Consider the following 243,793-nt stretch of genomic DNA (forward strand, 5'->3'; position numbering starts at 1 on the left):
ATCACATTTACATTACTCACTCTTTAGAAACTGCATATGGCCATAATAACATCGAAGAAAGTTCATGTATGTTTTTGGACCATTCATAAAACTCTGCTTTGTAGATATATTGCCATGAAGCGGCTTCCTGTTTAGCTTAAAGAATATACAGAGAAGCATCGCAAAATATGCTTGGCTTAGGCCATATAAGTCCTTGAAGGCTGATGGATACGTCCCTTTAGGCAGTTTCCTTGTGGGAATCTGTCATGGCTGGGGATGACATGATTGCTCCTAAACTGACATCCTTTCCTATTGAGAGATTAGAGCAATGAGGCAGCATGGATAACAGCAAAAGAGCAAAGGCTCAGGCAAGTCTGAGTGAACACAGCTTAGAGCATATTTTAAGATCTACTTTGTGGCAGTGATGGCAGCAAATGAGTAAAGAAAGCATACTTTTCTCCCACTATCAAGGTCCAGCAGCGTTGTTTCTGCTGCAGAAGAGGGTTTGCCTTCTGCTCCCTAGGGAACTAGAGGAACCCGCCAAGAGCCACCTGTGACTTCTTTATGAGGCATTTTGTGGATGAAATTGCTCGTTTCTGCTTTGACTTGGATGCCACTTTGGTTGCAGTTCATGTTCTTGTTTCTAAGTTCTCTTTTTGTCACATTTTCTTAGATAATTCTCATCCTGAGGCAGTGGAGAGGTCCTTGGAGAAGTGAGCCCTGTCATCTTCATTTTTAACCCTTGACCTCTTTGGTTAATTAAAGGGCCTGTTTGGTAGGGGAGGTAGGGAATGCTTCAATATGAGAGGAAGTATACTCTGCCAACTTGAAAGAGGAAATTGGTAAGACTGCTCCATAGGGCGGGGGGGGGGGGGCAGGGTAGAACCTCCTTAGATCTAACTGATGTGGGTATTCATTGTCCAGTCTCCAATGTACCATTCTTGGGCAAGGTGCTCAGATATGGGGTTGTGGCCCAGCTCCAAACATTTTTGGATGACACTAATTAATATTATATTGTATAATTTTATCTTTACACTGCCCTGAGATCCTAGTGATATAGGGTGGGATACAAATGTTTTAATAATAAATAAATAAATAAATAAATAAATAAATAAATAAATAAATAAAATCTTAACATTTAGATCCATATCAGTCTGATTTTGTGTCCAGTTTTGGGACTGAGACAGCTTTCTGATCCAATTTCTGGTCCAAAAGAGTGTGACTGTTGATTTTCCTAGATTTCTCAGAAGCTTTTGCTACTGTTAATTGCAGTATCCTACTGGATCAGCCTGCTGTGATGGAGGATAATATGAGATGCTAGTGTTAGAAAAGCTCTGCTCTACCCCATGGCTGCTCACTTATGGAATGCCTCAAGGTTGTTTCTTGTCTCCCACAGTATTTAAATATCTACATGAAACCAGAGATGGCAGCAAATTTTTCCTAAACCAACTTTAGAAAACCCTGCTTCAAAGAAGCAGCGAACTTGAAAAGCTTCCAAATTCTTCTTCCAGCTCAGACTGAAATTTGAGCTTTCCTCCAACCATATATATATATATATATATATATATATATTGGGGGGGAATGTAATTCTGCAGAGGCTAAATCCAGGGGGTGGGGAGGCCCCCACCCCATGGTGAGGACTAGAAGATGAAGGGCCTCTTCTCCATTTCTTAGATTTAGCTCCTGCTGGGTCCCCAGCCTCCCTGCCAGATAATGGACTAAGTTCACTAGCTCCCAGATGGCTTCTTGTCCTATTTATTCTTTTAATTATTAATTACTGAACATATTTCATTATATGCATTATATTTCATTCTAAGGAGAACAAAAGAGAGAGAAAATTACATTGCTAGCATAGGCATATACTCAACAAACTAAAACTAGTAAAAATCTAACTAAAAAACAGAATACTTTACTTTCTTTTTTAAAACTAGTCTGTTATCTGTGGTCCTTCTACATTTTTCCATTTAAAAGTCACTTCTATTCTTGCTGTAACAATTAAACTATATACCAAACTACCTGTGACAAACCTGTATGTCTGCATCTCCAACCCTGCAAGTTAGGACAGGCTGCAAGATACCTTTCCTCTATATTTTCAGAGGTAGGCTGCCAACGCCCAGGTATCTTATATTATATATATAATTCAAAGACTGGAGTTAATTTGTCATCACTTTTTGACTGTCTTCCTGTTGACTGATTCCCATGAAACATACTTCATTGGAAAGGCCTTGACATGCACATTCCATGAATAAAAACAGTTTTCACTCTAATTCAAAGTTGGGAGTTTATTTATGTCCATAAAGCTTCTTTTTCTTTTTTAAAAAACAGGCTATCTTCTATAACAAAGTACCATAAAGTTCTATTTTTATATCAAAAATGTCAAGTATAATTAAACAAATACAATTAATTGCAAATTGGAGCAAAATAAAATATGAATACAAAAAAAGTTTCTGTATGCCTTTATAAACACAGGGACAAGCCAAAGAACAATGATATGCCTGTAACATATGGCCTGTAAACAAATCATGAAGGGATTAAGTAAAAATTGCTAAGAATGGAAGTGTCTAGCTTTCGAACTTACACCTTTATGATCACAGGTGCAGGCCAAAGTACAATGATACGTGAATTACATGTGGCCTCTAAACAAATTAGGGACAGACTGTGGACCAAGTTGCATCTATCTGCCTACATCTGTCTTCTGCTATGGACAACTCTATGTTGCCATGGTTCATGTGGACACATTGACAAACCTCAAGATTCAAGTTGTTGATGGACCAGAATAAGGATGTTACAGTGCCTGGAGTTTACTCCAAGAACATTGTATTTAAGGTTGTTTTGTAAAGACAAAAGATGTAACACTTTTAATGTTCCAACAAACACAGTTACCTAAGTTAAACCTTTTGTTAGGTTGCTTTTTCATTGCAAACTGTGTTCATGGTTAATAAATAGTTATTAATAACTATTAAGTAGTTATTAATAAGACTTATTTAATGTTTAATAACTGCAAACATGGGAACCTAAACTTATGCCTTTTATATATGGGGAAGGATAGGCTATCTTTTCCAGATAATTCTTTGAATGCTTTCAATGGTCTGCATGTATCTATCAAACTGTCCAGCACATGGGTGAGGCCACCTTTAGGCAAAGAACCAAATCAATCCATGTTTCCAATTCAGTATATTAAAAAATGAAGCAGATGTCCAGAAAGAGCTGCTTTTAAAAATAAAATGAACATAAAAATTAGCTAACTAAAATTTCTAAGGTTCTTAAGAATAATACGTCAAAGCAGCTATTAGGTGGAGGAAGGGCTGAGGCCCACCTGAGCTCCGAGCCTGGCTTGGTCTTGTTTTGAGTCTTTGCCAGCCAGCTGCAAGCAAATAAAATACTTCAAAGCCCTAAAGGCTTGGCAGCTCCCAGAGAGGGGAATTCAAATTGACCAATCATTAGTCTGGGAAGACCTGATATTGCATCCTGCAGGTGATTTATACACTACCTATTTAGCATAAGGCTGGAATGTGTATAAATATAAATGTTGGTGTCTAACACAGCTTGGCTATGACTTGGCATGTCCTTTGTTGAAAGACAATTCCAGAAAGGGGTGAGGGTAGGTTGGAATTGTTACATTACCTGACTACTCAAATTGTTACCAGAGGCCCTGCTCCATGTTCCTTCACCATCAAGGGCGAGATTAATATGTGCAAGAGAAAGGGCTTCTCATTGGTGGTACCCAGTCTTTGGAAATCCCTCTATAAAGCAACTCATCTGAGTTCTTCTGTTTGATTTTTTTTATAGCTCAAGTTGATCTATAGCCATGTATTGTCTTTAAGTTTCAGGTTGATTGCAGATATCCTTTTTTTCATCCTCTCAACAATCTTGTGGGGCCTATCATCCTTACTTCCATTTTCAGAGACCTACCTGCCCAAGTTCACTAATAAGTCCATAAGTGACCAGTGACTGGAGAAGTGGCATCAAGTTGACTGAAGGAGTGACATCAAACAACCATGTTGGCAGATCTGCAAATACGTTTCAACGTTTGTGTAAGGAATTTAGCTAATGAATAAAATTTGCAGCATCCCCCCAAATAAACAAAAATGGAACTATCCTTAAAGAAGGTGCATCTGTCTATTCACAATGCATCCTAAAGTTAACCAGGAGTTTAATGCATCAGACTGGTATGTAGCCCACCTACTTCATACAAATAGAGAGCAAAATCCAAAGAAAGCACCACCCCTTTTAAAATATAATTATAAACATCTAGAATTTTTCTGCCTGTAGCAACAATATGACTCCTAGTAGTCTCATTCTTTGAATGTTTAAGTTTACGTAGCCTTTGGATACATAAATACTTTCCAGCCAGTTCTTCGAGCTATTCAACAGCTGCTCTTTCATTACCCAATCCAGGATCAACAGAACTTTTGTCATATATATATATATATATATATATATATATATATATATATAAATAATAATAATAATCTATTTATTTGTTACCCGCCTCTCCCTCTGGATTTGGGGGGGGGGTACAACACAAATAAAAACACCATAAAATACATATAACTAATTCAAACATTTTAAACCAGTGCATCATATATAGATAGATAGATAGATAGATAGTATAGTTATGGTTATTATTGAAACATAACAAAACCCGCACATCCAGAATTCCACATCTTTGCTTGAAAACTGAATAAGAAAAAAAAAGACACTGTTGGCTATTCTGAATTTAGTCATTGGATCATTAAAGAGAGCATTTCCTGAACAAATTTAGATATATCTGTAGCATTCCTCCCACTCTCACCTTTACAAGATTTGGCTGTCAGCAATGAACTAGGAGAGGGAGTGGGGTGTTACAGTTTCCCTTAAGTAAAAATGTAATACTGTGTTTATAGCTAGAACATATCGGGATGAGCTTCAGAATGGCATACCTAAAGTAGGTCATATGAAGTGCACATTATTATAAAATTGATGGAATGACATGCCATAGTAATAGATCTCATATCAGCAGGGAGAGAGGAAGCCTTAGAGCTGTGAAAACAGCAGGCAGGGCCTTTAAAATGTGTTAACCCCTTATTGCATCACATACTGCTGCTATACAGCCCTAACCCAATTAAACGAGGATTGGCAGGAGCTCTTGGTATGTCCTGTCCAAATGAACGGAAAAGAAACAGGAGCACTGTTCAATGGAGTGAGTCTTGTAACAGTGTCATTCAGGACCAGCCCTACCATTAGGCAGAGTGAAGCAGTCACCCTGGGTGGCAGAGACTGGGAGGCAGCAGCAAGGTGATGGAGGAGAGAGCTGTGTGCCATGCGGCCTGACTTGTGCTCTGTAAACTAACCTGAGGCCTTCAGGCATGGTGCTGTCCATTTGCCAGTGCTGAAGAAAGTTTCAACAGCCAAGCCAGTTGGCTTTTTGTATATGGGATGGGTGGGGACACCATCTTGATCTTTGCCTCAAGCAACAAAATGTCTTGACAGGCCCTAATGTAACTTCAGCCCATATTTGGACCTCCTGATTCTGAACTCCTTTTGCTGGACTCACAGCATAATCTTTATGTTTTGTCTCCTTTGAAAGTGTACTCAGTCTAGTGGATGATAACATGGAAACTAAGTCCTTCAGGAATAAGTGTCTTTCCTCCTCTCTGTTGAAATCTGAAATTATAGAAGCCTGGTATGCACCAGATGGAGCTAAATAAATGTTAAACTCAGAGCCCTGATTGGCAGGGTGGTAGCGGTGCAGAAGAGAATAGTGGGACAGTTGGCTGGGGGATGCTGGAAATTGTAGTACTTATTTCTGACTAAACATGAATAGGATTGTGACCTTAGTCTTGATCTTGATGTGAGACTTAGTCAAGTGATTTATCAGAGTCCCATATGTATGTAAGCAAAACCGTAGATGGCTGAATATTGTTTATTCCAACACTTCATACTTTATGGTGTATGTGATTAATCACCCAATTCACAAGTTATTGTTTCTGCTCTCTGTCAGAATGGCAGGTTTGGAAACAAGCAAACAATGGTGGGGGGTGGGGAGAGACAGAGAGGGATGGGGGAGGGAGAGAGAGAGAGAGAATAGCATACAAGCACACTTCTGGTATGAATGCTTGCTCAAAAGCCATTTCTGCTCAAATTCACAAAAATCCAGGGATGCCCAATTGCTGTGAAAAGTGATATTATTGACATCCTATCATAAGCTAAATTAAAATTATAAATGTGCCAATTATGTCAAGCAAACATACCCATTGTTTTTATAAAATATGCATTCACTTTATCAAAATAAAGTTGCCTCCTATTAAAATATATGGGGTAATCCAGAGCACCAGTTTAATTTGATTAGAATTGGCCATGCCCACAATGCCCACATGAGTAAAATGAGTAAATTGACCAAACATTACATGTGAACGAATTCTGAGATAGCTGTTTTGGAGTGTTTCCACAATTGTTCCTTCAGCTTTGTTTACACAGAGAAGTTAATTATGGGCCTATGGATTTAATCCATTATTTGTTAAAATAAAATAGAATTGATCAGCATCTAATTGGCATTCTCAAACTGTCACTTCCGAAGGGATGAGTCTGCCTTGGCATGTTGTCATGATGGACACAGGTGCTTGCTGATTCCGCAGTAAATTTCTACAAGAAGCATTTTATAAGCCAGCACTTTTAATCACAATGGGGTTTGGCAATGATGTCAGAATTAGATAGGCTGAGCTGAGGAGTAGGAAGCAAGGTCAAATGTTTCACTCAATCAACTGATGCTCATTTTCTCATAGATAGATCGATAGATAGGTTGATAGAAAGAGTAACAACAGATATTTTTTAAAAAAATTAGCAAAACGATTCAGCTTTGAAAACTTTGAAAACATACCATTCAGTACATGTGCTGTTACATATTACGTGTGTGTGTGTGTGTGTGTGTGTGTGTGTGTGTGTGAGTGTGTGTGAGAGAGAGAGAGAGAGAGAGAGAGTTCTAACACTATTGCATATATTATCTGCAGTAAAGACTGAAAATTCAACTCCCAAATTTTCAGTTATCTCTCTCATCGCCTAAGCTATTCCAGAACAAATCTGAAGATAGCTATAGGCAGCAATGTTTTAAAGATGAAAAAGTAAGCTGGGCGAAGACAGGCATCATTCTTATTTTTCTTACCCCAGGGGTGTTGTCAGGCCCCTAGAAGACAAATCTGAAAAAAAAAAACCCTGCATATGCTAATTTATATCTATGCATGCAAATTCAGAAATAACTACTAGGAATTATTTAAATTTCACAGACGGCAAAGCCAGCCAATTAATTGCTCATCCAAATCATCCTAAATAAAAGTATCCTTTGGTACCATTAGAAGTTTATATCTAAGTTTAATTGGCAAGTGGAGTGTTACATGGGGTGGAGGTGGGGTGGGTGGGTCATAGTGCATAGGGAGGGGGGGTTAACCCTTTCCTTCCAAACTGAAACCCACTCACTCCTGCATGGCAATTAAGTTTAGAACAAACCTTCCAATGGCATCACCCCCCTAAATTTCATTGCCGTGTGTGTATGAGTGTGTGTGTGTGTGTGTGTGTGTGTGTGTGTGTAGGAGTGAACTAGGGTTGTTGCAATACATGGGGAGGGCAGGATTAATCCTTCCCTCCTCAGTTGTGATTCTTCCTGAAAATTGCCCCACCACTTTTCTGGCAATTAAGCTTATTAAAATACCTTGCATTAGTACTCTTGGAAATAGTTCTGGGGTCCTGGAAACTAGATTTAGGCCCAGGGCCCCCTAGAGCCAGACGTAGCAATGCCCCTGGCTACTGCTTTTGCCTCTGAATCATTATTCAGAAAAACTCTGTTGTAAGTGAAGCCACTTCCTCATTAGTCAATCTCATACATTGTTGGAGACATCTGTGTAAAGGAAATCACACAGCATGGCCCCATGATTTGGTGCTCACAGCACCAATGTCACCTTTCCATGTGTATTGGTAAGGAACTATCCAAGGTGCTGAAACTGATACCGACCATGGGCTGAGCACCTTGGATAGCACCTTTAGAGTTCTGTCTGGTTCTGACTAAAACCCAGAATGGAATCACAGCCCCACTGAAATCGGAGAAACCAGTGTCCACTGAATCTGGGGCAAACGTTGGAGTTGTACCTTATTTTGCTAATTGCCATTTCTCTGACTGCAGGATCACAGTGGCAAAACAAGGAAAAATTGAGGAATATTCTTTTCTTTTTTGTGTCCAATTAGACAGTTGTTTCCCCCTCCTTTACTATTCGGTCTTTTATCAATTCTGTCTTCCAACCAGTTTCTGTAGCTACATCTGAACTGCAACACCTGTTGTGAACTGTATGAATAAGTAACAGTGAATGAGTTTCTGGTAGTTTATAGTATTTTGGAAATATGTCTTTATTTTGCTTGATAGCCCACCTTATCGCAAGGGCTCAGGACATGGAGAAAATATGATTGCGATTTCCTAAACTGTTAGGAATTCAAAGCCGCAGCATAAGCCCTTAAAATGGCACTGAATAGTTGAGCGACTGGAGTAGTTGTTAAAATAATTGCTTCTATTCACTTCCCAGTGGCTTGCTTTAAAAAATCAACAGTTTTGTACAATAGGTAAGGCTGAGAGCAATCTTTCTTGTTTAAGATATATTGCCAATCAATGCAATTCTTATCAAAACGAGCAAAATCGATAAGTGCTGATTAAGAAGAGGGAGGAAATGTTGACAATTTATGATGTAGTTTCGCTGCACTCTTGCACACCCACCTCTCCTGATTTGATTTAGCACTGTAATTGTGGGTATAAAGTCCCTGTAAACTCTTGCACAATACTGGCCTTTTAGGAAGCTTCCTCTTTATACTTTTCTGTTTATCACAGTTTACAAATACTATGTAATCGTTCACTTCATAAGTGCTATGCCATTGTTGGTTATGCAGAACATCTAATTGTGAAAGCATTTTCACAATTCCATGTACAAAAGCCAACTGGACAGATAGTTGGAGCTTTCTCCAATGTTTGCAATGTGACAGCATCATCCACCACACCGGAAGGCAACAGCTTAGCTTAGGGGAGGCTGCATGGCTCACAGCAGTCCCTTCCAACATCTTGTTGCCAAGTCCCAGCATCTGCCTCCTGAGGCAACCATCCCACTTTGCCTAATAAGAGGGCCGGCCTTGCTCTGCATCATGCACATTTATGACACTACATTCATCATCAAAGGATAAATCATTGATTCAGCATATAGTGTTTCATTTATGCCATATAAACTTTCATAATGAGTGCCTAAAAGCATTTGTTTTTAGAGAGCTTTTCAGAAGTTCATTTCACATTCTTGATTCCCCTTCCCCAACAGGCCATATATTTGAAAAAGAAGAGGTTAGTGAAGCAAAGGCCAATGTGGGATGCTACCTGTGCCAGGTGTCACTGAAGCTCAAGGTTCTAACATATGGAAAAACAGGAAGGATTGTCCTGAGGCAATGAGTGAGTGATCCAACAGACAGTGGGAGTGAGCTGCAGTCTGGCTCTTTTATTAAATAACACTGAGGAAGCACACTGGTGATATATTGAAAACTAAGGCCAAGCAACAGAGATGAAAGGAATTGGAGTAGATATTAAGGAGGATGAAACTAACATATATTTTCCTTTATATTTTACTGATTTGCTAGTTTTAATAATTTGTTTGTTGCTCTGCTCCTTCCGTATCCATATATATGTTATCATGTTTCCTTTAATTTAACCTCTGTCTGGTTTGTTTCCAACTCTCTTCTTCTGTACTTTTCCATATCTTTCTACCAGTGGGGCCCTTAGGTTTAGACTGGATCGAATAGTCTTATGTTCACACATTAAATAGACACAGTTCTATTCATAAAAATACAACTTCCCACAATCTTGTACGAGCCACCACCATTCACCCACCTCTATGCTTGCAGCTCCTTTCTCTTAAAACCAAAGATGAAAGTGCACACGCCCTTCCCCCCACCAAGTCCAGGAATTTATGCAAATTGTTTCATTTTTTAAAAATAATAACCGGGTCCTGTGATTTGCACAAATGGGCTCATGTTGTATGCCCCCTATTTTTTCAGTGATTTGCACAAATAGGATCATTTGTTCTGAGTCTTTAAATTTGCAGAAACAGTACTTATTTTTTGCAGTCTTGCACAAATATCCCCTCGTAATTATTGCTACTTTCTACTACCCCACTCCCCAACATTCTTGTGAATACCTGACAGCTTGTCTGTTCTCTGACTCAGAGCTTTAAATCCCTTATCGATCTGATGCAGAATTGGGGTAGGGGGTGCAGAGTTTTGTTTGGGAAATGCAGAAGTGGAAGATGAAATTGACAAGTTCTTTGACAAGTACTGAATATGGTCTGCTGGGCTAAAGGAAGTGGTGTGTGGAGGGGAATGAAACTGACAAGTATATTTACAAGGGCTAAGTAGCAAACTGGCAGACTTGAGCAAGACCCTGATTTTTTAGTTAAAAACAAAACAAAATTATGATCCCATTTGCACAAATTGCCACCATTAAAAAACAACCCAAAATCGGTGTATTTGACTTGCTACAAACTGAGTCGATGCCAGCAGGGCGAAATGGAACGAAATCTGCTAGGACTAACCCATAAAATCCGTCAGGGTTTCACTACAAAGTGGAATTCCAATGCATCCCAAGTATTAGTTCACTTACTTGAAAATGTGGTAAGCCAACCCTGCTTCATTTGGGGACACACACCCCTTGCTCATTCTGCTAAGTGGAGCCCTGGACCTCTCCCCCAAGGTTCGGACTTGGGTGCACCAGTGGTTCTACTAAAGTCAACTCTGAATTGATGGATGCTGATTTCAGGAATCTATGGAGATGCCTCAGTAATGGTGTGTGCTCTGCATAAAGCAATGGCAATATGAGCTGCATCATCTGTGGATAGTTTCAGAAGAACCACTGAGTTAGACCCTTAGACCATTCATGTGAATGCTCTGGGAAGTCACGCAGGTAAGAGATGATCACAGTTTATCACCTTCTGGCTCTTTCCATATTTCAAAGGAATTCTACAGTGTGATGAGCTGTAATTTCACAGCTTAGCCGGTAATGTGTCAGAACATTCATGACACCCCCTCTTCCAGTGACTGCATCTTCACCAACTCATCATCTCTGAACCAGTAACTAAATGTCATTTTCCTGACTGCTAAGTAAAACATTAAAGAATAAGTTTGGTCGCAATGGAATGGAATAGCACCCAGTTTTACTAACCAGTCATCTCACTGCTCTGGCAAGTCAATGTAATGGGGAAGGGGTTCAAATGTGACCAAGTGCCCTGAAACAACAAAAAACTGGAGTCACCCAGTGGAGGCTGGTGGCTCTGATGTCAGTGGCACATTGAATTTTCTCTGGGTTTCAGTCAGAATCAGTCAGAAGTCTAAAGAAGCTACCCAAGGTGCAGAGCACCTTGGATAGTTCCTTTAGAGAGGTCTGACTGGTTCTGACTGAAACCCAGAGCGGATTCAATGCCCCACTGACATCAGAGCCACCAAATTCCACTGGCATTAAACAAACAAACCTGCTATCTTTGTTTTTTTGTTTAACATTCAGCTTCAGGAAGAGTTCTCTGAAACTCAAAGGTGATCTCAGCCATTTGTGACTTTTAGCTGGCCTGGTAAAGCTTAGGGATGTCCAATGCTGGGAACTCCTTTAGAGATCTGACTGGTTCCAACTGAAACTCGGAACGGATTCACCACCCCACCGACATTAGAGCCGTGCCTCAGCTGAGATTTACATTGTAATCCTGTACCCACTTTCCCGGGATAAAGCCCCCATTGAATTCAATGGTGAATTACTTTTGAGAAGACATACATAGGATTGAACTGTAAATTGTTAAACATTGTTAAACCTTGAATAGATCCTTTAGAAATATGGTTGGTTCTGACTGAAACCCAAAGGAGATTCATAGCCCCCAATGACATTGGAGCCTCCCGCCTCCCCCGGGGGTCACAACAGTGCATTGGAAGTGACCTGCACATTTTGACAGTGCCGGTCAAGCTTTTAAATCCATGCTTTGGAAATGAGCTGAAATCCCATGTGCTGGGTGTGCTTGTAATCTGAGGATGCTGAAAGGAAGGAATAGAAGACCACATACAACTGCATTGCGAAAATTGTATGCAGATTCAAGCCAGCACAGTATCGGATGGAAACAAACTAACCTGCAGTGCAGACGTGGCCTAAGATCAAGAATTCATTCTTCATGTTGGATTATCCCCAGTACTTTCCTCAGAGCATACTTCTATATAACAGTAATATAACTGATGGCTGTATGCCACATTGCAGAGATCTTTTAAGTCACAGTTGGCTCAGGGGGCTATAAATATGGGACAAAACACAGTAGGATCCTGGCTCCACTGAATTCACTGACGCCAAGATCTTACTTACAAGAATCCAGGAATATATGGCTGCAAAGGCCAAGTGGTCTTTAAATGAAAAAAGAAAAACTAGTTGGGGAGAGTTCTTTGAGACATTTGCTTAAATCCCCCTTCTTGACTTTCTCCAAGATTGTATGTGAAGCAAACTAATGATGGGAGATAGACAGGTGCTACTTACGGAGCAATCCTATGAGGTTGCGGGAGGGAGAATCTGTGGGTTGCACTGGCCAGGGCAGGAGGTAGGGCCAGATTTCCCAGGGTTTTCCCCCTCCTGTTTTGCCTTAAAAAGAATCCCCTCCCATTGGTGCTCTTGTATTTTTTCATTCCAGTCAGACGTATACTGGGGAAACAGGAGTGTTTTTGAAGCATGTGGATCTAAGCCTTCCTTTGATCTATCCCTGACATGCCCCCTTCTCCCCATCCTGCCATAGGATTCTGTCTCCTCAACAAGAGGCCTCTGGTGGCAGATCCCTTTTTCTGCCCTCACACCTTCCTCCCTACCCATAGAGAGGCAGATCTGCAATCTGCTAAGTCAGGGGTGGGCAGAAGGTAGAGCTTCAGACTTCCCAGCAACTCCCTGCCAGCATAGCAACTGGTGGTCAGGAATGCTGGGAATTGAAGTCCAAAACATCTGGAGATCTGCTTTCTGCCTGTGCCTAGAGGCTATCCAGGCACAATAGGCTTGCAGCCTTAGTGGCTGTCATGAACATACTGCACGGACCTGGGTCTCCAACCTGCTGCCCATGGGCATCTCTTTTGACACCCACCAGGCTCTCTGTCCCTCCTGATTTTTATTTTATTTTGCAAATCCTTTTAATTTACTTATTTTTAAAATGTTTTCAAATGGGAGATTCGCATGCTGCAAAGTGAAGTGTTGCACACCAGCATTGTCGGTATTTGAATTCTTAAGAGTTGTTTTGTGAATTGGATCTCAGACTCCTTGTACTTAAATTCTTGGGCAAACAACACTTTTCTCTTCTTTTTTTTCTCTTTTGGTCTTTCTTGTTTTCTTTCTGGTAAATGAATGTTTTGCAACTGGCCATGCCCACCATAGCAGCCATTTTATGAATGGGCAAACCCCATGGCAGCCATTTAATGTCAGTGCCCACAGGTCTTTCAAATTCCAAATGTGTCCATTGACCCAAAGGGCTTGGAGACCCCCTGACATAGAAAAACATAGCATCCAGGCTAATTTTCTGACGGTATAGCCACCCCTGAACTAGAAGGTTGTGGGTGTGCTATGCAGAATAAGGGCAAGTATAACTTCATTATACTTATTATTACAACACAATGGATTGAAGACTTAACAACATTAGCAACATTTGAAAGAGTGGTATACAGGCACTGTTTATGACTGGACTTACACTCAGACATTTGGTCTGCCTTCACAGACATTTATGTGTAATTTATGCTACTTCCCCCTTTTTCATTTAGGATATTGAGATATTTGAAACTGAGGCTTTTGAAGTATGTAGTGCATATGTCAATTTTTTAATTATTTTTTTATTTAATGGTTTTTATTTTGTTAAAATTAACAATAAAAATGATTTAAAAAGTAAAACATCTTTATATGTGAAAATGTAGGAGATAAAAAACATGGATTTTGCACATCTCATTAGGAGACTTCATATGCCTGTTATTCATGGAGTTTATGGAAGTTGGAAAAATCCAATGAGTTCAATTTTCAGAATCCAATGAGTTCAATTTTCTATGAACTTGACCTGCAGATTCTGCTGTGGGTTGGCTTTTCTCAAGTCAAGTGGATTCCACGGACTTGAGGACCATTTTATTTTATTTTCTGAAATTTTACACAAATTTGGTCAAAGAAAAATAGTTAAAACAAAAAAAAACAAAAAAAAAAGCCCAGCTTAAAATGTGCACTTCCCCCATAGGCTAAAACATGAAAATGTGCACTTTAGAGGAATTTGTGCATTTTCACAAGTGTGCAAATTTGCATAAATTCAGGAAATTTGTAAAAATCTGATTCCATCAGTGAGTGGCCGATCGAATGGAAGGCACCAACAGACCATGAAATGCAGATGGAATGGATGTTACAAAATTCGTGCATCCCTAATGGAGATCACACCTTTGCATTTAATGGAATGACTTTCTGTGTGCCTTTGCAATCCTCCAAACTGCCTTCGTCCATCTCAGGCTTCATGTCCTAGCCTGCTTTCCCTTACCCAATTCTAGCACATGGTCTCGTCTTTCTTCAGTACCTTTATCCAATTTTAACCTTCCTTGTAGCTTCATTAGCCTGCTTATCCAATTTATCCTATCCTCATAAGCCTGTGCAATGAATAGAGGCTGGTGCTTCCTTCCTAGCCTTCTTGCATGTTGCAGTCTACTCATCTCCTCTTCTTTATGTGCTTCACATGCCCATTTAAAGGTTCGTCCATCACTGGCCCCCTAGTGAAGTCCACCTCACTGGCACCATGGTTGTGCTGCTTTTTCTTGTAATTTGGCTTCCCATGATCCCAATCATCACTTTATTCCCTCTTTGGCACTATTTCCCCATCTGATCCACACTGGTGTGGGTCTTGTGCTAAAAGAAGTAATACCAAAAAGAGCATTTTCAAGATCCATCCTGGGAATGAGGCATTGTGGGCGCAGGGCTTGAGCATCAGCAAAGCCAAGGTGCCAGAGGATTCTGTCTAGATGAGAGATTAAGCCAGAGAGACAAACTGAAGTAAAGGACAAAGTCAGTGGCATGATACAAGCCAGGGGCCAAAAGCAGGACATCGGGCTGCAAGAGGAGAAATGGGTGGTAAAAGCAGGAGGGGTGGAATCAGGACATTTGCATCAGGAAAAGGAGAAACTAAGGCAGGAGTGAAGGCTTTGGCAATACAGGATTGAGTAGAAAGCAGCGGTGGCTGGTGGCTCCAAAGTCAGTGGGTGGTGAATCCGCTCCTGGTTTCAATCAGAACCTCTAACAGAGCTATCTGAAATGCTTCGGTAGATATTCGGATTATTTAAAGGCCCAGTGAAGATCTTAATTTCTAAGCAGGCATACATCAGTGGAACACACTGGGTAAATCCTGGGAGGTAAAGAATTCCAATAGTAGGGATTAGCAAGAGAAAAAAAGGCACAGCCAGATAGTGGGGTGTGTGATTCTGGGTTTACGGGGGACAAAGGGAAGCAGAAGAATGAAAAGAGCCTGACAAGGAAGAGCAGAGGAAAGGGCCTTTTACCTGACAGAGGATTTGTCCAGCTAGCCTGGTATTGCCTACCCTGATTGGCAGGAGTTCTCCTAGGTCTCAGATAATTTCTTATCGACTGCTTCCTGATTCTTTTTATCTACACTGTCAGGGATGGACTCTGAGACCTTCTGCACATAAAGCACATACCTCCAGTATCAGAGGCAGTAAGCCTATATACACCAGTGGCTGGGGAACATAGGTGGAAGGGTGCTGTTGCACTGCGTCCTGCTTGTGGGTCCCTGCCTGGATTGATCAGCTTTGCTTGTTGGTGGAAGGACAACAGAGAGGGGACCAACTGAGCCTCCTTTGGCATGAAGTTCTACAGCCTCTGAGAAGCTAGCAGTGGATGCTAGTGGCTCTTATTTTAGTGGGGTGGCTCTGGGTTACAGTCAGAACCGCTCAGAACTCTAAATGAGCTATCCAAGGTGCTGAATTCATGGTGGGTCTAGCATTCAGCACTTTGGATAGCTTCTTCAGAGTTCTGCCTGGTTCTGACTGAAACCCAGGCCACAGCTAGACCTAAGGTTTATCCCGGCATCATCCAGGGTTCGCCCCTGCCTGAGCACTGGATCCCCTGTGTGTCACCTAGATGAACAGGTTTGACCCCTGGACAATCCAGGGATAAACCTTAGGTCTAGCTATGGCCCCAGAGAGCATACGCTGTCCCACTGAAATGGGAGCCACCAGCTCCACTGCATTCTAGCACTTTGCTGAAGGGGTTGGGTGCTGTTTATTTCTTTTAGATTTTTTTTGAGTTTTTAATTGTGATTTTGATATGTATGTTCTTAAATTGTATTTTAATTACAATTTTGTTTTTAATCTGTATTTTTGTGTTAGCCAGCTTGAGCACTGTTTTTGGTGAAAGGCAAATTAATTAAACAAAGACATTAATGATGGGAATTGCAATCCAACAACATCTGGAGGGCCACCCATTCCCCATCCCTGTCCTATGCAGAAGTGATTTCTGAGAACGTGAAACCCGTGTGACTTCTCAGAAGTTGCTTCTGGGTAAGATGTTGTGTGAATAGTGCATTTAGACCAACAGCAAATATGAGCAAATAAAAGCAGCTGAAGTCATGTTCTATATAAAAGTCAATGAAGACATGATATAGCAAGTGATTATGTTATTAACAATTATAGCAGAATAAGTTACTAAAATGAAGATAAATGCTAAAATGAATTCTATCCTAATTTTATTTGGACAAATCAATAGCTTCTGAAATAGGAGCTTTATAGTGGAAATGCCTTTTGGAGTCTTTTGATTGGAACAGAAAGAAACAATTACATAAATGTTTCCATTAAATGGGTGTTAATAGAGAAAAACTACAGAATTTGCAACAAATTTGCATTGTACACTGGCAGAGTAATGGGATGAAGAGCTCTTCCAGTTCCTACAAACTGCTTTGATAATTTGAGCAGAGGACGAGTTTGCCTTTAATAGCATATAGGACAGGTGCAAAGTGAGCCATATCATGAGGTTACTTATTTATAATTTCCTGCCAGAGTTGACTTCCTCGCAAAAAAGCAAGTGTTGAAATTAGGTCTTCCAAGAATAGCATTTATACATTATTTAATCCCCTTGGACATGACTATCAGACTAGTACAGTAGAGATTTAGTGATATACCCAAGAAAGCATGTTTAGTGAGCTTTACTAGAAAATCACAAACTAAAGTATTCAGGGGGTTATCCTAGGCCACTTACTTGCAGTAATCCCCATTGAATGAATATAGTAGGAGTTATTTCTGAATAAAGGTGCATAGGATTGCATAAAGGTGCTTAGTCAATGCACTAAGATGAGCATCTGATTTTTATACTACAGATTTGATATGCAAACTGGAATAGCCATGGTTTAATTTTATTCATTACATTTATAATCTGCTATTGCTCTAAAGAGCTACCATCTTCCATCGAGGGTAGAAGACATTTTTTTAAAGAATGATCAAACAATCCTTCAATCAGCGGGGGTATCCAAACAATATATATATATATATATATATATATATATATATATATATATATATGGAACATTTACGGGGTGCATTTTTTCACACTGGGCTTCTCTGTACTTTCATGATTAGGTTTTATTTATTTATTTATTTATTTATTTATTACATTTTTATACCGCCCAATAGCCGAAGCTCTCTGGGCGGTTCACAAAAATTAAAACCACAGTAAAACACCCAACAGGTTAAAACACAATTATGAAATACAATATAAAAAGCGCAACCAGGATAAAACCACACAGCAAAGTTGATATAAGATTAAAATACAGAGTTAAAACAGTAAAATTTAAATTTAAGTTAAAATTAAGTGTTAAAATACTGAGTGAATAAAAAGGTCTTCAGCTGGCGACGAAAGCAGTACAGTGTAGGCGCCAGGCGGACCCATTTCTGCAGGAAATGGGTTAATGAGTCTGCTTCCTGTAAAAATTCAGGAATTGCATACTGTGGAGGAAAGAACTATCCTCATTTTTCTTTCTTTTTGTATTTAGTTTGGGATTTGGATATTATAGGGCTAAATTTTTGTGTGCATGGACAGTAGACTGAACAGGTACACAGTTCACCTGTTCACAATCTTCATCACTACAATGAGATGCACTGCATTTCTATTTAAATTTTAGTAACTATTTCAAAATTTGCAACTACACATTGACACATGCACATTTTATACAAACCTGTGTCTTATTTTGTTCTCTTTTTTGGTGATGCAAGTCACCACCGTACTTGCAATCAACATCACATGTACATATAACTTGACTTTGCAGAAGTCAAGTAGCTATAAATGAGGTTAGTTTAAACTCAGCTAGCATATCTCAGTATGTCCTTATGAATTAAAAGGGACTCAACTCCTAGCATCCATTTTTCATGCCATGCAGCACTAGACGATAATTTTATTTCATTTCATTTATTACATTTCTGACTGCCCAATAGCCAAATCTGTCTGAGCTGTTTACAAGGATTAAAAACACTAAAAATACAGTTGTATGCATAATATAAAAACAGTTTAGCTACAAACATATAAACAGAGCAGACACACATACACACATATTCAAACAATATCCCATTCCCTGATTAAAAATGCATTATGTGCTGCCAAATGTCTGGGAGTAGAGGAAGGTCTTGATTTGGCACTGAAAAATTAACAATGTTGGTGCCAGGAGGCCTTGCTGAGGAATTCATTCCACAATGGGGGTGGGGGCACTACCAAGAAGGCCCTCTCTCTTGTTGCCCCCCTCTGAGCCTCCTTCAAAGGAGTTGCCTGGAGGTGGGCCTTAAACAATGAGCATAGTGTAGGTTCATGCCAGGAGAGGTGCTCCATCAGGTATTGCAGTCCCAAGCTGTGTAAGACTTTATAAGCCAGCACTTTGAATCAGGTTCAGAAACATACAGCCAGCCAGCCAGTGCAAGTGGGCTAGAATTGGCGTTACATGTCCAAAACCTCTTGTCCCTGTTATCAATCTGTCTGCTGCATTTGCGCAAGAGCAAGCCCCATGCAGAGAGCATTGCAGTAAGATCGTTGAAGGCGCCAGTCCATTTCAGATATTTGAGAAAAGAGGATCTCTCTGATAATTATAGAATGAAGTTGGAGATCTTAAACTGCACTGTGATGCCAATGTGCACTTTCATTCTCTGTTTTGCACTGCTGTCATTCCCCTGGGTCACTGCTGGAAAGAAGATAGGAATAATTTAGTTTTGAGGCTCTGATGGAAAGGTTCCTGAAACAAGTGCTACAAACTAGCTTCAAATAAAATGGTGCAATGCCTACTCTTCATGCAACGGGCTATCCCTGATCATGCTTCCCCAAGACGACTGCTGCTTGAGGCCTGAAAGCATTGGGCAAGAACATTTGGTGGCCCATATGCCTGCAACAAAGCGTAGCGTAGGCCTGAGGCTTTGACTGGCTGCAAAAATAAAGCCAACCGCATCTGGAGCACAGAAGGTGGCCCCAAGGGACTGCAGTTCCAGCAATTCCTTGGCAGTGGCTGGTGCCAGGCCTTGAAGTTGTCTTCCTGTAATCTAAGCCCATTATTGCTTGTCCTGCTATCAATGAATACACTTAAAAATAGTTTTTCCTTGTTATCTGATTATACAAAGCCTTATTTAATTTTCCTGGAGTTAGGTTGGTATGGATGTAGTACAGGGCAGCCACTGATGGACTGACAAAAAAGAGGAAGCGCATCACCAAAAACAAGGACACACATTTGCATAGAATTTGCATATGCTAATTTCGTGTATAGGTGCAAATGTAGAAATGATTCATATAATTTGAATAGACAGTGCATCTCACCATACTGTGCAAGAGTGTGAGCAGGTAACCTGTGTACTTGCCAGTTCAGTCTGCTGTCCAGGTGGGAGCTGTTGATGGGCAGCAGTGCTTATGGATTTTTTTTACCTTTAGCCTGGACTTTGACAGGGCAGCCCTTCAAAGAGAAGATGCGTTCAAGTAGAGGATGGTCCTCTGGTTGTCCTTCAAATAGAGGACTGTAAAAGAGGACACACGGCCATTCTAGGCAGAGAGAAAGATGCTTCCCCCCCTAATATATGAAATAGCTCCCTTAATTAAGTGACTCTGGCTTGGCTAAGCACATTTGCCTGCAGAGAAGTCAGTGTTTTTTTTAGCACCAAGTGTGTCAGGCTATAATTGTCATGTCTAATCCTACTGCCCCTGCTTTGGGAGAAGATGTTTCAGGTAATCAATCAGAATCAGATTCAGACACCAGCACCAGACACCAGCCAGCCTGTACCAGTGGGGGAGGAAGCTCTCATGGGCAATTCTCCAGCTGGGAGTCAGCCCTCTCCAGAGCTTATCTCCTCAAGGTCAAATCCTACACACTGAGTGGGAAGTGAGGTTTCTTCTGGAGGTGAGCATCCCGACAAGCTAGCTGATGCTAGGGTCCACCGGAAGCTGAAACGCACAGTGCGGAAGGAAGGCATGAGAAAGTCAAAAAGATTATGCCAGAACTTGCCTCCGCACCAGGCGCTCTGAAGTTATGGGTATTTGAGAAGCGGCTTCCTATTCTTGCTTAGTTTGCATAGTTTTGCCTAGGGGGACGTTTCCAAGAGGTTCGACTCTATTCAGGTAGAAGAGACGTTTGTTGCTTAATTAAAGCATTGTGGATTACTTAGCAAGCCTCGTTGTTTACCTCCCATCGAAAGCAGGAGTGTTCTAAGGAACACGACAATAATATGAGTAGCTGCAGCAGTGAAACAATAGGGAGACAGATAGTGCATGGCCTCCCCCAGGTAAATTGGGGGCACTAGCCCTTACTCCTATTTCTACCACACAGATACTTTGGAAGCTCCAGATTCTAAATGCAGACAGTGGAAAAGAATCAGGCAGAGCCTGCCAGAGCGCATGCACTATATACAAGATCAACGTTTTCATTAATCTGAGTTGCTTAATCTGGACTAACTACCTCCCTAGATTCCATATTCACAATCAGTAAAAAAGCAGGATATTAATATCAGCTTCACTCATAGGTATGAAATTAAGTATAGGGGGAAAAAACACTCTGTGCATGCAACATGGTGCTTTCTCCTGCCTAACAAACAAGAGCAAGATTTCCTAGTTGCTGTGGTTTGCCAGTACTAGATTATTATTGTGTCTCTCAGCTAGTGCAGAGACAGCGGATCATGTTTCAGTGCAGGAGGATGGACTCAGTCTTCTTCTATCCTCTCCCTGTACAGTAATTCTATGACTATAGGACCGAGCATCAAATGAGCTTTGTGCCATTGCAGTCTCAGTCCACAGTGGTGTGTTGCTGTCACAGACACAGTGACATCCCAAAGAGTTGAAGCTTCAAATCTCAATCATCCTTGAACAGTTTAGGATAAAAAAAGAAGAAAGGAGGAGGAGGAGGAGGAGGAGGAAGCAAGTTATTGCTGTTTACTCAAGTGATGTTGAAATCACTGGTTGTGGTTCCTAGATCACCCACTTGAACCTGTGCTGTCTGGAATCTACATCCAGTTTAAGATGATTCTCTTCCACTTTCTGTCCTGAATTGACGCTCTTCACAAGTGTGAAAAAGTGTCTGTCCAGGAAGTGCTTTCCAGGAAGAGATCAAATACCTTGGGTGGGGGGAGGGGAGGAGAAGCAGCAGTTTAATGCAGGGGAACAGTGCAGAGAGAAGGATTAACCTATCACCCCAGTGCTACTTCCCCAATCAAATTAACAGCCCAAAATGGCTAGTTTTGAATTCATATATATCAGATCCCTGATCACAGACTTCCCATGTCACTTTTAGTTTAGCCGTTGTATGGTACAGAATTATCATACTGTGTCTTTCCGACCAGTTCACTGCTGTTGTGCTAATTGAAGACCTGCTGCTACCACTTGGTTCTCTTTATGGGCCATGATCCCCAGTCTTTTCCTCCCTCTAATTAATGTAATTCATTTAATCTGGTTTTCAAGCAGGAACTGAACTAGCATCCCTCTGGGATTACTTTCAGCTTCACTGTCTCAAAGCAATTCTAAGTGCTGTGTCTTCACAGAACACTTTCATATTACAGAAATGGGTACTAGATAAATAAGCTGGACTGACATGTTATGGCAGACAAGTGACTTGTGCTTTATACGTATTAGCCCCATGCCAGTAAATAGCCCATTGTAATACTTCCTTCAAAGATAAGGCATGAATCTCCTGGAAATCAGAATGCTGATATTCCCTGGGATGTTGTTGTTGTTGTTGTTGTTGTTGTTGTTGTTGTTGTTGTTGTTGTTGTTTTTAATTACCTGCAAGCTATTTTCTATCAAGAATATAATGTGCCTGAAATATATGAGGCACAAAATGGAATATTTGCAGAGCTTGGATTCAGCAGAACCTTCGGCCTCAGTTCATGGTTGTGCATTTTGCATTTCAGTAAAGAATAAATGCTTCTTTCTGCCAAAAGCAAAACTGAGAACAAATGGAAATGCTTATTCTCCATTGTTTCATAGTATTTGGAGTCTTCCTTCACTTTGGGGGAATCCTCTTCATTAGTATGTACTGCCATTCCTACCTTGCTTACCAATGCAGCATAAAATAACATGGAGTTCCTCTACGAAATGACAGAAGGCAAACACTGAAAAATTTACAAATTTAACTAAAACATTTTGAGTGAAAGTCAAACTGCAGAGAAGAAAAATGTTTTTAAAATATCTTAAAGCATAAAAAAGCATTAAAAAGTAAAGATTTACTTCTCAACTATTCCAGGACTTTTGCAAAGTAAATGCCAAGTGAGACAGTCAAGTCCATTACCTTTTTAAAACAACAACAACACCCAAATACACTTGAAGCTTTTCCTTCTCCCGCGATCCGGAGGGAGAGGCAGGTAACAAATTATTATTATTATTATTATTATTATTATTATTATTATTATTATTATTATTATTATTATTATTATTTAAAAACTGTGTGATGAAGGGCAAAGGCTTAAAGCCCCCCTAGCCTCTTAGCAGGGTCACAATCCTGGGCAGGATCTACACTACTCTTTTAAAGCGCTTTAAAGCGCTTTATAACAGTTTTGACAACTGTTGGGGCCCAGGACACACTGCATATACAGTTTTCAAAACGTTTTCAAAGTGCTTTAAAGCAGTAGTGTAGATCCCCCCCGATTGTAACCCAATGCTTGCTTTTTCCTTGTTTAAACCACTCAGTGGTTTAAAGCCAAGCGCTGAATGGCATCATATCTGTTTTGGCTCAGACTTTGCTATGTTTTGTACATTGACAGTGCAATCCAGACAAGACAGAGGTACTGTTAGCGGGTGGTTCATCTGTCCGGTGAGGTGATGTTTGCCCTGTCCTGGATGGGGTTGCACTCCCCCTAAAGGATCGAGTCCGTAGTTTGGGGGTGCTCTTGGATCCAGAACTGTCACTTGAGGCACAGGTGAACTCAGTGGCAAAGAGCACCTTTTATCAGCTTAGGCTGATATACCAACTGCGCCCCTATCTGGACAGAGATAGCCTAGCTACAGTTATCCATGCTCTGATAACCTCTCATTTGGATTACTGCAATGATACGTGGGGCTGCCTTTGAAAACGGTCCGGAAACTTCAACTGGTACAAAACAGGGCAGCACAGTTACTAACAGAGACTGGCCGACGAGACCACACCATGCCAGTCCTTTTCCAGCTTCATTGGCTGCCAGTCCAGGTCCGGGCCCGATTCAAAGTGCTGGTATTAACATTTAAAGCCCTAAATGGCTTGGGGCCAGGCTATCTGAAGGAACGCCTCCTCCCATATGTACCTGCCCGGACCCTAAGGTCATCCTCAGGGGTCCTTCTCTGCAAGCCCCTGCCAAAGGAAGTGAGGCAGGTGGCTACCAGGAGGAGGGCCTTCTCTGCTGTGGCACCCCAGCTGTGGAATGAGCTCCCTAAGGAGGTTCGCTTGGCACCTACATTATATGCTTTTAGACGCCAGGTGAAGACCTTTTTATTCTCCCAGCATTTTAATGGTCTATAAATAAATTTTAACTTGGTGTTTTAAATTCGTAATTTTCCATTGCTTCTGTTTTTATCTGGTTGAGCTTTTATATTGTATTTTATATTATGGTTTTATACTGTTGTTTTATACTTTGAATGTTTTTAATTTTTGTGAACCGCCCAGAGAGCTCCGGCTATTGGGCGGTATAGAAATGTAATAATAAATAAATAAATAAATAAATAAATAATCCAACTATGTGCAAAAAAGGTTACTCCCAGGTAAATGTACACAGGATTTTAGCTTTATCACCTTTTAGTATTATATGAAAACATCAGTAGATTTATCAGTGGAGGCTGGTGGCTCCAATGTCAGTGGAGCGGTAAATCTGGTCCTAGTTTCAGTCAGAACTGTTCCATGAGCCTCTACCAAAATTTACATTGCAATCCTATACCCATTAACATGAGAGTAATCCCCCACTGAATTCAATGGGAGTTACTTTTGATTACTGTGTGAATTCTCAAACACTTGGGCAGTGTCCTATACTGCTCCTGGACACCCACTCATTCCATTGTGCCTGTAAGACTCACCACTAGCTCAAAGGGGAGTTAACCCTTTGTAAAGGAACCCTGGAGTTCCCTTCTGGTCCTTGGATGTCAACAAATACAGAAAAAATGTATTACAAATAAAACACATGTAAAAGAATATGTGTCTGTGCTTCCGCATCTTATATGGAAATGTTATAATTCCCAAATGCTTTATGGAAATTGTTTGATAAAGAGACATGTTTCAACTACTAAATCAGATTACACTGTTTTCAGAACAATGAAATGCCCTTCCAAACATGTGATGCGTTTGTGTGGGGTGTGTGTGTCTAGAATAATTGTACTTATCCTTATGCACACTCAGACAGCTAAGGGAACTGATATTACTGCAACACTGCAGCTCAAACAAACTGATGTGATTATATATGTATGCTTCCATGGTTCCAAAGGAAAATTTAAAAAGGCAGCTATGACATCCCCACCCACCCCAGATATAAAGCTTCTGGTTCTATTCAAGCAAACCTGATAAATAAGCTCCCACAGTAAGGGATATATTGTCTAAAAATTGATTAAAAAAAAAAGGAGCCATGTGGGGAGGGGAGAGACTACAAGAAAAAAAAGTCTCATTAAAAAGGTATTTCATATCTCAGAGGCAGACTAAGCGGTGTGTGATGTGGCAGGTTTCTATAGTGACTGCTCTCTTTCATTTGAAAGCACAGTAAGCAGTTATACAAAACCAAAGCAACTGGCTGGCTGGCTGGCTGGCAGGCAGGCAGGCAGGCATGGTCTCTCCCTGCACCCCACCCCCCTCCACTCCATTACATATAGGGATTTTCTGCACTTGAATTGAAAATGCCCCTCCCTGTGAAAGAGCTTTTGTTATCTACCAGAAAGGAAAGCTAATATTCAGCAGGAGGACAATGGCGAACAGAAAATTAAAACACTAGAGTATGTCTGCACCAGAGCGGGTTTTGTTGTGGTTCCCTCCACCCACCCTTCCTTCTTTGCATATATATCGGAGCACACAGTGATGTAATGTGCACCTCATCCCAGGCCCTGTCCTTGCCCCATTTCCAAGGGGAGAGCTAGTGGAGTAGCTGGAGCCTTGTTAAAGTGATACTATTCGCTTTCCCACAGCGTCACTTACAGATTATATCGATGGACACCGCAAAGGCATTTCCCCTATACTTTAAGCGCTCGGCTTTTGTTTCTCATCTTAAGTCATTTTACTGAAGAGAAGGCACATCTTCTCACCCCATGACCTACCCCATATTTTATTTGTTATAGTTTTAGCAAGGAATGCAAAAAACTCAGACACCTTTCATAAAACAATAGATTCATTCCATATCCAAGGCAAAACGATACCCAAGGCATAGTATTTGAAATCTGTACCTGCTCTTGAGTAAATTTGTGCATGGGGAAGAGTGCCAATATGCCACTTGAACCCCTTCAGAGGGTTAATACAGGAAATTGGGGGATTTATTTATTTATTTTTAAACAGGATAAAGTAACTGTGTATGTTCTTTCACCAAGAGGATGTGTGAGTCGACCCCAGACAACTCCACAAGCAAACATGGATTGTAGTATGCAGCCAGTGAAGTTTGGTAATAATGTTACTTATTGCAACAGTTCTTGAGAATTACCTGTGTAAGTCTTCTGTGCCTTTTATAGCTGTGCAGCTGTCAGAGAGGGAGAGAAATGCCATTAGACGAGCACAAAATTTGCTTATTTTCAAGGCAGTGCAACATTGGGTTCCTTGGGTAACCCAAATGTACAGAATTGCCTTGCCAAGCCTGCTAGGAAATTTCCTATTGCATCTACAGACCCACCTGTCTCTGAAGGTAACGGTATATTTCCATTATCCTCTGCCATCATGAGTTTAGCATAAGTGGGAAATTATTAAATTAGGACAGCCTTCTTCTTCTTCTTCTTCTTCTTCTTCTTCTTCTTCTTCTTCTTCTTCTTCTTCTTCTTCTTCTTCTTCTTCTTCTTCTTCTCCTCCTCCTCCTCCTCCTCCTCCTCCTCCTCCTCCTCCTCCTCCTCCCAACCATGCAGCTCTGTTGGGAAAACACTCAAAATTTATGGTTTCCTTTTGAATCACCCTGATCTAGCCAGGGAAGTATGATAGATATGCTTCCATGTACATAGCTGGATGATGAATCATGTAGGATGAGGAGAAGCATCTATTTCTATTTCTCTCTTCCTTGCTAAAGCCTCATCACTGCCAAGTATCTGACCAGGGCACATGGAATTGAATCTGGACCAGTGAATAAGAGTATTCTAGAAATATTTGTTTGCTACAACAGACACAGAGACCTAAAAAAAAATCCTAGGCTTTATAATTTTATGCTTGTTTTTCCCCTTTTTTATTATGCATTAATTGTTTAGTATTTTATGTGAATAGCCCTGGAAATGCTTATTGGATGATGGCATACAAATTAAACAACAACGATGATTGATTGATTATTGTCAACGTATTTTCTTGCAGTAGTTGGCTGTCATTTCTCCTAGGAATGAAAATAGGGGCACCCCCAGACAAAGTAGGGATCCCTGCTATGTGTAGAAATTTCCCCTACAATTCTATGTGGATCCCCAACTTGTTTCTGCTAATGTAACCGCTATGGAGTAGATGTTTTAGTCCCTTGGATGGGGCTCTCACTCAGAGGGAGGGCCGGAGGAGAAACAACAACTTTCTGCTGAAAGCTGAATATTAAGAAGATTGCTATTTAATTATGGGCTCTTATCAACTTGTATAAGGTAAATTGAGCTGTTAATTGTGTACAGTAGAATTTCAAGTGGATGGGGAATCTTTTTTCTTTTCCATTCTTGATATATGTCCTAATTATATTGTTGCAGGGCTAATACTTTGAACTACAATGTTGAATTACTGATTAGGATTGCCCTGTGAAAGTAGTTAAGAAAAATCTACAAAAGGGACTTCCGAAATACTCAGTGCCTGGAGATACAGAACCATGTGGGACTGGATTATAAGCAAGAGATCCATTTTTTTGTGTTGCACATAGAAGGCCACTTTGTGGCATATTTCTGTAAACTGAAGTTTGCTAAAGACATATTTTGTTCAAGTTATATTTTTTTTGCAAGTTTATTCTAATTAAGCCTCAGAGAATCCACATGAGTAGAAGTTACACTAACACAAATGGAAATAATGTAGACAATAATGTAGGCTGCAATCCTATGCATACTTACAAGGCTGGCCTAAGGCATGTTGCTCTATGACGTGGCAAGGTGCATACCACCTAAGGCCAGCCAGGTTATTTTGGCTCCTGAGGCAGAAAATACTTCAATCACCTTTCCCTCCACCTGGCAGTAAAGATACAATAATAGTAGTAATAATAATACATTAAATAACAATTTTAACAGACCCCAGAATAGCTGTTTTTACAAGGACACTGTGTTTTATGCTTTTTATGTTTTTAAACTTTGTAAATTTGTTTTAATGTTTACTGTTCTTAACTTTTGTAAACTGCCCGGAGAGCTTCAGCTATGGGATGGTATGTAAATGCAATAAATAAATAAACAAACAAACAATTTGCTTAGGGTGACCATATGGAAAGGAGGACAGGGCTCCTGTATCTTTAACAGGATAGGGAGACATTTTTCTCCCTCTCTCAAAATACTAGAACCCGGGGTCATCCCATGAAGCTGATTGGTGGGAGATTCCAGACAAATAAAAGGAAGTACTTCTTCACACAGTGCATGGTTAAATTATGGAACTCACTACCCCAAGATGTAGTGATGGCTGCCAATTTGAATGGCTTTAAAAGGGGATTGCATAAATTCCTGGAGGTGAAGGTTATCAATGGCTACTAGCCCTGGTGGTTGTGTGCTATCTCCAGTATTTGAGGCAGTAAGCAGCTGGGTTCTAATGACACGCTAATCAACTGGGGGGTGGCGTTAATAGAAACAGAATGGGGAACAACCGTTGATTAGCCCGAAAATTCCCAAGCAACTGGTGTGCACAGGCTGTCTGTCCTGTGCACACCAGTTGCTTGGGAACATGGGTGGGAGGGTGCTATTGCACTGTGTCCTGCTTGTTGGTCCCTTGCTGACAGCTAGTTGCCCACTGTGTGAACAGAGTGCTGGGCTAGATGGACCCTTGGTCTGATCCAGCATGGCACTTCTTACGTTCTTATGTTCTTAGTTGTATAGAAAAGGGAATTCCAGCAGGTGTTATTGGTATGCATGCAGCACTTGGTGAAATTCCTTCTTCATCACAACAGTTAAAACTGCAGGAGCCCTGCCCTCCTGACCAGATGGAACCCTAAATCATCTGCCTGAGGCAGCCATGTTATTCTGCCTAAGAGCAGGTCCAGCCCTGCACACATGGCTGGGAATGAACCCTATTGAACACAGTAGGGCTTACTTTGGCAGGACATGCACAGGCTACTAGCCCTGATGGTTGTGTGCTATCTCTAGTGCACTGTAAATTCTGCCTTCCTGAAGCCAGCTGTAGTCTTCCTCGCTGATTTCATTATGAAGAGAGCCAATGCCAAAATGAGAATGTTTGGAAACCTCCTTCCCAAGGTCTTGCTTAGATACAAAGTATTCATTCAATTTACTCCCCCCCCCCTTTTAAGCCATTACATTTCCAACTATTCACAGCACCTCCATTTGCGATGACTTTCATAACACGGTTACAAAGTTGCACAAAAATAAATCATAGAACCTCCTAATTTCTCTAAGTACATGGACAATGGCAATCAAGTGTGCATTGTATGTTCAACATTTTTCTCAAGAGTACATGATTTAATTGACCATTGACCACCTATGCTGAGTCTTTGCTAGCACAAATGCATTTGTGAAATTGACATTAAGGGAGAGGAGGAAAAGTCTTGGAAAGAATTCAAGTTAAATTGAAACAGCATGCAAAAGAGAGGAGAGAGAGAGAGAGAGAGAGAGAGCGAGCGAGCATGGAAAGTGTGTGTTCTATTTGGGGGAATAATTTGTTTTGTAAATCTAAGGAGCATTACAGAATACAAATAATCTAATTGCTTGTAGCACTGCCCATGTGATTGCTTTGTAATGCAATGTGCTCATAGCAATGATACTCAAGAGCAATGATACTTCCTCAGCATTTTCCACAGCTGTAGTGATCTAGGTTTTCTGGCTCGTTTTCTGCATGAACTCAGCAAGCAGCCTAGCCTGTAATGGACAGCATCCTATTTCACTTTTTGGGAGGAATAATCCATCCATCCTATTTTTGTGAATGTGTAAAGGAAGGGGCTGAGAAGTTTACAGCAGTTCTCCCAAAAGCAAAAAGTGTTTCTATCACAAGAGCTCTTAAATTTATCTGTTTTCACGATAGGAAACAAATCATATTACAGTAGACCCCAAGATTTAGTAAATGCAGATTGTGTGGTCAGAGACCATGATGAAACTCATTATGTTAATAAGGGACATTAAAAAGCCCCCCCCCAACACTATTATTTTCCATTTACAATCTTGAATAGCAGTGAACAGTAATGCCTATACAACAGTCTGCCACAAATTAGCTAGGGATAGGGTAGCCTCTTATGAATGGCCCCCAAAGAAGAAATGCATCACCAAAAAAGACAAGAGAGAACAGCAATTTGCATAAAATTTGCATGTGCTAATTTATATGTATAGATGCAAATTTAGAAATAAATATTATAATTTAGGGCACAATCTTATACATATTATGACAAAAAAGACCTACAGCATCCAGCATCCCCCAGCCAGCCATTTCCTAAATAGAAATACAGAGCATCTCACCATAGCGAGACTGTGACCAGATGACCTGTGTGCCTTGTTCAGCCTGGTGTCCAGGTGCTGTTGATGGGCAACTTGAAGGCCCAGTCCTTCCTTTAGGTATTTCTTTACTTTTAAACTGGATTTGGACTGGGCAGCCTGTCCAATAGAGGATGTCTACAAAATAGAGGACAGTCCTCTGGCAGCCCTCCAAACAGAGGACTGTCCTCCCTTTGAAAGACCCATGGCTATCTGAGCTGCGGAATCTTTTCTGGCCACTCATCTGTATGCCAAGAAAAGCTTCGCCTGCTAACTTTCTGTGTGCTTGGATCAGGGCCGGTCAAAAGTTGGCAACTGCTTATGCTCATTTAAGTAGGGCTTTCAGGACAGGAGAAAGAAAATAGTGCTAAATCTGGATGTTGGATTGTCAGATAATAATGGGTAACTACTTTGCTGAAGATTTATTTTTGTCTAAAAAGTAAAAAAAAAATGGAATCTAATACACTTTTGGAATAGTCTTAATTTCATCCCATTGGCCGGATTAAGTAGGCACTCATAGGACTGCATTTTACAAAAACGTAATCTCCTGATTCATTCTTTAACATCTTGACACACAGAAATGTAAAAGGTACAGCTTTCCCTGGTGTAGACATGTGGCAGAAAAAAGCGTCAGCTGCTAAATTTCTGAGTGTTGGGCTGCTATTAAAGACATGTGACCAGGTCCACAAAAACATGGATTGGCAACCCTATCATCAGGATGTACACTTTTCATATATTACAGATATGTACAATAGTGACTAGTTGTGCATCCTGTAGCCAAACTTTCCAAACATGCAAGTGAAGAGAAATGCTTTTCATGGACAACTTTTCCCATGTAAGATCTTCTGTATGTAGGCATTCTGTATGTAAGGCATAAAGGTGTGAGCATTGCAACATCCAAAACAGCATTCTGGAAGGTTAAACTGGCTGAGTGACAAGGAAGAGGATAGGCTGATATTCTGTCAAGATAGCCTGGGTACAAATGCATTAGCTATTCTACATATACTTCAGCTTCATTTGATTTTAGTGACCACTGACCTGAGAATCCAAAAAGAAAGACTAAAACCTTACATCGTGTATGATCCACTCGAATTACTCACTAGTGGAGTAATTCAATATTTCCAAATTTTTGTACAAACTGACCTCTGTCGTTTCCAGAACTAATGTGCAGAGAGGCACATAGTTATCTATTGGATTTTGCACTTATCTTAGGGCACAGTCCTGTCTGGATGCCTGTCAAGCTTTCAAACTCGGAGGCTGATGGGCATCCTATGAAGAATGGAAGAAATGAGTGTGTGTGTGTGTGATCTTCACCTCCGCGCTTCTGCTGCTCTGCATTTTTGCTAAACATGAGTTTTTGTCCATCTAGCTAGGGCTTTGTGCAGGGAAGTAGGTAGGGGATAGCCCTAAACAACTGGAACCAGGATACCCGAGAGAGCATCTTCTCTCCTACCAACTTGCCTGGGCCAGATCTACACCAAGCAGGTGTAGATCTTTGAAAATGGGTTGAAAACTGGAGTGTGTCCTGGGCCCCAACAGCTGTCACTACTATTATAAACCATTTTAAAGCAGTAGTGTAGATCCTGCCTTGGTCACTGATGTCAACCGAGGGTATGCTCCTGGTGGTTCCACATAGACCCATCCTCCGATTGGAGTCCACCAGGGGGAAAGCCTTCAGTGTGGTAGCCCCCCTTCCTATGGAAGCCGCCTTATTGAATAGACTAAAAAGGAAAAATGGTGCAATACTTTGAAACTACCTCTTGCAGTTGTAAGTAAATGCGTCTTTATTGAACCCAGTTCTGATTTTAATAATGACAATAATAAACCCAATCATGATGCTGATGGTAATAATAATAATAATAATAATAATAATAATAATAATAATAATAATAATAATGTTTCAGTGCATTTTTAGATCTTTACACTGCTGTTGGCTTCTATCTTGATTACTACTTTGGTTTTTACTTCAGCTAATGGGCAGAATAGAAATGTAATGAATAGATAGATAGATTGATAGATGAATAAAAGAAATGGGAAATTCTGAATAAGGTATCTCAAGCCAGCTTCTTTTTACATGCAAAACTGTTCTATATGTTGTTAAGAATCAAGTCCCAACAATGTTGATAGAGGCTCTTTCTTCAGATGAGAATGTGTAGTTCATGTATTCAAATAGGCAATTCTCTGTCCTGCCCAATTCCTGTAGGAGGCATCCATAGTTTATGGTTGCGTGCAGAAGGTCCAGATCCATTCACTGGCATCTCTAGTTAATGGGATCAGGAAGCAAGTGAGGGTGAAACCTTGTGCATGTTTAGATAGGAAAAAATCCTACAATTCCTATGCTGGCAGGGGAATGCTGGGAATTGTAGGACATTTTTCTGTCTAAACATCCATAATATTGCACCCTCAGAATCATATATGATTCCAAGGCCCTGAAAAATGTCATTGCATAAAATTCCATGGCATAAATTGCCTCCTACACTGAAAAGCTGCAGAACATTAAGTGTTCTAAAATATTGTCTTCTGTAATGAATGGCGAGTTGCCTGCGAATGTGATGGAAGGGGAGGGGGAATTGGGGGATGGAAGCAATAAATCCATGCACCATTATCTGCTGAGTTGCTAGGGAGGAAATGTATGCAACCAGCTGGTGCTTCCAGAACAGCCTGCAACAAGTTTAAAGCATCAAAATGAGATCTGGCCCTGGCCAGATGTCCGCAGTGGCAAATCCATAACAGGCGAGAACTCAGCAAGCTATGTGGATCCAAATGGATGGTGGCTGTACTTGATGAGCTGTAAAGAGAAATTCCTTTGTTTCCAAATTAGAAAACACTGAAATGCATCATTAAATTTTAACACTGTGTTCCAAGAGAGAGAGAGAGAGAGAGAGAGAGCGCTAAAGGAAATTGGAGAAGTGATTGATGTAGGTCTGGACCACTTCAGTTTGTATTAAACCAGTGATATGGCTGGTGAGCGTTATTTATTTATTTATTTATTGCATTTCTATACCTACCAATAGCCAAAGCTCTCTGGGCGGTTTACAAATTTAATGCATTGTCTAGGCTGGTGCACCCACTATGAAGATGATGTGATGAAGAGGAAATTTCACCAGGTCGTACTGGGCTCGAGGGAAACGAGCCATGTCTTAAGGGGGCCTCGGGCCTTACCGTCTTTCTTCCCTTCCTTGGTCTGCGATACAGAAACGAAGCAGGCTCGGGGCTGGTCAGTGCTTGGAGGGGTGGCCGCTTCTGAGCCCCCCACCCCACCAGACTCCAGCGCAGCCTTCCCCTACCCTGCGCTCTCCAGAGCTTTTGGACTACAACTCCCATCAGCCTCCCAGCCAGAGCAGCAGAATGCTCGGGGTTGATGGGGGTTGTAGTCCGGGAAAGAACTCCCCCCTCCCCCTCCCCCTCCCCCTCCCCCTCTCCCACTGGGGAAGTCGTCCTTGTTGGTCTGTTTCCCGACGCATGGTGGAAACGTGGCCTGTTTTGACTCTGGGGAAGATACTAAAAGACTTAAAATACTTGAGAAGATACTTAGGCCAGCATTGCAGATAGGCCCACCCAAGTTGCTAGCCTACACTACTATTTCTTTCTCTTTTATACCAGCCTGCTAAGAAATGGGAAGCCTGCATGTCCTGGAGGAGAAGGCCCTTCCTCTGCATCCTGCTTGAAAAACACAGACTTCTTGCCCTTTAACATAGCCATCCCCATCCTGGTGCCCTCCAGATGTGTTGGTCTATAACTCCCAGCATCCCATGCCTGGAGAAGGCTGCTTTAACAGGCTCCCCCCCCTTTTTTTTTTTTAAAAAAAAAAAAAAGCTTTCTATCAAGCTAGTAAAGGAGGGAGGGAGGGATCGCTCTATTGCTTCTCTGCTGTTCCACTTGGGTTCTGTGTTAGGTGTGGAGGAAGTGACCCATCCCTTCGTTGCCAGTCTGCTCACTCACCTACATAGAATTCCTAGTAGCCTATGGTTAGCTTAAATACAAGGCTGTACTAGACCCCTTTAGGTTTCATCCCCCTTCCACCCGTAGGATCACAAAATTGTGGAGTTGGAAGGAACCACAAGGATCATTTAGCCCAACCCTTTGCAGTGTGCAGGAAAACTAATTAAACCGTCCATGCTCTTCTTAAAAACCTCCAGAGATGGAGAACCCACAACCTCCGTAGGTAGACTGTTCTACTGTTGTACAAATCTTACCATCAGGAAGTTTTTCCTGAGAGCAAAGGGGTAAAAGCAGCTTGATTTTAACGTGCATATGTGTTAACGGATTTGCATGAGCCACAAATAGCAGTGCATCCCATTCTTTTCCACCACCAGCTCCCTGTAACTTAATCTACTGGTTAGAGCAGCCTTCCCCAAGCGGCTGTCCTACAGATGTGTTGGATAGCAAATCCCATCATCCCCAGTCAGCATAGTCTGGTCATGCTGGCTGGAGATGATGGAGTTGTATTCCTAAAATGTCTGGAGGATGCTAGCTTAGACTGGAGGATGTCTGGAGGATGCTAGCAGGGTTAGAGTGAGACTGAGGAGCGCCAGGTTCAAGTCCCCACTCAGCCATGAAGGTTACTGAGTGCCTGTGGGCCAGTCACTGTTTCTCAGCCTAATCTATTTCACAGGGTTGTTGTGAAGATTAAAGGGGGGACACGATGGGTTGGGGCCAACGTGGCATGAGAAGAAATCCACTTGCACAATGGGACTTCCCCCTGCAGCCTCTGTGTTCCCCCAAATCTGCTGGAGGGTTCCCCCGATGCTCTGGAGCAGATTTAAAGTAGGCAGCAGGGGAGAGGGGAAAGCCAAACTGCCCACGGTTTCCTTTCTACTGGCAGAACATCCTCATTGGATCCAACCCAGTGCCTGTTTACCCTACCCTGTGCCTGTTTGCATTCTCTTCCCCTCCTTATTGTTTTATTATGATTTTATTAGAATGTAAGCCTATGTGGCAGGGTCTTGCTATTTATTGTTTTACTCTGTACAGCACCATGTACATTGATGGTGCTATATAAATAAATAATAATAATAATATACAAATGACACTTGCTGAAATTCCCTTTTCAATACAACTGTTAAAGATACAAGAGTCATGTCCTCCTTTGCATACGGTTACCCTATGACTGCCCCAAAGTCACTGTTTCTACACCGGCCATTTTTCTCTCCTCCTCACAAGTAGCCGAGTCAGCAGAGGGAAGGAGCTGGGCCTGGTGGCTGTCCAGGGACATTGGAGGGTGGGTGGGGAGCAGGGTCGGGGCTTTTCTTTAAAACTTACTTTTTGCTGGAGTGCAAGTATGCTCCGGCTCCTCTTGCTTTTTTTAAAAAATGGCGACCGTAATGGGCACGATGTCCCTCTTCACTTCCGGGAGGTCGTGAGGCCGTCTGGACGCAGGACGATAATCCCATTAGCCGGAAATCCCAGGATCATCTCCCCTGCATCCCTCTACACCCTTAGGTGTAGAAAGGGCCTCAATGAGCATCAGGGCTGAGAGGTGACTAAAACCCGGGTGTCTTGAATCCCAGTCCAACACTCTAACCACTATACCACATCTCTAAACTACTTGATTAACTCTGAGCAGTGATTACCGGGGATTTTTCTATAAACAAAAATCTAGCAGAAGTGAATGGGAGTCTAATACTGAGCACAACATCCAGACTGATTGAAATTAGGTTAACTCTGAGTTAAAAGTACATTTATAACCCTGGGGTAAATACTACAAAAATGTAATTTGAGCAAAAGCTACCTCTTTGACTGGTGACTCAGCCAGCCAACATGGTCCCTGACCTTACTTACCAAAGGACTGATCCTTCTAATGGATTGGCCTGATGGTATTACCAAGGACAGAAGCAATGCTGATATATGTTCTGAATGCATAGATTTTAATTTTATGTTTTAAAAACTCTTGCTTATTTTTTGCCCTCTGTATTCTCTATTGTTTTCAAGGGAAAGTTATATTGATTTTTTTTTTTTGGCAATATCATGTCCTACAGAGATGTTCCTTATACAGTTAATGCAACACTAATCTGAACTTCAAAAATTATGGTGCTTCTTTTAGATCAATATAATCCTATCCAGAGTTCATGGGCAATGGAATGTCCAAAATGAGAAGTCAGAAGCACATCAGAAGCAAATCAAAGCTCATATGAATGAATATTTAAGCCCAGGTTGTAGGCTTTGAGTGTGATTCATTGACAGTGCAATCTTCCTATGTACATCTACTCAGAAGTAAGTCCCATTTCACTGGAACTTACTCCCAGGTAAGTGTGTAAAGGATTATAGCCAAAGTTATATATTGCTCTTTATTTAACGCTCCCCCCAAAAGCCTTTAAAAGGACCAACCTCTACTTGCAGTTCTAGTGTTTATAGAAAACTTTGAGAACATATTATACATTTTAAATCCAGAGTGCACAGAAAACCTGAGGAACTCACTGTCACAAGATAATATAATGTAATACATAAAAATAAATAGATGTTATTTATATTATTCATAAAGTGCATAAAATAACTAAGCACTGTAGAAGCAACATGGTACCCCTGGGCAGAATCCAACAGGGTGCTTATGCTTCTGCCAGTTCAGTTCTGCCCTGCTGGCTCCCTTCTGCAAGTGGTGGGTCCATTGCACAGCCAGGACCCACAACTTACACAAGGGGGAGTTAGTGCTTCCTAGGGGAAGACCCAGAACAAGCGGAAATTCTCATTTCTAGAAGGAGGTAGGTCAGCGGAACTTCCTTATGCAAGAGCTGCCTACCTGCCTGCCTTTTTCCAGAAGCAAGTGGTTGCCCTGGAAACACCAAGTAGCCATTGCGCAAATGGTGGGGGCCACTTGTGTAACGCAATCTGCAGGGCAGAGGAGCATCAGCGGGGGCATAAGCACCCTGTTGGATTCTGGCCATTGGGCCACTCAGGTTGGGTAAATTACGTCTCCACCTGCTTCAAATTCTTGTGTTTTTAAAAGCTTTACTAATAAATGGGTTGATCATTATCTTTTATTTAATTATTTTTCGTAATGTGAATTGGGGTGATGTTATCCTGTTATCCCTTTATTTTTACTAGATGGGTAGTAAGTTAATTACACTCGAGCAAGCGATAATACAAACTACAGAGTCACAAACTTGGTGAACGCAAATTTAAAATACAACAGGCTAAGAACTGGAAACTATTGTAGGTTTATGAGATACAGTGTTTAAACTTTTGCCAACTGCTCAGTATTTAAAAGTACTTGTTACCTTATGAAAGATACTCAAGAAGACTAATCTGGAAACTGCCTCCTAAAAGGATAGATTAGACATTCTCTGACACTGTGATAAAAGCTACAAAGATAAACACACCAATGACCATTTCCACTTCGGTGTCACAACAGGAGCAACATATGTCTGACACACTTGTTCACCCAGGTTTTCCCTGGGCCGTAAGTAAAACTAATTATACCACTAATTTTACTGCTCCTTTATTGTAGTTGGAAGTCTTTTAAGCTATGTTTTAATACTATGCATTAATATTGTGTTTTTAATATTGTATTTTAATGTTGTGAACTGCTGAAAGATTCTGTTATATTCAGCGGTATATAAATATTACAAATAATAAATAAAAGGAATACTAGCAAATCTGCCATCCAAAAGAGTTGACAGTAAAACATTAAAGTTGGCAGGTAGAAGAGCTCTTCTCTATTTTGGTATTGATAAAAAATATATAATTAAGCAAGGCACAGCGTTTTCAGAGACACACTACCGCCATTTGGAAATCCAAATGTCATTAGTGAAACACCCACCAAATGGCAGTAGTATGTATGGAATGATGAGCATGTGTTGTAGCTGAGTGGGTAGTACGTTCCAGTCTCAAATTCCCATCCCAACTGGCTTGGGACCCAGCTTCCTTTCAATTGTCAGGGATGATGGGAGCTGTAATTCAACTACTTCTGGAGGTCAGATCCCCCATCCCTACTCTGCACAAATCTGCCTTGAGAAATTAGAACAATGGGATGATGAATCCATTCCAGGTTTCAAGTCAGAACCAGTCAGAACCCTGAAGGAGCTATCCAAAGTGCGAAGCTCTTTTAGAGTTCTGATTGGGTCGGATTGGATGTCCTATTGACATTGGAGCCACTGGCCTCCATTGCTTGCATCAGAATTATTTTTCATTCTCTGTCCATTGCTTTTCTTCTCCCCCTCCCCCTACCCCTGGTAGACCTTCAGCCTGTAGGATTGCAAATCTTCCTTTCCAATTAGCTTGGAGTGTAGAGGCTGAGTCAAGTTCATTTTCATGCATTTTTCATTTTCATCCTTCAAGGGTGTTTCTTACTGCAGCACAATGCTTTTGATCCACAAGCTATTAGCCAGCATCCCGCTTCCACTGGTGCAAGTCTTCCTTTCTCTTAACAAGACCATACACCACTTAACATTTAGAGAAATCATCTTGGCATCCTCCCATTATTCTGTAGTTTATTAGCCAATAACAGTTTGTCCCTTTTGTAGCTTGAGACAAATTTGTACTTTACATAAGTAGAAATATAGTGAATAAAAGATCTGTTTCTTTGCAGTATATAAGATAAACACGACCTTGACATTTCTTTATCTAGCTAGCTTCTTCTTTGCAGATTCCAGCTTATTCAAGCAAGTGCCATCCAGAAAGTGAGCTCCAGCAGATGGGAGAGGGGGGAATCACAGTTCCATACTATTGCTTCTCTGCCCCTGTTCCTGTCCTACAATACTTCCGCTTTCTTCCTGGAGAAGAAAGAGGAAGTAAACAAAGACCTTGTGGCCCATTCAGGGGCTGTTTTTATCACACTGCTTTCCCCGCACACAGTAGGAAATGGCAGCACATTCCATTTCTCCCTAAAGAATTTTTTTGGTGGGGGGGGGGGTCTATTGTGTGATAGAAAGAAGGCAAGAAGGAGTGGGAGGCATAGAGGAGGCAGGCAGCATCGTCTAAAGGATGTGCGAAAAACTGTGAGTAGTCAGTAGTGAGTGTGCACTAAAATGCTCATCTGCTGAACCCCCCACCCCAGTTAAGAATTTCTAAATACCAGGGGTGGGTAATAAGTTGCCCATGGCCACAAGCACCCCCTAGCCTTTTTGGTGGCCCCAGGGAACCCCAAGTCACTGCCGCCACTGAAAAGCCACCTTTTTGCTTTAAAACAAGGCACACAGGGCTTCACCCTATGCAAATTCATGGTACCTTAGGCTTTAGCTCTACACTTGTTTTAAAGTGAAAAAAGTGTATTGACTTTTGGTGGCAATTTGGTGGCAGTGATTTCGATGGCAGTATGGGCGTGGCCAGTGATGGTTTTGGGGTGAGAAAATGGCTCCCAGAGCCTCTGAAGTTGGCCACACCTGCTATATACTAAGGGTGCTTCCAGATGGAGTAGTCTTAGCACTAACAGCCAGAAGGCATTGTGCAGTGATTCCATCTTTTCTTTCCTTCACAGTTTTTCTGCAGTAAGAAAAAGACACAAAAAGCAGAGGGAAAACACGAGGGTTACAAGTTTTTATTTTATTGTATTCTATTTTAAATATTTCTAGTCTGCCTTTCAGAGCAGAGGTCCTTCCAAGTGGATGATAATGTCATCTGGCCTTGAGATGGGTGAGAATGTTGTTTCAGTTCGATTTTGATAAGTATTTAGAAAAATCCACAAACGTCTTTATGTTTAATATGGAAAGGAGGTGTGATTTTAACAAAAAAACTGAATGTGGGGGAAACTGAAACTGACAGATTCTTCCATTCAGGCCCAGGACTGTGCTCTGATGTTTATACAGTTTATAGGTCATATCCCTGAATTAAATTAAATCCTGGTACAAGGGCACTCTTGTGCATTAAAACTGACAAGCATTTGTGAGGGCTATGCTGGAAACACTGGCATTTTGCTGTGTTTGGCCTGTGCATACACTTCATTTTTAAGGGTGATTTTGAAGAATATCAGCTTGTAGCAGTCTTGACTTCATTGAGTCCTGATAAACTTGAATAATAAACTTTGCCTAATAATTGTTAACAGGATAAATGCCTTTATATTAATTTCAATATGTCAGCACCCCAAGCACAGTACTAAAAGTCCAACTTCATACCAACATGACATAAAGTGCAGCACTAACTTTTGTAAACTGCCCAGAGAGCTTCGGCTATGGGGTGGTATATAAATGTAATAAATAAATAAAAAGAGCAAGATGGTATACTCCTCTTTGTATCCCTTGGCATATTGTTGTCTGAGTATTTTTTTTTTTTTTTGCTATCTCTAAGCTCAGACTGTCAGTAAGTCGCCTGTGATGCCCATATACAAATTAATGCCTGCATCTGTTTAAACATGCAGACATTTACATAGTTGTGCATGAGAGCTGAACAGATTTTTATGCACAAGGGCAAGAACAAAACAAACACATTTTGAGAACAAATTTTTGGTACCCTGCTTTGTAGGTTACTGTCAAATATCTATAGCTTCAGAGATTATGTGCTGGTATCCACACTTTGTGCCAAATTCATTGTCTCATCTGATTAGATGATTCTGAGATAATTTCAAGTATCATAAAGCAAGCCACATAAAAGTCAACATTTGCCACACTTCAGTTGAAACAGTACCTGAACTAAGCATATATGGGATGCAACTTTTCATGGCTTTGTGAACCTTTCATTTTAATTATTCCCAATGGCCATGAGCCTACAGCAGGTTTAAAATAATAATAAATAAGAACTTTTCCATGCATTGCACAGTGGAACTCTCAGCCAATGTGTAGAACTGAGTCCAAAATGTCATTCACTGTTTAGATTATTTGTTTGTTTGTGATTTTGCTTCGGCACCTTTCTAAAAAACAAAAACAAAACAGCTTTAAATCCCCCCAGGTGCCTTACAAAATTAAAACATACAAAAATTTAAGCAGCTAAAAATGATTCTCAGTAAAATACTACAACCCCATGAAACAATTAAAACATCACTGAGAACCATAAGCAATTCAATGGATGCATTAAGGTGCACATCAGATGCCTGGCAAGAGAGGAAACTCGTGATCAAAAATATGACATGGGTGGTACTTGGCAGACCTCACTGGAGATACAACCCCAGATTTTAATATCTGACTTTTATTTATTTTTAATCCAGTTATTCTTGTAGTTTTATTGGGAAATTCTATGGCTGATATGGTTTTATTATGAAAAATTGTATTTAGTGCTTTTAATATGTGGAAACTTATTTATATAATTCTTTATTTATTGTTAACCACTCTGAGACCTTTTTTAAAACACACACACACATGTATATGGGAAATAAATTGAATCATTAATCCTTCACATGGCCCCTAAATTATGCCCACCACATGTGAAATGCCATCCTAAACATGTTTACTCAGAAATAAGTCCCACTGAGCTCAGAAGGGCATGGGTTCCAATTTTATACACACATTGTTTGGAGTAAGACCCATTAAACTTAATGGGACTTACTTCTGAGGAGACATGCATAGGATTCTGCTGCAAGTTATTAGTTGGCAAATGGTTGTTTATATTCACCTGCAGACATTTCCATTGGCCTTCAAAGGGGTAAATTTCATGACTGTCTTGGTTTCTCTGATTTTCTGATTGTGTTCAGAAGTATGGCAACATTCTTCTCATCATCTTGCAAGACACTATTACCCATTTCATGTGGTTGCCTGCACACACTGACCCAGTTCCTATGATCACCAAGTCCGCAGTGTGTGCAGAGCACCTTTTGCCAAATTATCCACCTGGGCATGGCTTGTTCAAGCCACACCTGGGCAGGTAATTAGGCAAATGGCGCCTGGCATGTAGTGTGGCTTAGAGAAGCCACTGTGGCTTGTTTAAGCTATGGTGCTTGTTTGAACCAGTAATGAATTTAACCCTTCAAAACCATCTCTTCATTCATTCTTCAACCCATTTAACCCTTCTCCAGCCTGGCACCCTTCAGATCTTTTGGACTGCAATCCCCAGAATTACTGACCACTAGCTATGTTGGCTGGGGCTGATGGGAATTGAAGTCCAAAACATCTGGATGGCCCCAGGTTGGGGGCAGCTGCATTGCAGTGAGCTATAAGCTAATAAAGTGCTATCTATATTAATACTGAGAAGAAGGCAAATTTGAATTCTAGATGTGGTCATAAGATTGATTATATTAAAACCTGGAAACCTGGCATGCATTAACAGCAGTGTTTGCAGAACTGTGCCCTTTACACATAGCAACAGCAGAGAGCTGAATTAGCCACTTACATTGCAGTGCAACATACATTTTCCCATCATGAATTTAAAGGGTAGGTTTCCAACATAAATTGCAAAGTAAGGAAGATAATATCATCTGTGGTTTCATTTACTTTACAAGAAATTGTTCCCCCCATTATGTATCTCATCATGTTTAAGAGTTAGAAACAATGTCATCAGAAGTGTAGCTGAAGCCACAACCTCTGGAAATGACCTCATCCACAACGCTGCCATAAGCATTCTTTTAGCCAAAATCTTCTGTTGACTTGAGCAGTCTTGCAAAATGTTGTTTGATGAGCTACCTCCTCCACTTCTTTGTACTCTGTAATGAACTTATGCATGGAAAGTATTATGACTTGTCCATTTTCCATTTGTTTTGATAATGGGATGGTGGGGAAATGATGCTGATAATGATCTCAATTAATTAACATGCAATTAGTTAAACAAAATGAGAATTGATTTCTGACCTTTTTTCATGTTTATATTTAAACCTCTTTGGAGACAAGTGCGTTGAATGACAAATATAGTGTTTACCATTTTTCCCAGAGTAGTAGCTATTTATAAGTACTTCTACAGGCAAAACAACATAAGAACCTACACTACAAGCATTATTATTATTATTATTATTATTATTATTATTATTATTATTTACCCCAAATGGTGACATGTAAAACATAGGACTATATTGATTTGCGGCTCTTTGAAAGGGGCATATTGGTAATGTAGAAATATGAATAAGATGTGAGATTTTGTATTTTAAAAACAAACAGATTAAAGTTCATTTAATACAAGAGGTATTATATCATATAATCAATCATTCAGTTCTCAGTCTTACACTGCCTACTCTACCCCTTCCATCTGGCCCTGTCCTTAAAATCCTGACTTTTAAGCTAACTGGCTAAATATCCGCTCCTGCCTTTTATACAACCAGTCTCCTCCCACACATGCAAGCCCCTCCCACCTCTCACTCACTCTATGATATACAATCAACCCTAACTTACCTGGGTTCTATTTAATAAAGCATACACAAACAACATGGCAAGCATTGTGTTTTTTGTCACAACAGTCTTTTGTCTTTTAAGATGACTTATTGGCTGAAGTAGCTTTTAAATTTGGTAGATGCAGTTTATTTCTTATTAATGTACCTTTAATTGATGTGTTTTTATCTTTTAATTATAATTCAATATTTTATCCGTATTTTTATAGTTAGTCACATCACTCACATTGAGCACTATTTTTAGTGGTCTGTACTGAGGGGGATAAGAGAAGGAAACAGGGACATTCCACCAGCCCTGCTGAAAAATTAATTTCCATGCCTTGATTGGTGTCCGCTAGGAGAAGAGCCTTTAGTGTGGTGGCCCCTTTTCTTTGGAACTCCCTACTCCTGGAGGTCAGGCAAGCACCAACACTGTGCTGCTTCCGGCGCCTCCTGAAAGCAGCTCTTACCCAGGAAGCATTCCTCAACTGACCAGCTACTGGTTTTTTTAAATTGGTATTCTGTTTTAAATTGAATAATTTTAATATAGTGTTTTAATTTTTTTTTTATCTTTTTACTGTTTCATTCCTGTTCACCACTCTGGAATCTATTTTAGATATGGGGTGGTATATAAATATTGTAAATAAATAAATAAATAAATAAATATGTAAGTCATGCCAGGAGCCTTTTTTGCTAAGTAGCAGGATAAAAATACTTCAAATAAATATAGATTTAATAAATAAATAAACAAAGCCTGTAGCTCTATTAAACTAGTTATTTGAAATCAATATGTGAAATCCAGCTTCTCTGCTCAGCTCTACCAACAGCATACATTTTCTTTTCCTCTAGGACCTGTGTGAGGCACAAGCCAACTCAACATTTGCTTCCTACAAAATAACAGTATCAATTGCCAACATTTTTTTAAAAAAAATGTCCTCCCCCCCTCAGCACTTAATAGCTCTTTGAATTCTGTGACATCACAGCAATTAAACTATTTTTTAAAATAATAATAATAATTATCCTGCCTTTTTTCCTCCAAGGAACCCATAATTCTCCTCCTCCTCTCCATTTTATCCTCACAACAACAACCCTGTGAAGTAGGCTGGGCTGAAAGTCTGTGACTAGCCCAAAGTCACCGAATGGGTTTCCATGGCCAAGTGGGGACTAGAACCCAGATCTCCTGACTCCCAGTCCAACACCTTAGCCACTACACCACACAGGCAGGAAAGGGTGCTTCCCGGCAAGCAGCCAGTTTTTAACTGATCTATGTCTAGTATGAACAGCAAAGACATACTCTTATCTGTTATTACTAGTGTAAAGCCCAGTCCGATGATGAAATATACTGCAGATTGCAATTCTGGGTAGTGCTGTATGATAAGAAAATCCCACCCATTGGGAAGACTGAAAGGAGCTGGACTTTTAAAGTCACTGTACCAGCAGATGCTGCTGCTGCTGCTGTGCTCCTGACTCTGGGGAATAAACAGTGCCTCGGGTTAGTCCAGCCTCTTCTTCACCTGCTCCAAGCACCTTCTGAGTCCAGTCTGGACAGGAGACAGGAGGAAGTGGCGCTTTTGCAGGGACTGCTGCTTCCCAGGCTGCACACTTACATTGAGCAAAATAATAATAATAATAATAATAATAATAATAATAATAATGATGATGACTATTATTTAAAAATATTTTAGGGTGATTGGAAAGAAAGCATCATTAAAAGTAGGGACACTTGGGGAAGCAACAACAATGGGGTGCTGATGGGGGTCCCAGGATCCTAACCCTAAAAGGAAAGGGGCAAAGGAGGATTCTTTTTTCTTGGGAGGGGGCAGAAAGACAGTTGGGTGTGGCTGTCAGGACACCCTCTAACACAGTGGTTCTCAACCTTCCTAATGCCGCGACCCTTTAATACAGTTCCTCATGTTGTGGTGACCCCCAACCATAAAATTATTTTCATTCTTCTCTACACGATCCATTGTCATGGGATGGTTTGCTAATGAAAATAATACATAACAATAGCTTTAATAATACAAAAAATGATACATGACATAGTTCAGTCAATACAGTTTCCTAAGACCATCGGAAATATGTATTTTCCGATGGTCTTAGGCGACCCCTGTGAAAGGGTCCTTCGACCCCCAAAGGGGTCCCGACCCACAGGTTGAGAACCGCTGCAACAGATAGAGGGAGAAAGAGGATGCTCCTTCTTGAAGGGGGTTGTTCAAAGGTAGGAGGATGAGGAGGTCAGTGAGATTGGGAGGGTCTTGCTATACTTTCCAATAGGTATTATTGTCATTTATTTCTTTTTCTGAGGGGGTGGGGGCCGAGGGTTTCCATGGCAACTGTGGTGCCTCTTCTCTCACCTTCAGGAACCCGCATTTGCTCTTATCCGAGTAAGGTGACAGCCCTGCTGAGTAATTCAATGGCATTCTCTTGCCTCCACCTCCTCCTTCTCCTCCTCTTCGTCCTCCCCTATTTTATTTATTTTTATATCAATAAAGTTTCCCCTCATTAACCCCTAGTCAGGGGAAGGTACAACTTCTTAAAAATAGCGAAACAATGAAAACGTTGAAACCAATCAATAATACAAAAAGCATCAACGATTGGTTTAGAAAATCCATCCAGAACACCAGCACCACAAGGCTTGCTTTAATACTAAAATCCGACAAGCTTTCTTGAGGTAAACAGTGAAGTGGCTTGGCCAATATGTCCTTGAGTTCTTCTTGTTGTTTTGCTTTTATGATGTAGTGGCCTGCTGATAGATTCTTGCACAGTAAACAAGACATGAATTTCTAATGTAAAGAAAATCAATCAGTCGTGCAAAACTAGCAGGATCTGAAGATACATGAGACAAGGCCATGATGAACGACTGACTCTGAAGAGAAGCCTTTTTTCTTTTAGACCGTAAAGTCTGGCTTTTGATATTTTAGTTTGTAGTTCTATAATTTTATTGTATTTTCTGTATTTTCCCAGCAAAGGTGACCAATACACCCTAAAAAGAGGGGGGAAAAAAGTGGAAATATCTTTGGAGAGTTTGGTTCTTGCATTCAACAGCTGCCCAGAAAGAGTCCTTCCATGGGAGTCTCCTCACTGATTTCACTAGGGTTGGACATCACAGCGCCAGCACTTCTTCACTACCTGTTAGGTTGTTCACTTTAAAGTGGGCCCTCTGCATGGTGTCCTTCCCTCCCTCCTGAGCTGATAGATCCTGGTGGGCTTTCCTAGCAATGGCAGCCCAAGAGTGATGGGCAACAGCAGCAGCACTGCAGTGCTTGGTTGGTGAGTCTGAACTACCATTTTAATTTTCCACAGTGTCCGCAACGTTCTCTCACTATGGGGCATTGTGTGAAATTCAACTGGTGGTCCCCAGGTGCAGGAGGTGGGCAAGGCAGATATCAGTACAGTGTGTGTGTGTGTGTCCCCGTCCTGGGGTCCTGGCAGCTGCCTGAGGGTGCTTTGTGCTGCTCTTGATCTTCCTCCCTTCTTTCTGCATGAATTAGTTAGGAATAGCTTTGAGAATCCATGCTTGTTCTTGCCAGCTATGCCTTTCCCTTGCCCCGTAGGCCTTTGGCCTGATTACACATTGCTAGATCTCGTGTGTCCTTGTGGGTCTGAAGCAGAGGTGCACATACACACAAGAGGAGGAATGGAAAAGCTCTTCTGTCTGCTGCTGTAGCAAAAGGGTTGCTCAGCACACTCACAAGTACAAGCTGTGACCTATGCTTACATTAGACACAAGGCCAACCATGACAAGTGTAGCTGCTGCTTGTGGGTGCCTTGCATCCAACTTCTGAAGCCTGCATCTAGGAGCTGTCCGGGGTCCTGATTTGCAACTGCCCTGCCCTGTTGCCAGTTTTACCAGCATCTCCATAGTGTCCCAGTCTGTAATGGGATATACATTAATGATTTAAAAGTTTTTTTATGTTAAATCATTTACATAAATCAGTTTGGATCCCTCTCCCCCAGCTAACCTCATTTAGTGTTTTTGCCCACAACACCCATTCAATGATCAATACTGTCACGCTTTCAGTCAATGGAAAGGTGTGCTAGCAACTCTGTCTAATATCAAGCCATTGGATTGATAGCTAATACTTTATTTTAAAATCTTTTGAACATGGCTTGGATGTTCGTTTTTTTTTTAAATTTAGATCCCCATGGATCCACATAAATGCACATCCCACAACCCAGCCCCAGTAATCCCAACTATGAAGTACGTAATTTATGTCCTGAATTATAGACTTTGACCATGACACAAAAAGCCACAAAACTAGTGAACCCAAGGCAGCTTACATAATCCTCCTCCTCTGATAAACAAATGTATGTTAGCAGCAAATATGCAGACTCCAGTGATATTGGTCAAGACAGCTGGGAGGCCAGTTCTCCACGAAATGTCTTTAACCCAGACTTGGATAGGGCAGCCCTTCAAATAGAGGGCTGTCCTCCATAAAATAGGGCACATGGCCCTTTATGGGTGAATGAGGTTTTTAAAAATCATAATATGTTTGCTAATAATAGCAATATGTTCCGGCTTAGCATCGCGTCGTTAGAGGTAAACATCTGTGGCCTAATCTACACCAAGCAGGATATTGTGCTATGAAAGTGGTATGAAAGTGGCATATAAAAGACAGGAGCCATACCAAGCAGCATATAGTGGTATGAAAGCAGTATATGTATGTGTCAATAGGCCCCAACAGTTGTCTGTGCACTTCAATATTGCTATAAAGCAGTAGTGTGGCTCCTGCCTTTTATATACTGCTTTCATACCACTTTCGTAGTGCAATATCCTGCTTGGTGTAGATTAGGGACTATGTGTGTTGCAGGATGAAATCTGGCAAATGCTAGTGCCTCAGACAGGAGCCTTGTCTTGTGTGCACGGCAGAGATTACTTTGCACATAAGAATGGCTGTTTTGTAACTTTGCTTTATCATCACTGCCGAGGTTCCAGCTGGATGGAATCCTTGAGATAAAATGCCTGCAACTTCTAGAGGAGGAGGAGGGCCACATTTGGCAGCAGTTGCTCATAATATCAAGCCTTCCAGGCTTGCTTGCTGCTGCATAATCACGCTGAAAAATGTCTTTGGAGAGGAGGCGTTACACTGATTGTCTTTCCCAGACACCTGCCTATTTAGGGCTTCACATTAGCCCTAGATCATGCTGTGTCACTGAAAAAGACAAAGAGAAGATAATCAGAGAAGATCTAAGTGTCTTTGTTTGCCCCCAACCAACTTTGGCTACCCTACAGAGCGAGCATCCTATTCCTTCTTTAATTGCAATCACAGGTTCAGAGGGAAACCAAGGCTTTTCCAGCTTACTTATTCTCTGAAGGCAGGCAGTCTGTGAGCTCATGGTAGCAAGAAGAGAAATAGAAAGTTGGCCTCAGAACCCTTCAGCTTCCTGCGTGATCTATCCAGCTCAAAGGCCTTCTGAACTGCAAGGGAAGTTTAGGGTCCCTTCTGCCAGTTGTGAAGCGTCTTTGAAAAGTGCTCCGTCGCCTCAAAGTATACGGAAGCCCTCCAAATTGCCCTGGGTTCCCTTTGCCTGAGCAGATGGAGCTATAACATTATTGATAACGGCGTTACTATAGAGACAGTGCCATGCGTGTGAAGGATGTTTTACAGCATGCAGCAGTTTGCAAGAGTAAATTCTGTGAAATGTGTGCTCTGGGAGACAGCTTTATAATTGGTAGGGCTATGCTGAAAGGTACATATTTCCAGTGCTCCAAAGTCTCCACTGGCTTCCCATTGTAGCCCCTCATCTTTATTTTTAATCAATAAAGCCAGGCCTTTCCTGGAGCCTAGAAATGGTGCAGCATCCTCCTCTGTGTATTTATTTGGCCATAAGTCCCACTCAGTCTGAAAGGACATTGGTGCAATCCTATTGGGCTGATGCCTGTTAGATGGAAGCCTCCATGATTAGGGGCTTTTGAGTATCCAACACTCCTTGTCAGGAGGAGCAATGGAGGCCTTTTAGTCTTTCCTGTATTTTCTGCTATGGAATTTGGCTCCCTAGAGAGGCCTGGCACCTAGTTTAATGTTTTTCTGGTGCCAGGCAATAATAATAATAATCCCAGACCTTTTTATTTACATTGGATTTTATTCCTCTGCATTGTGTTATTAATTTATTGAATGATGCAGAGTTGTGTTCCTCTGATTTCTGATTTTATAGTGTTCTTTTTAACTCTATAGTTGTGCTTCATTTACTCCATTCTATTCTATTTTAAAATATAATTGTGGTTATTTAACTTGTTCTTGTTTTTATCTTGTAAGCCACCAGGAGGACAGTCTATACATTACAGAACATACACACATATCTGCATACATATGGAAATCTTGTCCTTTCAATATGCAGTCCAGCAGCTATGTACTGTAGCTTGCCTGGTGCTATGATACCCTGTTCCCTTGGACAGGGAATAAAAACAGATATATTGAGCCCTGCCATGCTACCATCTAGAATTGGCAGGCAAAATTCAAAAGTTGGTATACACACAGAATATTTTTGGACTGAAAAGAAATGGTTTTTGCAAGGAATGTCTAGGAAAGCAATCTTGTGTAAAGAGAAAATGCTCATCGTAGATGAACCTACAAGAGTTTTGGTTGTTTATCTGAAGGTTATAAAAACTGTTCATAGCTTTATAGGATCCAGCTCTTCTATTAAGATAATCCAAAGCATAGAGAAAGGAGATTGACATTAAAATAGTGTGTTTCTCTATACCCCTTCTCATGTATAGAGTCCCCAGTATAAGCCAAGAGATGTATTAATCATACTGTACTCTTTGATTAGACAAACAGTAGAGATCTGTTCTTGGAACCTGCTCCTTAGTAGGCATGTGCTCCGCTCCGATTAGAAGAGCAGAAGCAGGAGCGAATTGGCCTGCTCCGCCTTGCCCAGAGGCGGAGTAGAAGTGGACCGCGGACCCCTAGAAGCAAGGCGAAGAGAAGCGCCCATTTTCGGAGCGCTCCGGTTTCCGTGTTCCGCTTCTATCGCCATCTTGAAACATTTCGCCCATAGGATTGCATTGCGGAAAAGAAAGGGGGATAACTGTGTTGTTTTTGAAGCTATCTTTCTAAAAATTCTTGTGCTTGGAGAGTCGTGGATGGGGTCATTTTGAGACTACTCTCAGCTCTCTGCGTGGTGCCGGTCACGCGCTAGAATTTTTTTAAAAACCAACAGGAAAAACACCTTTTCCGAAGGGCTGAGGGGCAGAGTCAACTCCCGGTCATGATCACATGATCCCAAAGTTGGAGGAGGGGATAGGCAAAACGTGTAACTTGGGATTCTGGAAACTTCTCTTTCTTAGTCTGAACGGACTTTTCCCAGTGTTTTTTAAAACAATAGCCCCACCTGTGAAATCATATACTAAGCCAATAATAAGAGATAGAAACACAGCACTGCTACCCACCCTAACTTTGGGGAACAACTGAAAAGTTCCCCTAGGGCATCCCATGTGGACGTGCCCTCACTCTCTCCTGTACTTGGAAGGCCATCAGAGCCTTCCAAAGAGAGTAACCCGGTGGAGCAATGCCTATCATGAGTTGAAGTGACAGTTCTACTTCTTAGTGGTGGAGCAATGTCTTTCATGAGTTGAACTGACAGCCTTGCTTCTTAAAAGACTGGTTGACCAGTCAAATTGGCAGCTGCTGCTTCCCCCTCCCCTGGGCACATCCCCCTATTGCTGGTAAAAGACAGATATAGCCTTTTAAAAAAAGTTCTTCTTGTTGTTTATTCAGCAACACTGCTGCTTTTAATTCCACCCCTCCTTTGTTTATTTATTTATTTATTCCATTTTATATGCATTACTGGCTTATCCTTGGCTCACTTCCTTATGCCCCCAGAAATGTCTGCTGCCTGCCTGCCTTCCCTCTCTCCTCCCCTGCCCACCTCGCAGGGATGTTGTGTGTGTCTGGCTTTGACTCAGGGGAGAAGTCCTTCCTGCGCTCACTTGGAGTTTTGGAAGTTCCAAATCCATTTTTCAAGTGTGGAAGAAGATTCATAGGTTTATCTCTACTCCCCAATTCATGGCATGTTGGGATTTCCTTTGAAATGGCCCCATTGAGATGTCTGCAGGTTTAAGCCCCGCCAAAAAACAGGGGATGATGGGACTGCCTTGAGTCTGGGCGTGCATCTGTATCCCTGGATAAGCTATCATGGTGGTGAGTTTGAGATTTCTAACGTGCAAATTGACGGAGCTATCGAAAGGGGTGTGAATGGGGTGCCCGATTTTCATAAATTCCCCAAAAATCAGGGGATGATGGGACTGCCTTGAGTCTTGGCATGCATGTGTATCCCTGGATAAGCTGTCATGGTGGGGAGTTTGAGGTTTCTAACGTGCAAATTGACGGAGCTATGGAAAGGGGTGTGAATGGGGTGCCCGATTTTCATAAATTCCCCAAAAATCAGGGGATGATGGGACTGCCTTGAGTCTTGGCGTGCATGTGTATCCCTGGATAAGCTGTCATGGTGGTGAGTTTGAGGTTTCTAACATGCAAATTGACGGAGCCATGGAAAGGGGTGTGAATGGGGTGCCCGATTTTCATAAATTCCCCAAAAATCAGGGGATGATGGGATTACCTTGAGTCTTGGCGTGCGTGTGTATACCTCCATGAGGTGTCATGGTGCCAAACTTGAGGTTTCTAACTTTTACAGAAAAAAAGTTGTATACTTTTTTAGCTTAATGCAAGCCTATGGGGGGGGAAAACAGAGCTCCGATCCGGATCCGGAGCTCCGAGTGGAGTGGAGAGGACATGGGTGGAGCGGGGGTGGAGCGAAGTGGCCCAATCCGCAAATCGTGGATCTGGAAGTGAAGCGGAGCGGGGGGGGGTCCGTGCACACCCCTACTCCTTAGGCTTGGCTCTCCTTTCGTCTTAAGGTTCAAAGCTTGTGAACTTAGAAGAAGAAGTGTAAGGGTTTTACAAAGTGAACAGGTATTCAGGGGCTGACAAAAATGATACATTTGTCTTAACTACAACCATTGATATTCTGTCTATCTGTAGCACCCTCCAGGTTCTAAATGATTGAGGCAGGTACCAATAAAGCAGCACATGATCTAAGAGTTGTGAGCCTGGGACACATCTTTTGAATCATACACAGCAAATCCATGAGATGAACAAATATCGTGGGACAACCCTAGCTCTCCCTAAGACATGCATGGACGCACACCTATACCCTGCTTTAAAAAAAACAAAAAACTTGATCCCACAGAAATATTCAATATTCTTCCCCCTTTTCTTTCCAGGGACAATTTCCAGGTAATGAGAATTATATCTATCTATCTATCTATCTATCTATCTATCTATCTATCTATCTCTGCAAGATCTATTTGTTCATACTTTAAATGACAGATTAGCATTCACTTTCACATACACTATGTACTTGTTTTACTATCAGGCTGCAATCCTATACACACTTACTTGGGAGTAAGCCACATTGAACTCAGTGAACTTTTGTTCTGCGTGGACATATATAGAATATAAATATAATTTGTCACAGGTGCAATCCAGAAAAAAAATAAGGCATTCTTAATTCCCAATTAAACCAATGGAGTGTATGCACAAAACTACACATCAATTCTGTTAATTTCACTGGGACCTATATATTTCTGGGTTGCTCTCCATCAGTTTATTCCTTTGATATGAGGCTTAAACTGGGTAAATTTTCTGAGAAAGGCAATGGTAAGGTTTTTTGTTTGTTTGTTTGTTTCAAACATTTATTAAAAACACATTATTGTTCAGTTAGAAATTAAGAACCTTCCTTTAAGAAACATTTGGCAAAAAAAATGTTACGCTAAGCAAAATGACCAAGTGTGGCCAATCAAACCTGCTGTTAAATATATTCCATTGCTTCCTGTTTTAATATGACTCAGTGATTCTAAAAATATTATTGCTTCAACACTATGCACACAGAATTAATGATCTCAAATATATCTAATAGTTGAGATATCATTGGTCATGGAATCATTATATCTGTGTTAATTATTATTTTTGCCTCTTGGCAGTTTATCATCAATAACCTACAATAATAAATCATTCCTAATTCTAGCTTTGATTTTCTTATGTGGAAGAATTTTGAAACTACATTTAACCTTTACATTGCTGTTAGTGCCTGTATATAATTAGTGAAATATTTAAACACTAATGAGTACCTTGGGTACACTCATTCATCATATCGATTCAACATTCAATCTTTTTGCAGTATTTTGCAGTAATATCAGAGCAGAAACTAAATCCCACCCTTTTAAATTTCACTAGCGGAGAGCACTTTCCACACAGACTATGCACTGCAGAGCTTGCAGGAATTCTGATGTAATGGATTTCATTGCTCTCTTATTATTCTAAAATACTTTATAAACCAAGTGGGTTAATGCCAGAAATAGTTTCAGCAGTGCTAGAATCAAATCATCATTTCCATTTTGAGCATGGTGTTGTCTTGTCTATTGTAACGTTGTGGGGGTCACTGCCCACATTTTATACACAATGGGCTGTATCCAGTGATGGCTTTGTATGAGTGGAAAGTGCTTATAGTCACAAAAGGTGGGGCATCTGAGTGGCCAACCAGTTCCCTATGGGATATCCACAATCAAAATGTGAGTGCAACAGCATCTGCTTGTTCCCCAGCAACTGGTGTACACAGGCGTTCTGCCTTTCATATTGGAGGTAATTTATAGCCATCAAGACTAGAAGCCAACTCCAAGTAGGGTGGAACAAGACCCCTGTCCGAAACCATGAAGAGCCACTCCCAGTCAATGTAGGCCAGTGGTTCCCAATTAGCTAAGTACTGCGGACCCCTTGTTTTTCAAATACCAAGCCATGGACCCCCTACTTTTGAAAAAAAATGTTATCTCTATGGCAGTTACCTGTGTGAAACAATTTTTTGGAGAAAATAAGGGGTAGCCCCTAATAAGCAAGGGATTTTAGGTATACTAAAAAACAGTCCATAAAATATTCGTAATATTACCATACAAAAATGACAATGATTTAGTTAGGAATATAAAGACAAATTTAATTTTACTAACATCTAGTTTACAATTGAACAAATTATGACTTGTCTAGCAGCTACTAAACCTAAATGTGATGGGAGAAATCATGCCTCTTTTTGTCCTGAACAATCTCTTCCACATCCGGTTCAATATTTCCTACTTTTAATCTCAAATCTGGATCAACATCGAGCCGATTTCTATGCTTGTTCTTCATATAACAAAATGTCAAAAATGTTGTTCACAAAGATATGTGGAACAAAAGGGAACTAGATGTTTCACCTAACTTCTTATAATCAGGAAAAACCTTCACCCAGAATTGGTCCAGTCTATATTCTTTGAAAAATGATTTCAATGAACCATCACAAGTCATGTCAACAAGTGCATCTTGCTCTTCTGCAGATAGAGTTGTTAGTTGTACATCACCACATTCAAAAGGATTCCTTATCCATGAGTTTTCAGGATTAGGTGCAGGGAAGTAATCTCTGAAGGTAGTCGCTAAATCACGCAGGTGCTCAGTGATGTTATATTTTACTTCTGGTAGGAATTCATCATCAGTGGACTCTAGAAATGAATGGTGAATATGTGAATGGTGCCATGGACCCCTTGGGTGGGTTACATGGACCCCCTGGGTCTGTGGACCACCAATTGGGAACCACTGATGTAGGCAATACTGAGCTAGATGGACCAAGGTCTGATTCATTATAAGGCGTCTTCCTATGTTCCCATACTCATCAAAGAGCCACGACTGGGTGCAGCTCTTTTTAAAGAGTTCCTTTATTGACAAACCTAGATTTGCTTTTGCAGAATGTGTGAAACCCCTCATCATCATTAGTCAAAATGGTAACCATGGAAAGTGACTGGAACATTGATTCTATCCACTGCTAACGTAATGTTTTACAAAATAGGTACGATATATGAAAATGTGTGCCATTCACCCTTAAAAATGTGGCCATAATTCTTCGAACAGTCATTTTGATATGCAGATCCTGATTTGAATAATTGCAATGGTGCACAGAGTAGTATGTGTTTATAATGACATCAGCATCTTTTGCAAAGCAAATGGGATGCATGCTTGATAATAAACAAAAATATGCACCTTTTTGTACTCTTCTTGCTGGAATTATTGTCTAATGTTACTCAATATTTGTTTAATCCTCCACTTTATGTTTGAAAGTTGTCACATTCCTCTATCTGGCTAACACTAGTAATTATCCCCCTATAGCTTGGCACTTATATTCTCTTGCCTTGGGGCACTGTGTGCTGCTGTTGCTTTAATATGACATGAGAATGCTGAAAGGGGTCACAAGGTCATCTGTGCACCTCCGAAAGAAAGGATGGTATAAATGGAGGTCACCCCTTTCAGACAATGTTGCAGACCTTATTCAGGTTTCAGCTATGCGATGAAGGGTCACAGGTTGCACATTAATGCAGAGCTAGCATTCAACTCTCCTTTGATTTGGTGAAAATCCTGTGGATTGGTTAAGTTCAAGTCTGAACACACTAGGAAACTGATTTACACTGAGCCAGCCCATTGGTTCATCTAGCCTAGTATTGTCTACACTGACTCTCCAAGGTTTCAGGCAAGATTCTGTCTGGAGATACCAGGGATCAAACCTGGGGCTTTCTGCATGCAAAACATGCACTCTATCACACTGAGCTATGGCTCCTCCCATGCTCAGCCCTACAGCAGAACTATTTGTCAGTTACGTATACACACTAGCTTTCTATGCATCTCTCAATACCCATTACATTATTGCCTTGTATAACTAATTTTGACTCCATAAATGGTCGTTGCCATTTAACATTGGCAAATATCTGCTGCATTTAATGTCCTTTTGAATGTACAATTTTAATCCTTTTAATAATAATAAAAAAGCTTTCGAAGTCTGTGTCTATAGTCTCTGACTCCTTTATTTTTTTAAGGTGCCTATTTTTCAGTAGTAGTCAACATTAAAGATCCCTTGAACATGTCAGGGTTGTACATCAGGAGATGTACACTTCGGTATCTAACTAGGACATTTGGGAACAAAGTCTTCAAGGGAAGGTTTTTTGTTCAGTGATGGGAAGAGGGTTAGCTTGCCTAATCAACCAGAAGGAGTGCCTCATCTCCTGTTGATTTTTGTCTTTTACTCCATCAACACCCAGACACTCTGCAGGAAAGGGAAGGAGAATGTTTTGACCCATTTTTATGTTATACTAGTGAATGCACCTGACTTCGCACATAGCACATAGCTTGATGCAGTGAAACCTTCAAGCAAGCTTATATAGCTGTCAGAGTTGGCCACACTGTCCCACCCCATCTGAGTGAGGGCATGCTTACTGGCAGCGCAAGGCATGCTATAATGCATTATTATAAACCTCTAAGGGAGGGGGGGGTCTTCCCACTCCAGAGGGGGGGGTCTGCCCCACAGCAAGGAGAATGCAGCAGGCATAGAACACTGCTCTTGGTTTACTAATCCCTCCTGTATGTCTTCAAACTGTATGGACTGCAAAGTGGTGAACTGGTTAGGGAAGTCTGCTCCTAGTAGCTGAAGATGTTACTAAATGGATACATTTAAAAACATAATAACCCCATAGTGTCCACTCCCAGGTTTCCTTAGTATGACTGCCATGTTTCAATCCAGAGGAGAGGGGGGTAACTTTATTATTATTATTATTATTATTATTATTATTATTATTATTATTATTATTATTATTTCAGGTGTCTTCATGCCATGGTCTTGGCGCTATGGCACTGACAGGTAGACAGACAAAGAAACAATATCCTCAACTTTTCTTTTCTTTTTTTATAGATTTCTTTTGTAAGCCATGTACTGTATGGGGTGGGAGCTCAGCCTAAAGCAACTACTTTCTAACTGGGTAGTGGGAATGCCTTGCATTCAACTGTACACTAAGGATTATGCAAGTATAAAGGTGTAGGGGTGTGTGTGTACTGTTCTTGGCCTGGTATACCCCCAATGTGCGATTGGGCTTTGAGTGTGTTCACTCCAGCAATTTCAGTTGCAAGGCATATAGATTGCACAATAGTTTCAAGCAGCTAGTCAGTGTGACTGCAGCTTCTCTAATCTTTTAGCCTACTGCAGACAGTCCATTTTCTCTTGACCATTGACATCAGCTATATCTAATGAACTGGAACAAAAGCAGGTCATTGCAATATATAAATACATTGTTGGAGAAGAGCCTAGTGCCCAGGGCTACACTCAGCACTGTATATGGAGGCAATTAGATATCCGAACGATAAGCAGCGCTCTCCCTTTTCCCATAGAGTCGCATCATTTCCCATAATAGAAACTATTTTTATCTGCATCCAAATCTGCATGTAAATCCAACTTGTCAAACATCTGTGTGTACTGTAGGAAAAAACATTTGTTAATATGTACGAACCTGGGCCTAAATTACTTCCATCAATTTGGAAGAAAGGTCCTTTGGCTGCAGGAGAGAGATTAGATAGAACCATATGACCAACGTACAGAGAGCTTTGGAGAAAATTTTGTGTTAGACAATGGGCATATCTACACGTAGCGAGGGAGCAGGGAGGATCTCGCAATATGCTGTTCATGAGATCCTCCCCCTGGGTTCACACACAGCACGTGGCATCCAGGGAGGAAGCAGGATGTCGCACCTGCCTTTAAAAAACAACAACACACAGGAATAAGTATAAAGTAAGTTAAAAAAAAGTAAGTTAAAAATAGCCCTAACTCCACTCCCCACTATTTTCATTATAGATAGGGATAAACATCTCCATTCTGAGACCATGTTTTACATCCAATATGTTGCTGTATATGACTTCAGATGGAATTGGGCCAATATTTACACAAGCCCAAATGGAAGTGTCATAACATTCTTCCCCCTAACCCTAACACACACAGACCCAGTACTTTACTCACAGATCTTAATCAGGCAGTGTTTTGAAAGTCACCTTATGCAATGGTGCCCAGTTTTGTTTTGTAACAATACTTTCAACAAAATAGCATCACTTTGAAATTAAAAATTCAAATCAAGCATAAAGTTCTTCTCACTGAAGTAGCAATGAAAAGCAACCATAATGACAACAGATACTATGGTCTATGTCAGCTCTCCATAGCAAATTATGAAGTTTGTAATTATCACTACAGCAAAAATTCAGAAACTGTTAAGGGCAATTTTGGCATGATTTACTGTTCAAGAGAGGTACCAACAAGAATATACAGATCAATGTAAATGTTTATCACAGCCTTCCCCACTCCAATTATTTGAAAGCAAGTTGGAAGAAAGAGGAGGGGAGTAGAAGGCATCAGCAAAACAAGTCACCTTTTCACCTTAGAAATAAAACCCAACAATACATTAAAAAATTAAACCAATACATACATACATATATAGCTAATCAGGGACTTAGTGGGCCAGAGTTTGGAGCTTTGCACACAAAATGATCCAGATATTAGTCAAGAAGATTTTTCCTGAATGCCATGAAAATCCAGTTTGCACAATAAGTGTTGTATGTTTTCTCTGACCGTCACCATAGTCTCTGCTCAAACCCTACATCACAAACCATTAAGTTGTAGTTTGCTTTGCATCCTTATAATAACAATAAGTAGGTCAGTACACAGCAGTACCTGGGGACTAACGGCCAGATGAGGTTAATTGCCTTTGGCTCTCCTTATGGCCATCAACTCCTCCCAGCCCATCATTAATCCACCATCTTACCCTTGATCATTAATCTGTAGATCAATACCAGTTCCATCATTAAGCAGATGAGTACCAGGCAAAGTGGCTAGAAAATGGAAACTGTAACATGGAGCTTCAAAGAAAATTAGGTTGTTCTCTTTGATCCATTTATGTAGTGAAATAATTCCTCTGGTTGATTTGCAGAAATTAGCTCTGGGACAAAATCATGCCTTGGAATTTTGACTTTGATTTTTTAAAAATCATCTATTAATAAGTATTGTTGGCAGCTTTCAGGATGTGAATTAACTCAATATATTATATAACTATAGAATGATGGGTTTGCATCATGTTCTAAGTATCATGTTCTATGCACATCATGTTGTGCATAGAATAAAGGAGATATTAATGCAATCTATTTTCTAAAGCAGCAGATGTAGTACAGGGACTGCTCAAAGCCATTGCACAACAGAGTCAGAAAATGGTGGGGCTATTCATATGGAAGTTGTATTGATCCAAGTATAATGAGGGACTTCAGTCAATTCTTCTATGTATCAGTGACAGATTATTGAAGTTCAGATAATCTATTATTATTACTACTATTATTTCTATATTAATCACTTTTCTACTGAATACTGAAGGTGATGTACTCAATTTTTTTTTTAAAAAAAGGTATTACAACAGTGTTTTGAAAGGATGTAATGCAATACATTAAAGCAGCAAGAGAATGTTTGTAAAAATAAGAGACTTGGGGCTCATCTACACCAAACAGGATATTCCACTATGAAAGCAGCATGAAAGCGGTATATAAAAGGCAGGTGCCACACTACTGTTTTATAGTGATATTGAAGAGCACAGCAGGATCTACACTACTGCTTTATAGTAGTAATGAAGTGCACTGACAACTGTTGGGGCCCATTGACACATCTACACCAAGCAGGATATAGCACTATGAAAGCAGTATGAAGTATATGGTATGTGTCAATGGGCCCCAACAGTTGTCAGTGCACTTCAATACCACTATAAAACAGCAGTGTGGATCCTACATTTTATATACCTATTATTATTATTATTATTATTATTATTATTATTATTATTATTATTTATATAGCACCATCAATGTACATGGTGCTGTACAGAGTAAAACAGTAAATAGCAAGACTCTGCCGCATAGGCTTACCACTTTCATAGTGGAATATCTGCCTGGTGTAGATGAGCCCTCGGTTGCACTCACACATGTAACTGTACCCATGGTAGGGGTTGGTGGTGGGTTTGAACCCCACAGGCTTTCCATGTGACTTAATAGCCAAGAAATCCACCCTATATTGGTATGTTCTGGAGACCATGAAGGGCAATGGACGGCAAATGGCGTAATTTCTTCACTAGAAGCAGAGTTCACTTATGGGTCCTATTCACAGACTAGGACTAGCATCTGTTGATTTATTGCCTTATTAAAAGTTGACAGGCCTGGGATCTGGCTGGTGACAGGCTACTCCAGAAGATTCCTGCACTGACTGGGGGGTTGGACTCGATGGCCTTATAGGCCCCTTCCAACTCTACTATTCTATGATTCTATGACACCCTATTTAAAATGTGCTCAAATAAAAAGAAACAAGCCACCTAAATTGAAGTTGTGGCTGGGACCACACAGGGATATTTTTTTTAACCAATCTCCCAGCTTTGAACCCTCAGAAGTTTCCTTATTCAATAACAACAAAAACAACAACAACAATAGCACAAAGTGGGAGTAATCATCTGTCACTAGGAATGTCAGAGCAATCTGCAATGAAATCAAATGAGTTCAGATTTCTATGAATCTGACCAGGTTTTCCAAAGTTACACAAATTTTGCAGATATGAGGATCATTTATTTTACTTCTTGGAATTTTATGCAAATTTAGTCATAGAATATATATATATATATATATATATATATATATATATATATATGTTGTTTATTCGTTCAGTCGCTTCCGACTTTTCGTGACTTCATGGACCAGCCCACGCCAGAGCTTTCTGTCGGCCATTGCCATCCCCAGCTCCCCCAAGGTCAAGTCTGTCACCTCCAGAATATCATCCATCCATCTTGCCCTTGGTCAGCCCCTCTTACTTTTGCCTTCCACTTTCCCTAGCATCAGCACCTTCTCCAGGGTATCCTGTCTTCTCATTATGTGGCCAAAGTACATCAGTTTTGCCTTTAATACCATTCCCTCAAGTGAGCAGTATGGCTTTATTTCCTGGAGTATGGACTGGTTTGATCTTCTTGCAGTCCAAGGCACTTTCAGAATTTTCCTCCAACACCACAGTTCAAAAGCATCTATCTTCCTTCGCTCAGCTTTCCTTATGGTCCAGCTCTCGCAGCCATAGGTTACTACGGGGAATACCATTGCTTTAACTATGCGGACCTTTGTTGTCAGTGTGGTGTCTCTGCTCTTAACTATTTATCAAGATTTGTCATTGCTCTCCTCCCAAGAAGTAAACGTCTTCTGATTTCCTGGCTGCAGTCAGCGTCTGCAGTAATCTTTGCGCCCAGAAATACAAAGTCTGTCACTGCCTCCATGTTTTCTCCCTCTATTTGCCAGTTATCAATCAAGCTGGTTGCCATAATCTTGGTTTTTTTGAGGTTTAACTGCAACCCAGCTTTTGCACTTTCTTCTTTCACCTTTGTCATAAGGCTCCTCAGCTCCTCCTCGCTTTCAGCCATCAAAGTGGTGTCATCTGCATATCTGAGATTGTTAATGTTTCTTCCTGCAGTTTTAACTCCAGTTTTGGATTCATCAAGCCCAGCACGTCGCATGATGTGTTCTGCATACAAGTTGAATAGGTAAGGTGAGAATATACAACCCTGACGTACTCCTTTTCCAATCTTAAACCAGTCCTTGTTCCGTGATCTGTTCTTACCGTTGCTACTTGTTCATTATACAGATTCCTCAGGAGGCAGACAAGATAACTTGGGGCCTTGCTAGATGAGGCCTTAGCACGCTGTGAGGCCGGTTTCCCTGCTGTGCATCCAGATGACGCACAGGGGAATCCGGGGTCAGGCCGCGCTGAAGCCTCCCCTAACGCGCCATACGCGAAGTTGCTTAGGACGTGCCTTTTCCGCAGACCCGGCCTGAAGCCGGGGCTGTGGAATGTCTAGCAAGGTCCGTGGCTTTTTGCGGCTACTCGCTTACTTGCATCCCCAGCTCCCCCAAGGTCAAGTCATACGAGCGCTGTGCTGATCGGGCCGGGGGGGGGAAGGCCAGACCCTGCAGGAGAGGGGGGGTAGAAGGCCAGGCACCAGGATGGCATCGGGGAGAGGGAGAGCAGGCACGGGCATGGCATTGGGGAGAGGGAGGGCGGGCAGCACGGGCATCGGGGAGAGGGCGGGCAGGCAGCACGGGCATTGGGGAGAGAGAGGTCGGGCGGGGAAAGAGTGGCCAGGGAGGCATCGGGGATGGCGGGGGGGGGGATCAGGAGCGGAGGGGGCTTAATTTTTTTAAAAAGGCACTTACCTTGTCCGGCAGCTTCGGGGCGCACGTGGCCCCTTTAACAACAACAACAATAATGGCCGACGCTGTAGGGCTTCCGTAGTCCCTGCGCGTCGTGCGTCTAGGAGGCGGGGTGGCGCGCGCTAAGGTTAGCGCGCTTTTGCCCTGCCTCCCTGCCGGCTTATCCGGCATGGTCTAGCAAGGTCCTTGGTATCCCCATACCACCAAGAACTAGCCACAGTTTGTTACGATCCACACAGTCAAAGGCTTTAGAATAGTCAATTAAACAGAAATAGATGTTTTTCTGGAACTCCCTGGCTTTCTCCATTATCCAGCGGATATTGGCAATTTGGTCTCTAGTTCCTCTGCCTTTTCTAAACCCAGCTTGTACATCTGGCAATTCTCGCTCCATGAATTGCTGGAGTCTACCTTGCAGAATCTTGAGCATTACCTTGCTGGCATGTGAAAGAAGTGCCACTGTCCGATAGTTTGAACATTCTTTAGTGTTTCCCTTTTTTGGTATGGGGATATAAGTTGTTTTTTTCCAGTCTGATGGCCATTCTTGTGTTTTCCAAATTTGCTGGCATATGGCATGCATCACCTTGACAGCATCATCTTGCAATATTTTAAACAGTTCAGCTGGGATACCGTTGTCTCCTGCTGCCTTGTTATTAGCAATGCTTCTTAAGGCCCATTCAACCTCACTCTTCAGGATGTCTGGCTCTAACTCACTGACCACACCGTCTGACCTATCCCCAATATTATTATCCTTCCTATCTTGGCCAAAAACACTCATTTCCCTCATAGTATAAAACATGAAAATTCACATTTGGGGTAGGATTTGTGCATTTTGGGAAGAATTTGCACATTTGCGGAAATGTGAGAAATTAGAAAAATGACGATTCCTTCAATGAGTGGACAGTAGAATGACAGGCACCTGGCAATCCATAAAATGCAGGTGGAATGGATTTTATAAAATCCCTACATCCCTATCCATCACCACTCTAAATGGGGCTGAAGACTTTTATAATCAAGACATTTGGAGGTGTTACAGTTTCTCCTATAATACCAAAATATCCATCCACCATTAGCATATAGCACAATGGATCCTTTTAAACCCAATGTAAGAATCAATAGAAGATGTTGTTGGTCCCAGACAATACATCCACTAGACAGACAGGGCATTCATTCCAAATGAGGGTGCGCAGAGTTGCTTTAAAACAGACGTACACTTTCTATTATTCACCAGAAAAATACTCAATAGTATTGTGAGCTGTACCTAGGATAAACATCTTTCTGTCTGTCTAGTAAACACAGTGACTATGATCAGGAGCCTCTCCTGATTCTTGGATTGATTGAAACATGCAGCGCATAGGTGTGTGCAAGGGGTGTGCCGGGTGTGCCCAGGCACACCCTAATGTCTCAAGCAATAAGCAGTGAGGAAGGCATTGAGTAGGGATCCATAGGGGGATCCAAACACAGTGGGAATGGTCCTCTGACTGCCCTCTGGCTGCTGAGTAGGACATCAGTGCCTACAGTGTTTAATAAATGAATGAATAAAAATAATGTCCTTTATGATTGATATTCAATAAACGTTTGTCTTTAAAAAATATTCCCTGGGTGCACTCCCTAATGAAATGTGCTGTGTACGCTTATGATGCAGAGTTGGTTCTAGGTTTTTGAGGGCCCTTGGGCAAGACACCTTCAGTGGACATCCTTCCTTGGTGAGTCAGCCTATTTACTACCATTGTCACCAGCTGCTCTTGCTCCTTCTCCTCTTTCTCATCATTGCTACCACTTGCTTACTTGACAGGCAGACAGCCAGGAAGCAAGTAGGCGATAGCATCTACTCCTCCTCCTTCTCATTACCACCATTGTCTGAGCCAAAACAGGAGGCAGGTGCACAAACAGTTGTGAGGGGGCTCCTGCTGGGTTGTGGACCTCAGCATAGCCTGACCATGCCTACTTTTGTGCTAGCCATGGACACACGAGCAATTCTAATTTCAGATATGGGATTCTTATCAACTTGGGAATCACACCGAACTTAACTTAGCTGTTAGCCTTTTCCAGAGACTTGGGATGGTTAGATTGGGCATTTAAGGGTTGAGGTGGAGAGAGGGTTTTTATTGTTGTTTTTATTTAATGTAGGTGAGTTAATTTAGCAATTACTTGGAAGGACCAAACCCCAAGGTATGCTAAAGGTCAAACAAGTCATGCTGAAGTCAGGAAATTTTTTTGGAGGTTCGCCGTGTGAAGAGTGCCATCCATATTCTCAATCCCATCCAATATGCCTGGACGGTCTTTCAGAATTCCTGCTCTCGTACCTGACCTTCAGAAGTCCCTCCTCAAGGGACTGGAGTTCAGTTTTGATCACAGTATACCTGATCCTAGAAACCCGCACTGATGGCAATGACTTCAGTGATTTTAAGAGACAAACTCTCACTGACATGTTTGTGCTCTGGGGGAAGACGTTCTGAAGTAGTGTATTTATGCAGCTTTCTTTGGTACAATTCAGCTGAGATGTTGTTCCCACATAAAGAATTCCATTCAGTACTATAATTATGGGATGGCTGGTAAACATTTAGTGCTGAGTACTGAGTGATTTCAGGGAAGAAAATACACAGTGTCTGAGGCAAAGAGCTGGGGGTTGTTATGATAGCAAAACCTGAGGGAATAACCCTCGTCATGTATACAGAAAGGAAGTCATGAGGCAAATAAAAGTGGTGCTTGAAACCTGGCTCTAGATTCCATTCCACTTATACAAATAAATTATTCTAGTGCCAAGAACAAGCAGGTCTGCTGACATGTAAAATGATATTTAAAATGCAGCAAAATCCTAATCATATCTATCTAGCTATCTAGCTATTTTGCTAACTATTTTATTTGTTTATTTAAAACATTTCTTGGCCGCCTTTCAGGGCAGAGACCCTCACAAGGTGGCTTACAACAATAAAATACATAAATCATATATCTATCATCTATTTTATCTATGTGTCCCATTTATATCTTATACTTCCAACATAATCACGTTCTCAAGGTTGCTAATGGAAATGTAAAACTGCCACATCATTGCTGTAGAAAGAGGTAAGATCCTTTGTGCTGCAGCAGTATTTATTTATCTGCTACAGGAACCATATAGATTTTTGTTTTATTTTTCATTTTTGCAACCAGTGCAGACAAGTCCTGAGAATTCTGGTTAAGTTGCAGAAGGAATTCACTTATTTGAGAACCCACTTAAGGTTGCAGAAAGAGGTGAGGTTACAAACCCTCAGGCATGCAAGTTTTTGCAATGTGTCCTCCTGAAGCAATGGAAAAGGTGGAAAACATGTTGTATATTGCTTGGGACCTTCAGTAAGAAATGATGTCATCTGGAGACCAGTGCTAAGAGGATGCTTCCCTCCTCTTCAGGTATTTCAAGTAGTGGAGAGGAAGTGAGAAGTGTAAAGGTGGAAAAGCAACTGGCTTCATTCGCTGGTTTTCCAAAATATTACATGATAACTAAGAGAAAATTCATCATTAAATTTCCATGTTCCTTGTTTTAAATCGATCAGTGGTTGTCCAGTTCTGGGGCAAGACATATCCTTGTAGAGACACAGGGGACCTGCCAGGGGAAGGGGGGGGGGGAAGTTCCAGGGAATGATGGAATCCTAAAGAAGATGATGATTTTATGTCCCACCTGCCAGAACCTGGGAGCTGTCTATATGCAGGGAAAGCCCTGGAGTGGCTCTGTGGTGGCACTGAGCCACTTATACGACATAGTAGCCACTGTGGAGCCATCCTGAGGCTTTCCCCCAAAGCTCCGGAGCAAGGTGAGGTGGCACATCGGCCACCTACTGCTGCTCCAGAGTCATGGCGGAGGCGTAGCCAGGCAGATGGCGACCCCCTGATTAGCACCACCTGCTCGGGCAGGGGGAGGGCCAGTGAGCCAAATGGCCACCGGAATGACCTAGTGCACTGCCTCTGGAGAAGAGCGTCTCTCTTCTCTGTGGGGAGAGTCTCTCTTTGGCTTGGAAGTTCTCCGTTCCTTTTATGAGCTGGCTGTCAATATGTGGGGAAAGCACTATGAGGTAATGGGGGAAATGTCAGGGAGGGATGGGTGGCTGCGGTGGCTCTGATGATCAATGTAAACTCCACACTCGCTCCTTGGTGTGGGGATTGCCTGGTGCAACGCCTCAGACATGACACTGCAAGGTTTTGGGGGTTCATGGAGTCAATGTGTCATCATCAAGATAGGTCCCAGGTCAGATAGATTGTATTCCTCCTGGTACGGAAACTTTCCATATTAGATCTGTGGGTGTGAGTCCATCCTTACTGTCCTGTGTCCCAATGTGACCTGAGAAGAAAGGAGTTAAGAAAGAGTTCCTACTTAGTCCTTATGTTTCCTTATGCATGACATTAGGAAGGAGGCAATGAGGTCCTCTTCTATCTCTCTTCTAATGCCACTATCCCTCATCCACAGATCCTCACATGCAGCACATCCTCTATGCACATGAATGCATGCAAGGATTTCTGCACACATTTGTGAAACAGATGATTTGTGCTGGGTTGCCCTCATTCCAGAAAGTAAGTTAAGTTTAGAAGGGGAAGAGGGTTCTGGAAATGTTGAGAAACATTGTTCCTTACTGTCATATTCCGTTACAAACATCAAGTTGCATATTTACACTACAGAGACACCTTTACCATTAGGTACCGTGAAGCAGTTGCCTCAGGTGGCAGTTGCTGGCTGTGAGGCAGCGGTGGTAGATCCCCCTACCAGACTTCCTGAGCCACTGATCATTCCCCTCCATTGTAGAACAGAGCTGTATTTCCCATGTGACCGGCCCTGAACCACCTAAGTTAACCTGCTGCACTGTATAGGGAAGCTGTCATCACTGTTGAAATAAGATTCAACTGCTATCCAGTCAGCTTCTGTATGTGGAATTTGGGGTAGCATCTTGTCCTTTGACAAAATGTCTTAGGCCAGCCCTCTTAAACTGAAACCTGAAACAGACAATACTGTTGTTTTATATTTTGAATTGTCTTAATTTTGTAAACTGCCCAGAGAGCTTCGGCTATTGGGCGGCAATAAAGAAGAAAAAAATATAAACCCTTTCTTCCATTTCCTGTTGCTTCAGAAACCTTGTGTTGTAGATTTGTGGAGATCCAGTGTAGTCTGATGGCTCTGGATACAACTGAACATAGAACCTGAAGATTTGGGCCAGATCTGCACCTCATGATGTATCAATACAATACTATCATGATGACACTATGGGCTCATCTATACCAAGCAGGATATTCCACTATGAAAGCTGTATGAAAGTGGCATATAAAAGGCAGGAGCCACACTACTGCTTTATAGCGGTATTGAAGTGCGCTGCAGGATCCACCCTACTGCTTTATGATGGTACTGAAGTGCGCTGACAACTGTTGGGGCCCATTGACACGTCTACACCAAGCAGGATATAGCAGTATGAAAGCGGTATATGTATGTGTCAATGGGCCCCAACAGTTGTCAGTGCACTTCAATACTGCTATAAAGCAGTAGTGTGGCTCCTGCCTTTTATATACCTCTTTCATACCACTTTCATAGTGGAATATCCTGCTTGGTGTAGATGAGCCCTGTATCCCTTTTGTACTTTTATATCTTGTAGCACACATAATGACATCTGTTGCAGAATTTTGGATAATACGGAATGCAAAGCAAGAAAAAACACTAGAAAAGCAATATACAGAATGCATAATGGGCCCCAACAGTTATCAGTGTGCTTCAATACTGATAAAAAGCATTAGGGTAGATCTAGCCTTGGTTTCAAATCTCACATCTTCCTTGACTCATGGCATGGCTTTGGGCAATTTGTAGCCCAATCATGTGCATGGTTTCTTAGAAGTAATTCCATAGCTAACCTTACTCTCAAGAAAATGTCCACAGGACATTTACATGTATGTATTTAAAAAAATCTGCCCCCAGTTCTACCAAGTAGAAGTGGCTTACAATTCATTTTAAACGATACAGATGCTCATTAAAACCAGCTTAACATTCAACACAAACTAAAGTCTAGGCTACCAGAACAGTGGCATTGGACACTGGTGAAACTAATAGGTAGATCTATAATATTTGCCATCGAAGGGTTGGATGAACTGAACAGCTTTAATCCAATGCCTAAAATAACACAAATTGGACTCAAGAAAAGTTAATTCTGTGGGAAGAATTTTAGGAAAAAGGTAGTTTTAGCCCTGTGCCAAACATAATGTGAATGAACAATAGTGAGAATGTACAGAGGAACATAAGGTTTTATTGCATAAATATCAAATAACACAATTGTTTTCTTTTAAAAAAATAAATTCAATTTTAACAGACATTATAACAACAACATACACAACATACACAAACACAATAAAAGGCAATAACATGCACATTGCATGTTGGCTGGTTCCTGTGGTGATTGTTACTTTAACATTGTACTGGCTTTATATGCTTTTTATACTAGTTTTATGTATTATATTGTATTTAATGTTGTTCCCTGCCTCAATCCAGAGGGAGAGGCAGGAAATAAATAAATAAGTATATTATTATTATTATTATTATTATTATTATTATTATTATTATTATCTTTTATTCTTTCCTTTAAGTTATTATTGCTGTTTGTTACTATTTGTTTTATTACATGTCTTGAACTGCTAAAAGTATTTGTTTGAAAAGTTTAAACAAACAAACAAAAATCCCAAAAACATAGTCAGAGCCAAACAATGGTTTCTATGGAGTAAATTTCCACAACTAGGGTGCAACCACCAAAATGGCCCTGCCTCTCAGAGTGACCTGCCTGTCTTCTGAAGGCAGCAGTGACTGCTGCAGGTTCTCAGCTTATAAGGCTTATGATCTCAGCAAACTGTAAAACAGGGGTAGGCAGTGTGGTACCCATGGCCACTAATGCACCCCTGCACATCTTTCTTAGCACCCACCTGTCACACTTTTTTTTTTAAAAAAAGTAAGACATTTTCTTAACAGAAGCTTGGGTTGCTGTGAAATAGGTTTCTGTTCATACTGTAAACTGTGGGTTCAAAGGAATTGTTTAGTGTGTCGGGGCAAACAAAATAAAAATAAAATGGCTATATATGATAAATTGTGTAATTGTGCTGTTTTGGCAGTTCTGAGATCCTCTACAGCAGTTTATAGGGTGGTCTGGCAACAGCATAATTTCTGAGGCAGACAGCTTCCCATTTTCTCTGCTAGTTAATTTTCTCTTCGCTGCAAGTGTAATTCTCATATTTCCGTTTGTTGCCAAATGCCATAATTTGACCCTGAATAAGCAAAATATCAAATTAACCAAAGCAAAGTAAAAAAGAAAAGATAAATCATTGGAAACCAGTGACTAAAATAAAGCAATATAAGTAAAAACAAGACAAGGTAATATGAAAAGCAGTCCTGATAGCTTGATAAACCAGTTCCAGAAACCAGTTAACAGATCTGGCAGGAAATAAATGAAGCTAAATCAAATGCACACTCATTATTGAAAGTTGTATAATGTCCATATATGCAGGAAGTAGAGTCCAAGACTCAGCCTAATTTTTGGCAGCTTTAGTTAGAAGTAAGACCATTGAATTTAGTATGTTTAGGAACTGCATACTTAATATCCTTAATCTTGTAAATTAGAACTCCATTTGTATAGACATTTGCTACCATTCTCCATAGGGTGACAAAAGAATGGGCAAAGACCAACTTTAAGCAATAGAAATTTACTCACATGGGAGGATGCTGCAGCAACTAACCCATACTCCTTCTTAGTATCCTGGAGTTAGGGATGGCTAAATCTACTAGTTCCAGTTTCACCAAATTTCTCATTTCCCTGACTGCAAGTTCATTTTGGCCCACATTTGTATAAGATTGCAAATGTATCACATTTTGTTGAAAAAACGTTCTCATGCACATTTTTATGTGCATTTTTCCTATAACACACAGTTTGTGCACACGTTTTCCTAGTGTGCCTATTTTTTTGCAAGTGTTTCCCCACAATATAATGCAGGTTTGAGCATGATTTTCCTTAATATACACGTTTTTGTATGCATTTTTTAATTGTGGATTGAAAAATTCTGAAAATTGTGGATTTCACTATGCAAGGATCTTCTGGTTCACCTATAGGTTTGGCAGATCAGAATTTGATAAGTTCCATCAAAAATTTGGACCTCGCGTATTTCTCCTACATCATTACCTGGAGCTGACCTCTACATCAATTCACTGCTCAAACTTTGGATTGTCCCTTGTTTAGAGTTTCATCACATGTGAAGAAACTCAAGGGCCAATCCAAAGTTTTATTTTCCAGGCATGGGAAAGGCATTAAAGGATTTTCCTGGGTCAAAGTAGATGCAAAACAGCTGCTGACAAGTGCAATATATTTGTACTTTTTTTTTTTACTCAGCACATACCATGTCTGGAATATGAAACTACAAATGGCCCTTAGATTCAGACTAAACGAACATAGCAAAGAGAGATACACAGAAACATTGTTCCCCGGAATGTAGTTTTAGGGGTTGTCACTATAAAATCTGACCTCTGCTGATGCCCATGGGCAGTAGTCTCCTTATGTTTTCCTTTTGTCTCGGGTTGTAAACCAGCATGCCTAACAATCCCTTTACTTCTACGCTTTCTAAACATCCTCTTGGGTTTGTATTCCTCATTACATTTGGTCTTCTTGGTGATACTGAGAACTTCCCAAATCCAAAAGCCACAAATGTACTCATTAGTGGAGTAAAGTTTATATTTCACTTTGGAGAGATTTGCACAAATTTAACTTCTTTTTTAAAACACTTTTGGGGAAATTTACACGTTTGCTCAAGCGCAGTTGTTTTTGCAAATAAGTGCTGTTGTTACTGCAAATGTTCACAAAACTCCCCGAAAGTTTAAAAAAAGATGTTCTACTTTTTGTCCTAGATGAGTCCCAACCACCCTCACTGGGATTCCAATTCTTGCTCCCAAAGAGGGCTTCTCTTTAAATATTATGGCTCATACCTGTTGACAGGCTTTTAGGATGCCAATTATCATGGCAACTATTTTTAAAACCACACTAACCTTTAACGTAGGCCTTAAATAGTAAATCACTGAGATTATGTATTGAGGTATAAAGGGGAATTGCACTCTGCTCATGTGGAGGAAACCTATGTGCTCTAAGTGTACTTTTGTTTGGGGCTGAAACAGGAATATCTATTTGGGTTTATTAATAATATGTTTAATTATTGGAGTTTTAATGAAGGATTTGATAATAAGCAAGTAATTTACTGTGTTCCTCATACTTTCTAGCATACAGTTACATTTTGATTACATTTTTCCTTTGTGAGTACTTGAACACTAAGGAAAATGTGGCAAGTGATATGAACTTCGTACATTTCAGCAGCAAGAATATGCTGATTCATAGCCCAAATGGAAACATTTACCCTGGTTTATCTGCCTCTAATGCCATTAAACCATCCTTGCACTCCTAATGTAAAATCACGTCTCATAATATGGTGTTGTTAATCACCCTATTTTAAGCCCCTGAGCACCATTCAAGTAAGAAGTAGTTTGTTTAGAGATATCTAAAACTTCATGTAACCATTTCCTTTAGTTATCCAGATCCTGGTTGTTGTTCTTTACATGCCTTTTAGCTTTCTGGCTCTACAGCAAAACTGCATATTCACAATTCGAACTGTAAGTGTTTGAATTTAAAAAAATAATGAAATTATGTCAGGTCTAATCAGCTGTGTTCGTTCCTGGAAGCTGAGTACCCATATGCCATTGTCATATAAGGTAGTGCCCTGATGACTTAGATTAAATTATCATAATACACTCTGTCTGGAGCCTAACCTTGAAGATTGTTTAGAAATGACAACTGGCTTCAAAACACAGCAGTATGATTGTTGTCTAGTGTATGCCCCTCCTAACCTCTAACACCACCTTCTTATAGTATTTCGTTAGTTGCTGGTTAGCTTCCAAACTACATTCAAGATGGTGGTGTTGACCTTTAAACCCCTAACTGCCATGAGCCTGGATAGTTTTGAGTTTTATTGCTGTTTGATTTGATTTGTACTTCGCCTCGAGCACCTATTTGGCAGTGGGGCAATTTCATAAATGTATTAAACAAATAAACAGACAATATATTGGAAAATGCCTCCTCCAATATAAGCCTCCTCTATCTGAAGATCTTCCAGTGGTTATACTTCAGGAATCCTCCTTAGCAGCTCAGATTGGACACTCTTAGGAGCAGGGTCTTTTTGGTCATGGCACAGTCTCATTTAGAACACATTCCCTCAAAATATCTATGTGGCTTCTTCCCAGCTTCTTTTTGGGAAGCATAAAAAACTTTTTTTTTATTCCATCAGTCTTTTGAAGCAAGCTAGGAGATACTCTATATCAGGGATGCTTTAGGGTGGATTCCTGCCTTGAGCAGGAACTCAATGGCCTTGTAGGACTCGATGGCCTTGTAGGCCCCTTCCAACTCTGCTATTCTATGATTCTATGTATTGCAGTCAAACAAACACCTTGATTGGAAATGGTCTTAATACACTCTGGGGAAAATACTGTGTCTTTTGAAAAACTTCTTGCAAATTTTATTTATTTAGTACTGTGCTTCTATTGTCACTTCATAACATAAGTTCTCAGGGCAGCTCACAAACAACTACAATATTAAACTACAGTGCCAAATAATAAATGTTGATATAAAAATATTAATGGCAATTTTAGCCAATAGACTGCAACAAGTGATTACAACATTGGTTGGACCAGATGTGATTTATTAAAAACAGGCAGAGGGTCAATAATTTGAGATTATTTATTTATTTATTTATTTATTACATTTCTATACCGCCCAATAGCTGGAGCTCTCTGGGTGGTTCACTAAAGATTAGTTGTGGTTCTCATAGCTTTAAACAGACAAAGAACTGACCAGGCAGCCATTGTCTCTTTGGACGCTGAGAAGGCCTTTGACAAAATACATTGGAAGTTTACGCTTGCTAAATTGAGTAATTTTGGTTTTCCAATGTTCTGCAGATGTTCAGTTACCAGATAATTCCAGGGCAGAGAGCACACCCCTACTAGAGAGGTGTGGCGTATAGTATCATGTCAATTACAGTTTGATCCATTCTCTCATGCAAAATTGACTTTATGGGGAATTCAGATTTAAGAATTGGAAAGAAAGTATTCTTGTGGAGGATGGATAAGATGATTTTTACTTGGATCGATGAACAGGCCCAAACGACAAGTTTTTGTCATTTTCTGATCTATGTGTTAAATATAATTTTCCTACAATGGCTGAATGGCAATACTTGCAATTGGAGCACTTGCTGGAATCTAAGTTTGGTCTGGCCACTTTTTACAGCTTCAGAGCCTCCATTATTAGAAACATGAATAGCAGCTGAACAGATGTCAACCCATGCATTTCAGATTAATAAATAAATATGATACCTATGGTTTAAGACAGGATTGGAACAGGGAATTGGAGTCTTCTATTTTGCCTAATCAATGGATTGCTGCCCTAAAGTTTGTATCTGAAGTTTCTATGGATCTTAGGCTACGCCTTATTCAGCCAAAAAAAAAAAAAGTTTCTTGTTTATTGGACTCCACAATGCCTTTTTAATAAGGGTTTGTCTAACTTGCATAATTGTTGGAGATGCAATGCACCTAACACTTCTTTAATACATATGTTTTGGCAATGCCCAGTAGTTGCCCCCTTTTGGGAGGAGGTTATAATGAGGATAAACTTTGTACTGAAACCATCTTTAATGTGGAACGATACGCATGTCCTCCTAAGCTACCTACCGGCTTCTTGGAAGTTAACACAGGGTCAGTAGAAATGGATTTTCAGAGCCCTTATGACAGCTAAAAGACTTATACTACCATGTTGGAAGGATAATTGATCACCTCACATAATGCAATGGACTGAGGACTTAACAATACTATCATTTGAATGGGAAGCACATGGGCAGGACATAAAGACAATAGCCCTCTCATGCTGCTGTTCCCCAGAAACTGGTATTCAAAGGCATACTGTCTCTTTAACCTGGAAGTCACATATAGACATCATAGCTAGTATCCAAATTCTCTGCTCCATTAATATGTCTAATCCCTTTTAAAGCAATCTAAATTAGTGGCCTGACCATTAAGCACAGTGGATTTGGGGCGTCATGAAATGGCAGAATATTGTTACTTATTTTAGTATTATTGTACTTTTACTGCAAGGGAGGGAGAGAAATATTCATGGGATTATTATGATTTTGTTGCCTCTGGCTTTCTTGTGAATTTATTTGTTGCTCCATCCCATGCAGCAAAATGTCTTGCATTGGCCCTGGAAGTCACCACAACTTGTAATATAATATAATGTAATATAATAAAATAAAATAGTTATTTATTTTTTACATTTTAAATTTCTAAACCACTCCTTCATCTACAAAGGGTCCTTGGGCAATGTACATAAATTATAAAGCAAGTACAATATAATAAGAATAGTAACAATTATGACAATAAGAGGGATTAAAAAGTATTCAACCAGCACATAACAATCAATCAATCTAAAATCAATTTAGACTGAGCTTAAATATAACACTTTAAAATGCCTGGGCAAACAGGAACATTTTTATTTGGTGCTAAAAAGAAAACGAAGTTGTTGACAATTGCATCTCTGCTTGGGAGGGCATTTCAGAATCGGGCTCCAACAGAGAGAAGGCCGCCTCTCTTTTGTAACTGCATAGTGCTTCCTCTGAAGATCTTATTGACTGGACAGGATGATATGTGACAAAATGTTCATTCAGATACTTAGGCCCCAGGCCATTTAAAGACGATAACCAGCATTTTGAATTGGGCTTGGTAGTGAATAGGGAGACAATGTAATTCCTTGAGGATCAATGTAATATGGCTCAGCTTAGGTAAACCATTCACAATTCTAGCAGGCAAATTCTGTACCAGTTGAAGCGTCTAAGCCATTTTCCAGAGCTGCCCCATGTATTATGCATTAAAGCAGTCCAACCTGGAGATAATCAGGGCATGGATCACTGTAGCAAGACTATTTTATCCAGGAAATGCTGCAGCTGGCAAAGCAGATGAAGCTGGTAAGAGCTGCTCTGAACCACTGGGGCTACTTGGGACTCTAGTGATCATTTTGGATCAAAGAGCACCCTTCAAGCTGCAAACCTGCTCCTTCAGAGGAAATACAACCCCATCCAGAACAGACTGAACACCAATTTCCCAGACCCAGGAATCACCGACCCTCAATGCATTCATCTGGTCAAGAATCAGCTTCAGTTTATTGGCCCTCATCCATCCCATCACTGAGTCCAGACAATAGTTCATCACCTCTACAGCATCACCTGATTCAGTTAATATGGAGAAATAGAGCTTGGAGTCATCAGCACATTGATTGTACCGCACTCCAGATTCCTGGGTGACTTCACCCAATGGCTTCACATAGATATTAAAAAGCATAGTGGCGGAACAAATGGAATCTTGCAGGACTCCATAGCTCAAATGCCATGGGGTTGAGCAGAAGTCCCTCCATATTACCCTTCTGAAACTGACTCAGTAGATAAGAGTTTCACTGTGGCACCTGTCCCAATCCACAGAGCCATTCCAGGAAGCTATTTCATAGTTTATCTATATGCTATGTGAAGAAGTACTTAAAAACTTAAGAAGAGCCATGCTGTATCAGACCAACAGTCCATCTAATCTAGCATTCTGTTCAGTCAGTAGCCAACCAGCTGCCTCTAGGAAACTAATGAGTAGGACATGAGTGCAATGTCACCCTCCTGTTCATGTTTCCCAGCAACTGGTATGCAGAGGCATGCTGCCTTTGATACTGGAGGTAGCATATCACCATTGTGACTAGTAGCAACTGATAGCCTTCTCCTTCATGATTTGTCTAATCTCCTTTAAAGCCATCCAAGTTGGTGGCCATCACTGCAATTTGTGGTGGTGAATAATTTAGTTATGCACTGTGGAAGAGGTACATCCTTTTATCTATCCTGAATCTCCCACCAATCAGCTTAATGAGATGAATCCAGGTTCTGTTATTATGAGAGATGGAGCAAAATCCCTCCTGGTCTACTTTCTCCAAACCATGCGTAATTGTGAACCTCTCTTAAGATGTCTTCCCTTACTCAGCTTTTGTCTGTGCTTAATGTCCTATCAATCAGTTTCATAGGTTGACCCCTGAGATCTAGCATTAAGAAAGTTGGGAGAAAAACTTCTTTTCAGTTTCTGGATCCCATGCAAAATTTTATGAACCCATTCTACACCTCCAGGACAATAAAGCTCTGGCATTTGGCCAATCTATCACATCCCAAACTATATGGCTGATCTTATGATGAGAGTGGGAGGAACCCCCTTTCCCCAGCCTTTCTCTTCAGTGTCTGCTAAGGAAAAAGGGCCAATACTTGCCTGAACTTCCCTTCCCTTTGCTGTGATTATGTAAATGTCTGTGGCTACAATCCTACACATTCGTCCTTGCCCGGGACCAAGCCCCTTTGGATCTATTCGAACTTCTGAGCAAACATGCATCAAGTTGAGCCGTCTGCGCTTTTATTAGCAGAGGTGGCTCCCGTTTGGCCCCAGGGCCTGGGGGCCTGGTCCCCTAGCGGGTCTCCCTTTGCCCCTCGATGTGCCTTTCTGGGCATTGTTAGCCCACCTCGTCCTTTCTGCTTCCGGAGGCAGCGATGGGAATGATTTGCTGCAGATGACATCAGCTGCCTGTGGTGGATGCTGGCAAAGCAGCGGCAGCGCGCGTGGCTGTGGCGGGTCCCCTCCTCCTCCTCCTCCTCCTCCTCCGCCGCCCCGCCACCTCCTCCTCCTCTCCAGATCCCAGCCCCGCACTGTCTCGGTATAAAAGCGCCGCCGCCTCCCCACCCTCCCTCACTCGCCCAGCAGCCTGGAGCGCGGCGGTGCCTCACAGCTCGCAGGGATTTGTTTTTTTTTTCCCCTGCCGAGGGAGGCGCCTTTGGAACTAACCGTTTTCTTCCCCTCCCTCCTTTTTCGCTGTCGTCGCCTGTGGGGAGAAGAGCAAGGAAGGCGCCGAGGAGGAGGCGGAGGCGCAGAGGGGCTTGCTAGGATGGCGACGGTAGTGCTGGAACCGGAGTCGGAGCCGTCTTGTAGCCTCCCCAACGCGGTACCCCCCTCGCCTAGCCTGTCGCACCGCTTTCTCGACAGCAAATTTTATCTCCTGGTCGTTATAGGCGAGCTGGTCACTGAGGAGCATCTGAGGAGAGCTATCGCCAATATAGAGCGAGGTAAGGCGGCTGCTGTTCGCATTCCTCTCCCCCCCCCGCACCTCCCCCTCTCCTTCAGTATCCCTGAGAAGAGTTACTTCGTCTCCTTCGCTCCCTTTTCCAGCGTTGGCTGTGGGGACGGGGGTGGGGACGAAGGTACTGGAGGCGACCTACAGGTTGCACAAAAGTCCTTGCTGCTCCCACCATCTCCTGCGGGGGCGAGAGGCGGTTTCTCCGCAACCCAAGACAGAGTGACTCTGCATAACCTTGGCACAGCCTCCCTCGTCCCCATCAGGTCTTCTGCTCATTGTCTCCTTAGCCTGGAATTGGTGTGGAACGGCTAGGCAGACTTCATAGTCCAGCCACACAGAGAAGGTCCGAAAAAGGGAAAATCTGATGCAACCACTCCCTCTCCCCCCGCCCGTATGTATGCGTGTGTTGGGAGGGGGCGAGGATCCTCTGTCTAGAACTGCAGTGCTTCGAGTTGGCAGCAAGATCTTTTCAGCCCAGCTGCCCTCCCTCCACCCCACCCCACCCCACCGCCCTCCAGCCTCTTCTGCAACCCTTTTTGAAAGATTCTCACTTCTTCTTGGAGTTGCATTATGCATGGAATAAAAGAGAAGCTGCAGCTGGATTCACTGAAGGCTGTGTTTTCTTCATGGGTAGGCTGCAGCTCTTATGAGGAGATGGAAGATATGGCACCCTTATAATTAATGGCTTTGTTTTTAACCATAGCTGACTTCAAAACCATCACCACAAACCGCCACCTTGAGATACAGAGAAAAGTTGATCCCCCACTCATCCTCACTTTGGTTGGGGGAAGCTTGTTCAATGGCGCACTCTTAATTTACATCACCGATTACCAAGATTAATGCAAGAGAGGGGGAAATTGCAGGGACCTACTGGTATTTGTTCGTGGGTGGGAGGGTGTTTCGAGGCAGTGTGAATCTCTCAAGTATGTTAGATGCAGTGTCTGGAGATGTACATGACTTTTGAGCTACCGCAGCAACAACGGAGGAGGGAGGAGACAGGCTTGCTCACACAAAGATCTGCATTTGGCTTTGGCATTTTGCTGCACTCGAGAGGCACCAGGAAGGTGGGAAAATACAACACACCATCTTCTTATGCAGTTGATCTTGAGTTTGCCCTGCTCCTTCCTTTTGTGAGTCATTCCTCCTTCCCCCTCCCTATTGTCATTGTACACACACACACACACACACAGACCCCAGACCCCCCAACCAGCTCAGAGCAGAGGTCGTTCAGGTCTTTTGCAGAGCCAGCAACAGTGCCTTCCTTCGCTTTCTCTTTTTCACCTCTTGGTGCTGCTGCTGTTAGGGAGTCTGCCCAGAGATACCGGCTTGTGGGCGTGGTGCAGTCCGCAGTGCGGGTCCCTATGGCAGCCCATAGCGGACAAAGGGCGTTCACACAGTCAAGGAGAAAAAAAAGAAAAGAAAATTTCATTAAATATCCATTTGTGAATAGCCTGCCTTTGCTCCTGGAAAAAAATTAGTAAAAAAATAATAATCTGTAGAGCTCTTGTGTTGCAAAATGTGCAGCTCCTGATAAAAGATGCAGCAGCTTCCTTTGTTTCTAACTTTCAGCCAGCAGTGGTTTGGGTTTGTTTTCAGGGGCATTTCAACAAAACAGACTTTGGAGAGATTTTTCAAGAGAAGCAGCAGTAACAATGAAGAACAGAAATGGTGGTTGTAACACATGAGTACTTTATCTTTTAAATCTTGCCATTGTCCAGCTACAGCTAAATGCAGTTGTGAACTTAAATTTAGCTTTTTTTTGATAAAAGCCACAATAAATTGGAACATAGGTAGAAGCAAGTGGATAGCTTGTAGTAATGCTCTTAAATATAATACTGTGTCCATTGTATGAATCTGAGGAATGCAATTGTGCAATGGTTCAAGTAGGATATATGCTACATATTTTGAAAAGTAAAGCTTTAAATATCAATAGGTTGTATACAAATACTTGTTAAAATCAAGTTTTTGAGCAAATTAACTGGTTGTGGCTTCATTTGGGAGAGAAGGATAAGGGATTTCAAGCATCTGCCATTGTCAGGCAACCCTTCAGGCAATGCCTTGGATACATTCTTGCTATATAGGTGTGGTTCAGCAGATGGAGGACTTCATTTGGCTCTTTGTATTGTTGCTTCACTCCCTACAAGTGGTTCTAATTCTAAACTACTTGGGCATTTCTTCGTGAATCTATATTTTTGTGAAGACAGGACCACCTGTATTGGTAGCTATTTTTGTAAGTGACCTGTTTTGTAAGTAACCCATTGTAAAGTGACAGAAACCAGCCGGCTTTGATCTTTGTTTTATACTCCTCTCGTTATTTTGTTTCTAGATTTATCTAAAGTTTTAAGGCAAGCCAGCAGGAACTGCATTTTACTTAAAGTTATTAATAATTTAATATAGTAAATGGAAGTGCATTATGCCCTCAAGGCATCTGATGTCGATCACCCCCACCCCCACCCCAAAGAAGAAATAACATTCAAGATTGAAGTTCTAACACTGGTATATTTTTTCTTGCTGCACACTTTGGTTGTAGCTTCCATCTTAAATATTGGATTAGAAACTGGGAGTGATAATAACTTTAGAAATTTATGACTGCAACATCATTTATTTGATTCTGAACCTTGACTGGGGAAAGTCTGATTTTTTTTTTCCTGTGGAGCAGGCATAGCTTGATTAAAACACTTTCCTTTGGAAAATCTTAATGAGCTAGCACATGAGCTATGTGTTTGCAACAAGGCCTTCAAGATTTCAGGTATCTTACTTGTGCTGTCAATGTTGTCTCTTGGGTGCCACCCTTAAAGATGCTGGAATAATATGAATCACTGCAGAGAAATTTGAGAAGACATCATGTACTGATGACTTATCTTGAATGATCTGGAGGCAGGTGGTTTTTGTTTTATTTTAAATATTGTCAAGAGGGGCCTAGAGTTTACAGCCTTATCTAGCATGATTTGAGAATTTCCACTAAGCTGTTTATTTTAATGGTCCTGTCATCCTTTTTGATCACTTAAGACTCTTGGATCTGTACAAAACTCAAGATTTGTGGGTGTGCCCAGGTTGCAAATGGAGGGCCTATTTTCAGATCTGCTTCACTTCTTATGGAAGGAAACAAACAGCCCTATCTCAATTGGACTTTCATTCATCACTCACGTTAATAGAAACAAATTTAAAGACCTCCCCCCACTATTAATTAATTTTGGGTTGTTTTTCTCTCAGAACTGCTGAATTATAGGGTTTTATTGTGGAACTGACATTGAATTGTTACCATGCTTTATTTTAAAGTCATGTGTCTGGCTTCTATCCACACTGAAAGTCCCCATTTGCCTCAAGAGAACTGTATGCTATACAGCAAAGAATGAAATATGGATGAATTAAAAGAAAAGGAAGGCATCCAGTAAATTGCTGAATTTGACTACCAAATGCCTTTAAACCCAACAGTCCTTCTCCAAGTGGGTTGTTCATGATCAATACAAATGTGGCCCTGAAAGAGCATGTGTGTACATGCATAGACACATTCATGCATCTAAATTCCCCTTGTTATTTTTTATAAAATATATGCATAAAATATGAACATTATCACTCTGCTGCATTTAACTAACTCTTAATATATCCTATGAAAGATAGTAAAAATGTGCTAGACAAACGGACACCAAACCAGTATGTTAATATAAGCAGCTGTGCTAGGTAATGATAGTATCTCTTTGACACTTTGCTTTATGCTGTATAGGAAATAACTGTTACAGTGCAATTCTATGCATATTTAAAAACGAAAAAGTCCTACAACTCCCAGCATGCCCCAGCCAGACATTTAGGACTGGGGAATGCTGGGAGTTGTAGGACATTTTTGCTGTCTACATATGCATAGGATTACACACTTAAGAAGTAATTCAGTCCTGTTCATTCATTTTGAATCTTTGACTGTATAGAACACCCTTTCCTACCCTCCAAATGTGTTGGGCTACAACTCCCATACTCCCCAGTCAGCTGCCTAGGGGATTATAGGAGTTGTAGTCCAACACATGCGGAGAGGGACAGGCTTGGAAAGGCTGGTATACAGCTTTTGCCCTTGATAACTATATACTTGGGAGTAACCATGTAAAAGATTTCATCTGAGCTTTTATTGATTTTGATGGGGCATGTGGATAATTGTATAGGATTGCAGCCTTATTCTAACCCCCAAGTATTTGTCTAAAGCAGGGGTGGGTTGGACCCAACTCCATCATCCCTGATCATTGGTCATGCTCGCCATGGGTTCCTCACCCCTGGTATAATGGATTGATTCACACATGTGTGTTCATCACTTATTGACTGTAGCATTAAGTGGTGACTTGGATGTGTGAAATTAGTCACCATATATAAATTGGCAAGCTCAGGTTTATTGGTCCAAGGAAGAGGAAGGCAACATGTGGCCCTCCAGATGTTTTGGCCTACAACTCCACCCTTAATGGTGGCCTAGAAATAATTTTAGATAGATAGATCCACCGTAGTCTGCATAGCTAATGGTTAGGCATCATGGAAGTTGTAGGCGACAACATCTGGAAGGCCACTAATTGCGTACCCCTAATTTAGGGCAAGGAAACCTAGTACCATCCAGATATTTAAGACTATAAACCTCATAAGCCCCAGCCAGCATAGCCAATTGTCAGGGGTTATGGGAGCTGTAGCCAGCTTGCCTGTCCCTGGTCTAGACGTGTGATCATCACTTTTGGTACAAGATGTCCTGCTTCAAGCCCATGTAACCAGAAGAAGTGGGGCCACACCTTTTAGGAATTTTTTTTTTAGAGGAAGAACTGTTGGTCAGTGGCAGACCACAAGCTTTGCATGCAGAAGGTCTCAGTTTCAGTCCCTGGAAATGCCAGCCAAAAAAAGAAAGAAAGAAAAAAGATTTTGGGACCAGGTGATGAGAAAGACCTCTGCAGGGGGGGATCTACACTACTGCTTTAAAGCGCTTTAAAGCGCTTTATAACAGTTTTGACAACTGTTGGGGCCCAGGACACACTGCATATACAGGTTTCGAAACGTTTTCAAAGTGTTTTAAAGCGCTTTAAAAGCAGTAGTGTAGATCCCCCCCCCCCCAGGAGAACTGCTGCAGGACTGAGTAGACATAAATCTGATTTAATATAAGACAGCTTCCTATGCTCCTAATCTCAGGCAGAATATTGCCTTGTGTCAACTGAAACACAGTATTTTTCAGTGGAGACAGTTTAAGCATTTGGCTGAGAATCAGTAATGATGTCATAAGGCAAATGATTAAAAAATGAAGGGCAAATAATTTCTTTCTTTTTTGGGGTGGGGCGGGGGACTCTTGACACATTTGGCCATTACTGAATCTCAGAGGCTTCCATGAAGAGCAGGGATGAAAGTCCTTTCTAACTAATTTAATACAACAATATGAGTTTTCTGGAAAAGTTGGAATTTGAAAATTTCCAGATCTCCATCCCACAAAGCCCAAAATAGACTGGGATATGATTCAGCATGTTTATATTTTATAGGTTTAGATTTAGTGAACAAAAAAAGCATGTCATGTAAATGTCCTGTTATAATAAGTACCTCATTTTTTTCAATAGCCAAATGTATTTGAGTGAAATATAGAATTAGGAAAAAAGGTTAAATAAAGCACTCCCCCCCCTATAAATTCAAATCTTTGCTCAGGAAATATTTTTATTTTTATTGGAATACTTGTAACACTGAAGTTTGTTAACATGCTAATTTTAGCATGCCCAAATTGCTGGGATAATTTGGGGAAATGTTTGAGCAAATGCTTCCTAAGGGAACCTCAACAATTTAGTTACAACTTTAGGCTAATTCAGCTTGATATTGTATCAATTCATTATGCTGTTAATTTTATGAAATAATGCATTTTAAAAATGGATTCTTTTTCCTGACAAAATTTAACCATTTTGCTATGGAAAAAGTTTTATCCCCATGACTGGTTAGTACATTGCTGCATACTTAACTTTTTCTATAATTGGTTTATTTCAAACAAATTATTACTTTAAGTCACAACTAATTCAAAAATAAATTGCAAATGGCTGACATACACATTATTATTTTGCTTATAATAAATCGGCAGGATCTGTCAGCAGTTTCTACTAATTTCTCCTTTCAATCAAAAGCTATATATAAGTAGTTCATTTTGCCATTATCAGTATGTCCCAAGCTTTGTTTAACCATGATGTTTAACTTTAGTGAAGAGTTCTGAAACATATTTGATAAAATGCATTCTTCTAGTATCTGGCATATATCATCTGTCTGACAAACTTGATTGGATTAAAACTATGTAACAAGGGACCATATGAAAAATAGTTTTAGATAAGCAGATCCAAGTTCATGTGCTATAGAAGGAGCAAGCTAGAGAGAATGACATTGGTGGTGCAAAAGCATCATTGGAGGCATTGACTTTTAGTGCAAAGTAAAATAACAATTGCACCATGATTCACATTGTTAAGAGGGAAACAAGTTGACATTTTTTTCTAATAAGATTTTGTTGCTATTGCAAACTGCAATCAAACCAATAATTGTTTGAATTTAAAATTGTTCCTACAGAACTTTTAACAGCTCTGCATGGTTTTCTAGGCCTCTTGAGGTAACTTCTTAGCCACAACATGGCTCTTATAATAACATCTCAACCCTAAGGTGTGGCATATATTTTGCTAAGGATGGTGGGAAAGAAGTAATGATCTAACTAAAAAGGAACTCCTGCTGGTATTAATGTGCTTCTGTAGTTGAGAGGTGCTTCTCCCCCTTTAGTTAGCCACTTCCTACTTTCAAACTACAGAGTTTTATATACATGTTTGCATTGTCTTCTAGGCTCTGCTTTCTCATCAGGCGAACAGTTTGGTCATTTAGGTTGCAATCATTGGTCACTTACCAAAGTAAGCCCCATTGAACTCTATGGGACTTGCTTCTGTGTAGATCTGTACAGAATTGCATTGTTAAAATTTCTTTAACCTTATATACTTTTTTGTTTCGGTTTTGTTTAAATTTCTGCCATCTGAAACAAGGCAGGTGACCTTTTGAAATATGATATTGCAACTAGTTTGGACTTGTTTTTAAAACATCTGCATTTTTTCATGCCATGTAGGCTTTTTTGTTTGTTTCAAAAATACAAACCTGAAACTGTCCATTATGATTATGTGCATTTAACATTTAGTATTTGTGTCTTGTAGAGTTCTGTATCACAGGGAAACCTTTCCTAAACAAACAGTAAACTTCATTTAAAAATAGTATATTTTGTTTTAAGAGGTTCCAGTGTAGCACATTAATATCTGTTAAAAAGAAATGTAACCTATTCATATACAGGATTTTATTTTATTTTATTAAAAAAGGCAGTGGCAAGAATATTACCTACTTGGTTGCACTCCCATATTTAACTCTACCCATGGTAGGGGTTGGTGGTGGGTTTGAACCCCACAGGCTTTCCATGTGACTTAATAGTCAAGAAATCCACCCAATATTGGTATGTTCTGGAGACCCTGAAGGGCAATGGAGGGCAAACAGTGTAATTTCTTCACTAGAAGAAGAGTTCACATATGGGTCCTAGTCACAAAATTGGACTAGCATCTATTGATTTATTACCTTATTAAAAGTTGACAGACCCGGGGCCTGGCTGGTGACAGGCTACTCCAGAAGATTCCTGCACTGACTAGGGGGTTGGACTTGATGGCCTTATAGACCCTTCCAACTCTACTATTCTATGATTCTATGATTATAGGCAGACGGTATGGCTGGAGGATTGGGGCTCAGGTACTGGATCAAACAAATAGGAACCAAGAGCCAGAGCAGGAGATATAGTCACAGACAGGCTAAAAATCAAATACTAGATTGGATAGATGAAGTGAGACAGCCAAGAGAGAGTTTTTCCTACCCAGTGGGATGAATTGTTTGGACTGTGAGCTTAGATTGCTTAGACTACAAGGGAGGGTTTTACAGACTTCGTGCCTGTCCATCAAACTGCAAGGTCAGTTGACCACATTCAGTCTGTGAGTTCAACTGAGAGCATTTAGGCCAGCCAGAGGGCACCCTTGTTCTCTGGAAGCTTTCTCCCAACCTGGTTTTGGGCTTGAACTAACATCAACCCCTGCCAGCCTGGTCAACAGTCAGAAACTCCAGGAGTTGTCATCCAAAATATTTGGAGGTAATTAGGTTGGGGAAGGCTGTTTTATGGGGTCTGCTTTTGCTGACTGATTCAAGGCACAGAACACTAGTGGTGCTGGAGATAAGTCACCAAAGGCTGTCTGCTGGAGACCTGAGTTTCAGACCTCCCCTGGGCATTTTATATCAATTTAGGGCTAGTCAGCTAAAGACCCTTGATCAAACACAAGCTCATCCCTTATAATGAAATACGTCAGAACAAATGAAATCTCAGAATGAAAGGGTAATTTGGCATACTGATGTACTTGCTATAACATTGCTATTTATGACAATTTGCCCTTTCCTTTAGGAACCTCTTGCATGTATGCCAAGGTCTTTGAGATATGGTAGGTAGGAACACATGATAAGGTGTTTTCTGTGCCCCATACTGTATGTAGAATGTAATCTTGGGCCTTAGCTAGATCAGGCTATATCCCGGGGCGAACCCTGGGATTGTCCTTATGCGTCCACATTACGCACAGGGGATCCCGGGATCAGGGAGGGATCATCTCTCCCTTGCCCCGGGATAGAGCCCTCCCCTTTGGGCCTGCTTTTTCTGTGGTCCCAGGCTGAGCTCGAGACTGTGGAACGTGTGACCCATTTCTGCGGCTTGATTACTCGCACGGAGCTGGGAGCCACACACGGGACACACGCTCCCGGGGTGGTGTGGTGTGGTGCAGGGAAATGAATTTAAATTTTTTAAAAAACTTACCTTTACGCACGACTGTTTGTGCGCTGCCGTCGCTTAAAGAAAATTAAAAAATGGCGGGCATGACCTCTTCCTGAGGTCATCACACCCTACATGTAAACGGAGGAGGGATCTCGCGTTAATCACAACACAAGATCTTCACTCCTCCAATTCGTGGTAAAAGGTAGGTCTAGCTAAGGCCTTAGTCTTTACTGGTGTTCTTCTGGTGCTTAAAGACTCTTCTCTTTATGCAAGCTTTTAACTCCGTTGTCATTTAAGTTATTTAGTATTGTCTATTACCCAGATTTCTTCATTCTTCCCCACCCCCACCTTTTCTTACACTGTTATAGTTATGATGATGTGGATTGTTGTTATTTTGATTCTGAGTATTGGATTTTGATGACAACTTCGATTGCTCTGCAGGAGAGGGAAAGCAGGATATTTTTATATATACATACAGTAATATTTATAACTTTATGGTGCATGCCTTTCTGTGTGACCACAAAGGGACTAATGGAACTCGGTGTACAATTGTGCCTTTAGGGAAAGAGTTAAATAATAAAGGTTTTTCTTAGGGCCTGTGTTCTAAGGGTTAGGATCTTGTGCCATGGTGGTCATTAATGAAAATTAAATATTGTTATTCAAGAGAAGACACCACTTTATATACTTTAGTGACCATTTCACTTATGGTTGAAGCCTGGACAATGTTTGGGTTTCCAGTTTACCAACATTTTTATATACAAAGAAGTGGAAATTCTAATTCAGTGGAGGCTGGTGACTTATATGACAGTGGGGTAATGAATCCGCTCTGGGTTTCAGTCAGAATCAGTCACAACTCTAAAAAAGCTGTACTCAATCATAGTACAGAACCATATCCTCAAAGTGGGCTCAGCATCTTGGTTAGCTCCATGAGAGTTCTGAGTGGTTCTGACTGAAGTCCAGACAAGATTCACTGCCTCACTGATATCGGAGCCACCGGCCTCCACTGTTCTAATGCAAGTTAGGGATTGTGAGTAGAGAATAACCTACTAGTCTATTGTATTGTACCTGCAATAGTCCAGTGATTTTAAAAAGGGTAGTTTCCTATTTCCTATTTTACATGGTATTATTCACATGCATAAGTAAAACAGACATCTTTTATTTTATCTTCAAAAAGTAAAATTTGTGTAAGAACTTCCTGGGTAGATTTATTTGTATATAACATTGAAACAATAGTTTAAAAAAATGTTACAAATTGGTTTGAGAATACATATTAGTTGGCATTCTGTAATTCTGCCACATAATAGCAGAGCTACTAAAATGTTTGTGCTTGCAAGGGCTGGAGCTGAAATTCTTTTAATAACTGTACTCCAAAGTATTGAAGAATGCTCAGCATGTTGAAGGATTAAGACAGAGAAAATGTGAATAAGAGGTGGAAAAAACTTTTAAAAACCTACTTTTTGCCTTTTAAGAGCAGAGAGTCCACAGCCTAGCTAGATGGATAGGTAGGTAAATCGTTACTTAGATTTTATTAAAGAAAATCCAGAAACTTGCATTCTATTCTTATCCAAGAATTACAAGTTAATGTATTTTGTCTTAATTTTTAGGAATCCGATCATGGGACACAAACCTAATTGAATGCAACTTGGATCAAGAACTTAAACTTTTTGTGTCTCGCCATTCAGCTCGATTCTCTCCAGATGTGCGAGGTGAGGTTTGTCTTTCTGTCTTTACCTGTACATAGCACAGATAAACACCTATGTGCATGATGAAACTTGGTTTCAGTTTAATACACTGAATTGTTTTTTTCCTAGTACAGAGTAAGCATTTGGGATAATACATGTTATCAATGTATTTGCATGTATGACTGAATATTATATATAGAATCATTTGTGGTTAATAACAGAATTGTAAATATATTTGTTTCAAAGAAAGGCCTAAAGTAGTCAATGGAAAATAAAGTCAAGTTTATAAACCTAGGATCACAGCCAAAGGCTGTAATTCTAAACAGACGTACTAGGAAGTAAGTCTCGCTGAGCTCAGTGGGAATTAATTCCCAGGAAATATGCTTAGCTGGACTGTAAGCCTAGTAAATAACCATACTGCATATTGTACTCTGCAAATAGGATTCAGTTTTGGAATATTTCATTTGTACTGTTCTATGTCTTTCCTACATGCTCCTTTTTGCAATAAAATAACAGTTAAGACTTTAAAAATGTTAGCATTGTAACTCTACATATCAGTTAAAGCTAGGGTAATTAGGCTAAGTGGTTTGGCCTAACTTTGTTATACTTGAGCATGTAAATTTGAATAAGCATGCGGTACCTTTACAGACAGATATCATTTCTGCGGGATCAGACTGCATTAACACTTCCTTTAGGCTGCGGTCCTTTACCCCAGGAATGTTGAACCTCTTTCACCCCTGAAGGCCAAATTCAGTTTCAGAAAATCTTTTACGGGCTGCATTTCAGAGGTGGGCAGGGCTAAAAACAAAAGGGGGAAGGGGCAAAATATGGTGGGGGGGAAAGCCAGAATATTTTAGCTTGAAGCTTTTGCTACCAGTAACTAAGACTTTTGAGAGGTGTAGAATGGGGAAAAACTGCAAAAGCCAAGAAAACACCAAATGATCATTAATTAGAGCAGCGGTAGACATGGCCATTTGGGAAACCCGGAGGGCCAGAATGAAATTTCATGTGGGGCAGATTTGGCTGTGGGCTTGAGGTTCAATACCCCTACTATATACAATTGCCTGGGAATAAAGCCCATTGAACACAATGAGGCCAACCTCTGATGTATAGCATTGAAGCCTGAAATTGCTTAAAGCAGGAGCGGGAAACATGTGGCAGGCCAGATGTTGCTGGACTGCAATTCCCCAGCTAGTCTTAGCTAGCATAGTCAGTGGTGAGGGATAATGGATTTCAATGACACCTGGAGAGCTACATGTTAAAAGCTTATTGCATTCCTAAAGAAGATCTTTGGGACCTGAGGCAGTATCCAACTGTGTCATTCCGTTAGTGCAAATGATGTTGCACTAGGTTGCTGAAGTGCAGTTGTGCAAACACTTGCACATTATGCTTGTGCAAAGTCTCATGCAACCTGTTATGCAAGAGGTTGCACATTCTGCTTATGTAAGCAGTTGTGCAACTCATTGTGCAACTCCAAGTAGAACCGGTTGCACAGGTGTAATGGACAACTGCTTGCGCATCGGAAAGCTTCAGCAGTGCTACTTGGGTTTGTGGAATGACATCATTGGATACTGCCCCTGGTTTTAATAATTTAAGTTTTTCTGGGAAAACAAAGGGAGAAAAACTTAAGTCTTAGGCCTTAGCTAGATGACGGGTTAGCCCGGGCTGATACCCGGGATCGCCCCTGTGCGTTCAGATGATGCACAGAGGATCCCGGGCTCAGGCAGGGGTCAACCGTCCCTTGCCCCGAGGTAATGGGCTCCACTTGTAGCCCAGTATTTCCCGCGTCTCGGGTTGAGCCCGAGACTGCGAGCGTGTGGGCTGTTCCGCGGTTTCTCCCGGCTTCGGCAATTACTCGCGAGGAGCCGGGGGAAGCTGCGCACTGGGCACAGCACTCCCCAGGAGCGCTGTGCCCATTGGGGCCAGGGTGCGGAGAGAGAGCGGGGCCAGGGGGGATCGGGGGAGTTTTTCTTTAAAAAAAACCGTACCGTTCGTCTTGTGCTGCTGCTCCTTGGAAAAAGAAAAAAATGGCGGGCGTGAAGGCTCTCTACCAGAGTCACCTCGCCTGACGTCAAGACGAGGGTGGAATCTCATTATTTACAACGTGAGATCACCCCTCCTCACGCCCGGATTTCACGGTAGGTCTAGCAAAGGCCTTAGACTGATTTTGCAGCAAGTTGCAGGGGTGCGGTGTTTGCATGACTTTCTTGTCTTCTTCACAAATGGGGTTAACATGGTTTCTGTAAGGAGGGAGGATGTGGGCTTATATGGCCAATTAAATAAAATTCTGACTAGTACTTGCACACACCCAATGTGTCCTTTGATAACTTTGCTCAAAGTCTGATGTGCACAGGCTTGGTGAGCTTCCTGTTTCAAGCTGAGCTAACTTTTCTAGGCCTAGTTTCAGATAGTTTATTTGATATACACATGCAGCAGAACGGACTGCATTATTTGAGGATGCAGGTAGGGATTGTCATTGTTGAATACTCTTCAATTAGAAAACAAAACCTCACTACACATAAATAAAATAGCATATCTGGGACAAAGGTTCTCTACTAGCCTGTTCCCTGCTGTGCAGATTTTCTGCTTGCAGGGAATTCATTTTTTTTTTAAAAAAAAATGTAAGGGAGTAATGTGAGTCCCCACCCGTAGTCTGAACTGGTACAGTCCATTCTGCCACTTTATTCTGCTGCATTTGTAGATTCAGCCTTCTACTTCTGCCTAGAGGAGAACTAGGATCAATACAGAATACAGTGTTTCTGAGAAAAACAGTCTGTCTTGTTGTAACTGTAGTCCTAGTAGTGCAATTTATTGTGTTACAATAATTGCATAGCAGATGACAATATAGATTGGGTTATAAAAAGTTGCACGTTGACTGCATAGGAGTAGCTATTATGAATGACATTTTGATCTTCTCTGTTTTAGGCTGAAGTATGTACTTAGGTCTGGATAACTTAGTGGTGGTCCCCCTGCCTTGTCTCATTATTTAGATTTGGTGGCAGCTTGAGTACTTAGAGTGACTTCACTCCCATTGACTCAAGTATTCCTCAGATGCAGAGCTCTGTGAATACTCTTAAGGCTGCAAGTGTGTGCACTGGAATCACTGTATTCGTCATGAAGTTATAAGAATTACTGCAGCAAATTTATGACTTTAATTAAAAGCTGATATGTCTCTTGCTTAGACAATGTGTTAGATAGCATTATAATAAATTAAAATAATGCAAAACATCTGCTTCTGTTCAGATGAATAAAGAAAGATGATATGCATCATGTTTCTGAATAGTGTGATTTAAAGTACTCTAGGAAATATTTTCTAGGGAAAATATTTTTAGCCTTTTTTGTGTCTACATTTGTATGCTTAATCTGTCATCAAGTAGGATTATAGTTTAATTTCATCATTACATGTATGGTGTCAGTTCTAAATTTGTTTCTACTATTCCAGTCTTTGAACAGAAACTGAGAAACAATCAATATTCAAAGTATTGAAAGGAAGCTGTCTTAAATGTGAAAATTCCAAAGAAATTAATAAAGTGAGGTTAATACCCAACTTCACAGTGCTGTCAGAGTGCTAGACTAGTGCAATATCATCACAACTTGCTAGGCAAAGAGGAAATTTATTTATTTATTTATTTATTTATTACAATTTTATACCACCCAATAGCCGAAGCTCTCTGGGTGGTTCACAAAAATTAAAACCATGAAAAGCATAATAAAACAACCAACAGTCTAAAAACACAAATACAAATTTAGTGGTTTGCTCTTGAAATTTGGTGGGAAATCCTTGCCCCCCCCCCTTTGCCTAGCAAGGGCTAATGACATTGCTCTAGCATTTGTTGTTGTTTATTCGTTCAGTCATTTCCGGCTCTTCGTGATTTCATGGACCAGCCCACGCCAGAGCTTTCTGTCGGCCGTTGCCACCCCTAGCTCCCCCAAGGTCAAGTCTGTCACCTCCAGAATATCATCCGTCCATCTTGCCCTTGGTCGGCCCCTCTTCCTTTTGCCTTCCACTTTCCCTAGTATCAGCCTCTTCTCCTGGGTATCCTGTCTTCTCATTATGTGGCCAAAGTACATCAGTTTTGCCTTTAATACCATTCCCTCAAGTGAGCAGTATGGCTTTATTTCCTGGAGTATGGACTGGTTTGATCTTCTTGCAGTCCAAGGCACTCTCAGAATTTTCCTCCAGCACCACAGTTCCAAAGCATCTATCTTCCTTCGCTCAGCTTTCCTTATGGTCCAGCTCTCGCAGCCATAGGTTACTACAGGGAATACCATTGCTTTAACTATGCGGACCTTTGTTGTCAGTGTGGTGTCTCTGCTCTTAACTATATTATCAAGATTTGTCATTGCTCTCCTCCCAAGAAGTAAACGTCTTCTGATTTCCTGGCTGCAGTCAGCGTCTGCAGTAATCTTTGCGCCCAGAAATACAAAGTCTGTCACTGCCTCCACGTTTTCTCCCTCTATTTGCCAGTTATCAATCAAGCTGGTTGCCATAATCTTGGTTTTTTTGAGGTTTAACTGCAACCCAGCTTTTGCACTTTCTTCTTTCACCTTTGTCATAAGGCTCCTCAGCTCCTCCTCGCTTTCAGCCATCAAAGTGGTGTCATCTGCATATCTGAGATTGTTAATGTTTCTTCCTGCGATTTTAACTCCAGCCTTGGATTCATCAAGCCCAGCACTTCGCATGATGTGTTCTGCATACACGTTGAATAACCCTAACCCTAACCCTAACCCTAGCATTAGTTTATGCCTAATGCAACACAATTAGTGCTAGTACTGTGATAGTGGTGAATAACTTTTTGGGGGTCTGGCTGTACAATTAGAAGCATGATTTTGCTTGTATTCTTGCACATTTCTTAGTGTCTTGACATTGCAGCCTGTATGAACCTTTGTTCCGATATTCTTTACAATACCACAAAAAGGATTTTTTTGTGACCCTAGTCATACAGTAGAAAGGAAATTTCTTTAAGGCGGAGCCACCTAAGCCTCATCCTATGTAAAGGGATGAACTTGGCTAGGTTATAGTGCCCTTGCTATATAAGAAGTGAAATTAAATGACAAAACCTGCACTGATGTTATCATCAGGTATTTATGTTAAAGAAATGAGAAATCAATTTAATGGTTGCTATGACAAAAAGATCAGATTTTCAAATGTTGTAAGGAGCGGCTTGTTTAGGAGGTGGAGCCATTATGATTCTTCATCTACAGCTGAAGGCCAAGAAGAATGTCTTGCACAACAAGTGCAGCTTTACTTGGTCAAACCCATGCCAAATATTCTATTCTTAAAGTGTCTAACAGTAGGACACATGGGTGGGCTGGGGGAGAAGTGATGATGATTTCAATCAAAAATAATGTCCATATATTTACTAGTATGGGAGATCCATAGATATAAACATAGACATGTGCACATATACCTGGGAGTAGACTATATTTTATTTCATATATTTATATCTCACTCTTCTGCTCTTAAAATACTCAATAGTGGTCTGAAATAAACATTTATTTATTTATTTATTACATTTTTATATCGCCCAATAGCCGAAGCTCTCTGGGTGGTTCACATGTATAGTATTGAGCTGCATATTGAAGTGTTTGAATTTAAACTAATTTCTTCCATTGACTGGCAGTAAACTAGTTTTAATCCAAATAATTTAACTGAAGTGTGTACTACACTATACGTTAAAGCCATTAATAATCCAGTATTAACTTTCTGGTTTTTTGTTTGTTTTTGTTTTATACTGCTGTTCTTACTATTACTCTCTGGCACTGAGTTTCAAAGAAATGTTATTAGTTGCATTAAGAAAAATACCATTTTAAAATTAAAAATGCTCTGTATATTTATTCTCTAATTCTAATATTATATAAAGTGATAAACCAGTTGAGCATGGGAACTGCATTGGCATAAGTAGAAATTGGAATTGCATGTTCACTGCCTTCACCATTTAGTGCCACTTCTCCAATGCAAAGGGTGGCATCTTAGCTAAGCATTCGGCTGCAGGGTAGATTGACTGAAATCAAGGAGATTTAAATCAATAAGGAAAACCTTTGATTATTTACACTGCCCTTAGTCTTACAACCAGGGCTTGCTTCTGTTTGTTGCACTGTATACATCTTGCATCTTTCTTTCTTTCTTTCTTTCTTTCTTTCTTTCTTTCTTTCTTTCTTCTTTTTTACCTATAGAGGGGATTTCTGTATTGCCACATAGGGCAATACAGTACCTGTGAGAATTTTTGAGGTTAAGGGTGCAGTCCTATGCATGTTTAGACAGAAACATGCATTTACATAGAAAAGCCTACTTTAACTCAATGTATCTGGTAGGTATTGGTTCAGTTTTGCTTTTTGTATTTTATGTTGCTATGGTTTGTATGACTTTATGTTCTTTTTTTGTTTTATTAAGGGATGGCATACAAAAATGGTAAATGAATACATTTAAGTGCAATCTACTTTAGTGGTCTTTAGTGCTGACAGGTGATTGATAGACTAATATCAAATGAAGCTACTACAAATCTCACACCTATATAGTGGTTCAGTTTCAAAATAGAAGTAGTCATGCAGTTACTTTACTTAATTCAGGGAAAGTAGTTTTAAGATTGCTGAATGCAGCAGAAACTGTTATTCTTGGAATAACTCTAGGAGTGAATCACAATAGTTTGGTAGATTTCTGGATTTAACCTCTCATCCCCTCCGTTGACTAAAATCTTCAATGTATTTTTTTTACTTGCTGCTCTTGGTAAGAAAGAAAATGGAGACAAAGAGACAGAGGTTAGATTAATTTAGCTGACTCATGCAGATGGATCTTTGCTTAGTTTTCCCCATGGAGGTGTTGCTGTTAGCAACTGTGCCATCAAATCACTGCCTTGCTGCACAGTAACAATGAGGTAGGGAATACAGATATGTTTAAAGGTCCATGGATTGTGTTCACTGTGTAGGAAAAAAACAAAACAGAACTTACAATTTCATCATGTATAATTAGGTTTAGAACTGAACGTATCAGAAAGAGGCAAAGTAAAATGCATTTTTCTTTAGCAAAGTTCCTGTGTCTTGTGCTTTCAGAACATAATCCAGGCATTTCAAATAAAATGTTTTTTGTATACATGAGCAGAAATATTCATTGCTAAAAATGTTGATGATCCCCCTTATTTGTTGACTTGGAGCTTCTGAAAACATGGGTATATTTTCAGTATTGAATGCTGTTCTATGTTGGAAAAAGGATGAAAACCATAGGCTGATCACACATAGTGGTTTCTGTTGTGCTGTGATGTCTGCTGTACTTCCCTGCTCTCATATTAAATTGGGGCACCCTCTACATCAGCTTTCAACAATTTTGCCCTCTAAATGTTTTGGACTACAGTTCATCAGACGTGCTGGCTTGGGCTAATGAAAATTGTTCTCCAAAACATTTGGAGGCTACCAGGTTGGAAAGGCTGATCTACATGCTCTGTGGTCACATGGGATGTTCACAACATAGGGGTATGCTTAACCTGTAATCATCCTACTTTCTCCTTGATTGCAACCCAGAGATGACAGAAAGAGATGTAGCATAAACCACCACAAAGCCTTCACATCCAGGTTCTTGAGATGCAAACCTTATCTCTGGACAATATGGTGGTGACTCTTTCCTTTAATCTCATCACTCAGAAGAGTAATGTCAGTTCTTCTTCTTTGGTTGCTACTTAGAAACTACTCTTAATTCTCTCTCTCTCTCTCCCTCCCTCCCTCCCGATAAGATATCAGACTTTGTGGGTAAATATCTTTCATCATTAATATTTGAAGATTTTCTGTTGGATGCATTTTAAATATTTTAGCTGTCTGAAAGATATATTAGAGAGTCATAAAAGCCCATTTGCTCTAATGTGTCTGAAGACAGGATTTAGCAATCTGCTAATTTAATATTACTCATAGTTCATTTGTCCTAGTCTATTGAATTTTTAAAGTCTTCATTATCAATTGTAAGCTGCAGAGCTCAGATTCGGGGAAGTTCATTAGACTTAAAAAGATTTAAATATTCTTTAATAAGTAATAAGGATTCTTCAATTTTAAGACTTTCTAAGAATTCAAAATTGTCATCCTTTTAGATCTGCATTTTTTTATTTATTTGTTGCTATATATATATGCCTGAGAAACAAAGCAGTTAACAGAAAAAGAAGTCTTGCAACAATAATTCCAAAATCTAAAATGAGTTTGGTTATTTGTGTATTGTACAGGAATTATGATTTGTCTCTTTGGGGCTGAATCACAGTATGGTCCCCAAATCACATATAGGGTTTGTGGCTGATCCATTTGTATTCATAAAGAGACCCTTGTGGGAATGGTTGCTTTGCCCCTAACAACTCCCCCTCCACATTAAACCTGTAATTACATCAAGAATTATAATTTGTCTTTGGCTTCAGTGGGATAATGTCATTGCATGTCAAGTTGGGGATTATCAAGTGGAAGGAGACATTGCAGACACTGTCATTTTATGTTAAATAGGAGAATCTGATTTTCTTCTCATAATTATTCAGAGGCGTATAGCCGTTTACTGGGTAAGTTAATAGGAGTATGTAGAAGATAATCCTTTGCCACTAGTTAGAAGCAAGACAGGAAACACAAAGTATTTCCGTAAAATCAGTAGTTCAATAGATAGGAGTACCAGTGTTTCAGCTATTACACTCCAAGGTGCAAAGAGAACAGCCAACTAATGGTTAATGGTAGTGGACATATTTATCTCCCACCTTGAAAATGAGCAACTGAATAGAATCTGAAATAAGGCTTGACAATATTTCATAATTCTAACAAATGGTTGTGTTAGGCTTTTAAAAAAATTGCTTCCCTTAGCTACAAGGCCAACAGTACAAATCTTTTAAGTGATCAGCAAATTTGATTTATGGCTGCTTGCATAAGAACATAAGAAGAGCCATTCTGAATCAGACCAAGGGTCCATCTAGTCCAAAACTCTGCTCACAAAGTGGCCAAACAGCTGTTGACCAGGAACCCACAAGCAGGAACCAGTGCAATAGCAGCCTCCCACCCATGTTCCCCAGCAACTGCTGTATATAGGACTACTGCCTCTGATACTGGAGGTAGCACATAGCCATTAGGACTAGTAGCCATAGATAGCCTTCTCCTCCTGCTTCTTCATTACCAACAGTCACCCTCTGCTCCTGCATAATTACTGCTTCTTTCCTTCTCCACTATGACAGTTCCAGCCATTCTTGCCACTACCAATGTCTTCTCCAAGGGATAGAACAAAGGCATAGCACACTTACATCTCTACCACATAGATATTTTGCTTATTCATTGTATTGAGCTGCGCAAAAGCTGTAGTGCAATTGGGATGATTAGACTCAATTTGGCTACCTCTGGTAGATATCAATCTAGAGGCATTACTGTATATTGCTGGGGGGGACGACGACTCTATAATGCTTATTGTCCCACTTCATTGAGCAGCATATTAATGACTTTGTTCCATTTTTGCACCTTAAATATTGAATTAAACTTCCACCATGGTTAGAGGGCACATTTCAATTTATGTATGGTGTTTAGGATAATCTGAATCCTCTGATGGTTCATTTCTTAATGGATGACTAAAAACAAAGAGACAAGTTACTGAATGGGAATGAATCAAACTTTTTTCGCTTCATTGCAACTGGAAAAATGGTCAAGGCAATGCACAATAAAAAATATACTTCTGCTTTTTAACCAGTAGATGGCATGGGGAAAATGTTATGCACAAATATTCTCTGATAAAAGCAGAGTTGTATTCCTATTCACACCACTGCAAATTCTGACTACATCCACTGAATACATGATATATTTTACATATTTAATAATTGCTTCCATGTCTATGTTTTTTTAAAAGCTAGCTAATGGTGAGTCACCCAAGCACAAAAAAGTATCAGTCATTAAATATTTTTCAGAATTTTTGTGAACTGACCAAATTTTTGTGAACCAACCAAAGAGCTTCTGCTATTGGGCGGTATAGAAAGAAATGACTAAATAAATAAAAATTGACAGATTCTAAAATACTAGAATTGTTATCACTATAATTTGTGAATGAACTCCAACAATGTGTGAGCAGAAAGCAAGCTTGCCCAGATGAAATTCCTGCCTCTTCCCCCTGTACCCCTCTAAAACCATCTCTGGAGGACTGGGGTGATCTGCATAACATTCTAAAATGTGTCTTACGAGGCTGCAGCGGAAGTGGAGAAGGGCTTCACCCAATTTCAGGTGATTTCCCCCTCCCACTGCAGCCTGTAAATATACCTTACACAATGTTCTGTAGCCTGATGCTTCTTGAGGATTACACAGAGTTGCAGGAGGGAAAATGAGAAGGAAAAGATATGTTGCACAAACTTTCCAGTTGCACAACTTTGGATTTCACTCCACAGGAGCTAAAACAAAAACATCCAACTTACATTATGATAAAAACATGGTTTTTTCCCTAAATAACTGCATTTTTCTAAGTAAGCTATATTCCTTTGGCCATGCTGGCTGGGACTTGCAGTCCAATACGTCTAGAGGGACCAGGCTGGGGAAGGCTGTCCTAAAGTACACAGGACTAAAACTAGTTAGGAACTTCATGGCAGTATGATGGGTGAATGGCTTCCATTGTTTCTGTAGGGGAAAATAAAGCAATGGCCCTGTAGATTTACTTACGTGGGGAGAAAAGAGAATGGTTGAGAGTTGTGACGGGTCTTGCAGGTAAAGGGAGACAAACAAATGCACTTAGTCCACAAACATTTCTACCTCCCGACTTCCACTGGACTTATGGTATATATGTATCCTCAATAGTAGGGTTGGGGATCCTCTTTCAGCCCAAGGGCTGCATTCAACTTTGGAGAAGTGTTGTGGGGTGGGGGGACCAAAAACAAAAGGGGCCTGACAAAGGTGAAAGGGGCAGGGTTGTTGTTGTGTTCTGTAGCTGCTCCAGCTTCCTCTGGGAGAGAATGAGACAAAGTGCTAGGCAATTTACAAAGCTTTATTACAAGCAATAAACACTTCTGTAACACAAACTAGACGCCTTCTGTGAAACTCCCCTTTAGGCAAAAACTATGCAAACTAAGCAAGACAATTGTCCGTTCAAAGAAAAGGCTTTTCAAAAGTTCATAACTTGAAGGTGGTTGATGCATGGATGATTTTTCATGCAATCTGTCCACCTGTCTCTTTGCCACTAACCTCGCTGAACGTTTTAGTTTCCAGTGATTATTATTATTATTATTATTATTTATTTATATAGCACCATCAATGTACATGGTGCTGTACAGATAACACAGTACATAGCAAGACCCTGCCGCATAGGCTTACAATCTAATAAGTTGTAGTTAACAATAAAGAGGGAAGGAGAATGCAAACAGGCACAGGGAAGTGTAAACAGGCACCGGGTAGGGTAAAGCTAATAGTATAGAGTCAGAACAAACTCAATATTTGAAGGCTATAGGGAAAAGAAAAGTTTTTAGCTGAGTTTTAAAAGCAGTGATTGAGTTTGTAGTTCTCAAGTGTTCTGGATTCCTAGCATCAAGTAAGGTCTTTGAATGCTCACCCCCGGAAGTTGACTCCCTATCTCCTGAAAGCACAGAATTTGGCCTTGAAGAGATAGACTTGGGAGGGGGCAGATTTTCAGCTGGAGTCTCTCCTGTGTGAACCTCCTCCTCCACTGGCTCTAACTGCCTGGTGTCTGGCTCAGAGTCTTCTGAGTCTGAATCTGTTTCTGATTGATTACCTGCTTCACCTACTCCCAATACAGGAGCAGTAGGGCTATACATGACAGTTACAAATACCAGCATGCATTTAGCGTCAAACTCTTACTGCCAGTAGCTGTCTTAGAGAAAGGCATTTCAACTGTTTAGAATAGGGCGGAAAACTGCACAGAATCATGGAAACTACTGAATGGCAGGGGCCAATCTACACCAAGCAGGATATAACACTTCTTAAATGGTATGAAAACGGTATATGTAATGTGTCTTGGGCATGAACAGTTGTCATAACCATTATAAACCATTATAAGCAGTAGTGTAGATCCTGCCCTGGTTGAAGGAAGAGGGTGAAGCCAAGGGAGGGGTGTGTGTGTGTTGCCATCTGGAGAATGCTGGAAGGCTGGATTGGGACCCCATGGAGACTGGATTGGATTGGGCCCCATGGGGACTGGATTGCATTGTTTTTAGTTTGCAGTTGGATTGTTACGTTTTTAAATTGTTTTATAAAGTTTTTAAAAATGCTGTAAGCAGCCTTGGGAGGATTTTGCACTGAAAGGCAGTTTATAAATCTTTTAATAAATTGTAAAATTGATAACTGGCATTTTGAATTGTGGCAAAAAAAAAAAAAACTAATGGTAGCCTGATCAGATGTTTCAGAATTGGCTGAATGTGAGCTCACTTTTGCTCTGTACCTCCTGCTGGTCACAAGGTTTGCATTCACACTAGTCTGAGAATGTAGCTGAGCCCACAGTTTGAAGAACTGCAGTGTACCAGTTCCATATATAGGCAATTTGACAGCTTGATTTCAGTTCTGGATTTATTTATTGTTTAAAAATAATTATTATTCATTTGTTTCTAACCAGAATGTATACAACATATTCTGTAGTGATAGCAATTTATTAAGCTGCTATGCTACAGGAAAATGGCACAAATATTTATTTATTTATTTATTTATTTAAAACATTTGTATCCTGTCCTATATCATTAAGATCTCCAGGCAGCTTACATGTGTTCGGTTACCTTCCTCCACCCCATCTTTCTGGCTTCAGTAGTCTTGGCAGGCAGTAAGAGGCTTTTGCAATGCAGATACTCCTCTCTAGGAATCTGAAATGTTTGTGCAAAGCAAAACCCACAATGAAATATAGATTCTGTCTACTCAAGTTTCACTTCATAAAGGAAGCTTTTAAGCACCGCCATGTTTCTCTGCAAGTATATTTTGTTGTTGTTTCTGGAATCTATTTGCCAGTCCTAAATACAGCAACCAATAATCCAGAAGTGTTTACAGGGCAACAGTTAGACCCAAGCAGAGGCATAATAGGTAGAGATTTTGATTAAACCTCAGAATTCTGATTACTGCCTGGGGTCACCTTCAACACCTGGAGCTGATAGGATTGACTAGCATTTGACTTTTTGTCGCCTCTAATTTGCCACCCCCTACCCAGGATTGTTGCATATCTTATGGCTGAGGGTTAATTAGAACACTTTAAAGCTGTACTTGTGGAGGTTGATTTAAATTCCATCTGTGTGGATTATGAAGTAGCGTGGTGCATTAGTATGCAGACAAGTTCCCATACATATCTTTCAAATGACATGTGATTTGAAGGCACTTCACAATCTGGCAGATCTTCTGTGCCTTATAGAGCTGGCCCACACCATCATATTAGCACAATTTAATTAAGCAACCAAGAGTACCATATTTCTAACGGACAAGATAAGATAAATCAGTATTTATTGCAAAGGTTCTTTCAAGTATAATGTTCCGCATTTCTCAAAAAGATTTAAGTTTGCTTATCCCTAACAATTAAACGTTCTTTGTCAAACAGCCAGTATTAGAAAAGATTTACTTTGAAGGATTAGACTGTCCTTTTGGTTTCCATTATGTTCTTGTATCGTGCTGTTTTAGTGTAATATTTAAGCTTTGATAAAAGCAGTGTTGTATTTACAGAGACTACTTGTCATTAGTTTTATTGAGCAAATAACTAATGTGAAAATTTCAGAATGTTAAGAAAATGAACATTTTGCTTCAGTAACGAACATGTATACAATACATGAAGGATAATTTAGCTTAGGTCTGTTGATCCTGCTGATGGTGGCAGGTTTTAAAACTGCAACATTAGATTAACGTTTGGCTGGGACTTGAGACCCAAGTTCTAGTCCCCACTCATCCATGAAGCTCACTGGATGACTTTCAGCCTAACCTACCTCACAGGCTTGTTGTGAGGATAAAATGGAGAGGAAGAGGATCGTGTATGCCACCTTGGACTTCTTGGAGAAAAGGCAGAATATAAATGTAAGAAACAAACAAACAAAGTATTACTGCCAACATCTAGAAGCCTGAAGGTAACAGGATTTGCTTGTGCAAATTGCTTCACATTGGTTTATTTACCACATGTATTACTGGAAAGAACTTCTTCATATATGTACTTGTATGCATCGTAAGGGCTTAATTTAATCCATACATTACCACATTAAAATGCAGATGAGGCTCTATTATTATTATTATTATTATTATTATTATTATTATTATTATTATTATAAATCATAATAATTCTGTACCACAGAAAGCTCTGGCGTGGGCTGGTCTATGAAGTCACGAAGAGTCGGAAGCGACTCAACGAATAAACAACCACCACCCCATAATTGACAAAGTTCACAAAGATTAAAAACATAAAAACACACAACAGACAGTATACACAGAGCCAAAGGCCTAATCCACACCAAGCAGGATATAGCACTATGAAAGTGGTATATGGTATGTGTCAATGGGTCCCAACAGTTGTCAGTGCACTTCAATACTGCTATAAAGCAGTAGTGTGGTTCCTGGCTTTTATATACCGCTTTCATAGTACAATATCCTGCTTGGTGTAGATTAGGCCTAAGTAAATCGAAATCAGGATGATGTATGCAGTACAAATAGTCAGGCTTTGTCAAATTCTTATCTTGTAGCAGCCACATTGCAATTAGTTCGGATTGTATGGAACCAATGCTAGGCAAATCAGGAGCAGAATTGCATATCATTAATAATGCCTCTGCATGGCTTTGTTTCAGATTTGTTTTAAACTTTTTATGAGTATTCAAAACCGCCTCCTGTTTCTGGCAGTTTTGACACATATTGTGAATACATTCATGTTGTTTTGCTGCTATTCTCCTTTGTGTGCCATCTTTCTTCGGTTGTCCTTGGCCTTGTTTGTGCACACTACAGTTTAATTCATTTGCCTGTGCTGGACCACATAATTTTGCCGCTGATGTCACAGCACTTTTCTGAAATGATGATGCCATGGCTGCCTGTAAACAAAATCACTTATGTCACAGACCATCCATTTGAACTGACTGAGACATAAATAGAAATAGTTCTAGATATATAATGAATATTTATTAGTTTTAGAATAAAATGAAAATGGCTGTAGTTTTCTTTGTGGAGAAGGTCCCAATGAAAATACTCGAAATCTACCAACAACTTCCTTATTACTTTTTTGGGGAAAAACACACACATACACACTTTACTAAGGCGTGCATGATGACACAAACAACATGATCTTGAAATACAGCCGTGCTCTTTTGAAAAAGCATAAGAGTTCTTGGTAAAATTAGCATTCACCTGTCATTTATTTATGTGTTCTATTTTTGACTGATGGTGATTTAAAGGCTTACTGAATATTGCTCCCAAGTAGGTTAAAATCTTGCCAGTGCTGACACCTTGTCATTCTGATGGGGTATAATTTATGAAACTAATTACACAGTGTATGTATAAATTGGCAAAAGTAAGGTTACACATCTAAAATTGCACTTTATCTACACTGTAATTTAATCAACTCTGACAATTCCCAGGAAGATGAAAAACCTTTTTCCCAAGAAGCAGCTGAGTCTTTCTGTCTTCTTGGGGCAAAAGTGATGAAAGCTGAAAAAAGGTCGGGTATAAGTCTGTTCTAATCATGTTAATGGAATATTTATAAAATTGATTTAAGGCTGCAATCCTTTATGCACTAATTTGGAGGTAAGACGCATTGAATTCTATAGGACATTTTATTTATTTATTATGTTTTTAATCCACCCAATAACCAATGACTTCTGGGTAGACATATATATGCTAAAAATGCATGTACATAAAAATAAAAGAAAATAGCACAAATTACAATCAGTTCAAAAGTAAAAGAAAAATTTAAAAAGCAAAGAAAGGTAAATATGACTTGTTAGGTATACTGAGAGTTGATGGAATTACTCCCATGATTGGAAAATAACAACTGAAGGATATTTATTTATTTATTTGTTATCATCTCATCTTTCTTCCAAGGAGCGCAAGGTACATCCTCCTCCTCATCTCCATTTTATACTCACAATAGTTCTGTGAGGTAGGTTAGGCTGCAAGTCATTGACTGGCCCAAAGTCATCCAGTAAGTTTCATAGCCAAGTGGGGAATCTAAATTGGGTCTCCCAAGTCCAACACTAACCACTTCACCATACTTGTTGTCTAAGGCCTCAGCTAAACCTACGGGTCTAGCGTGATGGAGGGGTGAAGCTCTCTCAATATTTTTATCATGTGATCTCCCCCTCTGTTTACCTGGGGTGATCACGGGGATCGCCCCGGGATTTCGCCCTGTCTAGCTACGGCCTAATATGGCCTGTAGGCTAACCTTGGGAAGATGATAACAACCTGCAGGCCCTACAAGATTTCACTTCCTGTTGGATAGGGTTTCAGATATGGGCAGTGCTTGCAAGAGCCCACTTGGACATGGGCCCTGGCTTTTCTGAGCTGTGACTCAAATCTTTAGTGCTGCCCCAACTGCCATCATCTGTCTTAATAAGCATGATTCCAGTAGTCTTAGAGTTACTAAGAGACCTTACGACACACTCCCTTCATAGACCAGCCTTTTAAACTAGAGGGGAGGCTGCCACCTTTCCTTCCACAGTGTGCTTGTTACTTTTGTTAAGTCCAGAGTTCAAAATTGCCTAATGGCACCGCTGTCACACAGCTTTCTCAGAGTATGCCTGCCTCTGCAGAGACTGGCTGCGCCAATTACTACTGGACATTTGCACTTTTGTCCTAGGCCAGTGGTTCCCAATTGATATTCCGCAGACCCCAGGGGGTCCGCATAACCCACCCAGGGGGTCCGTGGCACCATTCACATATTCACCATTCGTTTCTGGAGTCCACTGACGACAAATTCCTACCAGAAGTAAAATATACAATCCCTGAGCACCTGCGTGATTTAGCCACTAGCTTCAGAGATTTCTTCCCTGCACCTAATCCTGAAAACTCATGGATAAGGAATCCTTTTGAATGTGGTGATGTACAACTAACAACTCTATCTGCGGAAGAGCAAGATGCACTTGGGGCTTTGCTAGACCTGCTGGCTTATCCCGGCAGGGAGGCGGGGCCAAGGTGCGCTAACGTTAGCGCGCCTCGCCCAGGGTTCCACACACCGGACACGCAGGGACGACGCAAGCCCTGCAGCGTCCGGCATTTTTTTTTTTTTTAGTTTAAAGGGGCTGCGTGCGGCCCGAAGACTCCGGTAAGGTAAGGGTTTTTTTTTTAAACGGGGGGGGGGGAAGGATGGCAAGGGGGGATGGCAAGGGGGGAGGGCGGGTGAGAGAGCGCCGCGCGCCGCCGCCTGAGCAAGCAGGCGAGCGGCGCTTGCCCGGGCAATGCCTGGCATGGGGTGGCATTGCCCGGGCAAGCGCCGCTCGCCTGCTTCCTCGGGCAGTGGCGCGTGGCGCTCTCTCTGTCACCCGCCCTCCCCCCTTGCCATCCTTCCTGCCCCTCTCTTCCCCCCCCGGGCCGATGGGCACAGCGCTCGTATGAGCGCTGTGCCAGGTCCGTGGCTTTTTGCGGCTACTCGCGAGTAAGCGAGTAGCCGCAAAAAGCCATAGAAGTAGCTAGACTTCCCCCAGCCCCGGCCTGAGGCCAGAGCTGGGGAAAAGGCGCGCCATAAGTGACTTTGCTTATGGCATGTTGGAGGAGGCACACATGGGAACCACTGTCCTAGGCCATTATAGGCAGTGAGGCTCTAGCAAGAGAAGAGCAGGCACATTGGCTTCTCACATGCCACATGGAGTGCCAAAGGCTTACCTTACCTGTTGCTTCCTCCAGTCAACTCCAGGCCCCTTACCTTGGGGAGAACAGAAATGGTTTTCCTTGCAAAAAGGTTTTGAATGAGCAAATTTGGAATTTGGGGCAAGGTAATGTATGAGTGTATGGCTTGTTTGAGTATGCCTGGAACTCCTAGGTGCCACAGTCATCTTTCTGGAATGCACCTGCTTTTTGCATGACCCATGTGGCCAGATTCTGGTGGGTGCATGGTCCTCCTTGGTGTCAGGGGTTTGCACTAGGCTAGACAAAGGTGAATGGATGTGGGAGGAGAAGAGGGCTTCTTGTTCTTTCATGTTCAAAAGCTACTATGCTATACGGCATCTTAAAAACTCACACATTCATTGTGGCATAATAATTTTTCATGGACTGGAGTCCACTGTACAAATAATTATTTTGAAAGATGTTGGTTTTCGTATAATTGGAGAAAAAATGGCATTTGTTCCTCATGGGCTAGCTGGCTTTTTGTCCACATGTGCTTCCCCTCCCAGTGTTTCCCTTGAATTGGGTCATTCCTGCGTTCCTAGGAAAGTAAAAGCCAGCTAGTGGGTGGGAACCATGGGTTGTTTGATTATGTGAGTCGGGTCCCTGTGTAAAATTTTCAGAGGGCTAGAAAGGCTACCATGGGAAGGAAGGGGTAGGGGAAGAGTTCTATTAAAATGAGATGAATGTTATTAAATGCAGTCTGTACTACAGATGTAGAAGAAGCCACTGTTAATGTTTCTATATTAAATGTGATTTTGAAGACAATCCACCCACTTTGCAAGTACTAGTATTATGCTACAGGGGTAGCAGGTACTTATTATACAATTTGAATACATTTATTATACCTCAGCATGACACTTAGGACCATGAATTTGAATAATGCCCAAGGGCTAAAACTCAGATTAATGCAGCTCATCTCCTTTTGAAAGATTGCTTTTTTCCCATTAAAATAAACTAATAATGATAATTTGAAACCTACAGCTACTCTCAGGTTTTCTGTGTCAGACTTCAAAAAGTTTCTGAAAGGTATTTGAAATGTAATGTGTAGTTTCAGATTTTTAAAACCAGCTAAATGTCTTGCCATTTTGTAACAAATCTTTTTTTCCCTTTTCAGCTCTTTATGTGTTGAAAATGAAAGCAGTTGTCACTATTCAGATTCAGAAAGTTTTCATATAACAAGATGCATGCACAAATGATGAGACCATCTCAGAAGTTATTCCCACCCCCAGCCCTGACATGAAAAAATAACAATACTGGCCTCTTCTTATCTTGACTAACAGCAGTGTTAGTTTTAGTTAAAACAGAAACCTCAGCACATTACAGTTATTATAACCTAAGAATTAGGCTGTATCCTAAAAGGAGATCCTTTATTGTGATTCACAACATTTTATTTATTTATTACATTTCTAATCTGCCCAACAACAAATGTTCTCTGGTCAGAATACAAAAATTTAAAAATGAAAATGCCATAGAACAGTTAAAAATATAAAATACACTACAAACATTTAAAAGAATGAAATACAATATAATGCAAAACATTTGGGTTACCTTTGGTTTGTTCCCCCCACCCACCCCCAGTGTTTGTCCATTACCTCTGTTTCTGATCTCAGTTTCTGACATGTACCTCCACCTTTAGGTATTGTGGATTTGTGGGTTACTGATTTTCTTAACTAGTGCTTGATAATGTATATACTCATATATACACTAAGGGCCTTGCTAGACCCAGCTGGATAAGCTGGCAGGGAAGCGGGGCGACGGCGCGCTAACTTTAGCGCGCGCCGCCCCGCCTCCTAGACGGCCGACGCGCAGGGACTACGGAAGCCCTGCAGCATCGGCCATTTTTGTTGTTGTTGTTAAAGGGGCCATGTGCGCCCCGAAGACTCCGGAAAAGGTAAGTGGGTTTTTTCCCCTAAAATTATCTGTCCCTCGCCCCCATCCCATCCCCAGTTGTCCGTCCCTCCCCCCATCCCATCCCCGGTTGTCTGTCCCTCGGCCCCATCCCATCCCCGGTTGTCCGTCCCTCCCCCCATCCCATCCCCGGTTGTCTGTCCCTCGGCCCCATCCCATCCCCGATATCCAGCTTTCCCCCCCTCTCCTGCTGGTCCAGCCTTCCCCCCCTATCTCCCCCCCCCCGGGATCCCCCCGGCCCGATGGCCACAGCGCTGAGCGCTGTGCCCAGTCCATGGCTTTTCCCAGCTACTCGTGAGTAAGCGAGTAGCCGCAAAAAGCCACGGACCTTGTTAGACATTCCGCAGCCCCGGACTCAGGCCGGGGCTGCGGAAAAGGCGCGCCATAAGCGACTTTGCTTATGGCGCGTTAGGGGAGGTTTCAGCGCGGCCTGGGCCCGGATTCCCCTGTGCGTCATTATTATTATTTATTATTTTATTACATTTATATACCGCCCTCCAGCCGAAGCTCTCTGGGCGGTTTACAACAATTAAAAATAGTAGACATTAAAAGTATACAAAAAATTTAAAAAACATAAAAACAGTATAAAAACAACAACAGTATTCATTTAAAACAACAATTCTGGGGTCCATTAAAACAAACTTAACGTTATTAAATGCTGTTAAAATGCCTGGGAGAAGAGAAAGGTCTTGACCTGGCGCTGAAAAGATAACAACGTTGGCGCCAGGCGAGCCTTATCGGGAAGATCATTCCACAGTCGGGGGGCAACCACTGAGAAGGCCCTCTCCCTTGTTGCCATCCTCCGAGCTTCCCTCGGAGTAGGCACTCGGAGGAGGACCTTAGATGTTGAGCGCAGTGTACGGGTAGGTTCATGTCGGGAGAGGCGTTCCATCAGGTATTGTGGTCCCAAGCCATGTAGGGCTTTATAGGTTAAAACCAGCACCTTGAATTGGGCTCGGAATTCATGTAGACGCACAGCAGGGAAACCGGGCCTCAAAGCGCGCTAAGGCCTCGTCTAGCAAGGCCCATACAGGTGACTATATGGGCCTGTTCAGGCAACAAACTAAGCCATGGTTAAGCCAAGAATCCTTTTGCAGCAAATAGTTAGTATGTGTGTTTAAACTGCGTTTGTCTAGCCACCATGGTTAGGAATGCTTCAGACTACATATTAAGTCATGGTCCACATGAAAGGCTAAGCCATAAGGTTTAGCTCAAAATGCTTAACCACCATGTATTCCGAACAGGGTCTGTATGTACTAAACACAGTCTTTCTGAGTTACAGTGGGGGTTTTGCATTAAAATAGTGTTAGCCCTATTTGTGAAATGGATATGGATTCACTGTACTAATGAAATGGAGGAAGTTAATAGTCCTGGTGGGTGTAAGAGGAGTATATCAAAAGTTTTGTGTGATTCAACATTTTATATTCCATTGCATTAACCTGTGATGTTGTAGCCTGATCCAGTAAACATGTCCCATTGAATTAAATGGAGGTTACTTGCCAGAAAGTATGCATAGGATTGCAACTGCACTCTATCAGAATTTAGCGCTCTGCTTATTTGTTGTGTCCTTGAAGTGGGCATAGAAATCAAGATTAACATCTTTGTTTTAAACATGTTAATGCGAAAGCAAACATTATATAAATTAGCTTAAATTCAAATGCACTGACATAAATGATTTTTCCTTAGTTGACTTTGAAAGTAAATCCTCATACCAGCAGCTTCATATTAATTCCATTGGCTTCAGCAGGATAACTCTGAGTGCTTTGAAAAACCATAGCACTATATTTTATATATCTGGACAAAAATATTAATCTGCATAAATTCCCTACACTTAAAGTCCATATGCATGAGATCTGAAATGAAACAATATTTAGGAATATTGGACCACAGAGGAGCTGCATAAAACACCATAATTGTCTCAGCTGCCATGGTTCCAGCAGGATGCTTTCAAATTCTTTAGTCCTCAGGGACATAGTCTTCGATACCACCCATATTGTTGGCCTTATCTGTTAATTGATCTCCTGGGGCTGGAATAAAAATGAACAGAGATTTTTGTGATATCTTGATGCAAGCCTTTTCCTCCGTTGAGAAACATTCCAAGGGGAATATCTCTGAGCCTCTTGGTACCCTTTTGAGCTAATGGTTCATTCTTCCTTAAGAGGCAAAATGGGAGAAAAGAGGACTAAACAAGACAAATAATATTTGTACTCTGAATTGTAGCAGTTACTTCCCTCATCTTCTCCCAAGAAGCTGCTGAATAATGATGATAATAGGAGATCCCTTATCATAAAGTCCAAGAAATCTCATCACTTAGCCATCCATCATTTAGAGAGATTAGCTAGCAGCCTTAATTGGTAGGAAAATGGAAGACAGAGCCACACGGAACTAAGGAATTAGAGGAGCTTCTGTGGACATCTGTTCCATCTTTTTTTCTTTTTCTTTTTCCTGTCCCCACCCCTCCACTTTTGTCTGGATATGCCAACTTTGTACCTAGGACATATTTCACACAAGATTATCTAGGATCCCAGTAGAAAATAATAATAATTTTAACCCCCAAAATGCTGTCAGAAAATTTTATTATGGCTACATTCTAACCTGTTTTGATAAGTTTTTGCTGAGCTAAGGATACTTTTTCCTTTAAAAGTCAAATCATTGCAAATACTTAGATATCTTATCTGAAAAGAGCTGATACTTACAGTAAAAATAATTATGCTATAGTCATTTTTTGAATGAAATCCTAAACACACACAGGACTCCTATAGACTACTCTTATAGTCTATAGTAAAAACATAGGATAATAGCAGATCTCCTTCTCAATGGTAATCTCAGTAGTGGTGGCAGAAAGATCTGCTGCTGTTGCTCATCTGATGTTGGTGCTTCAACAGTAGAGATAGCAAAAGGGGTATTCTGGAAATGGGTTAGGGAGGGCTTTGGATACACCAGTTCCAAATACTTCTCCTTCCCTGAATATGCCCTAGGAACAAGGGAAAAAAACATTCCAGCTCTAGAGTTGGTGTATATTCCTTGTCCTTACAAATTGTTCCATGAACCCTTACTTCCTCATCTGGGCTCATTTCTCATCTAATAGCCTAATAGGGAGGAAATTAACCTAACATAGGATAGGGGACATTTTCAGAGGAGAATTGGCAGGGGAAGGGCTTAGCAGCCCCTCCTGCCCACCCGTTCTCCCTAAATAATGTCTGCTCCTGTATGTCATAGTCCAGGATCCTGACCCCTCACCTTCAGAAGAAGTCGCTCCTGAGTTAACAGTTCAAGAAGAGGACTCTGTTGCAGAAAGGAGTCATGTGGCCTCCACCTGTTCAGGCCCCAGTTCCCCAGGACAACTCCAGGGTTCTGCCTCCCACCCCATGAGTCCAGAGGGTGTCATATTGCCATCCTTGGATTTCTGAAAACTCCAGCCATGAATATACCAGCATGCCACAGCCACCTCCATGTTGTCACTGTCTGAGGGTGCAAAACCTGACCAGGTCCATTTAAGAAAAAAGGCCTTAGTCAGTGTGGAGGCGGGGCTAAGCAGTCTAAAGGAACCCATCTCCCTACTTAAGGCTCAGTCACTATCTGCTGCTTTTTCCCCAGCAACCTACAGACAAACGTGTCTGGCTTCCAGACCCAGCACCACTTTGAGCTTTCCATGGTGCTGCTCTATTCTCATTTCTATTGCCCTGACTTGTTCAAGACCTTGGTTAAAATCCAATCCATAGTAGACACCCTGTAACTTGGGTCTCACCAATGCCCAACGATGCTAAGTCTCATCATGACAGAGCAGAACAGAACACTGTATTAGCATTATGAGGCTGATAATTCAGTGTTTATAACATGTAGGGCCTCTGTTATTGCATTCAGCCTCAGCACCCAGAATTGCAATAGGATGTGGGGATGATAATAAAGAAGAATTGTGCACCGAGTATACAATGCTATTGCAACCCGAAATGCTTCCTTGAAATGGATGGGGGCAGATTTTAACACAGCAGATGTAAAATGTAGCTAGAAATCCAGGCATGCTAATTGAACTGATTTATGGATTGCACCCTTTTTGTACAACAAACAGAGACTGTTTATGGGATATATGATCAAAACAAGCCATGTTTCACTCTGCAAACTCAGTAGGAAAAGTCTAACAAGCATAAAGTGGTGTGTGTGTGTGTGTGTGTGTGTGTGTATGTATGTATGTACGTATTCAGTTATCAAAAAAACCTGCCACTTGAAAACAAGCTGTTGGCTCAAGCTCCAGAAAGCCAGGAAATTGAAAGCTAAGGCTGATGTCTTGACTGACGTACCCCGTAATTATGATGTTATGCAATGTCACAAATTGGTCTTGCTTACAATTTACCCTTCATGCTCCCACACTTTTCCTAGCTCTTCCAGGCCCAAATCCAGATGGGGATGATGGAGTGCCTGGGACCAGCAAAGATGATCCTTTAATGCTTTATGAATCATCTGAATCTTATTATCTTGCTAGAGGAATCCTCCCGTGAGTTGACCCATGCCTGCTTGTTGCTTATAAGCAAGCACAATTTGTGACATTGTGCAACAACGTCACTGATTACGGGGCATGTGTAAAGGAATCAGCCTTGCTTCCAATTTTCTGGTTTTGTGGAGCTTAAGCCAACATGAAATAGCCTTAACTCTGGTCTTAAAGTGGCAGAGTGAAACTGAGTGTGCCCGATATAACTTTACCCTTAGTTGCTGCCATAGGTTTCCATGTGGCAGAAAAAATGTTGATTTTAAAATACTTCCCAGAATTTTAGCAGACTAACGAAAGGCACACTTCCCCCCCCCCACCTGAATTTTAAAGAAATATATATATGCTGACCTGAAGCTTGGGAGTAAAAGGTATAAATGTGTTAATTTTAACACTTCCTATATCTGTGGAAATTTGTATTAGATTGGATTGAAATTTGGCAATTGTAGACTTTTTAAGGAGGATTTTGAATGCCTTCTGAATAAACATGTATAAGAATGTGCTTCTCAAGTGTAGAATGCTAAAGTTCGATGAACTTTCTGCTGAACACACTGAGTCTTTCTTCTGGTAAACACGCATTCAACTGTGATTTATAAATAAGAATTATTTATTTATTTATTTATTTAAAACATTTATATCCTGCCCTATATCATTAAGATCTCAGAGCATGTACAGATAAAAGCATACAGTATAAAACAATAAATATGCACAGTTAAAAACAAATTAAACCATTATCCATGTTCAGAAGAGCCTTTCAATTCTGAATGAGCCACTATTCTGGGAATAATATCTAAGTGAAAGGTAGCAAGCCAAGCTTCTTATGTAGGTTGCTAGTTCTGTGTCCCTGTGGCAAAATTGACTGAATAATTCAACCACACCTGAGATGTGGCAGAAATACTTGCCCCAAGCAAAGAGCTCCAATAGGATCTACCCAAACTGGGTGAATAGGGCAGAAAATGGCAAATGAGGTTGATATCACTACAAACTGTTGTACACTAGAGCAAAAAGAATAGCAACCTCACATCTACACTGATAGGGTCTGAAATTATGATGATTAACTTGAAAAGAGATCTTTGGGCTATGGTAGATAATCAATGCAAATGCCAAATTAGTGTACAGTTGTGGTAAAAAAAAGCAAAGGGATTGAAAATAAAATTGTTTGTATTGCAATGCCTTTAGATAAATCTATGCCATGGTGTGGCTGCCTTTGGAATACAGCATACATTTCTGGTTTGCTCCATCTCAAAAAGGATATTGTAATAAAGCAGGAAACTGCAGAACAAACAAACAAAATTATGCTGTTTTGCATCTGGGCTTCCTGGAAGAATTTGGCTGGATTTGTGGTTGTTTACCCCTGATATAGAGAATAATAATTGGTATACCATTTAGGTCTTCTTGCTCATCCCTATCTCAGAGCCATCCCAGCTGTATATTCACATAAAGCTAATGTACATATCTTGAGAAAAAGTGCATGGATATGATTTTAAAGGTTTTAGGATTACAGTCTTAATATAACATGTATTTGTCTAGGCTGCCATTGATGCATATTCATTTGAAAAATAATAGCTCAGACGATAATTACCATGAATGAATTTTGATCAAATTCTTGGATCTTTCTATGCTATAGGATACATTTCACCATTTAGCCAATATGTTTCTTATAAGAGATACATTGAAGAGCTGTGTATTTCTTTTTGCATAAGAAAATGAGTTTCAATTCCTCCCTGTTGCATTATATTGACTGGGTTCACACAATACGCTAACCTACACCCAGTGGTTAAGTGTGGGATGTTGTTGAACTATGGGGATTTGTTGAACCATGGGTTGTTGGGTTGTCTGAACATAGCACATTTTCTGCAGGGTGGATTGTTAACCATGCAGTATGGCTTATTCTTTCTCAAATAAGCCACCTTGAGAACCCATGGTTAGTTGTTGGTTTATGGTGGTTAACAAGCCACCCTGCATGGTTAACAAGCCACCTTGCAGAAAACATGCTGTGTTCAGACAACATAACCCACTGTTCAACAACAATCCATGGTTCAGCAACAACCTTGAGTGTGGATTAGTGTGATGTGTGAACACAATCATCTAGTAGAATGAGCACAAGATTTGTATCTAATAAATCTTGACATTTTATTATGGGCCTGCCATTGATCTGTTGTGTGGGTAAGTTTCCTATCTATACTATCTATTTTAATTTCCCCCTTTGATTATTCCCCCTGACTTTTTATCTATTTATTGCTACCTTAAATTATGCATGTGATTAGATTGCAAGGGCTTGAACAAATACATCTTTCCTGTAGGTAGCACAACAGAATTCTATAGGATAACCTGCTAGAATTTCATTTCTTCTCCCCAGTATTCAAAGAGGGTGATTTCCTTAAGTATATCAAAGCACAGAGGGCAATATCTCTGTTTGACAGAGTAGAACAAATAAGATTAAGTTGTACTTGAGAGGCTTTTGCAACCTGCATGACTGAACACTGATTTTAACTTCAGTTTGGAAAGAATCAGTGGATTGCAGTGGGAATAAAATGTGGCAAGTGTTCCTCCTGCAACTTACAAAAGCTCTGACACCACTTTTTATATACTAAGGGCACAATCCTATATGCATGTTTAAACAGAAAAAGTCTTACAACTTCCAGCAGTCCCCAGACTTTTTTTCTGTATAAACATTAATAGTATTGTATGCTAGGTGACTTCACCAGTGCGCTGTTTCCATGCTGGCTGCAGAAGAAGGGGCTTCACTTCCTCTGAAGCCAGCATGGCCTCCAAGCAACAGATTGTCCTACTCCCTCTTTTACCAGTCTGCTCACCTGCATGGAGGGAATTCCATGAACTCGGCCACGTGGAATTCTTGATTACCAATGGCAACGTGATGAGCAGTTAAATGAAAGACTGGTTTATAAATTTAGAGCTGAAATCTTCCCTTAAATGTTGTCATGTTTAACTTTCTAAAGGTAAGGAAGGGGAAACCAATTCGGATTAGATTAGATTTCTTCAGAAGAGCATCCTTGATAGAACTCAAAGAGCATCCTTGATAATCTATAACTCTTAAGACTGTATTGATCACAGTTTTCCACTTCATTCTGTATCATTACTTGGTCATCATTACAGGCCTTCATATGGGCCCTAAAGACTTTATTTACCTTGGCCTATGGTTGGGTCAGAACTTTATTTGGTGCTGTTGTATATATGGTGTTATTTAGTTTCAATTGTTAATTTTGATGTTATTTTTGTCATCAGTTTATGAGTGAAATAAATCAAAGATTTGGTGACATGGGCATCATTAATGTTACAATAGCTGTTACAACAGCGTCCCTTGTTAATATGGGTAAATCGTTGTTTGGTCTACAGCCCAGATTTGGATGAATTGCCAGATTAAAAACAAAGGAAGATGACTATTCTGAATGATAGATTGCTCATTAAAATAATATTGTAAGCTTGTGAAATTTTAAATTGTATCTAGATCCTTCTAGGCAGTAAAACAAGCAATAATATAATAATAAAAACACACACAAAGTAACACTATAGGGTAATAAACAGGAGGACTTGACCGTTGATTACTGGTTTGTCCTCTATTTACTGAAATAAGAAAGCTAAAATTAACTCATAGTCATCTGGGGGGGGGGAAATGTAGGGTGTAAAAATATATATGATGTATTACTCATACTATACTCAGAGAGGACATGTACTATAGTAGCACAACAAATCAGATGAAGATTAATTTTAGGAGCAAAAAATATCTCCTCATTAGAGATCAGGACATTTTTTTAAAAAAATACCAAATTTTAAAATAGCTTGTTGGTTTTGTTTTATGTAACATATATTTTAAAATGTCTATTTTAAGCAAAGTTTTGGGAGGCACGGAGCATTGCAGAGGGAAGGGGAAATCAACAAAAATTGTCATCTACTCAGGTGATCTCAGGATCCAAGCCATTGACTGGGTTCTGACAACACGATAACCAACGGTTTATGCTGCTAAAAACATTTATTGTTAATTGTTATTGTGGTATTTATGTTTTAAGGTTATTGATCATATTAATTTCTAATTATTGAAGACCACTTTTGACAATATATACCAACCTACTTAGATGATCACTGCATAGTTATGAGAAAATGAACTCTGGTTCACTAAAGCTTCTGCTACCGTAACTGTTAATTTTTAAGATGCCACAAGACTCTTCATTGTTTTTGTTGCAGCTACCTAACATGGTTGCCTTTCTGTAATTTATTATGTGAGACTCTTCCAAAGAATGGCATGAACATTGACATCAGGGAAATATGTATTTGAGTTTATTAGGTTGACTTGTTTCTGGGAGATTATAATATTCACTGGAGGATTTAAGCCTGACAAAAAGAAAGTTCAGGCTATTGAAATGATGCTACAGCTCCAGTCAAAGAAAGATGTTCAACATTTTCTAGATGTTCAACAATCCATCAAAAATGTTACAGTAGGGGGGTCAATGAATAAGATTCCCAAGTTTAATGCCTTTAACATGAACAGCATTCAAATGCAACCAGCAATTTTTCGGCTAAATCGATAAGTGGGATGGAAGGGGACTGTGAATGAGAGAAAGAGAGAGAGGAACAATGTGTGAATGTTTTTTTAACGACAGAAGAGGAAAGCAACTGATATTTAATAATAACACGGGAAAGTGATAGGAGCCATATAGTCATACAAGGAACCTAAGTGTGTAAAATGTCATGTCATGGCCATCCGACTTTCCAGTGTGAAACAGAATATTCTGATGAGGACATGGCGCAGGCTACTTTCTCAGGGGTGCCTTATTAAGAGCGCTCATGGCGAGAGGACACAGCCCTGCCATTGTCCTCTGGCTCAGGGGTTGAGTCCTTGGCAGAACCTGCATCTCCCAGCTTCACACAAGTATGAGAAATTCGGGGCAGCTTTCCCCATTTTGTTAGTTGTGTTGTGCAAGTGTTGGTTTATGCTAGTGCAGTGTCATTTGGGCTAGTGCTGGGACACCACTGAATACTACTCCAAATTAACAGATATTTTGGATTTTAGAAAAAATGTGTCAATGGGTAAATATACAGGAAATATCCAATGGGTAAATATACAGGAAAGCAAGAGTTAAATATGACACAGATAGGAAAACAAACAGAGATGGGGAAACAAACAGAGATGGGGAATTCAACTCAATGAGGAATTTCTGAATGATTCAAATTCTGAAAAGCTTCTTTAGCTGTGCTAGCTTATGATGCAAATGCGGTATTTAAAAAAAACACTTTGTGATATCTCCAGACTGTTTTAAGTTAATGCTTTAAAGTCTATCTCTGACATTACAGTATTAGATTCCGGAACATATTTTTTTCTTCAGGTACTGGGTACCTGAACAACTAAAACAGACAAAGACTAGTTGGGTTCTTCCTTTTTAAAAAAAGGCATCCATTTTTTTTAGTATTATAAATTGCTTCTGTGAGCTGTTGGGCTGAAACTAAATATTGCAAAATGCAAATAAGTGATCCTTGGTATCCCCAAGCAGCTCAGAAAATCAATTTATAATACTCTGTGAAGACTGACAGGGAGAACCTTTATAAATATATTAAAATGACGGGAAACCTTCTAGGGCTTTATAATATATTATTTATACTGCATAAAGCCAAGTGGTTCAATAAGAGACAGCAGCAAAGAGGTATATGAAACTGAATTTTAAAGATGGGATTGCCACTGATGTGAAAAACTTAAGGAATTTTAAATGCAGTATTTGTTCAGAAGAGGATCCAAGGAAACAAGGTTTTGATTTTGTCAACTTTGGGGTAATATTTTCCCCACTTCAGAGAGATACAGATTTATTAACTTTTATGTGAATTTACAAAAATAAATATTTCTTATCATTGGAATCTTGTCTGTTATTTGTCGGTGTCTGCAAGTGATAATTTTAAGTACTTCTAGTCTGTTGTCCACCAGATACCTGTAATATGCGTACAGCAACACATAACTGAGTACATTCACATGATCATAGGGGCCAATGACATCATGGAGCCACATGGTGGAGAGGGTTAGGCAAACAATGAGCTGGCTCCCCATGACTGCAAAACCATGCTGCACAACACAGTTTACCTACGTCCCAGAGGCACACCCTTCCAGAGTCCGCCCAGTCAGGCAGCTGCACATCCCAGCGGCCACCGTGGTGGAAAAGGGATCCCGGCAGCTCCATCATGTTGCTAGGATGATCTCAGCCATAAAGATCTGCCGAATGGAGCAGAGTGGTGATGTTTTCAGCCACTCTAGGCACCCATCTCTGTGGTGCATCCCCATTACTCCAAAGAGAAAAGGGAATCACCCTCACGTAGAGAAGGTAAGAAAGAGGACCTAAGAAATATGGTTCAATTTCCTATATGGACATTAACAAGGAATACCCAAAAATTGTTGTTCAATATTGTGTGTTTACACATTAATCAGTGAATGTAACCATAGTCCAATTTACAGACAACAGTAAACGGTCAAGATTACAGATATGAATATACAATCAAAATCTCAATAGTGATAACAAATAAATGATAATGTGAGCCAAATATACATAGTAGTGACACAACAACAGTGCCGCGTCCCCCCGGGACTGTTTGAAGTGATGAACAGTGATTTACAACCGAAGAAGACTGGCTTTGAAACGGAATACACAATCCGGAATGTTCGTTTTGATTTGATTGATGTCATTGTCTCCTGCATCTACAGGAGGATAGATTTCAGCTGAATGTTAGGATAGCATATTGATGGTAAGAACACTTTGAGAATAGAACAATTGTCTAGGGGTGGGTGGGCTTTCCCTCATTGGAGGGAGCCATCTGTTGCGAATGCTTTAGCTCTGGATTTTCTGGGCTAAGCAGTGGTGGTGGTGGTGGACTAGATGGCCTTCAAGGCCCCCTCCACCTTTTGTTTTCTTTTTGCTTGATTCCCTTAATTAAAGCACCATGTACATTGAAGGTGCTATATAGATGATGATGATGATGATGATGATGATGATGATGATGAGTGCTTCTGTTGCACTTTTACTTGTGGATATTTGAGTTCGGAATTCACATTCTGCCAGTTTTTCTACCCATAGAAAGAGAACTGGGGATGTGCATAATTCAGCTGAGCTCCAGTTTGCAGTATTTGAGGAGAAGAATGCATTTTTAATAAGCCAGAATTGACTCTTGCATCCTACAGGATTTTGCAAAATCCATATTTAACTTCTCCTTGTCAGAAGACAACTGACTTGGGGAAGGCATTGAAAGAGGGTTGGTGGGTTTGTGCTGTTGGCGTAAAAGTCAATCATGGGGGTAGAAGAAACCATCATGGCTTCTCTCCTCCCACCCACCCCGGCTCCTGTGCATGCTGTATGTGCGGCCATAATTTGCACGGGGTTGCTGTGCTGTCTGAACTTTGCACATGGGGGTTGCTTTGGACCCACCCTACAACCCAGGATGTGCAGTAGGGTATGAACCCATCCCTGTCATGACAAACTGCCCTGCAGTGCTGGTAATTATGCAAATTATGATGGGGGGGGGACCACAATAGCTTCTTTTACCCCCAAGATCATCTGAACATCATTGCTGCTTTGCAATGCATAGGAGCCTGACTTTGGGAAATACTTTCGGTTTTTATTGTGAAGATGTTTTTGTGCTCAGAATTGGAATTCATAGTCTTTGCATAAATCCATAAAAAGTGCTGTAAAATTTTAAGAATGGACAATTGTGGATGTACTCAGCTTTCCTTCTAAGCCTTTCTTTTATGAGAGTCTTCTGCTATTTGAGATTTTTATGTTTAACTTCCATGAGGATCTTTTGTTTCTCCTTACAACCTCCATTTGTGTTTTTATTTAAAATATGTGTCCTTCACACTAAAATCTTTTGAAATGGGGTCATCTGAACCACTTGTAAACACACACACACACACACACACACACGGTTTTTACGTTTTACCTCTTCAGGAAAGGTATAACTTTATAATGGGTATGTGGGAAAGCTATATTTACGTTTAGTATGATAGGAAAGTTGTTAGCTCTGCAGTATTTTACTCAGAATTTCCTATCATAAAAATGTCTCAGTAAGAATTTCCTATCATAAAAACTTCTCCGAAAGATGCTTGTACAGTCTGCAGGAATTTGAGTGCAAGTTCTCTCAAAACATACAAACCCACCAGAGTTCAATAAACTTGCTATCCACACTCACCATGGTGAAAGGGGAGCTAGCCTCTGGTAAAGCAGATGAGCCCAAGGCTTTCAGTGAACATGGAGCTAAAAAGAGGAGAGGGGATGAACCCCACCCCTCCTGACTCCAAAGTTTAACTGAAGCCTGGGTTTTCTTTTGGCTCTGTGATTGCTAGGCCCAAGTGCAGATTCAGGTGCAAACCTCCAACTCCTTTCTGAAGCTCAAGCTGGACACAGGAGGCAGAGCTGTATGAGATCATCTTTAAACCTAGAACATAAAAAGATAAGAAGAGACATGCTGGATCAGATCAAGGATCCATCTAGTCCAGCATTCTGTTCATATGATGGACAACCAGCTCCCTATTGGAAACCCACAAGTAGGATGTGAGAACATCCTCCCAGTTGTATTCCTCAGAAACTGGTGTACATAGGAATATTGCCTCTGATATTAGAGTAGCATATAGCCATCAGAATTAGTATCAATCTGAAGAGTAACCAGAGTATCTAAGGCCTCTGTTACTAGATCTCAATGAGGAAACCGCTCGGTTCTGTTTTCATCCTTCCTCTTGCAGAGGAGAAGCCCTTTGTTTTGATTGCTGTTACGCCAAAGGTAAGGACATAAGAGCTGTGCTGGATCAGACTAGAGTCCATTTGATCCAGCAATCTGTTCACACAGTGGCCAACCAGATGCCTGTAGGAAGCCCGCAAACAGGATATGAGTGCAACAGCACCCTCCTTCCCTTGTTCTCCAGCAACTGGTATACATAGACATACTGCCTCTGAAACTGGAGGTAGCCTGTAGCCATCAGCACTAGTAGCCATTGCTAAGTGTATCCTCCATGAATTTGTCATCCCCTTTTAAAGCCACCCAAATGCGTAACTTTGCATGCAATAGACATTCCAATCTTGGACTGCCTGACTGATGCAGAGGAAGCTGATGCACTGACATTTCTCCCTACCAGCTCCAAGTTTACTGTCCATATGCTTACTGTTCGATGGAAGCTCTTGAGATCAAAGCACCTATCATCACAGAGGTAAAACAAGCCAATGTGCCCCAGCCTCTCTCTTCAAGTATCAAGTTGGAGTGAGGAGGCAGAAGTGCATGGACTGTCTGCATGATGGGTGCACTGAGACTAGAATGCACATTAGCACAGAGGCAGAAACAGCCTTTGTCCCCCTCCAGCTCTGAAACTGTTAAGATCCAGGGGCTTGTTTTATATACTTCCACCCTGCAGCTCTGAGATTAGCGCTGGAGAGAAGAGCAGGAGATTTCCCTCTTATCTTGTGCTGCATTTCAGATACATTGCACATAAAGCTTCATCCCACGTACCTGCTTCCCACAGATTATCCCCGTAGTGCGGTTGTTGTTGTTGTTACTACCAGGCAACAGTGATCCTTTGCATACCAGGAAGTGAGTTTAAGGGGGGAAATGTAAAAAATCATAAAAACAACAACAGATGACCCAATTCAATTCAAATTTGGTGTGCTGAAAGCTCTCCCTAATATCTATTACTGTGCCAATTTTGGTGTCTTTATCTTTAAAGCTTACGCAGATGTAAGCATTTGAGGTTCTGTCTTCAATAAATCCAGATAAATTCTGTGGAGCTTGGAAAGGTAAATAAAATAATGTGCAGCTTATTGGATCTTTAGACTACAACCATTTTGTTACACCTGTCCTTGACAGTCCTATTATTTCAGCTGTTTAAATTAGCCCCCTTGGAGATCTTCTACTTGAAGTTTCTGTATAACTATTCGCATATTTCTTTTCCTCAAGAGAGTTTCTACTCCCTCTACATCATCTTTGCTCTGGGCCTAATGTTTCTTTTGTTCCTACTGTCACAGAAAACCTTACAACCTAAAGCCCTAAACCACTTAAAGGACTCATCCCTGGAGCCAGACTGAGCAAACATCCAGACATGCAAAGATTCCCAAAAGAAATACATTCTCAGTGACAAAAGGGGGAACATTTTCTTTGGATTGGAGAAATATCAGACTTTAGCAGAGGTTATGATCAAGGGATAGGTGGACTTTTGAAAGATTGACACTATTTGTATTGAGTGATGCTATAAATATGTAAATTATGAAAACTGCTGATGTGAGGTAGAGAGCAAAAGAGAGATGCTTTTAAATTGTATGTACATGCTCTACTCAGTCTCTCTTGTGCTCTTTGTGCCATGTTGTCAAGCTTGGCTCCTGGATGAGACAGAAACAAAAGGGCAATGCAGAGGCAAAACAAGTCTATGGGCCTTGCTAGACAAGGCCTTAGCGCGCCTTCTGACCCGATTTCCCTGCTGTGTGTCCAGATGACGCACAGGGGAATCCGGAGGCAGGCCGCGCTGAGGCCTCCTCCAACGCGCCATAAGCAAATTCGCTTATGGCGCGCCTTTTCCCCAGCTCCAGCCTGAAGCCGGAGCTGGGGAACATCTAGGGACTTCCGCTGCTATTTGCGGCTACTCGCTTACTCACGAGTAGCTGCGAAAAGCTGCGGACCTGCCTGGCACAGCACTCATACGAGCGCTGTGCCCATCGGCCCGGGGGGGGGGAAGAGAGGGGAGGGCGAAGGATGGCAGGGTGGGTGGCACGGGGGCAGGGCGGGTGCGATCGCGCCGCGCGCCGCCCGAGCAAGCAGGCGAGCGGCGCTTGCCCGGGCAACGCCGCCCCATGCCAGGCATTGCCCGGGCAAGCGCTGCTCGCCTGCTTGCTCGGGCGGCGCGATTGCACCCGCCCTGCCCCCATGCCACCCACCCTGCCATCCTTCCCCCCCCCGTAAAAATAACCCCCAAAAACCGGACTTACCAGTCCGCCGTCTTCGGGCCGCACCCGGCCCCTTTAACAACAACAATACAAAATGGCGGACGCCGAAGGGACTCGACGTCCCTGCGCGTCGTGCGTGTGGAAGCCTGGGGGAGGCGCGCTAATGTTAGCGCGCCTCGGCCCTGCCTCCCTGCCGGCGTAAGCCGGCAGGTCTAGCAAAGCCCTATGTCAGTACAACTAGCAGCAAACTCAGAACTTCATAGAAGCTAGGGACATCAAATTAACCTGTCCTAGAAACCTTTCTGTCAGTAGTCAGGGTCTGTGCCTTGATAGTGCTAATGCATTTTCCAACATATGTTAAACAAACTCAAGAAAGACAATCATCAAGAGACACAATTAAAGGTGATCTATGTGTTCCTTTAATTTTTCCCCATTGTCCTGTCTTAGTGGCCCTGTTCAGAAGACATCTTAAACCATGGCTTTAACCATGGTGGTTAAGCCAGAAAGCCAGGCTGTGTTCAGAAGACACTTTAAACTATGGCTTTAACCACGGTGACTAAGGCAAAAAGCTTTATTCACAATGGTTAAAGCCGTGGTTTAAGGTGTCTTCTGAACAGGGCCAGTATGTATTCCCATATGTAAATACTTCTTCCTACCAGAAGTAGGGCTTGGGGTTTTATGTATTTTTAAAATTTATTTAACAAGTGCTAAAGTTGGACAGTTGCACCAGCACACCCACAACACTTGAAATACCCCAATAAATGTGATTAAGTTTGCCCAAATAAAAGACAGTGGTGATGGGGAACTTTGAGATGGGATTGTTCAGTAGTCTGTCTCCAAGGTTAAGTCATAGGTTTAACTTCTGCTAAAAGAAATGAGAAGTCCTGATTAACAAGGTCTCTGAATGAATAGGACCAAATACACCGTGATGCAAATTCAGTGTAAAAAGAAGAAAAGCTCTGGTATGGATGGAGGGAATGGAGGGCAGTGACCAGGAAAAATGTGGCACAAGATTTCTGGCCTTATTAATCATACCTATTTAAAATGCTGGAATAGAAATGCTGAGAGAGCATATAATGTGCCCCAGACACAATTATATGCTCTCACACAATGTTCTGTAATAGATTAAATAAGAAACTGCTATCTTGATCTGCCTTTAATTGTATCTTAGAGCAGGCCTTAAACTATGCAATACCTATATCGAGTGGTAACTATTAAGCCTATGTTAGCTAATAATTTTAATAAGGAATTGATCATTCATTAATTTCCAGCCATTAACACTGCATCTCAGGGAGAGGACAATAAATCCCCCTGTACTGGTTTAACGGGACCCATTTCCATTTTGGACCCTCATAGTCCAGAAGTGAACATCCCAGCTGGTTCCCCCTATGGGCGTTGAAGTCCAAAACGTTTGGAGGTCAACAGGCTGGGGGTTACAGCAAGCCCCATGTCCCAGTGGTTAATCTGGCTGTGACAAATGTTTATTAGGAACAAAATTGTATTAAATTGTATTAAAGATATTCATACTAATAAAGATATAGCCTTACTGTGTATTTGTGATTGTGAAACTAAATCATGTAGCTAGTTCTATATTAGTGTTAAGGGGTGGGCACAATCCAGCAAAAATTAATTACTTTTAAGTCCCCATTGAAATGAATATCAAGTGTTTAATATCAGCAAGTTTGGGTCCTTGCTTTCTTTAAACATTAGTGCAAAAGCAGTATACTGGATATGTTGATTTATTTTTTTCTTTTATTTTTTTGATTTTGCTGTGGGGTTGCTGTTGTTGTCTTGGTCTTCCACTATTATTAAAAATGAAACAGGAGCAATGTTTCCGGGTGTGATATATATGACAGTTGTGGGGAAAAGTTTGTCCCCTATGGTAATTAATGGGGGTAAAAGGTCAGCTGTTTGTCTGTAGTTGATTAATGGCAGTAGTTTGACAGCAAATTAAATGTCACATAAAGTTGGCAAATGATACAACAAATCAATACTTAGTGGAAAAGCTGATACAATTATTCTGGCAATCAACACCATTAGGTGCACACAACTTGATTTAAGGCATGTAGTTTGCTACAGAGCTTTTCATGGAAAATGGTTTGAATGTTCAAAAGACACCCCAAAGTATTCAAGTGGATAGGCAATAACTAAAACAATTCCCAGCAGATTGTGTTTTCATGAGTTGCTGATGTCCCTGTTGAAAGTTGAGAGTAGATGTCAACCATCCACCTATTAAAATTTAGCAGCAAATATCGGGGCATCCTCACCTATCTCTTAAAGTTCAGATAAAGGGCAGTTTAACTTAGCATGGCATACAGTCATCCTATCCAAGACTGATCCACATAGTTACTGTTCACAGTTCATCAGTGTCTTCATTCCAGGAAGATATTCCCAGGCCTTTTATCCACCATCTGCAATAAGTGAGAAACCAAGACTTGAATTGAACTAACAAGGTGCCAGTGTAGGGGTGCAAACCACAATCAGCCTGGGTAATGTTTGTTTTGTTTTGCTTTTAATTTATACTGCAAAGTACCCAAAGGGGAAGACAACTTCTCAAATTATTCCCAAATTTGGCCTTAGTCCAATGGAATAAAATATCCTGAAAAAAATTATCAGTTTTCATTTCTGGATTTTACAAAGAAGCTTATAGGATGCAATCCTAAATACACTTACTAGAGCAGGCTTCCCTCAGCCTAGTAGCTTCCAGATGTTTTGGACTACAATTTCCAGGATTCCTGACTATTGGTCATGCTGTCTGGGCTGGAAACATATTTCAAATTTAACGATGCTAGAAACACATCAATAATAATAATAATATTTATTTATTACCTGCCTCTTCCTCTGGATCGAGGCGGGATACAACACAAATGCAAAACACCATAAATACATATAATTGATTAAAACATATAAAACTAATACATTATTAAAAAGCAGCATATTATTAAAAGGCATCTTAAAATTCTACTGGGTAGGCCTGCCAGAAGAGATCAGTCTTTATGGCTTTCTTAAATTCTGGAAGACTCTTAAGTTGATGAATCTCTCCCGGCAGGCCATTCCACAATCTGGGAGCGGCAGAAGAAAAGGTCCTCTGGGTAATGGTTGTCAGCCTTGTTTTTGTTGACTGGATAAATTCTTCCCAGAGGACCTCAGTGTAACTTGGACCCAAACCATGTAGGACTTTAAAGGTAATAACCAATACTATACTTTGCCCGGAAACTAATTGGCAGCCAGTGTAGTGATTTTAAAGTTGGTGTAATATGATCACCCCTAGATGTACCGGTGACCAACCTGGCTGCCATATTTTGCACTAGTTGAAGTTTCCGGACTAAGCACAAAGGAAGCCCTATGTGGAGCGCATTGCAGAAGTCGAGACTCAAAGTTAACCAGCATGTGCACTACCATCTTTAGGTCTTCCAACTCTAGGAAGGGGCGCAGCTGGCGTATCAGCCAAAGCTGATAGTAGGCACTTCTGGCCGTTGCATCTATCTGAACTGTCATTTGGAGCAACGGATCGAGGAACATCCCCAAGGTGTGAATGCAGTCTTTCAGGGGGAGTGTATCCCCATCCAGAACTGGTTGACACACCTCCAAACGCAGGTTGGGGGCTTTGACAATAAGCACCTCCGTCTTGTCTGGATTCAGCTTCAGTTTGTTTTTCTTCATCCAGTTGTTAGCCAGTATCACATTTGTTAAGGAACTTTAGGAAGCATGCACTTGATGTTTTGCCAGCCTAGCCTAGGGGAGGTTTATCTATTATTTACTTACTCTCTTTTATGCTGTTTTTCTTTAAAGCTCAAAGTGGTCCTGTCTATATAGATTTTTCCCCCAAACAGATGGGTAAATGACTTTTCCAATTTAATTAGGCCTTACATAGGCCAATAAGTTGTTTTGATCTTTTTAATGATCCATTTCCTTTACCCTGATTCATAGTTTTGTGCCCTTATGTCTTCCAATTCAACAATTCAGCAAGGACTTTTCCCTTACTGGCATATTGCTAAAATAGGGTTGGATCCAATTGTGCCCTTCTGCTGATAGAACTGCTTCCATCAACAGAACTGGAAGAGGGCAATCCCCCTACAGCCCCCACCCCCACCCCACACACTCTCAAAATATGCTAGGAAGCTCTCTGGAGCAGATTTTGTGGCTGGCACAGAGGGCTGCAGCAGAGTCCCATTGCACTAGGAGATTTCCACTAATTATGCTCCAAGAACAACTATGGTGACAGAGGATTGTTGTCATAGCTGTTGATGTAAAGCAATATTGTAATGTTATGTACATTTATTTGGGAATGAACCATATTGAACTTTCTTTTAAGAAACCATGCATAAAATTAGGCTGCACATCAGTTATATTTCAAGGATTGAATCCAGAATTGTTATTCGGCTAGCAGAAGGATACCACTGGTGGAATGGGAGTTCTGCACCCTCTCCTCCCTTTGAAGCCCACATGCATGTTCCAAATCTCCTCTGGAGGATCCCCCAAAAGTCTGGAGCAGATTTGGAGAGCATGTGGGGGCTGCAGCAGGGGGTAGAGGATGTGAAAGTCCCATTCCGCCAGTTGTGTCTTTCTGCTAATGATATGTCAATTCTGGATCCAAACCCAAGTAATTTCTCTTCCATAGATCTCAGATATTTTAAGTTACTTGGCTTGTGGTTTGGGCTGAAATTCATTAAATATTACTCATCACTTTCTCTTTGCCATATGTATGTATTTATTTACTAATGGAAAAAATAGTGAACTAATGTGAACCAGTGCTCTGGCAGTAATAATTCATTCTCTGTTCACCTTGTAAATTGTAAAATTTCCATAAATCAGGTTATTTACTTGCAATTATCTGGGTTAATCTATTATGCAGCCTGAATAAGGGTGGCTGTTATTGGGAACAGGCTCCTGTTCTGCATGGCTCATTGTTTGGTGCAGTATGGTAGTTAGTTCCTATTATGCTGATCACTGCATTGCATTATTTTTCCATTCATATGCTCCCTAAGTGCTTTCCTTGGGTTGTCTTGTTTTGGCCTGCAATAAGAGGTGGGCTTACTGTGATATAGATACTTTCCGTTCTTATCCATTGGAGGATTGAAGTATTGAAAAACCTGTCCATTTGGACCCAGGTGGTGGCCGGGGGGGGGGGGGGGTTAAGAGGAGGGGAGTGCTTCTTGTCACTTATAAGTGATTTCCCCAGCTAATTCTTCAGCTGAAGGCTGTGAAGCTGCACTGTGGGGACACCAGGAAAAATGCTTTTGTTCACTGTCTAAAACCACTCTGTAGTTGTCTACAGATCAGCCATCCATAACCAGAGTTTGAATGACAAGTAATATTCTGTAAGCATTCTAATTCTACTGACATCAGAGTTAGAACCATTTTTTTCTGCCACAAATTGAGCTCTGCAATTTCAATTTCATGCAATGGGTCTAATGCATTCTGAGTCCTTTGAAAATTTAGAAGTGATCATTAATACATAGTCTGAAAAAAATAATTCCAGATCCATCTGATGTATATAATACATAAACAGGACTTTTATTAACCCTCAGTAACACTAACACCTATTCAAGGCCAATTTTCCTGTCTGTCTAAAAGTGTTAAAACTAGAAATTCAGACTGCTCTTTGTTCTACAAAGCATTTATTTCAAAGTGCATTTCCTTCCTACTCCCTCTGACAACCCTCCCACATTGTTATTTTCACCTTTTTAAAACATCTGAGAATGGACTTCAACATTGAAAATGAGACTCTTGCATACTTTCAAAGCGTTTTTGCCTCTAAACACCATTAGAGGAACATTTCCACAAGGCATGAGGACATAGAGGGCTACATGCATCAAAGATATTTTGAAAGAACATAGAAGAGTTGTCTGCTGACAACTCATTTTATCATTCACTTGTTGTGAGCAGGACATTCATTAGAGAGCTTTGCTGACTCTGACATCTGTTAAGCCTTTTGTGGTGCAAAGTCTGCAGTAAACATATAATTTGTACCATCAAAAATGACAGCAGTAAACAAATTATTCATACCACTCACTTTGGTGGGGGGCATGGGCAAGATGCCCTTAATGGCCCCCCTACCTGAGCAGGTTCATCTTCTTGCTTCCTTCCCCACTGCCTATTCACTTGCCTTCCCCTTCTGGGCCCAATTTGTATAACGGCCTGGAGGGAGAGAACAAAGCAAATGAAGGATGCCGTTCTGTCTTCTCATGCTAGCTACAGGTTGCATGTTTGTAAAGGGAAGGTGAATGAGCACTGACAATGAAGAGGAGGAGGAGGAGGAGGAGAGCCAAGAGGTTACCAGGATTGGTAGTCGGGCCTCCTGCAACGGTGATGTCCTGTGATGCGTACCTCTGACACTATAAAAAGTGGAGAGAGGTGAGCGTCCAAAGTAGGTACACCAAGAAGAGAAAAAAGTTTTCAGGATGCAAGAATACATTTATTGACAAAAAGCCCAACGCATTTTGGCCTGTCCCTGTTTTGAGACCTTCTTCAGGGGGCTGTAACATTAATAATAATAAAAACTACAAACGGGTCAACACATAATACTGAAAGACTTTTACAAACTAAATTAGTAAATCACATTGCCACAAGGGCCTATGTATATATAATATTGTTTCAAAGCCATTTAAAAAATACTGTAATGCTACAAAATAACACATACATTTTTAGTTACTAGAGAAAAGTCTGCAGAGTTTTCACAGCAAAAAGATTGTCTCCTTTATTATGTTACTTGCTACTGGAAAGGATATTTCCTAAATTCTAACTTATAATCTTGACCCATTTTTTCTCATTTTCTTTCCTTGGCGCTTTCAGGTGTTTCTGTGTTAGTGTAACTGAGTCAAGGTCTCCTAATCGGACTGTGCTACTGTAGCTAGGGAGTGTCTATAAATCACTTCTATGACTTACGATGATTTATAGCCATGCGTGTTTTATTTTGTTTTGCTTTCTACCAAAAATTCCATAGATGCATCTTAAACTCTTCAATTAGGAAGGAGATCAGAAAGAAATAGTGTTCAGCTCCATGAAAGCTGTAAGTGACATCTCATTTGATTAGTCTGTTGAATATATCAGTGATCTGTGATGGAAGATAGAGCGATTTAGATATCAGTAACTACGAATGTGGAAAAAAGGTCAGAACTATGCTTGCTTGCTTTATCAGTGCTTTTTATTTATGATTCTAGAATGTAAACTTTATACAAAATGGATGACCTTGTCTACAAAATAAATGATCCATAGAGCATAGACAACATAAAATCAATAGGGTTACTTGGCTGCCTGACTAGTGTGCCAAAATCAGACCAGCGGAAATTAACTCTTTGAACAAAAGGGCTAGTTCAGTTGATCCTTGGCCTCCTTAACTGGGGGCTGTGTGTCAGTAGAATAATGTGTGGGTAGACATATTTGGCCACATCAGGTTTTGCATTTTACCATTGCTTTTGAGTTGGTGTAGTTGGATCTAGTGTATTGTATCACATTTTAAAATAACGATTGGGCTGAAAAAAGGCAGGGATCTTATAAATGTCACAGTTCTTGTGAAGCCATCCTTGTCCCTAGTAGGCGAGTATAAGTAAGCAAAATTCATTTTCATAAAAACTAGCCAACATAGTTGTAAAATAATAATAATAATAATAATAATAATAATAATTCTAAATTGCACAACATTGGAGCTGTTTGATGTGTTAGAAATTTAATATGAACGTCTATGTAAGATACGTTTTGTGCTTGTCGCCATATAAAATTAATCTTACTTTGCAAACCTATGCACAGTTACTGGGGTGCACATTCACTGAATTTAATAGGGCTTACTTCAGAGTAAGCATGTATATGATTACATGGTCAGTCAATTCGTTAATTAAGAGAGCAATCCTACCGTTCAGAAAGCTGAGAGACAGAAACCTCTGAGATTAGTGGGTTCCCAGTATCCTATGTTCTGCTGGAAGAGTGGCAAGAGTGCTGGAGATGGATTTTGCATCTCCATTCTTCTTTCAGGAGATTTCCCACTAGATGGCCCTTTGACTGCAGTTGCACTGCTTGCAGTGAGATGGGAGGGGGGTGGATCCTGTGGACCTGCGGTGCCTCCCCATCTCACCCAATGACACACGCCCTTCTTCCTGATTTACATCATTAACTGTGGTCAGAGTTCTGACCTCAAGTGAGGAAGCTGCTGTTCAGTGCTTGGGAGAAGGTGGGGGTGGAGGGGGGATTCCCCCAACCCAAAGGCCATAGCTGCCCTGAAAATAGTACAGTTGTTGCACTGATCAATCTGAACATCAGCAAGAAACATGTTTGCAATATTATTGTGCTACATTAAAACAAAACAAAACATTGGAGGAAAAGAGTTTCTCAAACACCTAAAAATGGACCAGTTTTTCTATTCCCCACAAAAAACAAGTATTTATATTGTTTTCAAAACGGTAGTATTACAGACTTGCCAAATGAATTGTTTGCTCTCTGCAGCCTTTTTGTCAAGGTTAATTAATTTATTAATTTCTTTTTTTAAAAAAAATTGTGCCAAGTTTCTTCTGTGGGTGTTGGACTAATTGCCAGTCAGGGTGTCTGGATGACATTCCCTTCACAACCACAATACAAGTGCTAATTAATCTCACTGCTGTTCTCAGAGAAAGAAGCACAAAATGAATTATGCCAAATGCCAGAACAAGAAGGGGAGGGAGAGTCAGAAGGCAGTGGTGGGCAGTGGTTCCAAGAGTGATGCACATTACATTAAAAACAGATACATGCTAACTGTTGAGTAGTTACACTGACTGTCTCTAATGTGGAACACAGTCACACAGGGTTTGTTCTTTTCAGAGCCTTCATATTGTCATCTACCAACTCTTATTTGCAAACACTAAAACATGAATCTTCTTTATGGCAGAGAAAAGCAATGTGAACTGGTTGGAGAAATTGCTCTTCTTGGGGAGACTGTCTTAAGGCAATAAATAAATTCATTGAATTGCAAGCCATACAATTCATTTTTTATTCTTTCCATATTTGCAGGACAGAAAATCCTTCACCACAGAAGTGATGTCTTAGAAACTGTAGTCCTGATTAACCCTTCAGATGAAGCAGTCAGCACTGAGGTAAAGTCATAAAAAATGTATAATACATTGCACACATTGTACACAGTGGCTGTACAATAATTTCACTTCAAAGGAGCTGAGACAGTGATATCTATAGTTTACTGAGGCTGTAGCTAGACCTAGGGTTTATCCCAGGATCATCCTGGGTTCGTCCCTGCCTGAGCACTGGATGCCCTGTGTGGCACTTAGATGAACAGGTTTGACCCCAGGACAGTCCTGGGATAAACCTTAGGTCTAGCTATGGCCTAATTGTCCTAAATTTTTAATGGCCACTAAGGTCTTTTTTTTTAACCTGAAAAACAAATATAACAAAGGCCACAGCTAGACCTAAGGTTTATCCTGGGATCATCCCGGGTTCGCCCCTGCCTGAGCACTGGATCCCCCGTGTGTCACCTAGGCGAACAGGTTTGACACCTGGACGATCCAGGGATAAACCTTAGGTCTAGCTATGGCCAAACTGTAAGTGAGTGTTCCTTTGTTTCCCATTCCCTGTCCATTCCTAGGTGGCAATCTGCATCTCACTTTTTAATTTATAAAGAGAAAGTAGGTGATCTGAACATGAAAGCCCTTCTAGATCAAAAGGCACTACCCAGAGGCCAACCAGAAGCCTATGGAAAGCCCACAAGCAGTACATATAGGGAGCAGTCCTTTTCACTCATGTTCCCCATCAATTGATATTCAGATGCATTCTCTCTCTGGCCCTGGAGGTAGAATATAGCCATTATGACTAGTAGACATTGATAGCATTATCTTCTGTGAATTTGAATAACCCCCCTTTAAAGCTATCTGTTGGTAGCCATCACCATTGTACAAACAGAATGCTGGACATGATAGGCCTTTGGTGTGATCCAGCACAGTTTTTATGTTACATATTTTTCTTAGAAGATAATCAACTTTATATCTGAGTTCTTTCAGAAGTCTTTGGTACCATCCAGACCAAGTAATTTGTCAATTTGTAATTTGTCAGTAAGGCTTCTCTTGTTACCACTGTTTTCCTCAGTTTTTTAGACTTTGAAAAGTCAATTCAGGCATCTGCCCTACATCTTCCAAGATACAAATAATTCATTGATCTTCTCTGCAATTTCCTTATACTTGTTTAGCACACTTTTAATTCAATGATTTTTAAAGGATTAGGTCTCGCTTTAGTCCAATTGGAATCACTGAAACACGTTAGTCATGACTAACATTAATTTTGATGGGACTAGACTATGAATAACTTAGTCTGGTCCCCTCCACACCTATTTATTGCAGGTATTAATGCTTTTAGCAATAAAGTCTTCAGCTGTTGTTTTGTATCTCCTATTGTCTGCATCCATTTCATTTTCCAAAGTTTGTGTTCCTTTTTGTTCTCATTTGGCAAGATTTCTGTCTTCTGAAATAAAACGTTTTGCTTATAATAGCAACATGCATAGACATCTGACTTGATAAATAGATACAATTCTCAGAGTTTAGCTGTATGCTTCTACCCCAATTCTTTATATCTGCATGACTTCTACAACCATCAATAAATAAAGAAGGTTCAGGAATATAATGCAGCAATCCTATATCAATGTTAAATACAGCAACAAGGTAGAGTGGGGTTTTTTGCTGGAAAAGCTAATGGCTTTGTATAAAAAGCTGGCAACTATCCCAGAGCTTTGCCACCAAACACAGGAAACAATAAAACAAGAGAATTCCGTTTTTAATGGATTTGATGCAATTAAATGAGATTTAAGTGACATTCATCAGACAGTTGAATGCCGTCCTCAGTGTTTTCTGAAAAAGACATACAATAAATGGACTTGACCCATTAAGAATAATGTTACATTTTTATATCCCAACACAATTAGTGTCAAACCAGCATGGGATTTGCTTCTGATTATGTGGTTTACTGCTGTTCCAAGCTTTTCAGTGAATATCCTTGAACTCACTATAAAAGGTGAGTCCTTGAATTCAGAGCAGTACTGCTTTTTCATGGCATGAGATGGAATTCTTTAAGAGCAATTAATCATTTGACTGTTGATGCATTTAAAAACAGTAGCTTGTTGAGAAACTGTTTTGAGAGAATTCAGTTGATTCAGCCAACAGTGATAATTCACCTATGACAAAGTGAGGCCTTAGCTAGACCAGCGGTTATCCCGGGCTGATACCCGGGATCGCCCCTGGGCATCCAGATGACGCCAGGGGATCCCGGGATCAGAGACGGATCATCCCTTCCTGGCCCCGGGATAATGCCCTACTCTTTGGGCCCGGTTTTTCCTGTGGTCTTGGGCTGAGCCTGAGACCGCGAGCGTGTGGCCCATTTCTGCAGCTTTTCCCGGCTCCATAGCTTACTTGCGCAGAGCCAGGAACCCCGCACAGGGCACAGTGGGGAAATCAATTTTTTTTTTAAAAAAAACCCTGTTACAGTTCCGCTCCTGCACAACCAGCCCTTTAAGAATTTTTTTTTAAAAAAAATGGCGGGCGCGATGCCTCTCTTCTTGAGCTCGTCGCGCCTTGTGTGTAAACGTGGGCAAGATCTCGCATTATTCACAATGCAAGGTCTCCCCTCCTCTCCCCCGGATTTTCAGGTAGGTCTAGCAAAGGCCTGACTCTCCTGTTGGATGCACTTGAATAACAGTGGCGAAGAATAGAAAATAGTAAAAGTAGCAAGAGCAGCAACTGAGAAAGCATTTTTTTTTAATAGTCAATGTTCATTTTTAATCTCAAGAAACCCACTCTGCTGCCAAAGATTCTGCTTTGAACATCCATGAAAATTCTAGATAATATACTGTATATATGGAAGTTTATTTTGGCAGCTGGTTTGAAGATGCTATCACTCTCATCACTAGCCACATTTCAACATCTCTATGGCTCTCAGATTCAATTCCTGAACTGTGTTGCTGTAAAAGTTGCATGAATAGGAAAGTGGAGTAAGACAGCTCTCCTGCCATTGCAGCACTGTGATGTGGAAAACTGCCTCTGTTAAAAAAAATACTTTTATAGGAAGAAGTCTGGAATGACCTATAAACCCTAAACATCACACAGAATTTGTATAATATCGAGGTTTTTTTTACAGAATGCTATGATGCATGTTTCTTCAGAAGTTAGTCCCAAAATGCTTTGAGATTTATTCCCTATTAAACATGTTTAGGATTGCAGAACACAGACAGCAAAGCTTTTTTAAAGCTTCCCTGTTTATCTTAGGTTTAAAATACTAGGTGTAACTCCAGTACTAAGGAACGTAATGCATATTGGGATCATGACCAAATGCGCAGATTTGATCATATGCTTTTCTTAGTCACAGCACCTCATCTGTGGAATTTTCTCCCCAGGGAAGCTTGCCTAGTGCCCAGTGCTGACTTTTTTGTGTTCCCAAGACTTTTAAATGTAATCTCACTTGGTTTTATTGGGTGTGTTTGTTTTTCTGCAGTTTTATCCTGATTGGTTTAATGCTATTGTCTTAACTACTTCTACTGATTTGGTTATAGTTTATTTTGTGTTTGGTATAAAGATTTTTATTTGAGTGGAAGCTGACCTGAGAATTAAGCTGATTGGGTAGGGTATGCATTTTCTTTATAGATAAATTACCTCCCTTTCTTTGCTTATACAAATTTTTTACAACCCCTCCCTCTTGAGTGTTCCAGTGTTTTGAGATAAATAAAATGCAAATTAAATCATATATAACTTCCTTGCATCAATGACAATCTGATTCTTGTAGAAGTTACCTGTACTGAAAAAAATCAGGGGTAGGAAATGTTTCAAAGCATTGTTTTTACTTTTTACCACAGGTGCGTTTAATGATCACAGATGCTGCAAGACACAAGCTCCTGGTACTGACTGGGCAGAACTTTGAAAACACAGGCGAGCTCATTCTTCAGTCTGGCTCTTTCTCATTTCAGAATTTTATTGAGATCTTCACAGACCAAGAGGTTTGTCTTTAATCTGTTTGCTACTCTCACCTAATTTGACAAAGCTCCATGTTTTCATCAACATTAGTTATTTGTATATTTATAAACTCAATAATAAGATTTTGGGAACAAAATAACAAAGATAATAAAATCATATTATAAAATTAAGTCCAGAATAAAAATATATTTTTCCAGATGAAAATACTTTTGCTTAATTGTAAATTATGTGCCAGCAAGACAGGTTAAGGGTAGAAAGGGAAGTAGATTATCAAGCCTCTCTGCCACCTGCTGCACATCAGAAAGCAATGGCATTGATGAAATGGCCTCTTCACAAGACTTTAATACACAAGTAAGAAAATGTAGGAAGATACATTCGTTCATAGTAAGCAGTGACTATACTTGTATGATTAAAGATTAAAACAAAACTTTGAATTGTGATTGAAAGCCACCTGCTAACTAATGCAGCTTTTAAAGAATAGGTATGTTATATGTTAAGACCAAGGGCAAGATGGATGGATGATATTCTGGAGGTGACAGACTTGACCTTGGGGGAGCTAGAGGTGGCGACAGCCGACAGAAAGCTCTGGCGTGGGCTGGTCCATGAAGTCACGAAGAGTCGGAAGCAACTGAACGAATAAACAAAACAAAAAAAATGTTATCCCTAGGGCCAGCATCTGTCAGGATCCTGGCTGCTTAGGAGAGTGGGGATGTGAAGTAATGGTACCCATTGCATTCTAACAAAATACCCTAAAAAGGACCTGAGAGTCTGAAAAATGTTGGAGGTTTATTATATTAAGCATCCTTTTTGATATCCCTTTGCCCTTGGCTTTTTGGGCAGTTCCTGTATTCTCAACCAGATATATTATGGTGACCATATGAAAAGGAGGACAGGGCTCCTGTATCTTTAATAGTTGCATAGAAAAGGGAATTTCAGCAGGTGTCATTTGTATATATGGAGAACCTGGTAAAATTCCCTCTTCATCACAACAGTTAAAGGTGCAGGAGCTACACTAGAGTGACCAGATTTAAAAGAGGGCAGGGCACCTGCAGCTTTAACTGGTGTGATGAAGAGGAAATTTCACTAGCTTCTCCATATATACAAATGACACCTGCAGAAATTCCCTTTTCAATACAATTGTTAAAGATAGAGGAGCTCTGTCCTCCTTTTCATATGGTCACCCTAAGATATATACTTAATCCTTGCGTATAATCAGTGTGTCTAAATAGTAATGTTTGGTGTAAATGGTATAATTTACATTTAAAATGATACTATTTAGCAATTGTTAACAAATTATTCTTGCCTGATAGTAGCAAATACAGAGCAGCAAAAAGTTAAGGAAAACCAGGATACATTAAGATTGGTGCAGGTCCTTGGGTTGCACTACTTTAGTGGTTTTCCTATATCATGGTTATATTGCAGCCCTTTATGACCCTGTTCACACAACATGCTAAACCATAGTAGTTAAACATTTTCAGATAAACATTATGGTTTAGCATGTTGTGTGAACCATGACTTAGCATGTTATATGAACCATTCCTAACCACGGTGGCTACATAACCACAGTTTAAACACACTCGCTAACCATTAGTGTGTTGTCTGAACAGGCCCTGTATTACAAATATCATTCAAACCAGACCCAAGGACCCACAAAGAGTTTTTCTCTACAGCCAGGAGGGATATAAATACTTTTAAAATGAAAGCATCTTTTACTAATATGGTGATGGCCTGGGCTTCAGCCCATTGTACATCACTGCTAATCTTCTACAAACAACATTATGTATTTATTTGCTATTGGCACAATACCTTGTCATGTTTTCTACATGGCATTTAAATCACCAGCATTTTCAGAGTGGCAAAATGGATATCAATTAGCTACAAAGAATGATTGCGCCGTGAAATAATAGCCATGCTTATATATTTTTCTTCTCTCTAGATGTTATGTTGTCTTGCAATTAATGCATAGTGTCTGCAAATTCCTGTAAGACAAAAAAAAAAAAAAAAAAACCAACTATGGTAAACAGACTATCAAGCTGAATTATGTATTTTATAGCTCAGATGGATAGCCATAGAGGGATTCCAATTAAAGTTTAACAGACCTAAGCCCCATTTAAATCAGTAGGGTGGGCAAATGCTTGTGCCACTCGACTGACTACCATATAGCAGAAGATGGCGGTTTTCTGGTTTGGTTGCAGGAGATATAACTTTGTAACTATTATGAAGGCGTATTGCAAAGTTAGTTTTCCAAAGAACAGTCATGTCATGTTTCACTATTGCTAGTGGTTCCCAGAGTGTTTATAACTAATCAGTGAACTTAAGGATTGTCTCCTCTCCCACCTTTCTGCAAACTTTAAATGTGCATCTAGACTAGCCTTTTTTCATGCAGTCTGTATTGTGGGCAATCTGCTGTCACTTAACTAGAATTCTACTCCCCCTCCCCTGCTCCCCAATGTATCTTACAAGGTACAAGATTTTCGGTCATTGGTTTGACCACAGTGTGTCTTTTTTCAACAAGGCAAGTTGTTCCTCCATTTTTCGAGCATTCTTAACTTAACCTGCCAATTTCATGTATCAAATGTAAAGCATCCATAGCTATTCCACAATCTTAGAGCCAGGCTACTTTATGATTCTGTCTCAAGGTGTTCACCCAAGGGATGTCAGAGAAATCTGCAATGGAATCAGATGAATTCAGTTTTCTATGAATCCAACCTGAGAATTCTATAGCAGACAGTTGACCACGTTAAACAGATTCTGTGGACTTAAGAACTTTAAAAAAAACTTTACAAAATTTTATGCTACTTTAGTCGTAGAAAAATGCTAAAATGAAAAAACAAAACAAAAACAGCAAAAAATGTGCATTTATCCCTTGGGTTAAAGGGAGAACATGCACATTTTGGTGGGATTTGCACATTTTCACAAGTGCAATTTTGCACAAATGCATATTTGCACACATTTAGGAAAATGCAAAAAATCTGATTCTGTCAATGAGCAGACAATGGAACAAAAGGCACCTGATGATCCATGAAACACAGACAGAAAGGATTTTACAAAATCCGTACATCTCTAGTGTACCCACCCTTTTTTCAGCTTATGAGATTACCTGAACCTTTATTGGAGTTTAGATTTATATTAGTGATCAGATGCTCAAGGTTTTGCATGGTCCACATTTGAAAGTGAACTCACCTGATCTGCACCACCTGGACTAATGTGCAGCTTAGAATGCAGTTGTCCTTCTGATTCTACTCTTCTCCAAATTCTGTGATGTGGTTTTTGGTTAAAAAACAAACACTGGATCTACCAAAATGGATAGAAAAATATGAATTCCACAATATATATAAATGTTTATTTTAGGTCAGGGGGGAATCCATGTAGATTTCTTTTTAGATCTCTCCAAACCCCAAAAATTAATGTGGAAATGGGATGGAACAGACTTATGAATGAACAAAAGCAAAGCAGACCCAAAAGAGTCTGATCCCTGTTTTAGATGGATCTGAGCATGTGTAATGTATTATTAACAGTGACCCTGTTCAGACGACATGCTAAGCCATGGTGAATAAGCATTTTGAACTAAACATTATGGCTTAGAATGTCGTGTGAACCATTCCTAACCATGGTGGCTACATAACCACAGTTTAAACATGCTCACTGACCATTTGCTGCAAAAGGGTTCTTGGCGTGTTGTTCTTGGCCCAGTGTGTTGCTGGGAGAAAGCCCCTCTTGGGATTGCAATTCTAGAAAGAAGAAGCATGTGGGAGCCATGTTTGTTCTGAGAACCTGAGGGACAATACTGAAATAAAATGAAATTTTATTACAGGTTGTCTAGAGGTACTGTAATTCTTGCACAACAAAAGATGGTGGCTGTCTGTTCTGTTATGCCTTTTGGGTTATGCAGCCTTCTCAAGAGAAAGGCAGCAGTATCACCAGAATTATTTGACAGCTGACACATCCAGTTATTTCATAACAAGCTTTTTTAAATGTATGTAAGCTCTGATAAACGTATCTATTTGATAATCTTTCTGAGAATTAGGTATCTTGACCTGACATTTTTCTCATATCTTGGAGTGTTTACACTTCTTGTCCTCTTATTTCTTTTTAATAATAGTGCTTTGGTTTATCAACTAAAGCTCTGCTTGACATTTAGATAGGATCTATTTATATTCCTGTAAGATGGGTTTTCTACTCCATTTTGGTGACATATGAACAGAATGCAGCTGTTCAGTCAGCTTTATTTTTATTTTTTACTATCTTATATTATGCACACACACACATGCACACTCATATTGGATGGATTATTTCTCAGGAGCAAAACATCTGCAGTTGTGTTCTGTGGCTTTGTTAAATGTTACTTTTAAAACAAATAATGAAAATATCATATATTGAAGTGCGTAAGAAACAAGTAAACATGTTCTATGTTTAATAAAGAAGAAGTGCTTGGATCTCTAAAACAAATGAATACATTTTATATTTATTTGTTTACAGTCCTTTTCCATTTTTCTGGCTAATTCAGTTTGTAGATCAAGTTTCTCAGTCTAATCAATTAGCAGTCTAATCTAAACGATTTCTTTAGTGCAGGGAAAGGAAGGCTTTAGGCAAAGAGGATCCCTTTCTTTCTTTCTTTCTTTCTTTCTTTCCTTTTTTATTCACAAACATGATGATTCATCAACTTGAGCTGGATGCAAAAGGTGACTAGCGTTTCCACTCATTTCGGAGCTTGCCCCTAGAAGCGCTTCATCGCAGCTGCCAGCAGTAGGGGCTGCACATGCACTGCGGCCAGCAGGGCTTTGCCCCATGCAGAAGGCCCCTGTGGGATCCTTTCCAAGATAAGGGGGCTTACAAACCACAAAACAGTATACCTAGACATTACTGATAACATGGGGTCTAAATCTCACATGCAGGTGTCTAACCATTCATTCATGTCTAGAATCACATTACACAGCATACTCATGTCCCCTGTGTACCAACTTGTCTGCCACATATCTGAAGAGAAATATTTGATGCATGGGAGGATATCTGGGAAAGTGTTTGTTCAAGGAATAGATATAGTTTAAAAACAGGCTTTTACAACTCCCTCCAAATCAAACCTAAGGGGTTTGATTTGGAGGGAGTTGATGATGAGTTGAGCCAATGGCTCAATATTTCCTCTGTTTTTGCTGCCTGCTTGGGACAGCAATAAGAGGGATAAGGGTTGTCACATGGCTAATGGGCTGAATTTGGTTCATGGGTTAAAAGTTGTGCAGGCATCATTTAGAATTACCAATACATCAAAAAACAGAATATTGGGTTTCTCTCTATTTCTCTTGCAAACAGAATACAAGGAGGAATTCTTTTATTATTATTTTGAGGCTTACAAGGATCTTGAAATCAGCCACTAATTTTATGGGACGAAAATTTGATTCAATTACTACATAATATTACTACATAATATTTCCCTTTCTGTTTTTCCAACTCCAGATTGGAGAATTATTGAGCACTACTCACCCTGCCAACAAAGCTAGTTTAACGCTTTTCTGTCCTGAGGAAGGGGACTGGAAGAATTCGAACCTTGAAAGACACAATCTTCAAGATTTTATCAACATTAAACTCAACTCTGCCTCTATCTTGCCTGAAATGGAAGGACTTTCTGAATTCACAGAGTACCTGTCAGAATCAGTGGAAGTTCCATCACCTTTTGATATCTTGGAGCCACCAACATCAGGAGGCTTTCTGAAGCTTTCTAAACCTTGCTGTTACATTTTCCCAGGTGGAAGAGGAGATTCTGCATTGTTTGCAGTTAATGGATTCAACATGCTTATCAATGGGGGGTCAGAGAGAAAATCTTGCTTCTGGAAACTCATCCGGCATTTGGACAGAGTGGATTCAATTCTGCTCACCCATATTGGAGATGATAACTTGCCAGGAATAAATAGCATGCTGCAACGGAAAATAGCTGAATTGGAAGAGGAGCAATCACAAGGCTCTACTACCAACAGCGACTGGATGAAAAATCTAATATCACCTGATTTAGGAGTTGTATTTCTTAATGTCCCTGAAAGCCTAGGAAACCCTGACCCTAATTTTCAGTTAAAAAGAAGTGTAGAGGAGGCTTGTTTTACACTGCAGTACTTAAATAAGCTGTCTATGAAACCAGAACCCCTTTTTAGAAATGTAGGAAACAACACTGAACCCATTATCCTATTTCAAAAAATGGGAGTAGGAAAGCTTGAAATGTATGTGCTCAACCCTGTCAAAACCAGCAAAGAGATGCAATATTTCATGCATCAGTGGACAGGTACAAACAAAGATAAAGCTGAACTGGTGCTGCCAAATGGTCAAGAAGTGGACATCCCCATTTCCTACTTGACTTCAATCTCATCTTTGATTGTATGGCATCCTGCAAACCCTGCTGAAAAAATAATCAGAGTTCTTTTCCCAGGAAACAGTTCCCAATATAGCATACTAGATGGACTAGAAAAGCTCAAGCATTTAGACTTTCTTAAGCAACCAACAGTTACACAGAAAGATCTAAGTGGCAATGCAGCAAGTCCAGCAGTGAAACAAGCAAAACTTAAACAGCGAACAGACAGTAAGGAAAGTCTCAAGCCTGCCACAAAATCGCTATCTAGCAAGACAGCCAGAAAAGAATCAAGAGAGGAGGCGCCTGACATAGGGAAATCTAGCCCACCTGAAAAGACTCAAAAAGTAGAAAGTAAAGAAAAACCCACAGTAAAAAAAGATAAACCTGGAAAAGCTGAGACTAGGCTTTCTGTGACAGAAAAAGATTTGACAGCTAAAGAACAGCAGCTTGTGAAATCTGAAACAACTGAAAAACAAGCAGCAGATGTTAAACCAAAAGTAATAAAGGAGAAGCATGTGAGAAAGGAAGTGAAAGTAAAATCTGAGGAAAAGCAAGAGGAGAAAGAAAAGCCAAAGAAAGAGGTGCCTAAGAGGGAAGAAAAAATCCTTGCTAAGAAAGAAGAAAAGCCTAAAAAGGAAGATACTAAGAAAGATGTGAAAAAGGAATCTAAAAAAGAATCAAAGAAAGAAGCTCCTCCAAAAGAATCTAAAAAAGAAGAGAAAAAAGAAGTTAGAAAGGAAGAAAAGAAGGAGCCCAAGAAGCTTCTTAAAGAAACAAAGAAAACATCTGCTTCTTTGCCTGACTCAAAAAGGACTGCAACAAAGCCTAAGCCACAAAAGAAGGAAGAGTCTGTCAAAAAAGAAAGTGGGCTTCTTGGGAAACCAAAGGAAAAAGTTAAAAGCAAGCCACTGAAGAAAGAGATCAAGGTTACCGAAACACCAGCTGCAGCGGCTGCTTTGGGAGCTGTTGCTGCAACTGTGGCAGCTGTAGGTATAGCGGCTACTGGAAAAGAACTTGAGGTGGAGCGATCGCTCATGTCTTCACCAGAGGATTTAACAAAAGACTTTGAAGAATTAAAAGCTGAAGAAGTTGAAGTAGTAAAGGAAACAAAGCCTCAGGTAGATATAATAGAAAATGAGGGCAAGTTAACGGATATAGAACAAAAGGAGGATTATGAAGTTCAGAAAGAAAAAACAGAAGGTCCCGATGATTCTCCTGATGAAGGCATAACTACCACTGAACCTGAGGGAGAATGTGAACAAACTCCTGAAGAGCTGGAGCCTGTAGAAAAGGACAGGGTTGATGACAATGAAAAATTTGAAGATGAAGGGACAGGTTTTGAAGAATCTTCTGAGGCAGGTGACTATGAAGAAAAGGCTGAGACAGAGGAGGCCGAAGAACAAGGTGACAATGAGGAAGAAGGGATACCACTAGGCCTCAAAAAGCAAGATATGAAGGATATAATAGAAACTGGGGAGATTGAAAAAGAAATGACTACAATATCTGAGTATGAGAAAATGAAAGGTTTAAAATATGACGAAAAAGCTGAGTTTAAAGTAGAGGGTGAAGAGCAGCGAGATGAAGAAAATGCAGATGAAACAGTTGAAAAGGCAGAAATAGAAGAGACTGAGGAGGAAGACAAAACTGAGGATGTCAAAGATGATGATGATGAAACTGAAAAAATAGAAGTTGAGGAAGACTATGTTATGGCTGTTGTGGACAAAGCAGCAGAAGCTGATGAGATTGATCATAAATATGGCTTACACATAACTACTCCAACAAAGCAGTCTCCTGCTAAGGAACCAGCATCTTCAATCCATGATGAAACTTTGCCTGGTGGTTCAGAAAGTGAAGCAACGGTTTCAGATGAAGAAAACAGAGAAGACCAACCTGAAGAATTCACTGCTACTTCAGGATATACCCAGTCCACTATTGAAATATCCAGTGAGCCAACTCCAATGGATGAAATGTCAACTCCAAGAGATGTGATGAGTGACGAAACTAATAATGAAGAAAGTGAATCCCCTTCCCAAGAATATGTTAACATTACTAAGTATGAGTCGGCACTGTACTGTCAAGATTTTACTAAGCCTAAACTTTCACCACTTCCTGATGCTTTCAATGGGTTATCTGAAGGATCCAAAACAGATGCTACTGAAGGCAAAGATTATAATGTTTCAGCTTCTACCATTTCACCACCTTCTTCATTAGAGGAAGACAGATTCAGCAAATCTTCTTTCCAAGATCTGTACCGCCAACGAGAAAATGAAGTCAAAAGTACTACTAAATTAGAAATTTCAGAAGCTTTTGATGAGAAACATAGTCCAACTAAGAGTCCAGATGAAAGTCCAGCCCCTCTATCACCAGTTTCTAGAACACCTCTTAGTGAACGTAGTGTGAACTTTTCTTTGACTCCCAATGAGATTAAAGTGTCATCTGAACCTACAACCCTCACAGTGCTGCCTGAAAAACATGCTGAAACCCACGAAGAGCACTGTCCCAGCCCCGATGATAAAACATTAGAAGTGGTGTCCCCTTCTCAATCAGCTGCTGGTAGTGCTGGGCACACACCTTATTATCAGTCTCCCACAGATGAAAAATCAAGTCAGCTTCCATCTGAGATTCCTGGAAAAGTAACAGAAGTACCAATCAGCTTTGAAGTTAATGATGCCAAAGATAGTACTGCAAAACATAGAATAAGCCCAATGGATGAACCAGTGCCTGACTCTGAATCACCATTTGAAAAAGTGCTCTCGCCTTTACGAAGCCCACCACTGATAGGTTCAGAGCCTTCCTATGATGCATTTTTGAGTGCTGATGTAAAGTCTCCTGTCAGAGAAACTGAGAGTCCCTTTGAAGAGAAAAGTGAAAAAGATGGGTCTCCCTTGCAGAAGAGCCCAGTTTCTGAAGAAACTTCTACAAGTGTTTTCCAAGAACAGCAAGTTGAAAAAGACATGCAGCTTACATCACCAAAATCAGACTTTGTCTTAGAAAAGAAAAGGGGTGACTTAGAACCTTCAGGAACTCAGCCTGCACTGGTTTTGGATGAAAGGAAGCTAGGTGAGGTTTCTCCTACACAGGTAGATATTAGTCATTTTAGCTGCTTCAAAGAAGACACCAAAATGTCAATTTCTGAAGGTACAGTCTCTGATAAATCTGCAACACCTGTTGATGAAGTTGTAGCAGAAGACACTTACTCACATATTGAAGGAGTTGCCTCTGTTTCCACAGCATCTGTTGCTACTAGTTCATTCCCAGAACCAACCACTGATGATGTATCTCCTTCACTGCATGCTGAAGTTGGATCTCCTCACTCTACTGAAGTAGACGATTCTCTTTCTGTATCTGTTGTACAAACACCAACAACATTTCAGGAAACAGAAATGTCTCCATCTAAAGAGGAGTGCCCAAGACCTATGTCCATTTCTCCCCCAGATTTCTCCCCTAAAACAGCAAAATCAAGGACACCTGTTCAAGATCATAGGTCTCCTGAACAATCAACTATGTCAGTAGAATTTGGACAAGATTCACCTGAGCAGTCTTTGGCAATGGACTTCAGTAGACAGTCTCCTGAGCATCCCTTAGTAGGTGCTGCTATACACCATATATCTGAAAATGGTCCAACTGAAGTTGATTATAGCCCTTCAGACATGCATGAGCACTCTTTTCCACATAAAATATCACCAGTGGAGCAAGCGTGTTATGGCCATGAAAAGGATATTTCAGAGATTATTTCAGTATCTCAGATTGAGGCTTCACCATCTTCCTCCTCTGCTCATACACCATCACAGGCAAGTTCTCCACTGCAAGAAGAAACTGTATCAGGTGTTACACAGCCTAATGAGATACCATTACATCCTACATTTCCATCAGAAAAAATGCACAGCCTGGGAGAAAAACTTTCACCAAAATCTGACTTATCTCCATTAACACCACGGGAATCCTCTCCTTTATACTCACCTAGTTTTTCAGATTCACCTCCTGTGATGAAAGAAACAATGGCTGCTAGCCATTCACCTCCATTATCATTGCATATGTCTCCAGACAAATCATTTGGCTATCATACTTCAGTAGTTCAAGATCCTCTAACAAAACATAGTCAAGAGCTCCTAGCCTGTACAGAACAGGAGGATGTTGAGGAAACAACCAGATCACCTGAAGCTCTTAATTACTCTTACAATGGAACTGGAAAAACCACCAGATCTCCTGAGGCTGTTAGTTATTCCTATGAAAAAACAGAAAAAGTCACTGGATCCCCTGAAGCTCTTGATTATTCCTATGTAGCAACAGGGAAAACCACTAGATCACCTGAGGCTGAACGTTATTCCTATGAAACAACAGAAAAAGCCACCAAGTCACCAGAAGCCTTTGATTATTTCTGTGAAAAAACCACCAGATCATCTGAGTCTGTCAGTTACTCTTATGAGACCCCTGAAAAAACTAGCAAATCACCCGAGACTATTAGCTACACTTATGAGACCACTGAAAAAACTAGCAAATCTCCTGAGACTGTCAGTTACTCTTATGAGGTGACAGGAAAAACCAGCAGGTCACCTGACACTGCTAGCTACCACTATGAGGCTGATAAATACTTTGCTTCAGAAAAACCAGAGACCCGTCAAGATGTCGATTTATGCCTTGTTACTTCCTGTGAATACAAGCATCCCAAAACAGAACTTTCACCTTCCTTTATCAACCCTAACCCCTTAGAGTGGTTTGCGAGTGAAGAACCATCTCAGGAACAAGAGAAGCCGTTAACTCAGTCTGGGGGTGCTCCACCACCTTCGGGAGGAAAGCAGCAAGCACGCCTATGTGGTGAAACCCCTCCAACCTCTGTAAGTGAGTCTGCTCCATCACAGACTGACTCAGATGTGCCCCCTGAAACGGAAGAGTGCCCTTCTATTACAGCAGACGCTAACATTGATTCAGAAGATGAGTCTGAAACTATTCCAACAGATAAAACCATTACATATGAACACATTGACCCTCCACCAGTCCCAATGCAAGATCGCAGCCCTTCCCCTAGGCACCCTGATGTCTCAATGGTAGACCCAGAAGCCTTGCCTATTGATCAGAATTTAGGTAAGCCTTTGAGGAAAGATCTGAAAGAAAAGACAAAAACAAAAAAGCTGGGCCCCAAGACCAAGTCTTCCTCGCCTGCCAAGAAGAGTGATAGCAAATCAAAACAGGCGGCTTCACCAAAGCCTGCTGGCTTGAAGGAATCATTGGATAAAGTTTCAAGAACAGCTTCTCCAAAGAAGAAGGAGTCTGTGGAGAAAGCTGCCAAAAATGTCTCCACTCCAGAGATAAAATCTTCCCGTAATGAGGAGAAAGATAAGGAAACCAAGAACGCAGCCAATTCTACAACATCGAAGTCAGCAAAGACTGCAACTGCAGGTAAGAAGAAATTGCAAGGTCAACCCCCTAGAGGAGTTTGCTACTTGTGCAAATTTAACCTATGATATGAAGTAATAATCTAAATGGAATGTAACAATGACAATAGATTGTGTTGTCTTTTTGCGCTATGCATTGTATCTAACCCATCCACCCACCCGTCAGCCAGTGGAATGGCAACCACATACGGAATGGCTTTTCCCTCCCCCTGCAGTACCTCATGCAATCCCAGCTCCTCCAGACCAGATTGTGGGGAGGCTGCAGTGCAGAGGAGAGGAAAGGGGAATTGCTCATGTGGCATTTAACCCTATGCTTATAACTGGTTGATCAAAGCAGTCATTGTACATGAGGACCATTAATGCAGCCTTAAATCAAGTCACTGTAAACCAAAGCCTTTTGCTTTGCATAATTTCGATGTCACCCATCATTACAGTTCAACAGCATGACTCAGGATGGTTCTGCACTTTACATAGCAGACACAATTGCTGTGGATATACCAAAGTTGCATTACTGTTTCCCACAGCATACATGTAGAGTGTGGACAACGTACCAGCATCATCTTCTTCTTCTTCTTCTTCTTCTTCTTCTTATTTATTTATTTATTTATTTATTTATATAGCACCATCAATGTACATGGTGCTGTACAGAGTAAAACAGTAAATAGCAAGACCCTGCCGCATAGGCTTACATTCTAATAAAATCATAGTAAAGCAATAAGGAGGGGAAGAGAATGCAATCTTATACATTGTACAGCCCCAGCCCCCTTCTGTGTTTCCAGAGATCAGTTTTGGTGCAGTAAATAATCTGTTGTTATGGTTCACAGCATGCCATGGAATCAGTTTCAAAGTAGAAGAGACAAAGCTGCCATGTTTCTCATGTCCAGTGTCGCTGTTTTGAGAACACAAATTGGATGACCACAACCCTAACACAGACAATAAGTAGTTAAGAAGAGACTGTTGTATTGACCACAAGCAGAGTTCCTTCTGCTAACAATAGGCATTCTTTCTCTGTCTCCACAAGGCAGGGGAAAGGATTTCCAGAATATCTTGAGCCATGGCATTTTAGAAATTAAACTCTATGAATATTTCACAAAGCAGCACAGCTACTGGATATAAAAACATGCAGAAATATTCATCAAACATCTCTACATTTTATTGGTCGCTGGAGGAACTATAGTGCAAAATGGTATTGGGAGATATAAGAGCCATCTCTTGTTAAAGGGAAACCCCATGAGAATCTTCTTGAATTTTCATAAATTCCTAGTATAATGAAAGTAACAAATAGATGTAGTTAATATTCATCATGCCCTCCACTGGTGTCTGAGGCCATGTTGACTGAGGGGGCAAACAAACATAAATGATGCTAATTTGTAAGCAGTTTCTACCATCATGGCATTCCCATTATCCTATCTTTATTCAATACTGTGACAGTTAGCTTGTAGTAATTGTACTGCATAGCCTGTCTGTATTACTGCTGTATTTCCAGATTGTTTTTCAAGTTTTGAGGTCCACCTTTGAAGAAGTACCATGGTGGCAGAATATTGCACCTGGTGAAATTCCCTCTTCATCACAACAGTTAAAACTGCAGGAGCCCTGCCCTCTTTTGTATCTGGTTACACTAGGCAAGGCATCTGCAGCCTTAACAGTTGTGATGAAGAGGGAATTTCACCAGGTGCTGCAGGCATACAAATGACAATGGGTGAAATTCCATCTTCATAACATCTGTTGAAGATACAGGAGCCCTGTCCTCCTTTCCATATGATCACCCTAGCTTTTCCTCGATTTTGGGCATGTCTACACCAGCCCTATATCCCGGGATCGTCCCGGGATTGTTCCTGTGCATCAAAATGCCACACGGGATCCTGGGAGCAGACAGGGACGATCCCTCCATTTTCCTGGGATAATCCTTAGGTGTAGAAAGGGCCTCTGACTCTAATTATCATGCATTCATTATTTGTGCAACTGAACCTCCTTATATTTCACTTTTGTTATATGTGAGATGTCTATATGCAGATTACCATTTGCCCTCTTTTTAAAACAAAATTGAGTGGGTCTTCATGCAAAAGGAGCATTAAGCAGCAGCAACAACAACAAAAGTGAAATTATATGAACAACGAAATAATGTTGCATTGAGGTTGATAAGAGTTGGGTATTCAAACCGAAAAGGCGATGGTGTAAACATACTCTAAAACTTTTGAAAAAACTAAATTGATCTCCTGGGCAGAATCCAGTGCTGCTCATCTGCTAGTGGAGATGGCTGCTTATTATTACTGGTGTGATTCCATTCCACAAATGGACCTGTATTGCTTGCAGAATGAAAAGTAAGCACTTCCGGGGGCAAGCCCCCAAATGGATGGAAATGCTCATTTCTGGAAGGGGGCAAGTTGGCCGAGCTCCATTATTAAGGTGATCATATGGAAAGGAGGACAGGACTCCTGTATCTTTAACAGATGTATAGAAAAGGGGATTTCAGCAAGTGTCATTTGTATGCATGCAGTTCCTGGTGAAATTCTTTCTTGGTCACAGAAGTCAAAGCTGCAGAAGCCCTGCCCTCTTGACCTTATACAAAGGAGGGCAGGGATCCTGCAGCTTTAACTGCTGTGATGAAGAGAGAATTTCACCAGGTGCTGCATGCATACAAGTGACACCTGCTGGAATTCCCTTTTTTATGCAACTGTAAGAGCCCTGTCCTCCTTTCCATATGGTCACCCTATCCATTATCCTCCCTCATGTAAGCTCTGCTGACCTGTGCCCTTCCAGAAACTAGTGTTTCTGTTCATTTCACCTTGCCCTGGAAATGCTAAATCACTTTTCTGCAAGTGCTGGGAGCTCTTTGCTAAACAGAATTCAGGTAGCTGGCTGGGCACACAAACATTGGATTCTTCCCCCTGATTCCCTGGGAAGCCCCTGCCACCTTTTCCAGATGTTTTTGTTACCTTTTGGGAACTGTTGCTTTCACTCCCACACAGCAGCAGTATCACTGATGTTATATGTCTTAGAACTTGCTCTCCTGCATGGTTATTACTTATGGCCTTTCTCCATCTTCTCCTGGTTCTATGGAATGCCTTTGAACTGGCATTTGGGATAGTGGCTCTTCCTGTTTCTTCCAGTGGGGCAAATGCGTATCAAATCATGTATAGAAGGATTGTATAGTAAACTAGCAGATATATTCCCAGTGTTGCTCAGGTCCTCTAATAATGTTAATCTGCTTCCCTCCATTAGTCGCTGATTGCTGCTCCTCCTCGCCACTCTCTTGAGAGGAGTAGCATCACCAAAGAGTGGTGGGAAGTGGCTCTCAGTGAATGTGGGCAGCTCTGAGCAAGGCATGCTGGGATGTGTAGCCATTTCAGAGATCTTGGACGATTGCCCACAGGGCCATGTGTGATCCTCCGTGATCTCTGAAACACCTACACATCCCAGCATGCCTTTGGCATTCTGCAGGTGGCTCCATCCTCTGAGAGGCAGTTCCTCGACAGTTTCTGGGAGTTGTAAACCTGCCAGGAGTTGCAGGCATCAGTGTCGGATTTGTTTTAAATTGTTTAAAAATAAACTGCAAAAATTCTGGTTTTAGGATTTTTTGGGTCCTAAAAAATCCTAAAACCAGAATTGTATCAGCATCCTAAATTTCAAATTTCTAACTCATCTGGAAGTGGGTAAACATTTCCAGACATACAAACCCGCATACAGACTTTCAGCTTTTATTGGAGAATCCTTAAAAAAAATTGAACGGCAACTTCATCATCACAATTTCTGCATGCTAATTATTGAATTAACTAATCTTGTTATTTGACATGATATAATTATAATATATAATATAAACATCATCATTTGATAGTTCATGTCAAATAATAAGATTGGTGTGTGCAATACACAATACACACACACAGAGAGATGTTTAGCATTAATAACTCATCAAGTATGTATTTCTCTCTTGCTCTCCTCACTAAGCCGACTTTGGGGATACAATTATCATATTTTAGCAACTCATTTATAATTTTTATTACATTTAGAGTCAATAGGATGACAACACAATTTCATCAGGATACCTTTGTGTATCACAACCAGAGTGTGATGAGACAGGTCTGTCACTTCTAAGGTCACAGTAGTAGGCAGTAGGCATCAACATTTTATTTATTATTTATTTATTTATTTATTACATTTTTATACCACCCAATAGCCGAAGCTCTCTGGGTGGTTCACAAAAATTCTCTGGGCGGGTTTCTCATCAATAACCCTTGTCTTGTTTTTAAGGACCTGGAAATGTCAAACCAACAAAATCTATAGCTGTCCCTCCGGGGCCTCCTGTGTATTTAGACCTGGTCTACATTCCCAACCACAGCAATAGCAAGAATGTTGATGTAGAGTTTTTCAAGAGGGTGAGGTCATCCTACTACGTGGTGAGTGGGAATGATCCTGCTGCTGAAGAACCAAGCAGGGCTGTCCTGGACTCCCTGCTGGAGGGCAAGGCTCAGTGGGGAAGCAACATGCAGGTAAGCTCCCCAGTTACTTGTGAAATAAAAACTGAAAAGAAAATAAGTACAAGGAACTGGGGAAAGCCATTAAACTAAGATCTCAAGAGGTGCCTGGTATTTGATAACCATCTAAATTATCTGGGCAAAGTGAAAAAAAAGTATTTCATCGTACACGATCTTTCCTAACTCTAACCCTAACCCCGATAAAAGCTATGGATAAAATCCAAGGTAAGTCCTACTTAGAGTTAGACCTGTTGAAATGAATGAGACTTAAGTTAGTCATTTCAATGAGTCTACTCTGAATAGGACTTACATTGGGTTCAGCATTCCCCTATCTGGTTTCCTCCAGATGTTGTAGACTTCAACTCACATCAGCTCCAGACTGCATGGGAGGAAACCTGCATGTCAAGAAACCTGAAAGTTGAAGTCTGAAATGTCTGGACAGAACCAGGTTGGGGAAGGCTGTTATATACGTCTGTTCAAAAATAAGTCCCATTGAGTTTAATTGGCCTCATTCCCAGGAAACTGGTTTTAGGATTGCCGCATTAATGGATTATTCTGTTTAAAAGCAACAGATGGGAACTGTTTCTTAAATTTTCCAGTTGTTTGTTAAGGAGGGTTGATTGCAGAACAATCCAGTGGCCCCTAGGCAGTGTCTGCGGGGAGGGCTATAGGATTGTTCAATTTACTGGCCCCTGGCCTTGGAGCTGGTAAGCCATGCTCCCTGCCCCCTCCTCCTTGTAGCCAGTGTGGAGAGAACCGAGCTGGCTACCTCTTTGCATTTGGAAACTTGAGAGTGGAGATGGGAGAAAGGGGATGGCCCCGGGGGCAAGGAGGGCAGGAGACTGGGGAAGCTGCCTTATGCGGGTTCCTATGCTCGCCTGAGCCTCCTTCCCTCCCGTCCCGTCCCGAAATCACCCATCTAGCAAAAATGGAGGGTGGGTGGACCACGGCGGCTACCCTGCATGAGGATATTCAGCAGCTTCCAACTTCAGAGGCTTTTGATTATCAACATAGAATTGAGCCCTAAATAATTTTTTGATTGATTAAATATTTAAAATGTAAATAATTTTGCATATTAGCAAATCTGTGTAACAGGTTTGAGATATTGAAGGAAGTGTAAGAGGAGAAGTAGACATGACAGGGGCGGCCCCTTGTCTTCAGTAGCTAAGTCACCACTAAGCTACTGTAAAGTGGAGGGCAAGTGGATGTTTTCAAAGCAAAAATCAGTCCATGGAGGGTTTGCAAAACCCTTCCTCCACCCACTCCTTTTTCTTAATAACCCCACCCTCAGTGTTTTGGGGTTTGTTTATTTTTGCTATCCATGCTATGACACTGGAAATAAGCCCGGTGAGAGAAAAATGTTCTGGTCAAGTGTTTCTGGGGGCAGTGTTTGATGGAAGAAGGATTATTATTATTTATTATTATTTAAAGTATCTGTATGCTGCCTTGAGGGGAAAACCTTTCTCAAGGTGGCTTCCAAAACTTACTGGCTGGGCTCAGGTGATCAGTGGGGGAGACCGGTTGTTTCCCTCATCCTGCGCATCCCGGTAGCACAACTGGCATTATCCTAGTTACCTGTGCTGCATTGCAGGTTGTCAGGCCATAGTGAGTTTTTCATCATCCTATGACCCTACTGCAAGCCGTAGAGTGATGTGTTGAAAGGCAAAACTCTGCATGCCATACAGCCTGCTTTGCATCCCCTAAGCTAGCCCAGAGGATTCTGTCCTGTCACCAGCATCCCCTAAGCTTACTGTAGATGGGGCTGTATCATTACGAGTTTTGAAACAAGGTTCATCTGCCAGTCCAGTTGGCTTTTGTCCATGGAGTGGAGGAGGGCGCCATCTTGTCCTTCATGTCAGGCAGTAAAATCTCTTTTAAGTTGGCCTTCCTTCTTGTACTTGGTTGTTCCCCATAGATATTCTTTTAAAAGAGGTGCTCCATATTATATAATGAGACGTATTAGGATTTTTCCCTATCTCGATCATTTGTCCTGCGTAATCTTACTGTGCCCTCTGTTCTTGTATTCTTGCATTGCAGGTGACCTTAATCCCAACCCATGATTCAGAGGTGATGAGAGAATGGTATCAGGAGACCCATGAGAAACAACAGGACCTTAACATCATGGTTTTGGCAAGCAGCAGCACTGTCGTGATGCAAGATGAATCTTTTCCTGCATGCAAGATTGAACTGTAAAAAAGAGAAAAGAAAAAGCAATGCTTCACAACTTTAAACTTTGTTTCCAGAAATTCTTCAATTTGAAAAAACCTTTTTTAAAAATGTAATCCATCTAATTCAGCTGCTGAACTATATATACCTGCCAAATGCTATACTGTATCACAGTGATGCAAGTCACTATTCTTTTTTCTTTTTTTTTTTCAGTCTTTGCTGATTGCTATGGGAAATAACAGTATTCCCACCATAGGGTTCAAATTACTGCAGAAACTGCAGATCCAGGTTCATCTCCGCTGAACACTTGGAAACCATGCACTAGCAAACACTGCTGACTTCTGCCAGGTTATGGGGCATTTGCCCTTGAGAGAAACACAGGGAGAAAAAAGAGAGAGAGAGAGGTAGAGGAGAATAAAACCATTAGTTTCGCATTACTCTCAAAGCAATCAGTGTATTGCTTCCTGCACTCTGCCATCACATAAAAAGAAAGACGTACGTTTGCATCAGTCTGAGTTATTGCAAGAGCGGGCGTTTTTAATTTAGTGACAAAATAGCTAGAAAAATAAGTGAAACTGAGCGTGGCTTTGAAGGCACATGAGATCCAAAACACTCACTTGCTGTTAGCAACTTCACTTTTAAATGCTTCATACTCACTTAACATAATTCTCTTAGGCAATATATGCTAGTAGTTTGAACCTCATTCAATTTAACATGCAAACATGTTGATCTAAGGCATGCTCCCAATGAAAATCCACCTAGTCCTCTCAAATTTGACAAACTTGCATGCTGAAACACCCAAGTCACAGTCAAGTTTACTGAAGCAAAATACCAAAGCAGTTGGGAGTACCTATGGTAGACAATTTGCCTTAGAAAGTGACTTGAATGTACAAAGATACTTGATGCACTTATTTTTTAATGCAAGATAGCAAGTTTATAAAACATCTGTGTAGGATTATAGTTACACCAGTTCAGAAGTATGCGTGTGCATGTGTGCTACTGGAAACCTCTCTGATTGGTCAAACAGCTTGGTGCTATGAATTATGTATGTAAGTGGGACACTTCATTGGGGCACCTGAACAGCAAGCCGTTCTTGAAAGTTTGTTTTTTCTCCTTTTTTCTGCTTTATGGAAGCATGAAAGAAAGGGTGCCCAGTACCCGAAATGCAAAACGTAACAAACATACAGAATGTTGCAAACAGGTTCTCTGCACGTCTGTACAGTCTTTTGAAGCCTTCGTTTGTCTTACATTCTTTTGACTGTTTAATTTAAGAGTGAATAATGGGAACAAATGTACAGAAGAATTTTTTTAGCTCTGTGTGAACTTTTAATAGATGAATTTTTAAACAGACGTTTCGTTTACAGGGAATCGCAAAGAAAAAAAATCAGGTGAAGGCAAATTTTTTAGTAGTTTTGTAAGACAAAATGCGTAATGTTGTTTTGAGGTTCTGGTGAGAATGAAGTATGATATTGCAGTAACATATTTATTGAACACAGTTGACTGCCAAGAATTCTTTTGCAGGGAGCACGCTAACAAATATAGTTATATGTTAGTGATTGAAGAATTGAGGACTGAAAGGCTAGTTGGCTTCCTTTTTAACCAGGAGGCAGCTTAGGTTCTGGGCTGGCTCAAGGGCGCACACAACCCAGTCGGTAACTTGTGGCAGCAATATTTTTCATGGTACCAATGAAAGCAGCTTACGATTGGGAATTGCACTGCTGCATCTTCTGTGACATTGCAAGCAATCCTGCCATGCACCTCTCAAACTGCCCAGCACTGCAGGTTGGGGCAACCTAGTTCTACCTAGGTTTCCTTTCTCCTTGTATTGTCTTGAGTAAAATTAGCTCAAGGAAGTCAAGCAGTTTCTCTTCCCAGTATTTATAGATCCCTCCCAAAAGTAAATCCAGGGCTGTGTGTATGTTGTAATTCTGTGAGACCACAGAAGAGCTGTAGAATGTGGACCTGGCCACAGAATTCAGCATTCTGAGAATCTCAGCTCTCTTTAGAGGGGAGGGGGTGAACCATCTTTTCTTACTTGCAAGGTTGCATAGAGAAGCTGGAGGAGTTGCTGATCAGGATTTCTGGTAGTCGGAGGGTAGGACATAAGTACCCTGGAGAGCCTTTTGCATTCTCCAAGTCTAGCAGTTGAATAAATTATGCAGAATGAGAAATCATGCAAATAGGCATAATTTTTGAAAGTTGAAGAATTCAGCTGGAGTTATCATGGAATTTGGATTACCTTGGAGCAGAATTTTGATTTTATTTATTTTGACCAACAGCCATAGAGTACACACAACCTGAGTAAAGTCTTCTATTTTGTTATTAAGATAGATGGGCTCAAAGAGGTGGAAAATTATAGAAGCTGTGATCTCATAGAGATATTACTGGTGGTGCTGATAGAATACTTTGAGGACCAAGCATCATGTTATCACTACATATAATGATATCCATTATGTTTTACTTTGCGGCTTTGTACAGAATTTACATAAGTTCATTTGCTTTATAATAGGAATTTGTATTGTTCTGTGCCAATCATTATTTTTGTAGAAGGCTTTGATTCCATTAAGCAGTGGACAATTGCAGCATTTTATTTTCTATTTGTTGTATAATTTATTTCAATTGTTAACATTGTTTATTTTTGTTTTATTGGATAGATGTGCATTTGCACTGCTAACTTTTTATATTTTTAAAATACTATTTCTGACCCCTTTTAATTTGGGCTGTGTAGCCCAGTTAATGCTGTGAAATATTGTTTGTTTAATGTTTTGTGCATTTAAAAATTCTAATATTTTATTTTTGTTTGACATCTCTAGCAATGCTGCTTTATTTATTATTTTACCTTGGCCCTTCAAACATGTGTGTTCTTGCAGTCCCTTTGATTTTATTGGAACAATATTTGTGGAAGCACTAACAGTCTTTAAAAAGTCTTTAAAAATTCCATATGATAGTGGTACGAAAGACAAAGGGAAATGTATTGTGGAAAGACACAAATTGCTGAGCTCATAATAATCTATGCTACGTTCCTTTTCTAATGTGAACATCTTGATCCTAAAGATGGGTTTGCACCACAGCAAAGAATGGTTTGTCCCAGTATAACTATAATAGAATCCTGTGCAGAGCAAGTGGGGGAAGATTGTTCTGTTACCTGTATGTTGAATCCACTGGCACCATGAAGCTGAAATGCCCACATGTTGCTACATAACTGGTTATTACTCCTGCCTGGCCACATCCTTAGCTCAACAGTAGCCATTTGGTAGCCATTTGGCATCTGCTAATGTGGTGCAACCTTGACAGCACATTCGTCCACACTGGATGAGGCAGCACAATACTGTTAACAATGCATTATGTGGTGGTGGTGGTGGCGGTGTGCCTGAGCTTGCTTTGTTAACACAGTTGCTAAGAGTCTTTTGCAATCTCCTTCTATGGACATCTGCGTAGAAGCAAGCCTTACTGAGTTCACTGAGGTTTATTCTCAAGTAGGTGACCAGAGGACTGTAGTGTAGTCTACCAGATTATTCAATGCAACAATTCCATTGATTAACCAATTTTGCAGAATTGATTTGTGTTGCTATTCCCCCCATGCCTGCTTCGTAATTAAGCTGAGTTTAAAGGATTGGGTCCAGATTTAGGCCTACTTAGACTAGACCCATTGAAATTACTGGGACTTAAGTTAGTCATGGCGGACTTAAATCTCACTGATTTCAGTGGGTCCACTCGAAGTATGACTAAGTCTGTATCCAACCCCAAAGCATTTTGTAGCATGGGAATATATTTCACAAACCTTTTGCCTAAAATGGAGAATGTAGTTAACAGTGAGCAAGGCATTGTGGAGGTTTCCACTTAGTCTGATTTCAACCGAGTGGCTTCTTTTACCAAAATAATAATAATAAAAATTGGATGGGGGTCGTTCAGCCTTAAATAGCATTATTAAATGTATATGCATTTATATGTGCAAAAGAGAAATTGCCACCTCTGTCCTCCCTCTAAGAGGTGGGACCTCTCCCCCCCCAATCATATGTACATCAGCAGTGCCGTTGAACCAGATAATTTCAAATCAGCATAACAGTGCAATTTTGTATCCATCTGCTTGGAAGTAAGCCCCATTGAATCCAATGGGACTAATTCCCAAGTAAATGTGAATAGGATTGCAGCCTTAAGGGGTTTCAGATTTGGCCTTAACACTCCTTCACTTTACGCACATTCTTTATTGCTCTCATGTGTATTTAATTGTAGAAGCAAAAATGTAATCAAGTTCTTGTGTCAGCTGCACCTTTTTTCAATGCTTTAGCATTTTCTTTAAAGCCCCATTCAGCTCTTGGATGCCAGCTAATTTTTTCCAGTATGAAAATGTGGCATTCTGACAGCTTTCTGCAATCTGGTGCCCTCCAGATGTGTTGGACTACAACTCCCATAATTCCCAGTCAGCATGGCCATGTTGGCTGGGAATTATGGGCGTTTCAGTCCATTGCATCTGGAGGGCACCAGGTTGGGGAAGGCTGCTCTAGGGCTTGGACACAAAGATCCCATTATGCAGAAGCCGCGTCGCTAATTTCACCTTCCCTCATCAGCAACCCCCCCCCCCGTGCTTCCTACAAACTGGTTCCTGAGGCACAGAGAACTTTCCAGAATGACTTTCTGAGGATATGGGGAGATGCAGTACGAGTGAAACGGACACCTGCCCTGTGCATGAGTGGAGTGCCTTCCCCCAGTGCAGCAGGATCTTTGGCTCCAAGCCCATGTTACCTGTTTCAGGTTACTGAATAAGACTGGAAAAGTGGGGTATACATTTTGCAGACATCTTTCTTTTTCATTTACACATACAGACACACATCCACGCACTTGGAGAGTTTTTAACTGGCAGTCAGTTCTGGTGTTCTTTTTTAAAAGAAGCTCCTCTTGACCAAATCAACACCTTTCTTGCCTGTGCAACTAACCTAATTGTGTTAGTCACAGCCATACACAATTAGCTTAGCGACAGTCAATCAGAAAGTACCATGGATACTGAATATTGAGCTCCGTTGCTCAGCAGATTACTAGAAGCATGGTTCAATATGGATTAGTCTAATTTTAATGTATAATATTTGGGTGTTAAGAGCACTCTAGAAAATGGTATTACCCATTGGTAACATTCCCCTAATCATGGCCTTCATGATAGTACTATACCACTGATTGAAATTCAGTGATGGTTTAGTCGAGATCACAGTCCATTTTCAAATTTAAAATAGACCTTCTGCATGCCTTTTCATTTTCCTATGGTGGGTCTAATTACAACTATTCCTACCTTTTAATTCCATCTTACATTCTTTCTCTCATGATTATGATTATTATTTTACATACTGTGGTGAATGGATCCAAATGTGTATATGAATGTGTTTAGCTGTCTCCAGTAGCTTAAGCAGTTTAGGAACCTTGCGACACGGAATTGAGAAGATCAAATTGCTTAGGGAAACTGCCCCATTTTCAGGTTCTGTGTCATAGGCCTTTCTTTTGTCCATATGTAACCAGAAGTTCTTGCTCAGAGGAAAATAATTTTTTGTGGTCTGGCATTATTAGCAATGGGAAAATATTATGTTTACACTTTAAAAAAATAAAGAAAAAAATGTAATGCTCATCTTTTCACTTAATGGTCGAAAACGAACAAAAATCAGTCTAGGTACAAGCAGTTCTTTAAATGCATTTGCAATTGCATTGCTTGCCTTGTTAAAAGATGTTTGCTATTTAAAAAAACTGTTTGTTGTGATCTTACAAAATAATAAAATAAAAATGCAGCATCAAAACCTTGAACATTTAAGGGGTGAAATGCTTCTCTGCACTAAATTAGCTTAGGAGTTCCAGGTGCCCAGAGCTACCATTATATTCATACAAGACTGGGCTGTAATCATACCAGTAAAAGCGCAATTCTGAAGTTCCAGGATGCTTTTCACATGTTTGCATGCAGCCATTTATTCTTCCAAGCCATGGAGAGAAAGTCTTGTTGCTGGCTGAGAAGCACCTCACACGCCTCTCTCTTGTTCTGAATGGTCTCGTTTGTGTCGGTCTGCAGCTGTGTATGGTTTTATGTCTTATAATCCTTCATCACCTCTATTCTATCCAGTCATACCTAACGTAGAAAATTAGTTTCCAGTGAAAGTAATATGTAGTGCTTTTATGATATTTGTGTGCAATATCCCCTCTTCCGTTGAGGATATTTGATGTAAAGGAAACAAGCTCAGTTCCACAATAAAATTCAAAAATAGTTCAAGTGGTGTTGGTGTGATTTTTGTCTTTCCATGCTGGATAATAATATGTGGAAATGGACTTTTAGCTCTCTTTTTAAATCCCATCCATTGAAAAGGGTTGCAAGATCAAATGATTCTGTAGGCCTCATTACCAGCTCATGGAATCAAATGGGGTAGGAGGCTGGAGTGGCTGTCACCATCATAGCTATCCGAGGGGCATCTGGCAAGCCATGTTGGTGTACCAGATTAAATCGACCTTTGCTTTTTGTGTGGTATGTATGCAAACACTGCGATTTCCCAATTTAAATAATGTCCAGTCAGTGGAACTGCTCTAGAATAAGTGTCTGTTGTGGATTTCAGCTAAAGTCCCTAAAGTGATACCTCTTACATACGTACATGCTCTCCAGCTGGAGTGCTTTTGCAAAGCTGGAAAGTTCATAACCTCTCCTGACCTGTTGCTGTTCTCACTTCTGAACATAACGTAACAGCAGGATTACTAAAGAGACAAAACACTTGATGCCAAATTTGAAAAGAAAACTTAGAACATGGAGGTCAAGTATTTCTTTCAACTAGGTTAACTATCACCTAAAGGCACAACGAAATGTCTGAAAGAAGATTTGTGGGGAGGGTGAACAATCGGCTGTAGCACAGGAAGCCCAGTACCATCCAAATCCCCACCCACACATGAGAAAATATAAATCAAAGGTTGGAACCAGTATCACATTGTCAGAAGCGGAGGCTGCCAATTGCACAATGGGACTTCTGCGACTTCTTCATACTGCAACCCCTTTGTGCTCCTCCAAGTCTACTCTGGTTGAAGGACCTCTGGGAGATCCCCAAAGGAGTTTTGGAGGGTACAAGGGGGGTGGGGGTGGGGAGAAGAAGAGAAGACTCGGAAGTCCTATCCTGGAAGTGTTTCCTTCAGTAGCCTGATGCTGGATCCATCTGATGGTACATAGTCATACATTTGGTTGTAGCTTTTGCAGACATAGTGATCTTTTATCTCAGTATTGGGATGTAAACAAGCAGCTGGTATAAATACTGATTATTATTATTATTAATATTATTATTCTCGTTAGCCTTTTGACACTGGAATTTTGAGCAGAATTTTACATTTCCAGTGAAGTAAAATTATTACGACCAATCTGGGCTATTGATGAACTAGGCCCAGCTGAGCATTTATATTCTTGCTTAAGCAAAAAAAAATCACTGTATTTTGTATAACAACCTGAATGTTAAGTAGTCCAATTGCCAGCACACTGCTATTATGCAATTTGCATTCATTTCAGTAACATCTGCACAGGAACACATAACCAGCTATACTTAAATTAATGGAGGGGGGCACAGAGTGGCAATGCTTGGTGAGCTCTACTGTAAGTGAGTTGCTTCTAAGTATGTGAATGAAGCATCTTGCATTTATCTTTGCTTGGCTGTTGTGATAGGTTTGCCACAGAAAACTGCGGAGTTCTTGGGGTAAGAAAGGTTCACCCTTGCCTTGCTATGATCATCAGCTCCAACTGCTATCATCCACCAATACATCCAACATGGAGAGGGGAAGGCTTGCATCCGTCAGTTATGAGTTGGATTTCCCCTCAATTCTGGAAGACCATCTGGAAAATGCCATGAGTCTGTCAATGTCTGTCTTGGGGAAAGGCTGCTGGTGCTAAATCTAGTTGGCCAGTCCATGTTCAAGTAACAAATTTGTAATCCCGATTCCCTGCCTTGTGTTGCAGCTCTCTTTTGGTAGCGAAGGATCAAGTGGATGATGTTCCATCTACACTAGCTTATTATATATGTGTCCTTCAGGTGTGTCTATGAGTGCAGCAAAGCTTTTGGGGGTGCTTATGAGTGTCACCGCTAGGGAACTTCCTTGGAGCTGCCCACAAGGTTACGTCTCACCATCAAGGTGTATAATGAAGCCGCTGGGCAAAAGTCAGTTTCGGTTTTCTCTTTCTGCTTTTCTTATCCTGCTTAGAACCCCTGAGCTAGTTCAATCTAAGACTTTTTGCGCAATCACGATGCTCCTGTTTGCAGAATAGGAATGGTGGGTTCATACATGTATACTGACTTATATGCATGCTGTTATATCGCATCTCTCAGACTAGATTGGCTCCCCATTTTCTTGGTGTGTGAGGACCAAATTCAGGTGAAATCATGGAAGCTGAACTCTGAAAAGATGTGCCGATGTAAATAGTCTAGCACCCTGGTCATAAAGGGCTGGATCCAGCATCTGCCTTCCACAAGAAGGACCTTTCACAGGGAGGCCTCTCCTTGTGGAATTGCCCCTCTGACTGATTTGGGGGCGGGGGGGCAGGGCCCCCCTCCATTCCACTGATCACTCCATTTAGCAGTGTTTCTTGACTCTCTGTGTAGCATTTTCAGGAGGTGGAGGGGGCAGGGAAGTCTGCTTCCAACAGCAGTTGATCTGAATTCAGAGGCTGGATCTTGCTGTCGCCCACTGTTCTGAGTTTCAATGGACATGTGGGTTTTTTTTGCCAGCTATGTTACTATAAAACATTGACCAGCATTGATCCAAGACGAGGGGGGAAAGGGTGTAATTTCCTTCTTTCGAATACTGGACACTCTCAATTGGATTGTTAGTGTTGTGAATAATAAAAGGAAGGAAGAGTTGTATATTTGCTTACCTAGTCATTAATGTATTTAGTGTCTGCTGTGAATTTGAATCAATGATTTGCATTTCAAACAAAACAGGAAAAAAACCTCTTCGTACGCATTACTGGATAAAGAATATGCCCAGTCAACAGCTGCCTACAGATTAAAACAAAGGGGTGCTTTAAAGGCAGGGTGCCATGTGGATATTTAAAGATGTGCTCACATATGCCCTTCCAAAACACACCCAGTAAGATTAGTATTGTGTATGCAAAACGCAATTACTCCAGGGAAATACTGTCTGTCTATAGAAAATGCTGAGGTTTTTCCTACAGCAATGCTCCTTGCTTAGCTGTCTGCTCTACATAATGGAAAAATTATTTTCGGCTTTCAGATGGAAGAACATTTTGACACTTTAGAAAAAGGTACAGGGGGCGGGGGAAATAAACCCAGTCTGCAATCCTATATACCTGGGAGTACACCCCACTGAACACAGTAGGACTTACTTCTGCATAAATATACACCTTGGAATGCACTATAATTTCCTCATCGATAAAGATACACATTTGTTATTGGTGGAGATCCTACAGGAGCATAAGCTGCTGACTGTACATGCAATCATTTGCAGCACGCCAGAACTGACACAGGAATCACATAATGGAATTTGGTAACCTATGAACTTGGCACTGAGCTTTGATGGACAAAAAAAGGCCAGCTTGTCCAAGGGCTTGGTGCTCATTTAGCAGAATGTCCTGCCCCTTAAAAGCTTCACATAAACAGGAGAGCTTTGCTTCGCCTGCTATAAATGTGAGGATTTTTTGTTCATCCTAGCCAATAGATGTGGTCAATGGCTACTAGTCGTGATGGCTATGTGCTACCTTCAGTATCAGAGGCAGTAAGCCATTGTACACCAGTTGCTGGAGAATACGGGCAGGAGGGTGCTATTGCACTTGTGTTGTGTTTGTGGGTTCCTGATTGACAGCTGGTTGGCCTCCGTGTACACATAATACTGCACTAGATGGACCTGGCTCTTCTTACGGATCTCCCTACTGGGAGGCTGAAGCTGCTCGAGGAAGCAGAGAATTTGGAGCTGTCTGGCAACTAGTCTATGTGCAACCCGTACCCTCCATTATAAATCCTCCAGACTTCTTCAGAAGTCTTGCAGCACAGAATTACAAGGCCATGCTGTGAATTCCTAAAATAGCACCAGCTACAAGGGCTGGTTTACATTTAGCAACTTATTTTTTAGTAAATTACAAAGAAAAGAAAAAGGAAAGTACATCTCAATGGAACAAAAAGGCTAATCTGCTAGGCAAACTATGTAGCAACCACGTACAACCAGACAAATTCAAAGAAGGAAACTCCACTATACAAGTTGAATTCACTGCAGATGAGGGATGTCAGTCCCATGTTTGCATTTGGTTGTAAAACAGCAGCAATCTTTCCCCCCTGAAACAGTCTTGTGAATCAAGAAGAAAAACATCTCTGAGGGCTGCCTAGTTCTTGTGGGTCTTAATCAGACATCAGAGGCAACTGGGAGCCATTCCAGGGTAAAACTCCATGCTGAGAATAGTTCATGTGATTGTAGCGATCAGGTGTGCTCATTCACATACCATAGTACCTAAATTAAAGCCCAAATGTATCCATTCTGTCCACCCCAAGGAGCTTTCACTGTACCAGGGGTCAAACTAGCTAAAGCCCCATCCTATAGCATACTTGGCCTAACAGTTGATTCAGGCAGGAAATAAATGGAGAATAGTGCATGTGATTGTGAAGAACATGGGTAGAAAGTAGGGCTGTGCGCCGCTCCATTCCGGATCCCCAGATCCGGAGCGGATTGGGCCGATCCGGACCCACTAAATTCGGACCCGAATCGGGTCGGGGGAGGTTTGGCTCAGTTCAGATCAATCTGGATCGATCCAAACCAATCCGGAACTCCGGACACCATTTTGAGACAAACCCAGTTTTTTTCCATTGACTTGCATTGGCCTAAAGAAATGCCTCTTTTTTATTTTTAAAGCTAGAAACATGAAAGTTGGTGAGCTTATAGATACCTTGGAGATGCTTACATATGCCCAATTTTAGACAGTTCTGTACATCGGTTTCCTTGCAATGATTTTTTAAAAATGTGATTTCCAGTCATTTCAAAGTGCTATAAGGTCCTCATTTTTCAAGATACACATATGTAACTTTGCATCATGATAGAACCTAAGTAGGGCTTTAGGCATGCCAATTTTGAAGTTCATAGGTTCATCCACTGATTTTTAGAAATTTTAAAAAGATTTTACCCTCAAAACATCCCATTTACAAAAATGCATTTATCTCTGTCATTTTTCAAGATACACACATGTAACTGGGAAACATGATAGCTTCTAAGTAGGACTTTAGACATGCCAATGTTGAAGCATATCAGTTCATCCCTTGACTTTTTAGGCATTTTTTAAAGTTTGAGGTTTTAAAATTATTATTTTAAAACACAAGGTCATTTTTAAAGGTAAAGACATGTAACTTGGCACCATGATAGCTTCTAAATAGGACTTTAGGCATCCCAAGTTTGAAGCATATGGGTTCATCCCCTGATTTTTAGGAGTTTTAAAAAGATTTTCCCCTCAATATTACTCTCCCCATATTGCTCCAGCCTGGTAGTGTGTATTGCAGTCAATGCACAATTGGTTCTTATCTTAATGTGAGCGTGCTGATCGTTGATTAGATAACACACTTTCTGAAATTGCTCTTTGCGAGTGGCTGCTGTTCCCTTGAAAAATCACATTTTTACAAATCTATTAAGACCAAAGTGCTGGACGGATCTTTCTGAAAATTTACACACATGACAATCATAACTCCATCTGTAAGCTCAACAGGTTTCATGTTTATAGCTTGAAAAATAAAAAAGTTATAGCTGTTTATTATTTCTCCCAATGCAAGCTTACGGCAAAAAAACACATTTTTAAAAATTATAGCGACCAAAGTGCTGGATGGATCTTTCTGAAAATTTACACATATGAGTAGGTCGATGACATCTGTAAGGACACCAATTTTCACGTTTCTATCTCGAAAAATAAAAAAAGTTATAGGCGTTTATTTCTCCTAATGCAAGGCTATAGGGAAAATCATCCGAATGATTCGGAGGTCCAAATCTCGCTTTGGATCCAGATCCAAGGCAGGTTGGAGGGGTGGTCTGGATCGGTCTGAGGTGGATTTGGCCCGATTCAGAAGGTCCAGATCGGGCTCCGAAGTGGATCAGGGGTCTGTGCACAGCCCTAGTAGAAAGCAGCTGATTTCTAGGATGTTCAGCAGGACAGAGGGCCTGAAGGTGGTGTTGGAGAGACAGAGACTAAGAAAATGTGTGAAAGAAGGAGGCAAAGTCAGAATACCAAACAAAACCAAAATGGTGGAGGGCAAAGCATATCCTTAATGTTAGCAACTGCTATGATCCAGCTTGCAAAACAAGTGTAGGCCGTGGGAAGGCAGAGGCCCAGTTCTAGGAACCGAGTGCTGGTTCTTACATGTTAGAAATGACAGTGTTGCCACTCCGCAAGGGCACCACCCCATACCAGTCAATTAACGCAAGAATATGTACACCGTGGTGGAAGGCAACCAAGTTGACCCTGTAATGCTAGAGTAGATCCTGAGCCTGATAGACCTCTGCAACATTATGTTTATTGCTGTTCGCAAGAGGTTGGTCCCTAGACTGGAAAGCACAACCAAAGCAGGGGGGCAAGCAGCCAAGGGAAAATGTAGCAATTAACCTGCAAATGCATAAATAAAGTATATCTACATAATCTGAAAGTTTCTGTTTGTCTGAACTATGGGGCTGCAAAATAATATAAACCTGTCTTGCTACAGCGAGATTGCACAACGTGTCACCCTTGGCTGCTCCCAATGCAGCCCCAGAAGCCGGCAGGACCCCACTTTCTTTTCATTTCATCAGCCAGACTGCAGGGCGAAAACGTTAATCCCTGGCTTCCAAGATCGTGGTTTTATCTTGGTGACTATCACTGGAGGATGGCAAAGGCTTATACCTCTACACACACACACACACACCAGCGGTCCCTAGACCTCAGTGGATGCAGAGGGGAGATGTGTGTTGGGAAGCATGCGTGTGCACATGTGCATGTACAGCCTGCAGCCAACACTGAATGCAGCCCTTGGGGCTGGAAAGGTTCTGCCCCCGCTCCCTATGCTAAGGAACATTAAAGGTACATTTAGACCAGCACTGTGATGTCCCCAGAGTGGCCAGGAAAATGCCTTTGGAAAGCTTACAAGCAGGACATGGAAGGAATAGCTTCTGAGGAAAGGCCATACCTCAATACATGGCTCTGGGTTCAATTCCCCACAACTGCACTTTAAAAATATCAGATGGCAGAGCTGGAAAGACCCTGGAGAACTTCGGTTTGTCAAAGACTATGTTTGATAGACCCGTGTTCTCAGCTAGATGGATCAATGTATGACTTAACATATGGCGTCTTTCATGCGCACTGCCTCTAAGTGAGAAAGCTTAATTTTTGTAGCTAACCAGGTTAATAGCTAGTAAACGACCTAGGAAAGAAGGTAGGTAAAGATCTTAACTCCCATTAGGAATCTTTCTTCTTCTTTTCATGGCGTAATAGCAAATACTGACGGTGGCAACAGCACTTTGAACATATTGTCTCACCAAGCTCTTTTTAGAAATGAATCATTCTATTTGATGACGGATATTTGCTCCTAGACACAACAGAGACAAAATGGAGCCCTTGAGGTACAATCATAATTAGAGATTTAAAAGGGGGTGGGTGGGGAGGAGAGAAATACCCTTACTAGATGGACATGTAAATTGGATCCGGAAAGGTTTTTAATCTGGGTACAGTCAAGGTCACAAAGCAACAGCGCTGTTCACCCACTTGCCAGGGGTATCTGTAGCATGACAAGATGTTTGTAAGCCAGGAATATTAAACGGACGCGGTTGCTGCATTCCGGGCTTCCAGCTCCTGCTTGGCCTTCTCCCTCATCTCTCTCTCCCTCTCAATCAGGGCTGCTCGCTCCTGCCCCCATGCCTTCAGTTTCTCCGTGTACTTTGCAATGTCTTCCACTTCACATGCTGGCAGCTTTTCCTCGACAAGCTGGGTGGTCAGTGTCAACAACCGGGCAGATTCCACCTTGCCAAGCGACTGCAGTTTAGAATTCAGCTCCTGCCACAGGAGGGACGAAAGAAAGAAAGAAAGAACAGCGGCTCATCAACCAGTCGCAATGTATCAACAACCTTCTTGCCTGGTGCGGATCATTCCCCCCACCTCCCCCCGGAACAGGAATGTGAAATTCTGCAAGTAGGCACAGCACAGCTGACTTGCATTTTGTTTCGGGAAAGCGCGCCAGGCCACAATAAAGGAGCATTCATCCAATCCATCCGCCCTACCCTGAAAGCAAAAGAAAATGAAGGGGGGGAGGAGGAAGAATTTATGGGTTTTTTTATTATTATTTAGTAATAACAAAACAGAGACAAAAATAATCAATTTTTAATTCTGCTAAGTGCTGGGGTGGGCTGAGCTGAGCTTGCACAATGAATGGGAAACGTCATCATTATTATTATTATTTTTTAAAAAACAACCCTCTTTAAGCTAAGAAATTATGAATGGCTAGCCAGCAATCTAAATGCTTTAGGGCTCCCCCATCCCCTTGCTAAAAGCTGATGCAAGGAGTTGCCCTGAGTTGCTTCAGCTAACCTTCCTCTCAACAGATGGGAATAATTTAAATAGCCTTGTACTAATGGCATACTAAATAGCTCCCAGGAGCCTCCGTGCTATTGCCCGGTACATTCTTCCACGGCCTTTTTTCTAAATGGCTCACGTGATTTTAAGCTTAGCTACTGTAAATGCTTTTATTCGGCTTCCATGGGTGGACCAGGCGGGGAGTGGGGTGAGCTGGAGTGTGTATGGGTGGGGTGGGGTGAGGGGAGGGTATTCCATTCCAGCCATGCAGAATTTAGCCAGACAGCGGGGCAGTATATCATATCAGAGTTCGACATATATATACAGTGCAGTATTTCTTGCGACACACCCTGATGAATCATAAAAAATATTAATTCACTTAAGTGCTTTAAGACGCAGAGCCATTTGTGGTTATGGAAGTTTTACTGGACAGCTTGATGTTCCCCAGACAAAAGGCAAATTAATTGCCTTAATGGAGGAGCCTCCTGGAGAGTGGGAAGAGAGTTGTCCTATGAAGGAGACAAGATGGCAGCCAGAAGCTTCCAAGTTCTGCTTTTTACAATTCTTTCCTGCCTCACCAGAAAGAATATTTCCCTCAGATGGGCCTTTTGATAAAAAAAATTAAGACTGGCCTACTTCATAGAGCTTTAGCTGGCATTGACTTTTAATGAGGACCAAGGAGACCCACAAGGAGCCACTTCCCTGAAGCGGCATCCAATTGAACTCAAAATGGGGCTTACTTCTGAGTAGACATGCATAGGAGTGTGCTATTTACTCACTTTTTAATTTATCCAGCCAATGTGCAGCGTTCATGTGACCCAACAGATGCTGTCGGACCCCCAACTCCCATCAGCCCCAGCCACCAAGGCAATGAATGGTCTGGGGTGGTGGGAGTTGTAGTCTAACATCAGGAAGGCCACAGGTTCTCACTTCTGGGATACAAGGTACATCTCTTCCCCATTCCCCATTTATTCTCATAACAATCCTGCAAGATCAGTTAGGCCAAGCTATGAGTGACTGGCCCAAGGTCACCCAGCGGTATGACGGCAGGGGGCGGATTTGAAGCCGGACCTCCCCAGTTCTAGTCCCACCGTCCCACCACTCTGGCTCTCTGTGCAGGGCACAACGGAAGTGTGTGGGATCCTCTGGGACAGAGAAGATGACAAGCTCTGAAACCACAAGGCATCTCCCTTTGGTTCTATATTGCTCAACTGCAATTCCTGCTGTCAACAATGGTTACCATACCGGCTGTTTCAGAAGCCTCCTCCGTTTGTACACTCCCGTTCTTCGTTTATGGAGCCTATAATTTCCATCTGCCATATAATTCCCATCTCCATGTTTGTTCACAACCATCGTCTGATGCAGATTATACTAGAGGGCGAAAATTTTAGCCCTGACTTACAGCAGAGACATATATGCAGCCCTTTCTCTGCTCCTCGGACCTCACACCTTGCTCCTTGGACCTCACATCCAATGGCATCAGAGCAATTCCAACAGGGTCTAAGAGCAGCTTTTTATTTTCTGTTTATTTATTTATTACATTTCTATACCGCCCAATAGCCGAAGCTCTCTGGGTGGTTCACAACCGTTAAAACCATTAAATATAACAAAAGATGCACCATAAAAGTTTAAAACCACAGTATAAAATAGAAGTTAAAGCCAAAATAAAACCCAGCAGCAATACAAAGATTTGAAATATAGTAACAGGTTTAAAACAGTAACTGAAAGGCAAAAACGCCTAGGAAAATAAAAGAGACTACAGGGTAGGTAAGGTTGTCGTGAGAGTCGAGTTGGGGGCTCAAACTTGGCCCTCAGACCCCGTCTGAAGACCCCCGTGCTTGCCAGACTCCACACGCGCCAACCCGTGAGCCACCATTTTGTAGAAAATTGCGGGTAAGCATTTTACAGCCAGTGTGGTGTAGTGGCTAAAGTGTTGGACTGGTAGTCGGGAGATCTGGGTTCTAGTCCACACTCAGCCATGGAAACGCAGTGGGTGACTTTGGGCCAGTCACAGACTCTCAGCACAACCTACTTCACAGGGTTGTTGTTGTGAGGATAAAATGGAGAGGAGGAGGATTATGTACACTGCTTTGGCTTCCTTGGAGGGAAAAAAGCAGGACATAAATGCAATCATCATCATCGTTGTCATTTGGGCAAATGGTGACCATAAATAGGTCCTATGCAAAATGGTGATTTATGTAAAAGGCCTAGCCAACATTTCTTGCAAAATGGCTTCTGCTGGACACTGTGAGGTGCTTGCTGGGCACCCGTGGACTGTCTGGCGGCTCGGCGTGAGTGAACAGAATTGGGCGGGTGGCACGTGAGGTGGGCAAAAGTGAGTTCACCCATCCCTAAATGTAGGCACCATGAGCAGTAGGTGTCTAGAAACTGCTGTTGAAGGCCTTGGATAAGGGAGACTCAAACTGATCTTACCAAACCTGCTCAGTTATGGAATTTACTGGGTAGGCCATGTATCCCTCAAAGTACCCTTTTCAGGATAATTGGGATAAGCACCTTAGGTAAGTTTTATACAAATGATATATAAAAACAGCTATGCTGGATTAGGCTAACTAACCAAAACTCAATTCAGGCAAGACAGTGGTGCTGCTGCTAATGGATGGATCCCCCAATCAGATGAGGTGGACACAACCTCTTCTGGAGCGGATTGCACTCCCCTTGAAAGATCAGGTGTGTAGCTTGTGGGTGCTCCTGGATGCACTGCTATCATTAGAGGCTTGGCTGGTCTCCGTGGTATGGAAGGCCTGTTACCAGCTTCGGTTGGTAACTCTGCCACGACTCTATCTGGAGGTGGATAGCCTAGCTGCAGTGATCCATGCCCTGGCAACCTGCCATTTCACTTACTGCAATACATTGTATGTGGGGCTGCCTTTGAAGATGGTTTGGAAACTTCAGCTAGTGCAAAATATGGCTGTGAGAATTCCAGCTGGAATTTTCCCCATTTGCAATGCCTCCCAATTTCTTTCTAGGCCCAATTCAAAGTGCTGGTTTCGACCTAGAAACCTCTACATGCAAGAGAAGGCTTTTTTGGTGGTGGCCTCCCAGCTCTGGAATGATCTCCCAATGGAAGCTTGCTTGGCATCCACAGTGCTATCTTTTCAGCACTAGGCTAAGACTTTTCAGCACCAGTTTCAAAAATATTTTTAGTGTTTTAAGTTTTATTATTTTATTCCCTGCTGTGTGGTTATAACCCTTGTACCAGATGGTCATTTTAGCATTTGTACTCATATTGTGCTTTATGCTGTGTTGGAATGTTCATTCGCTTTACCTTGTTTTTATTGGGAATTTGTATTTTCTGTGTTATTATGTTTTAAATTGTACAACGCCTAGAGAAATTTATTCATGAGGTTTCCAAGAAGTTAAGTAATCTATTAATTGGGGGCTGTGTGGCAGGAGGAAAAGAGGTTTTTGCTGCTGCTAACATTTTACTTAAATAAATGCACAAATCCACAGTACAACTATTCATCTGAAGATCTCTGAAAAAACAATGATCCCTCCACACTGTGGCTGCAGCCCTGAGGCCGAATAACTCAACTGCTCTGTTTATTTTCATCAGTCCTTCCCCGCCCCACGTGCACTTTTCTTGACCCTTCGAATCTTTTAATATCAAAGCATTTAAGCAGTCTGGTGGGCAAGAAAACAGACTGCACATTTTCATAATTTGTGTCATTCAAATTCAGGAAAATCCCTTGTTTAGTTTAGCTGAGATTGTGTCCAGTTTAGAAATATAACCCTACAGAAAAAAGGAACTGAGTGCTGGGCGTGTATTGCTGGATGTACAATGTTTTTATCTGGTTGAGCTTTTATACTGTATTTTATAGTATGGTTTTATACTGTTGTTTTATACTTTGAATGTTTTTAATTTTTGTGAACCGCCCAGAGAGCTCCGGCTATTGGGCGGTATAGAAATGTAATAAATAAATAAATAAAATACATACCATGAAAACTTGCCAAACTCTCTTGGGTCACAACTTCCTATCAAAAGTTCCCTGGGTGTTGTGGATGGAGAGTTAGAGACTCTGCATTGAGCCATGTTAACAGGCTGATAACTGGACAGTGTGGATGTGCAAGGCCTTAAGGGGACACTGGTAAAAGTGGGAATGAATGCAGTAGACCCAGAAGTGAATCACTGATGGCTGAATAGGTTTAAAGTAACATAATTGTATTAACTGTTAATAAAATACACTTTAATTTTGCAAATATTAAAGATCAAGTATCTAGTGCAGGGGTGGACAAATTTTGGGTCTCCAGATGTTTTAGACTACAGCTGCCATCAACCCTAGCCAGCAAAGTCAATGGTGATGGAACATGGGGGTTGTAGGCCAAAACATCTGGAGGGCCACATGTTGCCCACCCCTGGTTGAGTACTTGACAGTTATTCTAGTGCCTTTGCATTCATTAGAATAAGACTGTAAGGCTGGAACAGGTTTTCTTCTTACTGTGCAATTGAGAAGAATATGCCCTTCTCACTTTCCCTCAATTTCCAGAAGGAAGAGTACTAGAAACCTTTTTTTAAAAAAAAAAACTTTAAGAAGAGCTGAAATTTCAAGGAAGAGGTCCCTCTTCCTGTGTCTCCAGCCCTGAAAGTTATCTGCTTGGCTGAAGCTGCCCACATCATAACAAAATGCCATGCTGTGTACTTAGTCAATGGCCCAGGGCAAGCAAGCAGTTCACCAGGTCTGCAGCTAAAGAAGCCCTGCAAGATGGGTAGGCAGTAGCATTTTTGTAGGCTGGTCATGTTTTGGCAAAGTTGAAACAATGATCCCTGAGCAAAACAGTGCTGAGCTCAAGATGAAAAATATAGCCTTAAAAATGCAACAGCTGAAAGAAGAAAAAAGGTAGAGAGAATCACTGCAAGGTCAAGTACAATGCTAACTACGTATCTCCAATGTTTTATCACTGAAAAGTACTTAATGCTTCTTGGCCAACTGCCCTCAGCCTGCACTGACCAGAACACCAGGCCTCATGATCCATATCTTACAGGCTCACTAATAAATGGAAGAGAGCAATTCTTCTCCTCTGTAATGCAACCACACACACATCATCCTCTCCAAAGGCCCTTCCTGATTCTCTTCAGAAAGAGACTGTGCATACACTCCTATACACACTTACTTAATAACAGTGGCTGGGTTCACACAACATGCTAACCCACACTCAGTGATTGAGAAAGGAATGATTTGAATGGTGGGATGTTTGTCAAACCGTGGATTGGTGTGTTGTCTGAACCCAGAACACCTTCTGCAGAGGGGCTTGTTAATCATGCTGTGTGGCTTGCTTTTCTCAAACAAGCTACCTTGAGAACCCATGGTTTGTTGTTGGGTTGTTGAGGGTGGTTAGCAAGCCACACTGCATGGTTAACAAGCCACCTTGCAGAAAATGTCCTGGGTTCAGGCAACATGTTAACCCACGGTTCAACAAACAACTGATGGTTCGAAACAACCCACACTCAACCACCAAGTGTGGGTTAGTGTGTTGTGTGAACCCAGCCAGTAATATTTAACATATTCATTACCCAAAAGGACCTTTCTAGTGACATGGACAGAAACCACACAAAGGCCACATAGGAATATGGAGACGGCTTAGGCAGGCTCAAAATAAATCAAGTGTGAAAAGAAGGAAAACCCCGTAGGGGAGTAAAAAATAAGCCAAAGGCAAGGGCGGAACCAAGGAATCTTCTACAATAATATTATTAGTAAAAGGTTTACTGAAGTGCCAGGTGCCTACGCGTTTCGAACGCGGTTGCGTTCTTCCTCAGGGCTTTATACCTTCTGCACTAACGTTATAAAGCCCTGAGGAAGAACGTAACCGCGTTCGAAACGCGTAGGCACCTGGCACTTTAGTAAACCTTTTACTAATAATATTATTGTAGAAGATTCCTTGGTTCTGCCCTTGCCTTTGGCTTATTTTTTACTCTCAAAATAAATCAAAACTACCCAGCTAAGGCATCCCCTTTACTAGTTTAGGGCGCAATCCTATGCATGTTTAGACAGAAAAAAATTCCTTCAATTCCCAGCATGCCCCAGCCAGCATGACTATGCTGGTTGGGGCATGTTGGGAATTGCAGGAATTGTTCTGTCTAAACATGCATAGGATTGTGCCCTTAATGGACTTCTTTCAACTAAACAGAGAGCCAAAATGTTACCTTTTACAGACAGATGTAACAGTCATTAGTAGACTACTAAGGGGAAACAAAGCCAGCCCCTTTGGAGCTACCTGAGCTGACGAGGAGCCCTGATGCTGCAAACACACATTTTCCACAGTTTTCACAGAAGCCCACAGGAGTGCCATGGAAAGTTTCCACTTGATAAACAGTCACTGGTACTGACTCATATTCCCATAGAGCATGGGATGAAATCTTTGTTAAGAGTCCTTTCAGCCTGATGAGAGGTGAGCAAGAGAACGTGCCTACAGAAGCCAGAGACGGTGAAAGGGCAAGTTTCTGATCAGGAGTGACACTCCGCTTTAGCTAGCAGGAGCTTGACTTATCAAGTCTGATGTATGAAAAACAAAAACAGCATCCCAGCAGCCAATGTTCAGGGGGCCTTGAGCATGTTTTTCGCAAGACATATTCCTGTTTGAAGCAGTAAGGACATAATTCAATGCCTGGTAGCATTACTGGTGGGGAACCAATGGAGCTTCAGCGTCTCAGAATAAAAGGGTTTTACTATGGACAATGGAACCGAACCATATCTTGCCAATTTCTAGCAGGAAGGAAATAGCATACCCTGAATCGGTTCAGGTACTCAGGCAGTCGAGGCACCTCTGTCTCTTCTGACTGCACTTGCTTCGGCGTTTCTTCTGGATCATTGGCGTCTTCTTGAGAAGCTTCCGTCACAGGCATGGGCTGCAAAATGGCTGCCAGAACGTCAATCTTTGCAACAGACATGGGAAAAAGAGAGTAAGTGGCTTGTAAAAACACCAAAAAAGTCACGGTGGCCAAAATTACAGGGATGGTCAATGTGGGTCCTTGTTAAAATCCCGAGAATACCATCTATTATTGTTTGAAAGGGACATTTCTAACCTTCATGAGTTGAATTTGAACACACAAGAGTAAAAAGGCTTGAGGGTTCACAACAGGATGTCAAGCAGGCTGTACCCTAATTCACTGTTTTCCAAAGCTCAAGACTTTCTGGCTCCATTAAGGTTTTATTTTGCTTTCAGGCTTCACTGCAGAAAAAATTGCTCCATGTCTTTTGAGATTCCCTACTCTAGCCAGAATACATCTAGTTTAAAAACATCAATGCACTGACAAACAAGTGATTTAATGATCAGCAACAAATCACTTGACTATTGTGAAATAAAACGTTGGGAATTAAAGGGTGAGCTTTGTTTTTCTTTTAAAATGACTACGTTGCTGGCTGAAGTTAGTGAGAAAAGCTATTGGACGAAGCCAAGCCTTTCTGAAATTACTATTGATTTTACTATCGGCTCCAGTTAGGTCACAGAAGCTCTCGCTGAAAATTACTCAAATATTCCACAACGGTTACATGTGTAGGAAGAGTTGATGGGATGCTTATGCAATGTAACTGACATCTCAATTCCTGCTTTGCTAAAGTGCATCATGAGCTCATCTTGTCTATTTGATTTTCAATAGGGTTATCTGTTTCCTCACTTTGATAATGGGCAAAACAGAAAAACCTGCCTAGGTGGAGACGAGGTGCCTGCTGACTCTGTATTGGGAGCTTGAGTGTCTCCCAGGTTGGTTCTATTAACGTAGAGAGCAAGACAGAAACCTGCAATCCTTGTTCCTTTGTATCAATGTCACATCACCCAAAGTCACTCAACAAAGCTGTTATTTACATCAGAGGTGCAGAACCTGAGGCCTGTGGGCCAAATCCAGCCCTCTGGGAATCCCAACTTGCTCCCTCCCACCCGGTCCCAATCTGACTCTTTAGGAGTTCCCAGAGGCCCCACCCTTTTTCTCTATTCCCAGCTTTTGTATATTTCTAAAAAGACTGAAATGTGTCTCTTAAGGCAGGAAGTGCTTTAAGCTAAAATATGCTGGGGGTGGTTATTTTTTTGGGGGGGGCACCCCCTTCGCCTTCAGCGTCTTTCCACTAGAGTCTGGGGTCCTGATAGCTTCTCCAAAATGGAATTCCCCCCTCAGCCTGAAAGAAATTCTGCACCCTTGATGTGTGCATGAATATGGCGGGAGAAGAACTGACTATTCCATGCAACTCAAATGACTCCAGAAAGATGAGCAGTTTAGGATCTAACTCCAGGAACCTTATTGCACTACAACTACGATCTAACTGAGTCCAGAATGCTCCAGTGATTCTCGTAAGAACATAGGAAGAGCCTTGCCTGATTGGACCAAATGACTATCTAATCCTGCGTTCTCTTTCCCACGGTGGCCACCCAGATGCCTGTGGGAAACCACAAGGAGGACATGAGGCCAAGTGTCCTCCCACGCTGCTGTTGTTCCCCTGCAACTGGTATTCAGAGGCATGACATGAGGAGTGGCAAGAATCAGAAGGTGACAAGGATTTTGCATTCTCCTTTGTCAGAAGGAGAAACAGGAAGCTGAGGGTAGGTGGGTGGGAAACCTTGCCCTCATGTGATGGCCGTGTTCTTCTGGTGGAAATAATATTCTATCCTCAAGGTGAAGCAAATACTACTGAATACTACATTTCTACACACAGCACTTAGTTAGACAATACAATTCACTACTGCCCAGGGAGCTTCAGCTAATGGGCGGTATAAAAATGCAAATAATAATAATAATAATAATAATAATACCACCACCACCACTAGATGTAGTGATGGCCACCAATTTGGATGGCTTTAAAAACTGTTAAGAAAAATACCTGGAGAAGAAGGCTATCAAAGGCTTACTAGTCCTGATGGTTATATGCTACCACCAGTATCAGAGGCAGTATGCCTATGTACATTTTTATTTATGTATTTAAAATATTTCTTGGCCGCTTTCAGGACAGAAGCTCTCCGAAGGCGGCTTGCAGCAATAAAATACATAAAAGCAGTTAAAATATTAAGTGTGATAAAACAGTAACACAGTAACACAGCAATAAAGCCAACAATAACAACCAACAATAAAACCAGCAGCAACAACCACTGCAATAACAGTGTCATATCAAGAGTAGGCCAAGGTAAAATAATGTTTTCAAGGCCTTCTTCAAAGCCTGGGGTGACAGAGCACGGCACTGATGGCAACGTTTTCCAAAGGTGTGGCGCCACTGCAGAGAAGGCCCTCTCACCTAACTGCTCTCACAGGGGGGGAAATGAGAACGGACTCTCTTCCTGATCCAAAAATGTAGTCAAAATGATACAGGTGAAGGTGGTTCAAGTAACTTGGTCCCAAACCGTTTAAGGCTTTAGAGGCCAAAAACAGCGCTTTAAATGAGGCTTGGAAACGCACCAGTAACCAGACCAGCTAGTGCAGTATTGGCGTTATGTGATCGAATGGCCTCACCCCCACCAATACTCGGGTGGACGCATTCTGCACCAGCTGAAGTTTCTGAACCGTCTTCAAAGCAGCCCCAGTTGCTAGGGAACATGGGCGGGACAGTACTGTTGCTCTCATGTCCTACTTGTGATTACCTGGTTGACAGCTGGCTGGCCGCTGTGTGAACAGAATGCTGGACTAGATGGACCCTTGGTCTGATCCGGCAGGGCTCTTCTAAGTTCACATTCAAGCAATATGAAGCAGGGCCAGCCAGGGCTGCCTCCAAGCCTTTGAGAGCCTTTCAGCGAGACACCCTCAATGAGCCCCCGGCCTCAGTAAGTGTACTTTCTCCCCGCTATTGGCCCCGTTGTCTGGTTGCTCCTCCTCTTTCTTATCATTGCTCCCCCTGCAGAAAACAGCAAGTGAGAAAGCAGTGGCATCAATGGCTCATCCTTCTCACCATCACTTTTGTATGGGCCAAAAGGAGAGGCAGACAAACAAGCCGGTTGCGACGGTGAAGAGGAAGGGTTAAGTCCGGGGAGATTTTGTCAGGGGGTCCTCGGCAGAAGCCCAACCATGCCTACCCTTGATTCCTACCCTGAGGCCACCAGCAGCAGAAATGATGCTGCTGGTCTACTCTGAGAATCCATAGGCTCTCTAGTCAAGCACATTCAAGGCCCCACTTGGCTAAATGGCTCCCCACTTACGGCTTCCTTGCAGAGCTTGACATCATTGGGAAGCGACACCACATTCTCTATCAGCAGCAAGGCTCTGTTCAGGTACCCCGGGGTCCACATGAGGGGCATCTGGTGGTATGCAGCTCGTAGCCCCTTGTGCAGCTCCACTTTCCCTGTAATGAAACAGCCACTGTGAGAGTTATGATGTTCTCTAATGCAAGGAAGCACAGTAAAATCTGGAAGCAACTTTCCCATAACTGAGGTCGACAGAGACATGATGCTAAATATATCACTGGGAATCACATCTGGGTTTTTGTTTTTAAAAGAACCATCTCAGGCGGTGATGGTAGTGAGGGGGAATTTTCATTGGGACCCCAGGATGTGGGAAGGGGTCCCCCCCCTGCTGTGGTCCCAACAAAAATCCACCAATGCCTCCCATGATCCCTGGAAGGGAAGCTGGTGGGGGGATGGTTTTCGTTGGGACCATGGCCAGGGAAGAAAGAGTTACACCTCCCCTCCTCTTTCCACCTGATTCCCAGAGACGTATTTAGGGTCACATCTAGTTTGGCCGTCAAAATGATGCTTCCTTATCTCTTTCCTCTCGTTGTGTCCTCCAGCCCCTCCATGGCAGGAGTGCTATAGGTAAAGGAGGGGGAAATCCTTATAAATATTTAGTTTTCTGATGGATTTCTCTCTGCTCCAGCCATCTTGATAATTTCTCTTAATTCTGAAAGACCCAAATGATATTAAAAAATATTCACAACTGAGGGGAGGAAGAGGAGGATATTTTGAAATTTAGATTTGATTTACACATGGCATATTAACATAATTTTGCTAGGGCCAGGATTTGGGTTTCTTTGAATACTATTAGGCATACTCATGAGTCAGGGCTGCTTCACATGTTAATGTCTTCCTACAAACAGGGAATTAAGAATACAAGAACCTTGCTGATCCATGCTGGATCCAACCAAGGGTCCATCTAGTCCAGCACTCTGTTCACAGAGTGGCCAAATATGGTTATCTTCAGGCAGGTTTCATCTGTCTCTCTACATGAAAAATTCTAACCCTTTTTTCAAATCATGGGAAGGGATCCTAGATTATGTCCAGATCAGAACGTAAACACTTGTTGATTAAAATGCTTTATTAGCAGGACCCAGCGCTTCCCGTTGTCACCCTGGCAAAAACAACTACACACCAATATTTGACGTTAAGCATTTTAGAGATACCCGTTTACCTTACCAGAGTCTGTATCACCTTTAGCTGTCGACATGAATCACAAAGGGACATCTAGCCATGCAAACTATTACTACGCACCTTCGCCTCTCTTCCCCAAGCAGGGAGTCCAGAGAGAGCCACATGAGGATGCGCATAAACTAAAGCTCATTGGGTTAATTGCTAAAAATAAACTGCTATGGTGCCCCGGGCCAGTCTACGCCCACAGACATCTTTCACTCTTTGCAGAGGTCTACTCCATTAGAGTTGGCAAGACTGCAGATTATGTGACATCGCAGAAAATCGCTTTTGATCTTCTGAAAGACAATGTCAGGGGAGGGTCACTCGCACATAGCGAGTAAAACGATTTGCTAAGTACAATGCCGTCCCAAATTATTCAGGCTATAGTTTTTAAAAATACATTTAAATATATATGTTGACTGAAGAAGGGGTGGGGGAAGCAGATGTGTAACAATAGCTCAAGAAAATAGTAAACCAAGAGCTTGGGGGGGATATGTGTTGCTTTGCTTCCCCCCCCCCCCCGCCCCCAGCTGAAGATGTAGTTTTCATCTTAACAGTCAGGTAAAATCAGAATCAGCACCCTTATCCTGTCATGTCCCGGGCACTCTGATCATCGTTAACAAACTGTGATACGTAGAGAGAGGGCAGCCAGCTCACACATTCAGCCAAAACTGTCTCGCACCTGAAGGGCACATGCCATTTATCAGCTATTTGTGGAGGAGGACAAAACCGCCAAGGGATTTGTTTCAACCTTGTATGAAATAAAAACATGATAAAACATGAAAAGGATATAAGAAGAGGGGACCTCGAAGATTGTATGTGGGGATTTACCCAAATGGGATTCTGGAAGACCATGGTGGGTTCTGCAGAGGCAAGATTAGGAATGGCCCTGGAGAGGACCGCGCCCCGCTGCCCCTGCACTCAAGACCTGTTATGGGTAGTCTGGTGAATGAGAAATAACGGGAAATATTTAAGGTGCAATCCTATGCACGTTTCGATAGAAAAAAGTCCTGCAACTCCCAGCATGGAATTGTAGGACATTTGTCTATCTAAACATATGCATAGAATTGCACTCCTATTTATTTAGGAGTAGAGCAAAACTCCAAAGGAAGGAGTTCAAAATGCACCCTTCTCTTGAGAAGTCTGGTCACGTTTCAAGTTGGGCCAAGCCCCCACCCCCCTTTTTAGCTTGGCCCAACTCAAAAAGGGGTTCATAACATACCTCTGCCAATCCCTGTTCTCAAGGGGAAAAAAATCTTGGAGAAGAGGTTTACTATAATACAGAAATCACCGTAGAAGGCCTCTCCTTGGCTATAAATGATCTAGTGTGGTAAAGGAGAGCCAGTGTGGTGTAGTGGCTAAAGTGTCAGACTGGGAGTCGGGAGATCCGGGTTCTAGTCCTCACTTGGCCATGGAAACCCACTGGGTGACTTTGGGCCAGTCACAGACTCTCAGCCCAACCCACCTCACAGGGTTGTTGTTGTGAGGATAGAAATGGAAAGGAGGATTATGTATGCCGCCTTGGGTTCCTTGGAGGAAAAAAGGCGTGATATAAATGCACAAATAAATAACTAAAATAAAATATGCATAGGGCATTGTTTACTGCCGGGGATCCCCAGCAGGAAATGACCACCGCACCATCATTTGCAGCTAAGGAAACACCTTCTATGGCCTCTCCTGTGTTAGAGGGAACCATCCACAACCTATGACCCATTTCACAAGGTAAGTCTTTTGGGGGTTGGGTTTGTGTATGTGTGTGTGCGTGGGGGAGACTAGCAGGAAATAAAGTTCAACCTACTGGTCTAGTCATGCGTTCAACAGGAACGCTAAAAAAACTGGCTTGATTTTCAGGGCATGACCGATGGGGCTCACATTATTTGGATTGTATGCCAACCCACTGAATATGATTTAGTTTCAATTTTTTAATATGTCAAAGGCTATATTAGAATTTAATTGAAGAATCTGACTAATCCATCTACTTTGAACTAATCAATAAAGCGGTAAATTCAATACTTTAATTAAGTCCTTTAAAAAACTTACCAAGGAGGGCATAGCCGTACAGCTGAGAACTGACTCCCACCGTGTTGGTCTGCTTCAGACCTGTGAGCAACAGGGATGCGCCAAGATTTTTCTCTTCCTTCCACTAAAAACAGCAGACATTGCTTGAACAAATGTTAAATCAGCAGGGGCTGCAGCTGGCTTTCGCCACCGGGCTCTCTGTGTTCTCTACCATAAGCAGGCCTACTTCTGCTCTTCTATTCTTCTTAGACTTCCCCAGTCTGGTGCCCTCTAAATGTGTTGGACTACAACTCCCGGCTAGCTGGTTGGGGGATGCTGGGACCTGTAGTCCAACACATCTGGAGGGCATCTTAAGTGTTCAGGGATTATTTATGAGTTACTAATATCTGCACCCCACCTTCCTATCTTAACTAACAATGACACAGTCAATAACCAACTGGAGTTACATCATTCTTTAACGTACAGGCATTTAGGATTACTGGGTCATTTCTAAATGACTTTTGTCATCTACAATCAATCTAGCAAATCTAAAAACATGTATAAACAACATGTCTTGTGGCACCTTAAAAGACTAACATGTTTATTCTGGCATAATCTGTTATGGACTATAGTTTACTTACCAGATGCATCGAGTAGTATGGAGAGTTTTAGGGTTTTTCTATAGTACAAGGATGTGGGACAGAATGAGGACTGGGCACTGGCCGAACCACTGCACAGGAACCTGCAACGACTGACCCGCTTCAAGGTGTCCAGATCTGGATCCGAAGCAGGTTGGCCCAGGCCCAAAGCACCCCAAGTCAAATCAGGGCTGATCCAGAAGCTCCGAATAGGCCTCTGAAGCTAATCACAGGGCTGAATTGTAAACAATGAGGAAATTCTGTGAAGAAACCCCCATCTATAGGTATAAATAAATCCAGAAACTCATCAATGCTTCATGCATCTGATAAGGTGGACTAGGACAAAATAAATGTGTCAGACTTTAAGATGCCACAAGAATCTTTGTTGTTCTTGCTGCAATAGACTAACATGGCTATCTCCTCCATCTATGGTAGAGAACGCAACAACAATATAAAAATAATGAGAGGGAGAAAAAAAGAAAAGGATAAAAAGTGGAGTAGGAAAAAGGAAAAAGAATGCAACCAGACCAAAATTTCTTTTGCTACAGTTGGCTTTCACCGCCATGCTCTCTCCAAAATATATTTTGCTAACTTAGATATCTATATAGTTATGACAAAAATCAGTTCAAATTTGGAATCAAAGGGTAGCATCTAACATTGTCCAGGCGCTAATGACATCGCACTAGCATAAACCTGCACTTGTGGAATGTAACTAGAACAGGAAAAAACAGCACTTTGCCAGTGAAATTTGGCAGGAAAAAAGGGATGGTTTTTCTTCTAAGCCAGGCATGGTCTCCCTGTTGCTTATTTTATTTATTTAATATATTTCTTGGCACCTTTCAGAGCAGGAGCCTCCTGAAGTGGTATACAGCAATAAAACAAAGACTAAGAACTGATGTGGCTTTAAAAACAATACACACACAATACAAACAGTAAGAGCACTATCAAACCAGCAATAATAAAAGCAATGCCCCCATTGCACTCCTTGCACTGCGTGAAGGTTGTGCAACAGCATTAGTGCTAGCACTGGGACACTGGATGCTACCCAAACGTCTTGACACGTGATTTCCAAATCCTTTTTCTCGTGTTCCCTTTACATGTAGGCCAAAGATGTACAGAGGGAATAGACTGTGCCAGCTGCTCCTGGTGTCCACACAATTCAGCGGGACATCTGAAAAACGGCGCCTATGCGCACACAGCTGTGTGGATATAGGGTTCCCGATCACATGGGGTGCCTCAGGCTGTACACACGCAGTCACCCTTGTTCTGACCTTCCACTGGATGAGGGACGTCGAAGTGTGGGCCAGTGGGTGCAAAGCTGCTTTTCCCCTCGATGTGTTTAGCCTATCCATGAAGGGAATGAGAGAAAGGGACTGAGGCATTTTCTTTATTCTCTTTTTCAGGACACACTGGACTCTCATATTGCCAAACATAGTAGTTTTGAACTAATTTTAAAAGGTGTGGTTACAGAGAGTCCCATCCTTACAGAACTACTAAGCGGCCCTTTATCCCATCTAGTCAGGGCACAGCCATTGCTCCTCTTCTAGTCAGACACTATTGGCCTTCTCAGGCCTGGAGCGTACATGCACAGCAACTGGTCAGCAACCAGGCCTGGAGGGTAAACATACAGCAACCAGTTTCATGGGAGGCCCACTTTGAGGAGGGGATGAAGCATAGTAGGCCAGGATCCTCCCCCAAAGTGAACTGCCACCAAGTTGTGTTGCCACAGCAACCACCTCCTTCTCACATCTAAAGACTAGCAACCATGGGTTCAGTTGATGTTTCTTAGGGTTTTAGCTCTGGGACTGTCAGTTGCTGATCCTTACAATATAGTATTGCACCAGACTAGAAGTGGCAGTAAATGTAGCAGTTACAGATGAAGGGAAATGGGCACGGGGATAGGGGGGCAAGATAGGAAAAGAGTGATTCCTTTCCCCACCCCACGTAGCGGTGGGGCTCGCGAGACTGAAAGGGTGGAGACTGCAGAGGCAGCACAAGCCTCCAGAGGCCAGATGCAGAGCCTCTGTGGGCTAAATTCGGCCTGCAGGCTGGAAGTTCTGCATTCCTGCTTTATAGGGAGAGTGCCTCTGTGGTACAGTTTGCTAAGGGCCAGATGGAAAATCGCTAAGGAGAGTCACAAACTGTATGAATGTTCTGAAATTAATGAAGAAGAGTATTATCACATATACCCAGGGGATGGGTGGGAAGCAAAATCTAAAATATTTGCTGTCAGAAGTTCAAATTATTATTATTAATAATAAAAAGGAGAAATGTTTGCATAGGATTATGCTGACATTTGGGGGACAAACTAAGAGTTGGGATAATCAGAAAGTCATACAATGCAGAGCATTACTGGACACTTTGCCTACACCATGGCATTTTTCATCTCCATGGCTGAATGGAGATATGGGGATATTCTGTAGAACACGAATATGTGTAGAAGCTTGTCATGGAATTTTAAGGCACAATGATACTAGAAGACTTGACCTAAATTACAAGGAATAGTAAAAACCTAAAGTAGTTTGGCCTGCCAGAGATGCTGCACTGTGCTAAGCTAGACATGAATAAAAGAAGTAGGAAAGGAATCAAATGGCCGAGTGAATTTAAAAAGGGGAGAGGGAAGAGTACGAAGTGATTTATACATTCATTGTGGTGTAAATCCATCCTCTCAATCACAGCCCTCTAAAACCCTTAAAATGACATGATTTTGCATAAAATTCTAATTTATTAAGGGTGCAATCCTATGCACGATTGGACAGAAAGAAGTCTCGCAGCTCACAGCATTCCCCAGCTAGCAGTGCATAGGATTGCGCCTTAAAATAATTACTCATGTTGGAAGTCAATACAGTTTCTCAGTTTTTTTCAAACAGAAGGGAGTCATTGTTCAGACAGGTCAGAAAAGACAATAAGAATAATCAGCATTTATCTAGCATTTTCCCCCTAGTGTCCAAAAGTCTTCACATACTTTGTCTCAGTAATCCCTCACCCTGTTATTTTATAACCTCTAGCCCTCAGGGCCATTTATGAAGCAAGTAAACAGATGACAGAAACATCCTAAAAAAAGAAAGATTAGATGAAGGACATTTTGTTGGGAGCAGAGAAATCAAATGTCAGGTTCCCCTCTAGAGATTTGGGGCATAATCCTATGCATGGATGGCTATGGAAGGTTGGGAATTTCCTCTGTCTGCAAAGCATTGTGCCCTTAGCAACAGTTCCCCCTGTCAAGTCATAAACTCCTCGCCAAATGTCCACAGGTGAAGCACTAGGGTTGCCCATCGTGGGGAAATCCGGCCCTTTTGGGGCCCGGTAGATCTCCAAGAGCTCCCTCTCAGACTCCTCCTATACCTGAGAGGTTCCTCCTGTCCCGCTGCCGCCGCCGCCACCACCACAGTACCTGGAACAGGAGTAGGAGAGGGGAGAAGTGATCTCCCCACTCCTCCTACTGTTCCTGTTGTCGTGGCGACAGTAGCACCAGGGCGACAATCAGGGCAGGAGGCTGCATGAGAGGCTCCCCTCCCACTCCTGCCTTTGCTGTTGCGCCGCCAGAAAATCCGCCAGCTGGCCCCACTCGTTGAGGGCCGAGTAGAGCGAGCTGACGGATGTCAGACCTGAGTACGGGGCGGGGGGGGTGTGGGTGTGTGTTCAAGCCAACCAAGGTCACCAATCTCCACTCCTCAAATGGATTCCTCTGACATCCCTATGAAGCACACATCTGAAAGGAAGTTTTCAAATATAGCTGCTCAAGCATTCAGTTAACACAGTTCCTTACTGGTACCAGAATTACAGTCAGAATAACTGTCATAGGAAGAAGACCATGAATGCTGTACCACCTTAAGAGACGAATGGCTTTATTTTGACACGAATTTTGAGGCTGTTTCCACAACACGCTAATCCAGTGGGTTGTTGCTGAACCATGAGTTGTTTGTTGAGCCATGAGTTAGTGCATTGTCTGAACCCAGGACATTTTCCACAGGGTGGCTTGTTAACCATGCAGTTTGGCTTGTTAACTACCCTGAACAACCCAACAACAAACCATGGGTTTTCAGGTAGCTTTTTGAGAAAAATAAGCCTCGCTGCGTGGTTATCAAGCCACCCTTCAGAAAACGTCTTCAGACAACATGCTAATTAATCCACAGTTAAACAACAACCCACACTCAGCGTATTGTGAGAACAGCCCCAGAGAGAGAGGGGGACGATGACTATCAGATGCATTAAGTACACTGACAAGATGGTAGGCATACCAAAACATGATCTGGATGATCAAGAACGTGCTGTGTCTCGCCCGCCTCCTCCTTCTCCCACACAGCTTCAGTTTTAGTTTAGCAGAAATCACAAGCCCACTTTATGTGTGAATTAGATGAAGGGAACTCCACACCATGAAAGAGAAGCAAGGATGACGCTGTGTGGATTTACCAGCCTTGCCTTCAATAGCCATGCCTTGAGCATGGACATCCAGGCAGGGGAAGCCTGCACACTTAGATCTCTATGCCAGGGCAGAAGGTAGATCTGGATTGATTGGTAGATCTCTGGGCAATTTGCAGTAGAACAGCAAGGATTTCAGACTTCTCACACATGCCCTAAATTATACTGCTGAAACTGAGAAAGCTTGGAGGTGGGGGATGTGACCAGGAGTGGGCTTTTGGCAGAAGGACTGTGTGCTCCATTTCATTCTGTTACTCAAAACTAATATCTGTCTGAGAATTCTTTAATCCTAAGTATCTGTCTTTTGCACCAGAGTCCAGTTGGTGCATCCTGGTGTTCTAGTAAAACACAGGTAGATCCTGCAAGACCAAAGTCTGACCACACCTGCTCTATGCAAACTGGAACCCTCAGCAATGTGTAATGTCAGGAGTGGAGAAGTGGTGCGGTCCCATTGCCTATATTCATGTGAAGCACCCTTCATGCAATTAATACTTGAAGGACACTGCTGTTTGCCTCCAAACCGGGGACTGAAATCACTTCAAACCCATGGTTTCAATCCTTGGTTTGGAGGCAAACTAGGGTTGTACAAACTGCAGCTTGCCCCATTTGGATGCAAAGGAAATTATGTTTTGTTCAAGTCAAGGGAAACAGGGCATGTATCATGTTCCTGATGCACAAAAACCAGACTACAACTCCCATAATCCCTGACCATTGGCCCTGCTGGCTGGGGCTTATGGGAGTTGTAGTCCAAAACATCTGGGAGGAAAAACTGGATTACACACCCCTGCTCCAAACCATGCTTGGGAAGACTGGGAATGCTGCATCTGAACCCTGCTACTGCCTTACCCCCTAAACCATAGCCACAGAGGTATATCATGCAAATAGCTTACCGTAAGTTCTGATTTGGTTGTCAAATATTTATACATGACGTAGAGTGAGAGAAGTTGTGTAGACACTTCATCAAAAAATTCCTGTATCATGATCTCAGAGACTACAGCCATAGCATCTAGCAATCAAACAAACAAACCTGTAAATACTCTACTCATTGCTGGCATTAAAAACACCCACCCACCCACACCTGAAGACACATTTATTCCAGTCTGCATTTGGTTTTTGGTTTTTTTTAAAAAAACATTTGCTGCTGCATGTGTAATTGTAATTGTCATGTCTTTATAATATTGTAAGCAGACTTGTGAGGGCAATGCACTCTGAAAGTCAGGTTAAAGATCTTTTACATAAAGAAATCAACAAACCAAAATACTTTGGGAAGTTTCTTTTTGATATCAAAGAACTCACAAATACCAGCCCTAATGATCATAGAATCATAGAATAGTAGAGTTGGAAAGGGCCTATAAGGCCATCGAGTTCAACTCCTTGCTCAATGCAGGAATCCACCTTAAAGCATCCCTGGCTGATGGCTGTCCAGCTGCACCTTGAATGCGTCTAATGTGGGAGAGCCCACAACCTCCCTAGGTCATTGGTTCCATTGTCGTACTGCTCTAACAGTCAGGAAGTTTTTCCTGATGTCCAACCGGAATCTGGCTTCCTGTAACTTGAGCCCAGTATTCCGTGTCCTGCACTCTGGAATGACGTCATTTGTTGAAACACTCTGGGCAATTTTCTTGCATTAACAAACTCACCCCACTTGGCACCTGCCTGCATTTCTCCCCACCCCTTTACGTTTGGGGCTCTTGATTGCCTGCCAGTGGAATCATGGGAAATCAGGTGAACAGGAGGAAGCACAAAGAGGGCCATGTCATCCAGAGGTGCACGATGTCTAGCAGATATTTTGTTTCATACCTTCATAATTCTCGTCCTTTATAAAAGAATCCAATAATATATTGAAGGTAAAATTATCAGGGAATATTCCATATTGTACCTGAAGAAAAAAGGAGCAAAAAGCACAAAAATATGCAAACATGTTTAGTATTGCATATAATTTAGGGTTACTATTAGAACATGTAATACAGTGGGGCAGGACTAAGGACATGTCTACATAAGTATGACTTCCAGTTCTTCTGATCGAAACCGGAGCATGAGAAATAATATCCTTTGGGCCATGTGGAGTGACACTTGCCTGTGGCAAGCGACTATTGCCACATGTTGGCCAGGCAAGTAGGAAACTGCAGTTGTACATAACATTCCTTCTATATGTGGCTGCCTATGTGCTTGTGCTGCCACAGCTATCCAGTAGCTTAAAACTGGGACCGGTAGCCTACATTTTTGGGAGCTTCAAGAAAAACAGAACAACGCTACGCTCACTGACTTGCAGCTCCTTCCATCTCACTTCCCTTAAGGCAGTCCTTTAAAAGTCAAGGAGAGAGACAGAAGTATTCATGCACAGCAACCATAGTGTTGCCACAGCTTTCCGCCACTATCATTCATAGACAGAGGCTAGTGCATAAAAACAGCCAACTGTACGCAAGCACACAGCCACACTCGCCCCTATCAACCACACACCATTCTGCTCCCAACATTTTGTGTAGGATCCAGCATTCTTCAACTCTTACTTTGCATTAATAACGTGCAATGAGATTTCACGGGGATATGTTTCCGAATGTGCAGTGTGTAATTGACTTCTTATACTCTAAGCCGGGGGAGGGGGGGCTGAGATTGTTCAGAAATGCATGCTTTTCATTGTGTTTCCTGCCAAGCTGTGAATCTTGGGGAAAGAAGGGTATGTTCCAGCATAATTTCCCCCAAGCCATTAAGTCTTTTAGCAGCCATTTCCTTTGACTGTGCACTGACATCAAAATGTCTTTGTTATCACTACAGGAGACACGCTCCACCTCCAACTCAAAATCCAAGCTAAAATGACAAATAAACACAACCAGTAAGTATTGCAAGGATCATGTATATCTGTGCATGCAAAAATAGGAACCACGGGCTTCTATTGCTCACTCCTGTTGAAAGCAGTTCCACGCGAGGTACAAACCATCTTATTGAAACTGTCTACAGTGCTTAGAGTGGTTTGTGCAATACCATACTCTTAATGAATATGTTAAGTGATTTATTAAACAAATAACAATAAACAAACAATGGGCACAATCCAGGCAAAGTTGAACACTGTTACATCCTATTGATTTCAGCAGGGAAGAAATAAGCAAGCATTTAACATCCCACCCTGAACTCCATGGGACTTCTTTAACTTTGGCTGGATCATCCCCAACATCGAATGGGAATGGAAGAGCTACAGAAAGTGTATTTCAAACTCCACACTATCATCCTAAACAAAGAATGTAATCTGTGAACAGGACACACATTCCCATCAAGGTGTCTGGTTTAGCTAATTATGTGCTTTATGGAAAGCTATTCTAACAATATCTGAAAAGTGTCTTGTTAAAACATCACCTTATTTTGCAAAGTGTACAAAGCTTTATCCTGTGCCCCAAACTTAAGGCATTGCCTAATCCAGCTGTGGATGCTCCAGTCTCTCAAGTAAAAACAATTAGAGCTGTGACGGAACCTAAGTGATGAGATAAACATAAAGAATTAAAGAGGCCAACATATATGCAGACCCTTCAATATATGTACATTAATCAAACACAAGCAGAATAAAAGGTCACAATACAGAATTTCTTTGAAGTTACATTTGCACTAACTTATAAAGGGAGAATTTACTCCCATTTTCTCATTTCTACAAATGTAAACCGTTGCCTCTGGCATAATTGTTTGGGTCCAGTACCACCAATGTTAAAAACCTTTGACGTTTCTTTGCTCTCCATGAGAGGTTTATCTGGGTGTTTCATTCTGGATTTAAATGTCTAACTGTGGCTGGATCAAACCCCTAATTTTATCTGAATTGGTTAGGAGCACTTGACACATTGCAATGCAACAAACCTGGGTTTGTCACCAAATCAACACTCAATTGGGAGTCTCAGTCAGTCCCAACTCTCCAGTAAATTACTTGTAAGATACATGCAAGTCAAAACAACTGTTTGTAACATTCAAAGTTTATATTTTAGGTATACATTTTTTAAAAATCTAAGGTGTTCACCCAAAGAATTGTAAGGCGTAAGGATTGCATCAGAAGTAGTAGCAGGTCTCTAGTTTAACATGTGAAACATATGTTAACCAGTTTAATATATGAACCAGATTTTTAAGGGTGTTATGAAAACACCCTTAAAAACAAATTCAACTACAAGAAAACAAAAACAGTTAAAAGACACTATTAAACACTATGTTAAAGTAACAATATCAATATGGAAACAATTCAAAAAGCAGTAAAAAGGAGCAGCAGATGATCAATTGCGGTTATTTACAAGCCAGAGAAAGCCTGGGTTAAGGAGCATGTTTGAAAGATGCCACATTTTCTGCCTCCCGAACTGCATGGGGGACGGGTTTTCCAGAGGGTGAGCACCGCTGCCAAGAAGTCACGGTTATTACCAAAAAAGCCTCTCCCACATGGGCATTACCAACACTGTAGTGGCAAGCAAGCACTGCTCAAACTGGAGGGGAAGTTTTTATTATTATTATTATTATTATTATTTATTTATATAGCACCATCAATGTACATGGTGCTGTACAGAGTAAAACAGTAAATAGCAAGACTCTGCCGCATAGGCTTACAATCTAATAATTTATTTTATTTATTCATTAAATTTATATACCGCCCCATAGCCAAAGCTCTCTGGGCAGTTTACAAAGATTAAAAAGATTGGATTAAAAAGACTGAACATTAAAGATCAATATACGAAATTTAAAAACATAAAAAAGTTAACATTTTAAACAAATTTTAAACACTCAGCCAGGCCAAAGCTTAGCATATGCTGTTGAATGCCTGGGAGAAAAGGAAAGTCTTAACTTGGCACCGAATAGATAACAATGTTGGCGCCAGGTGGGCCTCATTGGCAAGGTCGTTCCACAATTGTGGGGCCACCACAGAAAAGGCCCTCTCCCTTGTTGCCATCCTCCGAGCTTCCCTTGGAGTAGGCACCCAGAAGAGGGCCTTAGATGTTGAGCATGGTGTATGGGTAGATTCATGTTGGAAGAGGCGTTCCGTCAAGTATTGTGGTCCCAAGCTGTGTAAAGCTTCATAGGTTAAAACCAGCACCTTGAATCGGGCTTGAAAACGTACAGGCAGCCAATGGAAGCGGGCCAGAGTCGGTCTTATATGTTCTTCTGGTCCCTGTTATCAATCTGGCTGCTGCATTTTGCACAAGCTGCAGCTTCTGAATGGACTTTAAAGGCAGCCCCATGTAGAGTGCACTGCAGTAATCTAACTTGGAGGTTATCAGAGCCTACACAACTGAGGATGTGGACAAGACGCTTGCATCTGTCCAACCCACTGATGCAAGACAACCCACAGACGGACAAAGGATAAAACCTCCCAGGATAAAATCTGGTAAACCAAAGTTATAGCTTAGAGAAAGTCACCATACATCGGCAAAACAGCTCCAAAAGGACAACACCCCCAAGGGAAGTGTTGAAACACCACAAGGTTTTCGGGCTAGACAACTCCTTTAGGGTGAATACCAGTGGTTTGCAAAGTAGGATTTAGAAAAGGAAATGTTGGTTTAGGATGCAGAAAAACATACCATTATCTTAAGTTCACCAACTTTTTCTCGTAAACTCTCAGGCCCTTATAATATTTCTAAAGGACTTTTATGTTACAATTCATACCTAATCCTGGGCTAGAAAATGCGGGATCAAATATTTAAAGTGTGATTTTATTTGTTTCTGTGTGCAGAAGCGCCACAACATTTTCTGGGGCGGGGGTGGTGGTGGGAATAATGGCATAAAAGAATTCTATTGTGTTTAATAGTAGGAAGAAACTTTTAAGGGGGGGGGAGAGGAGGAAATCCCTTAACATCTGCCTTGATCTTTGAGCCACAGACTGAAGCTCCTCAGATATACGCAAGCTCTAAACAACAAGGGCTGGGGAGGATTACATCTGAACCACAGCAAGCTCTAGCCCATACCCCCTTTCTGAGGAGCATCAGGATGAATGAACAGTACTAATGCGCAGATGCCGGCCGCCTGGAGCCAAACTGCAGCACCATTTAGTGGCAGGATTGGTTCTTCCATCTGAATGAGCATGCTTTCCAGAACATTTATCAGACCATTATAGCCACCAACCCTTTTCACTTCCCTCTAGTGAATTTCTGAGAATTGTCCCTTATGGCTAAAGGCTATACAGATTACCAGGGGGAGGAGGGAGGTTGTTTCAGTCTATAGCCTTGGTAGATATCCAGCTGCCAAGTACAGAGGCTTTTATATGAAAGCTCAGCAAAAGGGAATAGATATACCACATCTATAAAATTAATCTTACAATTTAAAAAGGCACACTTTCAGTAGCAAGCTATGGATGGTCATTTGGTTGATTGCTTCCCACACTTCTCACTTCAACTCTGGTATTAACAACAGAAAGATCATATATTTGCTTTCATTAGGGTCCGGCCTCAAAAACTGCTTGCAGGAAGCATCAATTACAGGCAATCAGATTGAATCATATCTTGATAAACCAATTGTTTAATTGGCAAAGACTGGCTCACCAGCCATAAGAGAAGTCAGAGAGTCTAAGATTTGTATCTATGAAGCATCTTGTATGGGGCACCTTGTATATTTTCTCAGTCTCCAATTCCAGGCTGGCATGCACATGGGTTGTTAGGGAGAGGGTACAGCTCAGAAGCACAGGTAGCTGAGCTGTAGGGCTAGATGCAAGAACAGAGTGAATACAAGACCCGGTGTCCCTGGTGGAAAGGGACTTACAGAGGCCATGTAGTATTACAGAGGTGTGAGTTCCAGCTGGGCTGGAATGCCTCTTGCTGCCCCTAGGCTTGGTTGGATGGTAGAGGAGGGTCATCATGGCCTTCAGGTTGTACTGGGGAGAAGTCAACTAAATCAGAGGACAGAGGCAGGGTGACCTGCTCAGGAACAAAGTGGGAAGGCTTTGCTGTCCCCAGGGACTTTTCCACCTCTTCTTCCGTGGAAGCATCTAGCAGGGTAACCTCACTGCTGACTGCTAGATGCTTCCATGGAGGTACAGGAATCCAGTTATCTTTGAATCTTCAGAGGCCTCCTCTGGGAGGCAGATGGTGGTGGGGAGAGTGGCTTGGAGTCCTGGGCCGGGACATTAAGAAAACAAAAGAGCCAGTGCAGGAAAAGTGGCTGTTTTGTTTACCACATCCAAACCTAGGCCCACATATCCACTTACAAGTTACGCAGCTATCAGATTTGCCAGTGTTATACCGATGTTTCTTGCAGAAAAGATTGAGAGATGGGCAGTCAGCAGGGGTGGCCCTCCCATAAAGTGGGGTGAATCCCCTGCCTCAGGTGAGAGAGCAGGAGGAGTGGCAAAATGGTCCACTTCCCCCACCCCTACCATGAAGGTCCACCACTGCCGCCTCCTTCCAACGGGTGCTCCGGAACCCCACCACCACCACCACCAGCTGCTTTCCCATCGTGGCATTTGCCACATTGGGAGATCAAGGCTGGTGGGGCTCTCCAGAGCAGCTAGCTAATGCTCTGGAGAGCCCCGCAAGTCCCTCACTCTTGCTGTGGAAAATACCGCAGCAAGAGCAGCCAAGGGGGCTGTTTGGAGCAACCTCCCTCCTTCTGTTTTGCGCCAAGTGAAACAGGATGGGACAGCTGCTCTCTGGCTCATGCTGAGAATGCTCTCATCATGAGCCAGTGGGCAGGTGGGCTTTCTGGAGAACTGTGTCAGCCGAGGATGTGGCTGGCATAGCTCTTCAGAGAGCCGGCCAAGCCGAAATGCCTGGCTCCGAGGAAGGCATCCCATTTGTGGTAAACCTGGGGCCAAGCAGGCAATGTTGCCAGCCTAGCACCTTCGGTAGATTCCCACATAAACATTCCAAAACACACTAACATTAGAAGTTCACTGCTTGCTACAAGAAATGTGGGGTGGAAAATTCTCCACTGACAGATTCCATTTCTAAAAATGCATTGTTAATAAAATTGATCAATAACATAAAGAATGGACACATTGCTGGTCAAACTGGCCAGTTCCAAAGTTGTAATTAACTTTTCCTAGTTAACTGTATCCCACTTCTCATGTTCCATCCCACAAAGTTATAGTCAACGCATGGAGGGGGACTGGTGTAGCTGGCCCACCCCACAACCTCTGTGCATCTGTTTGTCCTGCTCCTGGTCTTGACAGCAGAAAGTGAGAGCCAGTATGGTGTAGGGATTAGAATGTTGGCCCCAGGTTCAAATCCCTACTCTGCCATGAAGCCGCCTGGATGACACTGGGATAGTCACTAGCTCTCAGGCTAACTTATTTCACAGAGTTTAGTTGAGGATAAATGGGAAAAGGATGCTCATGCATGCGGTCTTCAGTTTCTGGGAGGAAAGACGGGATGTAAGTGTAATGAATATCGAAAACACCTCCGTGTATAGAAATATAAGCATGTAGGCTCTGTATGCATGGTTGGGAACTCTGGCATTTAAATAATGGAAGAGACGTGCCTGTTATTGAGTTGTCATGTCTAAAGTTATTTACAAGCACTCTAATAAAAATAATTTTGAAGCATAGCCTTGAATTCCTTTAAATAGAACGTTTAAACAACACTAAAGCTGCAATCCTATGAACGCCTGCTTGGGAGAAAGTCCTATTTTACTCAATTGAACTTATGTCTGAGTAAACATGCATAGGACTGTAGACTACAGCTCCAAACCTATACTCATTTACTGAGAAGTAAGTTCCATTGAAATCAATGGGTCTTACTTATGAGTAGAGATGTATAGGACTGCACTATAAGGGTACATTGTGTCCCCTCCCCCTGCACCTACCCCCTGATCCCCTATTTCAGTTCAAAACTTCTTCGGCTTTTAGAAAAGCTCTTGAGATATTTATACAGCATGTAAAATTAACCTGGCGTCCTATGGGAGATTTCTTTACTAAATATAAATTATATAAAAATGCTAAATGAGATCCCGCTTGATTTAAATGCTATTTTTTGTAGGAAAACTGGTTATGCAGGTAACATACATCACTGCTTGCCACCACCTCCCCTGTCATGAGGATGCCACACATTCTCTTGGAAAAAACGACTGAAACTATTTGTCAGTAGTGTAAGCACAGCAAAGCTGTTAACGTAGATAGAGATTAGAGCAGCGTTTCTCAACCTGTGGGTCGCGACCCCTTTGGGTGTCGAACGAACCTTTCACAGGGGTCGCCTAAGACCATCGGAAAACACATATATAATATTTCACAATATATAATTACATATTGTTTTTGTGATTAATCACTATGCTTTCATTATGTTCAATTTGTAACAATGAAAATACATCCTGCATATCAGATATTTACATTACGATTCATAACAGTAGCAAAATTACAGTTATGAAGTAGCAACGAAAATAATTTTATGGTTGGGGGGTCACCACAACATGTGGAACTGTATTAAAGGGTCGCGGCATTAGGAAGGTTGAGAACCACTGGATTAGAGACTATTGTATGGTACTGCAATTAAAATACTAGGATGTATTTATTGCTAAGAAAAAAGAGATCAGATGGGATGTTCACCTGCAACAGGAACCAGAAAACTGAAAACCCTTAGGAAATGAATAATGCCTTTTGCTGAAAATAAAAATCACTATTTGCAAGGGATATTTGCTCCCCTTAGGACTAGAACCTGTCACAATCATACATGGTTGTGGGAAGAATGGGCTGGGGAAAATGCCAGTCTGGGCCAGGTAAGACATGAATGATGTCATGTCTAGAGTAAAGGAACTTCTGCCTAGCAACAGGATTAACATTACAAAAGGGATGGGGGTAGGTTTCTAAGAAAGAAAGGGATACATTTAGAATCCACAACACATTTTCTAACAAGGACTGGCCTGGGATAGACAAATCTGACTGTTTTACTTTCTATAACATTTGCATTTTTGAAACACAAGTTCACTCCATCCCGTTTTCACATCAGTTTGTGATTTGTTTTTAAAAGTCTTCAGGAAATTTCATATGCAGTTTCCCCAATGCACACAAATATATACACAATTTTGGACGGGGGAACAGCATCACGACACTCAGAGAAGAGCAAAAACCAGAAGGATAACTGCTTGAAATGTGATTTGGGCCAGTTCATCTTAAAATACAAAAGAAACAAATTTCGCCCCATCCATTACCTGGGGAAAGGGTGTGACAGGCCCCTTGCTAGGTTGTGGCAGATAGAACCGCATAAAGAAATTAAACACACTTGAACATCAATAGATAAGCTTATAACAGGAAGTGGGGGAGGGGAAGAGTTGGGAAATTCCTAAATATGAGCTAGTTGGGCTATGTTCATCATGCCACTCAGGTTTCATCTACCTCCCAGGTGCCACTTTGAGGGCCAAAACAGAAATTACTTTAAATCCATATCTATTTTTTCATTTTAGAGTAGGCACTGGGGGCGGCACAGCAGGGTAAAATTCAAACTCTAAGAGATTAGAGAGGAACAGCCTGAAACACAGAATGTCTCCCTGAATTCTCAGCTCTGACTGCACAACATCAAGAAACTCCAGATGGATTCAGAGAAAAAGTCACAGTACGGAGCGAGATGGTGGCAGACATCACCAAAGGCATGATCATTCACATGATGTGTGACACGTCACTGTCAAATAGTAGTATTATAGAATTCAAAGCAATTCTAGGCCATCTCAACTCTTGGCACTGACAGGCCAGGTTGTCTGAATCAACATGGGGCTGTTTCGAACTCAAGTGACTGGAGGATTAGGATGACCAACTCTCTCATAAACTGGTTCCATATACAGTAATAAATGTCTGCATAAGTAAACAACACAGGCTGTCCCTGTGGCGAAACCCAATTTGTGTACCCCAGGACGTTGCACCCAGATTACTATAACTGGCAATGCCTGTGCAAGGATGTGCAAACCTCCCAAAGGACCCAATACTCCATTCAAAGAGGGTCTGGTTCCTTTCTGTCCTTTGAAAGAGATGTTTCATTTTATCCTCTTTGACCTAGATGAAATTTTTAAAATGCCACAGCAGGTACTCTAAATAAATAAATAAGAAAAATAGAGGTCAACTGCATGAGTGTTAGCATCTCTCCCCACACTCTCAGAAACCTCTAACAGGATATAATTAGGCTGTGCAATATGTTCAGGGACCAGAGAAAGACAAGAGGAAGGAAAAGGCACAAATTACTAATTACTGTTGCTGCACAAACCTTATTGAAAGGAATAGGGTGGCTGTGTGAAGAAGCGCTTGGTGGATGGCAGGCTAAGACTGCAGGAAACGAACAATGACAAGCCAAAGGATAAACACTGAATTAAATGAAGAGGCAGCCTCTGGCATTTCTTATGTACAGAATGGAAAGACCAGGAGGTTTCCCTGCGGTTTTCTGCTATCTATACTCCTCCAGCTTCCCAGAGATTCTAATCCCATTTTTTGCAAACAGAAAGACAATTCTGGTGCAGCGCTGTGCTTATATTCTTTAATATTAATGCACAGCAAGTCAATACGGCAGATCCATGTTATCTGATCTGGAAAGTGCATAAAGCTTTCTACTATTCTATTCAAAATGAAAATATTACTGGACTACATATGCTAAGCATGATTACTTAGAAGCAAATTTTGCTGATGTCTGTGAGACTTGTTTCCAGGTAGACCCATTCTTTTCAATTTTGCATGGAGAGTGTGGTTGTTTCTTCTTTTTCTTTTTTAAACATAAGGTTTTTAAAAGTTTTGTGAAGTGCCACCATGTGGAGAATTCCTGTCCTGACATGCTCATATACAACTATTCATACAGTAAACCTCAGGTAAGCAGAAAGCACTGAAACTATATAAACACTGATCCAAGGAATACATGTGTATAAACACGGATTTTACGGATGCAACCACTGACTTAAGTTCATGCAGGCAGGCAGAGGTCTGCAGACAAAGAGAAGACTCACATCTTTATCTAACTTAAAAAGAAAAGGGGGGAAACAGGAGAAGTCAAAGAAAACTGGAATTAACAGGGCTTGGTGCACAATTTACAGCAGTCCGTTGCTGAACCACTTTATTTCTAAGTTCTCAAACACTGACTGAATTTCCCTAAGTCAAAGTGACACTTTCTGAATCCATCAGTTTTCTAAGAGCCACATTACAGACTAACAGCATGCTTGGCAAGTGTACACTGTACATGTAGCATAGTCAGCCATGTCTGAAGCAGCGCAAAGTGTCTATTTCACCATGTTGGATGAATACCAGGGAGCTGTGTCCAATTGCAGCTCAGGGAGAAATAAACTGATGGATCCACTTTAAATGCAAATAGTAAACATGGAATGCACACACGCCACAAATCTGTACATGCTCATTTACTTTTACAAAACAGATTTTTGTTCCTGTTTGCTTCAGATTCTAAAACGATTTGAGAAGAAACTAGAAAGGAAATAAATACTCCAATTCCTGATAACGGTTTCAAACTGCCAGGAATAAGCTGATCTCTTGGAACGAGTCCAAACCCACTTCACTTTCTAAATGCAAGTCATAGTTAAAGCTTTAGCTTGAAAATGCCGCGTTCTTTCTTCCCAAGCATATTTTTAGGTACAAAGCTTAATGATCAAATAGATTCTAGGCAGGCTTAGCTTAGAGGGCTTGGGAGGACGTCACCAAGAAATCTCCTTTGTCTACCATTTCAAGCTGCAACCAGTAGGAGAAAGCCCAGGGGCACCGATCATGCCTCACTGTCAAAGAAAACTGCCCCACAAAACCCTTTGCTCCGTGAAAGTTCCTTTTTAATCATGCATGAGTAAAAGAAGCTTTCCTTTTATCTCTTTGCCTATGTCAACGTTGCATCCATTTGTATGTATGCATGCACATTCCCCGGACTTCTTTTCAAGCCCTTGTACAACTCCATCCAACACAAAGTTTGGAGGAGGAGGAGGAGGAGGAGGAGGAGGAGGAGGAGGAGGAGGAGGAGGAGGAGGAAAGAAGAAGAAGAAGAAGAAGAAGAAGAAGAAGAAGAAGAAGAAGAAGAAGAAGAAGAAGAAGAAGAAGAAGACGCGACGTCCACATTTTAACTTGATAACTCTATGCCCCAAGGAGAAAGAGAGGGAAATTTTTTTGTGGGGTTGTAAAAAATTTAAAATTTCCAAAGGTGTTAAGGGAAACACTCCTCCCTGCAATGCGTCATGAATCTAATTAACAACTATGACAACAGGGGCCAGTTTGGGGAAAAGAAAAACTTTTTACATAGCTATTGAAATCAAGGGGGAGGACAGAATTTCAAACCAAGTTATATTCTCTTTTAAAAGGGGAAATTGGCCATTCATTTACATTTTTCAGTCAAGAAACGATGAAAATGTAATCATTATTCAACTGCTGTTTGAAAAAGAGGGGATTAGACATGCTGATTTTTTGGTCCAAGAATTTAAAGTCAGAAATTTCAGTTTAATTGTTATGTTATAGCCACGATCATGACATCAGACAGTGTTTTTTTTAAAAAAAAGATCTAACTTCCTGAGTATGTAGAAGAAATCTACTTCAGAATTGTTTTATTTACTCTCTTGATAAAAATCTTGTATTGCATAAGGATTAAATCCAACAAACAGTGCGTTAGCAGATGTTGGTTTGTGCAACTGAATTTTCCTCTCCCCCCTCATCGCATCCCTAATCTGCTTTGGAGGATCCCCAAACTTGCAAAACAAGTTTGGGGGCACGCAGAGGGCTGCAAGAGGGAAGTGCTACAAGTAGGACCCACTGGCATGCAGGCAACATTGGATACTGACCCTAGTCTCTATTTTTTATATATTTGCAAAGCATTGTGGGATACTTTTGAAGACAAATCATCATGTACCCACTGTTACATTTTTAATAAAATTAGGCTTATTACACATATAGTTTAAACAAGAGCTTCAGTGCACATAAAAAGCGCAAATGTCCCTAAGAAAAAAGTACGAAATCCACCATTGGGCAACAACATTAATAGGACCAACCAAAAGGCAACAAAACTGTGAGAAACCTTTCAAGTCTACCAGAAATCTTGATCAGTCCGAACAGGTTTGGAGAGGGTATTTGGGGGGGAGGGTAGATGTTGTGGCCATGGGGTCTGCATTTAGACTCAATCTCAAGATGGAAATTGCAGAATGAATGCATTAACTTTTGCTAAGTGCTGCTGGTATCAGATTACACTTAGGATTCTGGGACAAAGAAGAAATAGCTAACCCTCATTTTGAAAATGGCTGTTATCTTGATCCAGTGGAGGCTGGTGGCTCCAATGTTACTGGGGCAGTGTATCCACTCCAGTTTCAGTCAGAACCTGTCAGAACTCTAAAGGAGATCCACACTTAGAATCATCAAATAGTAGAGTTGGAAGGGGCCTATAAGGCCATCAAGTCCAACCCCTTGCTCAATGCAGGAATCCACTTAAAGCATCCCTAACATATGGCTGTCCAGCTGCCTCTTGAATGACTCTAGTGTGGCAGACCCCACAACCTCCCTAGGTAATGCGTTCCATTGTCGTACTGCTGTAACAGTCAGGAAGTTTTTCCTGTTGTCCAGCCAGAATCTGGCTTCCTGTAACTTGAGTCCATTATTCTGTGTCCTGCACTCTGGGATGATTGAGAAGAGATCCTGGCCCTCCTCTGTGTGACAACCTTTCAAGTATTTGAAGAGTGCTATCATGTCTCCCCTCAGCCTTCTCTTCTCAAGGCTAAACATGCCAGTTCTTTCCATCTGTCTTCATAGGGCTTTGTTTTCCAGACCCCTGATCATCCTTGTTGCCCTCCTCTGAACCCCCTCCAGCTTGTCTGCATCCTTCTTAAAATGTGGTGCCCAGAACTGGACACAATATTCAAGATGAGGCCTAACCAGTGCCAATAGCTCTTTGGATAGCTCTTTAGAGTTCTGACTGGTTCTGACTGAAACCCGGAGTGGATTCACCGGTCCACTGACTTTGGAGACAGCAGCTTCCAGTGCCTTGATCTGTCTCTAGCCTTGAGCAAAACATACTACCGTATTTCTTTGATTCTAAGACGCACTTTTTTCCCTAAATAAACAGCTCTAAAAATGGAGTGCGTCTTAGAATCGAAGCAATACGGTAAGAGGAAAAGAGGAAGCTCCTGCAGCAGCCTCAAGCCATGCGAGCGAGGAGGAGGGTAAGCGCCTGGTTTTTTGTTAGTCAAATTTATTCGTAAGTCCCATCGATTTCCATGAGACTTACTCGCGTGTCGTCGTCCCCTGGTGCACAGACAAGTAAAGAGCGGGACTGGAGAGTTAAGCATTTTAGCTCCTTAATCACGTCTTCTCCTCTCTCTCCCCGCCCGAAAATATTGTTTACTCTTTGTTTCAACGCCCCCCTTCTTCCCGCGCAAACAGCGGTTTCTTCTCTCACAGAGGGAAAAAAGAAAAGGACACAACCATTAGAAGAAAGCGCGGAGGGGGGGAGGAGGTTGGCTCGGCGGTGAGGGAAGTATTTCTTCGATTCCAAGATGCCCTTTTTTCCCAAATAAACATCTCTAAAAATGGGGTGCGTCTTAGAATTGATGGCGTCTTAGAATCGAAGAAATACGGTAGTTCCTCCTTAGGCAGACAGTAGAGTTCTGGTTTTTTGTTTGTTTGTTTGTTTAAGAAAAGACCAAATACAGATTATTATTTTTTTAAACCCTCACAGGACAGAAGACAGGAAAGAAAAAGAGATCAATGTTTCTCTTTTGTTGCTGTCAGTGTTCAGGGATGTATACCTAATGAAATAACATTTTAAAACTAGTTTCCCTGGGGCTGTTCTCCCATACTGTCTCCCTCCCATTCTCTCTCTGCTTGTGGAGGAAAGCATCAGAATGTATAATACAAATAAAGAATTGGCACTATTTTCATCATTCAGCTAAAAAAACAAAATCTTGACAAGGAAATGCTTAAGAAACCAAACTGAGATCTATCCTGTTTTAAAAGAATCTACTGACAGTAAAGGAAAAAACTCAATACAGATTTCTCTCCCTTAAAAATACTTATGGGCTCATTCTGTTGAAAATGCCTGGATCTGAATACAAATTCCTTTAATAACCTAGTGTTAGAACACACACTACAATAGGCCCAGGAAAACACTAGAGAATGATGGAGTGAGCTGTTGCTATAGCAACCTGATAAGAGATTCTCTGGTGCTTTCCACAGTTCCAGCACAACCACAATACAGTCTAATTTACAGCGAGTTACTTGCTTGAATATTCTCCCTTGTTACTTGTGTCACATTTTTTAAAAAATTGAAGACATTTAAATTATTAAACTTCATACTTTGGAAACTATTTAAACACCAGCAATTGCATAATGCACCGAATAAAAAACTCATCATGCCTTTTCAGTTAAGCCTAAAGGTCAGGTTTGCTAGTCAGCCACATTTCTTCTCAAATGAAATAATATACAGCCTCAATAGCAAAGAGGATAGAATCAGGTCTTTCCCCCCCATTCTGCCCCTTGAGCCATTGTAGATTTCTGTAGTGTTCTTAACCAATTCCTAACAATAACAAAGAAACATTTTCTGCTGCAGCCTTCGACTCTGAGTGCGAGTTCATTGCACAATTAGAGGAGAAGACGTATCTGTTCAACAGCTGGAAGAAAACAAGTTCAAGACGACACCCTACTAACTAATCACATCCACATACTGAAAACACTTCATGCACTATAAAAAGTGCCCATCTAAAACGTTCAAAACCAGGCCTCAGAAAACTGCTCGCATTTTTTAACAGCATAAAAGCGTGACATGGCCAGCTGTTTCTGCAATTACGCAAAGGGCACAAAAAGAGTGAGGATGGGGTTACTAGAAACAGACTTTTCCTCTTGAAACAGTTCCTAAAAGGTAACATGGTGTATGTATGCAGAGAAAACAGGGCCTTTTTGAGGTGGATTGGAGTGCTATTTCCAAAATCCCACCTCCTTTGAATGAGAATGGACAGCTAAAGTGTTTTGAAACCCCAAGCCCCAAAATAACAAGAGTTATTGTTCATTACTAATACTATTACTCCTTCCATTACTTTTATGTCCCATTACTTTTGATATTTTGATTTCAAAAACCCCACACCAATTCTTGAGCTCAATTTTGTTATTTCCAGGTGGTATGACAATCAAATCTGTGCTGCTTACTTTGTGGTTAGGCACTATTTAAAACTGGAAGAGAGTATCAAGGCTTATGGCAACTTTTACGAAAAATTGGTGCTTGAATTTGCGTGTTTCCCTGAGCTCCCTCCCCCACCTCTTTTACCAGTTGTATTGCATCTATTTGATTGTCTCCATTTATAAATGAAATGAAAGTCTCCATTTATAAATAATTTTAAAATACTAACATCAATTCTTTGCTGTTGAACCTATAATTGGGAAGACATGGCTCTGCCATTAGTCCAAAATGTAGTCCACATTTTCATCTCATGCTACATTCTTTTAATTTAAACCCTAGTATTATGGCATCTTTTCCCATCCTCTGCCCCTCATTACTGTGATACCAGGCAGCTGCTGCTGTACTCTTTGCTTTACCCACTTGATCTCCTAATTCTTCACTATGACAACCATATTCCACTGTGTGTGTCGGCCCCCAGCATAGCACCAATTGAAAAATGTCAGAAATATAATGGATGCGACGAAATGTCAAGAAAAATAAATGAGGGCCTTGTATTAAAAATGTATACTGTTGACAATTCAAGTCATGCTTATTTTACATTTCAAACACAGACTGAGAACACATGGATCTGAAGCTCATGATGTTTGTGGTATCCCACACGGGGGAATACTGAGCGGCTGAGGGCGGGGGGAGAGGAGAGAGAACCAACAACACCTCACTCTTGAAAAACCATCATGAATATGTTACCAAAATCAGCCACTCTGATTAATGATGCACCCAAGATAGCTCCACCTTCAAGCTGTACTACAGCTCAATACTGCAGTCACACTTCAGACTTAGCATGAATATGTAATTAATTTCAAAAGCCTTATTGTACTGAACAATATTACACAGCCTAGATTGTACCCAAGAGGTAATGGGGCTCTAACAATAAATTGTCATACAATTAGCTCCATCTGCCTCTTTGGTTATTAGCGCTGGCAACACCTTTCTTCCTATGATACAGGATCAGGTGCTGGGACACCTCTTTAAAAGGGAAAAGACGAAAGCAGGGTCATCTTGGGTGTATAATCACCTGAGCACGAGAAATAAAGGTTGTGCGATTGAGAAAGACAGTAAGCAATGTTGTCTAAATTTTGGAACAAGCACATGTGACAGAGAGATATGTGTCATGCTGCTGGTAGGAAGGTGGGCTGGTATTATTGATAACCAAATTTCTGATAACAGCAAATGGATCACTATTTTGCAATAGAAACGGCAGATGTAGGGCCCTTGATCCAGATTGGGCCCACAATGGGGGCAGGGGATGGGTTTCAAAGTCCCCCAGCTCCCACTCATAAACTAGGGGCCCAATCCATATTGGAGGAAATATAGGGGAAAACTGGATTAGATCATCCCCTATGTCAGTGGAAAGCCATACTCTCCTCTCCCTCTTTTATGGCCAGATGTGTTATACAAAATGTATTACAATAACTCATTTCATTACTGCTCTACTTACTCTTCAAGCGAATTTCTAAAAATTGAGTGAACAGCCACTGAGGAAAGGGTGACAAACTGTATTCTATAAATATCATACTGTGTTATACAAACCTGAGAAGTATCTTTCTACACTGTTCTTTTTCTTTGGCATGTGACTCTCACTGTGCATTTCCACACACTGCTTTACTTTTAAATTGAGGCCATATATGAAAGGGCAAAACTACTTATATTTATTGTTGCGTTATCACTGGGAAACATGGAACTTTTCAGTGTTTTTCGTTTATTAAAAGCAGCACAAGAATGCTGGAGAGGAAACTTTAGACATTTTGTCCCAGCTAATGGGCGGTATAAAAATGCAATAAATAAATAAATAAATAGTGGAATAGAAAGTCACATATCAATAAATGATATAGCAAAGTGCTCATCAGATGCCACCCAAAGAAGTCAAATATCAATTTCTAAAAGATATTTTATATATCTTCCTCCTTTCCATACAGGCATTTTGGAATCTGTTTGTATGAATGATTCAACATTTGCCATCTTACATAAACACTTTTTCAATTAATACAGTAAGCAATGTTGGCAGGAAGCAAACCGTACACTGACATTCTGTACTGGAAGAATGAAGGAAAGTTAGTAGGTTAAAAAAATTAATCCAGCATGGATTCATTTGTTTGAGGTACCAATTTTTAAAAAGTTGGACATTATGAGGTGTGGAGTCATTAGCAAAGGCTAATTTTCCACAAAGTGTACACTGAAAAGGAAGCTGCAGCCAATCACAATGTGCGATGTCTGTGTTTGTCAGAGTCACACCAGTATAGCTATGCATGTAAAAATGAGTCTTCTTTTCCTCTTTGTTGTACTCATTTTGTTTTATTTTTAAAAAGTAGTTAATCATACCAAAAGCTCATTGCAAAGTGGTATTACAATACAGGGGAAATATGCTAGTTTCAAGCAGAAGGAAATGTATCATATTAAAATAAACTATAGTGAAGTTGAAACACTATTCGTGAGATGGCTGAGCAGATCACAATACTGAAAATTGACCAATTAACACTTATAAAAAAAATCTTTCCACTTGCCAGTTGGTGCTCAGCTTGCCTTGTAATTAGCCTTCCAAGCAGGCACAGTTCCAGAATATTGGGGGTAATGGACAATGAAATATCACTGTCCCCTTCTACTCCCACAGATGGTTCCCCTCCAAACTTCTCCATGCAAGACCTGGCCAATATGCCACAATCATTTCCATAAATCTAATTTCTACTCTGTACTCATAGGCCCCATCTCTCCTTCTGCCCACTTAGTAGTCCCTTGTAACGGTGTCCCTTCACTTCAAGTGCCTAAGTAATACAGGAAAGCTGTAAAATCTTAAGTTCTTCATGAAACAAAAGTCCAAACAGCTGATCAAACTTACAAATAAAAAAAAAGTGGAGTGCATGTTTCACTTGTATATTATTTTGGTGTTTGCTTTCGTTACAATCATAGTTATTTTAGAATACCTGTTGTAGGCAGTTTGCCAGCCATGCTGACTGTACCATCTTGGTCGCCATCTGTGTTTTCCAGCTATTCTGACCTTTCTACGACTTCTAAACCCCATTTCCCAGCTGTTACTACATAAGCAGGCTAGCTAATAATGCAACAATAATTACATGTTTCTGATGCTGAGATAATATGTGAATGAAGACTGTCTCTCAGGTCCAAACCAGCAAGATACTGAAATCTTTGATTACTAAGTCAACTGTTATTCATCACAATCTTTCCCTGGTGCTGGAATTCTTACTTTTACTAGAAACTACTCTTTCACACAGCCTTTGACATTTGGCAATGAAAGATCAGCACATTTCTGTTTTTAAAGGGTAAGCAACCCTAAAAAGTGTGGCAATGGGATTAGATAAATTACGGGGAAGAAGTCTATCAACTATTTGGCATGAAAGCTAAATAGAGAGCTCATGTACAGAAGCTTTCGTGCACAAATGCTAAGAAAAGACTGCTTGTGAGCTTCCTAGATATACTGAGTTGCCTGGTGTTCAAAATAGAATGCTGAATTAGACAAAACCTTTGTCTGGATGCCAACCTATCAGCGATACTATAGCAGGAAGTCAGACTAGATGACTTTTGAGGACCTTCTAACTCTATGATTCTATGATCCAGCAAGACAATTATTAGGTTATTTTGCTATTGTAAGGTGGCAGCTTTATTAGTGTTTGGCTTAAGTGGCTAACATGATACATTTCACCTAGCAAGCGGTTAGAATTCCCTGCTGTTTAATTTCATTGCTCATTGTGTGTGTGTGTGTGTGCTTGTATACTTTTGTTGCGTCTTTTAACTTACTAATAAGTTTTAATGATTAGTTATTGTTTTATATTTTGTATGCTGCTTTGAATGAATTTTGGAGGGGGGGAAATGGGGTAAAAATATCCTTAAATAAACAAACAAAATAACTGCAGGAAATAAATGCCATTCAGTGGGCTTAAATGTACCAGATTCTTTTAAAAGAAAAACGCTGAATTACCTTCGTTAGTAGTAACCAACTACATTTACACCTAAACCCATACATGTAGAATGGAAGAAAGAGTTTGACTGAGGCATCATATCAATCAGTCCTCAGCCTTAAGCATGCCATTTCTCTTTGCACTATGGTTCCCTCTTGGTAAAACAGGAATAGAAATGGTCTCCCTTGCAGCAGCATTGTCAGGACAAATAAAATAAAATAAAGCAGTCTGTACAGTTGGGGTTGGACCCAAATTTTTGCTGGACCAACGGCACTGGTGGAAGTGGATTTCCCTACCTCCTCCTCCCCATGGCAGTAACATGACAGCCCCTCCAAAGCCCTGAAAATCCTACACAGAAACAGGAGACCCAACTGCCTTTGTGCCACAATTATATGATAATGTGCTATATATTTGAAAGAAACACTTAACTGATCCTGACCAAGAGCTGGAAGCACAGCATATATTGAATATTCTTGACATCTTGACCTCATAAATAAAAATTACGAAATCAAAAAGGTTGCTTACTTGTAAAGATAATATTCAGCTTGATCCACTTGGTCCCGTGAAGAAATGTTGTCTATAAACTAAAGGAGAAAAGGTCTTAGAGATGATCAGCTCATAAAGTACAATGGAGCCTAAGACATTATGCATGAAACAACCATCGCTTTAATTTATTATTTTTTAAAATCACAAACAACCAAAGTTTGTTAAAATTATCTAAGTAACAGGCTTTGCATGCATAAGTCAAGAAGTAACCATTCCACAGATCTGTGTATACCGAACTGATATTTTGAATGGTTCAATAAGTGTCTAAATGTGAACATATCTGTGTTCAATACACATGCCCAAAGACCTGCTGGTTAACTGGATCATCAAACATCTTTGAAATATGTAATTGAACACAACCCATTCAGTCACAATTGGGGCATATGCTGAACCTTTCCTGAACCAGTTTTAATCTGGCATACAGATGAAATTATTAACATAACACCTTCAGTTGATTAACAGTTAATAGGGATTCAAGAATACCAAGAAACTGTAGTAATGACTGGGCCTGGAGGCAAGCATTGAATTCAACACTAGACATGGATCAGGTGGAAGCTCCAGCAAATTACTGCAATGTAGTACTACTGCTGTTCAGGGTTCCAGCCAGCCAGTAAATCAAGCCCTTTTCCAGGACTCCATGCCATTTCTCGGTTCCCCCAAAACAATCAGTAAGCATTCTGTTGGTACTGAGCATGCTCAGACTTCACTGGTCTATTTTTGGGTTTCCACCCTGGCTAGGGCTGATAAGAGTTCTAGGCCTAAACACTGGATGGCCACAAGTTACACACCTCACCCTATTGGGAGTGAGCCAGAACAGAGCAGGCCTGACATTAGATAGGGTAATGGTCTCTTTCTATCCAGAGTCATCCAGAACACAATGAAGTGAGGAAGACAGTGGCGCCCAGCCATCATACTTCACAAGAACTATCCACTGAAGATGGTCAGTCTCAAAGGATCCCAGAAGATGTTTGTGTGTGAATAAATCAGCATCGAGTTAGCTCTTCTCCCTAGCCAATGATCTCTTGGTAGGTAGGTGGACCCCTATTTCACAGTATCTGTCAGGGGCAGGGCAACAGCCACCTGCTCTCACGTCCCTGGGTGTTACTGAAGAACAATTGTCCCTCCTCTCAGCTTTGGGGCTTAAGGGCATATGTCTAGTTCCGCATGAAAGCAGAATATTGAACTATATATAATTACCACTGGACTGGAAGAAGTCAAACAGGGAGCAGCTGCTTCCTCGTTGACATGATATTGGAATTAGAGAACACCCAATTAAATAAACAAACTGCATGTTCTGTTTTTGTTTTTTAAATAAACACTTTTTCACACAACACCCAGCTGACCTATGGAACTTTCTTCCATCACATTTCCTTATGGACAACAGTAGAAGCAATTTAAAAGAAGGCAGGGGGACAAACATACAATGAAGATAAGAATATCAACAACTGGCCAGGTAGGCAACCTGATGCCCGCCAGATGTTTTGGACTATGACTCCCAGAATCTGTGACTATTGGCCATGTTGACTGGGGATTACAGAAGTGGTAGTCCAAACATCTGGAGAGCACCAGTTTGCCTACCCCCAATATAGGTGCCCTTTAAGGGTAAAGTCCCATAGCTCAGTGGTACAGCACATACTACATTCAATCCCTGGCATCTTCAGTTTGAAGAATGACGTAGAACGTGATGTGAAAGAATCTACCCAAAATCCTGGGGAGTCGCTCCCAAAGTAGACAATTCTGGACTAGCTGGACAAACTTCCTCACCCAATGTAAGGCAATTTCCTCTATTCCTGTTATAGTATCCCAGGGTACCTATTCTAACACATTATGTCCCCTAATTTTAACCTGCCAGAGGCTGGGGTTGAAAGGTAGGCAATAGAGTACTCTATGAAGCCACCGGTTGTTAATCTATCAACTGAATAGTGCCTATTACACTTGTTTTTGTTGTTTATTTGTTCAGTCGTTTCCAACTCTTCGTGACTTCATGGACCAGCCCACGCCAGAGCTTTCTGTCGGCTGTCGCCACCCCTAGCTTGGACATTACAAATAATAAGCAACCATAAATATCCTCATGTATTCACATCTGGCCTCATAAGGCTATGATGCTCTTTTTTAGACATTTACATCTCAAAAAAAAAAATCCAATTTAGAAGAGTGCCTTAATGTGATATTGACACACATGTGACCCCTTACATGCCAGCAATAGTTTATTGACATTTTGGAACTCAAACTCTTATCGGTAGGCCTGAGGGAATTAGGAAGTGGAGCTTGTTCTACAAAGCATTAATGCTATGTCCAGGGAAGGTCAGCTCAATAGTTGGATGAATAACGAAGATTAAAAAATAATAACAAAGCCTGAGACTAGAGATTAGAGAGAAGGCAAATTTATACCAAGGCCAAATCACCTCAACTGATCTGCACAGGCCCTTCAATGACTACCATCGTGCCCTCGGCAAAATGCTTATCCAGTGTCTGATTAAAGCAATAATGTACATTTAGTAATACAGCAAAAACGTTGCAGTTAAAAAATCTCCTGTTCAGTGATGACTTTTGTTTTATTCAAACTGAAGTTTCTTACCCGAGATATAGTTAAAGAGCTGACTGGAAGCTTTCTTTCATAAGTTCTGTCCATCAAACTGGCCAAATCAACTGTAGAAAAATAAATTAAAAGCTTCAATTCTCACTAATTAATATTACTGGGGGTGAGGGGGACGGATGGACACAAAGAAATGCGAGCACAGTTATTCAGCAATCTGGACTAAGAGACAAGTAAGGCTCCATTTCTATTTGCAATGGAAATGTGGCATTCTCCTCACACCAGCAATACCAACAGCAGAAACTGCCTTCATATTTATTTATTTATTTATTTATTGCATTTATATACCGCTCCCATAGCCAGGGCTCTCTGGGCGGTTTACAGAAATTCTAAAATTGAGATTAAAAACAAGTATACAAAATTTAAAATTCTAAAACAGAGAACATACACACATAGAGCATTAAAAACTGTTAAAAAACTAAACATGTGGGTGATTAAGATGTGCCGCCATATGCTTGGGCAAAGAGGAAAGTCTTAACCCGGCGTCAGAAAGATAGCAGCGTTGGTGCCAGGCGAGCCTCGTCAGGGAGATCATTCCATAGTCTGGGGGCCACCACCGAAAAGGTCCTATCCCTCGTTGCCACACTCCGAGCCTCTCTCGGAGTAGGCACCCGGAGGAAGACCTTAGATGTTGAACATAGTGACCGGGTATATTCACGTCGGGAGAGGCATTCCGTCAGGTATTGTGGTCCCAAGCCGTGTAAGGCTTTATAGGTCAAAACCAGCACCTTGAATTGGGCTCGGAAACATACAGGCAGCCAGTGCAAGCGGACCAGAGCAGGTGTTATATGGTCAAACCTTCTGGTTCCCGAAATCAATACCGCCACCCACGCCACGGAAACAAAGCATGGATAATTATGACTTTTAGTTTGGCTACAGACTCAAACATGTATCCAAATTAGCAAGATAAAAACTTGAATTACCTCTAATTTGCATAACTTATTCCAAATGCAGGAACTGAGATTTTTGTATTGACCCCTTCAATAGCAAGCCATAGCAAAGCTTCTAATCATTCTAACCTTTCATGCATAACATTACTGTATTTGATATTATGACTGCTTGAAGGTTTCATTCAATTCATGGGTAAGATCCTACGATTCGCTTCAGCTGGTAGCCAGAACCACTGGTCCCAGTGAGATCCAGGTTCACTAAACAACCCAGGGATTGCCTCTCATGACAACCCATAACCAGCTGCTTGCCTCTCATGACAACCCATAATTTTAAAAGGAGTGGGTTATCATGATGTCCACAATGGGTCATGGAGTCGGGAAATCTTTGCCAGAGCTTTTGCCCTGGTATGACACAGATCCATCAACCATATCATGAAAAGCTCCATTAAAAAAAAAAAGGAGAAAAAGAGGTAATTAATGCTTTAAAATTAGGAAACAGAAATCAGGTTAACTGACAGTGTAACAATACTGCAAGAAAAGAACCCAACTAAAGTCATATTTGAGCAGGCATGACTGCACAATCAGCTTCACATTACACTAGCACAACCAGTTGTGCATTATGCATGTGCAAACAGTTGCGCGTTACTCTTGCGCAAGCATAATACACAACCACTTGCACAATGGGAATATTTGGTGGAAATCCACTAGCACTATTTGAGTTTGCAGAACGACATTGTTGGATACTGCCTTATGTCACGAGGTGTTACCAGTAGGGGAAAGATGCTCTCGTTTCGCCTTTTTGTCAGATGCATACGTAACAGCTAGATTCATTAGGGCACAATTCCATCCATATTTAGACAGAATATAGTCCTACAATTCCCAGCATTATTACATTTATATCCTGCCTTTTCTTCCAAGGAGCTCAAAGCAGCATCCTCAACCTCTTCATTTTATCCCCACAGAAACCTTTGTGGTTACACTGAGAATCAGTTTCTTGTTCGTAGCCAAGTGGGGACTCCCAAGTCCCAGGCCAACACTCTAACCACTACACCACATTGCCCTCTAATAGAAATACTATTTTCTCCGTATTTGGCTCCTGCCTTCTGGAACTCTCTTTGGAGAGAACCTCATGAAATCCATATCCTTTATTCTTTTAAAAGAGTAGTAAAATATTTTTGTGGGGGTCAAGCTTTTTAAGTTGTTGATATCTGGTTGTTTGTGCTTATATAGTCTCCTACATGTTTTCAAATGTCTTTTATTGCAGCTCTTTTTATGGCTGTATTATTTTATTGTTTATCATTCACTGTTTTAACTTTTTGTATGCTGCTTCGGGAATTTAAAATTGAAAAGCAGCTTACAAATTGAAATAATAAATCAACAAAACAGCATGCCTACTAAAAGGCAATCTAGCAGAAATATATAGATATATATAAGCTCACAAACAATTTTACCAGCTTTTAAGTCCAAACACAGCTGTGTGCAGAGGTTTTGTGGCAAGCTATTTGCCTAGCTCAGAAGGTATTATTACTCACCTGATCTTATTCATACTGACTCAGAAGTAAGTCCCACTGAGCCTTATTTGTTTTGTTCTTACTTAGATAGGCAAATCTCCATTTCCAATCTGTGTTACTTTTACATGTTTTTATCCACTGCATTCCTGCAATGATCTGCATTTTTTAAAAAAAATCTCCCAAAATAAAAATGTGTATTTCTCTCAAAATACATGTGTATTTTCTCTCAAAATACTTTCTCTGTCGAGAGCTATGTTGCAACATTCACCAGTGTGAAATCCAGTGGATAGCTAAGTTCTGACCTCCACATTAGTCCAAGATTGGGGAATCAGGTACAGCAATACTCAAATATCAAATTTCTCAACCATCCCTACTGTTAGTATAATGAACTTTGCTTAAGTTTTATACTGCCCAATAGAAAAGATAGCTCAAATGTGCAATAATCCAAATGACTCAAGGTAGTATGGAAATATCATGAATCAACTAGAGAAAGCTCTAACTAATTCTAAATTCAGAGTGGCATCTATCCAGTCACGAAGAATTACCTTCCAAAATAATGAGATCTAGTATTGCCTATTGATGAAATTCACCTTAAAACTGTCCGTGGAGATTAAAATTCCTGCTCTCTACAAACAGATGGCTCAGGGGACTAGTAACAAGAGATAAAGCTTTTCACCTCCCCAAAATTGCTGGTTTAAATCTCACTCAGGTCACCACCAATCAATAAAGGGTTGTCGTAAAATAGCTGCTTGGTATCCTGGTGGAAATAATTCAGTGGTCTCAAGTTTAGTTTCTAATGGAAAATATAAAAATCACCAGGATAAAACAGTAGCTTGCTGGAAGCTTCTGTAAGGATGTTAGTAGTCAGTGGGAATGTAGAAAAAATATAATGCGCATATAAATATATTATATTAAGGCACTCTGTGTCACTGTAAAGTAGCAAACTTCTATGTTTTAAGGAGAGACATCCACCCAATTGCACCTGAGTGGTCTCTTCAGCATTGTCGAAACCACCCTGCTCCTTGGTTTACTGCGGAGCTGCGGACAATGAAACAGGCTGGATGTCATCTAGAGTGCAAATAGCATAAAACTCCCAAGTGAAGATGACCAAGACGCTTTAGAGCACATAATCATGCCTATTGTGTGGTGGTGTGGGCAGTAAAAAAGGTTTATTTTGCTGCCTCTGTTGCGTCCTCGAGTAGCTATCCAGCAGAGGTCTTTCAGGTAGTTCGAGGGTTGTTAATATCCTCTCCAATAAATGGAGCTGCGAACCTCTCAATGATTCACCGTGATCTTTTTGCATCACAGTTCGAGGACATAATCGCTGGTCTCCAAAATGAACTTGGGGCAGTAGAGGGGTCTGATTCTATCACCTGCCCCATTTTGTGGATAAATTTCAGTTGTTGTGGCCTGATGATATGGACAAGATACTTGCAACAGGGCAAGTGACTATGTGCCCCCAGTAACTGGTAGTCAGAGGCATGCTGCATCTGATACTGGAGGAGGGATTATATAGCCATTATGACCAGTAGCCACTGACAGCCTTATCCTCTATGAATTTGTTTAATCCACTTTTAAAGATGTCTAAATTTCTCACCACTCAGCTTCTTTAGATGACCCAGGTTCCAGTGTTATGACGGAGGAAGAAAAACTTCTCTCTATCCACTTTTTCTACACCATGTTTAAGTTTATAAACTTCTATCATGTCCCTCCCTAATCACCATTTTTCTAAGCTAAAAAGCCCTCGCAGCTGCTTCAGCCCCGCTAATCACTTTGTTTACCCTTTTTTTGGTACATTCCATCACCTTTGACAATGCAGAACACTGGAACAAATCCTAGATTGATCCTGACTTCCCCTCCACACACACATACCCAAAACTAATATTTATTTATTTATTTATTTATTACATTTCTCCAGTTGGCAGGGAAGCAGTTAACAGAGCACATGCAATTAAGCCTAGCAGGGAAGCTGATTATTGGGGAACTGTGATTGGCCGCTGTGACTTTGAATTTGAGACTGTGCTTCGCCTCTTCCAGGTACTTGAGTCTCCAGCTTGCTGGAGGCGCGAGCCTTCGGCGCAAGCACAAGGGTTCTCGGCCTGTGGCTCTCAGCCGTGGGCGTGAAGCCGCCAAACGGAACTCTTTACCTCAGAGGTAGAACCCCAGCCCCAGACCGGTCTTCACCACCTCTGCTACAAGACATGCTCTCCTGCACTGTCGAGTTATTAGTCTGGCAATGTGACTGCCTTAACATACCCCAGCTGTCTGCACTTCACTGTACCTACCTTCTTGCTTGCTGATACTGGTCTTGGCCAGGCTAGTTCTGGCTAATCTCGTCCTGCGCATGTCTTACTTCCCTGCCTACTTGCTATCTCTCTCCCCATTTCTTCTCCTAATTCCTTCTCATCATATCTGTTCCCTATGGCTCGCTCCAAGCTCATCTCTCCCAACTTAGTTCCTATTCGGTGTCTCCCCCCCTCACAGCTGCCTTTCTCGTGCTCCTTATGGAACTGTCGCTCTATTGCTTCCAAGGCCCCTGTCATCCAGGACTTGTTCTTCTCTAGATCTCTCCACCTCCTTGCTCTTACTGAAACCTGGCTTCCTGCCCATGATACCGCCATCTTTGCTGCCCTCTCTCTTGGAGGACTCTCTTTCTCTCACTCGAGTCGCCCAGAGGGTCGAGGTGGTGGTGTGGGTCTTTTATTATCGAGTTTGTGCCAGTTCCAGCCTCTTTCCATTCCACCTTCACACTGCTTCTCCTCCTTTGAGGCACATGTGGTGAGACTCTTCACTCCGCTGCGACTGCGTGTTGCAGTTCTCTACCGCCCCCCTGGCTCATCCTCTAAATTTCTCTCTGATCTCGACTCTTGGCTGTCCTTTCTCCTCTCTGACAACTCTCCTACTCTGATCTTAGGTGACTTCAATATCCATGTAGATGACCCTCACGATGCTGCAGCTCTACGATTTCGCTCCTTATCTTCCTCTTACGATCTTAAGCTCTGCTCTGAAGCACCCACACATTCCCTTGGACACTGTCTGGATCTTGTCCTCACTCGGAACTGCTCTGTCCTGGACTTTTCTATTGCTGACTTTCCTCTGTCAGATCATCATCTAGTCTCTTTCAATATCACTCACAATCCCCCTCCTTCACGTCCCGCTTCACGCCCTTGTCGTGACCTGCATTCTATCAACTATGAGGCTTTTTCTCAGTCTTTAGCCTCCTCTCTTCCTTCTGTCTACACAGCCGTCTCCTTGGACTCAGCCGTCTCCTCCTTTAACTCCTCCTTATCTTCAACTCTTGATAATCTTGCTCCATCTACAACTCGGATAGTTCGCCCCTCTCAACCCCAACCGTGGCTCACCTCTTTCCTCCGCTACCTTCGCTCTTGTTCCCGGGCAGCCGAACGCCTGTGGCGTAAGACCAAGGACTGGGCGGACTTTGTCCACTACAAATTTGTTCTCTCCTCTTTCTCTTCTGCCATTTCACTGGCCAAACAGCAGCACTACTCAACGTTGATCCAGTCAAATGCTAAGCACCCTCAGCGGCTCTTCGCGTCCTTCAATTCTCTTCTGAAGCCTAATCCGCCATCTCTCCCCGCCTCTCTGTCTGCCAACGACTTTGCCTCTTTCTTCAATGCTAAAATCCAAACTATACGCTCAGATCTAGCCAACTCTGCTCCGCTTCCAGCTCCTGTCCCTCACCTGTCAGTTCCTCCTTCAACTCTCTCGGCGTTCCCTTCGGTCTCAGCTGATGAACTGTCTAAAATACTGCGCTCGTCGAAGCCTTCCACTTGTTCCCGTGATCCGATTCCCTCTCGCGTCTTTATTAATCTTATCCCCGCTATCCTCCCGTCCTTGCTTCACATCATTAATTCTTCTCTGTCCTCTGGTTCATTTCCTTCTGCTTTTAAACATGCTACAGTCTCTCCCATTCTCAAAAAACCCACTCTTGATCGACTATCCCTGTCTAACTACCGACCTGTCTCCCTCTTGCCCTTTGTCTCAAAGATCCTGGAACGTCTGGTCTACTCTCGTTGTCTTGACTTTCTCTCTAATAACTCTGCTCTGGATCCCTTTCAATCTGGCTTCCGTCCTTTGCATTCCACTGAAACAGCCCTTACCAAGATCACCAATGATCTTCTTACTGCCAAGTCTAAAGGCCATTATTCCGTTCTTATTCTCCTTGATCTAACCACAGCCTTTGACACGGTTGATCACGATCTTCTCTTAGATTCCCTCCATGACCTTGGACTCTGTGGCTCTGTCTATAACTGGTTCGCCTCCTATCTAGAGGGTCGCTCTTTCAGCGTGTCGGCTAACGGCAGCTCGTCCTCCTCTTTTCCCCTTTCAGTTGGGGTTCCGCAAGGCTCGGTGCTTGGCCCGTTGTTGTTCTCTCTATACATGCTGCCCTTGGGCAAGCTTATTCAATCTCACGGCCTCCAATATCACCTGTATGCCGATGATACACAATTATATCTTTCATCTCCGGAACTTTCTCCAGATGTTCACGATCGTATCTCGGCATGTCTTTCAGATATCTCAGCCTGGCTGCTTCATCGTCGTTTGAAACTTAACATGGCAAAGACTGAATTGCTTGTTTTTCCTCCTAAACCTTCTCCTCACCTCTCATTCTCTCTTACTGTCAACGATGTTACGCTTACTCCGGTCAAGGAAGCTCGTAGTCTTGGCTTTATATTTGACTCCTCGCTCTCCTTTACTCCTCACATCGAGGCAGTAGCTAAATCCTGTCGTTTCTTCCTATATAATATTGCCAGGATTCGACCATTTTTGTCTGTCTCTTCTGCCAAGACTCTCGTTCACGCACTGGTTATCTCTCGGCTGGACTACTGCAACCTTCTTCTCTCTGGCCTTCCCTCGTCTCACATCAGTCCGCTGGTCTCTGTCCACCACTCTGCCGCTAAGATCATCTTCCTGGCCCGCCGCTCTGACCATGTCACTCCACTTCTGAAATCTCTTCATTGGCTTCCAATTCACTCCAGAATCCAATATAAACTTCTCCTGCTGACCTTCAAAGCTCTTCACGGTCTAGCTCCTGCCTATCTCTCCTCTCTCATCTCACACTATCGCCCCGCTCGGGCTCTCCGCTCCTCTGATGCCATGCTTCTCGCCTGCCCAAGGACCTCCACTTCCCTTACTCGGCTTCGTCCTTTTTCTTCTGCTGCCCCTTACGCCTGGAACGCTCTTCCAGAACACTTGAGAACTACAAACTCAATCACTGCTTTTAAAACTCAGCTAAAAACTTTTCTTTTCCCTATAGCCTTCAAATATTGAGTTTGTTCTGACTCTATACTGTTAGCTTCACCCTACCCGGTGCCTGTTTACACTTCCCTGTGCCTGTTTGCATTCTCCTTCCCTCTTTATTGTTTACTACAACTTATTAGATTGTAAGCCTATGCGGCAGGGTCTTGCTATTTACTGTGTTATCTGTACAGCACCATGTACATTGATGGTGCTATATAAATAATAATAATAATAATAATAATAATAATAATAATAATAATATACCACCCAATAGCCGGAGCTCTCTGGGCGGTTCACAAAAATTAAAACCATTCAAAGTATAAAACAACAGTATAAAACCATAATATAAAATACAATATAAAAGCTCAACCAGAAAAAAACAGCAGCAATGCAAAATTACAAATTTTGTAATAATAAACAAAATTTAATAAACCTGCTGTGTAATCACAAGGGTATTTCGGAATCACAGCTCATTTTAATGTTCTTTAAAAGAGTGGCAAAATCTAGGCTTTAACTGTTATCGCTGTGGACAGAAGGGAAAACCGTAAGGGAAAACTTGTCCGAATTCAGGGCTACTTCGAACACCTTTCCCTCTCAATAAGAAAAAACGCACAGCGGTTTCCCAACACACGGAAGCACAGCAACATGTATTCTTATATGATTTTCACATAGGACATCAACACTTCTCCCCACCGCCCATGAAAACACACACAGATTATCTCCATTATATGTGCAGCAATGATGTTTCCCTGAGAGATCACTGTCGCCATTCAAAGACAGCAGTGCCACCTGGCGTTCAAGTCGGGGGCACTGCAGGATGGCTGCTTGAAAATGGACAGGGCCCGACATTTCAGCCAAGCTTGCGTGTTGAGGCATGACCTAGTCATTCCACGTCCAGTGGAGGCTGGTGGCTCCAATGTTAGTGAGGAGGTGAATCCATTGCAGATTCCAGTCTAGTTTCTAAAGTTGCTATCCAAGGTGCAACTTGAACAGCTCTTTTAGAGTTCTCACTGGTTCTGACTGAAACCTGCAGCAGATTCACTGCCCCAACGACATCGGAGCCACCAGCCTCCACTGTCCATGTCTACTTATTTATCCTAGCTTCCATTCTTGGGCCCTCAGTCATTGCAGAATCCGGACTTGGGTGCTTGTCTCCTAGGAATTCAACCATTTTTTTTCTTTCACAATTACATTAAAATGTTGCTGAAGGCATCACCTTTTAGCATTCTATGGGATTTTACTGCCTAGTTTTCTACTTCAATTTGTGGGGGAAATAAATTTATATTGGTGTATTAACGTAACATGTTTAAATAGCAGTTTATTGTATTTATGTTACTGTAAACTGCCTTAGAGGATTAGAGTGGTGGGATGAACATATTTTAAATGTAATAATGAACTCATTAACAGTTATTGTGGTAATAGTAGACACAGGCTCAGTTCAGACAACATGTTTCTCAACAGTGGTTTTAGAACTCGACTGTGGGGTTTTCACACAACCGTTGAGAAATGTGTTTTCTGGCAGGAAAATTCTACCCCACGGTGGAGGTTTTTTTTTTTGGAAAACACTCTACGTTGAATATCCACGCTGTGCAGGGAAGAGTTCCTGCACAACCGTTGTGTTGTGTGGCAGGCTTCATGGAGTTTTCTGTTGCATTGCATTGACTTTTCCCACTGGCTACAGAGTTTTCTTGCAAAAGCGGCGAAAGGAGCAAGTGCTGCTCTAGGAGAGCCACCAGGATTGTTTTGTTTTGCAGCAATGGCTGATGGGATACCATCAGGAGGAGCGGGGGAGGAGAGAGAATGGAGGAACTGTCAATCAAACGTCACGTTGACTTTTACTCAACTCCACAGTAGCCCATAGGTGGAGTTAGAACATGTTGTGTGGGGAGTACCTCCTAAAAACTCAACCTTGAGTGGAGTTTTCACACTGCGTTGACTAACGTGTTGTCTAAACTCAGCCATAGTTTGGGACCTGGGCTAGAGGAGACCTGAGGTACAAAGGAGATCTGTAGGGTTCACTTACAGAGCTCACAGGGTACCTCTTGACCAGTCTCTCTCTCTCTCTCTCTTTCAGCCTAACTTATCTCACAGGGTTGTCCAGGGAAGGGGGATTTATGTATGATCTTTTGAGCTATGTATGATCTCTTGAACTCTTTGGAGAAAGGGTGGGATTAAAATATAATGGTCTACAATCACTGTCTCCAGTAGTGTGAATGCATGGAGAAATGTGATGTACCACCTTATGATAAAGCCACATGAATGGACTGTGGGAGTTAGATATGGACATGTACCTGCTGGGCATGTTTTTGGTCTGCATCTCAATGCAGTCACAACTTGATCCAGCCTATATTTTGCCCTTAAAATCCGCTGCTTCATGAAAAATATTTGGGTTCTTAAAGACTAATATTTGTATTGGGGCATGAGTTTTTGATACATCATGTGTGCATCGGATAAAGTAGGCTCTTACCTAAAAAAGCTCCTGCCACATTTAATCTGTTTGTTCATATGGGCAGAGCTACATCTCATGAACACAGGGTTGCCACCAGAAACAGCATCCATTTGCCATGGAGACAGATCGTAGCTCGGTGACACAGCACATGCTTTACACGCTGAAGACCCCAGGTTCAAATCCTGGCACCTCTACTTAAAAGCCAAAATAAACAAAATATTGCCTCACCTAGGCTCTTCTGATCTTTTTCTCTTTCTTCCCATGCTGTGCTGTCCACATAAGCTGCCGAAAGAATACATCTTTTACCTAATTAAAAAAAAAGTCAATATCAATATATGAACAAGGTCATTTAGGAAGGGTTCCATTTTTCTAAATGAAAATTTTATTACTCATCTTCCTTTTTATACATTCCATTCTCTAAATTAAATGCAATAAATTGCCACTGTAGCAGCTCTCATATCAGGAATCATTAACTCCCATCATCCTTTCCAATCCAAACTCTGTAGAATTTAGAACTCCAAACTGCTTTTGTCAGCTTTACTGGTTGTGGTTTCAGAAGTGTCTAGCTACCACGCCATAAATTAGATTTCCATAAAACTCCAATCAATCTTGTAATTCATAAGATATTATGACCTATATGTACATATATATCATTCTCCATCTTAAGAGATGTTGATTAGAAGGTGAAATGCTAATCCGTTTAAGCAATAATTATGAATAGCAGGATCTAAACTCCTTACACCTAACGTTGGTCCAAAATATTTATAAGGTTTTAGCTGGGACTAAATAGCTATTCCAGGATTCCAAGCAAATGCAAAAAGACCATTGAGGCCATGTTGGATGCAGAAATCTGCTCTTTAATCATGCTCTGTGCATTCAATTGAATAAACTTTGTAGCTGTAAGGGCTGTCTCGAAAATGTATGTGTTGCCAACACCCTGGTGAAGATTCAAAAGGCAGAGATGGGGGCAAAACTGAATATCATCCCCAGTGCTGGTTGAACAATGGAAGGACTTCAATGCCTTATACAGCTTCTGCCCTCTACCCCATCATTATAAATCATACATCAGCATCATTATACTCCTGCAAATCCCCCTTCAACAATAGCATAACATCATTCCCATATGTCAGGAATCCTCAAACTTTTGGGGTCAATGGGCACATTCGGATGTTTGAGAGCATTGCGGCTGCTCTCACAAAATGGCTGCCATGGGGCGGGTATTGTGGGACACAAAACACTGGTTACCCAGAAGACAAGCTGGTGAGAATAAAAGAAAAGCACCTTGGCCAAGAACCCAAGTTCAAGGCAGAGGTGGGATCTGAGCTCCAAAACGCAAAGTCACTCTTGTGAATAAAGAAGGCACTGAAGGGCAGCTCTTCACTTTGCAGCATGCCTGCTTCCCAGTGATTTTTTTTTAAATAAAATTTTAAAATTTTATTTTTAAAATAAAAATTCAAAATAAAAATCAAGAGAGGCAAGGAACCTGGCATGGAGGAGTATCCCTCCATCTGGGTGAATGCTGCCTGTGGCAGCTAATACAGGAACTCCAGAAACAAATTAATGGGACCAAGATCTAGGGGCACAGATCTTGACCATCGTGGCCCTGCCCCGATGGTCAAGCATCCTGAACTAAACATTATGGCTTAGTGTGTCTTATGAACCTTCATTTAGAGTGTTGTGTGAATCATTCTTAACCATGGTGGCTACATAATCATGCTTTAAACACATTCGCTAACCATTGTTGCTAATCATGGTTTAGCGTGTTGTCCAGACAGGCCCATTTACAACTAGGATAACAAAAGGTCTGCAATCCAACTGTAATTTAATTCGGGGGCAACCCCAGTGATTAAAATGGGACTACTGCACAATAACAAGGCCCGCCGATTGCAGGCTAAGTTACGGGAAGGTTAAAGCACAAGGCTGATGAACGATCATGCGTTCCACAGGGATATCTGAACAAGAAAAACGCATTCTGACGTGCGACCGATTTTATGCATGAGGTACTTAAAAATACGTACCGCTTAACCTTTATCTTAAATAAAGGCGCAAACCTAGACATGTTTACACAGAAGAAGAAAAAACTCCTGCAATTTTCATGCTGGAAATTATAGGGCTTTTCCCCCTGTCTAACCATGCCTAGGACTGCGCTCTAACTGGCGCTGACTCCCAAGTAAATGCACTATAGAGGATTGCAACCCCAAAGGGTACACCCATTCCGGGCTCCGCTTCGTCTAAGGAGCAGAGAAGACCAAACCAGGAAGCGTCAGAAACTGACTGACTCCCTGAGCACGACCCAGCTCGTGCCCACAGCGTCCACCCACCTGCCGCAGCCCAGCTCTGGACACCAGTCCTGCTCCAGCACAGCAGCCCTCGTTGGAACACAGAGGCCGCCATTTCGGCGTGTACCACCTCTTTCTACCGCGGCGGGGGGGAAGAGAGAAAAAGAGACGACTGTTGGCTGTCTGGTCTTGCTGCGCCGGCACGGCCCTCCCCTTGCCCGCCAAGCCTAGAACACACACGGAGGAGGGGTGCGCGCGCGCGCGCGTTGTGGGCGGCCCCTTCGCGCGGCGTCTCTTGGTACCTTCCGGAGACAGAATGGCTATCGCGCTGGTCGAAGGTTCCAATCGAATCCTGCGGGAGGCAATCAATCGTTCTGTGCTGGGCACGCGCGTCGCTGCTCCGCCGGGTTGCTGGAGCTGCATTCAAGGAGGTACTTAAGGAAAGATCGGGGAGGAGAAGGAAGAGGTGCTTTATTGAATTGTGGGTCTCTTCTTTGCTGGACTCTCTTTCTAGTGGACATTACAACAGAGAACTGCATATCCCATCATTCATTGCTGTACCCTAAACCGCAGAGGTTTAGCCACGGCGGAATGATACCCGCTGGGACTTGTAGTTCATCGCTATCGAACATCAGGTGACAGCGGCCTTGGATGCTACTGCTGAGAATGTATAGGCTTTTGAGTTCCACAGAGCTCCTTGTCAAGGAGTAAGGAAAGTTTAAAAGAGACAGACACGGTTATGTACAAATAGTTTAATCTAGCCATTTCCCTCAACCAGGACCCATCGGGATGTTTTGGATTGCAACACCCAGCATTTGTGACCTTTGGCCATGCTGGGTGAGACTGGTGGGTATTGTAAGGCAATACATCTGGAGGGCACCGCGTTGGGAAGGCTGTTATAGTTCTGAAGGCCGCAGATTGCTGGACTAGATAAACTCTTGGTCTGATCCAGCACAGCTCCTGTTATTTACTTATGATAGCAGTGCAGTTCCATTCATGTTTTACTCCAAAGTGTGTCCCACAGTGTCCAATGTGGTTACTCCCTGGTAGGTATAGTTAGGATTTCAACCTAATGTACTCCAGATATTTAACATGTAACTTTTTGCTTCTTTTGGATGCAGGAAAATCTCACAGCTGTATCTTATTCTTTCTGTTCTAGCATGTGGGGACCATTGCCTACTTCTGGTGGTAGTTAGCCAATGGCAAGCTAGTTAAGTTTGCCTCTTCTGTTCGTGATATTCAATTTTTTCAAACAGCTAAGCTATCAGAATAGATCCAAGTATCAAGCAAAATCATCATGGAATTGGAGAAGATCTAGCTGGAGCATGCCTATTTCAGTTGTATTAGAGAGACAGCAGAGAGATTGCAATGTGAATGAGTCTCTACGGGGCTGTTCACATAACACACAAGCCCACACTCAGTGTCTGAGTGCAGGTTGTTGTTGAACCGTGGATGGTTTGTTGGACTGTGGGTTAGCATATTGTCTGAACCCAAGACATTTTCCGCAAGGTGACTTGTTAACCATGAAGCATGGCTTGTTAACCACCCTAAACAACCCAGCGATAACTCATGGGTTCTCAAGGTGGCATGTTTGAGAAAAATAAGCCACACTATGGTTAACAAGCCACCCTGTGGAAAATGTCCTGGGTTCAGACAACACAACCCACAATTCAAGAAACAACTCGCAGTTCAACAACAGCCCACACTCAACCACTGAGTGTAGGTTAGCATGTTGTGTGAACCCAGTCTATGAATAGAAGGTAGAGAGAAGGGTATGCAGGATGGCTTGGTGCGGAGGAGGGGCTGGGGTCAAACCACATGCAAAAGCTCAGCCCTCAGCATTCCAGGTAAGACGGGAAAAAGCCTGTCTTAAAAAGTCTCTGCCACTCAAAGGAGACCGCCTTCAGCAATATGGTGCCCGCTGGATGTTTTGGACTTCAACAACCATCAGCTCCAGCAAGCATAGCTTATAAGCAGGAATGCTGGGGGATGTAGTTCATAACATTTGGAAGGCACCAGGTTGCGGAAGGTATCGACAATACTGAGCTAGATGAGCCAGTGGCCTGATCCAGTCTAAGTCATCTTCCTATAAAGCATAGGCCTCCTGTCTCTTTTAAAATAGGCTTTGTTTGCTCATGGAATAAGAGTAACGTTTTAGAACTTAACCTGTTAAAGGAAGCATAACAATATTAAAACTAGCATTGTCCCATTGAAATTAAAGGGACAAATTTAGTTTATACACAAATGAGTAGAGCTTTTGTTGTGAGCCTAAAGTTGAAGTTGGCAACTGGCAATCCCTCATCCAAATCTGACTTCCCAAGGGATGGTAATAAGCTTTCCTGGTACCAATCTGAAAATGAAATGGTGTTGCGGAGAGAGTGTAAGATTTCAGTTTCCTCCTTTCTTTCCCTTTCCTTTCCTTGCAGAGGCTTGCCATTGCTGCTTCTTGTAATGCTAAACCAAGAGTTAATGTTATGTCTGAACTGGCCCAATCAAAGCTTATCAAAATATTACAAAGGAATGTTTGCAGTCATGTTGAACTGGAATAGCATTAGCTGCACAAGGGAAATGAGTCCCCACAGCTCTCCTTTATGTTAGTAGCTGGAAGTATGGATGCTAATTAAATTAGTATTTAAAACATGGATTCTTTTTACCTACCGTAAGATTTGAATAAATATTACTAGCAAAGTCTAAAATATCTGGGGCACTGAGCATTTCTCCCTTTTCTCTTCCACTTTCAGCGCAGCGTTATTTGTTAACAGACAATGTTGTGCAGTTACAAGGATTTCAGCAGAAGAAGTTGGAAACTGGATATAAAATAAGTGGCCAAAAAGGTATTCCCTTCATGTAGATGCTCTAACAACCATTCACAAATTAGTTTTGTGAAGCCTAATTATAATCAGTGGCCCCAAATGCCAAATTGCTTATTTGCCTCCACAAAGCACAACAAAAAATACCCATTTCCAAACAGGGATACTGGTGATGCTCAGAGAAACACACACAGGCAAAGCAGCCATCCACAAATAAACCAGACACTGTACACAGCCAGCCCAGATAAAAAAAAACCTGGTAAAGCACATGGTCTCTCTCCCCACTCTCTCCCCCCCACACACACACACAGATACCAGGCAAAGCACACACCACACCAAAATAAAACAATTGATGCATACCACAACAAAACAAAAAACAGGCAAAGCACATATAATCACGTCTGGGAGGTAAATGAACACTTTCTGACCTATCATCCTGAATGTGTTTTTGTATAAGAGGTATTTGGGACTGCTAGCGTATCATCACCCCCGCATGCTGCATTCTGAATCGAGTAACTGAAGAAACCAAAAGAGGAATCCAAGAGATTGCCATGAGGACAGACTAACTGGTGCTTACAAATAATTTTTAAAATTACATTAGACCATCCTCATGGTTAATATGATTCTGGGAGGACCTCAGATTCTCTTCCTCAAAAGAATAAAGCTTCACTTATACTGGCAAAGCCGTCCTCACATTAAAATACCCCCCCCCCCAAATTAGTGCCAAAGTCAGCTTAGTTCTTCTGGCTGAATCCATAGTAGGAGTGATAGTAAGCCCTATTTCTTCCCCTTTCTATAGGCAATTACCATTCCCACCTTAGTCTTGAAGCACATATGTCCTAAGTATCTTCTCCCTTTCAATTTCTTGGGATTGGGTAGGGAACAGGAGCAATTCTCTCTCCATTAAGGACAACATTCCAAAATATTATTCACTGGGATTTGGGACTATACTGCTGTGATAGTCATCTTAAGGGCAGTTATTTCACTGATGATAGGAGAGCAGCCCAGACAGCAGTAACTGGTATGTTAGGTGATACCATTGTTTATATATAAGCTAAATATAATATACACAATTAATTCCATTTCAGATGCATATTTCAGAACTATGGAAGAAAAGTTAACAAAAAATAGACTAATTCTCAAAGACGAATTGAAAACATTACTACATTTGTGCCAGACAAAAGATGAAGTGGAAATGGCCAAAAGAGTTATATACAGGTAATATTAATGAAAATAATGTATTGTTATTTTATTTATGTTTGCTTTAGTTTAAATAGACCTTAAGACGGGAGAAGACACTTTCATTGAAATTGGCCCTAATTATTTTACATTTGAGTCATTGATCACAGGCCCTTAAATCCAAATAAATCAAATTGCTTTACTCGTTACCTATGCAGGACTGACATCTCTGCAGATAGTTTCTCTGAGGCAAATGCAGTTTTCTCATAAGATGAAGGTAATGTGTTTGATTAGGCTGGCTCACCAAGAAATGACTCCGGTTTCAAAGTTTTTAAAGAACCACATTTTATGTCTGAGAAAATGAAATTACCATTAAATTAGGCACTATTTACCATCTGCATAGAAGTGTTGTGAAACACCAAAGAGTGAAGGGAAGAAATTATGAATGGCTCAGCAATACTACAAGTGAGAAGGATCTTGGAATTGTTGTTGATCACAAGCTGAATATGAGCCAACAGTGTTATGTGGCTGCAAAAAAAAAAAGCAAATGCTATTTTGGGCTGCATTAATAGAAGTATAGCTTTCAAATCGTGTGAGGTACTGGTCCCCCTCTATTCAGTACCTGTTAGGCGTCATCTTGAGCATTGCGTCCAGTTTTGGACACCACACTTTAAGAAGGACTCTTCATTCTCCTTTACTCCTCACATTGAGGCAGTAGCCAAGTCATGTCATTTTTTCTTATATAATATTGCCAAGATCTGATCGTTTTTATCTGTCTCTTCTGCCAAGACTCTTGTTCACGCTTTGGTTATTTCTCGGCTCGGCTATTGTAACCTTCTCCTGTCTGGCCTTCCTTCCTCTCATGTTAGTTCATTGGTCTCTATTCATCATTCTGCTGCTAAGATCATCTTCCTGGCTCATCACTTTGATCATGTCACTCCACTTCTGAAATCTCTCCATTGGCTTCCAATTCACCTCAGAATCCAATATAAGCTTCTCCTATTGACTTTCAAAGCTTGTCACAGTCTAGCTCCTTCCTATCTTTCTTCTCTTATTTCGCATTATTGCCCCATTCGTACTCTTCGAATGCTGTGTTTCTTGCCTGCCCAAGGATCTCTACTTCTGTTGCTCAGCTTCGTCCATTTTCTCTTGCTGCCTCCAATGCCTGGAATTCTTTTCCAGAGCATTTGCAGATCACGAGTTCAATTTCAGTTTTTAAAGCTCAGTTGAAAACTTTTCTTTTTTCTAAAGCTTTTAGAACTTGATTTTGATCTTACGATTACACTGTTAGTTTTATTGTGCCTGCTTGGTGCATTCCCTTCCTTTTCTTATTGTTTTATTATGATTTTATCAGAATGAAGCCTATGTGGGTGTTGCTGTTTTATTGTTTTACTTTGTACATTGTTGGTGCTATATAAATAAATAAATAAGGATGCAGACAAGCTGAAGGGGGTTCAGACGAGGGCAACAAGGATGATTAGGGGTCTGGAAACAAAGCCCTATGAGGAGAGACTGAAAGAACTGGGCATGTTTAGCCTGAAGAAGAAAAGACTGAGGGGAGACATGATAGCACTCTTCAAGTACTTGAAAGCTTGTCACACAGAGGAGGGCCAGGATCTCTTCTCGATCCTCTCAGAGTGCAGGACACGGAATAATGGTCTCAAGTTACAGGAAGCCAGATTCCGGCTGGATATCAGGAAAAACTTATTGATTGTTAGAGCAGTACTACAATGGAACCAATTACCTAGGGAGGTCGTGGGCTCTCCCTCACTAGAGGCATTCAAGATGCAGCTGGACAGCCATCTGCCAGGGATGCTTTAAGGTGAATTCCTGCACTAAGCAGGGGGTTGAATTCGATGGCCTTATAGGGCCCTTCCAACTCTATTATTCTATGTTTCTATAGAACCTAGAATAGTTTTCCAAAGTTAATCAGTATTAGGTCTAGAGGTGCTGCCAGACAGAACTCCTAGCGCTACCACTCAGGTGGCATTTTGTAACTATTTGGTCTCCTTAACTGATTTTTTGCTGTAAGGAAAAGGATGGAAGCAGCAGTGGGAAACGTGGGAGGGTTGGACTCGATGGCGCTATAGGCCCCTTCCAACTCTACTATTCTATGATTCTATGAAATGGAAATCAATGTTGTCTGGACATGCCCTCCCCTTGCCCCAGCTAAAAATTCCATGAGTGAGGCAGAAAGATGGTGCGATGAAGCAGAGTATGATAGAGAGAAGGATTAATTTTGTGAAATGGTATAGGCTTTTGTTTTGTTTTGTTTTCTTTCTTTTGACGTTTCATTATTTTGTGTTCCATTTCATTGGTTTTCCATATACAACTAGGATGTCTTCCCATGCGTGTAGATTCTGGTTTCTTGGAAGATCTCATTTTGGCATTCCCCCCCACCCCCCTCATACACTTGCCCTTCAAAACTCGGCCAAAATAACCTATATCTTCTACTCAGGTACCACGAAGAGAACAAAAATGTGGCCTTTGGGGAGTTCAGGTTTGGTCCCCTTTTTATGAGACTCTGTTACGAACTGGACCTTGAAACGTCTGCCTTCGAGCTTATCAAAGACCAGGTAAAGTTCAGAAACTCCATTTGTCTCTTTCTTCCAGTTATGGGGTACAATCCACGGGGAACATTTTCCTCCTAAATCCCCTTGAAAGCAGTGGTAGTTACTTCAGGCGCTTGGGTTGATTGGAAACAATTCCAGTTTATTTCAACAGGGAAAAGTTCCTGGTGGAACTGCTGCCCTGCTCAGTATCTTGAATGCTCAAGCAGTTGTCTGATGCAATGGGAATTTGTTTTCCAGTATGTAAATACTTATATGCTGCTTCTAAGTATTTAAAGCAGTAAAGTTTGGATCTATTTAGAGCACAGTCCTATGGACTGCACCCTCGCTGCTCAGGAACACCCGAACTTGGGGGCTTCCAAGATTCCTATGCCCTGCCAGGCTGAAGCCAGCAGCTTGGGAAGAGGGGTGATCTTTGTCTCCCCGTCTTCCAGTCGCCTATATTTTTTGCTAGTTGGGGTTTTCAGCCCATCTAGTGAGGGCACTTTGGAGTGGGTGGGAAGGAGGTTGGAGGAGGCTTAGAATAAATCATATTCCTCCCTCTCTGGCCTCCTCCCCTCCCTGCCCCCCCCCCATTCCTCTCTCCGGGGTTGATTTTCTGACCTTAGAAAATCTCTCTGCACCAGCTGCAAGGTGGTGAGGTCAGGGGTCATCTCTCCAACTTCCCCTTCCAAGGTCAGAGCACCGTCTCTGACTTCAGAAGGATGTTTTCAGACCAGCCTATAGTCTTGGGATGCTTGTCCAGCGACCATAGGATTGTTCTCGTTGTTGTTGTTGTTGTTGTTGTTGTTGTTTTAATTTTATTACATTTCTTTGCTGCCTCATAACCAAAGCTGTCTGGGTGGTTTACAAAAGTTTTAAAACGATATTTATTTAAAACCATAAAAACATACAACAGACAATCTACGCGAATACAACATACATCTAAAAACAATTTTGAGCAATCACCCAAAACTAAAAAAAACAGATCCAGGATCAATTAATATCTCATCACATGCTGCTAAATGCCTGGGAAAAGAGAAAAGTCTTGTCCTGGCACCGAAAAGATAGCAATGTTGGTGCCAGGCAGGCCTCATTGGGGATAACACTTCCATAATTGGGGGGCCACTACTGAGAAGGCCTTCTCCCTTGCTGCCGTCTTCCGAGCCTAGTTGATGAATTATACAGAGATAACCATCTGAACACACTTCAGTCTCTGATTTACTTGAAAATTCTTGTCATGAATTGGGAGTAGAAGTGTGTTAGGAAGTCATCACCCTGGCAAAATCTTGGGGATCTCTATTTGCCTTGCCTTCATCTTGGGATGTTGACTGTTTCTTCTGCATACCTGGCTCTCTCCCTTTGCATGCATCTTGGCTCTTCGGTTCACAAGCCCCCAAAGGATTGATCAGGCAAGCTGAGCATCAATATTCTCTACCTGTGATAGGGAGGATTTGTTTATACCATCACAATATTTCAAAATTGATACCTTGACGCAACACCCCTGTCTTCACGAAAAAGGAATGTTACCTGCATGGTCTAGATCTCATTAATGACTATTCTAGGTGGTCCCCAGATGTTTGTGTTTCTCTATTTCAGCCTTCCCCCCAAGCATGTGTCCTCCAATGTTTTGGACTACAACTCTCATCAGCACCAGCCAGCACCGCCAGTGGGCAGTGATGGTGGGAATTGTAGTCCGAAACATCTGGAGGACACATGATTGGGGGGAACATTGCTCTGTGAACTATGAACACCCACTAGGGAGGGATAAAATGCCATAATCTTATTTACATGTGATTGTTAAATAATTATTATTATTATTATTATTATTATTATTTATTTATATAGCATCATCAATGTACATGGTGCTGTACAGAGTAAAACAGTAAATAGCAAGACCCTGCCGCATAGGCTTACAATCTAATAAAATCATAGTAAAACAATAAGGAGGGGAAGAGAATGCAAACAGGTACAGGGTAGGGTAAGCAGGCACAGGGTAGGGTAAAACTAACAGTAGAAAGTAACAGTAGATAATAACATCTTGTACTGCAGCAAAAACTTCAAACAAAGCTCCAGTTTATTTGAGGTTTTCCTATCCTTTAAAAGGAATTTTTTTAAAAAAATATATATGCATGGGTCTGTTCTGTATTAGTAGGAATAATCACTTTATATGAATAATCATTATATGTAATTAAGGGTGCAATGTTATGCATGTTTAGACATTAAAAAAAGTTCTACAACTCCCAGCATTTGGGGAGGGGGTCTACCCAAGCATAGGATTGCATCCTAGTATGCTTTCCCCATTAGTCTGGGGATTAACAGTGCAATCCTGTCTATGTCTACTCAGAAGGAAGTCCTACTGAATTCAATTGGACTTACTCCCAGGAAAGCATCAATAGGATTGCAGCCTGAGACTGGGGCTGCACACAATGTTCTGTGCCTGGTTTGAGGGGTTTCAAGCCGTTTTTTCAACTACAGCATTTTGTAGTCCCTGAAAGCTAATCTTCAAAGTCAGAGGGAGCAATTAAATATGGTTTCATTTTATTTTGGGGATAAAGCTGTGTTCTCCTACGGGCCTTAATAGGACACCAACAGTTAGGGAGCTTGAAACTAACGAATTTAGGCCCTGGATTTTTCCAAGCATTAAGGATGCCTCAGCTTCAATATGAACAATAATTTGGGTAGCCTATTCAATGCATTGTTTCAAACCTATTCTATTTTTTATTATTCTTCAGGCTCTGCATGGCTTCTTTGCAGACAGCACATCGTTCAATATTTTGATGGATCTGCTGTTTACGAAAGGTCATTATGAACGTAAGTAACCTATGCCCCAAAGGAGTACATTAATTATAGCGAAACAGTCTTTGATTTAATAATTAATATAATTTTGAGACGCTATAATTGGATCTTTTGGATTAGCAAAACCTTCTATGATTATTCTTGGATTTTAATGAAGTGGAAGAGACCTCTCAACTGTGTACTCATTAAGAATTTGCTGTCTTTCATTGAATGTAATCATACACCCCATGGATTATGAATACATTTTTTTTTAAAAAAAAAAAGTACTTTCCTATGTTTGATCTCAGTTGTGCAGCAGTTTTCTTTTAGGATGCAGGAAATTTTTAAAATTTCTGCAGAAGTGTATTTTCTGAAGACCATAGCACATTTTTCCTGTGATAGAATGCACTAAATGTGGAGTGCAAGCCTGTACATGTCTACTCAGAAGTAAGACCCACTGATTCCAGGAAAGAGGGTATTGGATTGCAGCCTTATGCTTTTAAAAAAAATTATAATCTAGAAGCCCCTTGATCTGGATTGGAAGCAAGCTAACCTTTCTAATGGCTGAATGCTACTATAGCTGTCTTTGAAGGCACACCACATAATTTTGGATTCAAACTGTGCCAAAATTATGAATGCTACAAACTTATTTTTCTTGATGAAATTGATACTATCATTGTATCACACACACACAAAAAATTTCTGCTGAATTGGCATGATTTTAGCAAATGGAGTATATCTTGTACTAGTCATACAGTACCTTGTATCTCTCTTCCAAAAAGTATTTTTTTTACAAAGTATAATTATTTTTCAGAACTCAGCTTACTGTTCTCTGAAACGTTATTAATTGCCAGCTGGGATATGTGATTGTCACAGCATAATGAATTAACTCTAACTGAAAGTCTGTTTGGCAGGTGCTCTGGAAGTGTTACTAGAAATGAAGAACCAAGGTGTAAAATTTAACAGCGAGACATATTTACTTGCATCTGCAATATGCTACAAACTGGTAATAATACAGATTCTTTTCAATGTGTTTCTAGGGCTTTTATGTGAGTGAGAATAGTATTATGCCTAAAGGTGTGCCTTTCCCAGCCCGCTTACTTTTCAACAGTCTTGAAGAGTTCAATATTTGTTTGTTTGGTAAATTTGTAACCTGCACCTTAAGCACACAGTTTTGGAATAGTTTACAAGACAAGACAATTCATGAAAACGATAAAATGACAACCAGCAGTAGATAATGAGCTTCTCTAGAGTAAGTAAGGCAAATAAGTGCAAAGATGTACATATTTTTAGACCTAAGTCACCATCTTTGATGAGACCTGGACAATTTTAAGATAAACTGTATAAAATTGGGAGCTATTTGGGTGGAAGGTAAAGGCGTTTAGTAGAGTGTGTAGTTATCTTTCCACTATTTCATGGTCGTCAGTGTTTGCATAAAGCTTATGGTGTAAAAGAGCAAGTTCCTGTTCAGTTCTTACATAAGCCTGCCTGGGTTTAGTAGGGCTTATTACAAGATAAGTATGGCTGGGGAATGCTGGGAGTTGTAGGACTTTTTCTGTGTAAAGATACAGTACATAGGGTTGTGCCATTCACAATTTTTATGCATAACAAATGGTTGTCTTTTGACTAATATAAGAGTTGTCTCTAGTTAGTATTTCTTACTGGTAATTGAAGTTTAAGTGCCTAAGAAGAGTCATGCTGGTTAGACCAAAGGTCCATCTAAGCCAGCATTCTGTTCACACAGTGGCCAACCAGCTGTCAGTTGGGAACTCACAAGCAGGACACAGTGTAACAGCAACCTGTTGTACATACGCACACTGCCTCTGGTATTGGAGGTAACACATAGCCATCAGGACTAGTACCCAATTGCTAACACACTCTATGCCCCGCATTTTGACACTTAAGTCTAAAAATGTACCCTTTCCTGAAACTTCTTCATCTTTGGGTTACATACATTCCAAATTATAGGTTTCTGGGCAGTCAGAAGTTAAGATTTGTAGGGAGAGACTTACAGAAGTTTTCCTTTCAAGAGAGGAATCAGTGAGTCTGTTGCTACGCATGTGCCAAATTTCTTGATGGCCTTGGAATTTTGTCCATTTTGGAATGTACGTTGCGTTCTCCCTTTTGATGGAGATGTGTACAAATATCCCATTTTCATTTTTCTTGTTATGATTATTGGGAAATTCTTTCTTGTGTGTATAATTTCAAAAGAGGTCTCCTAATAATTTCAATACCTGCAGCACTCGGTCATTCAGTTAGGCCCTGGCTTCCTTATAATGTGGTCTGAATTATATTCACTCATGCACTGAAATCTTCTATTTCACAGAACACCTCAGAGTCTTGCAAAATTTGTACAACATTATTTGAAGATATGCAGCTCAAAGGGGATCAAATACCAAGAAGAGCACAATACTTTGCAGTAGCATTTGCTCTGAATCAGGTGCTGGATTCTTTAGCTTTATTACCTGTGTTATTCGGTGCTGTGCATGTACTGTAACATGTGGTGCAGGTCTTCTAACTCCCTGGACCCTGTTCTTCCCATTCCTAGGAAAACTTTTTTTAAACATTGATGCTATATCAATATTTGTAACATTTCATAAGCTTCAGACACCATTTCCTAGAATCTTTTCAGGGAGAAGGAGGCTTCTTGTGATGCCAATTTTATTTTGTTGGAGTAGGAATGAAAGCTTTAGATACTTACAAGACAGGCCCATGTAGCCAATCAATTTGAGAGCTCAAAGAAAGGAAATCAAGACAAAATGCTCTATGCCATAGGAATGGCCTGTTGGCAGGCTACGGGCTGGACGTCGTCCCTGAAGCATCTTTGTCTGACCCCCTGTTGCTGTTATTGTCATCTGAGGCACCTTCTGGAAAGGCAAAGGACCACTGCCAGTCTCTGAGGAGGCAAATTGGTTCCTCAGCCCCCAGTCAAAGATCTTATAGAGTTCAAGCTCAAGTGCTATATAGCTGTGAAACCTTTGCTGTTAGATAATGCCAGCATAACTTATAGAACCTGAGCATCTGAAAAACAGAGTGGCTGACAAAAACATAGGTCACTCTTGTTCTGTGGTACATTGTTGCTCTCTAACACACTTTCTTAACAGTATTATAGGGCCTGTTCAGACCCTAAGGCATGGTTAGGCTGCTAACCCTTTTGCTGCAAAAGGTTATGTAGCCATCATGGTTAGGAATAGTTCACATGACACGTTAAGCCTTAATGTTTAGCTTAAAATGCTTAACCACCATGGCTTAGCTTGTCATCTGAACAGTTTCTCTCTCTCTCTGTCTCTCTCTGTCTCTCTCTCTCTCTCTCTCTCTCTCTCTCTCTCTCTCTCTCTCTGTGTGTGTGTGTGTGTGAGAGAGAGAGAGAGAGAGAGACAGAGACAGAGAGAGATTCTAAACCTTGGGCACATCAGGAGTTATCTTAAATCAGGGTGACTGAAGAAGACGTCCTTGTAGTTTGAACAGATTTTGGGACATTTTCAGAGAAAAAATGTATGCTGAGAATTTATTTTTTACCTCAGATGTCTCAGTTTGCTTCAGTAGCCCCTCTTACAATGGGTGTCCACCCAAAATTAGTTGAACTAGAAATGTACAGTATGATGGGTGTACGGTGTGATAGGTCAATATATTATTGGGTGGTTATGCAAATGAGTTCACCCTACCTAAATGAAATGCTAAGCAATGCTTTATTTGTAAGCATAGTTTGATTATTGTCTCTGTTTCTTCCTCCCAGAATGATGTTGTAAAAGCCCATTCCTGTTATTCTCAGATCATGAACACAGAAAATAGGATATGCAGTAATCTGAAAGTAAGTACACTGAATTTTGTATATTAGTCTTGAACCATGGAGAAAAGATGGCTTTGTTTTAAGGAAAGTTTCTCTGCTGCCTTGAACAATTTTAGGACACACAATATACTGTTCTATTACACACTAATCTGGGAAAAAATACTACTGATTTGTTTTGTTCTTGGTTTTTAAAAATAATTTATGATTGCTGTTTGAAAGGGTATAAACAGCTCTCCCTCTTCATTTCTATGTGTGAATGACTGGTAGTTAAAGCATATATCTTGTAATATGTGGGTGAAGCTTCTCACACTGATTGAACATTCTCAAAACATTCTGTAAGGAAAACATGACATGAGAATGAAATTATAAGCTGTAGAATGTTAATAACCATCCATCATTTGTCAGAAGAGTGAAAGGTCAGTTTGGCTGAGGCAAATGGTCACGCAGCCCATAGATACCGGAGTGACCGTTGGCATAGGAAAACGTAGTGAAGGGAGGTCCCCTGTGGGAAGTAAATTAGATGGCAGACATCTCAGATGCGTAGTGGCGAAAGGAAGGTGCTAATGTAGGAAACAGACTGAGAAGCAGCATCTTGAAGGAACAGGAGGTGGAGGACAGGAGATGTTTGGCAGAGAGACCTGAAGAATAGGAAGACAGAGGAGATAGGGAGCTTAGAAAGGACTAGCCAATGAAAGTGGGAGCAGTTATTAAAAAAAACTCATCCTAAGGGCAGGAAGTGCTGTATACTGGTGGCAGGAAGTGGGACAGGCAGAAGGCGGGACTCTGCTTGTCTAGGAACGAACCCCAAACCCATCACCACCAACCACCCTATATTTCATACACCTTCCTGCCCTGTCATAAAGGCATGGGCTTCAATAAACTTGGGTGCCAATTCAGGCTCACTTGCTAAAGAATACTGCTTTACGTTCTATATGCAAACCCAATTTCCCTGAGAATAACTTCTTTAAGGTATTTCTATACTGCTTCTCAGGGAAAACTCATGTAGTAATGGGGACACTGGTGTTTGTTTATTTGTTTGTTTGTCTTCCTGCACTTGGCCAGGGTAAAATAAAATTTTATACAGAATTAGTAAGGCCAAAAGCTTCTGCATGATAAATGTTATTGTCACCTTTGTAATGGGAACAATATGGAAACTTTGTCTGGAAGTTTTCAAGGCCAGTGACTAGTACAATCAAAAAGATGATGATGATGATGAAGAACTATAAGGGTGAGCCATTTGATGACTGTCCCTTTTTCCAGTTCTGGGGAAGTTGGTAGTCATGCTGGCTGCCCCATTGAGCTTGAAGATGCTGCTGGCTCATGCCAGATTGGTTAATAATACAACCATGGCCATCTAGGAGTTGATCCTGGATGAGCAAGCCAATCTGGCATGTCATAGAAAGACCTGGTTAGATGAAGCTGGTGGAGTGAAAATCTCCCAGCGTGGTCTGCCAGGTTTCAAAATCCAGCAGCAGCCAAGGCTCAAGAGGCAGGGATGTGGGGTTGTGGCTACCTATTGAGAATCCTTCCCCTTATCCTTGTTCAGCAGTCACAGGTTTTGAGTGTGTGAGACAGGGTGGGGATTCTGTTGGTGGACCATCCACCCAGTGGCCTCCCCACCAGAACTTAGGAAAGCTTTACTTATTAGTTGTGGGTTGTTATTTTTTTCTGGAAGATTCTTCTTCAGGCTGCATCTGGAGACCTAGAAGACCTTGTTAAGACACTGGAAATGGCTTCAGAAAGCAGTACTTCACATCTTGTGAAGAAAACAGAGTACTGTATGTCGGTGGTAAGTGGATTGCTGTTGTGGAAACCAGTGGATGCAAATGAGCTTTCCTTACAAGTAGGTGTCTGGCCCTTTCCCCCATGTCAGAATGGTTTTCACCTTATTATATAGGTCTCGCCCTATCATATAGGTTCAGGATCCTGTAAAATTGACTGTTTCCATTATATTGTCTTACTTACCAGGTTACAGGGTGCTTTTCTATTGATCTGTGAATGCTACCCATCCTAGCTAACAATCCTTTTACTACACTGGTCTTTTAGCTCAGATAAATGACAATGGAAACAGTAAATGCCAGCGATCCTAAAAATAATTCAGAGCTTAAAATGAATTTGTGGATAGTAATCCTGGGATTACTGGCCACAAATTCATTTTACGCTCTGATTTATTTTTAGGATCGCTGGGAACAGCTCTTCTTTACCATATTGGTGGATCCATATTCACGGCTTGAAAACTGCTGGGCTTGGAATGCTTGTTTCGTATCTAATCAATTTCAATTAATGAATCCAGCCCTCCTGGGGTCCCAACCTGGTCTTCTGGGGTTCCCCAGGTGGCCCCACCCTTTCTCTCCAAACCACCAATCGCCTGGTGTTTTCCCAGGTGTTTTGCAGATTCTCTCCCCATTCTGAAAGGCTGAAATGCCTTTCCTTTTGCTTAGTTACTGACAGTAAGTTAGGGACATGGGAAGCTGCCTTATACTGAGTTGATCCATCTAACGCAATAGTGTTAACACTGACTGGCAGCGATGGCTCTCCAGGCTTTCAGGCAAGAGCTTTTCCAGCCCTACGTGGAGATGCCGGGGATTGAACCTGGGACCTTCTGCATACAAAGCAGGGGCTCTGCCCTTGAACTACGGTCCCCCGCCCCCCACTCAAATAGGCTGGTGTTTTTGGACCAGCTTTTCTTTGCTTTCGGCCCCACCCAGCAGTGGAACGCAACCTCTGAGAGTATCTCCGAAATTTATTTCGGGCCTCGGGCGGACAAAGGTCCAGGGCCCCTGCTTTGGCCCTTGACCCTCTGGAGGACAGAACCTGTGGATCAGCTTGCAGCTATGCATCGTAAGCAATGATGTGTACGACTGCAGCTGAGAATGCAAACCAGGACAGAGTTCTGTAGCATCTTATTATCAATGGCCAGACAATGCTGATTAAGTTGTAGGAGGAGCTTAGATCCTCACGTATTCCCATTCCCTTTAATGGCGTGTGGAAGGCGGCTATGAACCCCGCGAGCCCCTGCTAAAGGAAATGAGGCAGGTGGCTACCAGGCAGAGGGCCTTCTCTGCTGTGGCACCCCGGCTGCGGAATGAGCTCCCTAAGGAGGTTCGCCTGGCGCCTACACTGTACTCTTTTAGATGCCAGGTGAAGACCTTTTTATTTTCTCAGCATTTTAACAGTCTAGCAACTTAATTTTAATTTTGCTGTTTTAAATTTGTGTTTTAAATCTGTATTAATTTCTGCATAGCTGCTTGATTTTATCCTGGTTGTGTTTTTATATTATATTTCATATTATGCTTTTATACTGTTTGTTTTATATTTTGAATGGTTTTTATGGTTTTGATTTTTGTAAAGAGAGCTTCAGCTATTGGGCGGTATAAAAATGCAATAAATAAATAAATAAATAGATAGATAGTTCAGTTTGCAGGTCCTGATCTGTTTGCTGTGATCTTTCCTCAGCTGGCCACCATCAGGGAGAAACTGCAGGACAATCCAGCTCTTTGCGTCCAGTTTGAAGAAACGTTCGCCAACCTGCATGCCTTGGGGCAGGTCACGTCTTTGACTCTGGACGACTTGCTGTGCCATACCCCGCGCACAAAGAGGCACCCCCTGAAGCCGCTCAAGCAAAACCAAGCCAGCCGTCGGACTTTCAAGCCTCTGGGCTCTGTTCTGCTGGCTGAGTAAGGCTGCGTTTGGACTGTTCGAATTGGTACCCAATAAAAGGTCTCCCTGGCTTTCACTTGGTCTGTTTTCCTACATGAGTTCTGTGGCTCCAAACACAACTTGTGAATGAACAGTTTACAGCCAGGGAAATGGTGGAAGGACCTGGAGTTCTCCAAAGCAGGCATCTGGTGAGAAAGGTTGGGCGATTTCCAGGGAACACCCATCATCCCTGCTGTTCCCTTCCAGCTGAGGACCCAGCAGCTAGACTAGACGTCTTATCCTAGTCTGGAGTATCCATGAGAGCTGTCTTCTCCTGCCAGGGATGGGACTGGGACTGGGACTTACCAGTCTCTGGATCCCTGGCAGGAAAACAACACTGTTTGCATTATTTCCACCAGGGACAAGGCCTTCTGTGGTGGCGTGGTGGCACAGTATCAAGGCCGACCCTACCATTAGGCTGGGGATAGCAGTGTCAGCACATTGGCTGTTCCTCCTGAGCCCTCCAGCCATTTACTTCCATGAGAGCACAGAGCTCTCTGTGCCCCCAAAGGTTCTTGCTATCCTGAAGTGTGATCAAGGATGCTCTCCTGTCTCCAGTATTGAAGTCTGCCAGTGCAAGTTGGCTTCTGTACATGAAATGGGAGAGCTCCACCTTGTCCTTTACCTCATGACTTGGGCTGCCATGCATAGTATTGAGACAAGTCAGGCCCTGCTCACCTCAGTGCTGCTCACAAGCATTCAAATGCTTGCCACACTTTCAACAACAAAGGGAAATTTGCCCCAGAATTATGCAGTGGTGTATGAGATACAGAATGCAGTTTTCAGTACAGGAAGAGTGGCAAAGAATAAATGAACGCTTGAAATGAGCTCCAAGTTGTAAAAGCGGTAACCTGCGATGCTGAGCATAGCCTTGTTTTCATCTGGGGAATTGCAGCAACGCCTAATAGAAAGGCAAATGTGAACATATCTGCATTTGCTTGTGTCTTCGGATGATCTTTCTGTGAAACTGAGTACTTGAAGGAACATATGCAGAGAGTTGTCACAGATGGTGCAAGAAAGCATTGATGGGACATGATGCCCTGCTGGAAGGTTATGTTTGATCTAAAAATAATACATAACAAAGAGTTCTCGAGGCTGTAATCCTAAGCATGCAAACTTGGAAGTAAATTCTGTTGAAATCAGTGGGATTTGCCTCCAAGTAAAGATACTTAGGAGTTGTAGGACTTTTTTCTGTCTGAACATGCATAGGATTACACCCTTATTTCTTTTCGGGTATAAATTTAAAATTGCACTCTATGTGCTTTACAGCACAGTAACAACTATACAACCACAAAAATACATCTATCGACTTTAGAATTAAAATCAAAACCTAAAAAGAGGACATGACAGTAGAAGAAACAGTAGAAAACAGCACCTGGGGGGGATCTACACTACTGCTTTAAAGCGCTTTAAAGCGCTTTATAACAGTTTTGACAACTGTTGGGGCCCAAGACACACTGCATATACAGGTTTCAAAACGTTTTCAAAGTGCTTTAAAGCGCTTTAAAAGCAGTAGTGTAGATCCCCCCAAGACTAAATAAAATGTCAGCTTTGTTAAAGATCAGCTTTCAGCTTCGCCCTGCCAATTCCTGCTGAAATTTCAGCAAATTTCCTTAGGTATGGGATTCTGAAATGGTGACACTGCTTATAAGTCCCCGTTCTTTGTCACTGCTGTTCTAGCTTTAGGTAAGGAATAAATTCCTTTGAAGGACTGTAAGGGGTCATACTGTAGTTCCATTCACTGAGCAAGCATATTTCAGCTTGCCATTTTAAGGAGGATGAGGTACAGAACATGGGTAAGAGATGCCAGCAGAATGAGAAGATTAAAGCAGAAAGAGTGTATAACCATAGACGAAATAGGAAGGATGGTGGGGAGGCAATAAAACAAAACCAAGGAAATCAGTATTAGAAATTGTCTCATGACCCATTATTTCTGAGTAGTACCCATACAACCTAAGTTCCTATAAAATAGTGTTTCTCAAAGTGTTTTTTTTTTAAAAAAAAAGCCTAGCATTGTAAAAACTGAAATGTAATACTGCTTTGTTGAGTTGCAATAAATTGTCAAAATGCTATAAAGCAGACAGTAGAGGGCACAGTGGATCACACTATGTGGAACAATGTATTCAGTTTCAGTAGGGAATATAATAATCCTGCACACAAATGAAGTCCTGCATTACTTTCAAGCTTCCTAAATTAATTACGTATGAAATAATATTTGTGAATTTATTTTTGATATAGCCCAAACATTTGTAAGTGTGGATATTGTATCAGGGTGTTGTTGTTTTAACCATAGTCTGAATTGTAGGAATCCACACTTGAAAAAGTTGCATGGTGGGCTTAATAGGAAGGCACCTCCAAGACTTGCAGCTCTCTCCAACCTCAGTCCCTCTAGAGTCTAGATCAGGCTTCCCCAGTCTGGTGCCCTCCAGAAGTTTTGCATTTCAACTCCCATGAGCCTCAGACAACATGGCTTACGGCCAGGAATTCTGGGAGTTGTAGTCCAAATCACCTGGATGGCACTCGGTTGTGGAGGGCTGCTCTAGAAGCTTGAGGACTAAACACTCATCAGCTTGGGGAAAGTTGTTTAGAGCTCCATTGGAAACATTTTTAAAAAATTAGGATCAAGAAACATCTCAATGGGCCTGTTCAAACAACACCCTAAGCTATGGTTAGGCTGCTAATCCTTTTGCAGCAAATGGTTGGTGAGCATGTTTAAACTGTAATTATGTATCCGCCATGGTTAGGAACGTTTCACACGATGCACTAAAGTCGTCATGGGTCACATGACATGCTAAGCCATAATGCTTAGCTCAAAATGCTTTACCACCATGGCTTAGCGTGTCATCTGAACAGGGTCAAAATGCATATATTGTTGTTATACTTTCCATTGGGAACAAAAGTGTGCAAATGAGGCATCTCCCATTATGCCTTGTCACTCTTGAAAGGGAACAAACCTTGCAGTGTCCCTTGATCACCAGGTAGGTGCCAGTTTTGCAAATGCCTCAGTATACCAAAACTTCAAGATGGTCCCTTTCAACCACACTCA

The 243,793-nt window shown here is 41.4% G+C and overlaps 3 protein-coding genes across 3 annotated transcripts; 2 read left to right on the forward strand and 1 right to left on the reverse strand.

Annotated features, from left to right (window-relative positions):
- Window positions 1-77,277: 77,277 nt before the first annotated feature.
- On the forward strand, window positions 77,278-156,508 carry MAP1B (microtubule associated protein 1B). Its single transcript, XM_063127916.1, has 7 exons — window positions 77,278-77,710; window positions 88,126-88,227; window positions 132,226-132,308; window positions 136,058-136,198; window positions 141,627-147,906; window positions 152,154-152,392; window positions 154,415-156,508. Exons 1-7 carry the CDS (start codon window positions 77,533-77,535, stop codon window positions 154,568-154,570), a joined length of 7,179 nt encoding a protein of 2,392 aa, XP_062983986.1. The 5' UTR covers window positions 77,278-77,532; the 3' UTR covers window positions 154,571-156,508.
- An 11,524-nt stretch (window positions 156,509-168,032) lies between these two features.
- Window positions 168,033-224,096, reverse strand: MRPS27 (mitochondrial ribosomal protein S27). The gene is made up of 11 exons (XM_063127934.1): window positions 223,985-224,096; window positions 221,892-221,969; window positions 211,534-211,604; window positions 208,935-208,993; window positions 190,796-190,910; window positions 189,245-189,323; window positions 188,335-188,450; window positions 182,427-182,529; window positions 179,184-179,326; window positions 175,798-175,944; window positions 168,033-168,539 (listed from the first exon to the last, which is right to left on the reverse strand). Exons 1-11 carry the CDS (start codon window positions 224,055-224,057, stop codon window positions 168,300-168,302), a joined length of 1,224 nt encoding a protein of 407 aa, XP_062984004.1. The 5' UTR covers window positions 224,058-224,096; the 3' UTR covers window positions 168,033-168,299.
- Window positions 224,097-224,240: 144 nt separating this feature from the next.
- On the forward strand, window positions 224,241-240,767 carry PTCD2 (pentatricopeptide repeat domain 2). The gene is made up of 10 exons (XM_063128632.1): window positions 224,241-224,373; window positions 226,684-226,776; window positions 227,841-227,970; window positions 230,390-230,507; window positions 233,216-233,294; window positions 234,173-234,264; window positions 235,585-235,698; window positions 236,995-237,069; window positions 238,724-238,837; window positions 240,505-240,767. Exons 1-10 carry the CDS (start codon window positions 224,259-224,261, stop codon window positions 240,727-240,729), a joined length of 1,155 nt encoding a protein of 384 aa, XP_062984702.1. The 5' UTR covers window positions 224,241-224,258; the 3' UTR covers window positions 240,730-240,767.
- The last annotated feature ends 3,026 nt before the right edge of the window (window positions 240,768-243,793 follow it).

Source organism: Elgaria multicarinata, chromosome 6 (genome assembly GCF_023053635.1).
Source record: "Elgaria multicarinata webbii isolate HBS135686 ecotype San Diego chromosome 6, rElgMul1.1.pri, whole genome shotgun sequence".
Taxonomy (NCBI): domain Eukaryota; kingdom Metazoa; phylum Chordata; class Lepidosauria; order Squamata; family Anguidae; genus Elgaria; species Elgaria multicarinata.

Excerpts from the sequence above, each read along its gene's own strand:
- MRPS27 (XM_063127934.1), bottom strand. The coding sequence starts at position 224,057 with ATGGCGGCCTCTGTGTTCCAACGAGGGCTGCTGTGCTGGAGCAGGACT. Across the intron at positions 208,994-211,533 it reads GCTCTTTAACTATATCTCGG|TTTATAGACAACATTTCTTC; the intron begins GTAAGAAACTTC and ends TTTCTCCTTTAG. Across the intron at positions 175,945-179,183 it reads TCAAGCTCTGCAAGGAAGCC|ATTGACGTTCTGGCAGCCAT; the intron begins GTAAGTGGGGAG and ends TCTGTTGCAAAG.
- MAP1B (XM_063127916.1), top strand. The coding sequence starts at position 77,533 with ATGGCGACGGTAGTGCTGGAACCGGAGTCGGAGCCGTCTTGTAGCCTC. Across the intron at positions 132,309-136,057 it reads ATGAAGCAGTCAGCACTGAG|GTGCGTTTAATGATCACAGA; the intron begins GTAAAGTCATAA and ends TTTTTACCACAG. Across the intron at positions 152,393-154,414 it reads AGTGGGGAAGCAACATGCAG|GTGACCTTAATCCCAACCCA; the intron begins GTAAGCTCCCCA and ends CTTGCATTGCAG.
- PTCD2 (XM_063128632.1), top strand. The coding sequence starts at position 224,259 with ATGGCTATCGCGCTGGTCGAAGGTTCCAATCGAATCCTGCGGGAGGCA. Across the intron at positions 235,699-236,994 it reads TAGCATTTGCTCTGAATCAG|AATGATGTTGTAAAAGCCCA; the intron begins GTGCTGGATTCT and ends TCTTCCTCCCAG. Across the intron at positions 238,838-240,504 it reads CAGAGTACTGTATGTCGGTG|CTGGCCACCATCAGGGAGAA; the intron begins GTAAGTGGATTG and ends ATCTTTCCTCAG.